This window comes from Rousettus aegyptiacus, unplaced genomic scaffold (genome assembly GCF_014176215.1).
Source record: "Rousettus aegyptiacus isolate mRouAeg1 unplaced genomic scaffold, mRouAeg1.p scaffold_m13_p_14, whole genome shotgun sequence".
Lineage (NCBI taxonomy): Eukaryota > Metazoa > Chordata > Mammalia > Chiroptera > Pteropodidae > Rousettus > Rousettus aegyptiacus.
The window spans coordinates 39,925,891-40,147,661 of record NW_023416289.1 but is presented as its reverse complement, the minus strand read 5'-3'; the positions used below and the strand labels follow the sequence as shown (position 1 = coordinate 40,147,661).

The 221,771-nt window shown below is 48.4% G+C and overlaps 12 protein-coding genes, 1 long non-coding RNA gene, 1 other non-coding gene and 2 pseudogenes across 33 annotated transcripts; 8 read left to right on the top strand and 8 right to left on the bottom strand.

Moving 5' to 3' along the window:
- Positions 1–30,539: 30,539 nt before the first annotated feature.
- Positions 30,540–32,684, bottom strand: LEUTX (leucine twenty homeobox). The gene is made up of 2 exons (XM_036232691.1): positions 32,607–32,684; positions 30,540–30,941 (listed from the first exon to the last, which is right to left on the bottom strand). The coding sequence occupies exons 1-2, from the start codon at positions 32,682–32,684 to the stop codon at positions 30,540–30,542; spliced, it is 480 nt and encodes a 159-aa protein (XP_036088584.1).
- A 649-nt stretch (positions 32,685–33,333) lies between these two features.
- LOC118611821 lies at positions 33,334–33,452 on the top strand (annotated as a pseudogene).
- Positions 33,453–34,217: 765 nt separating this feature from the next.
- LOC118611487 lies at positions 34,218–35,759 on the top strand (annotated as a pseudogene).
- A 30,989-nt stretch (positions 35,760–66,748) lies between these two features.
- Positions 66,749–77,813, bottom strand: DLL3 (delta like canonical Notch ligand 3). Its single transcript, XM_016166817.2, has 9 exons — positions 75,588–77,813; positions 75,176–75,457; positions 74,265–74,322; positions 72,953–73,195; positions 71,710–71,927; positions 70,611–70,833; positions 68,737–69,331; positions 68,432–68,516; positions 66,749–68,091 (listed from the first exon to the last, which is right to left on the bottom strand). The coding sequence occupies exons 1-9, from the start codon at positions 75,654–75,656 to the stop codon at positions 68,086–68,088; spliced, it is 1,779 nt and encodes a 592-aa protein (XP_016022303.2). The 5' UTR covers positions 75,657–77,813; the 3' UTR covers positions 66,749–68,085.
- Positions 77,814–79,666: 1,853 nt separating this feature from the next.
- On the bottom strand, positions 79,667–86,628 carry TIMM50 (translocase of inner mitochondrial membrane 50). Of its 3 annotated transcripts, XM_016166818.2 has the most exons (11): positions 86,478–86,628; positions 85,522–85,672; positions 84,947–84,978; positions 84,711–84,732; positions 83,272–83,330; positions 83,063–83,182; positions 82,507–82,611; positions 82,302–82,400; positions 81,197–81,353; positions 80,771–80,877; positions 79,667–79,871 (listed from the first exon to the last, which is right to left on the bottom strand). In XM_016166818.2, the coding sequence occupies exons 1-11, from the start codon at positions 86,583–86,585 to the stop codon at positions 79,770–79,772; spliced, it is 1,062 nt and encodes a 353-aa protein (XP_016022304.1). In that variant the 5' UTR covers positions 86,586–86,628; the 3' UTR covers positions 79,667–79,769. The 3 variants fall into 3 exon arrangements, with proteins under 3 accessions (XP_016022304.1, XP_036087537.1, XP_036087536.1); XM_036231644.1 differs by lacking the exon at positions 83,272–83,330 and having other exon boundaries at positions 86,478–86,559; XM_036231643.1 differs by lacking the exons at positions 83,272–83,330; positions 86,478–86,628 and adding an exon at positions 86,125–86,139.
- Positions 86,629–87,876: 1,248 nt separating this feature from the next.
- Positions 87,877–113,761, bottom strand: SUPT5H (SPT5 homolog, DSIF elongation factor subunit). Of its 3 annotated transcripts, none has more exons than XM_016166813.2 (30): positions 113,693–113,761; positions 113,339–113,413; positions 108,852–109,017; positions 105,827–105,892; positions 105,271–105,282; positions 104,725–104,794; positions 104,539–104,607; positions 104,367–104,432; positions 104,082–104,112; positions 103,642–103,710; positions 100,414–100,665; positions 99,207–99,296; positions 99,028–99,098; positions 97,469–97,574; positions 97,139–97,232; positions 96,912–97,048; positions 96,298–96,453; positions 96,056–96,202; positions 95,085–95,231; positions 94,873–94,998; positions 92,468–92,552; positions 91,994–92,113; positions 91,807–91,909; positions 91,593–91,720; positions 91,394–91,499; positions 90,802–90,960; positions 90,527–90,695; positions 90,212–90,415; positions 88,372–88,467; positions 87,877–88,297 (listed from the first exon to the last, which is right to left on the bottom strand). In XM_016166813.2, the coding sequence occupies exons 2-30, from the start codon at positions 113,408–113,410 to the stop codon at positions 88,154–88,156; spliced, it is 3,261 nt and encodes a 1,086-aa protein (XP_016022299.1). In that variant the 5' UTR covers positions 113,411–113,413; positions 113,693–113,761; the 3' UTR covers positions 87,877–88,153. The 3 variants fall into 3 exon arrangements, with proteins under 3 accessions (XP_016022299.1, XP_016022301.1, XP_016022302.1); XM_016166815.2 differs by having other exon boundaries at positions 113,582–113,703; XM_016166816.2 differs by lacking the exon at positions 105,271–105,282.
- A 5,224-nt stretch (positions 113,762–118,985) lies between these two features.
- RPS16 (ribosomal protein S16) lies at positions 118,986–120,968 on the top strand. Its single transcript, XM_016166873.2, has 5 exons — positions 118,986–119,140; positions 119,281–119,382; positions 120,413–120,509; positions 120,610–120,657; positions 120,771–120,968. The coding sequence occupies exons 1-5, from the start codon at positions 119,093–119,095 to the stop codon at positions 120,914–120,916; spliced, it is 441 nt and encodes a 146-aa protein (XP_016022359.1). The 5' UTR covers positions 118,986–119,092; the 3' UTR covers positions 120,917–120,968.
- A 1,447-nt stretch (positions 120,969–122,415) lies between these two features.
- On the bottom strand, positions 122,416–134,664 carry PLEKHG2 (pleckstrin homology and RhoGEF domain containing G2). 4 transcript variants are annotated; one of them, XM_036231641.1, is made up of 19 exons: positions 133,792–134,664; positions 132,994–133,122; positions 131,934–132,205; positions 131,756–131,856; positions 131,001–131,067; positions 130,847–130,893; positions 130,488–130,638; positions 130,019–130,156; positions 129,655–129,855; positions 129,066–129,158; positions 128,887–128,973; positions 128,493–128,526; positions 128,300–128,401; positions 128,119–128,166; positions 128,006–128,044; positions 127,825–127,841; positions 127,476–127,652; positions 126,447–127,368; positions 122,416–126,365 (listed from the first exon to the last, which is right to left on the bottom strand). In XM_036231641.1, exons 2-19 carry the CDS (start codon positions 133,100–133,102, stop codon positions 124,804–124,806), a joined length of 4,167 nt encoding a protein of 1,388 aa, XP_036087534.1. In that variant the 5' UTR covers positions 133,103–133,122; positions 133,792–134,664; the 3' UTR covers positions 122,416–124,803. The 4 variants fall into 4 exon arrangements, with proteins under 4 accessions (XP_036087534.1, XP_016022355.2, XP_036087535.1 ...); XM_016166869.2 differs by having other exon boundaries at positions 131,934–132,202; positions 133,792–134,662; XM_036231642.1 differs by lacking the exon at positions 133,792–134,664 and having other exon boundaries at positions 132,994–133,712.
- A 312-nt stretch (positions 134,665–134,976) lies between these two features.
- On the top strand, positions 134,977–135,069 carry TRNAI-UAU. Its single transcript is given in 2 exon segments — positions 134,977–135,014; positions 135,034–135,069. It is a non-coding gene; the product is annotated as a tRNA-Ile (tRNA).
- A 2,119-nt stretch (positions 135,070–137,188) lies between these two features.
- LOC118611371 lies at positions 137,189–138,093 on the top strand. The gene is made up of 2 exons (XR_004954276.1): positions 137,189–137,577; positions 137,857–138,093. It is a non-coding gene; the product is annotated as an uncharacterized LOC118611371 (long non-coding RNA).
- Positions 138,064–140,563, bottom strand: ZFP36 (ZFP36 ring finger protein). The gene is made up of 2 exons (XM_016166890.2): positions 140,456–140,563; positions 138,064–139,643 (listed from the first exon to the last, which is right to left on the bottom strand). Exons 1-2 carry the CDS (start codon positions 140,477–140,479, stop codon positions 138,690–138,692), a joined length of 978 nt encoding a protein of 325 aa, XP_016022376.2. The 5' UTR covers positions 140,480–140,563; the 3' UTR covers positions 138,064–138,689.
- Positions 140,564–146,811: 6,248 nt separating this feature from the next.
- On the bottom strand, positions 146,812–150,028 carry MED29 (mediator complex subunit 29). Its single transcript, XM_016166780.2, has 4 exons — positions 149,775–150,028; positions 149,254–149,312; positions 148,881–148,965; positions 146,812–147,127 (listed from the first exon to the last, which is right to left on the bottom strand). Exons 1-4 carry the CDS (start codon positions 149,985–149,987, stop codon positions 146,885–146,887), a joined length of 600 nt encoding a protein of 199 aa, XP_016022266.1. The 5' UTR covers positions 149,988–150,028; the 3' UTR covers positions 146,812–146,884.
- Positions 150,029–150,339: 311 nt separating this feature from the next.
- Positions 150,340–158,979, top strand: PAF1 (PAF1 homolog, Paf1/RNA polymerase II complex component). The gene is made up of 14 exons (XM_016166779.2): positions 150,340–150,561; positions 151,121–151,150; positions 155,255–155,347; positions 155,680–155,801; positions 155,895–155,961; positions 156,042–156,143; positions 156,226–156,331; positions 156,418–156,486; positions 156,571–156,674; positions 156,761–156,877; positions 156,973–157,101; positions 158,030–158,135; positions 158,245–158,335; positions 158,414–158,979. The coding sequence occupies exons 1-14, from the start codon at positions 150,515–150,517 to the stop codon at positions 158,842–158,844; spliced, it is 1,614 nt and encodes a 537-aa protein (XP_016022265.1). The 5' UTR covers positions 150,340–150,514; the 3' UTR covers positions 158,845–158,979.
- A 161-nt stretch (positions 158,980–159,140) lies between these two features.
- Positions 159,141–194,558, bottom strand: SAMD4B (sterile alpha motif domain containing 4B). Of its 4 annotated transcripts, XM_016166778.2 has the most exons (14): positions 194,418–194,558; positions 184,331–184,391; positions 181,649–182,051; positions 171,692–172,162; positions 167,552–167,791; positions 167,172–167,281; positions 166,926–167,012; positions 165,853–166,198; positions 165,086–165,171; positions 164,492–164,610; positions 163,758–163,956; positions 163,453–163,576; positions 161,546–161,629; positions 159,141–161,335 (listed from the first exon to the last, which is right to left on the bottom strand). In XM_016166778.2, the coding sequence occupies exons 3-14, from the start codon at positions 181,842–181,844 to the stop codon at positions 161,307–161,309; spliced, it is 2,091 nt and encodes a 696-aa protein (XP_016022264.2). In that variant the 5' UTR covers positions 181,845–182,051; positions 184,331–184,391; positions 194,418–194,558; the 3' UTR covers positions 159,141–161,306. The 4 variants fall into 4 exon arrangements, with proteins under 4 accessions (XP_016022264.2, XP_016022263.2, XP_016022261.2 ...); XM_016166777.2 differs by lacking the exon at positions 184,331–184,391; XM_016166775.2 differs by lacking the exon at positions 194,418–194,558 and having other exon boundaries at positions 184,331–192,116.
- Positions 194,559–198,253: 3,695 nt separating this feature from the next.
- On the top strand, positions 198,254–203,311 carry GMFG (glia maturation factor gamma). Of its 2 annotated transcripts, none has more exons than XM_016166783.2 (7): positions 198,254–198,274; positions 198,919–199,015; positions 199,143–199,192; positions 200,012–200,061; positions 202,290–202,372; positions 202,858–202,931; positions 203,113–203,311. In XM_016166783.2, coding segments are annotated over exons 2-7 (330 nt in total). In that variant the 5' UTR covers positions 198,254–198,274; positions 198,919–199,014; the 3' UTR covers positions 203,185–203,311. The 2 variants fall into 2 exon arrangements, with proteins under 2 accessions (XP_016022269.1, XP_016022268.1); XM_016166782.2 differs by lacking the exon at positions 198,254–198,274 and adding an exon at positions 198,407–198,512.
- Positions 203,312–208,587: 5,276 nt separating this feature from the next.
- LRFN1 (leucine rich repeat and fibronectin type III domain containing 1) lies at positions 208,588–220,737 on the top strand. Of its 9 annotated transcripts, none has more exons than XM_016166889.2 (6): positions 208,607–208,661; positions 211,227–211,259; positions 212,939–213,002; positions 213,324–213,378; positions 214,002–215,223; positions 218,983–220,737. In XM_016166889.2, exons 3-6 carry the CDS (start codon positions 213,000–213,002, stop codon positions 219,887–219,889), a joined length of 2,187 nt encoding a protein of 728 aa, XP_016022375.1. In that variant the 5' UTR covers positions 208,607–208,661; positions 211,227–211,259; positions 212,939–212,999; the 3' UTR covers positions 219,890–220,737. The 9 variants fall into 9 exon arrangements, with proteins under 9 accessions (XP_036087530.1, XP_016022375.1, XP_036087527.1 ...); XM_036231634.1 differs by having other exon boundaries at positions 213,781–215,223; XM_036231637.1 differs by lacking the exon at positions 212,939–213,002 and having other exon boundaries at positions 208,588–208,661; positions 213,781–215,223.
- The last annotated feature ends 1,034 nt before the right edge of the window (positions 220,738–221,771 follow it).

The following is a 221,771-nucleotide window of genomic DNA, read 5'->3' as shown; positions in this document are numbered from 1 at the left end:
AACAAAAAAAATTTACCTGCTCCCAGAGAGCTCACAGTCTTGTGGTGGGGGGTTGAAATCATCAGCTAATCACACAAATATGAAATCACAAAAAAAGGTAGAGCATGCCATAGGAGCTTTTGACAGGAAATCTAATCCGGTTTGAGGTGGTGAAGGAGTAGGCATGGACTCTGTTAAGTGGTGAGAGAATGTGCGTGCATGTGTGCATGTGTGCGTGTGCAGCCCGGAGGCTGAGGGGGAGCAAGAGCCAGGCCATGTTGACCCTGTAAGTAATGTGTCCTTACTACATCTGTAATGGGAAACTGCAGAAGAATTTTAAAGGTGAAGGAGGCTTGGTCAGTTATGTATATGAACAGATGTGTCAGGCTGTAGCATGGGGAACTGACCATAGAGGATTAAGGACTGAAGTAGAGACCAGTGATGAGGCTGTTAAATTAACATAGCTGCTGCTAATGAAGGCCCACATTCTTTGCTGTTTCTCCAGTCAAGATATGACGTCGCCTCCTCCTCTTTAATCTTGGCCATTTTCACCAAGAAAATGCACTAGAAGTGACACTGTCAATTGAGGGGCCCAGGCCTTTAGGATCTGGCAGCTTCTGCTTCACTGTCTTGGAGCCCCAGGCTGCTGTGTGAGGAAGTCCAGCTACTCTGCCAGAGAGAGATGTTTAAGAGGCCCAGCCAGCCCCGCCTGCCCTACTGTTTTAGCTGATGTGCCGATGAGGGATGCCATCTTGCATACTCTAGCCCAGCTCCCAGAAGACACCACAGAGAGTAGGGATGAGCCATTCTGACTCACCTTGCCCTCTGAGCTTTGCCCGGATTACAGACCCATGAGCAAATAAACAGTTGCTATTTTAAGCCACTGTGTTTTAGGATAATTTGTTACCCAACGATAGCTAACTGACACACACTAATGTTTTTTGAGATCTGGCCATTTTATGTATTAGTTCACTTACTCCTCACAGACATCCTGGGTGGTAATATTATTATTCCCATTATACAAATGAGGAAGCAAGGGCACAGAGAGGTTAAAATACTAGCAAGATGCCTGGCACATAGTGAGGCCCAAGTTATGCGATAGCTGTTATTATCAATCTCATCTTCATCAGCATTAAAATTTCTGGGATCGTTAAGGAAGTGGCAGTAAGAGGAACAAACATTATTTAACCCGCTTACTCATGGCGTGAGTTTAGAATAGCGACTTCATCTCTCTGAGGCTCAGTTTCTCCACAGTAGAATGGAGATTAGGATAATATTCATCTCATAGGGTTATTGTGAGGAGCACAGGGTCTGGCAGAGAGCAAACAGTCCTTAAACAACAGGGGTGTGAACTGCACAGGTACATTTATACGCAGATTTTTTTTCCCATTAACAGTTCAAACCTGAGTTGTTCAAGGTCGCCTCTGTGGTTGGGGAATCCACATCCACTTATGCAGAGGGCCGACTAGTTAGTTACACGTGGATTTTCAACTGCAAGGGAGGTTGGCACACCTAACCCGCTCATTGTTCAGGGGTCAGCTGTGCCTAATTTATGGCAGGGATGATACTTATAATTATTAGGGCTTGATGGGACGTGAATCTGATTCTCAGTGAGATGGGAAGCAGTTGGAGCATTTTGAGATGGGCAGCGATGTGATCTAACATCCTAATATGAGACTCCTCAGGCAGCCATGTGGGCACCAGGGTGGACACGGTATGCCAGGGAGGAGGCTGTCATGCCAACCCAGCCAAGAGATGGTGGTGACGAGGCCGGAGGGAGGGGTAGCAGTCGAGGTGGGAAGATGTGGTCAGACTTGGGATATAATTTGAAGGAAGAGCGAGCAGGACTTGGGGTACAGATGTGGGGTGAGAAAGAAGAGCCAACAACACTAAGGTCTTTAGCTTGAGCAGAGGAAGGGGAGAGCCCGGGAACTACGTGGGGAAAACCGAGGGGCTGTGGACAGGGTGCGCGTACCGGCGGACTCGCTGAGCAGGCAACAGGACGGAGGGGCTGGCGTTCAGGGGTGAGATCTGGGCTAGAGGAACACGCTGGGGAGTGCTGGCGTTTTCGTGGTGTTAAGGCCCAGGATGAGATCACTAAGGGAGGAGAAAGGTTGGAGTATGAGCAGGGAGGCTCATGGGGAGGTTGCTGCTGCAGTCTGGGTGAGAGGTGACAGTAGCCCGGACCAGGGCAGTTGCAGGGCGAGCTGTCATCTGGATGCATTTCGAAGGCAGAACCCATGGGGGATCGGTTGTGGGCAGCAGCAGAAAGAAATGGACGAGGGCCTCATGAGAACAAGATAGAGCCATAACGGGGGTTCCGACACTGCCTTCCTCCCTCCCCTGGGCCCCATGGTCATGCCCTTCTTTGCAGCTGCACTTCCTATTTTCAGGCAGCTGGGCTGGCCCTGGGTTCATTAGTGTCCAGCCTGCTGTGGCCGGGGTGTTCCTTGCAGAGAGCCACGTGTGCTGGGAAGGGCTGCAGTAGGCACCTCGCACAGGCAGTTACAGTGTTTCTGAAAGGTGGTGTGTTGGGGTTGAACGGGTGTTCTGGTGTGGGGTTTTGGTAGGTGGGTGGGACAGATGGTTGGCGTGGCCTTGGATGCATCCTGGAGTGGCCGAATGGGGAAGAGGAGACCAGGAAGGTGGAGGCTCAGAAGGGGTAGAGCTCGGTTGGGAGAAGGGGCAGTGATGCCGCGTGGCCATTGCCTGCCGCGAGGGTTCCCGGAGGAGTCAGGGAGGCAGGCACTCTACTCCTCCCTTGACAGAGACACAGCAACACGGAGGCAGCCTCCACCCGGGCCTCCAGAGTATGCATCCGGTGGCGGAGATGCCCCCTCACCGTCGTCAGGGGTCAGGGCTGGGATTTGGGAAGAACAGGGGACTGTGCGAGCCCCAAGGAAGCACCTGAGGTATCAGGAAGGACTGCCTGGAGTAGGGAACACACGCGATGAGATCCGAAGAGTCGGGTGAAGGGATTTCAGACTCTACTGGTGACTCCTTGTAGCCAAGTCACTGGATTCTTAACTAATAACTTTAGATTTACAGAAAAGTTACAAAGATAGTACAAGAGACTTCCTAGTACCCTACACCGAGCTTCCCCCAGTGCTAACATATTACAAAATTATAGTACATTTGTCAAAAGAAAGAAATTAACATTGATTACTATTCTCTTAACTGAACTCCAGACTTTATTCACATTCTACCCATTTTTCCACTAATGTTCCTTTTCTGTTCCAGGATCCAGTCCAGGATACCGTGTTGCATTTATTCCCCACGTCTCCTTGGTCTCCAGTCGGTGACAGTTTCTCAGTCTTCCCTTGTTTTTTATGACCTTGACAGTTTTGAGGAGTCCTGGTCAGGTGTTCTGTAGAATGGCGCTCAGTCTGGGTTTGTCCGATATTTGTCTCGTGGTTAGGCTGGGGAAGATTGCAGATTTGGGGAAGAAAGTGGCATTTGCCAGGTCTCTCCGCTATAATGTTACCGTTTTTCCTTTTCCTTGTTTGTTAGAAGCAAGTCACAAAATCCAGCCCACACTCAAAGGGAGGAGAATTAAGTTCCAGTTCCTGTAGGGAAAAATATCAAAGAATTTGTGTAATTAATAAATACAGGAAGATACTTTGAAGCTGTGCAAATGCTCCATTTCTCTTCAGAGTTCCACCCACTAATTGTAGTGTTCGCCGTGGGCCTTGCCTGCAACACTTGTTATTTGGAATTCTGTAGGAAGGTTTGTCTCTTCTACCCCACTTATTTATTCATACAATCATTAATTGATGTTAGTGTGGATGCATGGGTATTTATTTTATTCTTTGGGTATTATTTAGTACTACTATAATTAATTTTTTCACCCAAATTTTTCCCATTTTGGCTCTAGGGGCTCTTTCAGGTTAGTTCCTGTGTTCTTTACTCCTTTTTCTTTCTTTTTTTTTTTTTTTTTTCTTGAGTACCTCCTTACTGTCTGGCACTGTAAGATGCTCCAGGCTTATCTTGCATTTTCCCTGCCCCAGCCCTAGAAATCAGCCATTTCTCCAGGGGCCCGGTTCCTTTTATTGGAGAATGGTATTAGAAACCAAGGTCTGGGCATGAAGTGTGGTTAGTGCTACTGGGGTGTCACTGTTTCTAGTCCCCATCAGCTGACAGAGCCAGGAGAGAAGTACTATGTGTACAAACCCACATATGTACATATATATATATATATATTTTTTTTTTTTGCACCTGTGTATGTATATAGACAGAGATAGATATCTGTGGGTAAAAATAATCTTGAGTCTACACCAGTGTCTCTGACTCCAATCCAGGCCAAGATTCGCTCTCACCTTCCCTTCTTGCTTTCTTGGTAACTTCTTTCTCTGACAATGAGAAACCTGGCTCAGTGAGCGACTTTTAGTTCTCATCTTTTTGTCCATCTTGGCAAAAATTGGCCATTTAGCCATTCCCTCCTATAAAGACATTCTCCCCTTGGTTTCTCTGACACTGCTGTCCCCTGATTTTTCCATGTCTTGTTTCTTTGCAAGAAGTTGCTGTTTTCGCCAGCCCATTAAATGTGGGGGGAGCTCGTCCTCCCACCCCCTAGGCCATCTCATCCTCTTTTATGGTGTGTTTCCTGTCCCTCCTAATGATGCTCACTCTGCCCTTGGCTCCTACCTCTTCCCTGGGCCCCAGACCCGGGGGTACTGAGACTTCATGAAGGCCACCCCACCCCCAGCCCTGGGCGATTCCTGGGTCCCTAACATTCAGTTAGAAACCTACTCCCCTTCTCATTCCCTGTCTCAGGGGTGGTCCTTCCATACCGCTGGCTCCCAGAGAGCCCTGGCTTCATCTTTGATGCCGCCCTCCCCATCCCCACCCCCAGCCCAACCTGTCACCCTCCATGGCTTGTCCTTAGGACTCCTGGGTGTGTCCCACCTACCCCCTTCTCGCCTCAAGGCCCTACCTTGGTCCAGCCCTGTCCTCCCCCACCTTTTCTCTGCCTGGTCTCCTCCCATCTCTCTCTTTAAACCTCCTCCACTTGGCGGTGACAGAGATTTGTGTGGAACATGAATCTGGTCATATTCTCCTCGTTCAAGCATTTCTGTTTCTCCAGTCCTAACTCCTTCATCTAATGCTGAAGGCTGTGTGCGATCTGGCTCCTGACCATCACCTTAGCCTCTCTCCCTGACTGCCTAAGCTCCGGACACGCTGAACTTCTGTTTCATTGAATGGCCCCGCCAAACTTCGGCCCAATTAGGCCTGCCCCATCCACGACCTGCCCCCTTTCTTCCCACTCATATTATTTTGAAACAATCCCGGACATCATCATCAGTAAGAAGGAAGAACACAGTGTAACCAGTGCTATTTCTGAGTGTTGGAAGCAGGGGGATGAGCTTTCCTTTAAAACAACTTTTGCAGTGAGCAAGTTTTCATTGACTAACTAAATAAATCACATTGTGTTTGAACTTAAGAGGGAAAATACTTTCAGGAATCGTTTTATGGCTTTAAAAACCCTGCAGCAGCAAGGAGACAACGGGATGTTGCTCTGTGTGCTTTGCGCCCTGGAGGAGCCCGCCGAGCTCCCGTCAGAATCACGTGACTGAGGGAATGCTCTCATGAATTTCCACAATTACCATTGTAAATATAACTTATGTAGTTTCTCTAATCAGCGTCTTACAAGCATTTGGAATAACTGAGTTCTACAAAAGGATTTTGTGCGTGTAGAGGCAGGTTACTGAAGTGTATTGGCATTGGGAGAATCCTCGTCCTCTACCGCGATATCGAGAACAGTGAATTCGGTGTAAAGGAGTGGAATACGTCCCCTTTGAGACATTTGGTGGCTTTACATCTGCCTAGCATGTTCTTAATGGTAACCGCCAATACCCACATGGCGCTTCCTTCACGCCAGGCACCGCTCTGAGCCCTTTCCACAGATTAATTCGATGATCTTCATGCAGCCCGTAGGTGGCAGCTCCGGTTCTCATCCAGTGTTTCAGCGAGGCGTCGTGAGTTGAGATCAGCTGCTTCGGGTCCCGAAGCTGGTGAGCGGACCGGAACCCGGGAGTCGTGGTCAGTGCCTCTGTCCGCGCCTTTAGCCGCCTTCCTCCTGCGTTCCATTCCCAAGGAGATGCTCACGTTTAATCCTGCAGTTTCTTCTTTTCGGAAGAAGGGCTTAAATTACTTCTCCAGCTGCTAAAACTCTTTTTCAACATCCCCAATTATTTGTAAAGAAACACACTTTTAACTTTTTTTTTTTTTTTAGAGAAAATTTCAAACGTATACAAAAACAAAGAGAAAAAAGTCTACTGAACGCATATGTCCCCATCAGCCGGCTTCAGCAGTTACCAGCATGTGGCCATTCTTATTCCATCCATATCCTGTACATTTTTCTCCCCTAGTCAATTATTTTAAAGCGAATCCACATATTTTCCTAAAAGATATTTTCTTCAAAGAAAAGATAAGCTACAGTTCCTTGCCCCAAGTCCTCCCCCTTCCGGCAGACCAACTACCTTCCTGGTTCTCTGTTCCTCTCCCCTCATGTTCCAAATGCAAACAGGTCTGTGCGTGGTGTGTGTGACACTATCACCTGGCTCTGTCCCTGGCAGGGTTCCCGGAACCCTGTCCTCCAAGCGTTTATCCCATTGCCCTGAAGCCTGCTCTTCATGGTGACCGTGACCAGGCTGCTGTTGCTTGGCAGGCCACGCCCCTGCAATAGGACATTTAATCTGCTCGTGGCTTTTTGCCTTGATCATGTTCTCTTCCCATATTTGGGTTATTTTCTAGATGGTCACTCCGCTCACAACCAGGTCAGGCCTCCTGGAACACTCCTCATACACTGTAAGTTCACTCTAAGCACGTTGTGTTTATTATAGAATGAAACAGGGGTTTGGACACTTAATCTGTTAATTGCCTGAGAAATCCATGAGGGCAGGAGTCAGGCCTGTCTTCACGCCTGCTGTGTCTCCAACAGGACCCAAGACGGGCAGGGCTTGGCTCTCAGTAGATGCTCAGTAACAGTGATGAATGAATGAATGATTGCCAAGGTCAATAGCTGGGCATTTATCATGAGGGCAATAAGGAGCCACAGAAAAGTGTTTTAGGCAGAACTGGACCCAGTTTTCTGAAACTAATGTGCATGTAAATCCCCTAGGGTCTTGTTAAAATGCAGATTCTGAGTCAGTTGGTCTAGAGGAGGGGCCCGAGAGTCTGTATTTCTGACAAGCTCCCAAACGATGCCAGTGCTTGGGGCGGCAAGGGTCTCGTTGGGCGGTGCGGTAGAGCAGCAGCCACCTGTCACGCGTGGCTATCGAGCACTTGTAATGTGGCTAGTGTGAACTGAGATGTTCTCTAAGTGTGAACTACCCACCAGAGTTCAAAGACTCAGTACAAATGAGAGAAATATAAAAATATCTCAGTGTTTATATTGACCACCCATTAATATGGTAATATTTTGGATATATCGAGTTAAATAAAATATATTATTAAAATTAATTTAACTTTTTTTTTTTTTAATGTAGCCACTAGAAAATTCAAAATCACATTTGTGGCTCTCTTATTTCTATTGTATTGTGCTGGTCTAGAACACTCCAGACTCCCTCTCACCTCTAATATTTGTGTGCACTTGTCCCTTTTAATGGAGTGCTCCTCTTTGTCTCAACTTGCTTCTCACAAATAATTTCGTACATCTTTCAGGTCTCAACTAAGATATCTTATCCCCCAGGACGCCCTTCTTGAGCCCCCCAGGGCAGGTCAGGAGACCGTTCTGAGTTCCCCCATTTCAGCCCTGGCCACCTATGATGTCCGCTTCTATATGTCCGTCTCCCTCTTTAGGTAGATGAATCCATGAGGTTGGGGACGTGGTCACCACTTTATCTCCAGAACCCGGCACAGAGTCAGTATATGTTACCTGAATTAAGAAATGACAAGGAAGATGTGGATCGTGACATTTTGCAGCTCTCGATCTGGACTGAGAAGCCAGCTTCACCTCCAGTCTGGTTTTGGGGTGCGTGGGGTGTGTGTTCCCAGCGCAGCACTCCGAGTTGCTCCACGTGTTCTGCTGGGTGCACGGGAGACACGTGGACGTCGTCAGACTGAGCAGGATTACGCTTCTGCCCCTGTCCCTGAGGTGCCCTGGAGCTCATCTCTTGGGATTCGTCTTCCGCTGATGGCACATTTCCGAATGGGGACTTATCTTTTCTCTGTTATGTACGTCAGCTGTTGTTGGTCCAACACAGATTTTTGAAATTTTTCCCAGTCTGAGATTTCCCTTATTCTTTTTTTAATTGCACAGAAACATTGCCTTAAAAAAAAAAAAGTCATTAAGAGATAATCTGTCTTTTCCTTTGAGAGTCTTCTATTCTTTCAATAGTTTTGTGATTAATTGGATATGCAAAGATGCTCAACCTCATTAGTAATCGAGGAAAGACAAATTAAGATGGCACTGAGATCAGGTTCCTCTCATGTCGGCTCGCTTGTCCAATGCCCCCGCCAGTCTCTGTTTTCGGCGTGACATGGCCTTTGTTCCCACACCCCCTATCCATCACACTCCTCTTGCTTTCACCCCTGCCCTGCCCACTGCCCCTGTCCATCACAGATTCATCAGTTACGATCTCTCTCTAAATTCCCTTCTTGTATCTTTTGGTCCCACCCATCTGACAAAAAAGCCAGCTCTTAATTATATAAGCATCTCAAGGAAGGAAAAGACCACACTGAGATTCTATTTGCACCCTCAAATTCACAGAATTTAAAATGACTATAGGTGAGGATAGGGATTAGCAAGACATCTCACACACTGCCGGTGAGAGTGCAAATTAGTACAACCGTCTGGAGAATAGTTTGGTATTGAAAATTTTCAACCAAGTTAAGATCTCAGTTCCTTATACTTAGCATCGCCATTCCTAGATACTTTCCCAAGAAGAATCTTGAGCATGTCTACTAGGTGGGAGGTCCACGAACATGAGTAATAGCACTGTCTGATAGCAAAAAACAAACAGAAACCAACCTGATTCCGTTTAAAGGAGAATGGATAAATAAATTGTGGTGAGGGAACCTTTTAGGATTTGACAATTGTACACTTAAAATGGGTATAGTTTATTGCATGTAAATTATACCTCACTAAAACCAACTTCAAAAGAGGGGGAGAGAGGTGGGCCAGAACTAACTCCTTGTTCAGCCTCTGGATATGCTGTGTCAGGAGGTGATGCTAGGGAAAGGAGCCACCATCTGGTGACTCAGCTGTCAGGCCGAGGCTGGCAGAGCAATAAAAAAAAAAAGACGTAAGTGCTTAAGGATGTCACTGAGCCACCCTAAGGGATTTCACTATCTTTTCTGCATCTCCATTTCCTAGAACTGTGCCTAAAAATCAGTTGGCACCCAATAAATATATATATTGTTAAGAAAATTTTTGTTGAAGTATAATGTGAAATTATGCATTTCCTATTGATTCGAGCCCCTTTGCTTCGGATCCTCTCATCTGCAGCCAAACACTCTTAACCGATGACCCGCACACTGCGTGAGGGAGCACCTCCCACGTGCCAGGCCCTGTGTGGAGGGCTTTACCTGCACGGTTTCCCTGAATCTTCACACACTCCTGCGAGGCTGGTTTCCGGTCCTCCACTCAACTGGGCTGCAAGAGAGACTATGCATCGTCACGCCTGGTCTTGCCTTTCCCTGGCTGCCTCCTGGGTTGAGACACACTGCTCTGTCACCCATCACCTTCAAGGAATTCCGGCATTGTTGTCACATATTTAAGATCGGGAGGAAATTCTGTGTTCACCTTAAGAAGCCACTGGAGGCATCCTGCGTGATTCCCGTTACCTGCTGCTTCGTAACAAGCCACGCCAGACCTGAGCGGCTTGAAACAACAGCTTATTATTATCTTTTGGTTCTGTGGGCTGACTGGACCCAGCTGGCCAGTTCTGAGGGACACTTGTGCCATTGCAGTTGGGTATCACCTGGGTCTGCAGTCATCTGAAGGCCCTGCTGGCTTGCTCACATGGCTGGCAGTTGACGCTGGCTGCGGCCTTGGGCTCTGGGCTGCAGTGGCCATACGTGGCCTCTCCATGTGGCTTGAGCTTCTCACAGGTATCTGGGGGCACCCAAGAGGGAGCTTTCCAAAAGACCTAATCAGAAGCTGTGAGGCTCCTTATGAGCTAGCTCTAGAAGTCCCAGAATGTCACTTTGTCTGCATTCTGTTGGTCGAGTATATCACTAAGGTCAACCTGGATTCAAGGAGAGGGCAAGCCAACCATTTCTTGACAGGAGGAATAGCGTGTGCGTTGCGGAGACGGTTTAGAAGAAGAGTCAGAGTCTGGAAATGTATAACTTACATGGATAAAGGAGAGGAGGATTGGCAGTACTAGCATCCCAACCCCTTATCTCCATGGCCTTTTATTAAGTTTCACAACAATGCTGGCTTTGTAATTTAATAATAGTTACTTTCAGGTCAGCAGATACAAGCTACAACCAGCTCCCAGATTCAACCTCAAAGCCACCTCCGTGTTCTCAGCTACTTCCTCTTAATTATCTTTTTCTTATCCTCTTAAGTATCTTCTTCTAGTCCCTAGAGCAAGAAGTCTCGGAATCGGTCAGGCGTGTGCGCCCTCCCTGCAGTGTGTCCTCGTGTGCAAGTCCACATCTGCTTCCGATGTTCTTGTTGCTCTAAGTACCAAGCATCCGGCCAGGACTGCAGGCGTCTCTTAAACACATGTGTGCTCTTCCAGGTGTCTATTTACATTAACTTTTTACAGTCGATTATGACCCATCACCAAGAGCTGCCTGGCACCAAGCTCCTTCTTTCTCTGCTTCTCCCTCTCCATGGTGCCCTCCACTTTCCGGGGCGCTCAGCTGGAACCCTCCAGGGCACCAAGCCTTCTGCTGGAAGGGCCCGGTGGGGGCTTAAGTTTCACACCCCTTCACTCTATCCTGACTTCTCTCTGATGTCCTTCAGCTTTGAAAATTATATCTTTTTGGTGCAGTAAACTTTTTTACTGGAGGATAGTAATACGTACTGTAAAGTGCACAAATCTTGAGTTTAGGTGAAGAAATTTCTACATTGAGTTAGTAGCCAGGGATATTGAGGTGAGCAAGACAGATTGTCACCTATCCTTGTGGAACTCAGGGTCACGGTTACGGTCTCTGAAGAGGGTTCCGGTTCTCCAGGGCTTGTCAAGACAGACCTTTCAAGAAGAGGAAAATATTTGAGTCAATTTATAATCACTTTTGTGTTATCCTCTAAGCATTTCTATTTTAGCATATTTTTATCTTATACATATTAATACAATGAAACTCGTAAATCACATGCACATACAGGCGAGATGTGTGCTCAAAAACTTTTATGGGGTGTGTGGTCAGAAAGGCTTGAGGACTTCCGGCCTAGACAAGGGAAGACGCGTAAACAGGACAATCTCAGGTAAGGTGATATGTACTCTAATCAAGGCGTCGCCAGGCCCTGTGGCACTGAGAGGACTAGGTTGGGAAGGGGTGTGGGAGGTCATGAGTGGTTTTCTGGAATAGAGGAGAGTGAAGCTAAGATGTGAAGGATAAATAAAGTCTGGAGCTGCATGTGCAGAGACCCCAGAAATGACATTGTGGAGTAGTTTAAAATTACGGAACTGGTCTTAAGCGGCATATAGGTCAAGAAACAACATTAATAGCTCCCCACTTTCCACCCCCCCACCATGTCCCCTCCCAGTTATTACCTCCCTCTGGCATATATTTTCCAAAAGTGACTATAATAATGTCTCCTGTTCACACGCTGTTCTTCCAACATGCCATTCCACGTCAAGAGGTGGAGTCTATGGCCACTCCTCTTGATCCTAGGCAGCCGTTCATGACCAGGACCACCGAGAGAGTATGTCAGAAGTGACACTGTGACCTCTGAGGCTAGGTCATAACAGACAAGATGGTTTCCGCCTGGTTCTCTGGAAATGTCCGCCTTTGTAACCCAGCCACCATGCTGCGAGGAGGCCAGGCCCCACAGACACAGTTAGTGGGTTCGCATTCTGGCCGATGGCCAGCATCAGCTGCCAGACGTGTGAATGGGGAAGCCTTTAAGATGACCCAGCCCCAGGCACCATCTCACTAACCACATGAGAAACCCCAAGAGTAAAAGCACCTGGCTGGGCCAAGCAAAATTCCAGAAACATGAGTGTTCATAGCGATCAGTTATCACTTGTCTGATGTCACTAAGTTATGCTCCAATAGATAACTGATACGCCCCCTCCCCAAGGGTAACCACCATGCTAACTGCTAACATGTAAATTATTTTTTCCTGATTCTTTATGTAAATGAGTTTGCTCTTTTACCATGATCTCTGTGCTTGGGCCCATCTTACGAGAGTTAACAAGTGGGTGTACATTTTGAGTTCTTGGTACCCTGTCCTTTGAGGGTGGTGTCGTGGACATTGGTGGCAGTGGCCTAACATCCATTCCCTTTTCCAGTTACGGCACCCAAAATGGTCCCCCACTCTTGGCCTATTTATTGGTCTGAGTCCACCTGCTGTCTCTAGGGGTGGGCCCATAACCCAGGCCTGACTAACGAGAACCTTCTATCTCACTGACCATGTTACTGTTCAAAAATGAGACCATGACACAAGCCTGACCAACGAGAGCCAGGGTGGGGTTCTACCGAGACAGTGGGGAAGGGGAACCCCTTTTGCGATGGGGTCCCCCAGCTGGGAGAGTCTCAGGCCAGAGCTGCTGGAGGCCACTGTGAGAGGAGAATTTGCCTGGGAATGAAGACAACACAGAACGGAAGGCAGAGCCGAGAGATGGAGAGAAAGAGAATTCCTTCTACCTCCTTGTTCCCTGGGTCCAGCTCTGCCCGAAGGCAAACTTACCTGTTTCGATTAGATGAGCTCATAAACACCTCTTCTTAAGCCAGTGTGACTGGGTTTTCTGTCACTTGCAGCCAGCAGGAATCTATACACATGGACTTTCTCAGAAAGCCAAATCGATACTTCCATTTGCTCAACTAAATCCTCTTGCAGAAAAAAGGCAGTGTAGCTTAGCACAGTGGTTCTCAGTGTGGAATCTGCAGTGGAAACATCAGCAACACCTAGAGCCTTGTGAGAAATGCAATTGTGTGGACCCCGAAATTTAGTGAGTCACAAACTGAGAAGGGGTTCCAGCAAGTGTGCTAATATATGTGCAAGATGCAGTAGATAGAGCACAGTGGTGAAGAAAGCCGAGCATGTGCTTGAAATTCAGGTCGCGTCTCTACCTCTCTCCGGCTCTCACTTTAGGTAAGTTACTTGGATCATCCCGCTTCACAGTCCCATCTGGAAAAATGGTGCACCTCCTACTTCTATAGTGTTGTTACGTGGCACCACGAGTTAATGGAGATAAATTACTCAGAATAGGGCCTGGCACATAGTCCATGTTCATTAAAGTAGGATGCATGGTTCTCAGACTTTGTCGGATATTCCAGTCACCTCTGGGCTCTCCCCTCCCCTCAGAGTTTCTGATTCCCACCCACTAAGGGGAGTCTGGGAATTTGCATTTCTAACAAGCCCCCAGGTCAAGCTGATGCCGCTGGTCCAGGGGACCCCACTTTGAGAACCGCTGAGTTAGACATTGTTGTCACCGGTCTCCAGCTCCCTTTCTGGTGGCTGTGCAGTCACCTCAGGTGCTCTGGAATCACTTTTTTCCGCTGACTCAGGCCTCTGTCTTCTCTCCCTCGCCTCTGGCATTCGTTCTGATAGATGAATGCTCTGTGCTGGTAACTGGAGCTCTGACTACAGCCTTCCTCAGGGAGTAGCCCCAGCCTCCACCTGTTCAGGGCACCTGATTGACGGTTCCTTCAGCCACGACTCTTTGGAACTGTCTCCAGCCTTCTTATATAAGCAGACACCTTCCCTCCTGATCTCTGGGAGGCTGAAACTGCATGATTCCTGACACTAGCTGTCCACTCCAACCCCCATCGCAGGCATTCCTTTACTTTGCTAATACAAATGGTTTTAAAGGCAGGGCCAATTAAGCCCCCTCCAACCTGCTCCTCTATGACGTGGCCTGCTTGCTGGAGCAACGAGGGCAGTGTGGCTGGGGCTGAGGCTGAGGCGGAGGATGGCAGAAGATTAGGTGCGAGAGACAGGCAGAAGATGTTGTACAGGACTTTATATGTCATGAGAAGAGCTTGGACTCTATCCTTATAGTGGTAAAAATATTAAACCAGTTTTTTTTTAATTGTTAAATATAGTCTATCTTTGTATACACGCAGGCATTTATACATATAAATACAGTTAAAAATTACACAATGAGCACACATAGAGCGACCACATAGCCAAAAAATGGATATGCCAGTCAAACCATCCCTAACTTTTGTGGATCCTGTTGGTTCAGGAAGGAGGCTCCCTATCTATAATTCATACCCTTCTATTCCTATTTCTGTCTACATCTGGAACCATACCCCTGCCCATATGTGGACACCCTAGTCTGCATGTTGGAGCTCGGTCTATCTCCCCAAGTCACCTCTTTTCCATCCCTTGGATCTAGAGGCGTCCACACCAGCATGACCTGCGCTGGGTGCCAGGTGCCAGATGGACTGGGAAGAGGCCCACACAGGTACTGGAAGCAGGTCCAGGAACTCTTAGGTAGAGGAGTCTGGAGAATTGGGTACTCTGTGCCTGGTCTAGAATAACATCATTCAAGAATGTAGCCACTAGTTACATGTGGCTATTTAAATTCAAATTAATAAAAGTTTAAATGTAGTTCCACAGTTACACCAGCCACATTTTAAGTACTCGGTAGCCACATTTGCCTAGTGTCTTATCATATCGAACAGCACAGATATAGAACGTCTATTAGTTCAGAATGTTCTATTAGACAGTGCTGGTTAGGAAAGAGGAGTGGTGTGGGTTCCGTAAGACAGGAAAGTTTGAGCCCTACACTGGAAAAAAGCAGACAACAGAAATTGCCTGCAAGAATGAGCAGAGGTTGGATTTAACAGACAAAGCCTTCAAAGTGTCACTACAAATATATTCCAATAACTAAAAGGCATCATTTAAAAATAAAAGTTCCCTGGTCTTGAGTTACTTTCAGAAAATAAATAAGTAAAAATAAATAAAAAGAAGGCATTATAACGAGTTATCAAATGGCAAACATCGATGAAGAGTGAGACATAATAAAACCAAGCAGAAATCTAGAGCTGATGAGTACCACGATGGCCATGATAGTTCATTAGAAGGGCTCAATAGTAGATTTGAAATGACAGAAGAAAGAAGCATACCTGAAGATAGATATTATGCAATCCAAAGAATGGAGAGAAAAAATAATGAAGAAAAATGAACAGAGGCCTAGAGAAATGCAGCATACCAGTAAGAAAAACGACATACATGTAATGAGAGTGCCAAAAGGAGAGACGAGAAAAAGGAGCAGAAAAATTACTTTAAGAAATAATGGTTCACACGCGCACATACATATACGTATTCTTGGGCCTATAACACATAGAATTATAATTGCCGATAACAGCACAAAGAAAGTATGTTGAAGCAAAGCTGTATTGAGCCGAGGAAATGACTCCAGGTGGTAACTTGAATGAGAGCAAATAGAGAGCCAGAAGTGACAAGAAGGTTAATATAACAAAAGCTATAAATATATACTTGCTCTTCTTTCTGCTCTCAGCCTCTTTAAAGGACATAAAATTATGTAAATTAATAATTATAACAGTAAATTCCTGGTAACACTTATAGACATCATACGTATAATCATAATATGACAAAAAGTGGGCGAGGGCGATAATAGGTCTGTATAGGAGCAATGTTTCTACATCTCACTGGAATTAATATAAGTCTGAGGCTCATTCTGACTAGTTAAGATGTATATGGTGAGCCCTAAGCAACCACTAAGGAAATAACAAAAAATCAATAAAAATAATCAGTAAAAGTTTAAATGCTATATTAGAAAGCATCCACTTAATCTAAAGGAAAGTAAAGGAAGAATAGAGGAGCAAAAAAAAGACATGAAGCACATAGAAAATAAGAAGCAAAATGGCAGATGTAGATCTAACCATATCTGTAATAACTTTAAAAGTGAATGAATGGGTTAAGCAGTTCAGTTGTCAACTACAAAGCTATAATAATCAAAACAGTATGGTACTAGCACAAAAACAGACGCATTGATCAATGAAACAGAATAGGGATCCCCAAAATAAACCTGAACTTATGTGGTCAGTTAAGCTACAATAAAGGAGACAAGAATATACAATGGAGAAATGACAGTCTCTTTAATAAATGGTGTTGGGAAAACTGGACAGCTACTTGCAAAAATAAAAAGGAAAGAAAAGAAACTAGATTACTTTCTTATACCATATGCAAAAACAGATTAAAATTTTATTGAAGATTTAAATGTAAAACAAGAAATATAGAAGAAAGCATAGACAGTAAACTCTTTGATGTAAATCTGAGCAATATCTTTTAGATGTCTCCCCAGAAAAGGCAACAAAAGCAAAAATTATAAAATGGGATTACATCAAACTAAAAAGCTTTGCACAACAAAGGAAACCATCAAGAAAATAAAAAGGCAACACAGTAAGTGGGAGAAGATATTTGCAAATAATATATTTGATAATATCCAAATATATAAAGAGCTCATTTGATTCAACATCAGAACAAACCATCTGATTTAAAAGTGGGCAGAGGATCTGAACAGACATATCTCCAACGAAGACATACAGATGAGCAACAGACACACGAAAAGATGTTTAACGCCACTAACTACCAGGGAAAGGTAAATCAAAACCATAATGAGATATCACCTCACACCATCAGATTGGCTGTTCTCAAAAGAACAACAAAGATAAGTATCAGGGAGGCCATGGAGAAAAGGGAATCATTGTGCATTGTGGTGGGATTGCAAATTCATACAGCCACTATGAAAACTTGTATGAAGTTTCCAAAAAATTAAGAATAGAACTACCATATGACAGAGAAATTCCACTTCTAGATATCTATCTGAGGAGATCGAAAACACTAATTTAAAAAGATATGTGCACCCCTGTTTATTGCAGCTTTATTTACAATAGCTAGGATATAGAAGCGAGCCAAGTGTCCACTGACAGATGAATGGATAAAGAAGGTGTGGTACAGATATATAATGGAATATACTCGGCCATAATGAAGAATGACATCTTGCCATATGCGACAACATGGGTGGACCTAGAGCATAAGTGAAATAAGCCAGATAGTGAAATAAGTGAAATAAGCCAGATAGAGAAGGACAAATACTGTATGATTTCACTTACATGTGGAATCTAAAAAAACCAAAGAAAATAAAATAGAATCGAATTCATAGACATGAAGAAACCAATGGTAACCGGAGAGGAAGGGGATGGGAGGAAGGGTGAAAATAGTGAAGGGGGATAAAAGGTACAATTTTCCAGTTATAAAATAAATATCACATGAATATACTGTAGAGCATAGGTAATATAACTGTAGGGTATCCGATGGTTACTAGCCTTATCATGGTGATCACTTCATTAAGTATATAAATGTTGAATAACTAGGCTGTACACATGAAAATAATGGGCAGGCCACGCATGGACTTAAATAAGTGTCAGATTTTGACTTAAAGCCTGCCACCAGATGCAACTGTACAATTGAAGTACATCAATTCGGTTGCCACTATAAAGCCTGCCATCGGATGCAGCTTAATTGTCACTTGCCACTCACTGATAGGGTTTTGATATGAGTCTGCAAGCAGTTGATTTATTATGGTCCCTGTGTAGTCAACCTTCTCTGTTAATGTTAATCTGTATTTGCAGCCGCTCCCCAGTGCTGGCATCACCGCCTCAGCTCCACCTCATATCATCGGGCATTGGATTCTCATAAGAAGCGTGTGAACTAGATCCCTCGCGTGTCCAGTTCACAAGAGGGCTCGTGCTCCAGTTTTCTAATGTTGAGATATTTCTGTTTCTGAAAGCAATCCTATCATTATTGTAAATGATTGTCTTAAACCATTGCTGAGTTCAATTCGTTAATATGTTTGGAATTTTTCTTTCTGTATTAACAAGTGCCATTGACCTAGTCTTTTCAGTCTATTTTACTTCTCTAAAATTATGCTAATCATTAAAATGATTTGGATACTGTCCTTTCCTTTCTTATTCTCTGCACTACTTTCTATGACTTAGGAATTCTTTCTTTGACTGTATGGTAGAACTGGCCCATAAATAATTCCTTTGTAACTTCTTCTTTGATTATTAGTCTATTCAGATTTCCTGCTTTTTCGTTTGCCAATTACTGTCATTAATATTTCCACAGAGAAACCCCATTTTCATCTAAACTTAAATTTTCTGGTGTGAAATATTCTCTGCTGGCTGGTGCCTGAAGGGATCCAGCCCTCGCTCCTGATTGGACATGAAATGTGAAGAGTATTGTTGCTGGAATCACAGCAAGAAACCGACAGACCATCCTCGTGGAAAGTGAGGGTGGCTGCGTCTCAGCCCGTGAACACTCGTGTTTTCCAGGCAATCTGTGGGCTTAAGAAGCAGTGGTCCCTGCGCACGGGGGGAAAGAGCGCTGCCCACCCGTGTCATAAAAGAACTCGTCACCACGAACCACCATCTTTCACGTCATGACCGAATGGCGCCCCCTGGAGTTCAAATATTGGTGGTAACCCTGGAGTTAGGCAACAGCCGCGACCGCCCAGATCTTGACTACATCCGCGGTCGGAAACTCTAGGGACATTGCTTGAGTGCGAGGCTTCTCCAGGCACCCTCCAGGGTCACATCACCCAGTCACGGTTTCACCACCACCACCCTTGCTTGGCCGCTGGATGAGATGCAGCTCACCAATTCCTGAGCACAGACATCTCTGATATACGTAGCGAATTGCTTAAATATAGGCATAAAGGTCTCTCTCCTCCATCCTGCCCCCAATTTTTAACGTTTTATTTTTCTTAAATGTTCATACGACAGAATAATAGGGTAAACACCCTTTCACCACTCAGTTTAAGAAATACATTGGTTTTGGGGGTTTTCTTTTTCAAATTTTTAACTTTTTATTGAGATGTAAATGACATAACATATTAGTTTCAGGTGTATAACATAATGATTCAATTTTGTATATATTACAAATGATCACCAAAATAAGTCTAGTTAACATCCATTTTTTTTCTTGTAAAGTGAACTTTTAAGATCTATTCTCTTAGCAACTTTCGAACACATAAGACAGTATTATTAACTATAGTCACCATGTTGCACATTACATCCCTGAGGCTCATTTCTTTTACAACTGGAAGCTTGTGCCTTGTGAACTCCTTCACCCATTTTGCCCACCCCCTTCTCCCCACCGCTGGCAAACACTAATCTGTTCTCTATAAATACATTTGCTTTTAAATTCCAGAAAGTAATCTATGCTCACTGTAAAAAAATGTTGAAACACTACAGCTTATAAAAGAAACCTCCAGACTGTGGTCTTCCTGCAGCCCAGATGTCACCCCTGAGAACAGGGTTGGGGTGTCCCTGTGTTTGCAAACCTGTGCTCAGAGCCTGGGGGAAGAGGGCGGTTAGGTAGAGAAGACCACCCTGTGTGCACACTGGACAGCTGCTGCTATCCTGGTGGGCCTCCAGGTGGTGGAGCTTCCTTGGATCCACAACTGGTAAACCCCGTTGATAGCTTCATAGAGTTAGATGTTCAGAAAAATTTTCACCCAGCTTTAGAGCCTAAGAATTTCTTCACATTAGTCACTTATTATTATTTAAGGGTTCTGTTTCTTCTTTCAGGAGGTTTCTGATCAAGCTGAATTTGCAAAGGACGACACTTCCAGGGATTGACCAGCAGTATCCAAAGCCCCCTGCTCCCACTAAGCTCTCTTAGGAAAATAGTCATTTCATTTTAACCAAGTTGGACCCTTCCTTTCTTTTTAATTAATAGATATTTTGGAGCATTTTTAGGTTTACAAAATATCGAACAGGTATCACAGAGCTCCCGTATACCCCTCACCTACCCGCTAAGTTTCTCCTATTATTAATATTTTGCATTAGTATGGTACAACTGATGAACCAATATTGATAACATTGTTATTAACTAAAATCTGTAGTTCATATTAGGGTTCATTCTTTGCATTTTACAGGTCTGTGGGTTTTGACAAATGTACAATATCATGTATCCACCATTACAGTGTCATGCAGAATAGTTTCACTACCCTAAAAATGTGCTGCGGGCCACCTGCTCATCCCTCCCTCCCCATCTTCCAAACCCTTGGCAGCCATCGATCTTTTCACTGCCTCTATAGCTCTGCCCTTTCCAGACTGTCACATAGTTGGATTCATACAAGACGTATCGTTTACAGTCTGGCTTCTTTCACCAAGCAATATGCATTAAGGTTCCTCCATGTCTTTTTATAGCTTGATAGCTCTTTTTTTACAGCTGAAAAATATTCCATTGTCTGGATGTACTACAATTTATTTATCTGTTCATGTGCTGAAGGACTGTGCTGTTTTTGTAAGTGTTCCCTTGGGATAAATACTTAGGACTTCGATTGCAAGATCATATGGTAAGACCATGTTTAGTTTTGTAAAAAAACTGCCAAACTGTCTCCCAAAGTGGCTGTATCGCTTCGCATTCCCACTGGCAACAAATGTTCCTTATGTATCAGATCCTCGCTGGCATTGAAATTGTCGGTTTTTCGGATTTTAGCCAATCTAATAGGTATACAGAAGAATCTCATTAGTGCTTTAATTTGCAATTCTAATGACATATGATGTTGAGCATTTTCATATGCTTATTTGCCATCTGTATATTATCTTTAACGAGGTGTCCAGATATTTGGGTATTTAATTATTATTTTTTCTTATTGTTGAGTTTTAAGAGTTTTTTATATTTTGGATGCAAGTTTTTATCAGATAACTTCCAAATATTTTCTCCCAGTAGATGCTTGTCTCTTCATTCTCTTAACAGTGTCTTTTACAAAGCAGAGGCTTTTAATTTTTTTAATTAAATTTATTGGGGTGACATTGGTTAATGAAATTAATATAGGTTTCAAGTGTGCAATTCAATAACACATCATCTGTATATTGCATTGTATGTTCACCATCTAAAGTCAAGTTTCCTTAGTTAATTTTAATGAAGTCCAACATATCAATTTTTTTTCATGGATTATGCTTTTGGTGTTGTATGTAAAAGCTCATTGCCAAATCCAAGGTCGCCTAGATTTATCCTACGTTTTCTTTCAGATATTTTATTGTTTAATAATTTAGGTCTATTTTAATTTAGGTCTATAATCTATTTTGCATTAAGTTTGTGAAATGTGTATCAGTATCTAAATTCATTATTTTGCGTGCTGATACCCAGTTATTCGAACACCATTTCTTGAAAAGACTATCCTTTTTCTATTGAATTGGTTCTCACAGATCAGTTGACTATATTTCTGTGGGTCTACTTCTGGGCTCTCTGTTCTGTTCCATTGATCTACTTATCTATTCTTTTACCAATACCATGATGTCTTGATTATTGTAGCTTTACAGTACATAAGTCTCAAAAGTTGGATAGTGTTGGTCTTCTGTCTTTGTTCTTCTTCAGTATTATGTTGAATATTCTGGGTCTTTTTTGCCTTTCCATATACTTTGAATCAATTTATTGATATCCGCAATATAACTTGCTGGAATTTTTATTGTGATTATGCTGAATCTATAAATCGAGTTGGGAAGAACTGACATCTTAATAATAATATTGAATCTTCCTAAACATGAACATGGACTCTCTCTCCATTTATTTAGGTCTTGTTTGATTTCTTTCATTAGAGTTTTGTGGTTTTCCTCATGTAGGAAAACCTTATGCTTATTTTATTCAATTTATTCCTAAGTATTTCACTTTTTAGTGCTATGTAAATCATATTGTGCTTTTAACTTCATATTTCAAACTCAGAAAGAAAGAATCCAGTTTCTCAACATTAAGTATAAAGTTTGCTTTAGATTTTTTGTAGAGGTTCTTTATCAAGTTAAGGAAGTTCCGTCAACTTTCTATTGAGAGTTTTTATCAGGAATGGGTATTGGATTTTATCAAATATTCTTCTGCATCTATTGATATAATCATATAATTTTTCTTCATTAGTCTGTCGATACGATAATTACATTGATTTCGGAATGTTGAACCAGCCTTGCATACCTGGAATAAATCCCACTTAGCCATGGTGTATTATTCTCTTTATACATTGTTGGATTCGATTTGCTATTATTTCGTTGAGGATTTTTACGTTTATGTTCATGAGAAATATTAGTCTGTAGTTTTTTCTTTTCTTGTGATATATTTATTCGGTTTGAGTATTAGGGTCAAGCTGGCCACATAGAATGAGTTAGGAAGTATTCCCTCTGCTTTACCCTCTGAAAGAGATTGTAGAAAATTGGTATAATTTTTTCTTTAAATGTTAGGTAGAATTCATCAGTAAATACATTAGGGCCTAGAGCTTTCTGTTTTGGAAGGCTATTAATTATTGCTTTCATTTTTAATTTATTGGGCGTACTCAGGTGGTTTATTTCTTCTTGTGTAAAAAATGTTTTCAAATTTTTTGGTTAGATACCCAGTAGAGGGATTGCTGGATCGTATGGTAATTCTATTCTTAATTTTTTGAGGAACCTCCATACTGTTTTCCATAGTGGTTGTACCAATTTACATTCCCATCAGTAGTGTATGAGGGTTCCTTTTCCCTCACAACCTCTCCAACACTTATTACTTGTTCTGTTGATGAAAGAGATTCTAACAGGCATGAGGTGGTATCTCACTGTGGTTTTGATTGAATTTCCCTAATAGCTAGTAAAGTTGAGCTTTTTTTTATAGGTCTGCTGGCCATTTGTATGTTTTCTTGGGAGAAGTGTCTGTTTAGGTCCTCTGCCCATTTTTTAATTGGATTGTTTGGTTTTTTTGTCATTGAGTTCTATGAGTACTTTGTATATTTTTGATATTAGCCGTTTATTAGAGGCATTGTTGACAAATATCTTCTCCCGTTCAGTTGGTTACCTCTTTGTGTTGTTGATGGTTTCTTTTACCATGCAGAAACTTTTTAGTTTGATATAGTCCCATTTATTTATTTTTGCTTTTACTTCCCTTGCCTTGAGAACAAACTTATAAAATCCTCCAAAACCCAAGCTCCGTGAGTTTAGTACCTATGTTTTCTTCTATGCAATTTATTGTTTCAGGTCTTCGATATATTTTAAGTTAATTTTGGTGTATGGTGGCAGCAGTTTAGTTTCATTCCTTTGCATGTGACTTTCCAATTTTCCCAGCACCATTTATTAAAGAGTCTTTCTGTTCTACATTGTATGTTTTTGGCTCCTTTGTCAAAAATTAGTTGCCCTTATACACTGGGGTTTTTTCTGGACTCTCAGTTCTGTTCCCCTGGTCTTTGTGTCTGTTTTCCTCCCAACAACATGTTGTCTTGATTATTGCCGCTTTGTAGTATAAGTTGAAGTGAAGCAGTATGATACCTCAAGACTTGTTTTTTATTCTCAGATTTGCTTGGGATCTTTTGTGCTTCCATAAAATCTGATGACTTTTTGTTCAATTTCTTTTAAAAATGTTAATGGATTTTCATGGGATTGCATCTGTATATTGCTTTGGGTAATATGGCCATTTTAACTATTTTGATTCTTCTGGTCCATGAACTCAAAATACTTTTCCATTTCTTTCTGTCATCTTCAATTTTTTTAAAACAATGTCTTAACAGTTTTCATTGTATAGGTCCTTCATATGTTTTTTTTTAAGTTTATTCCTAGATATTTTATTTGTTTTTTGTTGCAGTTGAAAAGGAAATTGCTTTTTTAATTTATTTTTCTGAAGGTTCATCATTAGTATATAAGAATACTATGGATTTTATATATTGATTTTGTATCCTGAAACTTTATTGTATTTGTTTATTGTTTCTAATAGTTTTTTTTTTTTTTTTTTTTTTTTTGGTGTAGTCTTTAGGGTTTTCCGTATAGGGAAACGTATCATCTGCAAAAAGTCACAATGTGGATGCCTTTGATTTCCCAATTTGATTCATTCCCAATTTGGATGCCTTTGATTTCTTTCTCTTGCCTGATTGCTCTAGCTAGGACCTCCAATATTATATTGAATAACAGTGGCAATAGTAGACAGCCTTGTCTTATTCTTGATTTTAGAGAAAAAGCTTTAAGTTTTTCACCATTAGTAAGATGTTAGCTGAGTGTTTGTTGTATGTGGCCTTTATTATGTGGAGGTACTTTTCTTTGATACCCATTTTATCAAGTGTTTTAATCATAAATGGATGCTGTATCTTGTCAAATGTTTTTTCTGAATCTGTTGATATGATCATATGATTTTTATTCTTTGTTTATATGGTGTATCACATTGACAAATTTGCATATGGTGAACCATCCCTGTGTCCCTGAAATGAACCCCACTTGATCATGATGTATAATCTTTTTAATATATTGTTGTATTTGATTTGCTAGTATTTTGTTTAGGATTTTTTGCATATGTATTCATCAGGGATATTGGTCTATAGTTTTCTTTTTTTGTGTTCTTTACGTGGATTTAGTATCAGGGTAATGGTGGCCTCGTAAAATGAGTTAGGAAGTTTTCAATTTTTTGCATGAGTTTGAAAAGAACAGCTATTACATTATCTTTGAATGTTTGGTGGAATTCACTGATGAAGCCACCTGGTCCTGGACTTTTACTTTTTGGAATTTTTTTGATGATTGTTTCAATTTCCGTACTGTTGATGGGTCTATTTAAATTTTCCTAAATAAACGAATAAATTTTCCAGTTCTTCATGATTCAGTCTAGGAAGATTGTATATTTCTAAGGACTTGTCCATTTCTTCTAGGTTATCGAATTTTGGGGCATATAATCTTTCATAATATTCTTGTATGATCCTTTGTATTTTGGTGATATCCATTGTAACTTCTCTTTCATTTCTAATTTTGTTTACTTGTGTCTTTTCACTTTTTACTTTAATGAGTTTATCAATTTTATTCAAAGAATCAGCTCTTTCTTGTATTATTTTTTCCTATTATTTTTTAGTTCTCTATTTCATTTTGCTCTGATATTAATTATTTGCTTCCTTCTGCTGACTTGGGCTTCATTTATTTTCTTTTTCTGGTCCTTTAAAATGTACTGTTAGGTTGTTTATTTGAAAATTTTCTTGTTTCTTGAGATAGGCCTGTAATGATATGAACATTCCTCTTATTACCACTTTTGTTGTATCTCAAAAATTTTGATATGTTGTATTTTCATTCTCGTTGGTTTCTATGTATTTCTTGATCTCTCCTTTTACTTTTTCTTTGACCAAGTCATTCTTTAGTAGCATGTTGTTTAATCTTCACATATTTATGGTTTTTCCCACTTTCTGTTTGCGGTTGATCTCCAGTTTCAAAGCATTATGGTCAGAGAATATGTTTGGTATGATTTCAATATTCTGAAATTTGTTGAGGCTAGTTTTGTGTCCTAATGTATGGCCTATCCTTGAGAATGTTCCATGCGCACTAGAGAAGAAAGTATCATCTGGTGTTTTGGGATGAAAGGCTCTGTGAATGTCTATTATGGGCAATTGGTCTAATGTGTCATTTAAGGTTGATATTTTCTTATTGATTATCTATTTTGATAATCTATTTATAGTTGACAGTGGGGTATTTAGCCCCCCTACTATAATTATGTTTTTTGTCAGTTTCTCCCTTTAGTTCTGTTTGTAGTTGTTTTATATATTTTGGTGCTTCCTGATTGGGAGCATATATATTAAATGTTATGTCTTCATTACCTTTTTTATCTTGAAGTCTATTATGTCAAATATAAGTGTGGCTACACCTACTTTTCTCTGAATGCTATTTGTTTGGGGTATCATTTTCCACTCTTTTACTTGAGTCTACATTGGTCCTTGCAGCTGAGATGTGTCTCTTGAAGGCAGCAAATGGTTGAGTTTTGTTTTCTGATCCAATCTGCTATTCTGTACTTTTTTATTGGTGAGTTCAGTCCATTTACATTTAAAGTAGTTATTGATACATGAGGTTTTCCTATAGCCATTTCATCATTTGTTTTCTGGTAGCTCAGTGTCCTCATTGTTTCTTTGCCCTTGTGTTTCTGTCTATTATTTTAATTTGATGATGTTCTGGTGTTTTGCCCTCTGTTCCTTTTTGTTTTATGTCATGTGTCTCAGTTCTGGAGTTTTTTGTGTGTAGTTATCATTAAGTTTATGTAAAAGTAAGTTTCATATATATGGGAGTCTATTTTTTCTGTGTGCATCTTATCTCCGTTCTCCTTTGCAAATTCAGACCATTACTCCTTCCCCTTTTCTGTTTTTGTTGTGTCAAATTATCCCTATTTATGCTGTGAGTTTATTTCTGAGTTGCAGTAGCTATTGTCGTCTTCTCTTTTTAAAATGTTTTTACCTCCTTTAACCATTATTTAAGTTTATAATACCCTCTTCTGAATAAGGGTTGCAATTTCCTGTTTCTGTCTGTTAGTCATCTTATTTATAGTTTCGTATCTTTATGTCTTTTTATTTCAGGTAGAATGACACTCTTCAATATTTCCTGTAATGCAAGGCTTGCAGTAGAAAATTCCCTCAGCTTCTGTATGTCTGAAAAGGTTTTTATTTCTCCTTTGCTGGATATATTATTCTTGGCTGGTAATTTTTCTCTTTCAATAGTTTGAATATTTGATTCCACTCTCTTTTAGCTTTAAAGTTTCTGTGGAAAAATCAGATAATAATCTAGTACACTTTCCTTTATAGGTTACCATTTTCTTTTTCCTTGATGCCTTTGTCATTAATATTTGGCAGTTTCAATATAATCTGCCTTGGAGAAAGCCTTTTTGGATGGAGATGATTAGGTGTTCTGTTTGCTTCTTGGGTTGGAGGATTCAGTTCCTCCCGTACGTTTGGGAAGTTCTCGTCGACTGTTTGTTTGAATAAGCTCTCTGTTCCCTTCTCCCTCTCTTCTCCTCCTGGTATACCTATGATTCTTATATTGCTTTTTTCTGATGGAACCAAATAATTCTTGTAGAATTCTTCCCTAATTTTTTCACTCTCAAGTCTCTCTCGTCTTTCCTCTGCGTCATTTCCAGATTTCTGTCTTCAAATCACTAATTCTTTCCTCCATCTGGTCCGCTCTATTTCCTAATCTTGCTATTTCATTCTTCGTCTCTTTTATTGAGTTCTTTGGCTTCAGAATTTCTATTTAGTTCTTTCTTAAGTTTGAATCTCATTGGTAATGTGTTCTGTTGCTCATTGATTTTGTTTCCGAGTTCATTAAACTGCCTATCTGAGTTTTCTTGAATCTCATTGTGTTTTTTTCAGAACTGCAATCTTGAATTCTCTGTCATTTAAATCACATATTTCTAGATCTTTAAGATTTTTCTATGGAGATTTTTCAATTTCTTTCTGAGCTGCCTTGTCACCTTAGTTGTTCATGGTGTTCGACGCATTATTTCTCCATCTAAGCATTTTTGGAAGTAAACTCTGCTTTAAATTTTAAATTTTAAATTTGAATGTGCAAAGGAGAATGGAGATATTATTAAGAGTGCCCTCTCTTTAGCAGGTCGACAAGAAGTTTTCCAGTAGGTGGCACACAAGTAGGCCTGCACTACCCAGGCCTCCCTCATCTCTGCTGTGTGGCATGGGGAGGTACATGTCTTCTCTGTGACCAGGTTGCCTTATTCCCAGTGCTTCGCTGCTGTGGACAATGGGGCTCCGAGCCTCTGAAGAGCCCCTGAAGTCCCAGTGCTGCCACAGCAGCCAGATTGTGTTCTGCTGTCTGAGGTGCCCCAGGTGCCTCCGCCCGGATCAGCCTGGATGGGTCGGGTGGGGTGGGGTGGGAGAGGCCGCAGGTGTGCCTGTGGCTTTGTTCTCCCAGTGATGGCGACTGCCTGTATATCCACCCCTATTACGGGGTCCAGCTACAGTGTGCATCTGCCACTCAGAAGCTGTCTGCTCAGTTTTTGAGGCTGCAGACTTCCTTTTCTGTGGCTCAACACTCGCTGCTACAGTTTCCCCTGGGACCCACTGCTGGCTCTGGGAGGGTGCGAGGAGGTGAGCTCAGGGAGGTTACGGGAAGACAGCCAGCCTCTGTGACTCTGCCTGTCTTTTAATTGGTGCACTTAGACTATTGACATTCAACGCGATTATGATGTAGTTAGATTACTATCTACCATATTTGTCACTGTTTTCTATTTGTTCTCCTTGTTCTTTCTTCCTATTTTCTCTTTCATTTTTTCTGCATTTGTAGTTTTAATCGAGCATTCGGTGATTCCATTTTCTCTCCTTTCTTATCCTATCACTTGTATTTATATTTTTTAAATGGTTGCTCTAGAGTTTGCAATACATGTTTGCAGCTAATCCAAGTCCACTTTAAAATAACACTATCCTACTTCATGGGTAGTGTGAGTACCTTATAATAACAAAATAACCCTAATTTCTCACTCTTGTCCCTTGTTTCATTGCCGTCATTCATTTCACTTATCTATAAACATACATAATCAAAAACTTGTGATTATTCTGGACAAACTCTTATATGTTAGATTAATGTTTTAAAAAAGAAAAATTACAGACATCAGGAAACCATTATTAAGTCACAGAAATACATGGATAATATGACTTATTAATGGTTCTTTCCCTTCAAGGATCAAGTTTTTCAATGCCAGTATTTTGTTTAGATCAGACTCCATAAAGCCAAGCAACATTTTTGCTATGAGGCAGGTACTCTGTAATACTGCAGAGAACATAAAGCCCAAGATTATCTCCCGTTCTTTAATCGTAGAGATAGTGTCCATTAGTGTCCAATAGCGCGCTAATAGAAATAGCGAGCTTGCCTCTCGCCGCAGTCTACACTCCACATAGGGCTATTGCAGAGAATTTGTCCCACCAGCACTCCAGTGTCTGTTCTACACTGTGTGGACTCCAGCAATTTTACTGGTTCCAATTTAGCATGTTCAATTAATGTCAATGTCACTGAAGTGTAGGTTTACATGTCCTCTGTTTTCCAAGTCTAGACTGGAGAAACACTCGCATTCAGACACAGTGGTCACCCCAAAATACAATCAGGTAAAAGAGCCGCAACCTTCACATAAAGGCTGTTGAAACATGACCAATCTGCAGACTTTCACCTTAATTCTATCAACTCTGACATTTTTAACTGTAGGACTTTATTAGCACTTTTGGTTTGACAATGCTCAGTAGGGTAAATGTTCCCCGGCCAGACACAATGTCCATTCTCGTAAAACATTCGAGTAAAGAAGACGCATCTTTTTCACATAAAGCCTGTTTGAACCTTCCAGCTTTCACAAACCCATCCGCCGTTAGGTGGAGAGAACAACCATTATGTCCTCTCAATCTAATTGTAGCCTATGCCAGGGCTTCGCCAATGGATTCTGGTACCACCATTTGTGGGGCTCCTATGTTGCAGAGCACAGACGCTTCTCCACCCCTGACCATGCCACCCACTCTCGTTAAAAGGCTTGGGGTCCCCAGTGAGGAGCTGAGTCAGGGAGCCCTGGCCCTTTTGTCAAGCTTCATTTCGATTTATCTCCCTAATTGCTCGAAGCAATTGCGGTCAGACTTCTCATTATAATGTTTGAGTCTTGGCTTTTACAATGTCTTCAAACCAGGGTAAATAAAAAAGATTTGTTTGGGGCTCTCTAACCCTGGGTGGCCAGTACAGGGTCCTTTTGGAAATACTGTGTTAAAAGCTTTGTTCGACCCTATCAGAGTTCATGTTATTCAGACCTAACCTCCACCAGTGCGGGTGCTCAGGCACCGAGCTAGGGCCAGTGTGGTTGGGGCCGCAGCATTTGCTTCTGCTCTTCGAGGCACACTGGCATGGATTCTGTGCAGCTTAGTCAGCTAAGATTAGCACAAAGTCGGAGGGAACCCTTTGTGGCAAAGTTTTGGATGTTCCCGGCACCCACGGGGGCTATTTGGGTCCTTGGTGGATCTGCTAGGGTAATCTTGCTCTCGTTTTTTCTCCAAAGGGAGTGGTCACAACTGAGAGGATTCCTTTTGGCAGCAAGTTATGCAGGACTGGGGCATGGGGTGACAGGTAAAATGGTGCCTGTGCTTTTCTATGTGGCCATCTTTGACTTTTTTGCTCCATGGGGTTACCATAGCACCTTCATTGTACTCCAGGGCTCTCTCAGGACTATTTTCACCAGTAAATAGTTGTTAAATTATTGGGGTTTTTTGCAGGTACAAGTCTTGGGAACTCTCAGTCCACCAATCTTGCTAATGCCATGCTCCCATGTGTTTTTGTCTTTTTGTAAGGAATAAAGCTGGTCCCTGGGGAGCAGGAATTTTTACATGGCATTAACTTTAGTCAGGGTGCTTTTGTGGGACTAAGCTCTACTGGGACAAGCTAAGGAAAACTGGCTGGTTTCTGCTTTCTCCAAAGGCGCCAGTGACTGTCCTTGATACTGATCTTTGGCCGAGGAGACTCAGAGGACAGAAATGTCAGGCAATGATGAAAGGCAGAGAGATTCTTTTCTCCTTACAGAAAAAGATAAATTTCTGAGCACTGATCTGTTTAGACTGGAATCGACCCATTAAATGTGTTTGAACCTGTCTTTTATTTGGGCAAGATTTAGATCACAGAACTTTCTCAAGAGCTTCAGATGTGTCAGCCATCACACTGAAGAAATTCCCGGCCTTACACCCTCAACCAGGTTGCTTCGGGAAGAGGTATTGATCTAAACTGTTGGGGTGATCATCTCCAGGTAAGGCATAGAGTTGTATAAATTGATCTATGTCATAGGGAATGGTGGCCCAAGGAATATCAGAAACCCCCAGACACATCTCCTGGAGATCATGAGGCTGAGAATCCCATGATGCATTCTGTGCAGAGGCACCAGCCCCTCCAGTTTGCTCGATGCCAGGAGCCTTAGGTGGATCATCGTCGCAGGCTTCTGAAACAGGAAGAATATCTGTAGAAGCTACAGGTGAAGAAGTCTCTTCCTCCTTCTCTGAAATGGTCTGGTTTGGTGCTTCTAGTGGCAGAATTGGCCGAGTTTGTAGCTGCTGCTGCTTCCTCCTTTTGAAGCGCTGGTTCTTGAACCAAGTCTGAGGAGGGAGGAGATAAGCAGGTTACTAAAGTGGGATGAGCGTAAAGGGGAATCCTCATGTTTCAGTGTGAAAAGGCTTGCCTCGCATCTATTCCTATTTATCTGAGCAAGGGAAGTTCTTTCTAGCCTCTGCTGTCCTGGGTTCCAGAGGGCAAAGGGAATGTAAGATTTTGCCAGCAGTGGGTAGAATAGGACACAGCACTCAAACTTTAGATCAGTTCTGCCTTGGTGGACGATCTGGGTTTTCAGAGAAAAGATTCTCAACTCTGAGAATATAGAGTGGGAATCTAGCTTAGGGTACCTTCAAGATCCATCCGGGGAGTCTTATGCCTTGAATCCTCCATGGGAACTTATTTGCAAGGCATCTAGATAATTACAAATATCCTAATTAAGGAAAACCTAGAAGTAAACAAGAGCAGACCCAAATAGGAGTTATCTGAGATCTGTCCCCAAAGGGTCTCTTGTAGCATTGTGGGTGTGGAGTCAGAAAGGCCTGGGTTTAAATTCTAGCTCTTGTTTATAATCCTTGGAAGACAATTCCTCTCTGTGAGCCTTAGTATTTCTCACTAAAATGGGTGATCATGAGAATAAAAAATTTTAAATGCTTAACACTTGTCCTGACACATAGCAATTGTTTGATAAATATGAATTCCCTGATGATTAACAGTGTGTATGAAGCTCTGAGATAAGTGTGCTATCTAGAGACACACTTGGGGACTGACCTTTATTACTAATGCATCAAGATGAATAACTGTAGTAAGTGTTGTAATGATAAACCAATGTGGGTACATGGTCTTTTTGAATGTTTCTTTAAGTGTTCGAAGCTGTTTCGGACTAAAGTTTGTGCGGTGCCGGCGAGCAGACCTTGACTTTTCTGCAAAGAGAACAGACAAAAGGCTTTCATGAAAAATGTATCCACAAAGATGTAAAGTACAGCAGAGGGAATATAGTCAATCATATTGTAATAACTATGTATGGTGCCAGGAGGGTACTTGATCTATTGCGGGGGGTTGGAGGGGGGGTGGATCACTATGTAAGTTGCATAAATGTCTAACCACTGTACTGTACCTGAAACCTGAAACTAATGTAATATCTGAAACTAACGTAATGAACTAATACTGGGTGTCAACTGTAATTGAATTTTTAATTCAATTAAGGAAAAAATAGATGCATATACATATATGTATGTATGTATGTATGTATGTATGTATATATATGTTAAGTACAGCTTTATATATATATGTATGTACATGTGTGTGTGTGTGTATAGATATATATATTTATCTCCAAAAGTCAACTTCATCCTTGACGCTGACCAAGAACTTGGTCTAAGAAGCTGACTCGTGGAACCCATTGTCCACCAACTTGCTGGGGTTGTTCTGTACCAACAGAACATCATTACCAACTTCTAGTAGGACACATTTTAAGCCATAAACGGGAAAAGTTTTTCTCTGTGTGGCCTCGCTCGATAGCCCCTAAAAGAGAGATGTCAACATTCCCATGGCTTTAGGCATCCTTTCTTCTTCCTAGCAGTTTCCCTTAATGAAAATGGTTCAAGCCTTCTTTAAAGGCAAGTAACTGTCCACTTGTTCTAGATTAATGTACTGGAGACTCACAGCCTAAGAAAATGAAACAGACTGCTGAGAGAAAAGATATCTGTTACCCTAATCGTCTTCATTGAGATAGCATAAGATGGTGACATGATATCGTCATTGGGTTCATTTGAGCTCATGCGGTTCATAGGGTATTTGAAACCCTGTTATCCTAATCACCCATAGACCCAAGAGCACTACTGTCTATACTGGCTGCCCTGTGAGATCCTGAACCTATTAAGAGGGCCAGTGAAGAGGACAGGTATAAAGCTTAGTGATCTGAGAATGAATGCTGAATCTCCCATTTATTAGTCCTGTCCCTTTGAGACTTCGTTACACTTTATTCTTTGCCCCTCGGATAGTTTATTCACCTTAGGGAAGATACAAGTATCCAAAAGACAGGTCTGTGAATTACAGGTTTGGTGCATAATGGGGGCAGAATGGGAATTTTTACCATTGTTTAAAATATGTTTTAAAATGCCCCAAAACAGCCACCATGCAGCCTAACCACCCAACTGAAAGATGAGAGATCGAACACCCAGATTTCTCTTAGCTTTTCAGCATCTGTTTAAACATGAAGAGAGGAAACATTTAAGACATGGGAGGAAGTCCTCAAACATGAGGAGACAGAGAGAGAAAGAGACGGAAGGAAGAGAAGGAGCAGCAGCAAATTAATGAACAGACATGTTTTTAAGAAAACTAGAAGAAAATTTTAAAACATTAAAATCAATATTCTCAGATATATAAGAAATGGTATTGTACTCATACACGAAGAATGTTTTGAAAATAAAGGAAAATCTCTACAGCCATGCCACCTGGAATGTGCCCGATCTCGTATTATCTCAGAAGCTAAGCAGGGTCTGGCCTGGTTAGTACTTGGATGGGAGACCACCTAAGAAGACCAGGTGCTGTAGGCATTAAAATAAATAAATAAATAGATAGATAGATAGATAGACATCTAGATAGATAGATAAAGGAAAATCGGGTTGAACAAGTGTTCTTGGAAATCCATAGCTAAAAATAAGCCCTTAAACAATAGAAGAGTTGACAAAGAAAGCCAAGAAAATATTCCAGAAGGTAAAACAGATAAAATGTGGACAAAAAGAGTGAAAAGATAGGAAAATAAAGATCCAATCCAGGAGGTCTAACATTTGACTGAGAAATATCACCAATATTTATTTGACTAAAAAGTGTTGTCTGTTTGACTAAAAGAAAAAAGTTTCCAGAGAGTGCTTATGAAGTATTATGCAAGAAATAATTTAAAATTTGAGAAAGTGTGAGAGTCTCCAGACTGAGGCTCTTCCATGCCGAGTACTGTCAATGAATACAAGTCCCCTGTCCTGTAATACCAGGACACCAGAACAGCAGGACATCCTGAGAGCTTCTAAAGGAAAACAAAATTTCTATACAAAGGCGTGATCACTAAAATTCCATCAGTCTTCAGAAAAGCAATACCGCATATTAAAAGACAATGAATCAAGGACTATAACATCCTTAAGGAAACTATTTTCAACCTAGAATTCTCCATGTAGTCAAATGTATTTTTCTATGTGAGAAAAGAATGAAGACCGTTTTGGATAATCATGGACTCAGCCAACCCACTCGCCATGTACTCTTTCTTAAGGAACCGCATGAGGATGTAGTTCGCCCAACAAAATAAAGTACGGGGAAGGGGAGGTTGCATGAGAGAAAAGAGGATCCACGAGAGAGAGGACAAAAGTGAAGTCCCAGGTGACGCTTACCTGCCAGGCCTAGAAGGCAAGCAGGGTCACTTCCAATGGAACATTGACTATCTGGTGGGTTTGGGTATTTGGAAAAAGAACTATGCCATAGGCCAAATTGGTAAATCATACAGCTGAAAATCAAGAGGCATCTGAAGCATATGAGGGAAAAAAGGCAATTATTAACACCTCACATGAAGTTTATGTGACATAAATCATTCTGGTATGGACTAACTCAGCAGTGGACAATATTTACAAGAGGCTGATTAAAGGAAATTGATACTGACTTAATCAAAATTACTAATATTAAATTATTTTAAATTAACATTACTTAAAGATTTAAATTATTAATATTAGCCTGTATTGGAAAGTCAACTGGAGTGAAATTGAGGAGGGATGGGTCTAAAATCATTACCTACCAAACTGAGAGGTCAGCATATCAAATTGGTGAGTTAATTAATGTTTTCTCTGGTCTAGTACTAAACAAGGTGAAACGTGGATCAGAAAAGGCAGTTACAAGTTCTGATAAGTGGAGGCGCAATACGATTTTTCCTATGTCAAAAATAAAATCATTTAACAGCTGAAACTTACTGGATTCTGTTAACCAATGTCGCCATAAAAAATAAATAATAAAGTAAAATAAAATAATTTAAAAACAATTTAAAAAAGAAAAGAGACATGGAATTGTATGTATGTTTCTAGAAAAAAAGCATATATTTCTAAACTAGGCTCTCCAAACACAATAATAATAAGAGGCATATATTGATAAATATCACAATACCAGCACTTAAAACATATAAAGAATAGCTCCCATGGGGCTGCTGCCAGTCCAGCCCGACCACCCATTTCAGCTCTCGGAGAGCTATAGAAAGATCTCAGAGACGTGGCAGTGCCGTCATAAAAGATCACTAGGAAGAAAGTACGTGATGCCCTTACGGCTGGAAAAATGCAAGATGGAGACAGGAATCGAGAACAAGAGGCTGCAGAAATCACAGAGGAAAGCGGAACTCCTTGACGACGAAAAGCCAGCTACTGTGGTTGCTCCTGTTACAATAGGACGTACAGTGAAATCAGTACCTCACCTGAAGTTCATCAGGTCCCCACTGAGGACATGCAGGTGTATTTCACGACGAGGTCATTCGATCTTTGGGTAAAGGATCTAAATGGGAAAAGTTACTCCATGATTGCGGACAACCTCTTGAAACCCGTCTCTGTGGACGGCCGTTCATAAAAAGTCAAGACAGATACAGTGACTATCTCGAGTAGAAAGAAAGCAGAAAACAGCCTTACTCAGGTTGGGAAAGAATGCAAAGAGAAAGAAAATCCCTCTTGTGACACTGAAACAGCTCCTGGTGAGGGGCTAATGAATGGTCTACAGAAAATTTATGAGGCTGGAGATGATGACATGAAGCGAATCATCACTAAAGCCTGGGTGGACTCAAGGGAGAAGCCAAAGGAGACACGGAATTTGAGGCTTTAAAGTCCTCTTGGGAACTGATGTGAGAAGGTTGCCGTTTCCAGTAAGGGCATGTTGGTGAGCTGCACAGATAAATTTCATGGGTGACTTTACCAAGCCTTCTTCCAAGTAAAGGCAGCGAGTTCTCCATTTCCTCCCGGAATATTTATTTAAATAAAATATGCTTATTAAACACTTCCTCCAAAGATGGGTTCCTTAGGAACCTGGTGATTTTGTTCAAGAAAGGGTAATAGTGCCACCTCATGTGAAATGTAAAGAAGCAAGCCTTGTCTCGTGAAAATGCCACATTGTGCGTATTTTTGTTCAGCTAAAAGTTACAAAAGTTATTGCTTGTTTTTAAGTTCCCAACATCAGTTCTTAGCAGTGTAAGAAGAATAAATGAAAAATAAAACCTGAATTTTTTCATGAAAATAAAATATTTAAAGAATTGAACAAGCCACACACTGGGAGAATACATTTGCAACAAATATAAGAGATAAATTATTAGTATCCAAAATACAACAAGAAACATTCTAACAAGACTCAAGAAAAAAATACTCGAAAAATGGGAATGGAGAGAGTGGGAAATTAGCACAAGAGAAAAGCAGAATGGACTTTAAATTAGAGTGAAGAGTTTCAATTTCGCTGGTTAATGAAGAAATTGAGTTGGATTAAATACCAAGTACTATTTATGACAAAGCAACAGGCCCAAAATGGAGTCGCTTTTGCTAAGCCTCACATCACCAAATGAAGACTTAACTACAAGTGCTGGTTTTCCTGCAACGGAATCTTAAACCAGTCATTCTGGAACAGCTTCCTCAGCACTAGCTAAATAATTGATGATAGACCCTGCCATCCCCTAAAGTGACCTTACTGTAAGCTATCTGCTCCCTTCTGCCTGTTAAAGTCTTTCATTTTATCTGCCTGTCAAAGTCTTTCATTTTGGACAGCTCCTCAGAGCTCTTTTCTATCTGCTAGATCTGGTGTTGCCTGATTCATGAATCACTGAATAAAGCCAATAAGATGTTCAAAATGTACTGTTGAATTTTGTATTCTAATGCCACGAAACAGTTGACATTTTAAAAGTGCTAAAAAGAAACAAAAACTCACATTACTGCTGGGAGTCCCACTACGACTTTTTTTCAAGTGCTCCCTGTTGGTATGACCCAGTGGTTCCCCAAATTAACAACCTGCGTTGGCAAAGCCCAAGGGCTACCAGCAAGTGTCAGGCCCCTCACCTCGGTTTTCCCACAACCCAAACACTCCACCTCTCCCGCCTTAAGCACGTCTTGCCTTTGCCCCAACTTACTTGCCATAATATCTTTTTGACGAAGAACGAGTCACTCAGCTGCGCGTGATTCTGGGCTCCTGAATTTTGTCTCTGTATCTGATGCGTTTCAGGCCTAATATTTAAGCCAAGTTTTGATTCGATCAGGTCCCCACCCTGCTGCTCCCTGATGTCACACCTATAATCCGTTCAGCGCGGGCCGCGGAGCACCTATTCCACGCCCCAGCTGAGCGCGGCATGGTGCCGAAATGAACCTGTGGTGTCAGACTTAACCACCGACCTCAGAGAGTGAAGGAAAAGAAAAGGAAGTCGAGTAAGCACAAGTGAATAAAATGTCCAAACACTTCACTCGTCAACCACATCGAAAATGTTCCAAAACTTCGTGCTCGAGACAAAGGGGGGAATGTCTAAGGTCGAGGGAGTGAGTAAGCAGCGGGACAACGGAAACTGGGCGGCGCAGGAGGGGCTCGGCCGGCAGCTCGCGGCGACTCCCGGAGTGAGGAGTGACAGGCCGTGGGAGCGCTGGCGACCCAGGCGCTGCCGGCCTTTCCTAAATGCCACAGCAACAGACGAAGGTGACGACCTTGAAAGAACAGACGAAGGTGATGACCTCGAAAGAACCTAAGAAACACATATTCTCGAAACTCCTGTTAAGGAGTTTGGAGTCGGGACAGTTAAAAGCCCCAGGAACTTAACAGATAAGTTGTGATTTAAAAAACAAAAACAAAAACAAAAACATGCCTGTCTCTTGCCTCTTAGCGTCCCTTTCCTTGTTCCTCCGTTTCCCATTTTCTCCATCTTTCAGATGACATATTTTTTCATATGTGTTCCTCACCACAGTGTCCTCCTCCGGGACAGGTCTTATTCATGAGATGGGTCCCACTTGCTGGGCAAGCAGGCTCTAATCTCGGTTCATAAGCCCGGAGCTCCCCACACCCAGCGTGGACTCAACCACTCTGAAAATGAGCTGAGACTCGACCGTGGCCCGCCTCACCCGCGCCCCACTCCGCCCTCATCCCCGGTGCTCCCACCCCCATCGGTCTGGTTTGGAGAGGTCTGTGAAGAGCCAGAGGACTCGGGCTCCGGGAACGTTGTAGTTAGCCTCAAAATGACCGGCTCATCCTCTGTGTCTCATACAAGAAGAAAATTAGGGAAACTTTTTAAATGATCACTGCTACTGATGGACACCTAGGTTGCTTTCACACCTCAGTTATTGTAAATAAAGCTGCAATGCACATAGGTGTGCATACACCTTATTGAAATAGCATTTTCGTTTCCTAAGTGTCCATGGATAAAGACATTTTATAGATAGGTAGGTAGGTAGGTAGATAGATAGATAGATAGATAGATAGATAGATAGATAGATGATAGACAATGGAATATTATACAGCAATAAAAAATAAAATCTTGACATTTGCAGCAACATGGATGGATCTAGAGGGTATTATGCCGAGTGAAATAAGTCAGGCAGAGAAGGATAAATACTGTATGGTTTCACTTATAGGTGGAATCTAAAAAACAAAACAAACAAAAAACTTATAGAAACAAAGACCAAAGGGATGGCTACTGGAAGTGAGGGAGGGACTTGGGATGGGTGATAAGCGGAAGGGGAATACAGTTGATAATGTTGTGATCACATTAAACGGTGACAGATGATCACTAGAACTAGAACATGTTGTAAGGCATAAAAATGTCAAATTGCTATATTGCATACCTGAAACTAATATAAGCAACATAAGATTGTATGCCAACTATAGTTAAACATAAAATAAACTTGATTTTTAAAAAAATCTGCCAGGGGATATTACAAAATAATAAAATGATCAGTGCTAGAAGCCCCTTTTGAAGCACCATTTGAAAGGGTAAGATGGGTCTCGAACTTTCATATACATATTTGAATCAATCCCTAGAGCCTCCTTGTGAAGCTGGTGAGAATGAAAAGAGAATGATCTATTCAAAGGGAATAAGGGCCTGGTTAGTACTTGATGGGAGACCACCTAGGAAGACCAGGTGCTGTAGGCGTGAAAAATAAGAGATTGTAAGCTGGCAAGGTCCTTGCCATCTGTGAGGTCAACCAAGGGTTTCTTCGCCTTAAAAAAAAAAAAAAAAAAAAAAGTCAAAGGGAATGAACATCAAAATGGGAGAGGTTTTGCAGCGGGAAATGTTAGGGGGAAAAAACAACTGTCCCTCTTCGTTCGTTCACGTAACAGTTATCTGTGTTGCCGCTCTCTCTGCCAAGCCTTGTTCTGGTGAATGCGAGAAATCAAGATTTATGAAAACAGAAATCCCTTCGCTCAAAAGTTCCAGTGCTCTGTGGAAAAAAAGAAAAAATAAACAAGTAAACAAGCCAACAAATAGTTTCTGGTTATGATATGTACTGGTGTTAGGAATGCCACAAATACACCAATTAGAGGAAGTATGTTAGGTTGGCAAGTCCAATAAGACATCTCTGAGGAAGTGTCATTTTTACTGAAGGAAAAAGAAGAATGTTCTAAGCAAATTAAATGGCAAATGCAAAGGCCCAGACATGAAAATCTTTGAGCTTCTGAGGGGCAGATAGAAAGGAGTTCACTGTGGCGGAGTTATATTGTGCTCCGGGGAAAAGTGGGGAATGATGACGTGGGAGAGGCCAAGCAAGACCAGATGACGGCGAAGAACTTTGCACTTCATTCCAAGTGAAGTAGAAAGCCATTCCAGCGGCCTTGGTGGACCAGGAAGACACCCAGCCTGCTTTTATTACCATGAGGTACCTGAGAAATGAAAGAGAAATAGGCTCGGCTTGGGAGAGCTGCATGGGGTGCTGGGCATTCATCTGACAGACGAGGTTCAGCTGAGGCTGAAAAGAGTTGGACGTTCTCGTCCCTTTCTCAAGATGCTCTCTAGCTGTTGCATCTGCTTTGAGCATCAGCTCCCCTTACCTTCCCTGGCCCCGTTCCCTACCTTCTCATAGAACTCTCTGATCCCCAGACCAAATCGGGACCTTCGTTCATCCTGCCGGCATTCCTGCACTTCATGGGAAGCTTGCTGTGTTTGTTCGTGTGGGTGTTCCAGTAATGCTGACCTCCACGAGGGCGGTCTCCATCTTTCTGCAGTGACCCACAGAGCTCTGCCTTGGACCCGGTCATGGTAGCTGCTCATTACAAGAGTTTTGGAGGCATGAAAATAACTTTTTCTGGAGGAAAGCGTGGCTGTAATTGACCTTGCTACTGCAGGATTTAAAACATAAGTAAAACTTTTGATTATTTAGTGTCTATTGCACTATTTTGAGCATGTTTCTAACTTGTGAGTTATACGTTTCAATTTAGCTAGTACTTTGGGGCATAAGTCACGACCACTAGCCTCTCTTCAGGCGTAATCAATTTGTAAGCTGCAGTTTTATTTTTCTATTTTAATTTAACACATATATAGAAAAGTGCACAAATGAGTAGTATATAGTGGGAGATTTATCACACCCACCTATCGAGATCCAGAAACAGAATATTACCAACATCCTGGAAGCCCCTCATGTCCCCTTTCGGTCTCTGTCCACCCAACGATAGCTAGCTACTCTTCTGACTGGTGACATCATACAGTTCTGCCTGTAATTTTATGTAAACGGATCACGTAGAATATGCTCTTTTGTGTCTAGCGTTTTTCGCTCGATATGTGGTTTCCATCAGTGACATAGTTCATTCATTCTCATTTCTGTGTTGTAGTCCGTTATGTATGTACACCCCATTTCCTTATCCATTCACCCATGGAGGGACACCTAGGTCGTTTCCATATCTTGGCTATTGTAAATAACGCTGCAATGAACACCAGGGTGCATCTCTCTCTCTCTCTTTTTAAAACTTATGATGTGGACTTTATTTACCCATTTTGCTTCCTTAAGTTTTTTCCCCAGTTTCGCTGAAGTATAATAGACAATTAGCATTTTTATTTTCTTCAGATAAATACCCAGGAGAATTGCCAACTCATAGAGTAGTTCTATGTTTAATTTTTTGAGCAAGTTCCACATTATTTTACACAGTGGCTGCGCCAATTTGCATTCCCACCAACAGTGCAGTGGTTCCCTTCTCTTCACGTCATCACCAACTCTTGCTGTTTGTTGACTCTGGTAATAGCCGTTCTGTAAGGCCTGAGGTGGTGTTGTAGCCGCCAGCCCCCGAAAGACACACGGACCACCAGAACTCAGTGAGTTATAGGGAACACACTCTTTATTCAGCCAGCCGGGTCTGCCAGGGGTACGCAGACCCCAAATTAAGCCCCAAAATGTAGAGGTACAGGGTTTTTAAGCTCAAAACTCCATTCTTCATTCTGTCTGAACACAAAGGTCTATCTTTCTTCTATTCACTACCTGTCAACTCACAGGTCAGGTGCATAAGCGGGGTTACAGAAGCACAAAGCTTGTGTAGAATGTTATGTTTCTATAATCAAAGGCCTATGTTCCCATAGCGATAGTCAAACAGTAATTTCCAGTAAGAGTCATTTTTTCAGCCACTACAGTGATATCCCATTGTGTTTTGATTTGCATCTTTCTGATTGTTAGTGATGTCTAGTAATTGTAGCCATTATTATTCAAAGGCCATAAAGTTACATAGTCGTTTGAACCCTAACAATCATTCACGGGCTTACATCATATACTATTCTGCCTGGTAAATTCTAACTATGAATGAATTCACAGCCAAACTGCAATAGCTCAAGGATTATAAACGCTCCTTTCACTAATGATGACTTTTAACAAGACTTACCAACATAGATTTATCCCTGACAATCAATTTTACTGGAGAACTACTTGTAGTAATACGATCACTTTAATGTTCTAACATTACTATTAATCTCATAGAAATTAATATTGTTATTAATGCCTTGTTCACCCTTTATATATTAATTATAAGATAATGAAGCAAATATACATACATATTAATAATGTTAAACAAATAATGTTAAAAAATGTCCTCGTAATCTTTCATTTACTACTTCTTCTGCTTTTATCACTTAATCTCAAAATAATTTAGGAGCCTACATACTGCAAATAATGTTAATAAAAACATTAGTTCGTGAATATCACAATAGAAAAATATCAAATAGAAAGCCATACAACAATATGGCTTTTCAAACTTTTAAATGATAGAAGTAAATCATTGGTCTTAGGAGTCAAAAAATTGGTGATACTGGATAAAAGTAGTAAATCTATTTGCCTCTTTTATGTTAATTTCACTATTCATATTAACCTTACCAATTGTAGTAACTATCTCTAACATCTCCAAAAACTACCCAGACTCATACTATGAGTATGTTTTACTCTGACATGTGAACTCAACCTAACAAAACAGAATCTAAAATTTGATCACCCCACAAACTTATTCAAATTTCAGTCTCAGATATTTTCTAACTTTTATACACTGCTTTCCACTGTTTATGAATTTATCAGCCCTTCAAAAATCAACATCAGTATTAGACTTAGTTTGACTAGAATGTGTGTTACAAATTCATTTCTCACTTCCAAATAAAAATTTCCACATAAATTTTTGACCTAATTAAATTATATTTTTTAGCTTTCCTCATCACATTAATCCTAAACCTGATTATATTTAGTTTCCACAAATAACTTCCAGAAAAATCAGAACATCAATAAGAAAAGACCAATCAGTAACTATTACCAAATTCCACAAGCATATAAAGCAGCAATCTCTATAGCCTCTTCTCTAAAACAAAACAAAACAAAAAAACCCAGAATCTCCAGTATTGTAAATCACCTAATCCTCCAACCCATTAAACTTAAACAAAACTTCTACCTCATTATTTTTCAAGAAATATGAAACTACCACAACTTCCATTATCAGCCCCAATAGAAATATTCCTAAGACAGTTATGTTAGAAACTCAAACCTCAGGATATTGCTCAGTAGCCATAATCATTATGTAACCAAAACCAATATTCTCCCCAAATAAATTTAAAATGTATTCACCTAAAAGAGATCCACTAAATTTCATCTCAATACCACAACTAACTCCACCACTTACAACCTACCTCAACTCACCACAAATCGGTGAAATTTTGAAGAAAAGTCCAGAAAACTAATCACAAAAATAATACTTTAAATGAATACAATATATATCACCATTAATTTCACATGGATTTAACCATGACCAATGACATGAAAAACCATCATTGTATTTCAACTATAAGAATACTAATGGCCAACATCTGAAAATCTCACCCACTAATCAAAATTATCAACAATTCAATTATTGAATTACCAGTCCATCAAATATTTCATCGTGTGAAACATTTGATCCCTCTTAAAAATCTGCCTCATCTGACAAATTCTAACAGGATTATTCCTAGCTGTGCACTGTACATTGGTCACGATAACTGTCTTTTCCTCCATAACCCACATCTGCAGAGACATAAACTATGATAGAATCATCTGAAATCTACATGCCAATAGAGCATCTGTATTTTTCATCTATTTGTTCATTCATGTAGGGCGAGGCCTATACTACAAATTTTACACCTTTCTAGAAACATGAAACTTCTGAATCATCCTATTGTTCACTGATAGACACAGCACTCATAGGTTACATCCTACCATGGAAACAAATACCTTTCTGAGCTGTAACAGTTATTGCAAAACCCCTCTTGGCTTCCTTTATTGTCTAGTTGAATGAACCTGAGAAGGGTTCTCAATGGATAAAGCTACACTCACCCGAATCTTCACCTTCCACTTCAACCTCCCATTATTTCAGCCCTAATAATGGTTCATCCACTTCCTCAAGGAGCAGGATCTGATAACCATCCGGAGTCTCATCTAACATAGACAAAATTTCATTCCATCCATACCGCACAAGAAAGATATTCTAGGACTTTTATTTTTAATTCAAGTACAATTAACTCTAGTCTTTTCACATGACCTACTAGAAGACCCAGACAACTAATCTCCAGCCAATCCTCTTGACACTTCTCAACAAGGCCAAAAAGATATTTCCTATTCATTCACACAATTTTGCAATCCATTCCAAATCAGTAAGACTGTGTAATAGTCTTACTAAATGAATCTCATTTTCTTTCTTTCCCCCTCCAGCTTTATTGAAGTATTATAGACAATTAGTTGCCCATATTCACATTGTGCAATTCGATGAGATCTTTTTCAATTATAGTTTCAGATGTACAGGTTAGTGATTAGAGACCTATATAATTCACAAAGTGGCCACCCCACTAAATCAGGTACCCCTTGTCCCCCTTACACATTTTTTACAACATCGTTGACTATTTTCCTTATGCTACACTTTATATCTCCATGACTATTTCGTATCTGTCCATTTGTACTTCTTAAATCTTAATCCCTTTGCCCTTTGTCACTGTCCCCCCCAACCCCCAATCTTGTCTAGTAGATCTCATAATATTCTCTGCTTCTATGAGTTTGTTTCTGCTTTTTTTGTTGTTGTTTATTTTGTTCTTTAGTTTCCACATGTACCTAAAATCATGTGATATTTGTCTTTCTCTATCTGACTTACTTCATTCAGCGCAATACCCTCTAGGTCCATTAAGGCAATATCTTTTTCCATCCTCTTCCTTTTAGCCTGTGTGTATCTTTTAAACTGAATTTAGTCTCTTATAGACAGCATATATAAGGGTCTTGTTTTCTTAACAATTTAGCCACCCTATCTTTTGATTGGAGCACTTAATTCTTTTCCATTTTGAGGCACTTGTTGATAGAAATGTAGTTATTGCCATTTTTTTATTCATATTTTTAATAAATGTTTTTTCTTCTTAAAGAACTCCCTCCAACAATTGCTGTAATACTGGCTTGGTGTTGATGAATTCCTTTAGCTTATTTTTGTCTGGGAAGCTCTTTATCTGTCCTTCGACTCTAAATGATAGCTTCACTGGATAAAGTATCCTTGGTTGTAGATCCTGGGTTTTCATCAAGTCAAATATTTTGTGCCAAGCCCTTGTGTTCTACATAGTTTCTTTTGAGAAATTAGCTGCCAGTCTTATGGGTGCTCCCTTATAGGTACTAACTGCTTTTCTCTTGCTGCTTTTAAGATTCTTTTTTTGTATTTAACCTTTGGCAATTTAATTATGATGTGTCTTGGTGTGAGCCTCCTTGGGTTCATTTTTATGGGGACTCTCTGAGCTTCCTAGAGTTGTACGTCTATTTCCTTCACCAGGGTAAGGAAGTTTTCCATCATTATTTCTTAAAATATATATTCAACTTCTTGTTTTCCCTCTTCAGGTACCCCTATGACCCAGATATTGTTACCCGCTACCCTTAATTGTGTCCCACGGGCTTCTTAAATTATTATTATATCTTTGGTTACTTTTTTGTTGCTATTCTGATTGGGTGTCTTTGGCTTCCCCATCCACAATATTGGTGTTTTGATCTTCTTCTTCCTTCACACTGTTGATTCTTCATCTCAGATAATGTGTTCTTTATTTCTGACTGGTTCCCTTTTATCACTTCCATTTCCATTTTTATCTTTTTCTATCTCTTTATTAAAGTTCTCATTGAGCTAATATCTACTCTTCCCCTAAGTTCATTGAGCATCTTTATAACCAGTATTTTGAACTCCGTATCTGTTAAATTACTTAACTCCATTTTTTCTTGTTCTTTTCTTTCTTTCGTATGATTTCAGCTATGGCAGTACTGTGTCAGCACATTGGGAGTGGGGAAGGCTTAACAGAGGAGCAATGGATTCTACCAGCACTTCTGCCCAGGAGAAAGCCACACCTCTGGCCCTAGCTCTGACAACTCGGTGTTCCTCTGTAAGTCCCTGGTGCCCCTGAGCAGCCCACTTGGCGCTGGTGCTCAGAGAGAGCAGGTCCATCACGCGAAAGTCCAGTTGTGGTCACGGCCCCTTTAAGAGGAGCATCTGCAGCTGTCACAGCCTCTGTCCCACTTAGCCACTGGGAACCGGGCAGCCTCATGTCTTCCCCACCTCCTACCTCCAAGGTATTATTTCTCTCTCTAATTATAGGGCTCCTGTTCATCTAGAACCCAGGCAACTCTGTTTGTTTGCTACTTGTTTCCATCACAACTTTGATGTAGTCACAAGAGGGGATGAATGAAGCTTCTATCATCTACACTATTGCACCATAAGATCCAATTTACTGTTTTTTGATAGTGTACTATGGTTGTGCAAACTGTTATCATTAGGAAAAGCTGGGCAAAGTGTACATGGGAAATCTCCATGCTATTTTTGGTAATTTCTTGTAAATTTTAAATTGTTTTCAAATACAACATTTAAAAAGAAGTTCCCAGATTTCATAGCCATGCCCTACTCCCCATCCAGAGATAGTCTTCGTTGTGTGGAACTAGCAGGAGCCCAAGCAGGGGAATCAAGGACTGTTTCACTCTCTCACCACTAGGGGGCACTAGGCGATCAGCTCTTGACTGTGTCTTGCTTAGAAATTCACCTTCTGAGCAAGAATCTAAAATACACAAAACAGCGGTGCCAGGAGCAGACAGAGCTGAGACACACTGCTGGTGAGACTTTTTAAAAGATGTACTTGCACCATGTGATTAAGATTTTAAATTAATATATGAAACAATTCTTGATCTCGTCACCAAATATTTTTGTCCCGCTTTATTCATGATTAATTACCTCCAGTAGGTGCTCAAGACATTAAATGTGCCTGTCTTCTGCCTTTACTCACCCTCAGTTCAAATCCAGCAAATAATCCTCTGTATCTTAACACACATTTGCCCTACTTCTGCCATTTTCTCCTAACTCCCCACATACTTCCTTTGCTTCACATGAGGTGAGTTATGTGATCATTTCAATTTTGACGGAGTCTTTGAAACTACCCACTAAGAACCCTGTGCTAATTATCATACCAATCAGCCTTATATGAAGATGCCCAAAATATGTCAAACATACTCAAAAAGAGTCAGGAGGCTTTGCCTAGAATTAAATGATAAAAATTTATTTAAGAATCTTAGGCCTTGCAAACCAGAAACACAGCTAGATAATATTCATGATGTTCTGAAGAAGAAGAAGAAGAAAAGGTAAGAGTTCTTTTAGTAAAAAATATATCCTTGAGAATAATCAGTTCTGCATTTTCAGCCTTTGACTTGATCCAAGATGGTAATACTTTACATAACCAGTGGCCTGGATAAGTATGCCAGTGGATCTAAATACCTGAACAGTTTTTTCTTAGTCCTTCAGTGGGTGCTCAAAGGTTTATCTAGAAATTTGATGTACCTCTTTGATATGAGCCATCACTTGTGAAATTCTTAATCTTTTTAATAAACCTAGCTAAGTCCTTTCTTTCCTCCTTTAAAGAAAGACCTCTCCCAAACTTAATTACCTTGAAACTGATGACTCAGGTCCTCCGGCTATTGATAAAGATCACTGAAATTCAGCATTCCCTTGGCCTATTATAAGGCAGGAATGGCTCCAGGCCAAAATGAAGCCCTTAAACCCAAGGTTTTTTTTCTCTTTTTTTTTTCCCTTTTATATAATATATTAACCAAACCTGTTTTCCTTTACCCGTTTGATAAGCAAATCAATAATAGAAATGTAAATAGATATACGATTCAAATAACAAGTTTGTATCTTTGTTTTTCCTTGCCTCGGGTCAGAGGTGGCACTTTGGCAGAAAACCCAAGACCTGGTCCTGACTGAGACAGAGGGAAAGAGCTTCATGAAACCCCAATAGGCAGGAACTACAACCTTCCTCAGCAGGGAAGAGACACAGAAGAAACAACCTCCCGTCCCTTAACATCCATACTAATGAGAAGGGGTTCATAGCTCTTAGAAAAAAGGATAGGCAGGAACAATAGGTAGGGGTTTGGGGGTCTGCCCACAAAACGCCGAGGCCATCCTGTTCTAGCAAAGCCTGCCACAGTCCACCCACAATTAAGCAAGCCAAAAGGCATTTTGAGGCTAAAAAGTAACCTACACAAAGAAACAGGTAGGCAGAGAATTAGGAACCAGTTTAAGCCAGTCACTCGTACCTGCGTATTGGAGACCATAACAACCTCCAATTCACCTGAGCATCATTATGCCTTCATTATAATATGCAGATGCCCAAAAGTCTAGTAATATCATTATAACAGACTGAATTCTGGGAACGAACATGTGCAGAAAGTAAACAAGGAGTCACTGGGTCCTGTCAATCTTAGTTGTCGATCAGAAAGCCCAGCTCCTCTAAGAAAAGTGACTACTCACAGCAAATAGGGGTAAAAACCCCAAAGGCTCTGTTACTGGGCATTTGAGCCACCTTCTCTTGCTCGGGCCTGCTTCCATGGGGTCTGGAAGTGTACTGTCCTTACTCTCCCTCGTCAGACATGTACTCTTGTCAGATTCAACAGTTTTTAGCGTAAGATTGATTTTTGTGTTGTCTGAGGCATTTCAAAATAAATATTATAAATGTTGCATGATAAATTATGTATTCGAAAATATCTGAAATTTCTGGATTTTTTTCTTTCATTCAATTTTTCATTTTTCTTTATAATCCCCCCAAAATATAAAATACACAATGAAAAGTCTTCTATCCCTGTCCCCCCTCCACCCAGTACCTACCGCGATCCCCACTCGTAACCACAGAACCTCTTCTGCCTTTCGGTTTTCTTATGCATACACGAGCAACTAAAAATCCAGATGGTGGTGGTGGTTGTTGTCACAGTTTTTCATTTCTTCACAAAAGTTGGCATATGTATGGGTTTATGCATTGCTTTTTCAGTAAAAACGTACCGAAGATCCTTCCAAACCACTGCATTTCCTCATTCTTTTTTAGAGCTGCATTTTAGTCCATTCTGTGGTTATGTTGTAATTTACTTAACCAGGACACTGACCGTGCAATACGGGATTTTTGTAAAAATAATGGTGCATCCTATAATCAGCAGCTTCTTAGATTCTTTGCTTTATAGACTCTTGCACGATGAATTTCCAGCAGTGAGAATTCTGAGCCAAAGTTATTCATTCAAAGTTTTATAGTTATTGCTACGTTGCCTTCCACATGTACAGTTCTGCACACTCCTCCCAGATGCAGAAGCTGCACGTGTTCTCACAGCCCAGTCAACACAGTGAGCCATCAAATGTCTGGATTCTGCCAGTCTGGATAGTTGATATATGATAGATCCATTTTAATTGGCTTTTCTCTTATGAGTGAAGCTGAGTGAAGTTAAATACCTTTTCATTTAAAAGTCATATATTCCCCCTTCTATGAACTATCTGTTCAAATCTTTTATCCATTTCTCTCCTGAATAATTTTGTTCTTTCTTTTTTACTCTAGCAGATATTTATGTAACGTTTATATGAGATACAATAATAGCTTATGATGTGAATTATGAATCTTTTTTCCCAGTTTGAAAGCCCTTTGGCATGGAGATTTTTGCTTTTGTTTTTGCTTCCTGTTTTCTTTTAAACCTGCAAGATTTTGAATCTCAAAGTAATCTTTGTGTGTGTGTGTGTGTGTGTGTGTGCTTTCATTATTTATTTTTGAATCTTTGAACCATTTGGAATCGATCCGGATATACAGTATGAAGTGAGGATCCAAAATTTCTTGTTTAGGTGTCTACCTGGTTGCCCCAACACCACTAATTAGTCTATCTTCCCCACTAACTTTGTTTAAAGATGTCATTCTCCTGCTATCCTATAGTGTCCTACAGACCTTACTCTAGCCTGGGCTTTTGGGGAAACCAGGGTTCTAGCAGGATCGGTGAAGCCATGAGTGTCTTATGGGTGATGTAGAGTGGACAGTCTGTGTGAATAATAAAGAAAAAAACTAAGAACTCGAAGCACCTTCATAGTGTGAACATTCTTACTGTGTGTCTCCTCTTCGTATCTGAGTTGACAGTCAAGGTACTGGAGTCATGATATGATACTGGTTTGCCAACAGTCCAATCCTCAACCCCAAAGCTGTCCTCGTGGGGCTGCTGAGGTGGCTGGGAGGCATTATAGCAGCCGGCTGTGAGAGCTTCAGAGATGAAGTCCAGCAGAACCTGTTGGCCCTGAAGGATGTCGCTTTCAGGAAAATAATCACCCCAGTGATTACAAAAAAAAAAAAAAAAAGGAAAGAGAGCAGATACAAAAGCCAAAGGCAAATTGGAGACCTCCGTGTTTATTTTAGTCCTTTTACAGCAGTGAAAAGTTTCCCAGTCCGCATCTTCTGTCAGCATGCAGCTTCATCTCTTCGGAGCAAGTCTTTCTTTTCCACTAAAGTCTCATCTATGAAGTTTAACTGCAGTATTCTGGTCATCTCTTCACCTCTAAAGATTCTCAGCTGTGCTGGGTTTCTGTTGTCAGCTTTCTTAATGGTTCCCTGGTTCCCTTTCACCTCTTCCCTTTCTACCTCAAGAGATGTATTTCAATTCAGTTCCAACACTAGCCAGGTTTAAGGATTCAGTCCTCAAGACTGTCCTCACCTCAGATGCCAGCTGCAAATACCAGGGTATTTCTGACTCGCTATGAATTTGGGGCTTCCCATGACCCCTGCCACCTCCCACCCCCGGTTCCACGATTCTCTAGACCAGCTCACAGAACTCACTGAAAGCATTATACTAACAGTTTTAAAGTTTCACTATAAAGGACACAGCTCAGGGACAGCCAAATTAAGAGACACAAAGAGACAGGATCAGGAAGGGCCCCAGGAGCAGAGGTCCCGTGACCTCTCTCATGGAGTCGAGGTGCACCACCCGCCATGGCACTGAGCTCATCAAACCAGGAAGCTCCCCTCCGTGTCTCCCTCCGGTTTTCACATGAGCACAATTGATTAAATCACTGGCCAAGTAATTAAATTCAATCCCCGCCCCTGCCCCCGCCTCTAGGTTGGGCTGGCCCAAAGTCCCAACCTTCTAATCTTGATCTTTCTGGTGACCAGCCCCAGTCCTGAAGGAATCTGAGTGCTCACTTCATTAGCATAACAAAGACACTCCCGTCACTCAGAAAACTGGATTTTTGAAGCTCTGTTCCAGGAACCAGGAAGAAGACCTCATACCATCTCCATTATACCACATTACTCCACACAAATTGTCCTCAATGATTTTGCATTTCTATAACCTGAAGAATCACAATTTACCCCACGATGAGCAAAGGACAGACCAGGGAGCAAGGCACTCACTCTCGCTGATCATAGAATAAAACAATTTTAAGAATTCATATTTGCATAGCCCTGAACGCCCAGAAATGACCTCATCTGACCTTGACACCAGCCCATCCTCGTGGAGTCTGCGAGGTCTGCCCAGGGAGAGGATGCTAGGACCATTGCCAGGGAAGCAGCTGTCCTTCACTCCCCAGGGCCCGCAGACGCAGGACCAGGCTTTGGCCTCGTCTTCTCGCAGGTGGGGGGGGGGGGTGGGGCAAGGCAGTGAGGTCCCGCAACCATGCAGTGCTGTGAGTGTCCCCATTATGGGTGGACAATTTTCCAGTAAGCCAGTATTAAATATTTACTCCTGATTCTGTTAACCAGGGTGTGGTAATCTGATCCAGGAGATGCTGTTAACCAGGGTAATCTGATCAAGGAGACGCTAACAGCCAACTGTTAACCAGGGTGTGGTGATCTGCTCAGGGACGTGCTGGTGGCTATATAAACTGCCTCTTCTGGGAGCTCTGGCTGATCTCTCCTAACCCTGCGTGGTGGAGAGTCAGTCGCCGGCCGGCTAGTAAAGGCTCACAGTTCATCTCGATTGGCTCCGTGGGTCTTGGATTTGATCGCACCACAACAGTCCCCATCCCACCTCCCCACTGCCCATCGCCTTTCTGGCAGTTTCTGTCTGGGTCGACCTATGAAGACTTGAGAAACACGGGCCCCGGACAGCATGGACACCCAAAAGGGATCTGTGGCATTCAGCTGCTTTTCAACTTTGACTAAGGAAAATTTCAAGCACACGCAAAAGTGGAAAGGATAGTACGATTCTCAAAATTCTACACGCTATCCAGTATTTGCTTAAAAACGATGGTGGGAGGTGGGTGATGGGTACATGAGAACTTATACTCTGTACTTTTATATGTCCTAGCATTTTCCTATAATAAAGGGTTTTTTTTAAATATCAGACATTATATCCTTTCCCTTATAAATACTTCAGTCTATGTTTTTAACATCTTTATCATAGCTAACAAAATTAACAGAAATTCTTTATTATATATACTCAGTCTGTGTTCAGATTTCTCCAGTGATCTTTAAAATGGCTTTTTACAGTTTTTTTTTAATCAGAATTCCAACAAGATCCACACGTGGCATCTGACTGACATATTGCTTAAGTCTCTTTTAATCTGTAACAGTTCCCCTTTCCATCCTTTTTTGTGCCATTTACTTCAATGAACTGGGTCAGTGTCCTGTATTTATATTAATAAAGTGACTTAATTTCATTTTGCTACAACTACAGATAAAATACAATATTTTAAAGCCACATTTTCTTTGTGGTCATGCCACCAGCTTGAGATACAGCTAGCTTTATTGGTTCCGGTTTGTTTTTTTTATTTCTAGAGATTGCTTTGCTATTTTCTTATGTAGTTTTAGATTTGTTAATACTTACAACCTAACTGGATAGAGCCTCTCTCCAAACCCCGCAGAATCCCTCGGTTAGGGTGGCACGTAAGACCGAGTGGAGAAAGGAAGCCAGAGAGACTCCCCCAAAACCCACTTTAAGGAGCCGTCCCTTGGGAGTCCCTCAGGAGACTCTGTCACCTCGCGGCCAAGGCAGGGAGGGGAGTCTCCGGAAAGAGCCGGACTCGCCGCACCCTCCCCTTCCGTGGCGCCCAGGAGCAGAGGACCGAGGACCGAGGGGAAAAGCCCGCAGCTAGTGGTGTGTGACGGTGGTGTGAGCAACTGGCTCGAGTGAGTGTGACTGGGCAAGTCCCCTCCTGCACGCGAGTGACCACGTGGGCTCGTGCTTTGCTGGAGTGTGTGCGACAGAGCGGCTGTGCGATGAGGCGAGGCTGTGTTTCTCGGTGTTCCCGCGTGAGAGCTGGTGTGATTGAAAAGCCGCATCGGAGGGTAATAATAGTAACCAGCATCCGGGATTCATAAATGAGTGCCTTCCCCTTTTCCAACAATCTGCCCACACTATAAATCCCCTCACTGTGGTATACTTGAGTGAGGATCTGGGGGACCCCAGGGCTGGGGTCACCCGGTGGAGGACACAGCCTTCCCAGCTGGCTGGCTGCTTTTACTTTCTCTGTACCTCGATCCTTCCTCCCCTTCTCTCCTCTTCCCCTTGCATCTCAGGAGCAAAATCAAGCCCACTTCTTGTCTCTCAAAGCCCTTTAAAGAGCATGTCTGCATGGGGAACGGCTTCTGACACCAACTCCTCAGTGTCAGCCCAAACTTTATAGGCTAGGGACAGAATCCTCCACAAGACTGGGCTCACTCCAGACACCAGCTTCAAGTTCGGGGTCCCCAGACCACTCTCACTTCTGGCTACAAGTTCAAGAATTCCCACCAGCCATCCCCTCAGGCTCGATAATTCGCTAAAATAATTCGCAGGACTCAGGAAAGCACTAGAATTATGAACGCAATTTTATTAAAACAAAGGATACAAGTCTTAAGAGAAAGATGCGTAGGACGAAGTCTAGGAGAACCCCAAACGTGACGTGTCTGTCATCCCCAGGGATGAGTCACCCTCCCACCCACATCGCACATCAGCGTATGAGAATACGCAGAAGCTTGTCCACCAGCGAAGCGCATGAGCCCTGCAGTCAGATTGCTAACTCGTGGCTCAGAGCCCCAGCTCTGTAAAACCATCAGGTGTGGTCTGAGGCCCTCCGTGAGTCACGAAGATGTTCCTGTCACTGGAAATTCCAAAGGTTACAGGTGACCTTCTGAGAACCAGGGACAAAAGCCGATTAAACTAGTTATTACACAGCACGATGGTTCATCCAAACTAGTGCTGTTTTCTCCGTAAGAATTCTGATTAAAAAACGAGTCTCCACATGCTAACATCGATGTTTCAATTACCTATCTCTGTACAACAAACCACCCCAAAACTTACTGGCTTTCAACAGCAACCATTCTTACTGTCACTCACTGTTCTGTATGTTGGCAGGGTTCGGCTGAGCAGTTCTTCTGCTCCACGCGACATTGGCCAGAAGTTCATCTGGGCTGGACCGCCCTGGATGGCTCACTGGCCTGCCTTCCCTTTGGTGGGAAAGGCTGGAGGGCTGAGCCTCTCGCCTCTGCTTCTCCACGTGTCTCTCCAACAGTGTGGCCAGGCTTCTTGTATGGTGGCCTCAGGCTCCCAGACGTGCAAAGACAGAAGCTCCCAGTCCTTTTTAAGGCTCAGGCCCAGAGCTAGCACATCCTGCCTCATCTGGTTGGTTCCATAGACCCAGCCCATTGCAAGGGGAGGGCACGATCCACGGGAGTCCTGAGAGCTGTGATCCCTGGAAACCCGCTGCCACAGATGACATAATCAGCATTGCCATCGGTGCGATCTTGGTGAATTCTCACAATGGTGTGAGGTAAAGAATATTAGTATATCCTTCTGAAGGATGGTTTCCCGGAACCGGGCACCAGTGTCCGAGGCTGTGGGAATCTAAAGAGAGCCCTTTGCAAATAATACTTGCTGTATCTACGAATGTGAGATGAAAAAGAGGTTCTGTAGGTTAATGAAGTTAGGATTTCACGAGTGAGCAGAAGAGGACTTGACAGGGGGAAAAATTGTCTGCTAGACCCTCACAGTATCCCCCAGTTAACAGAGAACAATATTTTGATTACCAAGGGGTATGAAAGGGCTACTCCATGCCTACATACAGCCCCATAAACACAGTCTCCAAAGCAAAAGCCGTGAGTCCAAAACAGATTAATTTCATGACAACAGAACTAAAGATTTCTTCTCACCAAAGGTTACCACAGGACGAAGTTAATGGACAACAGGAAGGAAAAATTATTTGCAATATCTAAAACTAAGAAAAGTTAATATCTGGACTACACAAGGAACTCATGCCAATCGACAAGAATAAGACAGAAATTCTTGTAGAGAAAAGAGCATAAGATACGAACAAGCGATTTACAGAAGAAACCAAGAAGGCTATCGAATATATGACGACTAATTAAAGAAATGCCAACTAAAACAAGGGGATGCCATTTACATCTAGCAGACTGGCAAAAAGCAGAAAGCTGGATAATGCCAAGCGGGGACGGGGCTGTGGTAATCCACGAACCCATAGACACCATGGGTGGAATGTAGCCTGGGACAGCCACTTTGGAGGGCAGTATCTTCCCCACTCAAGTCCAAGTAGCCTGCAATCCGGCAGTTCGGCTCCTGGGTGTCATCCTAGAGAAGTTCTCACACGGTGGCTGCGGGGAGGTGCGTGAGGATGTCCAGTGCAGGATTATTTACAATGGTGACCAGAGCCTGAGACAGCCCGGGGGTCCACCCCGCCCCCTCCCCACACCCCGGGCAGAATAAACCAAGGGGAACGCACAACGAGCCGTCCTGTCCAGCTCTCAGAGATGGTGGTCTCCACACACACAGAGAGACACAGGGATGTTTAAACATAGTGTTTATGGTAATGAATTGTGAGGCACTGGAAAAAATGGGAACTCATGAGTCCACACCTATGACAAATAGATAAATACACACATGCATACTAAATAGGGAGAAGATGATACTCTTGCCCAGGCTAGGATGCTGAGAGCTGGCTGGCAGGTGTGAGAAGAGCATTGAAGCTGGAAAATCGTGACATAAGCATCATGGTAAAGACTGGATCAGGCAAGAATCATCAACGAACGCTAAGTCTGTGGAAAACCTTCGGTGAAGAACAGAATATTTGCAACGTGCACAGCACGTCTCCCCAACGGATTGCTTGTTGGCTGCAAAACGACAGGGCCATGGTGACTATACAGAGGGGGATGCATGTCGCCATGGCTGAGCGAACAAAGTGAGGGGCAAATGGACACCGTCCCCTCCGAATGTCCTTGAGAACACATGTCACCTCTGCAGTATTCCACCCGAGAACCAATCATCTCAACCTGATCACGAGGAAGCATCAGACAAGCCCCAAAGGAGAATGCTCTATGGAAGGGGCAGAGGCTGAGTTGTCCACAGATGCCAGTGTCATAAAAAAGCAAAGGCAGGCTGTGGAAACGTTCCAGATCCAAGCAGGCTAGAGAGGCCTGACCACTAAGAACAATACCCGATCCTAGACTGGCTCCTGCAGTGGGGAGCGGAGATGCTACAGAGCACACGATCTCGTCGCTTGACAAAACTGGGACATGAACAGCATGCGAGACAAAAGTGTGGATCAGTGTCGAAATGCTGTGGTTTTATAAGAGAACATTCCTATTCTTGAGAGATACGCTCCAAAGTATTTAGGGGTGAAAGGCCAGGATGTATGTAACTTACCCTCAGTTAGTTCAGGGGAAAAAAGTGTATGTGTGTGAGAGAGAGAGAGAGAGAGAGAGAGAGAGAGAGAGAGAGAGAGAGAGAGAGAGAAGAAAAAAGTATATGAGGTAAAACGTTAACAGGAAAATCTAGATAAAGAGTAGAGGGGCGTTCTTTCTACTGTTTTTATTCTTGCAACTTTTTTGTTAGTTTGAAATTACACACCGGTAAGCATTTCCTTTTTTTTTAAGTTTTAAAACAGCACTTAGTGAGAAAAGTAAATGAGTTTTTTTTAAAAAAAAAGATTTTTAAAGAAAAGTAAATGAGATAAGAGTTGTGGTATAATGCTTTTCGTACAAATTAAAAATAACAAACCAGAAAAACAACAAAACACATTTGGCAAGAACTCACAGAATAAAAATGGAGGATGGGGCAATGCAAATAAAAAGAAACCAATTGATCAGTCCATCTGCGGGAGGCCCAGGTGCATGGTTTAGGGAGAGGTTTTCACTCTCCCCTCTGCACTCGGGCTGCCCGTTTGCCAGTGAGACTCCACACCAGCCAATGGAGGACTCCCATGGCCGCCCCCCAGGGGTGTGCCCAGTGTGTGTATGAAAATTTGCCCAATTAGAGGAAGCTGCCAGCAAGATGCCCCAGCCAACCGGGCCCTTCGGAGATTCCTGTGCTCACCCTCCACTGTCCCCTTGCCGCACACAATTTCCTGATGCCAGGCCCTTGCCCAGAGTGCCCTCTGCACACAGCAGATTTCTCTGGCAAATTCTAGCCGTATACATTTATCTAGCAAGTACACGGAGCCAGACTCTGTGCTGGGCACTGGGATACAGGACTGAAGGCGAGTGCTTCCTGCCCTCAGACAGAGCTGGTGAGTAGTCAGACTGAGGGTACGTGGTCAGAGGCAGAGCTGGCCTGTCACAGGATGGGGTCCAAGCTCACAGGACGTCAGGGAAGGGGAGGGTCGCTAATTGGGGAGGCCAGGAAGCATCCTTGTAAAGAACACAAGAGGGCTGGGTTCTGAAGTGTGGGTAGGAGTTCGTGAACCCACAAAGGACAGGTGTGTTTGAAAGGACAGTGAGGAAGAGGGGTTCCCAGTGTCCTGTGTTTCTGGAGCAAACCTAGAGAGCAACGGGACTCCCTTATGTTCACACCAACCTCCCATCCCCCACGCAGGACAGCACGCTGCAGGCTGCAGACGCTGGGGGCACTGAGGCAGGCGACGTCCGCAGATCTCAGGACCGAGTATGGCGACAGCAGACGCAGTCAAAACCGGAACATAGGGAGCCAGACTCTGTATGTATTTCCCTCTGCGCCCCACCTGGCCCCACCCCAGCCCCAGCCACCATCGGAAAAGGACCTGACCCTGAAGGCAACATTTCAGCCCTTTTCGTCATCGTGCTGAGTCTCCTGAGATGGGGAGAGAGAGAAAAGAAATTTAATGACAATAACGATGACAACAAAAATTCCATAAAAGTAATATCGGGCTTTTATATCGGGCTTACTGTGCGTCAGGCACCATTCTAAGGCTTTCGGTGGATGACAATGCCCACTTAGAGCTCCCCGCCGGTTTTCAGACACACTCATCCCAGGGCCTCTGCCTGGAATGTTTTTCCTCAGATGCCCGCCATGGTTCGATCCTTTCTTTCAAGTGTTTAAATATCACCTTTCCAATGAGGTCTTCCCTGCCCACTCAGTTTAAAGTTGAAAAACCTCCATCGCTCCCCACACCCTTCCCTGCTTTATTTTTCTTCTCACCACTCATCTCCCTCTAAAACGCCTTCACTGTCTATGCGTCTTGTTCCTCGTCTGTCTCCCTCACTAGAACATCAGCTCCACTAGGGAGTTTGTATATGTTTCGATCACTGCCATATCATCCCCAGGGCCTAGAACAGTATCCAGCACATAGTAGATACTCAGCAAACACGTATTAAATAAAATGAAATCCAATGAGGTGAAAGCGGTTATACGTAGTTTCTGCTTTACGGAGGAGGAAACTGAGGTGCAGAGAGGCGAAAACATTTACTTGCACCAGGTCACACAGCCAGTAAGTGACAGAGCTGGGATTCAAAGCCAAGCTGCACTAACAGAGCTATTACCCGTTCTCCAGATCTATAATGTAGCGGCTCGTCGTTCTAGCCCAGCCAACACTCTGCCCGCAATACCTCTCCCCATGTGGTTCAGGGGCACCAAGTGCACCCCCAGCTCCAGGAATGGGCACAAGACTCAAGATTGACCAATGAGAGCACTACATTCCCTTGGGCCTCAGTGATTGGTTCAGGGATTGACATGTGACCTAAACCAAGCCAATGAGAACCTTCTGTAGGATTTATGCCACAAGGGTGTGTGTGTGGGGGGGTCTCCCTGACATTAAAATCAGCTCAGGAAAAAAGCAGAACCCAGAGTGAGGAAGAGTCAGATTCCTAATGGCAACCTTTCCATGCCTGGATCCAGCCATGCCTGAAGCTACCAGCCTCTAGATTTTTTACTCCCATGAGCCAAAATTTTTCCCTTAAACCATTCTGAACTAGATTTTCTGCTGCAATCAGAACAGTCCTGATTCCATTAACAACAGCTTCACTTATGGAAGAAGAGTTTTAGCAGGCCCTTACCTACAACACCTAACCTCACCCTGCTTCAGGCCTGTGTGGCTGGTGGATCCAGGATCTGAACCTAAGTCTATGTGACCCTGGAAGCTGCATGTGTAAGCGCTATCATCTTCTGCATATTGGCGGGTGTGAGAAACGGACCTCTCCACTGCCCCCTCTGTCCACCTCTCCACTGCTCCAGTGGGTTTTCTAAAAGATAGACCTACTAAGAGCCTGGCACATAGTAAGGATTCCAAAAATCCCATTTATAATTCTTTAAAAACAGCTAATATAACATGTGAACCTGTCTGGACCCTGATTCCACAAACCAAACATAAAAAAGGTATTTTTGAGACACTTGGGTGGATGTTAGATCGTATTAAGCCATTTAAAAAATTTCGTTGGGTGTGATAATGGCCTTGTGTTTCTGTGTTTTAAATTTGTTAGAAATGCATATTGAAGCATTTACAAGTGAAATAACATGAGGTCTAGGATTTATTTTCAAATATTACAGAGCAAAAAAACCGGTGCAGAGAAAAATAGATGAATGAGACAAGAGAACATTGGTAACAGTTGATCTGGGCAATGGGTACATGGAGTTTATTATACTAGTCTCTCAACTAGTATGTTTAAAATTTCCACCAAAAAAGTTTCTAAAAATTATAGCCTCCATTTATAAAAATTCCAGAAAGCGCAGACTAATCTATGGTAACAGAAAGCAGATCAGCGGTGTCCTGGGACAGGGTAGCAACTGGGAGAAATTACAGAAGTTTCTGAGGAAACTTTGGAGGCTGATGGGTTTGTTGTTCATTCTCTTTGTTTTGATGATGGTTACACAGATTTGTTCACATGTCAAAAGTCATCGACTCGTATGCTTTAAACATGTACTGTTCCTTATACATCACTTACATCTCAATAAAGTTAAAAATAAATGTGAAAAAATAGATACACGACAAAGTATTAAGTCAGTATCAGTTTGAAAAAAGTTTTTAAAATTATTTTATAAAAGATAAAATTGTAATAATATTTTTTAAAAAGAGCAACTTGCAAATGTGTATATACAGAGTGGTTTCAAAAGTCCAGTATTGGTGGCAAATAAATTATTGTGCCCGTGTTTCAATACCTTAAAATAGCTCCAGTGATGGAATTTTCCGCACTGCTGGATTCCATGCTGTGCATCTGAGCTGTCCAAGGAAGTACCACTCGTTACTACAGAGCACTTGCAATGTGGCTGGTGTGGCTCATAACCGAATTTTTAATGTGTTTTATTTTAATTAAATGGAAAAGCTACATGCTGTTATTAAATAGCACTGCTTTATTTATAACTGACATTCACTAAGCCCTACTCTGAGCCATGCCTGATTTAGTGTCTTATATGAAGCATCTCACAGAATGATCTCAACAGTCTCATTTTACAGATGAAAAACAGGCTCAGAAAGGGTGTAGGTCAGGGGTCCTCAACCTTTCAGGCACCAGGGACTGGTGTCCTATTAGAATCTAATGCCTGCTGATCTGAGGCGGAGCTGAGGTGGTGATGTTAGCGCTGGGGAACAGCTGTAAATACAGATGAAGACTCAGTAGCCCACGGCTCACCTCCTGCTGTGTGGCCCAGGTCCAAACAGGCCGCAGATGGATACCTGTTTGTGGCCCGGCGATTGGGAACCCCTGTTGTATAGATGGCTTCTCTTGATTGTAATGGTGAGGGCTGGCTGAGCTAGGATTGGGGCTGGGAGTGTTTGTCCCCCGCCCTGCCCACCCACACACCCACAGTCCACCTCCCACTCCACCTCCCTCACCTCACCTGCACCTCACCAGTTGCCTGCTACCTTTTCCTGATCTCATTGATAACGTTCACAATTTTCTGAAGCCTGGTCTCATCCACAAAGCCATCGCCTTTCTGGGCACATATGGGGAAAACCACAGACATATGCGTCTCCCACCCGCCTGGGATCCCAGCGCCACCCTCCCTCGCCTTCCGAGACCCTTGCTCAGAGAATCACCTTCTTCGAATGAACCAGTTTCCCATCCACAATCACTTCGAACTCCCCGGTCCCCTCGGCAGATACCTCCTCCTCCTGGGGAGAGAAGTATGGGGGTCAGGGGAGCCTAAGAGCTCCACTCCAAGCCCCTCGGGGGTCTCAGAGCTCTGAATACCCTCCCATTCCCCCAGACAGCCAGCTCACTCACAAAGAGTAGACAATGTGGAAAATGCTGCTCCAGACTCTTTCTCAGTACAATGTACTGCAGGAAGGAGATGGGATCATCAGGTCACGGGATCACAGGATCACGGGGTCACGGGGTCACAGGGTTATGGGTCTTCCATAGAGGGGAAACAGGAATTCCTCTCAGACTTCATGGCCCACACTCCCCCCACCTCCAAAACCAAATCTACTCACCCGAAGGTTATAACTTCAGAGGCCACTGGAGGCCAAGGGCAAAAGGAGGGAGGCAGAACCGAGACAGAAGGAAGACACAGCATTAGTATGTTCCCACAGAGAAGGGACAGCCAAGCACCACCTCCCAAGCCCTCCCCAGCCACCCGATCTGAAGTTCCCCACCCTCTGTCCTTGCTCAGGGCACTCTGGCCCAGCCTTGCCTGGGGACAAGCGCTCTGCTTAGCACTCCACCCCCAGCACAGACCTGGCCCATGGTGCAGGACACTCCAAAATGAATGAATGAATGAATGAACAATGAACCAATGAATGATAGTTAATAAATGAAGCTGGGAGCCAGGAATCACCTTTGAGGGCAGAGCAGGAATTTGAACCCAGAGCTTTCTAGCCCCAAAGAGAATGATAGTCGGAGCCAAGTTTCCCACCTGGGAATCCGGGACTCCCTTCCTCCGCCCCACCTCAATCCCCAAAGCCTCAATGTCTGTCCCTCCAGGCCTTTCTCCACGGACAGCCTCTCACCAGTAGATCACTCGAATCACGATCTTGTTGTCCCCTTGGAAGTACTCGCTGGTGGATGCCAATAAATTGGCAGAAATAGGTAAGGCGGTGGCCGACGGGATGGGCTCCTGAATGGGCGCGGGGGTGGGTTCCGCAGTAGAACCTGTCAACTTGGTGGCCTCTGGATCAGCGCTCCGGATGGACGCGAGAATGGGCCCCAGTAAATCAGTGACCGATGGAGCGAGCGCAGAAAGGGGCTTTTGGGTGGGCCCGAACTCATTGGCAACTGATGGGAGGTACTTCACACTAGGCGTAGGCGCAGAATCCTTATCAGGCGACACAGTGGGCTCCGGAACGGGCTCTGGGGGCGGACTCGGGAAGAATTCCAAGACCGGGACCGCAGCCGGGACCGCGGGAGGGATGGGAGGTGGGATAGGGGTTGGGGTCGGGACCGGAGGTTGGGTCCGGACCGGGATCGAGGTCCGAACAGGAGTCAGGGTCTGGACAGGGTTCGCAGCCCGGAATGGAATTTGTGTCGGGACCGGGGTCGGGGTCCGGACCGGGATCGGGACCCGGGCCGGGGTCGGGACCGGGGCCGGGGTCGAGGCCGGGACTGGGGTCTGGTTCCCGACTGGAGTCGGGGTCCGGACGGGGGTCGGGACCCGGGCCGGGGTCGGGACCGGGGCTGGGGTCGAGGCCGGGACTGGGGTCTGGTTCCAGACTGGAGTCGGGGTCCGGACAGGGGTCGGGACCCGGGCCGGGGTCGGGACTGGGGCCGGGGTCGAGGCCGGGACTGGGGTCTGGTTCCAGACTGGAGTCGGGGTCCGGACGGGGGTCGGGACCTGGGCCGGGGTCGGGACCGGGGCCGGGGTCGAGGCCGGGACTGGGGTCGGGTTCCGGACTGGAGTCGGGGTCCGGACGGGGGTCGGGACCAGGGCCGGGGTCGGGACCAGGGCCGGGGTCGAGGCCGGGACTGGGGTCGGGTTCCGGACTGGAGTCGGGGTCCGGACGGGGGTCGGGGCCTGGACCGGAGTCCGGGTCCGGACCAGGGTCGGAACCCGGGCCGGGGTCGGGACTGGGGCCGGGGTCGAGGCCGGGACTAGGGTCGGGTTCCGGACCGGAGTCAGGGTCCGGACCGGGGTCGCGGCTCGGACCGGGGTCGAGGGCCTGACCCGAGCCGAAGCCCGGACCAAGGCCGAGGTTCCGGGCACGGACGGAGCTGAGGCCCGCGCCTTGTTGTTCATAGGGTCGGGGGGACCCGGAGGGACCCGGGCTGGGATCCCGCCCGCCCTCCTTCCTCCCTTGGGCGGCGAGAGCCTGGCCGGCACCAAGGTTCTAAAATGGGACGAGACCACAAGGGGGCACTGTTACACCGTGTTCCACTCGCGGCGTAGGTTCTGGGCAGGGCCTCTCGATCTCGCCTAATAATTCCCATCTCCTTAATCCCCATCGCTAGGAACACACGAATTGCTCCTGTGCTCCTCACCTTGTCGCTAACATTCATGCGTTCGGTATATGTTTATACGTATATCGCGTGCACGGTCCCGTGCTGGGTGATTCTGGGGAAAGAAAGCAATCAGGAAAGCCTTGGTCCAGTGACCAGGCTCCAGCTCCAGTAGGGAAGATATACTGAGCACAAAACAATGACAGCCTAGTGTGGTCAGGACTGGGGCGCGGGATGCACACGCAAAGGGGTCAGAGACATGGTGGGGAAAACTCCAGGGCTTTGAGATCCCAAAAGAGATGCTAGGACTAGTATGAGGCAATCAGAGAGGGCTCCCTAGAAGAGGAGACAACTGAAAGACTTGGAGAAAAATAATAACAACAATAACAGATTTTACATTTATATAGTGCTAAGGGCTACACACATGCCCTCAGCTACTAAATGGCAGAGCCAGGATTCAAACGGAAGTAGTCAGGCTCCAGGGTCCCAGCATAGAATCACTCTAGCAAGACTGTCACACTGTGATCTCCTGCAGGGTGGCATCTTGTCTTGTTCCCTGTTGAATCCCCAGATCCTAGAACAAGGCCTGGCACACAGTAGGTGCCCAATAAATATTTGTCTTTTTATTTTGAAATATTTTAACAATCCCAAGAAGTGGGGGCGGGGGGAATAGTACAGAGAACCCCTGTGTAACTTCCACAGATACACAAGTAATAACATCTTATATAACCACGGGATGTAAAACCTTATGTAAAACCAGGATGTCCACATTGGTCCCATACCTTTTGATCAGGTACAGACCTTATTCAGATTCATGGAAGGGTTTACAACAGTCCTGACCCTCTGTGCTTCCCCAGCCCTGAGCCTTCCTGTGTTAAACCTTGGGCCTGGGTCTCAAAAACCAGGAAGATCAGGAAGGACATCCACTCTGTGTGATGCTATGCAAATCTCTACCCCTCCCTGGGTTTCAGTTTGCCCCTCTGTGAATTAGGCTTTCCTCTTCTAGATAATGTTGAAAACTAACACACACTGTGCACCTATTATGTGCCAGCCTGTTTATAAAATGCTTTGCACTAATTATTTAATACTCACGATTTTCTGAAGTAGATTCTATTAGCATTCTCATTTTACCAGTAAGGTGTTGAGACACATAGAAGTGAAATAACTTGTCCGTGTAAGTGGCAGAACCTAGACCTAAACCCAGGCAATCTGATTTCTGTGCATTTGTAGATTTTTTATTTGAGTGATCATTTAGGTCACATTATGTGCTGTTACCATTGTGCTAAATGCAGTAAGTTTTGGCTCCAAGAATTTAAAGCTTGGCCAAAAGAGGAAAAAGTTACAAGTTGCCCCTTGGTGTGGAATGCCTTCTACCTTAGGCCTTTGGGGCTCTGCTTCCTTTCACTTGTCAGGTGAAGGATTTGGATCGGAATAACTTTTCCTACGCTGCCAGCTCTGATAATCTTAGATAGCCTTCCTTGGCCAGAAGCTGCTATCTTAGGCTAAGCCTGCAGCAGCCCAAGGCAAGGTCACCAAGCAGGGCCTGCTGACTTGGGTAAGGGACCCTTCTCTTGGGGAATCAGAGTTTCAGTCATACTCTCTGATGATACAGCCAGCTCTGGATCTGTAATGACTAATGGATGAATATGGTGATGGTGCCAAGATTCTGCCACATGTGAGGTACCCTTTAGACCAGGAAATAACATCAAAGGGGGAATCCATAGGACCCAACTGCCTACCTTTAGTTTGTATGCAGTCATTAATCAAAAAAAGCATTGTCAGTTCTTCACATCAAGTATTTATTCAATATATGGTTATGGTATCTGTTGACTGAATTAAAGGAATATGCAGAACTCTTGGCTGATGTACTAATAAAAGCGCTCCTGCATTTGTTTGTGCATTTGCTATATTCCACTTGTTATTTTTCTCTCTGTTCTTTCTTCTCCAGTTCCCATGATTTTGCTCGTTTCCAAAAGTCCTTGGGCACAGTCCCAGCCTACTACCCGCTAGACAATATGGGGAAGAACAATCGGCAGAAATTGGCAGATGGAGGGAGGCTTGTTATTTTTTCAGTGGTAGAAGTAGTGTTAAATGTGTAAATAACTGCCTTAAAATATTCCCACTGTGCTAAGTCTTACTTAGATTTGTTCCATCTCAATTGGAAGGAAATTTCAGGACCTGTAGAGACAGAAACAAGTCAGTGTTTGCACTTCCCCTTAATTCCACATCCAAAGCAGTGCCAACAACATTCAATCACTGGCAGTCCTGCGTCCTACCACTTGCCAAGGGCTGGATTCTTCAATTGTCTGAATGACATCCATGACTCATTTATTAGTTTTTTCAGTAAACTGACATCAAGACAAGGGGGTGCCTGTGTCCAACAGCCTGGATGGTTTTTCTCCGAAGGAGGAAGGCACTCCAGTGTTGAAGACTGATTGCAAAAGTGGCCCAATTCTCCCACCCCTCCCCCACCCATGACCTTGGAATGTGACTCTCCCATCAAGAGGTGGAGTCTGTTTCCTCACTCCAAGGTTTGGGCTGGCCTTGTGACTTGCTTCGGCCAATAAGATGAGGGGAAAGTGATGTTCAGTGGGGTTCACTCTCTCCCGGACCACCTGCCTCACTCAAGAGGTATAGCCAGGGCTGGCCTGCCTGACAATAAGAGGCTGGGTAAAGCAGAGCTGCCAGCCTCACTCCCTTCCCAATCCCCCCGCGGCCCCCCGCGGCCCCCCAATCCCCCCCCCCCCCGTCCTGACCCCTGAGCTTACTACACAATCTGTGAGCCTCTTCCAGATCAAGCCAAACCATCCTAACCCAGAGCAACAGAACCCCAGCCAACCTGTAGATTTGGCAGCAAAAATAAATGTTCAGTGTTTTATGCCACTGAATTTATGCAGCATTACTGTGGCAACAGACAACTGGCCACATTTTTGTTTTAAACATCTTGTTATTAAATATAACATGAATGCAAAAAACTGTGTAAAACAACTTACATAACAATATAAAGAAATAAGGCAAATATCCCTGTAACCGCCACCCATATTGGAAGACAGAAGCTTCCCATATCCCTCAGCATGCCCCCTCCCAGACACAACATCCCCTTAGGTCAAGTCACCATCATGCTGATGTTTATGGTAATCTTCATTGCTTTTATACTGTTATCACCCAAATGCCTATTTCTAACACTAGTTATTTTATCTTTTAAGTCTCTTTTCCTTTATAGGCTTCTCCTTCCTTGATAAATATTTGCTTTTTTATAAAACTCTGAGGTAATTTAGACTATAAAATTCACCTATTTTAAGTGTATAGCTCCGAGATTTTTAGTAAACTGACCAAGTCCTATATCATCACAATTATTTAGAATATTTCCACCACCCCAGTAAGACATCTGCTGCCCATTTTCAGTTAATTTCCGATCCCTCCCCCAGACCCAGGCAACCACTCATCTACTGTCTCTATAGAATTTGCCTCTTCCGGACATCTCATATAAATGGAATGATACAATGTGACTGAAACCTTTCCCTTAGCATGTTTGCATGGTTCATCCATGTGGTAATAAGTACAGTACTTTGTTCCTTTTTATGGCTCCATAGTATTCTACTGTAAGGATAGGCCATGTTGTTTATCCATTCACCAGTTGATGACCACTTGGGTTGTTTCCACATTTTGGCTATCCTGAATAATGCTATGAATATGCAAGTTTTTATATGTACATATTTTTTACTCTGGGGTAGAGACCTAGAAGTAAAGGTGCTGGGTTATATGGTATCTCTGTTTAATTTTTAAAGAAACTGGCAATCTGTTTTCCAAAAGTACTTCACCATTTTACATTCCACCAGCGGTATATGACAGTCCTCACTTTTCCATGTCCCTGCTGACACCTGTTGTCTGTCATTGTGCTTGTAGTCATTCCAGTGGGAAGGAAGTGGAATGGTAATTACTTCTTCAAGAAACCAATCATAGAATCCCCGTAGTCTGGATTTTGTTCATGCCCATGGTGTTATGTAACGTGTCCTTGTGTCCCCTGAATGTCTAGTAAATAGGCACCCAGCTGAGCTACATCGAATTGCCAATATCCGAAATCTTTAATCTGAGCAGATCTCAGTGTTCAGATTAGGAACAAGACAGGAAATCAGACGGCTATTCTATGTGCTACTGGTGAGAAAGGACAAGTTGTTACCTGGTTATGTCACAGGGGACCTCCCTGAGATTTTCCCAAACAGTTAATATGTATACATGAGCAAACTTTTAAAATAGAACAAAGGTGCACACAAAGAAAAGGCAATCTCTGTAGGAATTCTTATACACCACAGTGGCAGCGTGGACAGAGGAGCAATCTGCCAACATCTGCCAATATTGGTAGCAATGTCCTATAACCAGGCACTCGCCCTCCAGGGTACACATCTGTGGCAGACTCTGTTCTGTTCAAAATATTCATGGTCCCTCCCTGACAGGGAACTTACTTTCAGTCTCAGTCACCAGGCTTGGCCATGGGACTTGCTTCAGCTGATGAAATGTGAGCAGAAGTGTTTAAAAGCCTCAGCGCATGGTTCACTATTCTCTTTCCCTCTCCCATAGTGTGGGACGATGTACCAGAGGCTGTGAGCCTCAGCCCTGGAGGGAGAATGTGGAGCAGCCCCAACACTAAATACAAAGCACACAGCCTGATCAGTCAGAGCTGATCAAAATAAGAGCCTTTATAGATGTCTCTGAAGAGATGGCGAGAGAAAGAAATAAGATATAAATAACTATTATATACAACTTCCAACTGCAAAATTCTCCCAGCCACCTTTCCAGCTTGAACTCCAACGTGTCTGACGCAGAGACTGGGCATCGCCAAGTAAATACAAAAATATTCACGCTCTGTCTCCAGGCGCTGATGGAGAAGGAGGAGGTCAGGCCTAAAAATGAAATGAGTAGGAAGCATTAGTTCGAGCTGCCCCTCCACCTCCTCTCCCTTTCCCCAGTGAGGGTACATCAGTAGAGAAGGTCTAGCTGAGGCTCTCTGCTGTGACCTCTTGAAGCCCACAGGTCCTCCAAAGAGAAGGCAGCAAGTAGCTCAAAAAGACAGCAAGAGGAATGCAGATAGAATCAAATTAAGTCAGAACAGAAAGGTGGGTTATAGACTTCCCAAAGGCTTTACCCTCCTCATTTTACAGGTATGGGAAAAGGAGAGATACACGTAAAGCAAGGGGCTGCCCAGACTGCACAAGCACAAAGGCGGTAAAGGGGCATAGCTACCTCCTGAGCATAGATCGAAGAAGCTGATATGACGTAAATCTCGGGAGAGTCTCCATCTTCAGGACGACTCCAATTTGCAGGTGGGCTGCGGAAGAATAAGATCTAGGCTCTTTAAATTCTCAAATCTTATATTTCCCACCCACCAAAGCCAACTAGGGAAACTGTGAAACGACCCAATCAGAAAAGGACTGGTGCGAGATGGGACAATCACGAAGGCCCATGGAGGAATCAGGCCAACTGTACCACGGAGATTGACGCAAGCGGACAAGAGAAACAAGGCATACATCTGTGGCCCAGCCCCTCACCTCAGGCCATCCTCAGAACCTTCCTGAGTCCTCAAATTGTTGAGTGCATCAGGGAGTGCGTGGACCGATGGCTCCGGGGTCCCTGCCAGCAAGCGGGACCCAGTATCCTGGCCAGGGCCACGACGTCGCACATGGACCATCAAGAGCGCTGCGCCGGCCACACCCGCGGCCACCAACAGTCCCAAAGCCGGTGGCAAAAGGAAGCGCTGCGGGTCCCCCTGCCTCGGGCCCGGCAGTGCTGCGGGCAGTGCGCCTGCGCCTTCGTCCGCGCCGTCGGGGCGGACTGGGAACTCACAGCGCGCGCCCATGTAGCCGGGCGCGCAGGCGCAAATGAGGCCGGAGAAGTGGGCGTAGCAGCGTCCGCCGTGGGCGCAGGGCCGCGCGGCGCACGGATCCGCACGCTCGCGACAGTCGCGGCCGCCGAAGCCCAGCGCGCAGGAGCAGCGGCGCGCCCCGCCACCGCCCTCCAGGCACGTGCCGCCGTTGGCGCAGGCGCGGCTGGCGCAGTCGTCCAGGTCGTGTTCGCAGCGCGGCCCAGCGAAGCCGGTGCGGCAGCGGCAGCGCAGGGCGTGGCCCAGGTCCAGGCAGAGCCCGCCTGTGGGGGAAGGGGCGTCAGGGGCACGCAGGGTTCCTCCGCCCCGCCTGCGCCTCTCTCCGCTCAGCAGGCCCACCCTTTCTCTGATACCCCTTGTCTATCTCCATCTAACTCCCGGGCACCTCCGGGTGTGCGCCTGCGCTAGGATTAACCCAGCCTCACCTCTTGGACTCTCTGTGTCTCTCTTTTTTCTCTCGGCTTCAACCGTACTTAAATAGCTAACAGGTTCAGAATGACGGGTTTGAACCACGTGGCCTTTGCCCATGTCTTCTCCCTTTCCCCACTTTTCTCCCATTTTTTTCACCTTTTCTCTAACCGGAGGCCTCAGGCCTCTGCTCAGATGATCCTTCTCCAGGAAGCCCTCCTGGACTCTTCCTCCATCCCAGCACTGTGCTCCCTCATCACAACTCTGACCACTCTGAGCCCTGAGGACAACTCTGTCTCCCTCTCTGGGCTGGGACCCTCCTGAGGGCAGGACCCTAATCCACTCAGCCAAGAATGAACACTCAGTGAATGTTTTGGTGAGAATTAGTATTATTATAAGAATGCACCGAGCCCTTTACATTTATATTTAATCTTTTAACGCCTATATCAGATAAGGTCTCTCCACTGCTCAGAACCCTGCTGTCCTTCATCTTCATTAGAGTAAAGCCAAAATCTTCCCCATGGTCCATGAAGTTTCACAGGATATATCCCGGTCACCCCTCCTCACTACTGCTCTGACCTCACTGGCTTCCCCGTGATCCTCAACACACCAGGCACAATCCTACCTCAAGATTTTTGCACTTGCTCTTCCCTCTGCCGGGAACACACTCTTCCCCCAGATGCCTACATTGCTCCCTCCTTCGCTACCTACACGGAGGTCTTTCCTAACCACTCTCCACATCCCCCTTCTGGCTTCATTTTTCTCCTTAGTTTTTATCACCATCTAACCTCCCACAGAATTTACTTCTTTTCTTGTTTATTGTCTATCTGCCCCATCAGCTCCATAAGGGCAGGGGTTTCGGTCTCTTTCATTCCCTGCTGTATTCCTAGAACGAACTGTGGTACACAATAGATGCTCAATCAATATTTATGAGACAGGAATATCACCTCGCCCGTTTTACAGAACAAACTGAAGCTGGGCAGAGAGGAAGAGTCACTTCCCCAGGTCACAGGGCCAAAGGAGGCAAAGCCAGGATTCCCACCTGGGGCTGTCTGAGCCAAGCCCTGCTCTTGCCCACTGACCATGCAGGGACCCCCACCCCCACCCCTGACTGGTCTGGCCTCCCCATCTCACCATTCCGGCATGGCTGCAGACTGCACCGGTCCACCCTCTTCTCACAGTTGGAGCCTTGGAAACCGGGCGGGCAGTGGCAGATGTAGGCAGAATCAGGGTCTGTGCCTCCCACACACAAGCCGCCATTGAAGCAAGGTCCATCTGCACATGTCACCCCGCTCACCTCACACCGCAACCCATAGAACCCACGGGGGCAGGTGCATTCAAAGGACCCCAGTGTCTCCTGGGCAGGGGCAAGAGGACTTCAGATTGGAGGGTCTCCTTGGAGCAAAATCCCATTTCCCTCCTCAGTCCTGACCATGGGGGTTGCTCCTCGTCGGGTCCCACCACCCAGCGTGCAGGGGCCTCACCCGGAAAGTCCTGCCAAGACGACTCCTCTCTCTGTTGCTGGGTCTGCCCATCCAACCCACAGGGAGAAGGCTGTGGAGGCCCGGAGCCAGCCCAGTCCCACCTCTACTCCTTTGCCTGCATGGTCTGCCCTCCCCAATTCTGTCCACATAGCCAAATCCTACTTTGAGGTCCCAGCTCTGAGCTCTCCCCCTAACTTGAACCCTGAGTATATTGCCTGTCCCATGCCGACAGCGTCCAGGTGTCCCACTCTGGGCTCTACATCATCACAGTACACACCAGGCTCACTCCTACAGCTACGTCTTGACTTACCCAGACCATTCACCTTGTCTGTCCTCTCCGGTCACCAACCCCCGGGCAAATCAGACGTCAGAAACCCCAGCTCTGGGCCCATCTCCAGGAAGTCCTCTCTGATGCCCCCCATCCCCAATCCCCAATCCCCAACCCACTACCTTGAGCCCTGAGTTGTTCTCTATCCCACAGGAGGGCAGTTTGAGGCCCCACAGGACTCATCATTCCCACGCCACACCTTGGGGTGCCACCCACTGGGTCTGCCCTCTCCAATCTCAAGCCCATCACCGAATCCTACTTCAAGGCCCCAGATGCCGGCTGGACTCCTCCATGAAGTCTTCCCTGACAGCTACCCCTGCTCTTCCCCAGGCTGTCGTCTCATGGAACCTCAGTTGGGGGGCGGTGGGAACTTCCAGGGTAAAGTACTGATCAGGATGAGGTGGGAAGGGGTAATACTGACACTACAGCTGCCCCCATTGGCACACGGGTTCCCGTCACAGGGCCCAGGACCAGGTACAAGGCATCTAGTGGTGGCAGAGGATGGGCCCCTGGGGCTGAGACAGCTGCTGGTGGAGACAGGAACCGTGCAGAGGGGCCCGGTCCAGCCCTCCAGACACCGACATTCATCAGGCTGCTCACAGAAGCCGTGCTCTGCGCTGCAGCCAGCTCGACATACCACTATAGGGGATGGAGAAGCAGAGGGAAAGAGGAATACTGATAAGGGCAGGGTCAGGAGGACAGGAAGCAGAGCCGTTTCCGAGTGCTTTCTGTGCACCACCTTGTTTCATCCTTGGGACAGTCAGCCCTCTGGGCTAGATGGTACTGCAACCCTCAGTTTACAGACAGGGAAACTGAGGCCCAGTGAGGTGGGGTGCTTGCCCAGCCAGGAAGTGGAGGAATGAGGATTTGAACCCAAGCCGTTAGGCTTCAGAGTCCATGCTTATGGAAGGAGAAGGGAGTAGGGCCTTGCAGATCTGAGCTTGGAGAGGGGAAAATGAGGGAAGGGCATCGGGGTTGGGGAGGAACCTCTGGTCTCTCAGAGGAGATGGGAAGGCATTGGATTAGCCTAGGTCTGGGAGCGTCAGAGGGGCTGAGAATTTGGGGAAGGGTCTGAGAGTACCCAGGATGGAGGTCAGGTCCAGAGTTTCAGAAAGCAGTGCAGTCTGGCCTGCCTTTGCAGGGAGCGAGAATGAATGATCCCTTGGTGGGGGTGGGGGAGGACTGCAATGAGTTCAAAGCCCCTGGATGCGGGTAGGGTAGGAACATTAGAAGAATTAGAATTAGAAGAGCTTTGGGGCCATAGCATCTGAAAAGGGATGTGGGTCAGGGCAGGAAGTGGGGAGTACAAGCATAAGAAATGAGTGTGGGGTTTCTCTTTGGGGCGACAAGAGTGCTGGGAAGAGGGAAGGGAGCTGGAGTACCCAGGAAGGGCTGGAGAGAAGTCTAGGGGCCTCAGTGCTCCTGAAGCTGGTAGCCGGAAAGTGGGAGAGAGCTGGGGCTTGAGAGTGGAGCTGGAGCGGGGCCTGGGGTACGAGGGCAGAGTCCAGTGGCTTTCTCTAGTTTCCTAGAGGGAGGGTGTCTGGGGAACCTGGGGAGGGTTCTCTGGTTCCCAGTTCCCTAAAGAGGGTAACCGGGTTGCGAAAGGGGACCGAGTGGAGCGAAAGAAGGGTGGGGGATGGGGCGGGACTGAATGCAGGACTCACACGAGGCCTTGCACTCCTCTTCCACGGGGGTGCAGGGGCGCAGTCCTGGCCCGCACGGCGAGGGGGCGCTGCGCGAGTGGCAGAGGCGCGCGCACGCGGCCCCCACGGCGGGAGGCTCGCAGCGCGCGCGGTAGGAGAAGCGCAGCTCCCAGGCACCCGGGCGCTGCACTTCCCGGGCCCAGGGGCCCCCTGCCGCCAGGCGGCGCCGGCCTGCCACACGCGCCAGCAGGCTCCAGGTGGGCCCTGCAGGGACAAGAGCTGCGCTGAGTCTGGCTTGGCTGGACCACAGCCATGGTAGAGGTGGAGCGCGTCGGCTTGCACTCTCCCCGCCTCTCCTAGCGAAGCCAAGATACCTTTCGAGCCTTGAGAATGGCAGTTACCCCTTAGCTAAGCTGTAAACTCCCCTAATGCGCCCTGGGAACTTTGATGTCGCGATTCCATCTAGTACCCAACGACCATCACGATGATCACAGTTCTCCCATAGAAACCGAAATACCCCCAATGTCTTGCCCCAGAATCTATGTATATGAGTGATGAGATCTCTGTGACATTTGATATCTCAGTACGGCTAAGGGGCAATAACAGGTCTTTTGAAGTGAGGTCATAATACTCCCAAATTATGCCTCAGGACCTTTACATACCAAAATAGTGACAGAGACCCCAATTACAGGACCATAAATTACCCTATTGCCTGAGGCCTCGGGATACCAGGAGGGTGGCAAGTTACAGCTGTCATACCCCAATATTGTGCTACAGCTTTCTATATCAAAATGATGATAGAACCCCAAATGTGGGCCTTACATGGCATCAAAGTCTCCTCAAATTAAGGGCAAGATTACCCTACATTCCTCCTGAATCCTTTGCTCAGTGTTCTCTCTGGTAAAGCTGTAACATCTCATAGAGTTCCCTGGGACCTCTATAAGGACATGGTGACAAAGCTTCGCGTACAAGAACCATATTGTACCCTGGGTTTTCAAAATCAAATGGTGACAGAGCAAGACTGTCACTGTGAGATGCTATATCCTGCTCTGGTGGCTTTGGCTCCAAGATATTAAGAAGCTCCTCCGTTTGCCTCGGGACCATGGACTCCTACATCCAGGACAGGACATTTCTGTATTGAAATGCCAAGAGCCCTGGAGCTGTCAACACCCAGCACCACTCTCCAGGAGCTGTGATGACATCACGGGTCCAACAATCCTGTGGATGCCCCACCCTACAGACAGTCCCATGTCACTCTCCTGGACCTCATGTTGGGCCCCAGCTCCTTGGAGCTGCCACACTACACTGCAGTCCCAAGACTGAAAACACTCACCTCCAATCTGCTCTCCTAACTCCTCTTTCCAGGTTTCGATAATGAGAGAGAATGTGCCCTGGTTGGTGGAGAAAGGGGGAGAGGAGAATGGAAGACAGTGGTCAGGGTTGGTAGTCGATGAAGGCCAGAGTTCAGGATTGATGACCATTCCAGGCACCAGGCAGGCAAGGGACAGTTAGTTCCCAGAGGGGCTGGCCCAGGGAAGGAATGACAGTTTGGGCTTTCTCTATTGAGCACTAAGTGGTAAGCACTATACTCAAGATACCCTGTCGAATCCCTCAAAATAAACCCTTGTGGGTTACCGAGATGACCCCAGGTGAGGAAACTGAGGTTAGGAAAGGGAAAGTCACTTGCCCAAAGGGACAAGGGTCTAGAATTCAAATACAGGTCTGTTCACCTCTGATATTGGGTTTGTGGGATGGGAGATAGGATTTTGGAGGGGAAAGAGTCATGAATACCCAACTGGAAGATCTGAGAAGGAGTAAGGTGAGAAAAGACTGGATGGGGTCCCCAAGACAGGGTGTGGAGGGACCCTAAGTGCAAGGAGATTTGGGGATAAAGGATCTCAGTATTTAGCAATTCCCAAGGAACAGAGAGAGGCTTCTGTGAATTTATAATTTCCAGAAGGTGAGTTGGGGGTTCCAGGAATTTGGAGTCCCAACAATGCAGGGATGGGGTCAGAATGTTTGGGATCCCTAGAGGGCACGTTGGAGTCAGAAAATTTGGGGGCCCCAGTGGATAAGGGTTTATGAGTCTGAGAATGGTTTTTTTTCCAGGTGAAAAAGTTACCCGTCTGGGAATTTGGGATGGAAGGGAAGAATTGATGTCTTAAAAGCTGGAGGTTGGAAAGGGGTCAAGGTTTGGATAAGGCCCCAGCACCGGAGTGCCCCGGGGCTCGGGCTGGGTCTCACCGGCCAGGCTTCCCGGAAGGGCACGCGCATGAGGCCATCAGGCAGTGGCAGGTCAGGTGCCGGCACCCCGGACTGCTCCTGGTAGACTGGTCCACGCGCACTCAGTGCTGCGCCTAGGGCGCACGGGGACTCGGCGCCCCCCTCAGAGACCCCCGGCTTCAGGCAGAGCCTAAAGAAGAGTCGGCAGGGGCCCGCAGCGCTGCAGGGGGACCGCGGGGTCCCCAGGCTGGGTCCCGGCCCGAAAGAGTGGATCTGCAGCTCGAAGACGCCAGCCGGTCGTGCCTGGGGCAGAAGGGGCACCGACCGGGTGAGGGGACTGCGGGGACCCAGGCATCTCATCCTCCCTGAGACTCATCCCCAAGAACCCTGGGTCGCACCCCCTCCCATCCATCCCTTTCCACTCCGCTCTGACCTGGGGAAGGAAAAAGAGTGCCAGAATCACCGTTGGGGACAGGAGTTGGAGCATCCACGGGGCGACCATGGCCTTTGAGAGGTCTGGGGAGCCGGCTCGCAGCTGCTGACTCCAAAGCCTTATATCTAAGGGGATGGCTCCGCCCCCTCAGGCAGCCACCTGGCTCCAGAGGACCCTAGGGGAGGAGGTCGAGGGGAAGGGGAGCAGGCTGGAGAAACTATGAGATTGTGTCGTGGGCACAGGCAATGCAACGTGCTTGATATTGTGTGTGGTTGTGGGCTCGCCTGTGTGTGGCTAAGGATGAGGTGAGGTTAGAGAGTAAACCTGGATTTGATGATGTTAAAATTCTGTGTGTGGCGTGAGCAAGAGCTACAGGAGAGTGTACATGACTTTGCGACTGTCTAGGTGAGATTAAGTGGCTCCATCTGTGCCTCAAATTGTGTTTGCAACCTTAACAGCCTGTTTGGAAATAATTCTAAGGTAGGTGTGTGTGTGTGTGTGTGTGTGTGTGTGTGTGTGTGTAATGCCTGTGCACCTGCATTAAGAGAATGGCGGTGTGACTTCATGACTATGTGGCTTCGAGGATGTGTGCCTGTATACATGCTTCTCTGTGCATGTGTAAGAGTGTATGTGAGACCCTGGACCACTGTGTAGTCCTATAAACCTGTGACTTTGTGGTCTGTGCAGGTGCCTGGTATGTTGGGGGAGAATGAGGGTGTGTGTGTGTGAAGACTGGGTGTAGCTGTGTGTGAAAATGAAGACCCGGGGTTCTTTGTGGACTTGTGTTTCCCACCCCAAGACAAAGCTACCCTCCCAAAACTGCATCATGGATGCGCCAGACGCCAGGGAGAGAAGCGCCCCCCCCCCACCTCCGAGGGAGCTCCCAGCTGTATGTAAATGCTGCCATCTGCCGGGCGGCAGCACCCCTCCCCTTTGGGCCGCAGCTGGGCTGCCCATTTGGCCTCCGGAAGGTGTCAGGGGCAAATGGGCAGGAAATTCCGTCTTCACATATCCAGGGCTGGCTCCCTCACTCCAGGATGAATGGGGGGGCACCCAGGGCCCTTCAGAAGCCCCTTAGTATTCCAGTACCACAGCAAGGAAAGCCAGCAAGGAGCAGATGTTCAGACCCTCTGGTCATAATCACTCACTCTATGCCAAGTGCCGAGCAAAGCCCTGTGGATGGACTAAACTTTTTGTTTTGCCCCAGAATAAAAATTTTAATACTTAGAGGCTAATAATTATAGGGGAAATACAGGATATATAAACATATATATAACAATTTTTTTCTTTTAGAGGAGTGATCAATAAAGCATAGCCCAGCAGAGCCAGGTATACAGTAAGTACTTAATAATTTTTAATGAAAGAACTCAATCTAGAGTTTTCTCTTACCCCTGAGGAGTCACAGGTTTGAGCAGACGGCCATGGTCAAATTGTGCAGAAAACCCCAGGCTCCTTTGCACAGGTCTTCCCTCTATGCATGTCCCCTCCACTCCCTTATTTGTTCTCACCATCCAGACACCCCTGTGGGAAGCCCTCCCCAACACTCCAAGCAAGTCAGCATCTTCCCTGAGCTCCCCCATGATTCCCTTATCTCAGCCCTGACTACTTTGGCCTACCGGGTCTAAGCACAAATCTGACCATGTCCCTCTACTGCAGACTCTCCCATGGCTCCCCAGTGTCTTTAAATATTTACACATCAAGATCTTAAGGCTGACATTTAAGGACCTCTTCTCACATCCCCTCTATTTAAACAGGTTCTGTGGCCCCAGAGCATAGAGCCAAATCTCATTGACCAGTTACATACAGGGAGGCAAATTAGGCCCTGTATTGGGTAGGCAGAGTGAGCTTCCCATCAGAGGAGGCATTCGAATGGAATTTGGACAACCATTAGACAGCCGAGCTATGGGAGAAGGGAAATTCCTGCCCTGGACAATAAGAGGAGGGTAACAGATTCCAGGTCTGGTATCTCAAAAATTCTAAAGATTGTAAAAATAGCCAGCCTTTACTGAGGGCCTGTGCCAGGCATGACAGTATTTCATGTCTGTGTGTGACATACTTTACTTTCAGGGATTTCTAAGCCTCTTTTTGGCTCTTCAGGACTTTTCCTTATGTGCTGACCTTAGAGCCCACAAAAAGCCATGCTGAGATGACAGGTGAGCAAAAACTTAAAGGTGAGGAGGGAGGAAGCCACATGGATCCTGGGAAAAAAAACATTCAAGGAAGAGAGAAGAGCAAGTACAAAGGCTCCAAAGTGACCATGCCCGGCACACGCTGATATATGGCTTTCCGCATTTCATTCTGGTCTCAGCTCAAATATGCCCTCCCGAGATTCCTTCCCTGACTGTTCCATCCCATGTAACATAGCACCCCAACCACTCCATTTCAAGACCATACCTTTTCTTTATTCATTTATTACCCCGAGAACTATGTGACCATTGTCTGTCTCCTTTACAAGAACTTCGGCTCCATCAGGTCAGAGCTTCTCATGTGATTTGTTCACTGATGCACACTGGGGCCTAGGAGATTATGAATGAATGAGGGAGGTCTATTACTAACCTCTTTTGAGAAAACTGAGGCATTTGAGACCTTGACCAGGGACAAGGCTTTAGAGTAGTGTGTGACCTGGGAATTCAGACCCTGTTGAGAAATGCCTTGATGCGTGCCCAGTCCTGCATGGTGCCAAAACACAGGCCTAGGTAAGCACGCATTATGACCACTCCCTCTCCCTGGGATCACACTGCCCAAACATCAGCCTTGGTTTCCACCTTTGCTTTCAATTTAGATGGTCTCCAATTCTCAAAGCTACATGCAAAAATAAAAAACGCAGGCCCCTCCCTCTCTTAATGCTGCGGAGGTCAAGCTACAGAATCCTAAGGACATCTGGAAACTGTCCCCTGCACTGTGGATAGCACACCTCAGAGTTGACAGGTGGGGGTATAAATCTTAATTCTGCTTTGTAGACATCTGTCTTAATACAAATCTAGAGTTCAGAGGTTCAATCTGGCTCACACAGTTTCAAATACATTTTAATTATCATAAAAACCACCAGAACTATTTTTAAAATATTTAACTGGTACTAGCACTAAACACTGGCTGTGCAGGAGAGGCTGGGCTGGCCAGGGGAGCGGGCCTGTGATTAACCAGTCTGGCCTGGTAACAATAGGTCCCATGTATACATATAGTTCGAGCATGAATTGTCCCCTTTACTCCACACAACCACTGTACTAAGGTAGGTACTATCATCACCTCATCTTTAGAGATGAGGAAGCTGAGGCAGAAAGGTGCCTTGGCCAAGGGTCACACAGCTACCACGTGACTGCCTCACTCAGCCCTCAAGCCTAGCCTGGGGTTCGTACTATTATTATTATTTTATAAATGTGGAACCTGAAGCACTGAGAGATTAGATAACTTGCCCCAAATCACACAGGAAGTGGTAGAACTTAGATTTGAACTCCGCCAGTCTGGAGTTCAAATTAAAATCAATCAAAATAAAACCTAATTTCAAAGTCCATTCCTCAGCTACTCTAGCCACATTTCAAGTACTTAACAGCCTCCTGTGGCCACTGGACAGTGCAGAGACAGCCGTGGAAGAAACGCTGCGAAATTCCATTGCAGAGTGCCTGTTTAGTTGGAAGCCAACATTTAAGAATTGGGAGATTTAATATAAAAATCTCATTTTCTGGCTGCTACTGAAAAATTAGAAGACCGAACAATCCTATGCCCCGCTCCCATGGGGCCACAGCTGGCAGAGCTGAGCAGCAGCTGCCCTCAGGATGGGGCACTCTGTCCCCGAACGCCCACTGAATCCATGCTTCACATATTTACACAACAGCTTGGCAGCTACATATGGAAAACCCCCAGGGTGGTCCCCTTCCACAGATGGGGGATCTGCAGCCAGAGAGGGAGATGCACGTTTTGTAGCACACACAGTATATGGGATGACCAACCAGAGCAGGGACCCGGGCTTCAGATTCCCAGGCCAGGGTCAAACACCAAAGCACCTGCTCTGTGCTTGACAGCTGACCCGCCACTCGGACCTCAGCCTGATGCCCCATCTGGAGACTCTCCGGACACAGGAGTGTGGCATCTGGGATGGATTTTATTGGACATGTGGCTGCCCAAGCCGTGGTCTGGAGGCCCGCGGCTGAAGCAGGGCCTGGCACCGAGTGGGAAGCCCAGAGGTCAGGGCTGTTTGGAGCGAGGCCACAGGCGGCTGGTGAGAGAGCTGAAGAAGAGGTTCTGCTTGCTGGATCTGGAGAGCTCAGCCAGGCGCTGCTGCTCCTCCTGGGGTTGGGGGACAGACGGAGGAGGGGTGGGTCAGTGGGGATGGGCAGAGCCTCCTCCCAGGGTTCCCAGTTTCCAGCCCTCAGCCTAGGGGAAATCTCTGCCCAGCCCAGACCCTCTCCCCCAAAGCCCCAAAATGCCAGACCAGACATGGCAAGAGCCAGCTCTGAGCCACAGAAGCCCAGACTCAAATCCTGGTACCCTCAAGATCCCCTTCCCCAGATCCCAGGGGGCCTCTCCCCTCAACCCTGGGAACCTATTTACCCCAACCTAGATGCTGGCAGGACCCCACAGACCTTCAACAGACTGTTGCATCCTGTTCCCTGGGTCCCCAATCCCAGTCCTGAGCCCTATAAGCTCTGTCTGCATGCTGGGGAATCCCAGGCCTGAATCTCCAGGGACAACTCCACTCAGGAGCTGTGGCCCTACTCCAGGCACCCAACCCAGAATCCGGTCAACCTTAGCCTACATCCCTGGACATCTCTTTCCCAAATTCAATCTATACTCTTAGCCCCACTTCTGAATCACCAGGGTTACACAGACCACCGAAACACCTTCTCCCACCCTTGGGCCAAGTGTCCATAGGTCCCCCCTTCCCAGACCTGATCCGACCCACAGTACACAAAAAACTGAGGCCCACAGATCTGCTAGAGACCATCAGGGACGACTGCTCCCCCAGACCCATCTCAAACGCTTGGTGCTTCCTGCCTCGTTTGCTCTGAGCAGGTACACAATCAGCTCGCCCATCACTACCAGAGCCATGTGTGATGGGTGGTGTGTGTGACAGGTGGCATGGAGTGAAGGTGCCCAGAGCAGAGCCAGGCTGCTCTAGGGTCCTCCTTCGGGAACCTCAGGAACTGCTGTGATGTCTCCGATCCAGGTGGGACCTGAGCACCCACCTGCTCTAGCCGGCTCTGCCGCTGTTTGAAAGCCTCCAGCGGGTCGTCCTCCAGGGCGTAGTGTTCCAGCACAGTCCGGACATCCTCCACACCGTTCAGTGCGATGGCTGCAGGCACAGCAGGTGCACATCAGCCAAGCTGAAGGCCAGAGGCAGGCAGGGCCCACAAGGGTAGGGGTCAGACACGGGGGGGGGGGGGCGGTCAGTGCTGCTTGGATCATTTCTCAACACACTAAAAGGGCTCCTGTGAACACCAAGGAGCACCCCAAACATTCTAAGAAGCTTTTAAGACTACAAGATGCCTGTGGACCTCCTGCATCTCAAGTACCCAGTTTTACATGAAAAACAAACCAGAATCAAGCATCTATCATTCCTCTTGAAAGTCAAGAGCTCTGGGGTCAGAGGCCAGGTCAGGGGTCAGTCTCACTCTTGAGGAAGGCAGACAGGTCCAACAAGACCCGGTCATCGGAGTTGCCATCCCAGGGCCTTAGGGCGACGCCATTGTAGGGCTGTAAGCGGAAGGCTTCCTTCTTGCAGTCCACGACTACTACACGGGCTGGATCCCGATTCAGACATGAAATGTCCTGGAAGTAGGGGATAAGTCAGGTCAAGGTCTACACCCCTTCTCTTCCCACCAGGAACCCACAGAGGGAGAGAGAGGGGGACAGACAGACACAGACAGCATTGCACACTGGAATCACCTTGATGGGGCCTATCAAAGACCAGGCTGGGATGATGGCATTAACCACCATCCCCTGCCCCCAGGGAGCTGGGGAGCTCATCACACAGATTCCTGGACCTCAGGCCCGGCACACAGACAGGCTGATGTGGAAGTTCCCTGGGGAAGGGGCCAGGCACCTGTGTTCAACTGCCATCCCAGATGATTGTGGCATGTTGTAAGTTTGCAAACTTTGATGCCTAGACACTTCTTAAACACCCAGATAAAGAGGTACAGACAGATCTATAGCCACACAGGGAGTCACTCAAAGACCCAGACACAGAGTCTTCAAAGCCCTCAGTCACAGCCCACGTCCTTCTGAACACTGAAGAACTATGCAGATCCACCAAGACACAGTCAGACACCCGACAGACACCTAGATGTAAAAACTTGCACCAAGACCCACAAAGAAACCCATTCACAAATGCAGACTCCTGGACCCTGGAAATATACTGCTGGTGACAGCAACAGACCAGGTGAAACAGTCTCATAGAAACTATTACAATTACACAGTCCAAGACACTCAGTTCCAGCCAGAGATAAAAACAGCTTCTAAACCTCATGTCTCTGCCCCTTACCTCTCAAGTGTCTTCCTTGGAGAGACCCCATTTTCCCCGACTCCCACTGCCAGATTCTGGGGAAGGGAGAAGGGCCTAGAGGCCCAGCCCAGGCTGCGGGCAGGCTGGTGTCCTGCCAGAATCAGGCCTGGGGCAGAGGCAGGGTTGAGGCTGGGGTAAGTGCTAGGTCTTCTTTCCCTCGGGAAGTGCCAGCCCCCTCAAATCCCAGAGGGCCACCCACAGCCCCCACATGGCACCTTAACATGGTGCCCATCCATGTATCGCGTGGCATCTCGGAAGAGGCGGTAGGAGATGAAGCCGTGGGGGTCCACGCTGTCGATGAGCGGAAACGCAGTCTGGGGGTGTGATGGGAGGGGGAAAAAGGTCAGGGTGAGCCCTGGCCCTGTAGCTGTCCCCCATCTTTCGCCACATCAGCCATCCCTCCCCGCTGCCCGGCCTCACCATGCCAGTCTCTGATGTAAAGATGACAATTTCATACAAAGGGGCGAGCTGCTGGAATAAGGTCTCGATGCCCGGACGCTTCTTAAACCTCCAGCCAGTGGCCAGCTGGGGAGGCAGTGAGAAGGGTGAAACACCAAAACCGAGAGACCCCCAGGAAACAAACCCCCCAAGAGAACCAAGACCCAGCCTGAGGGATTCCCAGAACCAGAGTGCTTTCCCGTCTTTGTGGCTCCTGGGGGTGGGGTGCGTTCAGGAGTACATGGCTATGACTGAAGGTCTGGGAGCCTAGAGACTGAGCTCCGGGCTAACAGCTGGCTTCTCTGTAGCACTTACTGTGCTACTGCCAAGGCCCACTTCCAATCACCTGCAGGGCACAGAGTGTCACAGCTGAGGAAAGGGAGGCAGTGAGAGTGACACCTCTGCCCCAAGATCACACAGCGGAGCTAGGGCTAAACCCCAGCCTGGCTCCAGAGTCTGTGCTCCAAACTACATCATCATGATGTGGTCACCCAGGTCTATCCAGTGTCCCCAACCCGCTGCCTTCCCCAGGACACACCGACCACTCAGGGTGCAAGAGGACGCCGGTGAGCTCCAAGACCAGTGTGTAGGGTGGCTGGTAGTATGGCTCTCGCAGAGGGTCTGGGAGAAGGCAGGGGCTGGTAGGCTCGATGATCATCTGTGTGACAGGGACAGAATGGGGGCTCTCAGACGAGGCAGGGGGCTGGCGATGAAGGAATGGTGACTGGGCCCAGGGCTCCTGCTCACCTGTCTATAATCTTTGAAATATTTGTATGTCCGACGCAACTGCTGTACCAGAATTGGATCTAGGAGAACACCAGGGCACAAAGGGATTCCAAGGTAAGCCGCTGCTCAACCTCCAGACGAAGCGAGGCTGTACTTATCTACCAGATACAGACAGCTCTACATACCCTCCTGCTGTGAACCAGCTCGTTTCTAAGGCAATGACATAACTACCAGACAGGAACAAATATATTTATTCACCTGCCCCATTTTAACCTGAATACGTCTATCCACACACCACCCCAAACGTAATGTTTATACATCTCCCCACTTAAAACCCACATATACATAACTCTGCCAATATGAAGCCAGCATATTTAGTCCATTTTGAACTATCAGGCTTCCAGATGTGCCCACTTTAAGCTAGTATGCTGAGTAGTTAAACCACGATGAACACATACATACATGTGTACTTTAAACCAATGTCTCTCAACTAGAGACAATTTTGCTTCCCTGAAGACATTTTTTATCGTCAGGATATTGGCAACTAGTGAGTTTGAGGCCCGAGAAGCTGCTAAACATCCTATAATGCATGGGACACTCCCCCACGACAAAGAATTATCTGTATCGATAGGGATGAATTGAAAATCCTGGTTTAAATGAATACAGTGAATACAGCTTAAAGCAGGAAATTTACATGACTGCCAAATTCAACAGTATTTTTAGTTTTAAAAAAACACTGAAACCAGTTAAACAAGTAAACACATACATTTTAAACCTGCATGTTTACATACCCAGTTTAAACCAGTATATTGGTTTAATAGTATGATTCTTAATCTGCCTAGTTAAAACATCATACTTACCTACCTGCCCAGTTTAAAACAACCAATGTACTAACACACCAGTTTGCAAACTTCCCCAGCACAAACAGGCGGCTCTCTGGACCTACCAATTGTATTTTTCTCCTGGAAAGGGCCAGGTGTGATAGAACTGACACCTCTCTACTAACCAATTTGTCAGAAATTCCCCACTAGAAGCTAGTTAACTAAAAGTGAGGGAGGATGGAGGCACTGTTTTGGAAATGAGGAGCTGAATAAGGTAGGGACTTGGAAGGAAAAAAGAAGCTGTCATAAAGAGGAGGGGGTTAGGGGCTGCAGATGCTCAGATCTAAAGCACCGGAAGCCATGTGTTTGGTGACAGACAGCCCCTTCTCCCCAAGCATTCCCATCCCAGACTCCCCTCCCCCCATCTGTCCCTGACCATCTGCTCCTGGGCTGAGAGGCCAGGGAAAGGGAAGATTTGTAATGCCCCTCCCCCAAAACCATCCAGCTGCTGACTCTCCTACCCTCCATCCCCAGTGGAAGGAGGAGGGACCAGGACACTAGATGAGGAGGGCAACATGCCCTACAAATGGCAGAGTAAGGAGGGTCTGGGGACTCCAGAATCTGTACTTGTTTACTCACCATTGTCGAATTCATCAGGAATCTAGGAGATAGAGAGAAAAATAGAAGGTTTGGCATGGCAGAGGCAAAAACCTATCACACAGAAAAGGAATCTCCAGGACCCTGGGAGGAGTAGGGAAAGGTCCCTGGGAGGGAAAGCCTCACCCCAGACCAGAAATGAGCCTGACCCAACCGAAGGGGAGGGTACCCACAGGATGGGACCCCTGGCAAGTCCTCTGGGTCTCTTTCCACCTCACCTTGGCACCAGTTTCATCCACAGAGTTGTTTCCTGCAAGGAAGACAGTAATAAATGAGAGGAATTAGAAACTGGTCTCTTGGGTCTAAGGGAGGAAGTGGAGGGGACCTGGAGTCCTGGGTGTAAGGGAAGAGGGCTAGAGGCATGGTCTCCTAAGACTGAGAGAAGAGGGAACTGGTAGCCAGGATCCCTCAGTCTGTGAGAGAAGAAGGGCTGGGGATGGATCTCTTTTGTCTCTGAGGGATGAAAGGACTAGGGGGAGGACTGGAGTTTTGGGTGCAGAAGAAAGAAGTGGCTAGTCCAGGCCTAACCTTCCCCACCTTCCCTTCTTCCAGTGGATTCCCTGTAGCCTAGTACAGGAACCAATTAAAAAGAATGGAACCTTGAGCAGAGGTGGTAGAAGGAAGAAGAAAGGAGACTTTCCCTTTTCAAGGTAAATGCTCCAGTTGGCTGCTCTACTGTGGGAGGAGCCCAGGAGTGAAGATGGGTGAAGCCCTTAGGGAAAAGAGGGGAAGGTTCTGCAGTAGAATATAGCTCCAACAGAACAAAACTGGGGGGCAGGGATATGTCCCTCACCGAAGATATAGACGACACTCACGGTCCCACCGGCCCCAAGCAGCCCAGCAAGCCAGAGTGCAACTTTTTTGGAGTAACTAGGACCTTCCGTGCCCCGCTGCTGCTGTGGCCCTTGGGCCTTTGTGCTGGCGTGGCTCCCAATCTCCCCGACCTGAAATTGAGAGGGGATAGGTTAGCCTGGTGAGAAGAAAAATAAGGTCAGGGTGATTCAAGTACACTGGTGACAGAAAAATCAAGGTCTAGAGCCAGGAAGCAAACACCACATAGCCTCAGGGGTCATATCTCTAGAGAGGTAGCCAAGAGATGATCAGGTCTCTCAGAAACGTCAAGAACTAGACCGCCCGGTGCCAGGATCCCCAAAACTCAAGAGTTGACGGGCCCGATGCCCAGGATCCTGGAGGAAAAGCATTGGTGAACATGGAGCCCAGAAAAAGAGGGCAGGGAGATGAGATGAAGGAGCCTGGCTGGACACTGGGATGCAGGGAGCAAGGTAATGGAGGACACATGAGGGGAAAGAACCGGGATATCTGGGGCTCATATCAGAAAGGCTGGTTCTCTCAACATGGAGGCAGGCTGAATCAAAAGGCCAAACATCCACCTCACCACCACCACCAACGCTGAGAATTAAATATCCCCCTGGCCAGGCTGGGGCCTCTCCGTCCCGAGTCCTTCCCCTTCCATTATTACCAGAGCGGTCAGACATGGGAAACACGCGACTCACTTCCCCCAGCACCCACGTGGTATCCAAAGGAGGTGGAGTCCAGAGGACGTACTTGAGCCCCCAGCATGAAGCCCAGGGGAGCAAGCGTTGCCCATTCCAGCAGGCAGGGAAGCGCCCGGCAACCCGGGCGGCGTTCCATTCAGCAACCTGAGGTGCTGCGTCCCCGGCGGGGACGGTCCGCCCAGAACTCCAGGAACGGGCCCCTGTACCCGCGGACCACCCTCATCCCGCTCACCTGGTCCGAGGCCCGGGAGGGCGGCGTCGCCAACCTCGCGCACAAACCCCGCGCGCCAAGCCGGAGGCCGCTCCTCAAGCGCAGAACCAGCGCTGCCGAGGCCGCCATCTTGCGCTGACGCCACGAGGCCCCGCCCACTCGCCCCTCTCCTCTCCCGCCTCTCCTGGAACTGCGGCCAACGGGGGCGCAGGGGCGGGGAGGGTGGACGGAAGCCCGAGAGAGACAAAGGGCTTCCGGCGGACAACCGCGGGCGTGCTCCTCTCTGGCGGCCCTCCAGGTGGCCCATGGGGTAGCCAGCGGTCACTGCGCCCTCTGCAGGCCCTACGGAGCTCCACCGCCCTTGCAACGGGACGGGGCCTACACCCACTGCTTAGAAGTAAAGCCGATACATTAATGAAGGTCCCCCAAAGGATGCCTGATTTGTCTTAGAAGCGAAAGCCATGAGTCAGGTAGCTCGTTAGCCCTTGAAGTCAACCGAAGACTGCCGGCCCTCACAAACTCGCTTCCTCGCGTGGAGCTGGGAGGGAGACCGATCTGTCTTCTCTCTGCGCTCTCAGAGCCCTTTCTTGCCCCACCTCCCATGAGTGTCTTTTAAAGTGACAGATGCAAATCAATGAATTAGAGGCCGCACACTGGATCATCCTCAAATTTTGAGGTCGAAATGTCTGATAGCTTTTATGTAAACTTTAAAAACATATAAAACGACCACATAATATTTAGAGATAAATACTAAGGTATTAAATAGTGCAAAGTTAGGCAGACACACAGAAATCAGAGTTGTGGATACCTCTAGGGGGAAATGGATGGGGGGTGCTGCTGAAGTGGGTCCCATCTGGTACATGTTGTTCCCTAAGCTGGGGGGTGAGGACATGATATTCCTGGTATCATATCTTTTTGAACATCTGAAATATTTATAATACATTGTATATTTTACATTTGTATAGACAGGTATATCAAATGAAGAAGGTGAAGGAAGGTCAAAGTACTAAGCCCCATTCTCTACATTGCTCTCCATCCCCACCCACACCCCCAAGCCATCAGACAAGCTACAGCAGCTCTGGTGTTAACTTCTGTGGAGGCTCAACAAGAGAAAAGATCATGTTGTGTCTGGCACAACAGGAACTTAGGTTTCCTGGGAGATATTGACTGTGATTTTCACATAACTCAAGCATGAGTAAGCTGTAACTTCAATCACATGGCAGGCTCTAATCTCCTCCCCATGTCTTCTCAGATATTCCTCTTATAGGCTGAGGTTTGCAGTATCATTTTCTAGGTAGGGAAAGTGAGGCTTAGGTAAGACCCAGTTATTTATTTGCCCAAGACCACAGAGCAAGGAAATAAGTGGGGTCTACAACTGACCCCACTTACAAACCACCCCCCCCACACACACACTAACAGCTTTTGACCAAACAGCTTTTTATTGAAAGACCATAACATAAAAGCAAGCTGAGGAAGGGGGGATATAAGATGGGGACCCTCCCCCAGACTCGACTCTGATTCCCATGAACCTCAGGGAGGAAAACAAGGAACCCAGAGAGGAAAATAAAGGAAATCCTGAACAATCAGGCTAGCCGTGCCTAGGCCCAGATGCTGTGTCAGAGCCAAGGGCCAAGGAAGGAAGGAAGGAGGGACACTATCTGCCAGCTATTTGCTGAAGTCCACCCGTCCAGCCTGCCTCAGGCCTCCAGGAGCTTCCCCAGGAAGCGGAGGTTGAGGATCTTGAGCTGTTCATCAGGGTCCATGCGGACGATGCCATCCTCACCATCGATGCTCAGCAGGACACCTGTGGCTTCCCGATCCTCACCCAGGATCACCTTCACCTGAGGAGGGGGCACGGGGTCAGGCTCCACGTTAGCAGCTCAATGCCTGCCCAGCCCCTTGCCACCCCTCTTACCTTGTTGTTCTTGGTTGGGGTTATGGGCTCTAGGTGCTCACTGGAGATACTGACGACCTTCTCACTGTCCTTCAGGTACACGGAGCACATGCCTCCCTGGGGGTGAGGAGAGCCTGGTCAACCTATCCTGCTTCTAACACAGGACTGATGCTCACACTTAGGGGATGCAGGCTCAGGGCTCATTCTAAGAAGGCATTTTCCCAAGGTGACACAGGAAAGGCCAACGCTGGGCCTAGTTCCAAGGCCTGGAGCCTATGGTGAGCAAGAGAAGTACCAGAATGAAGCTTAGGCCAAAACGGGAGCTGCTTCTCAGGTACTTAACTTTTCATGTCCCAAACATGCTTCGGCTTCTTCCCCACACTTGTTCCTCCTCCTGGGCCCGTCTCAGGGAAGGCCCTAGGGTCCCCAGTCCCAAACCAGAACTCTGGACCTTATCTTAGATCTTTCACTGACAACCTCCAGCTCTGAGCTCTGTCCATTCTGCCTCCTAAGGGTTTCTCCTCCCTCCCTCCCTCTCTCTTCTCTTCCCCAGACCCTGTAGGGCAGCCTGACATCCCCCGGGCTCCCAGCCCTGAGTCTCACCATCCCTAATCCATCCCAGATAGGGTAACACAGTGAATTAATTCCAAATCACAGATCTGATCCCTGCTTAGATTCCTCCATGACCCCCCAAGTACCCTCAGGATACAGTCTACATTTCCCAGGCTGGCATATGACCTGTCCCCAGCCACTTCTCTGGCCTCGTCACCTTGGCTTCCACCTTGGTTATTTATGTTTCAGCCATAATAAACATAATTGGCTCCCCAAATGTGCCAGGCTTTCCCTCACCTCTAGGCCTTCACAAATCCCCTCTATTTGGAACACAATTAACCCCTTCCTCAGCCACTTCTCTTGGTTTATTCCTATTCATTCTTCAGGTCTTGGTGCAGATGTCTCCTTTCCAGGAAGCCCTCTCTGATCCCCTCCAAAACGGGGTATAAAGGTGCCTTCTCTGGGTTTACATAGCTCTCCTTGGCCTCTGAGCTTCCTGCATCCCAGTTCTGGCCACTTGGGCTGCCATTGTCTGGGGACATGTCTGGGGACACTGAGGACATGTCCCACTGGAATGTGAGATCTTGAGAGCAGGACCTGGGGCTGTCTTGGTCTCTGAGGTTTGTTTAATTAATTCAAATACTATTCGGCGGAGGATCAACAGTCTAGGAACAGTCTAGTCTAGGAACTAGGACTACTTAGAAATAAAACACAGGCTTAGTAATTAAAGAATCACACTAGGGTAAACTAAGCTTTTAGGCAGGGGTAGAGTGCATGAAAAAGAATTTCACGGACCTTTAAGAGCTAGACCTGAAATAGCCTAGGAGCTTACCTGCAGGATGAGTAGCAGTTAACTAGAAAAAGACTGGGAGGGAGGAATAGAGTTCTAGACAGAGGAAAGCGATGAGCAAAGGCCCCAAGAGGCTGGAGGGAACTTGATGACTGAAAACCAGAGATACCAGTAGTGCTGGAACAGGGACAGCCCAAGGGCTGTAGGTACCTGGTGCTAAGCCAAAGCCTAGCACAGAGGTACCCTCAGTCCATGTAACTGATCTGAGGTGTTATGTCCCACAGTAAGCACACTCCTGAGTGCCAGTCACTGTTTCAGGCAACTGTAGTCCCAGCTGTGAGCATGACAGGCAAATCCCAGTCTTGTGGAACTTACATGCCAAACCTTTATACATCTCTCTTTCCAATTATAAATGGTACTGGAAGATCTAGTTAGACAATTAAACAACAACAACAAGAACAACAGTAACCACAGAGATGGGAGGATGACTGCCCACCTACAAACCTGGGTCCCACTTACCGTGACGCTGCGGATGACACCTGTCTGCCCCACCACCTGCGTATCCAGGTAGGTGTCCCGCACCTTCACCTGGATGTCAGTGGTTACCCAATCACTAGAGTTCTGCTCAATGCCTGAGCCTGGTGTGTGTGGGTTGTAGCCACCGGGGGACGGGGCTCCGGGTGTCATTGGACTGTAGCCAACAGGGCTTGGGCTGGGACTGGCCTATAGGGGAAAGAGGGACAGTGTTGTTGGGAACAGATGGCATGGCTGTCCTTATAGGCCCGAGGCCCATCCTAGCCCAACACCTCCAAGGGCATGCCAGCTGACCAGCACCTGATAGGCCATGGGCGAGGGCGTAGGGTGGTAGCTGGCAGGAGAGTGAGTGTTCTGGTAGCCAGCTGGGCTTGGCGCCACCTGGTGGTAGCTCTGGGGACTGGGGCTGGGCTGGTAGGAGCCCTGAGGAGAGGGGGCTGCATAGGGGGAGAACTGATCTGTGTTGTACCTGTAGCGAAAGGGAGCGAAAAGGACATTTGTTGGAGATGGTGGGGAAGAGGAGACGGTGGCAGTGGGGAGGGGTTGGGCAGAGGCTGCTTGGCCTGTGGACTCACATGGCTGGTGTCCCTGGCGTTTGTGGGTTGTACTGTGGGTTGACCTGTGGGGATGAAGGGTCTGGATAACCAGGTGTTTGGGGATTGGGGGTACCCCCGTAGGCCTGTGGGGATGGGGTGGGCTCGTCGTCAAAGGCATACTCGTATTCTTCCTCAGCCCTGTTGGGGAAAGAAGTCTGTTGAGAACGACTGTGGTGATCACGACAATGTAAGAGATGCATCTAGAATAGCACTGTAGCCAGGCAAATGGAGGCAACTTCATCCTTACAACAACCCCATCCAGAGGCCTCCACTTCGCTGGGAGTCAGAGAGATGAGGCTGCCAGCCCAGTCACACAGCCCATCACATAACCAAGGTCATGTATTGTCTCCGAGTCCAGGTTTTAACTACAGCATGCTGTTGGGCTCGGATTGGAGAGATTACTTTGCCCCTAGCCATGCTGACTTCCCAGAACAGCCTGGGGCTGGGAACAGAATTCAGTGTGGGCCATACAAACCCCTCTACTCCCCAAACAACCACATAACCACGCGCACACAGCACAAACCCCCCGTTGGCTCAGGGAACCCTGTTACCCCCAGCTCTCAGTCCTCACCGTGACGGCGTGTTAGGATTATTGGGGTCCCAGGCCCCACTCTGGGCAGGAGTGCGACTGCCATCATGCAGGGGTGTCTGTGAGCCATAATGCGGGGTGCGGCTGCCTGGAATGGGAGAAATGCATGTGCCATTAGCTCTGTCCTGCCTCCAGTTTCCTCCATGTCACCCTTCTTCCTTGGCCCCTGGGGAGCACTCACCATCCTGGAGAGGTGTCTGAGAGCCATACATGGGCGTGCGGGAGCCAGAGCCATACATGGGCGTCTGGGAGCCATACATCGGTGTCCGCCCATAGGTTGACGTCATGCCACCAGGGCGCCGTGAGCCCCTGTGGACACAGAGAACTAGTGGGGTGAGTAGGGCCTTCTCACCACCCGACAACCCCCTTTCAGCCCTGGCCGGCCCAGCCCGTACACCGTGGTGAGTCGCTGACGGTCCACAGAGATGGTCTGGCAGGTGGAGTGCAGCTCCACGCGGGCAGTGGACTCTGTGGCATCCTTCACCACACCAATGTAGCCTGGTGGGGAGCAGGAGGTCAGCCTGGGGTGGGCTCTCCTTCATCGTGCCCCTCCCCAAGCCTCCACATGGTCTCACAGGTCACCTTTGTAGGGCCCCTGGGAGATGCGCACAGTCTGGCCGATGAGCTCATTGTCTCTCCGCCCCCGGCCCCTGCTCATGCCACCGCCACTGCCACCTGGGCTGCCAAAGCCACCGCGCTGACCTGGGGAGGGAGAACATCGCCAGTCCCCAGGGCTGTACCCACCCCTCACGTGCTGAGCCTACAGCCAGCGTACCCTCAAACCCCCTCTTCACCTGCTTCACTCTCCCCCTCCCCTACTAGGTTAGGAGCCTCCTCTGGACTCCCCCCACCGGAGCCCGGGGCTTTCCCATCACGGCCCTGAGCACCCTGGGCTGTCACTGTGTGGTGAAGTCTGGTCTCCGGTGGGCTGTGAGCTCCCTCCTGCTGTATCTTCATCATGGCTGAGCCAGCCCAGAGCAGGCACTCAGTGAGTGCGGGCTGAACAAGCGCTCTCCCCCAACCCCCAGACACATCCCTGTCCCGACTCCCCCTCACCTCCAGCGCTGGGGTGCATGGGGCTGCTGATCCGGGGGCTCATAGGAGCAAAGCCACCCACGGTGAAATTGGTCACATCTCGGGGCTAGAGAAGGGGCGAGAGCTGCACTAGCAGGCAGGGCCTGGCTGACAGGCTCCCAGCCCCTGTGCCAAACTGCTTGCCTGTGTTTGGGAACAGCTCTTGTTTGAACCTCCTGGCAGCCATTCCTCCCTCCTTCTGGTGACAATACCTCAACTTCCCTTTGGTGAAACTGCCACCACCCCTATGCCATTGTGGGCCTGTCAATCAAGAGGCCCTGGCCTCCCCTGCCCAAGGAGAGGGACTGAAATGTGGCAGTCAGGACACCTAGTGACAACAAAACTGCATGCCCTGCAGTTCATCGTCCCACATGCAGGGCCCTGAGGAAACCACCTCCTGGTCCCAGCCACCCAGGTCCCCGGCCTGATTTCCTTCCTGACACCTGGTTCTGTACAGCCTTCCTAAAAGTGCCACCTCAGGGCCTTTGCACTTGCTGGTCCTCCGAGATATTCATGTGGCTCTCCATCCCATCATTCACGTCTCTGCTCAAATGCACCTCTTCAAAGAGGCATTTTGTTAACTTCCTCCATCTAAAGCAGCAACCTATAGTTCTCTATCTCATCCTTTATAAATCACGGTATTAAAAAATACCAAAACAATAGGGAAAAAACTAGGAAAACTTTCATTATAAATGCCAATTAGACATTTTACTCTTCAATGCCAATAAGCTTCTTTTGGGCTTTCTCATAAAGTAATGTAGAATGAAAGTGACATATACTAATAATGTATTAGAGTACATGTTACATAAAACTGCTTTACTAGTAATATTTGGTCTTTCAACGATAAAATTCAAATTTATGAATTCATTACAGAAAAGTAACAAGAAAAAAATAACTACTGTGCTTTTTTAATTAAAACAAGTTGGATATCAAGTTTATATACCTCCCATTTAAAACTTATGGGTTTTTTAAAAAAACTAAACAGACGGGAACAGGTTTTTACCTGTTAATGGTTTAGAGCAGCAAAATAAGTTTAAACTTCAAATTCCAAATAAAAAACATCGGAATGACCCATGCAATTTTGTAGTAGTTTTAAAATAAACACATCTCCAGTAGAGCGAGCCCCCTCCTTTGTGGCACCCCCTTCCCCTCCTTACTGCTTCCCACAGGGGCAGCATGTACACAGGTCCAGCAGAAAATGCGCTGCTGGCCTCCATGGCACATCTAACTGTCTGCTAAGGAAGGCTGCTCAACACCACTGACAGTCAACTGCAACAGAATTGAACTTTTAAATAATTGTTTTTGGTCATCAGATTTTATAAAATTTAAAATAGGTATATGTTGCCTCCAAACTATTTTGGATCATTTTATAACATTCCTAAACGAGATAGTACCCTCGCGGACATATATTACCCAAGACAAAACTCACTTAAGGAAAGAAATCAAATTAAGGAAATGGAGTCAGAGGAACCGAAGCAGGAATTGTAAGTAAAGCCATCAAAACCCATGATGTAAGCCCAGCCACACGCTCGAAGTAAATAACGTCATAGAGGAACGTACTATATCATTGTAAGTCAAAGATGATCACAAACGTCAACCATGCAGACTGTGGAACAAAAGTAAATACTTCTACTTGAACATGGCTGTGTCTGATCTTCTCACGACTTAACTGTATTCTAGAAACACCACTGCTTGCACTGTCACATTATATCCATTTGCCTCTAGTTCAACCAACCCCTAAGCCTCTTCATTAAGTGAATGAATAATAACATTTACCAGATTAATGAAAAATATAAATCAGCAGATCTGTTCTCTCCCTTTCTGAACCAATCCTTCTTTAAAACACGGTAATAAATAAAATGCTTAGGCTTCAAAGACGTTCTCTCTCAGGCAGCGGGCAAAACACAAAAGTAATTACATCTACTAAGGAGAACTGGAAATAAGGTATAGCCCGAAAAACAAAGAACAAAGATAACAAAGTTATCTTGAAAATAAAGCCATGGCCCCTATTATTCTCTATCTCCTTCTGTTTTATTTTTCCTCACAGTGCTCGTCATTACCTCACGCTGCATGTTCCACTCTGTACATATTTATCTATCTGTTCATCTTGGGAGTAGCGGCTCTAGGACAGTGGTTTGTCTCCTGTTCACTGCTGTATCTCCAGTGTCTGGCACCTAACAGGTGCTCAATAAAACCAAAAGAATCCAACATTTGGTAAATGGCTCGGAATCCCAATAAACCTCTTCTTCACATTTTGCCAAGGACCTAACACTGACATCTGCCCTTCTAGTCCTCCACAAGCCCATCCTGGTTACTCCTGGGGTAAGGGAAGGTTGGAGAGCTGAGCCAGGTACCCAACGAACAGGGTGCCACCATGCCCACCTCACCTTTGAGCCCCCAGCCAGCACCAGGTGACGGGTCTTGCAGACAAACATGCCCCCATTCTCCACCAGTTTCTTGCAATGCAGGAAGGCGAAGCTGCGGAAGAGATGGCGAATCTCGCCCTCCCGGCCCTGGAGGAAAAAGGGCTGTCATTCTTGTGGCCTTGCCCTACCACTCCTCTTTGAAATGCAGCAGACGGGCACGAAATCATACTCACCGAGTGAGGGCCGTCAATGACCTTGACAATGTCTTTCACATGGATGTTGTTCTGTTCTGAGTCCAGGGCCACGGCAAAGCGGTTGTCCTTCTTTCGAGTCACAGCCTGGTGCCTGACAGTCACCACCTTCCCATACATGTTCAGTACCTGCAGAGGGAGTGGGGGATGCTGAGGGATGAGAGTGGCCAGAGTGACATGGAGCAGGGCTTCCCTAAAGTGGGATGATCCTTCCTTGCAGGAGACTGCAGGATGTCTGGGGCAGGCGGTGTCAGAGTGCTACCCCGTAGGAACGGGGTCAACCAAAAATGTTCGCTGTAATTTGAGATGAAACTGAACCCCCTGACTGAGCATCGGGGACCTAAGAGATTGGTGAGGGGGAATAGATATTAACATAATAGCTAAAGTTTGTTCACCCATCATTCTGTACCCAGGCCTCAAGCCAAATCTTCACACAAGCTTTCACTGAAGCCTCAAAACCCCTCTGAGCTGGATGCTGTTGTGATTCCTGGCTTACAGAGGGAGTTTCTGGGCAAGTCAGTAGTCCAGGGCAACATGGCACCAAAGCAACAGAGTTGAGATGTGAATCCTGAGCCCAGGGTCCTAAACACTATGCGTGCGTCTCCCACATCAGTGGGGAAGTGGTAAGGGGGAGGAGGGCACCTGCAGCAGCCGGTCCTTTAGCAAGCACAGAATGCTAGGGTATATCTGACCTTGGTGATTCATTCACAACAAATTAAGTAGATGCTGCCATTACCTTCATTTTACAGGGTGGGAAACTGAGGCACAGAGAAAGTAACTGACTTGCCACTTGCCCAATATCATGTAGCCAGCCACAGCTGACAGAGGCAGGTCTGCAACCCAGAGCAGTCTGGGCTCCTAGCTACCATGTTCTGCCACACCCCCAGGATGAGGAGCTCGAGGGAGAGGAAGCCCCCAAGAGTAAGCCCTGTCACTAAGTATGGCACACTCACCTGGAAGGTCTCCCGCTCCAGACGCACAATGACACCCACAGTCTGAGGGTCCAGCTGCACCAGCTCCCCCCATTCATGCTGGCCCCCAACATCCACACCTGATGCCGTCTCCGAGCAGAGCTGCAGGTCCCGGGGGAGTACCTTCAGCTGCCAGGAGAAGAAAGGGTGAAGCAGGGTCCAGGTGGCTCTCCTGCCAGGGTCACCTCTGGGCAGTTCCGCCACACTCCCACCCTCCCCCCTACCTCGTGCATGGTGAGGTCAGAGAAAAGAATGACGAAGTTCTCCTCCACTCGCACAATGAGGCCTGTGTCACCCTCGAATCGGCCGGCAATCACCTTCACGTGGTCCCCCATCTTGAAGTATTTCCGAAGTTCCTGGGCTGGGAACTCCAGCATGTCCTGGGGATTGAGTGTGGGGACAATGATCAAGTGAGGGGGAAGCCACCGCAGCTCACCTGCCTTGCCCGTCTTTAGCATCCACTCAAGTTCTTGGAAAAGATCCTGGCCAAAACCCATGCAAGGCTGACACCGCCCAACCACAGACCACCTGAGGCCACCGGGACAATCCTCGGAATGCCCCAGAGATAGCTGGCCTCAGACAGGATATCAGCCTAGACAACCACACAGAGTCAGCCTGTTCCCAGACATGACACCACACTATACGCCACCTCATACTCACCTGGAGACAGCCTCACCCCAGACACACTATGCTAACCTGGGCAAGCCCTCACTTAGAAACAGACACACAGACACACACATACACCCAAGCCAACTAAAACTGAGCAGCTGCCCCAGATTACCCATGGTCCCGTCACACCCTTGACCCAGCACGTGCAACTGGGCAGCAGGAGTCCCACCTTGAGGTCCTCGTGTTTAGGCATGATGGTGATCTTGTTGCCATCCACGCTGAGGATCTTGCCCTGCAGGTTGATGAGCTCACCCTCACACACCTCCACATTGTCCCCAGGTTGGAAGTTGTGCTCCCGCTCCTTCCCTGCAGAGACAAAAGGCGTACGGCTTTGGGGGATGCCTGACATGAAACACCCCCTCCTCTGTGGCCTAAGTTACAGATGGGAACAAATACCTGTGCTCTCAGTCACCACCTCCAGGTCAATGCCCTCTGGCTGGTCCTCAAACTTCTCCAGCTCCGAGAGTGTGGGCTTCACACCCTCTGTGATCTGAGCCCCAAGAGACGAGGGGGAGAGGAGGAAGTGGACGAAGGTCAGTGTCACAGCCCAGCTAAGCAGGCCAGAGAGACCATGAGAATTATTCCCCAAGGGACATTCCTAACTAGAGGATTACCTGGGATAAATTCAGATTACCCACTGCTCTGGGGCCTGGGCTGCAGCTGGGGAGAAAGCCTGGCCTCCCCACTCCCCACTGCCATTAGCGTGACCCGCTCTGGGTCCCTCACCACAGCAGACATGGCGAAGCTCTTGAACAGAAAGCCCTTCCGGCTGTAACGGTTCCCCTCAAAGATGAGGAAGTCACCATCGGAGGCAACATCGCCCCCCAGGGACCTAGGATTTTGTGTAGGACAGAAGATTGGTAGGAGGTTAAGAGGAGAATCTGCTGAACATCAGTGTTCTCTGACAGAGCGGGGAGAGGACCGAAGGATGACCGATTAGAGCCACACCAACCCACGGCCTCCAGGCAGGAGTGACCTCTCTCACAGAGCCCAGAGGCCCGCCTCCATGGAGGGGTGCATGGCTCCTACCGCCCTGCTTTACTTCTTCACCACAGCACATGCCACCCTGTGGTGAGCCACTTGACCTGTCTCCCTAACCAGAACGGGAGCTCCAGAGAATCACGCGCTTAGTATTGTTTAGTCAGTTTCCTCTGGAGCAGCGCCTGCACATCATCCACACTCTGTCAACACCAGCTGGCTGAAGGATGGGACAGCTGACGGTCAGGTCATGGAGTACTAGGCCTGGGCCTGGTCTGGCCGACCACGGCCTCACTGACTCCTCCCCAAAGCCTGTGACACCCCTCATTTTCCAGGGGCACACGGGGATGAGGCTTGGACAGGACGAACCATATGGCCTTGCCAGTGAGTCGGAGTCAGATTCTCTACTGGCCCTGCACGTGTGATGGGGGGAAACTCAGTTCCTGTCTCATGCATCCAGAGTGGGGAGGGAAAACCTTGCCCACTCCCAAAAAAGGAACCGGTGGAGCTCCTGCCGCTCACTTGATTGCCTTCTCATTCACAGGGTGAATTCAGGAGAGGGCTGAGCATGCTCTGCTAGGCATGTCAGGGAGGTGAAGGTCACTCTGTTTTGCTCTCTGCCACACCATAAGGGCAGGCCCCAATTGGGTGGAGACCAATGGTGTAAATGGGTCCAATTCAGGCATGGGAAGTATTAGCCAGGTTCTTGGGTCCAGACTGAAAGGCACGTTCTACAATCCAGACAATGAAAGCTGTCTGGCTGATTCGTGACAGGTTTTAAAACAAGATCAGAGGAAAAGTATCTCACTTCTCCACCTCCTCCTCTCCTGCCCACCCTGCTGAAGCCCATGCTAGGCCTAGAATGCTGGAATCCTTGGGCTGCCGTGAGCTATATCCAGGGAGGGTAAGGGAGCATCCTGAGAAAAAGATGATCTATACCCCCGTCTTGGTTGCCCAGGCATCAGGAGGTCAGGGAAAGAGACTTTTACAAAGCCTGACACATTGAAAAATCCCACTCAATATGTGTGATACCACTAACCACACTTAACTACATGCAAAGTGCTACTCTGGACACACATGCATGTTGCTTCATTTAATTCTCACTACGGTCCTAGGAAGGAGGAGTTGCCATCAATCTTTGTAATCAGAGGAAACTCAGGCATAGGGATGTTAAGTAACTTGGCTGAGGCTATAATGCCAGTTAATCTAAACCTGTCAGGGGTTCACCCCTGTGCCGGAACCTGCAAAGGCACATTCTGTACCACAGCTCTGGGGACCCAATCCAGGCAATCCCCAAAACCACTCACCTGATCTTCTCGGCATCAAACAGCCTCTGTGGAGGCCGCTTAAACTTCTTCCTTTTGGCAAACCAGTCTTTCTGTGGAGGAAAAGGGGCAAGGGTGGGGAGGGTAAGAGAGAAGGGCTTGGCCACCAGCAGGGATCAAGCATTTCCCTCTCCCCTACAGGCAGCCCGTCCCCACAGTACCAAGCTCATGCGGGCTTTGATGCGGTCGTAGTCAATGCGTGGGATCATCTTCAAGGAGATGGTGTTTTGGCTGGGCTCCACATAATCCACCTGAGGACAGTCAGCTGGTCAGGAAGACCCCAGCCCTTCCTCCCTGACCCCAGACACGGGAAGGGCAAGGAGATGCCAGGAAGGGTAAGGGACAAAGGGTGATGAGGAAGATCGGCCTGTCTCCCCACTGCCTGCCTGACACCTCTACTTGGACATTTAAAAGGTCCCTCAAACCCAGCACAACCACAACTGACCTCCCGGTCTCCCCTGCACCTGCTCCTCTCCCAGTTCTCTCCTGTTCCACTGTGCCTTCCGCTCAGGCACACACCTGGCAGTCGGTCTTAATCCTTTCCTTTCTCTTACATCCATATCCAATCTGTCAGCAAATCTTGTCAATGCTGCCTTCAGAAACTCCAACCTCTTTCCCTTCCTCTGCTACTCCAACCTTGGTCATGTCCCACTATCACTGGCCACGATTACCATGGCATCACTGGTCTCCCCATTCTTGTGGTCCCATCCAATCTACTGAAGGAAATGCTTTCTTGTGAGGAACTGTCCCATACACTGTAGGATATTAGCAGCATCCTTGGCGTCTACCTAGTAGATGCTAGAACCAACTCTCCAGTTGAAATAACAACAACAAAAAAAATCCAAAAAATGTATCCATACATTGCTAAATGTCCCCTGGGGGCAACGCCTCCCTGCTTGAGAACCAGTCACCAGAGTAATGCTGTTAAAAACAAAGCCACGCTGTGTCCCTTAGAACCCTCCCATCTTACTCCAGTAAAAGCTGAAGTCCAATGGCGGGCCTCCCTGAGCTCATCTCCTGCCACCCTGACCCTCACTGACTCTGCTTCAGCTAGACAGTCTTATCTCACATATTGTTCCTTCTGTCATAAGATGCTTCCCCAACAACTCCACATGGCTCACTCTCTCACCTCCTTAGACCTTTACTCAATACGCTTTGATTGCACACAGAAGACGGTCATCCATTTCCTATGTGTGCACAGTACACTCCAGGCTCTGCCTCACCTAATCTGAGTGGGTGCTGCTCTCTGCACCAGGAAGGGGCTGGGAAGAGCAGAAGGAAAGGAAAGGAGGAGCGAAAGGAGGAGCAGAAATGTGAACTAGAGTCTGGGCCCCTGCAGCCGCCCCGCCCCGCCCCGCCCCCAGGCACCTGTGCGATGTCATCCTTATAAATGCCCCGCTTGAGGCGGACCCAGGATTTGGGTTTCAGGTTGGCCACTTCCTTCACCACTTTGAGCACGTCCGTCATCTCCTTGATGGGTACCATCTGCTGGTTCCAGTAGCCAAGCCGCAGGTTGCCCACACCCTCGATGGCCTGCTTCACATGGGTCTGCTTGTAGGCCTCCACGTATATGTAGCCCTTCACGTGCTCTGGTGCCACTACCGACTTAATCTGCAGGGGCTGTAGGCCAAGCCCAAGGAAGGAGACAGCAAGACACCACTGCTAGTAACAGTAACAACTGCTGCCTGGCAGTCTCTCTTCCAGGAATGCATTCCACAGAAACATGTTGGCTCAATGACATAGACACAAGGATGTTCACAGAAGTTATTTACTAGAGCAAACAAACAAGATTGGAAATTTTAAAATGCCCCCAAAAGAGGGATTTGTTAAGTTATGGCTTAACTATACCATGAAATACAATGTAGCAGCAAAAAAAAAAAAAAAAAAAGTCAGATGAATCAATGTAGTGACACAGAGATCTAACATGTATTACGTGTAAAAAACAATTAGAACCAAAGAGAGCTGGAGTGGCTATACCAATAGCAGACAAAACAGAATTTAAGACAAAAATTGTTAGTAGAGATAAAGAACATTTTATAATGATAAAAGGGTCCATCTGTCAAAAAGATATGAGAATTATAAACATATATGAACTTAATAACAGAGCCTCAAAATATATGAAAGAAAAATTAACAAAAATGAAGGGAAAAATAGACAATTCAACAATAATAATCGGAGACTACAGTACCTCACTTTTGTCAATGGACTGAACAACTAGACAGGTGAACAAGGTAACAGAACACTTTAGTAACCCTATAAACACATAGCCCTAACACACCCTTGCAGGTGGAACACTCCATCAAACAACAGGAAAACATTCCTCTCAAGGCCACACTGAACGCTCTCCAGGATAAACCACTCGTTCGGCCATAAACAAGCCTCACTAAATGTAAAAGGGCTGAAATCATATAAAATGTATTTTCCAACCCCATGAAATGAAATTAGAAATTAATAACAAAGAAATTCAGGCAATTCACAAATATGTGAAACACACTAAGTAACCAATGGGTCAAAGAAGAAATCAGAAGAGAAATTGGAAAATATTTTAAGATGAATAAAAACAAAAACACACATACTAAAACTTACTAGAATACAAAGAGAGATATGCTCGGAAATAAATTTATGGCTGTAAACACCAACTTAAAAAAAGAAAAAATCTAAAATCAATAACCTAACCTTCTACCTTAAGAAACTAAAGAAGAGAAAACCCAAAGCAAGCAGAGGGAAAGAAATAATAAAGATCAGAGTGGAAGTAAGTAAAATAGAGAACAGAAAAGCAATAGAGAAGTTCACTAAAACCAAACATTGGTTCCTTGAAAAGATTAACAGATTTGACAATCATTTAGCCAAAATAAGCAAGAAATAAAAAAACTTCAATTACTAAAATCAAGACTGAAGAAAACACATTATTCCAATCTTACAGGATTATAAGGCAACACAAAGGACAACTGCTTGCTAACAAATTAGATAGCCTAAATAAAATGAACGTTTTTCACAGAAAGATAAACTATCAAATCTGACTCAGAAAGAAACAGAAAATTTTAACAGACCTGTAAGAAGCAAAGATATTGAATTAGTAACCAAAAACCTTCCACACACACAAAGACCAGGATAGATGGCTTCGATGGTAATTCTACCACACATTTAATTTATTAATACCAAACCTTCACAAACTCTTTTTAGATGAGTAAACATTTCCCAATTCATCCTACGAATCCGGTATTTCTCTGACATCAAAACCAGACAAAAATATCATAAAAAAACTACAGACTAACATCCCTTATGACTATCAGATGCAAAAACCTTTAATAAAAAGCAATTTGTTTCAGCATTGGTTGTGACAGTGAAAAATGCAAACAACCTTGTGTTGACTAAGCATGGAAAGATGAGTACGCCATTGACAAAAGGCTTGCTGCAGAACAATACGCACGTAACACCACTTTGTTAAAAAAAAAAAGAGACACTTTTTGACATACAGAGAACTAACCAACAGTAATTATTTGTGAAAAATGGGACCTGTATATAGAGAGATTTGTGATTTTACAATATACATGTACTGCTTTGGTCAAAAAAAACCCAAAAACAATAATCAGAATGATGATTCAGTTAAATGGGGTCAGTAGAATTTTCCCAGGGCACAACACAGAGGTTTGTGCATATTTAAAACCGTGATCTGCAACCGTCCACTTGGTCCCACTGACACACACTCACTGTGTGCGCAGGTAAAAGCAATGCTGATCACGAAGTCATATTAAGTGAAGGAGTTATCAGCCTAGACGCAGTTACAAGCAGCCCCACGTTTCATGAATTTTGAGGACACCATTCATAAGGCCTGCTCTGGTTCCAAACTAAGGATTATACCTCTGACAACATTTATTGAACACAAGCTGCTGGACAAGTCCTGGCTGAGAGCTGAACATGTCCAAAGATATTTAATCCTAATGATGCTGAGGGGCAGGCAAGAGGCCCAGAGAGGGGAAATGGTTTGAGTGAGGTCACACAGCTAGGAAGCGGCAGGGCCAGGATGTAAACCCTGGCAGTCTTTAAGAAAAAAAAAAATCTTTGCCCTTAATTGTGTGCGGGTGGCATTACTTTGTGTTTTGTGTGCTGAGTGAGCCCTGAAGGGACAGGGACCAACCAGCTCTGGCATGAACATTGCTATATCCTCAGTATCTCCCAGTGCAGGGACCAGCCCAGAGCAGGGGCTCAGGAAATGTTTGATGACTGTGTGTGAAAGAGGAAATTCTCCAGACGAGCCTATCCCTGACCCCCTTAGCCGCACTGTCCTATCCTAGGACTCTCTCCCACACAGTAAGAGGGTGATGGCTGCCCAACAGGGTTGGTGAACGGGCAGAACTCACTCAAGCAGAAAAGGTTCAGGAGGCGAGATGGCTGATTTCCGAAGTGAACCCAGCCAGGAAGGCAGAGAGTGCGAGGACAACAGTTCTGCCAGGCATGGAACGCTTCAATCCAGGGAATGGTCATTTGGGGGCTGAAGCAGATCACTTAACAAGCAGTGGTGCCCCTGAACCTATACTGTTCCTCCCTCTGAGCTTTGGCCTGTCCCTCACCCCCAAGACGCCTGCCTAGGCTTACCGTGTCTGTGAACTGGTAGGCAATGAACTTGCGCATCAAGGAAATGGCTGTGGCGCGTTCCTCCCCAATCTAGAAGAAGAAAGGCAGACTTAAGAAAGAGGATGAGATGGAGGGCAGGACATGGGCAAGGGGGCAGGAAATAGTCACAGGAAAGGGTCATTGGGCAAGAAAGATAAAGTAGGACAAAGAGGAAGAGAGAGGGAGAAATACAGAGCAAGAGTGATGGATGGCAATAAAGACAAAGGTGGGAGATACTGAGTGAAGGGGAGGAGAGGGAAGGAAGAGGGTGAGGGGAGTGAAACGGATAGAGAGGCAGAAAGAGAAGGACCAAGAGGCTGAAAGGCCAAGGGACCTAGGACAGACACATGGACAGTTCTCACAGACAAGGCCGTGTCCCTCATTCCCATGCCTCTGCCAGGCCGTGAGGCCAGAGAACACACCTTACATTTGACAGTCCACAGATTGGGATCCCTAGACAGGAGAGGAAAAGGAAGACCCTTAGTGAAACTGACTCCTCGCCGTGAAACACCCATCTTTCCTCCCCTCACTCCGCACCCTCTCCCCTCTTCATCCTTCCATCCATTAAGCAGAGCGGTGTGCCCTCCCACACACCGCTCTGCCTGTGTGACTGTGTCCTAACTTCTTTTGGGGAGCGACCCATTGGGCACATTACCCAAATATAGTACAAGAGTCCCACCTCAGCCCTCCTGTCCCACCTCCCTTACTTGACTCCTGGGAGCAGCTGCTGCTGGGTGATATCGTCGGAGAGCTCATCGGACCCTCCATACACCCTGGAGAGACGAGGGCAAGTGGGAAACAGAAACCGTCAGACTACAGACCCTTCCCACAAAGGGACCACCTGCCCCGGCCCTCCGCCGGCCCACCCCACCCCCTTACGTCTCTCCCACAGATGACTTGGCGTATTTCTTCATGTAATACTCGCCCAGTTCTTCTTCTCGCTGGTCCCTGGGATGTGAGGCGGGAAAGGAAACATGAGCCAGAGGTTGAAGAGAGGGGGTGACCCGACCTGCCCCCAAATCTCCCGTGGGCACCAGTCTCATCACCTTTCCCCTCCCTATTTACCTCCAGAGGTTCTGTAGGCGGCGAGCCCCAGAACGGTCTTCATCCAGGACAACATTATCAATATTGGAGGCTGCAAATAAATAAATAAATAAATAAATAAGGGCAGATGGAATGAGTGAGAGGCAGTGACAAGCAGGGGCCTGGAGGAAGTGGTGGGGCTGGGAGGGCCAGAGGCAGGCCCTGGGAAGAAGGTTCCTTGCTGCGGAGACCCAACCCTCACCCTCCTACCCTGTGCTGCTTAGCATTACGCTTCTCACGAAAAGACTTGGGGGTGGGGCCCAGCCACTGGGGACATCCAGCTGTTCCCCTGAACTCCATCCCTGCCCCCAACATTCACATGCACGAGCGCGCGCGCGCGCGCACACACACACACACACACACACACACACACACTTTCCCAGGCCAATCACTGCTGGAGACCTGGCCCCAGACCCCCCGACTCTGGACCCTAACAGGATTGGGGAGAGGGAGGGTACCAAGGGCAGGAAGGAGGAGATGTCAGGATATGGGAGGAGAGTTGGGGAATCAGAGTTTCCAGATTCTTACCTTCAATCTCTTCTACTTGGAGGAAGTGGAGGTGGTGGTGGTGGTAGTGGTGGTGGTGGTGGTGGTGGGCGAGGGCAGACAAAGTATGAGCCAAATTATAGCAGCGAAATCAACCAATGGGTTGGGGGAAGGGTAAGGGACACAGGAAGGTTGAAAATCAAAAGTAAAGGCCAGGCACTAGGTGGTTGGGGGAGAAGCCGAAATGTATGAGGCACACAGAACGGAAAATAACAGGGAAGGGGGCACTGGCCCAGGAAGTGGGGGGTATCTTGGGACAGAGCCCACCCACCCTATAGCCCCAGAAGGGATTCATTGGGGCCCTGGGATCCCGGAGTCCTCTCCCCATAACACCCACCACCCCACAGCCCCCGCCCCCCAACTCATGGGCCTCAAAGGAAAAGGGTGCAGAGCCGATCTCTCTGGCAACGACAGAAAGAAGCGAGGTGAGGCGGGTGGGGGTTGGTGTGGTGCAGGGCATGGGAGTGGGGGACGGGCTCTCCAGACCCTTTTGGTCCGTGGCCCCCAATGGTCTTCCAAAGGCGGGGCCCACACACACCTTTCTCTAGAATGTCTTCTGCTCCGTCCTCCCACTGGTCCTCATCCTCATACTCATCGTCTACATCTGAAACACGAAAGCCAAGTGGTCAGGGGGCAGCAGGGACAAAGGGGATCTCATAACAACAGTTCCAGGAAACCACCTCTGGGAGATGGACATGATACCCCCCCACCCCACCTTATAGATTAGGGTGCCGCAGCTCAGAAAGGTGAGGGCCTCACCTAAAGCCATGGAGCTGCCCAAGCAGCTGGGTCAGGTTTCCCATATAGATCCACCTGACTTTGTGTTATCCCTTCCCCTACCCCCACCCAGACCCATCTTCAAATATAAGATCTAAATGAGCGAGCAGAAAAGTTCCTTCTCCACTATCAAGGGAAGGAAGACAGGTATGCAGGTTTTTAAAAGACAGAATTCGTGGATGGTTGATTTTATTCTTTTCTTACATTTATAACGGCTAACATCTACCAAGAGTGTACTGGGTGCCCCGTCCTGTGCTGAGCACTTGCCACAGATTTGTCATTGAACCCTTCCACAACCCTCCGGGAGGTACCATCACTGTTCCAACCTCACAGGAGGGGCTCTGATGTTTGGAGAGGTTCTCTAACTTACCTGAGACTCTCAGCTGGTACCTGAGATGCAGCCTGCCCCCAGGGTCCAGCACTTAACCTCTTTGCTACGTTACACATACGCTTTGGTGCACATCAAATATTACACTAAAAACTAACACCACAGTGATACCAGCACACAACGAAAAAACCAAGTGTACAGGCGACGTAAGTGTACAGCAACTTTCCCGCCCTCTTCTAACCCCAGTATCTCAGTCTAGACACTTCTTGTCTAGAGATAATCTGTGCCACTATTCCCACCCCCCCACATAACTTTTAACACACTGTCTGTACCTTCTTTTTCTAAGCAATAACGCTGGCCTGCAGCTCTTCCATAATAAACAGCACGTGCCTCATATACTATCTGATTATCTGCCTTGTAATTCATTTTACTAGGCCATTATCACCCATGGACATTTAAGCCACTGAACATTTACAACTGCAAACAGGATTATAAGTGTCTTTGTTCTTATGTCTTTACATACCTGGGTGGGCTTAATTGTGGGATGAATTCCTAAACAGGAACTGCTGGATATAGGGGTCCCGCATGTTAAGTGTTAGGGGGCACTGCCACGGATGTAGCCTACCAACAGGCAGTGCCCAACACACCCACCACCAACACATGGGTGTCCCACGTCCTGGTTGGATGGCATGTTATCCATTCTCTTGATCTGGGCCCATCTGCTATCTAAGACTGTTCTCTAAGCAAGAACTTCCTGCCCCTCAGCCTTTGAGAAAGGGCCAAAGCTCTCTGAGAGTGAGGGACACCCAGAGCATCTCTTGCCCCTCTGCTCTCTTGTTTTCCACTGGGGTGAGAGGGTCCCTAGAAAATGGGGGACAGTGTTCCAAGTCACTCCCCTTTACATGGCTGTGGGGAAAACAAGCACATTCGTCTACGGCTAGTGGGAGCATCAACCAGTGTGACCTTTTCAGGGGCCAATATTTGGCCAGAGATATCAAAAAGCTTTAAAAACATATATATCCTCTTTGCCCAGCAATTTGACATGTAGGGATTTACCATGCAGACAATCCGCAGGGCCTAAGTTAGATGAAAAAAACTACATCTTCATTTTCACTAATCTCTAATTGAAATTTAGCTTTTCCATTAATTATGAACGATGGCAACAAACCACAACAGGATTAGCAGTGAAATCTGAAATTTTCATACACACTTCAGCAGCAGAAAATCTCAAAATATCATCCACTCATTGCTACTTCAAAATTAGATTCTTACCAGACCTGCCCCCCAAAATCCTGTTATTTAAAAGTGTTAACAACACATATGTAACAATTTTCTTTTAATAGTTTGATACTGTATTTCAATATAATTGTTCCCTTTGGAATCCTGTATTTTTGTTCTGTGCATTTCAGAATATGACTCTCAGAAGGTGTCCACAGACTTTACCAGACCACAAGAGGCCACAAAAAAAGTTAAGAAACCTTGGTCTAGACAGTAACTTCTCTGTGTGTGTCTAAACATATGTGAAGATGTTCACAGCAGTGCTGCTTATGATGCTAAAAAACATAAACAACTTCAATATTCGACAGGAGATTAAATAAAACACATTATAGAATGGAACACTATGCAGCCATTGGAAAAAATTGCTATTTCGATGATGATGATGATGACGACAGCGGCCAACATTTATTGAGCGTAGGTGCCAAAAGTTGTTTCAGAAAACTCTTCACACTAATTCATTTAACTTACACTATGTTATAGCCACCTCCACAAACGTTGAGTAAAAAAACGCAGTTTACAAAACTGCCTATATAATGTGGGCCTACAGAATATACATAAATAACTGCCCTGTTTTCTGAGGGCCTACTCTAAGCCGGGCAACTTTGGGTTCCCATCAATTTGATGTGCTTTATAGGCACGTTCCTTCAAATCCTCAAACTACCTCTGCTGGAATAGAAAGAACTGTTTGTCACCCTTGTACTAAAGGGGCAAGACGCTGTGCGAGACAAGAGAGAAGAGCAGAGCCAGGCCAGGAGGGACCCAGATCTGTCACCCTCCATTATCATGTCCTATTGTCTATTTCTAGGTCATCTGAGTTTTCCATTATAAGCACAAGTTGTGAGTTTAAAAAAAAAAAAATGACAACGGTATTATGACTGTGTGCTTTAAAAGGATCTATCTTTTAGAAATATATACAGAAATATTTTGGGGGTAAAAGTCATATATTTAGGATTTGCTTCAACATCATCCAGTGGTGGATAGGAGTAAGGAGAAATAAGCAAAACAGTCAGTATTAAGCTGGTAACTGCTGATGCTGGGAGATGGTACAGGGGGGCTTTGTGTATCCATTATTGTGCATGTTTAACATTTACCAAACACTTTTTTAAAGTACATTCAGGAAGTGAAACTGAAGGTATATAAGTCCAGCCTCTGCTCAGCACTTGCCATCCCTGTGACATACCAGCCTCATCTAAAATGAAGCCACCATGGCGGGGTTTCTTGGGGGGCCGGTCATCATCTTCCTCTTCCTCTTCCTCATCATATTCTTCTTCCTCTTCCTCCTCCTCTTCTTCCTCGGGCTCTTCTTCCTTCTCACTGCCTGCTGCACTCCGCCGTTCCTCCTCCACCTGCAGGGTCAGATAGGGTTGGTACACCACAGTTTTGTACCCTCAAGTCCAGACACCATGCCCCCCAACCCCAATCTGACCTCAGCTCTGCCTGGCCAAACACAGCCCCCTGTGCTCTACATACACACCCATTCACTCCAGCCAGGCCTCTCTAGCCATCCTATCCCAGCGAGAGCACCATCAACCACCCAACCAATACCAGGGGGCTAACCCAGACTCCCCCCACCCCTTTGTCTCCTTGCTAGCCTCCACCTGACCTTGAAATTGTATAGCTCTATGAGGCTTGGCCCTTGGCCCTTGTCTCTGCACTTTATACCTCCCCAGGCCATCTCGCCCACTCCTTTGGCCGTGGAAGACATCTCTGCGTCAATGACCTCCATATCTGTCTACAGTGCTCGTCAAGGTCATTAACCACCTCTTGTTGCTAATTCCATGGACATTCTTTGGTCCTTACGTATGACACACTCATACCACTGACCACTCCCTCCCTTTAGAAATGCTCTCCCCTTGGTGTCTGTCACATCAAGCTCTCCTGACTTTTCTCCAACCCCTTTGGCTGCTCCTCTGCAGGCTCCTCTTACTCTGCTTGCCCTTCAAACACTGGCTTCAATCACAAGGCTCAGTTTAGGGCCCACTTTGCTTCTCCCTCCGTGCACTCTCTCCCTGGCCATTTTACCTTCTACAACCTCAGTTCCTCTCTCTGCAGAAGACACCCTTGTCTGTCTCTAGCCCTTCATTTTTCCAGAACTAAAGCCCCCCATGTGCCAGCATCCCCTTGGATGCCTCTGGGCTCTTCATACCCATCATGTCCCCTAGAACTGTGCTGGCCTTCTCTAGCTCCCATCGGGCACCAAATTCATGATCTTTCTACTTTTTGAACTTCACCTCTCCAATCCATCCCTTCTTCCCCATCCCCACAGCCCCAAGCCTAGGCCAGAATGTTGCCCTCTAAAACCTGAATCCTTACCGCAGCTTCCTTTCTGGTCTCTTGGCCTCTAATCCCTCTTTTTAAACCAGTCACAAAAGGCAGTGATCCATACAAAACCATGTTCACTCAACCGCAATCTTTTCCTTATTAACTTTATGACTTCTTCCTATGGCCAAATCAGCACAACCCGTTTATCTGATATTTTCTTTAAATTCACTCACATTTTAATTTAATTTAAAAGAGTAACTTTTCTATGTTTTGAAATATTTCTGAAGTAAAAACTTCTTAAAGTTTAGCTTGTCATAAATAGAAAGTAATCATAAAGACACAAGCAAAACAATGCTAAGTCCCAACACGATAATGTTCCTAAGGCCTGTCCTCCCTGATAAACAGAGACTAGCAAATTTCAGAAAAGTGTTCCAGACATGTAGCACCAAAGTGAAACTCTGTCCCTGACCCAATCAAAAGACAGGACATGAAGTGAACTGAAAAGGAAATAGTTTTCTCACTAAATAAATTAATGTGGCTGAAAGTGTTATACTTATTCCACGTAAAAGCACCTCTCTTCATATCCTCCCCACCCTAGAATGCACCCTATAATTTTAGAAAACCATGACCTAAAACATGAATCTGATCATTTGCTTCCCCGCTTAAAACATGTCTACAGCTTCCCTCAGCCCTTAGGTAAAAAACAAGCTCCTTAGCAGCCCAAACTGGAAGCGCACACTCTGCCCACTGCCTCCTTCTCCCTCTTAGGTTCTGGCCACACTGAACCACACTCTCTTGTACTACACTCTCTTAGCACTGTCCATCATCCATGCTGGTCCTCTGTATAAAAAGCCATTCTGCTCTGCCTGTTGCTCATACTTCAATCAAAATACCCTCCCCTCCAACAGTCATGCCTGTCCTCTCCCCGCCAGGAAAAGTCAGGCACATCCTCTGGGCTCACAACCTTCTGGGATTCCTCCACCATAGCACTGACAACTGTGAGGCCCCTGAAGGCGGGGCCCAGGATATTATTTCAACATCACCCAACCCAGGGCTGAGAACGGATGACTTAAAAAATATTTGCTTAATTCATAATTCTGGCCAGCCCACAAAGTCCCACATTTTAATGACTCAAACTACAACAGGAGCATAGCCTGATTTCTAGAAACCTTGTCATCACACCCCTGGTTCAGTCCCAGCAAAGCCTTCTTTCCAAATCTGGCTCCCCACTCCCTGAGAGCTCCCCTTACTATCTTTGTGTTACTTCAGGACTTGAACGTGCTCTTACGCCACCCATCCTCAGCATTCCCCCTCCACCCCTGTCCCTCTGTTTATGAAACTGTCCACCCCATAACGGAAGGCTCCAGGAGGGAGACAGTGATCCCAACATAACAGGAACTCAAGGAACACTTGTCAAAAATGAATGAATGAAGAGGTTACTAGGGCTGAAAATAGTGAACCAGCTGATCCCCTGAATGTATTTATTATTTACCAATGTGGCTCATTTTTTACCATCCCTGTCTATCTATAGGACCTTCGAGGACCATGCTAACATTTGGCTGCTTGAAAAGCCCATCCAGTCCTATCTCTGGCAGTGAAGACAGGCTTCATACTGCACTCCTGCCTCACCTAGTGACAGCAGATGAGCCAGCCCAGTATAGTGTTAGAGATGTGAGAGTTGCACCATGAAAACCAGACTACCCCAGACAGGAAAAGGAATCAGGGATCTTGGTCTCATTATCACTAGGGTTTAACCACAAGCAGTGTCCTGAAGCCATGAGTCAGAGACCAAGAACCTAGCACTACAGCACGAAGAAAAGGCTCTTCCTGGCAATCCTCCCACTTGCCCCGCACCTCCACCACAATATCCTAATTCCTCCAACTCTTCTCTGGAAGCTGATGACTCCCCGGTGGGCACAAGGAATGATAATCACATGCCTACAGAGGGCAAGCAGGCAACACTGAGAACTAGAGCACGTAAATAAGTGGGGCAGTTCCAGGGAAACCCACGCCACTCCCCTTCTAACTGTTTTCCAGAACACAGGTATATGAAAATTTTCCTTTTCTTAAATCTGCCACAAGACAGGCATGATGACAAACAGCAACTGACATATTCTGGGAACTGAAGAAAATTCCCAATTCTAAAGAAGGATGCCACTTTTTCGGCAAAGAGCGAGTGTGTAGAACAATCCTGGGTCTCTGGTTGCTGGCTCCTTCCATTTTCCCAGAAAAGCAGGAAATCTTGATTTTTACATGAAACCGCCCTTACAAGTGTAGGTAGGTAACTTAGAAAAATAAATTTTCATTTCTGTAGGTCAAATGAGACCCCTATAACCACAGTGTCATCTCTTCATTGATTAGTTTCTAACTGTTGTCTACTAAACTCCATGAAAGCAAACACCTGGCTTGTTCCACTCTCCCTCCAACACCTAGGATGTATCTGGGACACAGTGTAGATGCTCAAACATTTGCTCAACAAATGAGTAAAGTCAGAAATAAATAAAAGAGGATAACAGTGAATAAGAGAATATTTTAAATCAGATATATTCCAGAAATGTTTGATATTTAGTTCCTAAAACAGTGCAAAGCCAGAGTGATTTTTTCAAAACATTAGATCACATCCCTCCTTTGCTCAAAATCTCATGGCTCTGACTCGCTCAGTTAAGAAAAAATTCCTCAGCACAGCCTTCAAGATCCTATATAATTTGGCTCCTGTTACTTCTTTGCTGCACTCACTCTGATCCAGCCAAATTGGACTCCTTGTCACTTTTTGACCACCGCAGACATGCTGCCGATTTTGCACTTGCTGGTCCCTCTAACTGCAACACTCTTCTTCCCTATATGACTCGCACTCTCCCCTCCCATAAGTCTTTTTTCAAATGTCACCCACTCAGACTCACCTTGATCATCCTATTCACAATGCAACAAGGACCCCCATTCCCATTCTCTCCTTTATTTTCCTCCAGAGTATCTTCTAACTTACTAAATGATTGACTTATCAGTTATGTTTCTTTACATTCACAAGGGCAAAGATTCTTAAAATGTTTTGTTTACTGGTATAGCCCAAGGACAAAGAATTGTGGCTAGCACATAGTAGGTCCTAAAAATATTTTAGTGAAATGACTGCGCATACCTGAAAGTAAGAACTAACAGCGAGTGCTTACTATGTGCCAGGACATCACTTGTCATTTCACCATACCTGCAGCATCCCTGGCCTCCAGCACCTACCCCTCTGCTTGATTTTGGGCTTGCCTGCTTCTCTCTCCCGACAACCTGGAAGCTCCCAAAGGCCAGAGCTCACTCTAATCGCCTCTGAGCTCCCCAGGGGCCCTTCTGCGCTGCTCCTGCCTGCTCCCCTCCCCCCACCCCCACGCGCAATGCCACCTTAGTGTTCCAGCCACAGACCTCGGCCTCCTCGCCGTCACTGCTTCGCTCGCTGTCCTCCTCAGAGAAGTTGCTGTCCTCGCTGTCCGACATCTTCTGCTCTTGCAGGAAAAGAAAGCTGCCTCAGCGCATCCCACAATCCCGAACGCCACCCCAAGCCTCAGTTTCCCCGCAGGTTCCCCGAGAGAAGAAAAGCCCCTTGGCGCACTTCCGGCAGTCTCGTTCTGGCAACCGTGAACCCGAAAGGGGACTCCCTTACGCCACCTGCTAGACCTCCAGAGTCCCTGAATCCGGTCTCTGCACCTCCCTAGCTCCCGAGGACCCTCCGAGCCTGCTCCGTCAGTGTCCAACAACCCCTCACCGCCCCAGTCCCACCTCCGCTTTCGGCACCAGCTGCTGTTCACACGACGCCTGGCTGGGACTGACGTATCCTCTCGCGAGAACCAACCCGTTGGCCTCCCCTAACGCGAGATTTCCGGGGTCGTCCCCGCTACGCACTTCCAGGCTGCCATCTTGAGAGTGGCAGAGCTGTCTTAATGTAGGGCTCAGAGCCGACATCTTGGGGAGGGTCAAATGGTGGGAAAGTTATTTTCCCCTGGACCTGGCCTTTTCGAGCTGGGAGTAAGAACTTGAAATTTAGTCCAGACAACTAACGCGGTGTGCCATGCCTTGAGGGGGCTGAGAATTTGCAAGTAATAGCAAATTAGCAAATAAATCATGCTTTATTTCATGGACCCTCTAAACAACAGTCCCCAACCTTTTTGCTCCTATGAGAATATAATGCCCGATGATCTGAGGTGGAGCTGAGGCTATGATGCTAGTGCTGGTGAGCGGCTGCAAATACAGATGATGCTTTGCTCCATCGCCCTGCTGCTCTCCTCCTGCTGTGCAGCCCGATTCCTAACAGGCCACAGACCCGTACCAGTCTGCAGCAACGGAGTTGGAGACTCCTGCCCTAAAACATTCCTAGATGTTAGGTGCCCCCATTTTGTAGACAGAAAACTGAAGTCAGAAAAAATTAACTGGAAAATGACAGTCACAAGATGCCTCTTCAAGTTTGGGTGACCCTCCCCATCCCAAACCCTTGTTTTCCTTTGCAGTGTCCCTAAGTTGATTTAAATGTGCATTTATGTATTAGTACAATAATTATTTGTCATAGAGGTGGCAAAGAGAACTAGGCACAAGGGATAGATATAAAAAAATTAACCTGATGGAAGGGAAAAAAATAAGAAGTTTTTAGAACAAATTGCTAAAGTTCCTCGCATAGGCATTGAGACACCTGGATCCAATTTACAGAAATTTAAAATACATCTAGTTAGCTACAGGGAAATGTGGTGCGGTTAGGCTGGCAGCAGGCTTACAATGCAGCTATGAGAGTGAATATACACAACTGTGTTTCTGCATCAGCTCACACTCCCTGATCCCACAATCCCCCAAACTGAACCTAAGACAGATTGGGAAAGGAACCCAGACAGGTTTCTGGGCCATATAGAAATGTTTCCCCATCCTTAACATAGCAGCTGTTTAAAATAGGAAGAGAGGGAACAGTTCTTCCCCGGTTTATCAGTAGTTCTCAACTCTCAGCCCTGGCAGCACATCAGACTAAGGAAGATAAGAGAGAGATGCATAATAGCCCCAAACTGGAAACAATCAATGTCTGTCATGAGAACAGACAAACAAGCTGCAGCATATCCATGCAATGGAATAGCAACAAGCCACTGATGCACACACGAATGAATTTCAAAAACGTATGCTAAGTGAAAGAAGCCAGATACTAAGGTATGTACAAATAATTCCATTCATATAAACTCTAGAGGATGCAAAACTAAACAGACAAAAAGCAGATTAGTGCATGTCTATGACTGGAGGCGGAAACTGCAAAGGGGTGTGAGGGGATGCTTTGGGATAGTGGAAATGTGGCAGCATGTTGTAAACGTTTGTCAGAATGCACTGAAATGGGTGCCTTTTACTTCATGTAAATTATACCTCAATACAGTTGATTGAAAAAATATAAATGTTCAGGATCCACCAGAGAGCAATTGTCAAATTCTCTGGGTTGGGGCCTAGTCATCAGTATTCCTTGAAAGTTTTCTAGGTGGTAATTATTTGCAGCCAGGGATATCAACCATAAGACTCTGTCCTTCAGGCGTGGGGATGAGGTTAAAAGCTATCTGTGCAGTGCTCTGTTCCTTCCTAGAAGAGGAGAGGAGGGAGTATCTGAAAGAGAGGAAGAACAATGGCAAGTGGGGGTAATTTATTCAACCTCTTGCCCAGTAGGCCAGAGACTTCAGGCTTCGGATCTCACCTGATATTCCTTCTTCTCCCCTCTGCCCCTTCGCCCCTGGGGCTCCAGGAGTGTCCTCTGGCCTAGAAGGACAGGCTTAGGGTTTAGGAACTAGGGCTAGAGACCAAGTCTCTTCTCCCTCTCTCTGCCAACTTCTTCAGGAGTACCAGGAAGTCAGCATCCTCCAAGGCTCATGCTGAGGGCAGGTGCCGAGCACAAGCCCCCTGTAATAACTCTAACAGTTTAGCCAGAAAGAAAGAGACAGGCCCCTGGGGATGTTCTTCACAGGGTAGACAAAGACCCTGGGCTGTCACCCATAGCTGGGACCCCAGAGCATCCAGCAAGCGCTGTAGCCGGAACACAGCAGTCCTCGCAGATGGGCCCTTCTCAAATCCAATCACAGCTCCAGCTGGAAGCAGCCTTGAGTGTCAGCAGCACACACACCTGTGGGAACAGAGTGACCTGGTGTCTCTGGGTAAGGGTAAGGGCCTGATCCCAAATTCCCACCACCAATGTTTCTGACTTGTGGCCTGGGACAAGCCCCTTCGTCTCTTTGGGCATCAGTTTCCTCATCTGTAAAATGGAGCTCTGAATAATGCCTATCTTGAGGGCTGACACTAGCCCTCATAGTATGCATTAAGTTAGAAAAAAAACGCTCCTTCCTTAAAACATACTATAAGTGCTGTTTTGTTAGAATAAGATACTTTACTGCCATCTGTTGGAAATTGACAAATATGTTCAAGATGTGAATACCATACTTCTAAATCCTCGTATGGTGTACAACCTTCACATTCATACGCAGTGGCCCTGTCTACTTCACAGGGCCAGTGTGAAGACTAAATAAGCTAATATTTATTCTTAAAGCATTTAAACCAGTACCTGGCACAGGGTAAGCACTATTTAAGTGTAGCTATAATCATAATCACCATCCTTTGTCATTATGTGCCAATCACTGTTCTAGGTGTCAGAGACAGCAGTGAACAAAATGTACTTGTTAAGGCTGGGGGCTAGGCCCGGGACTAATAGCAAGAACAGCAGCTCCACGGGTTCCTGCCCCCAATGGTCATGTCTTTCGAGCTTAGCGGAGTCTACCTGAACTTCTATCTTCACTAAAGAGCTAATGAAATGAAATCCTCACCAAGAGACCATCTGGGGTGTAGAGAGTGCCATCATTTTTGTTTCCATAAAATTCTGAGGAAGGGCGGAGAACCATATCTCAGAGGGGGAGAGCCTGACCTTCCTCAAACATGTCCCTCACCCCACCCCCTCCCTGCCCCCTCTGCTGGCTCTCCCCTTCTCTCTCCTCACCAGCATCTTTGTGAGGGCACCAGGAGGTAGAAAGGTCCCAGAGGGCAGAAGGGTGGTCCTAGGCCTCCCGAGGGCCTTACCAGCAGGAGGATGGTCCAGAGTCCACATGGGCACCTTGCCCACTCCCAGTCTTTTTCTAGTCCTGGAAGCAAGAGGTACAGACAGAGGGAGCAAGTTGGAAGATGAGTGGGTGAAGGGAACTGCTCCTGTTCACTTCCTGTCCAGCTTCACTCAACCCAGATACACAGGAAATGTTCTCCAAGAGGCAGAAAAGCTGGTGACCCTAGAGTAGGGAGGGCCTAGGTCAGAGGACTCCCTGACATAACTGCCTCAAGGATGATAGGAGACTTAGCAAGGGTGTAAAGATCAGCCTGGAGACACTGGAAAGTTTGGAAGCCTCCCTACTCCCCTATCAGGCCATAAGGCATTACAGAGTATGGTATGAGAGTCTGTGCATCCTGTGGCCTGTCTTCTCACTGGAAAACACTGTGCTAGGCCTTATTCCGGTCTTCAGGTGCATAATAGGTGGACTTTGCTCTCCTTTCTACTTCTGTCTCAAGTACCTTGGAATTTCCATGACTGGCTTTACCTGTCTGTCTCTAAAGGTTGACCCCTCTGCCTCCAAATATGTCACTTGTGTTTTCTAAGTCCATCTCTGACTGGCCTAGTGTCTCTCTTCTTTCTCCTCCTCTTTTCTATTGGCCCCTTCTTTGTCTTCTCCATGTGTCCTCTCTCTTATGCTGTGTATTTGCCTGTGTGTCTCTCCAGATGAGGCTCTGGGTTCTCCTTTCCTCCCTCCCCCTTCCCATCTTCCCCTCTCCCCCTTTTGGAGCTGGACTCTAGGCTGGAGGATCCTCCCTTTGGCCCCAGATTCACCCAACAACCTCGCCCTCCAGATACCTGGTAAGCCACCACACCCCTCTGAACCTTGGACCCCAGACCACAAGGCAACTGTAGACGCCCTGTAGCCCTGAGAGAGGAGCCCCTTGGCTGAGAAGGGAGCATCTTGGGGGGCGGGGGTGAGTGTGGGGGCGAGGGGGCAACCCAATCCTGAGGTTGCGCAGATGGGAAGGGGTGCACTGGGAATGGAGAAAACTGAGGGAAATGGAGAGGAAGTGATTTGAGGGAAGCTGTGAAAAAGGGATTCTGGGGTCGGGACCCTGAAGGGAGATATTCTGGAGGCAGAATCTCTAAGGAGTAAAGGATTCCGAGGGAGGCAGTTGCTGGGGAAAGGAGACTCTGAGGGAAAGAAATTCCTGGGAATGGTAGATTTTTGAGGGAGGGAGCTCCAAAAGAGAGGAGGATTTTTGGGAAAGGAGATTCTAGGGGGTGGTTCTGGGAACGGTGGGCTGGGAGGAGAGATTCGGAAGGAGGCGGTTGCCAGGGGTAGTGGATCCTGAGAAAAGGAAGATTCTGGGAGGAACAACTAGGGAGAAACAAGGCCCTTGAGTGGAGAGAGATTCCGAGAAAAAAAGAATATGGGGTGAGGGATCCCAAGAGAGAGGTTTGGGGATGGACTTCTGAGAAGAGAAGGATTCTGGGAAGAGGAGACTGAAAGGAAGGAAATTCTGGTGAAAGCGAAAAGTAGATTCTGGGGGCGCTAAGAGGAAAAGGATTCTGGGAAAGGACTCTGGAAGGAGGTACGTTGCAGAGGGTAGGAGGACTCTGAATCTCGAATCTGGGAACCCTGAGTGACTTCTTGCTGTCGGTTCTGGAAGGAAGATGCTGATGGAGAAGGCTTTGGGGAGAAGAGGATCTAGAAGTGAGCAAGACTGCAGGTGGTGAAAGGTTAAGAACCCCTTCAGCGGTGCGTGAGATTTGATTTTTAGCAGGGAGGGAGGGAGGGGTCCGAGGGAGATCATTAAAGAGCCGGAATGCAAATAAGAAACAGCAGCTACCAATGAAGGGCAAGGATGTGAAAAACAGCTCTTCTGGGTCTGCACCCAACCCCCTTAAGACCCCGCCCCTTCCACATCCTGGTCTCGTCCCTCTGTCCCTCAACTTCCTGCCGCCAATCCGAAGTCCCGCCCCCTGGCTACAACACTAGCCGTAAAGCTCCCTCCCGTCGCGTTGCAGCGCTCAGGGCGCCTGCGCAGACCCTGAAAAGCGGCCGAGTGGCTGTACGCTTTCCTTTTCCGGTGGCGGTGCCGCGAGGTGAGGAACTCTTCTCTACGCCCGCAGCAATGCCATCCAAGGGTCCTTTGCAGTCTGTGCAGGTCTTCGGACGCAAGGTGAGTCTGGCGCCCAATGGAAGGGGCCGAGGGAGGCCGGGGTCTGGGAGAGGCCGTTGGGCGAGAGGTCTGGGGTCTACGTGGGAGCCGGGGCCCTGAGCTCACGTGGCTCCGCTCTTTTTCCCCCTGGCTTCCCGCAGAAGACGGCCACAGCTGTGGCGCACTGCAAACGGGGCAACGGCCTCATCAAGGTGAACGGGCGGCCTCTGGAGATGATCGAGCCGCGCACGCTGCAATACAAGGTGCTGGGACTAAGGACGGGCGTTTGGTTTAAGTGGAGGACTCTGGGACAGATGTTGAAATAAGCAGGTTCCTGGAGTTCGTTGATCTTGGAAGTTGAGGAATCTGGTGTCAACAGTGGGATGTTGAGAAGCTGAGGTGGAGCCAGAAAAGTGGGGTGTTGGCGATGAAGGTGGGTTTTGGGAGTTCAGAAGATGCAGCAAAAAGCTTAAGTTTAGAAAGTGGAAACGTAGATGTTGAAGATTAAGAGGGTGCTTTGAAAACGGGTATTTGGAAGCCTGCTCGATTGCAGACCAGATGTTTTTACATTACCAGTGTTTTTCTGGTGTGATTTCTTGCAGTCAGTTAATGTGGGATGTGTGTCATCTTTACAACATACTGTTGGTTTCCAGGAGAGGAATCAATGTTTTGTTCCTTAAAACGTGGCTAAAGTAGGGTCTGAAAAATTGTAGATACTTATTAAGTATTAAAAGAACAGGAGCAGAATTTGGGTTTGTTGTACTTGGCTGTGAAAAGGGTTCCTTATCCCTGTTTGGGCTTAAGTTTCTTCAGCTCAGAATGAGAAGAGATCAGAGTCTGATTTCTCCCTCCTGTAGCCTGTGTTACTTGAGGCAAATAACTTATCTGTTTTGGGTCACCTGTAAAATGGAGATATATCTACCTTGAAGGGAAAATAGGACATGAGATTCTTTGTATAACATACAGTGAATATTATGGCTTATTCTTATCGACTGTCAGTTTGACGGTTTTATATGTGGAGCTTGTGTTGAGTGCTGGGGACACAGCAATGACCTAGATGGTCCCAGGCTCCCAGTCCAGTGGGGTAGACAGACTGGACCCAATATCAGACACTGCTCCAGAGTAATGGAATGGGGGAGCCCAGAGAAGGCCTTGCAGTGACAGCCCAATCCTCTTCCACTAGTGGAAGAGGCCAGTGGTGGCAGAAGCTACTTAGGGATAACACTACTCAGTGAGGTGGCTCAGCTGCCCAGGTTGTGATCTAAAATCCTGTCGTGTTTCCTGTTCCTGTAGCTACTGGAACCTGTTCTTCTTCTGGGCAAGGAGCGATTTGCTGGTGTGGACATCCGAGTCCGCGTGAAGGGTGGTGGTCACGTGGCCCAGATTTATGGTGAGTCCTAGGATTTGGGAACATGGGTGAGAGATGGCTCTGAAGGTCATGCCCTATGACCTTCACGAAACTGATGTACCTTTTTGTGTGTTTTTCACAGCAATCCGCCAGTCCATCTCCAAAGCCCTAGTGGCCTATTACCAGAAATGTGAGTAAGAAAATGTGGCCTTCCCATTGGGTGGGTTGGGGCAAGCTACTCCAGAGTATATAGGAGGATGCTTCCGCGGTTATCTACATCTCTGCCTCATTTCTCATTTCCAGATGTGGATGAGGCTTCCAAGAAGGAAATCAAAGACATCCTCATCCAGTATGACCGGACCCTGCTGGTAGCTGATCCCCGTCGCTGCGAATCCAAAAAGTTTGGAGGTCCTGGTGCCCGTGCTCGCTACCAGAAATCCTACCGATAAGCCCATCAGGGTTCACCTTTATAATAAACGGTGGTCATGGGATTTAAGGTTTCAAGGGTGTGCTGTTTCGTGGTAGTTCTTTGAAAGGAATTCGGGAGGTACGCCCAGCTCGCTGCCAGTCTGGATTTTAAGCCTTTCTAGAAGCCACCACTCTGGGGTTAGTGTAGACGGGTGGAAAGGCAGGTGGGAGCAGACTGGTCTGTCTCCCTGCACTTCCAGTAGAGTCTACACTGTGAGCACAGCTGAGATGAGGTGGTTCTGGGCCACTGGAAGCCTCACAGGGTTGGGGTATGAATTCCCCATGACCAACTTCATCCTTTAGGATGTCAGCACTACCTTTTGAGGAAAGGCCTGCCATGGCCTTAAAGCAGACCCAGTTAGGCTCAGTAACTGTGCTTCAGGGACTTGCAACATGGCTCTGAGGACTTGTTCTGTTGTGCCTGCCATGTTGTAAAAGCCAACATATAGTGGGCTCTCAGTTGCTAGAATGTTTGCATTGTTGAAGAAAGTTCTGTAGGATGGCATCAGAATAACATATAGTTGGAATATGCAGGGGATTGGTTCCAGGACCCCCTATGGATACCAAAGTCCAGGGATGTTGAAGTCTCTTAATTGGCCTTCTGTATACAGTGCAGAATTCTGCATTGGCCAATGTAGAATGTGCAGACACAGAAAGCCAACTGTAGGAAGTAAGTGTTCTCTTGTAGGTTCTTAGCTGACAGATCTCTGTAATAAAAGATGGATTAACAAGAGAAAAAAGTCTTAATGACATGTAGCTCCCAAATACGTGGAAGAGACTCAGGAAAACTAACTCACCAAAATGGCTGAACTAGCACCTTAAATACCATCTTCAGTTGAAGACAAAAGATATTAGAGGTGGGGGGAATCACTTATGGGGCAAGCATAGTAACCAAGGGTAAGGTTATGCAGATTGAAGTTCTGCACTGATGAAAGTTTCTAGAGATATAGCCCTTCCTGGTGCAGGGAGGGAGACATCCTGACGGATGGAGACCACCTTAGGAATGTAAATGCCTTTTACAAGGGATACCATCATAGTTTCTGGCTATGCTTTTTAAAAATTAACCAGCCTATAATCCTTATGCCAAATAGACATATTTTGGGATGTTCAAGTCATATTTTGGGGTGACAAATTCTTCCTTGATAGCTCATAGGCTACGAGCCTGTGGCATGTTACTTATCAAATCCTATAAGCAATTATGATGGTATTTGAGTAATGCGTTGTGCTACATTACAAGGGCTATGTCAGCAACAGGACCTTCTCAGCTCCCTTTTAATCTTAGGGGATAACCATTGTGTGGCCTGTCCTTGGACTGAAGTCATGCAGTGCATGACTGTCAAGTTCTTGGAGTGTAGCTGATGGAGCACCAACCAGGTGCCAGGCTAAACACTGTTAGATATATCCACAATATTCCTGCCAGGTTGGTGACAGGCATTTTCATGTTACCAGATGAGAAAGTGAGCCTAGTGGCAAAACAAAATGCAGCTCACCAAGTTTTGCATTTTATTAGTTTGAGTGAACTGGGTTTGGCTGGCATTAACCTAGGCATTCCAAGGAGGGCAATGGGCACCCACCTTTTAGAGTCTGATTTATGTAGCTCTAAAGGCTTACAACAGGCGTGCTGCAGACCCAGAGGCATTCCTGAGGCTGCAGCGGGGCTGGGCCACAAAGCAGAGGTAGGAGTTGGGTGGGTAGGAGGAATGGAATTCCGGGCAGAGGCCAAAGGGGCTAAGGCAAAAACCTGGTGCCCATGGTTTTCCCACAGGGCTCAGGGACCCTCTTACTGAGGCTCCTGGCTCCCTTCCAGAGGCACAGCTGGGATGCATCTGGAGAAGCTGAGGGGGACTTGCCTCCTTGCCGCTCCAGCCTTGGAGTAGACAGCCCCTTCCTCCCTCCCTGACGCCTCCTCAAATGCCGGGAATTCCGGTGCCGCCGGGAGCCCAGGCCAGGCTGGGAACTTTCCTTCAGCTGGGAATGTGCAGCTGGGGGTGGAGGAGGCGAGGGCCATCCTCAGCCCTGACCTTGGGAAGGCTGCTGTGGACCAGGCCCCAGCCTGGTGAAGGGCATAGTAACTACTCCACAGATAACAGAAGCCAGCCACAAACATTTAACTGAGCCAGGCCTGTTTCGGCTACCTTATCAGGGCCCAGTGCAGGACAGGCGCTCCACTGCTAAGAGTTCGGCTCGGCTCGGCTCGGCTGGGCTCCCAGGATTGGAGGCCCAGCTCCACTGTTCCTGTGTGACCGGACAAGTCCCTTATTCTCTCTGTGCCTTGGTTTCCTCATCACTAAAGTGGGGATTAAAAAACATCCTTACTTGCCTTTTAGGGCTGCTGTGAGGACTCAGTGAATGAGTTCATATGGTGACTAATGCCCATGGTATGCAGTTAGTACTCAACCTCAGCCTTTTTTGCCATTGTTAGCCGAATGCTAAAACTTCAGATTCCTGGGCTCCTGCCCTGGAGGATCTGACCCCATCGGCTGGGCTAGATCCTGATGTCCCAGTTAGTCAAAGGCCTAAACACCTTAGGGAAGTGAGGATGCGCTCACCAAATCTTCACAATGATCCTACAAGGCAGGTACTGTCGTCCTCATACACACAGGAAAAGCCAGGCTCAGGGAGGTTACATACCAAGTAACTAGAAAAGTTGGGACTTGAACTTGGCCGTGACACTGGTACCTCAGAGAATTCCAGAGGTTAAATAAGATGTGCTAAAGCACAAGAGGTTAAGCATTCAGTGAAAGAAGTTAGTATTATTAAAGAAATTGACTAAGTTATGCTTCACTGGGCATGCCACGGCTGGGAGGGGGCAGCAGGACCCTAATATAAAAGCCTTGGTCTCTACAACCTTTTTTTTTTTTTTTTTTTGTGGGGAGGGGGGCACACCAAGGCACTGTAGAGGCCTCAAACAAGAAGGGGGTAAAGGAATCTGATGTGTGGGGGTGGGCACAAGAACTTAATAGGAGCCATCAGATGGGGGTGGGGGACAGACTTCCCGGAATCTCGAACTTGTTCCACAGTAGCATGTAACCGTCTCTGAAGTTCTTTAGTACCAAGACCTAGCAGAATCCAACTAAAGATGGCGGTTGAGATGGTAGGGTGGATGGCTTGATGGATCACGAGGTGGTTGTGTGAATGAGATGTATGACTGAGTAGACAGAAATATGGAGGGACAGGTGGACTAATGGAGAAGCTGGATAAAGACGGACGGGTAGGATGATGGATGAATGGACGGAAAGAGTAATAAAAGCTAGATGGCATAGGATAATGGATGAGAACAGAGATGGTAGAATAAATCAAGGCATATGGGTGTGATGAGGGACTGGATAGATGGACAGAGAGATGGAGGGAGGGATGGCTGAGTGGATAAGATGGGTGACGGTGGGACACATGAACTGCGTAAATTGCTAAGGGAGTGAATTTCTACTAGGAACGAAGCCTCTTATCTTTCCCAGATGGGCATCAAGTAGTTCATAAACCCTCTGCACTCATACAACAAATTGTAACGGGTCTAGTTTCCAGTAATTCTCAAAGGAGTTTGAGATTCCCCAGATTTTCAGAACCACTCATCTGTGTTGTGCCAGACCTTCCCAGTCAATGTTGTGTTGCTATCCCCCACTATCTCCAGAAGGGGAAAACAGACAATATTATTTCATAATATTAACAAAATATTAATGACATCCCCTTCCCAATCCCTGTTGAGTTAATCAAGGTAAGTAAAAAGGACCCCTTGCCAAAGCAGATCTCAGGAGCTGTAAAGCTGCAGCAATTTTTAAACCTGTTCAGTGTCTGGACTTCCGGGTAAAGTTCTGAGGGTCTATGGCATTTGGTTGAAGTCCTTGCTTTTCAAGAAGCCTGATATCCTGGCTCACATGTGAAAAGGGGCATCAGGAGCCCCCTGGGCCCTGTGAAGGCTCACAGACTCCTGGGTGGAGGCCAAGAGAGCAGGGTGGTTCAACCTGACCTGGGCCTTGGCTGGCCGCAGCCGCCCACCACCCCCGACGTGGATGTTGACTGTAGTGGCATAGCTGAGCCTCCTGGCTGGGGGTGGTGGGGGCTGGGGCTGGGGAGGTGGTGAAGGTGCCCGTGACGTGGGGGCAGAGGACGACCAGGGACCCTGGGAGGCTGGGGGGGCCTCTCCTCCAGGCCCTTGCCGCCGAGCCAGGCTCTGGCTGATGTACGAGGCTGCCAGGTATCTTGAGAGGGCAGCTGCATTGGGGCCCAGGAGCTGACGGGTTGGGAGTCGGGGACTGTGGGGCGGAGTCAAGTCTGAAGACTCTGACCTGGCAACATGAGAGACCAAGTGGCCTCCTGGTTTGGACAAAATCATGGTGGTCTGAAATGAGGTGGAGGATAGGCCCTGAATGTCCTGGGAGCCTCCTTGCCCAGGCGAAGGCGTGGCTGCTGGAACACGGACCTCTGTGAAGCTCTTCTGTTCCAACAAAGGTGTCGGTTTCGGGACCCAGAGGTCAGTGAGGCTTTGCCCCTGAAGCAGAGGTGCAGCAGCAGGCCCGTGCAGGTCCGGCAGGCCTCCCTGCCTGGGCAGAGGTGGAAGGGCCTGGACGGAGGTGTGCAGGAAGCCTTGTGCCTGGGGCAAAGCTGCGGCAGCTGGAACCTGAATGTCTGGGAGGTCCTGGGGCAAAGACGATGGCGCGTTGGCTGTAATCTGATGGTCTAGGTGGCCTCCATGTGCAGGAAAAAATGAGGTAACCGGGACCTGAATGTCTGGGAGGTTGTGTTCCAACGGCAGTGGGTTACTGGCTGGGACCTGATGGTCCAGGCTGCTTCCATGCAGAAACAAAGGGCTGACGTCTTGGCTGCAGACAGTGTCTGGGGACTGAAGATCTCTGGAACCTCCTTGCTTAGTTAATTGGGTGGTAGTGGGGCTCTGGCAGTGCAGGTGGCCTTGCTTGGGCATAGGAGTGGTGGCTACCGCCATGACATCAGAACTTCCCTGCACGAGTAACGCTGGGTTGGCGGGGGTGTGGGTGTCCATCTGGCATTCTTGCTGAGAACACGTTGTCGCCGCAAGCTGTATATCCACGTGGCCTGTATGCTCAGGTAGACGGGTGGCAACTGGAATGTGGACTTCCAGGTGGCCTTCTTGATCAGGTAGAGTTGTGACAGCTGGAACCTTGACATGTGGGGGGTCTTCCTGCTTGGGCGAAGGTGTGGGGGTTGGAATCTGGATGTTCCAGAGATCTCCTTGCTCAGGCAAAGGGACAGCAGCTGGAACCTGGATGCCCTGATGGTCTTGCTCAGACGAACTGGAAACATCTAGACCCTCACCATCCAGGCAGCCCCCTGGCTTAGACAGACATGTGGCAGCTTGAACCTGGGCAGCAGGGCCCAGGGGGACAGATTCCTGGGCCAGAGTCAGTGGGAAGGCCAGCTCACACACCAGCACGTGTCCAAAGGCAGGCAGGGGCCCTGTGTGCAGAGAGAGAAGGATGCAGTCAGGACTGGCGCCTCGGCATGGGCGATTCTGCCGACCACGTTCGTGGACCTCACCTGGCTCGGCCTGCTCGCGGGGCAGGCAGGGCGACAGCTGGGGCTGGGCCAGAGCCCGCGGCCGGCGGCGGGGAGCGTTGGCTGAGGCCCGTGTCTCAGCTCGCTGCATCTGCTGGATCCGCTCGCTGTAGAGCCGGGCCAACTCCCGCACTCGGGATGCTGCCCGCTCCGCACCTGGCGCTCTGGCCTTCCCGCTCCCTCCGCCCAGATCCGAATCTTCCAGAATCAGCAGCGGCTCTGGGAAACCTGGCCGGGCCAGCTGCCCCTGCTCCAGAGCCTGCCAAGCACTCCGGATTTCTGAGCAAGAGCGGAATTCCAGCTCGTCCTGGAATCGCTGATCTCGGGCGCTGTCCTGGGGCTGGAAATCTGAGAAGGACACCTCCTTTTCGGTCTCCTCCTGACCTGCCCTGCTGCCTGAGGAGGGCTCTCCCAGTTCTCTGCAACTGCTTCCAGGGCACAGTTCTCTCCTGCTGGTTAGAGCCTCAGCCGGCTCCCGCAGAGGCCCCTGCAGCCAGGAGTCACCAGGAAGGGTGGGGGCACTGGGAAGGCCAGGAATGTCTGGGATACTGGAGATGGCTGGAAGGCCGGGCATTTCAAAAACACTGGAAACGTTGGAGAGACTGGGAAGGCGGGGAGTCTGGGGAATTTCGGAAAGGCTGGGCATCTCAGGGAGGCTGGGCACAGAAGGATTTCTGGTCAGGCCAGGAATGTTGGGGACTTCAGCTGCATTGGAACTTTCGAGCCCCTCCAGCACATGGAGAGGCGAAGGGCCCCGTTCGTCTGCCTCCAGCTCTCCCTCCTCCTCTTCTTCGGAGGAGTCCCGGCTGGGCAGGGCTGGGAACGTGAGGTTTTGGCCGTTGTCTGGCACTTGGGCATCTCCGAGGAATGTAGGAATGTCATGGGGTGATGGCTGTAGTGGGGCCTGGGGAAGAGGCCAAAGGTGTCAGGGTGGGTTGGCCACCCTTGGCGCCCCATCCGTGCCCACCCAAGCCGAGAGCCCCAAGGACACTGATGGGACGCCCAGCTCACCGCTGCATCCCGGAGGCCTCTTTGATTCAGCAGTTCCAGGATTTCTTCAGTGATTGAGGTCCCAGGGGGGTCCAGTGTGGGGGGTCCAGTGTCTTCTAGGTCCTCAGGGGGTCCAGAAGCTGGACCTGGTGGCTGAGGTTCTAAGGGAGGGTAGAGCTCCCCCTCACTGCCAGCATGCTATGAAGAAGGAAAGGATGGAGGACAAGTACCCGGGGCCCTCAGCAGCCTCTTCTCTCAGATGGAGGACCCAACCCCCAAGTCCCCCAGGAGGTTAGAACTCAAGCTCCCTCCTTCCTCCATCAGACCCTGGAGTCTGGGTCTCCAGACCCTGTCCCAAAATATTTCTTACCTTGAGTTTAGGCTTAGCTGGGGATGGAGAGATGAGAAAGAGTGAGAGGTAGCAGTAAGTGTTACTCCTTATAACTGATGAGCCGCCCCCATCACCCCTCCCCCACGAACACTGGGCATCCGGTGAGAAGAGACAGACAGACAGCCAGGGCTGTACCCAGCTAGGCTGGGCGGTCACTTACCATTCTGTGGAAACACAACATAAGGATCCTTCGCTGGCTCTGAGGGGAGGATGAAGCGATGTCAGGGTCCAGTTCCCACCTCAATCCCCAGTTCCCAGGTAAAAGGAACTCACCAGACTGTCTGCGGCCACGGCGGGTAACGGAGGGGCCTGGAGAAGGAGCTGTGGGACAGACAGATCAGAACCCCATTATGAGTCCAGCTCTAGGCTCCTGGGGGAGGAGGGGGCTGCACGGGCAATTCCAGATTCCTGAGGGAGAAGTAGGGCGTGGGACTCAGGATCCCATCTCCTTTACCTGTGTTCCTACGTCCAGGGGTGAAACTTCTAGCATCTCGAAGTCGGGGAGATCCAAGTGGGGGTGTCGCAGGCTCTGGGACAGACTTACTTTTAGGAGCACCTGTGGGGAGAGATTTGCAGCTAATCCACTTTTTTCGTGGAAGTAATAATCCCTCTCCTTCCACCCCTCCCAACCCGAAGCCCCAACTCACAGTGCAGGCTGTTTTCAAGGAGAACTTGTTTTGCCTGAAAGAGACGATGAGGGTTGAGGAGATAAGCCAGTCTCTGAGCACCCTAGGCAGTCCCATTCATTAATGGGTGCTGCTACGGGACAGGCGAGTTACGTGAGTGATGACAATGACTCCTCAGCACAACCCTACAACGTCGGCACTGTTATTTCTCCCAGTGAGGAAACAACCAGAGAGGTTACATTACTGGCCCAAAATCACAAAGCAGGGACATGATGGAGGTGGGGGTCAAACCCAGACAGCTTGCAATTCAGCTATCATGTTCTAAGAGAGTACCCCCTGTGCCTAGGGTCTCCCAGTACTAAGTGGGTAGGGGGCTCCAGCACCCCGAGGGCCCCAGCTGTGATAAGAGCTGTACCTTGGCCGGGATGGAAGCGGGGTGGTTCTCAAAGAAGAGGCGCTGGAGACAGTGAATCCACAGTCTTTTCTCTTCTTGGTTCTTGGCCTGGAGAGGGGGCAGTGAAGGCGGTTGAGAGCCAGGTGTGAGGCCTCGGGGCCGGAGAGCACCCTGCCCACCCAGCCCCACCCTGTGCTCACCTGGAGCAGGTGCCTGTGCTTAGGAATGGTCAGGTCAGCCACCTTGAACCCCAGAGGGTCGCGAGGACTCTCGCTCACACTCAGGTTGCAGCACTATATGGGGGAACAGAGAGGGGTGCAGGCTGAGCCCCTGGACTCAGCAACATGCCCCTTGTATGAGGGTCTCTACCCCCTAGAAAGATGTGCCCAGCATGGTTGTATGGAGGGTCCCCTTTCCCCCATTGACCCCATCGGGCTAGGCTCTGTTCATCCTTGCCCGCCTTCCCCCTCCCCTTCCCCCCTCATCTGGAGCATGAAGATGTGCCTCCCCCATCGAGACGCTTGCCTGGTGGGCAAACCCAGGTTCTCCCCATCCAGGGCCCACATCCCCCTCGCCCCCTCCCCGCCACCCAGCTCCACATTCTGCTAGCCTCGCCCCTCCTTACTACACTTTGCCCCATCCTCAGACCCAAGAAAATGTGGCCCTTTTAAGCCAGTTGTCCCTTGTAGAGCCCACCCCGGCCACCCCTTTGAGCATACAGGTGTAAGTGTATTGAATACAGTATGCAGACAGATAATATTCCAGCCCTGTCCCCACCCCCAAACTCACAAAGATGTGGCCCTTGTAGGTGTATTCTGGCCCCCGACGCTTGGCCACCAGCAGCATCCGTGAGAACAGAAAGAGCAGCCGCTCACCCCCTCGAATTCGGGGGCCGCCCCCTCCGCCACCTCGGAATGAGCCCTCCAGCACCAGCTCCCCGAAAGCACTGAGCTCCGGGCCGGTCCAGCCGCCCAGCCGCCGCTGCACTTCCTGCCGGGACCCACCAGGTGCGCCAGCAGACACACCAGTGGGCAGCACACACGCGCCAAGATGACGGGGTCAGCCACCCGGCTGTGCTGTCTGAGCCCACCCTCCAAGGCCAGCCCCAAAAAGCCCCCATGCCACTCCTCCCATCCAGCTGGCCCCAGCCCACCTGGAGGCGCGTGGCATGCTCCTGCTTGCGCTTCATGTCGTTGATGTACCAGGCGACTGCTGTCATGGACACGATGGCCTCTTCCACCATCTCGCGGCCCCCGCCCCCTGGGCCATCAGCCCAGTGCTTGCCTAGCTCCTGCGGGGAAGCCACCGGGCACCCGGGAGAAGAGAAGAAACAAGAGAATGATGATAATGACAAGAAACAGAAATATAAAGGTAGGAGTGGAAATGGAGACCCAGAGAAGGAGAGAGACAAACAGACAGGGACACAAAGTGGAATCAGCTGCTGCCAGTCCCCACTGCCAGCTAGACCCTATCTTGAGTGCTGGCCCAATTTCTAGGGACCAGATGCCTCCCCAGGCCTTGCCCAGCTCATCCTGGGTCCACCCTCCAGATGCAGCACTGGGTGGTCCACGGACAGGACCTTGCCCCTCCCCAAGCAGCACCCCGCAAGGGCCACAGCGAACCTGTAGCAACAGGTGGTACTTGAGGATGCGCTGAACAGGTTTGAGCAGAAAACTCTGCAAAGGCAGTGAATGGTGGAGCTGAGCCTGGCGCTCCTGTAGCCACAGGGCTGCTGGTGGAGACAGCGACAACTCTCGGAGCAGGGCCAGGGAGCTGGGGGCACAGTGCAGGTCAGTGGGGGCCAGCAACTCCAGTGGGCTGGGCTGGGCTGGGGAGTGGCCAGGTTCAGGAATGATCAGGGGTCGGCAGGGGTCAGAGGCAGGTTGGGGAGCGGTCCGGCAGGGATTGGAGCTGGATGGGGTCAGGGTGGAGGGATGTTGGCTGGCACATCAGCTCATGGCCACGTCCTGGGGCCCCTCACCTTGGGTAGTTCATGCAGTACAACGTGTAGATGTCGAAATCCTCACTCTGTGGGTAACATGGGCGTTAGGAAGACCTCAGACTCCCCACAGACCCCCTCCAGCCCAGTTCAGGCCTGCTCCCTGCTTACCCAGGCTGAACCCTGGTTAACTCACCCTCTGCACAAAGCACTCTGCAATGCCCCCTGCACTGCTGCTGCCCTCTAGGTCCTCTAGGAGCTCACTGTGGGGAGAGAAGAGTGAGGAACCGCCTGGCCCCCCAGCACCACAGTGGAGGGCTCCAGGAGGTTGGGGGCTTGGTGGCTGCCAGGATCTCTCAAGGGGATCTCATGTCCAGAGGGAGGGTCCTCTGACTGCTGAGACATCACGACCTGCTCAAACTTCGTTGGATAGTGTCGTATTCCTCGGCCTGAAATCTTGTCATAGATGGCCTGAGCCTGGTGTCTCGTGTCGTGACCCAGGGAGAACAGTGTCATAACCCTTAGATCCATGATGACCTTAAGATCCTGTTGTGATTGAGATCTTGTGAGGACTCTCAGACCTCCTGTAATAATCTTAAGGTCTCGTTAAGACACTCAGGCGTCCTGGTTCTCGGAGTCCAGTGTTCCCGTCACTGGGGGCCAACCATCCAGGTTTGTCCAGGACTGAGTTCCCCAGGACGCAAACGCTCACACTGTCATAATCTTGAGGCCCCGCCCGAGCCTTGGATTCATCCTCTCCCACGCCTGACACAACCAGATGTCTGCACTTGTCCCCATATTTGGGCCTCATCCGTGTCCTCACTCTCCATCGTGACCCCTGCCCAATGTGTCGAGAGCCCATGGGCCAGCTGGGACAGGGCCCTGTGCGGCTCCAAGCTTTGGATTAGGACACAGCCTGCCTCCCCAGGCCCACCAGCCAGTGCCCCTGACCTGCTGAACTCGTAGATGTCCTCGATGTTGGCAAACAGCGTGCCCACCTGCTCCGTGCTCAGCCCCAGGACCCCGCCATCCAGCAGGGGGCCCAGGAAGTCCTGTGGGGATGACGGGGGTTATGGGGGCAGAGGGCTGGCCTGGGTCCCCACTGCGCTCAGGTGCCCTCCTGCCTCACCTCCACGATGCTGCGGAGGTCCCGGACATAGGCCCGCTCTGTCTCCACGATCTCACGGGCCACACGCTCCAGCCTCGAGGGTTTTGCTGAACTTGGGGTCCCCACAGGGGACAGATGGAGGCGGACGGGGGGCCCTGGAAGGGGCTCTGGCCTGGAGGCTGAGCAGGCAGGGGTGGGCCCCAAGGCCGGGTCCCCCTCAGAGCCCACCGTGCTCAGGGACGTAGAGCTCCCAGAACCTCGAGGGGAGGCCATGGCAGCGGTTGTGGATGCTGCTGGGGACATGCGGCAGGTCAGCGGTTCTGCCCCACTGAGCGAGTGCCCTCAGCCCCCACACTCACCCACACCTCATCAATGTCTTTCCCACGGCTCCCTTCTCCTCTCCCTACTGCACTGCCTCGGTCCAGTTCTGTCCTCGCCCATCAGGGTCCTCTCTGAGCTTTTGGCCTCCTCTTCTCTAATCCACCTCCACATACCGGTCTGAAAAATCTTTATTAATTTGCCCATCTGACCCTGTCACTCCCACAAGTATAACTCCTTCACGCCCTCAGGATAAAGTCCAAACTCCTCAGGTCCAAAAGGCCCTATGCAAGGTGGCCATTAGAGACCTTTCCAGTCGTTACAGCCACGCCACTTCTTACCCTCAAGATCCAGTCACACTTGGGTTCTTACTCAAATAGCCTCTTCTTATCTCTGGGCCTTTGAACCTACTGTTCCCTCTAAGTGGAATACTCTCCCTTGCCTCTGTCATTCCTCCTAATCTTTCCATCCTCAGTTTAGATGTCTCCTCCTCCGCTGACCTCCCAGATCAGGCTCCCAAAACCCCTGGTTTTCCTCATCCCAACGGGGGACCACTCTGCCCTGAACTACCCCCTCTGGACTGCCACTGTCTAGGGATGGGTCCATCTCCTCCAGCAGACTTGGGGCTCAGGGCAGGCTGGGCTGAAGCTGTCTTGGTCACCTCATGTAACCAGCATCGCCAACACTGGGCCAGACACAGAGGCCTGCATGGTTTTGAATGAAGGCGCAAATGCCCAGAACTCTCAGCCCCTCGAATGCTCACCTGTCTGAGTCTCACACACAGTGGCACAGTCACACACTTCACCTCTGCGACCCGGGCTAGGGCGAGGGCTGGGTTTGGACAGGCTCAGTCCACCGGCTCCCTCGGGCATAGCTGAGTGGCTCAGGGCTTCTGCAGAAAAAGACTCTCAGGTATCAGAACCCCACAGACCACCCTGCGGCCCACGCTTACAGACTGGGGGCTGAGAATATTAGGAGTGAGGTCTAAATCCAGGGAGGGGCCCTTGGGAATGACTCACAGGGCAGAGGCACAATGACAGAAAGAGGGGAACGAGAAATGATAACATAGAGAAAAAGATCGAAAGGTTGAGACAAAGAAGAGCAAAGAAAGCAAGAGTCGCCGAAGCTACGAGTCTGGTCTGTCTGCGGCCAGGGGCTCAGGGATCCTGGGAACGGTTGGGCTCCGGCTGGAGCCTAGGGCGAGGGGCAGGGCTGGGAAAAGCCGTGGGCGGGAGGCCGCGGGGTCCCAGGGGAGGGCGGAGGAGGCTGGGGGACCGGATGCCAGGGTCCTGCACACGGCTCTCTCCTCCATCGGGGGCTGCGAGTTGGGGCGCTGGCCCAGAGCCCTCGAACCCCTCCCCCCTCCAGTCAGTCCCTCCACGATCCGCTCAACTGTCCCCACCGCCGCAGTCTGGGTTCCCAGCGCCTTCATAGACCCCATCCGCCCCCAACTCCCGCCGGCGCCTCCGCTCGTCCCCCGCCGGCACGCCCCCTCATTGTTCGGCGGCAGCGGCGCCGCCCCCTCCCCCAGCCCATCGGGGCCCCTCGCTTCCCCCCTGACCTTTTGGGGAGTCTCCGGCCCCAAACCAAGGCAGCCCAGTTCCTATTCGACCCCAGCGCGGTCCCCGGGGAGGCGCAGAGCCAAGACTCCTGGGTCTCTACAAGTTAGGGGCGTGAACTTCGGGCTCTCAGGCTCCGGTAACCAGAATCCGAGGTCTCTTGGAGAATGGCATGCGGCAGTACGAATTTCTTGGTCCTCTAAATGGAAGATGCTAGGAGCCTCGACTCTTGAGTCTCAGATGGGGTTGCTGGGGACGCAAATTCCTGAGACTTCTAGATAGGGCCCTAGGCAGCCCGGATTCCTGAGTTCCCAAACTTTAAGAGCAGGAATTAAACCACCTCCAGGAAGGAATGTAGGACAGTCCCAAATCCTTGGGTCCCCTTGAAGTAGTGGGCGCTTCTACCCAAAACAGACTGGTTAGGGCGCTAGGAGTCCATAATCCAAATTCCTCCAACCCTGGGAGTCTCGAGCTCAGATTTCTGGAAACCCCTGGACGGAATCTCCGGTCTGGGATCCTAAATTCTTCAAACCGGGGTGCAAGAAGCTCGCCCTCCAGGGTCGCGCGGGGCTGATGTCCCGGACTCCTGGCTCCTCCAGGAGGGGGCGCTGGGCACCTGGTTATCTGGGGTCCTCTAGCCTGGACGCGGCGGCCTGTTCTTTGGGGTCTCTCAAGAAGCGATGTAGAGATTTGGGACGCCGGAGTCCGCGACTCTGAACCCCTCAAACTCCAAAATGAGTGGCACCAGGCTCCGGAAGCAGCGGTGGTACCACATCTGCAGCGAGAGAGTCTGGTCCCAGCTATGGGGAGGGGGTCGGTCGCCTGGGGCTTCCCCTCCCCCCAGCCGCCTGGGCTCATATCCTGTTCCCGCCCGCGGGGGGGAGGGGCCGCCTTCCGGCCGGCCAGCGAGTAGAGGGTTAAAACCCCGCCTCCTCCCTGTGTTCTGAATATTCATAAGAAGGCGAGTCCCAGGCGGGCTACACCTCCACATTCCAAAAGCCTCGCAGACTTTTCCCTTTTACAGCAAGAGCCCTCGAGGCGTGAGAATCCGGAGCTGGTCACGAACTTTCTCCTATTGGCCAACCAAAAGATTACTATTTACATATACAATATAAGGTGGAACTGTCCAGCTAGGTCACGTGGACACGAACGACTGAAGGACCCCGCGGCGAAAGGGTGCGGCCGGAGCTCCAGTGGCGCAATCGGTTAGCGCGCGGTACTTATACGACAGTGCAAGCGGAGCGATGCCGAGGTTGTGAGTTCGATCCTCACCTGGAGCATTTTTAACTTTCTCTCGTCAGTTTTTATGAACTTACACATTTTCCAAATCAACTGAAGTATCCACATTACTTACAGTAGTAAACATTTCCGTCTTAGAATTTTCGGGTTGGAAAGACTCCAGAAACTCCGGCGATGGTCGGCGATGTGGAGAGGTGCCGTTTCCATCATGGCCGCCAGAGGGTGGTATCACCTCTTGTATGGCTGCATATTTAATTGGGTCTGCAAATCTCTGTTTAAGACCTGTCTAATGTAACAACAGGCTGTGGATCCTCCGCAAACCGGATGTTACTGCCTTTTTCTCCGTCTTTCTCTCTTGGATTTTTTCCCCTAGTTTCACTGAGATATAATTTCGATATAACATTGTACTATATTAGTCCAAAGTGTACAACATAATGATTTTATACATACTATAAAATGTGAAGTGATTATCACGGTAAGTTTAGTACTAAACAGTAGTCGTCACCTCATATACTAATTTTTTTTTTCTTGTGTGTCCTGGGATTTTCACTCTCCTTTTCTCCCCATTTCTGAATTGATTTGTTTTTTCCAACAAACTGAACATCCCCAATGTGACCAGCTGCTGTTTAGATTTTAGCCACGAGTGATATAGCAGTGAATAAGACAACATCCCTGTCCTTGAGGACCTGACAGTCTAGTGGGGGAGGCAGATTCCTATAAACATAGGAACTAAGTTCATTTTATATGTTTGGTGATGATAAATGTTATGGAAAACATAGAACAAGGTAGGGAGGATGGAGGAGTGGGAGGTGGGTGTGTGGTTTCAATGAGTAGCCAAAGACCATCTCACTGAGGAGACATTTAAGCAGAGACCCAAAGGAGAGTGTGCAATGGGGATACCTAGAGGAGTATTCCGGGCAGAGGGCAGTCTGCACAAAGGCCCTGTGACTGAAGCGTGTGAGATGTATTTATTGGTGGAGCAGCTAAGAAGTCAGTGTGTCTAGGAGCAAGAGCAACCAAAGATGAGATCCAGGCCATGTAGGCTGGTGACAACTTAGGGCTTTGGCTTTCCTGTGATCTAAGGTCATGACAGGTTGCCTTTGTTTAGTAGGACAGTGGTGACAGACTGAGGGCAGAGGCCTGAGCCAGGAGACCAGCGACGGACTAATGTGATGGTTCAGGGTGAGATACAATGCTGCACAGGATCAGGGTAAGGGCCAGAGGCAGGAAGGTGGATTGTAGGTCTATTTAGAAGGTAAATCAGACAGGATCGCTGTTAGACTAGGGTGCAAGTTTGAGAGAGAGAGGAGTCAAGGGGACTCCCAGATGTTTGGCACTGGTAGCTGCTGGTAGGTACCAGTTTCTTAAATGAGGGTTTTTTAGCGAAGGGGCAGAACATGTTATTACTAAGGTAAGGACCAGAGATGTTTTTCTTGTTATTTCAGTGTCTGTAAATGTCTCTGCAAGGCTTGCTTTCTCTGTGCCTCCCCAATGTCTTTAGGTCTCTGAGTTTCTATCTTTCCCAGCCCTCTTTTCCTATATGTGGGCACCTGAGTGAGCCTTTTCCCATAAGGGGCAGTTTCAAGAGGAGATCAAAGATCAAGGACTGCTCCTAGGCAAAGGGACAGGGCCAAGGAGAAGTGACAGGGCAAGGAAGCATGAGAAAGGGAGGGAAGTTGGAGAGGGGATGGAGCTGGAGGGGAAGAGTAGAGGGAGACCACTAGTCCGGCCACTAGCCCTAGGGAATGGGATGGGGAAGACAGGAGGGCGCGGAAGGAATAAGGAGTGGGGAGGAAAGGTGAAACCAAGGGGACCAGTAGGGAGAGAGCAGGGAGGGAAGAAAAGGGTGAGGAGGGAAGGAAGTGAGGAGGGGAAGGGAGAGAAGGGGAACTGGAAGAAAGGGCAGAGGGGCTAAGGGATAGGGGCTGAGGAAGAGAAGTACCAAGGGAGCAGGGAGTTACAGAGGGGAAGGGGAGACGGGAGGGGTGGCGCAGGCCGGTACAGAGAACAGGAACTGAGAAGGAGAGGAGGGGGGGTGAATGAGGGTGGCGAGACAAGAGCAGGGGGAAGTGGGGGGAGGGGAGAGGAAAAAGGGGGAAAGAAGAGGGGTCGAGGGCGAGGAGAGGCGGCCGCGGCGGAAGGGGGGCGGGGCGCGGGCACTGACGCGAGGCGGCTTCCGGGCTCTCCGCCCCAGGGTGGGTCTCGCCGCCTCTTGCCTTGTATGGTCCGAGGACACCGCTGTCCCGGGCCCAGCCCCCACGCGCCCGCGACCCACGCAGCCCGGCCTCGCACTTCGCAGGCGCGGAAAGGCCGAGTTCCCGCAAGCCCCAGTTTCTAAATTCCCGACAGCCCGAGATGCGGTACTTTCGAGGCTCTGGGGTCCCGGAAAGCCAGAAGCTACAACTCCGCCATTCCTAAACGCGCTGAGACACCAGGGCCGAGAATTCTTAGTGGCTGGGAGACTACCTCTGAGCTTCCAAAATGCTGATTCTAGAATCCTGAGCTACCTCCCCCAAGACTGCGAGAGTCTGAGTACCCCGGCCCCTCCGGTACTGTAAGACGGGGTGGTGGGCCCCCAGGCCGCCCCGGCTTCCGGGCTGACCCTCCCCCGCCCGCCCTGGGTCCGCGCCTCTGCACATTCCGTCCTCTCCTCGCCGCCCCGCCCTCCTCTCTCGGCCCCGCGGGGACAGAAACATCCCGTCCCCGCCTGCGCTCGGCAGAGAGCTGTCTGGGAGTCCGACTAGACGACAGGGTTTGCTCCTCGCACGCCCGGGGAACTGGCTCTCCCGGCTCCTACTGGGTGACTTCACCTGGCCCCACCCTCTCAGGTGAACAGCCGGGCTGGGTGACGTCACTTCCTGCCAGGTAAGCGCCTCTGGCAGCTGTGCACTGGGAAGGTTTAGAGGAGCTGAAATGGACTACCCACTTCCAAAGGGCCTCATCGTCATCCCCACTCCTGTCTCTACACCGCAGAAGAGCCAGGATTTCAGTTTACACAGATGCCTTTTATTTAAAAATTTCAAAAAACACAAAAATAAACTTTTAACAATATATATTACTTAATATATTATAGTATCTTATGACAATAATTATTCCATCGTTTCCAATATTACAAAAAGGAGGAAGAAAAATACAAGGGAAGCAGACGACCCAATATATATAAATACTATAAAATCTATTAGAATAAATAAAGTCGTCATAAATAAAGGGCCCAATGATTGGGGTGGGTGTTGGCGATGGCTTTGGCTACTTGCTTTTGGGGGAAAACTTGAGCACCAGGATAGCCCCTCATAGGGAGGCTCCAGTTGCCATCAGCCAACACCAGAACCTCAGGGGTCTAGGAAAAATTGGGAGGGGGCAGTGGGGCCTATTCACAGCATTGGGCAGGGGAGGGGGAGAGGGCTCACTGCCTCCCTCAAATTTGCTACATCTTTTATTTTTTTGACAGATTCCAGAATACACTCCTTCCCCCAACACCATGAACACTGAGCTTGCACACTGGGGGCCTGCCCCAGCATGGAGTTAGGAGAGTGGGTTAATGCATTTTGGAAGGCAGGGGGGTACTTGGTTAAAAGTCCTGGGATCCTGTAGAGCCCACAGCACAAGAAAAATGCCCTCCCCCTCCCCCAGATCCGACTGATCTGTACTGGGCAGGCACTTGTCACTCAGATACGGAGATGCGGTTGAAGATGGGGAGTCGTCGAGAGGGTGCAGGTGGCTGGGGGGGCCCAAAAACTCCAGCCTCGAAGACAGGTGAATCAGACCCTCCCAGGCTGCTGCCGCTGCTGGCATATTCATCAGGATCAGATCCCAGGGAGTGTGCAGAGGGGCTCCGAGCCAGGCCACCCACAGGTCCCCAGACACTGCTGGGGGTGGCCCTACGGCAGGAGGGGCAACAGGATGGGGTGGGGTCCCTTCGGGCCACAGGGGTCCCAGGGGCAGCAGAAAAGGCAGAGGGTGAAAGTGGAAGGTCTCCAGGTGGTGGGGGTGGGGAGCTGGAGGGTGAGAAGGAGCATGAGGACAGGGAAGAGCCTGTCAGGCCCGCTGGCGGTGGTGAGGCTCGGCGGCCGGAGGGTAAGCCTGAGAAGCTGATGCTCTGGCGCAGCACATGGGGGTGGCCAGGGGCAGCCTGGTCTTCGCTGGGGTTGTGGATGAAGTGGCAGCGTGAGCCGTAGGGGCAGCGGCCCTGGAGGTAGAACTTGTGGCAGAGTTCCGTCTTGTATTTGGGGTGGCGACTGGCCTGACGCAGCTCACCCGGTCCATGAGCAAACTGGCACTTTGCCCCATATCGACAGCGCCCGCTCTCTGAGAAGGTCCGACATAGCTCAGTCTTGTATCGGGATGAGGTGGTGGGGGTCGCAGGAGGTGAGGTGGGTGAGGGCGACAGCTCAGGGCCTGGGCGGGGAACCAGGGGTGCGAAGCCTGGGGGTGGGGGCACCCAGCCATAGGTCCGACCCTCCACCAGGCTGGTGGAGCGGCCAGGCAGGCGGGCAGCGACCCCACCCGGGCTAGAGTCGGATGAGCTAAGGCTCCACAGTCTGGAGGAGGCCCAGCTCGGGCTGGACTCAGTGTCTCCATGGTCTGATGGCAGGTCAGGGCTCAGCGACAGGAGGCTCTGTGGGAACAGGGATCGTTTAAGACACCGAAAATGCAGGGTGACGCCTCTCCTCAGCTGCAGTGCTCCTAAGAGCTTGCCAGTCCGGTTTGTGGGCTCCTGACCTGGGCCCCACCCGCCCGCTGAAACCCATGGGTTCTGAGTCGCAGGGACCCCAAACTGGAGGGTAAGTTTATTCACGAATGAAACCTTTTCCGAGGGACCCAAGAATCACAGATCCCCCAACTGGACTAAGGGGACCCCAAAGCCAGGGCGCACCACTGTCCAATTTTGAGCCTCTGGGTCTCTGGGGATTTGACCCCGCGCATCGTGTTCTCCAGTTTCACAACTGTAGGGGCCAACAAAGTTAACCAAGGAATTCGATCTCTTTGGTTTTTGAGTCCCAGAGTCGTCCTCTGGGTCAGGGAGTGGAGACAAAAGTCGCCTTCCCCTAACCCCGAGACTCCAGCCCCAGAAACGCCTCCGCGCAAAACCGCGCCCTCAGCAACTGCTGGGGGGAAGCCAGGTGTGGGGCCATTTCCGCCTCCAGACAGCCCTAGTCTGACAAAACTCCTCTAGTTTTCCATCTCCAAGAGCCACCCAACCCATGTTTGGGCCGAGACCCGAAAGTCGCAGGCTCCATTTTTCATCTGAAGAGTCACACTGGTCTGAGAAGGGAAGCCGGACCTCGGGCCGGAGCGTGCGGCATTAAGGAGCTCCAGTTGGAGAAGGAAGCCAGGGGTCCCGGGCTGGAGTTTGCGGCACTGGAGAGCCCTCATTTGAGAAGGGAGTCAAGCTTTGGCACCCCAGGGTGCCAGTCTGTAGGGACTCACCTCGTAGATGGCGGTGAGATCCATGGCGGCGCGGAGGGCCGATGAGCGGAGAACCCGGCCGATAATCAGAGCGCTGGAGGCAGGCTGCGGGTGGCTCGAGGAGCCGGTGCCTTTATCGGTAGGGAGGGAAGGGGCGTGGCCAGGGGGGCAGGGCCTGGGGCGGGGCCAGGAGGGGCGCTTCCCGGACACGCGCGCCCCAGCGCAGCCCGCTGGGTCTGGGACTGGTCCCCTTCCGCTCTGGGACGCGTCTGAGCTGCGCCCGCGAGTGGCCGCGGCCCGGCAGGGAGCGCATCGGGTGGGGGTGGCGGCCCAGTTTTCATGGCTGGAGACTGAGGCGCGGGGAAGGAAACTGGGACGAGGTGGGGGCAGAGGCCGAGGCAGTGGGCGTGCGCGTGAGAGACAAACGCACGGAGGCGGGGAGAGGCGCGGAGAGAGCGAGAGAACTCAGAAATGGAGAGACGCAAAGAGAAAAATACACGTAGAGAAACAACGAGGGAGAAATACACACAGGGGGGCATATACAGAGAGGGAAAGAGACAGGGGTAGGATCGGAGGTGAGACAGAGACGACGTGACAGAGATAGTCCCAGAGACATTCAGAGAGAGAAGTGAAAGGGAGTGTCACATAAATAGAAAAAGAGGAAGAAAAAAAAGGGACAAACACCCATAAACAGAAATCTGCAGGAGCAAAACATTGAGAGGAGACCAGCAGGCCGGCTTATTATGGAATTATGTCGGCCTGGCTGGTGTCGCTTTCAAATAGCCCGGATCCGGAGACCTCGACCGCCCTCCCCTTCCCCACTCGCGAGGAGTGGGGTCCTGGATACTTGTCGAGGCTGGAAAGGGGCCTTCTTTTCCAATTCCAGAGCCACGGTAGCCTCTCGCCCTCCTGCAGCTAGTAGCGCTTCTGTTGTATAGAAGTGTTTTACATACATACGTTAACTCTAGAAGGGGTTATTGTTCCCATTTTACACACGGAGAAACATAGATTTAGAGGCCAAGTTCTTTGCTAGCTCCATTTAGTAAATGACAGCAAACTAACACCAAAGCCCTAAATTATGTTATTTGCCCTCTAAGAAAACTGAAGATTGGAAAAGGCAAGATTTTTTATTAATGGTGGAGGGTTGCCTTCATGGAAAGTTATTCTGAAATGGAAGAAACGGGTCATCCCCAACTGATGGTCGGGTCTCAAAAAGGGGTGTGTCTTTAGGGAACGCTAAACCTGCAGGGATCACTCCCCACATTGGCAACTCGTTTATTTTCAAGAAGGTGCCCTGCGTGAAAACTTTAAGGTCTGGGCAGAAAACTTATTAAGTCGATCTTGGTGAGCTGATTGCCCTGAGTGAAAATACGAAAAATCATTGCCACGTTGTGCAGTTATTATGGTGCAAAGTTCATTCTCATAGGCTGACACTGTGACTTTGGGCTCGTAATTGAGGTGGGGAGTTTCGGCCAGGCACGCCGACCTGCCTTGTCCGACAGAGCGCGGGGGAAATCCCTGGTGCGGTGCCTTCTGGGGCTGAGGGGGCCTTCCCGGCCAGTCCCGTGAGCTGGGCGGCTGCGGGCGGCTCTGGCACGGTTGCCGCCTCCCGCTCGCCCGTGACTCACTCGCAAGGGGCGGGGGAGGGGGGGCTTCCTGGAAGCCGTGACGAGGAGGCTCAGCCCGGACGCCCGGGTTCCTCTCTAGTAACCAGGGCTTCTGTCGCCTGTAAACAGAGCCTCGGGGACAACGGGAAAAGGGGAAAGGGGAGGTGCCTTACACCCGCCTCCCGGCTGGGCTCAAAACCCTGTGCCGCTAGTAGGACGAAAGCAGTGGGAAAACAGAAGGTGGGGGGCACCCTGGGGTGGCCGGAGCCTAGCTTGGCTCCGGCCGCGATGTTGGAAGAGGGATTCCAGTTTCTACAGGGAGCATTTCCCATCCCTGAGTCAGGCTGACCCCCTCCCCTCTCCCATCTGCTGAGTCATCGGCTCGAGAGCCTGGACGCTCGGGGTTGGGCGACTCTCGAAGAGGCTGGAGGGGGATGGGGGGCTATGTACAGGGAAGGACCGACCACACACGGAAACGTAGACGGTGGGACCCAGGAGCCCAGGCCTCGGCCCTTCCGTGCTCAGATCTAGGGGTCCCGGTCTCCCGGCCCCCTCCTTCATCAGACCCAAGAGTCCGAGTCCCTAGTCGTTCTTCCTCCAACTTAAGAACCAATTTTCCAGTCACCCTCCCACCCGTCCTGGCCTCAGGCGTCCCAGCCCAAGAGGAAGTTCGGGACAGGACTCCTCCTCATCCACACGTAGCCAGCGGGAAAATCCGTGGCCCCGGCAGCGGCCGGGAATCCCCTCTGGAATGACGGTGGGGAAGGGGATGGCCGGGTCCCCTGCTGGGCGCAGGGGGCCGGTCCTGGGCGGGCAGGAGGAGGGGGAAAGGGGCGGAAACCAGACATGCTAAAAATACTACGAGCACTTCCGGCCTAGGGGGAGGGGAACGGAGAGCAGAGTTTCCAGAAAAACAAGCAGGGACGGGAAACGCGGGGGTGTGAGAGCCCGGGCGAGTGCGCGGGCGAGCGAGGGCCGTGTGCTTGCGGCACGTGTGCCGAGGCCAAGTGTATGCCTGGAGTGATAGGGTGCGGCCGACTGTGCGTGCAACTGCGTGGGCCCACCAGTATGTATGTGTGCACGACGTGTGAATAGTGTATGCGCTGCAGGTGCGAAGGTGTGTGCCCTGGCGTGACTGGGTGTGGGACACCCGAGGTGTCTAAGTGTGCAGTTGGCCAGATAGGTGTGGGATATGAGCTGGTGTGTATTTTCAATCCCACTTGACATGGCTGTGAATAAATGTGTGAAACCGCCTGGGCCTGTGTGATTGACTACACACACTATTTACTTTAATCATCTCTGGGTGTGGGAGTGTATACTCAACCCTGTCTTTGAGGTGGTGTTCCTGTGACTTAACACACCTGCACATGTGTGTGTAACTCTGAACCACTGTGGGATCTGGAGTGACTAAGTGTGTGTTACTCCTTGAAAGAGCCTAGTGTATGACGGTCTCCCCTCTGGTGCGATGTGGATCAGTCCACACACACTTAGAAGTGAAGTGTGTGTGTAAAGTGTCTGAGACTATAGGCAGCCATGGTTCTGTGCAAGGCCTCTGCAGCACAGTGTATGTAGTGAACAGTGTTCTTCTGTGCCTGTGTCCTTATTTGGGGGTGTCACTGAGAACATATGAGGCCAGTGTCTGGATGTGGTTCTTCTGTGGCCCAGTCACAAGGCAGTGAAACTGGTGAACTTTGGTTCCTGACGTCTACAGTGTGCATGATGGGGAGGGCGGCTGGCGCACCACCACTCCACCTCTCTGTTCCTGTCGGCCTCTATGGGCAGAGCAGACACACACAGGCACGCAGGCTCGCACCTGGAAACCTCTCTCCCTAGTCAAGGCTGCTTCTGATAATGTTGAGCTGTGGGTAGGGCTGAGTCAGCCTGTGATGGGCAAAGTCTGAGATTGGGTGAGAGATAGCAGGTTAAGTGGAGGTTGGACGGTTGTTTATAATTCACGTTGTTGGATTGTTCCTGTAGGGTCTGTTTGCTGCTGGCTTAGCACTGGGACTGAGACCCTGGGGACACCATAATTGTAGGATGCTGGGTTATGCTATCCTCTGCTGGGGGTGGGGTGTTATTTGTGCCTGTGTCTCCCTGGTCTATTTTGCTTTGTGGCTGTGATATCTCATGTGCACCCTTCCCTGGAGTGTGTGGTTGTGCACCAGGCTATACAATCACCTTTTGGGGCAAATAATCTAGTAAAGACCTAAACCAACGTCCTCCACAATCTGCCTCGACTTCTCCTACCCTTGCCCCTTCACTGTGGTCCAGACCTCTACATTGTTCCATAAACACACCATCGATTTCCTGCGTTGGCCCTTGCACTTGCCATTCCTTCTTTGGACTGCTCTTTCCCCCTGGTGTCCATATGACATTCTCCTCCAAGTCTGCCTTCTCGGCGAGGCCTTCATGTCCTCTATCAAGGATTTTAAAAAGTAAAAGAAATTTAGCAAATAATGATACATGTAACATCTATTTACAGGCCATAATACGCATGAACCACTACCCAACCTAAGCTCTCAAATTTTCTCAGTAAAGTAATATTATCCTCCACGTGCAAATCTTGCGTGTTAACATTATTCCTAGGTACTTTTATTCTTATTAAAAATCACTCTCTTAATCTCACTTGTTTTTTCTTGAAATTTCTGATATACTGTTGACCCCTGAACAAGGGTTCAAATTGGGCAGGTCCACTTATATGTGGATTTTATTTTTTTTATTTATGCCTATAGCACCTGGTCTTCTTAGGTGGTCTTCCATCCAAGCACTAACCAGGCCTGACCCTGCTTAGCTTCTGAGATCACACATTGGGCTTGTTCAGGGTGGCATGGCTGAGGACCATGGACTATGGCTTGACTGGAGTGTGAACCCAGGACCTTCTGTGTGTAAAGCCGATGTGCTAACTGCTACACTATGGAACTATATCCAGGATTTTTTTCAATAAATACTATAAATGTATTTTTTCCTTCCTTATGATTTTCTTAATGTTTCTTGTCTTGACTCTACTTCACAGGGCCAGCAGTACCTCAGTCTTCTGAGTGTGTGTGCGCCTATGGTCTGACACATCTCAACTACTACCTGGCATATACCCCACGGTGGGAAGCTGCTGGGCTCCTCTGGGAAAGTGCATTTTTGGGTGTACATAGATAATTGCATCATGTTAGATGGGACTATGACTTTGTTCTTATATTTGGAGACTAACTAGGTTAAGGAGATGTGTATGGGTGCTGAATTGACAAGGACTAGATTATAATGGTCAGTTTTATGTGTAAACTTGGCTAGGTTACAGTCCCTGATTATTCAAACACTAATCTAGATGAAGCTGTGGAGATATTTTGTAGACGTGATTAAAGTCCATTATCAGTTGACTTTAAGGAGCTTATCCTAGATATGCAGTTAGCTGCGGGGGCTGACTCAGTCAAGCAGATGGGCAGAGCCCTGGCTTCTCTGAGGAAGAAATTCAACCTGTGGACAGCAGCTTCAGCTAGTGCCCCAGAGGTCTGCTTCCCTTCCGAGGGCCTGCCCTACATGCCTGGCACTTCAAGGAAGGACAGGGAGAAGGGGAAGGAACTTCCTGGGATGTGTACACAGATGCAAACACACACAGCTGGCCACTTCCCAAGCCTTCAGAGTGCAGACTTGGACTTTGGGTGAATCACAGGTTTCCATGGTCCCAGGTTTCCTTGCAGATGTGGGGTCCAGAACAGGCCGCCTCTGGGAACCAGAGCACAGAAGGTACTGGGTGGGGCAGTCCCCCAACCAGGCTGAGTCACTTGAGCCCTTCACACCCTACCAGCTGGGCCTGGCCTGGTAGCTCCACCCTATACTTGCCCAGGCTTGAAGGCCATGCTGAACTCCCCAAAGCTCAGAGAAGGGGGGAGCCTGGTGAGATACCTCCTCCCCAAAGACCCCTACCCAAGGCCTGCTTCCCGGAGCTGGGGCCCAGGCGCCTGGGTTCTTCCCCAGGACTGATGATTCACCCCTTTGGGGGCCTTTTCACTTCTCCTTTGGGTCTAAAAATACAAGGACCCAGGCATCCAGCTGGGGCAGGCTTCGCCAGGGATTGCACAATGCCCCCAGTCTGAGTGCTGCTGACGCAGGCCCCGGGTGTGGGTCGGGGCTTGAGTTGCTCCCCGATCAGGCTTGCTGAGGTCAGGGCTTAGACCCCTTCACTTCCCCTTTCCTGGGCCAAGGACACTGTGGGCTGGGCTGAAATGGAGGTGCTGGGGATCCTGGGCTTGGCTGTAGTTCCTGGAAACGAAGCTCCTTTTCTTGCTCCAGGTAACCCAGGGATCTGGCTCCCAGAATCTGGCCTCCTTCATATACACAGTCCCACTGGGGACTTGGGGGCAGAGGAAAGCAAGAGATGGGAGAGAGATGGTCAGAGACAGGGACACACAGGACGACAGAAGCAGAGACACAGACACAGGGATAAAAAGAGACTGAATAAGAGACAACACACACATGCATTAGAGACACACATAAAGGAATAGCTAGTAAAAGGAGCAGAAACCCCATGCCCAAACTAGGTCAGAATCAAGTACAAATGGAGGGAGAGAGGCCCAGTTAGGGATTTCACACCCAGGCCAGGTAGTGGAGCACCCCTCTAAGAGGTCATCAACAGGAACAGCTGAAAGTCCACCCTTGTTAGGGGAGAGAGCAGGCAGCCGGCAGAAGCAAGACCCCGCCCTGCTCACTTCCTGCAGACCTCTGCTGCCCCCTGCTGGCCGCAGCCCCAGTGCTAACGGCGGAATAAGACACAGACAAGACTGCTTTGAGGCCACTCTTCATTCTCTCCCTGTCCCCCTCCCACACAGCCTGCCCCACTCCCAGCCCTGCCAGCTCACAGGGCACCTCCAGGGCCAGTAGGTGGTGCAGGAGTCTTGCCTGTGACCTTGTTGGCACAGTCCAGCAGAGCGGTGTGAATGTCCTTGGCACAGGCAATCTGTGCTTTGATGACTGCCAGGTACTGCGGGTAGGGCAGGCTGTCAGGCTGCACCGCGTCCGGCTTGGTGGCTGTAGGCACCAGCGTTGGAGAGTGCTTGGCACTGTCACAACTCTGTGACAAGCACTCATGTGCCAGGCGCTGTGGACAGGTAGGCAAGGTGCAGCATCAGCTTCACTCTGGGTACTCACTCCCAACCCCACCCCAAGGGCCAGCCTGGGATAGCCTGCTTGGCTCCTGGACTCCAAGGGTCTTGGGGCCAGAGCCTTGCCTTGCTGGGTGACCTCAGGCAGGAAGCTGTTCCTCTCTGAGCCTCTTTCCTCTTTTGGAAAATGGATTTAAGAACTACCTCTGCTATAATGGTAAAAAAATGGTAAGAACAGTTTGTGAAACATAGGCACAGATCCTAGCCTATCACTTAAGTGCTAATTAATGAATGTTAGCCACTGTGATTGTGACTGTCCCAACCCCAGGCCTGGTATTGGCAAGTGGCTTCTCTGATGGCACCTGGTCCCTGTTTTCCTCCAATTTCTCTGGTTGCTCTTTCTAGGTACTTTTTTACTCTACCCAAGCCTTAAATGCAGCAATTCCCATGTCCCACCTCCTCCTCTAATTCGCATGCCCGGCTGGGGCTATCACATCCCCATATACCACTTACTGATGACAGCATATCTGTGTCCCCAGCCTCCCCTGATATTCCAGAGCTCTCATACTTTCCCCCCTAAACTGCTCTTTTCCAGGGTCCCTGTCTCAGGAATCGCCCTACCATTCCGACTGGAGTCCTGGGCCTTATCCTGGAGGCTCCTTTTCCTGCAACCCTTCAGTTAAATGGCCTTTTCACAAAGCCTCCCTGTCTCTCCCCCATCTGCCCTTCCGCAATTCCTCAGGGCCCTGCCTTGGCAGAACTTAGCCCAGTGAATCCTACTATGGCTGTCTTCTTGGCCCCCCGGGGGCCTCCACTCTTGGCCCCCTTAACCTATCCCTCATTTGGCAGCTAGAGGCATATTCCTAAAAAAGCAATGGGTCCATGTTCTTCCTTGCCTGAAACCCTAGATGGCTCCCTAGCACCCTCGGGGTACAGCAAAAATTCAACAAGTCCCAATGCCAACTACACTTCAGCCAGACTGAATTTCGTGACGTTCCTAAAGGGAACTTAAAGTAGAAGCTGGTCCTTCTGGGTGGAATACCTTTCTACCACTACCAGGCTTCTCAAACTGACTTTTCCTTTAAAACCCAGTTCAAGATAATGATAACAATGACGATACTGCAGGAAACATTTACCATGTGCCTAATAACCATATTAAGTACTTTACATGCATGACCTTGCTGAGTCTTTCCCAAAAATCCATTTTCTAAAGGAGGAACCCAAGGCTCAGAGGTAGAGGTTGGTGGCTCATCTGAATCCAGAGGCTGTACTCCTTCCCACTTGCTTTCCTCTCAATTCCCGCCCCTCTTCCATTTTTGTTCCTGCCTCAACTCAGATGTGCTCTCCACCAGTAGTCTTTCCTGAGTCACTTTCTCCCTACCCCCACCTTGAGCAGGGTCAGGTGCATTTCTCTGGGCTCTCACAACCCCCTGTGCTTCTCCCATTTTAATCCTGACCTCTCTAACTGTGCCCCCCCCAATCCCCAATCCCAGCCCTGACCTCTAAGGCCTGGGCTTCTCCCATCACAGCTCTGAGCACTCTAAGTCGTCACTGTTTGGGGATGTACATCATCCCACTGAACTGGAAGCTCTGGGAGAAGCCAAATATCAGGTCAACACTGCTGAAGCACAGGTCTGGCCCACAGGAGGTGCCCAGGGTGTATGTGTGTTGACTGACTGAATGAGGGTTCGTGAAGACCCAAACACTGAGGCAGGGTTGTGGTCATAGAGTGTCTAGGAGGCCCCTTACCAGACAGAGCTCCAGCTGGTCACAGAGTGCATAGAACTCCTCCAGACACTTGTCAAAGCGCTGTATGGGTCCATCACTGCTCTTTCTATAGCCCAGGAGAAGGAGGAAACTAAGGAATGGATTTCCGATCTTTGGAACATCAGTGTCTATCCAACCAAGTATTCATCAGGAAACCAAGTCTAGGCCCAGGAGCCCGGAGGCAGGGCCTAGGGGATGGTTAGTAGTAAAAGTGGCAAAAAGAGCAAGGCCAGGCGCTAGGAAACCGGGCTTGAAAATAGGAGGAAAGGAGGGTGGGTGGGCAGGGCGTGGCGGATGTGTTTCTAAGACTGGGGTGGGGATAAGACGACATCCTGGGAAATGGGACCACACTCACTGTCCGTTGTCAATGTTAGTGTTCTGAATCAAGTTCTGGGCTGCAACCTTCATCAAAGTCTAGTTAAAAAAAAAAAAAAAGACACAAGAGATGGCGAAACAAAAGGGGACACTTTCGGTGGTCTACACTCTTAAACTCCAATCAATTTTAAGCCTCTTCACTTGACATCTTCTGTCACTCCAGAGTAACTGCTGCTTCCATTCCCCGGATTTTCCTAGGGGCCCACTCTGTACCGGGGTTCTCGTCAGCGTCCTCCCTCACTCGCCAACCACAAGCAGAATCTCTGTACAAGCCGTTCTTTCCACAGGCTGCAACGATCAATGCCCGGTTTCTCCCTCCCACTCGAGTTCCAGCCAATCCCAGGCTCAACATCCGCGCTGCTCCCCACACGACCAAGTCTCACTCCTCTTCTCCGCCTAACGCTCTTTTTGCTTGCTCCCTGCCTAAAGAGCCCCTCCGCCCAATCCCTTTAAGTCAGAGAACCAAACCCCGTTTGCTTCTTGAAGCTCCGGGCCAATCACCTGAAGACTCTCCTTCAGCTGCGGGATGAGCATCTTATAGCGCTGCACAGGATCGAAGTCCTGTTGCTGTTGCTGCAAAAGTCCGCTCTGGGCAGGTCCCACCAGTTGTGTTGGTGGTTGCGGCTGCTGTTGGGTACCCGGGCCACCAGCCGAACCGGGACCCGACACACCAGCAGCGGAGGAAGCCGCTGAAGCCTGCTGGGACGCAGCCATCTTCCTCACTCAGCGTGTCGGAAGAACGTCACAAGGCGTCTAGCCGGGTTTCCTTTTCGCGTCTGCGCCTCTAGGCCCCGTTTGTTAGCTCCGCCCCTCAAACAATTCAGCCAATGGGAGGAAAGAAGGCACCCCACCAACACTAGACTCTCAAATCCTATGTTCCAGCTGAGCTCTTGATTCACCAATCACAAGAGGCTTTTCTTTCGCTCCGCTTCAGACGCTAGCCAATCTGGATGTAGGTTTAATCTGGACTCTATTTTCCAGAAGGCCTCGCGGCCTGAGGCGACCTGTCGTGGCCTCGTTATCTCGGCGGCGGTTGGTGGAGCTGCTGCAGAGAGTTGGCGGCTGCGCATTTACCCGAATCTCCACTGGAACTCTTCTCACCAGCCTACCGAGCTAACCTCACTGACAGGGCGCCAACCCGAGCACTGCCTCAGATTCTGTGTCCGCCGAAGTCAGCACGTCCCATCTTGTCTCCCGCGGCTCAGCAAGGACCCAGTCCGGACTGCGGTCGCCTTGTCGCCATGGCGCCCACCATCCAGACCCAAGCCCAGCGGGAGGATGGCCACAGGTAGGCGCCACACCGCATGGCTGGCTATACTGTTGTCCTCTAGGTTTGTCCTGGTTTCGGGGAGGCGGGGTGTCGGGCTCGGGCGACTACCTAAAACGCTACTAGCCCCCCAGGTCTGCCAGTGACGTCACGGGAGCCCAGTTTCACGAAGGGGGGTGGGTTCCTTCAGGGATGGGGGGTGTTGCCCCCTCCTCCCTGCCGTGGAGTTCGGGGATTAAGCTCTTGGAGTCTTTTACTCAGAAGGGATTGAACTCTTATTCCTCCAGCCAAGCGTCTGGAGACCCATTTTTCCAAAAACAATTGAGTACGTGGTTCTTTTTATTAAACACTTCAAGACACCCTCTTCAAAAGGGATTGAGCACTTTCTCTAAAACGAATTGAATACTTGGTTCCCTCCATTAAAGCACTTGGAGCACCCATACCAAATGGATTAATTAGCATTTGTCACCCCGTCCTTAACTCTTTTAAAAGTGTGGAGAAGCCCCCTTCACGCTCTTGTCAGTCTCATCCGTTCCATCTTTCTACCAATGTCTCTCTCTCTCTCTCTTTTACCCACCAGGCCCAATTCCCACCGGACTCTGCCTGAGAGGTGAGACCCATTTTATTGTTTTCCTAGGATGGGTGGGCCAATGGGGCCTGGACGCAGAGGTGGGGCAGCAGGGGCTGCCCCCCTCAATATATCAGTGCCTTTTTTTTTTTTTTAATTCCCAAATCCCCACTCTCCTCCCCTTTGCCAACCATTAACTTATTCTCTATGTTTGTGGACTGTTTCTATTAGTTTTGTTTTGTTATTTTAGATTTTACATGTAAGTGAAATCACGCTTTCTCGACTTAGCATAATACCCTGTTGGTTCATCCATGTTTTCACAAATGGCAGAATTTCATTCTTCTATTGAATATATGTGTGTACATATATAAAACGAATACCACATATATATGTATATATAATATACACATACACACATATATATGCCGCATCTTCTTTATCCATTCATCTATTGATGGACATCCACATTGCTTCCATATCTTGGCTATTGCTAGTAATGCTGCAGTGAACATACAGGTGCATATATCTTTTGAATTAGGGTTTTTGTTTTTCTCAGTTGAATACCCAGAAGCGAAATTGCTGGATTATATGGTAACTCCACACTGTTTTTCATATTGGCTGCACATATAGTTTGCAATCCCACCAACGGTGTGTGAGGGTTCCCTTTTCTTCACATCATTATCAGTACTTGTTATTTATTCATGATAACCATTCTGACAGGTGTATTTGGTGGTATCTCTTGGTTTTAATTAGCATTTCCTTGATAATCATTGATGTTGAGCATCTTTTCCTATGTCTGTTGGCCATCTGTCCTCTTTGGAGAAATGTCTATTCAGGTCCTCTGCCTGTTTTTAAATTAGATGGGTCTTTTGGTATAATGGCGTATGAGTTCCTTACAAATTTTAGATATCAACTCCTTATGTATGTATCATTTGTGAATATCTTCTCCCATTCAGTTGTCTTCGTTTTGTTGGTTTCCTTCACAATGCAAAAACTTTTTAGTTTGATGTAGTTCTTTTTTCTTCTGTTGCTGTTGCCAGAAAGATATTACTAAGAGCGATGTCAAAGACTTTACTGCCTGTGTTTTCTTCTAGTAGTTTATGGTTTCAGATTTTACATTTAAGCCTTTAATTCATTTTGAGTTTATTTTTATATATGATTTAAGAAAGTGGTCCAGTTCCATTTTTATTTTGCATTTATCTGTTCAGTTTTCCCAACACTACTTGTTAAAGAAACTGTCTTTACCTATTTGTATAGCCTTGCCTCCTTTGTCATAGATTGACCATTGAAGCGAAGAGTTCTGGGCTTTCTATTCTATTTCATTGATCTGTATGTTTTTACCGTCAGTAGCACACAGTTTTGATTATTGTGGCTTTATAATATAGTTTGATCTCAGGGAGCTTGCTACCTCCCACTTTGTTCTTTCTAAAAATTTCTTTGGCTTTTCAGGGTTTTTTTTGTGGTTTTCTATGTTTCTAGTTCTGAGAAGAATGGTATTTTAATAGGGATCACATTGAATCTGTAAATTGCTTCAGGTCGTAAGGACATTTTAACAATATTAATCCTTCCAATGCATTAGAAATGTATATCTTCCATTTATTTGCATCTTCTTCAATTTATTTCTTTAACGTCGTATAGTTTCCTGAGTACAGGTCTTTCACTTCTTTGGTTAAGTAAGTATTTCATGCTTTTGAACACAACCGTAAATGGGACCGTTTTCTTAATTTCTCCTTCTAATCATCCATTATTGGTGAATAGAAATGCAACAGATTTCTGTATATTGATCTGTATCCTGTAACTTTACTAAATTCATTTATTAGTTCTAAATGTTTTTCGGCAGATTCTTTTCGGTTTTCTATATATAGATCATGTCATCTGCAAATAATGAGTTTTATTTTTTATTAATTATATAAATTATACTATATCATTTACTTAGTCTGATTGATGTGGCTAGGACTTCTGATACTGTGGTGAATAGAAATGGTGATAATGGGTATTTTCTTGTTCCTGATCTTAGAGGAAAAACTTTCAGCTTTTCACCATTGAGTATAATATTAGCTGTGGGTTTGTCATATATAGCCTTTATTATGTTGAAGTATATTTTTTCTGTACCCACTGTCGAGTTTTCATCATAAAAGGATGTTGAATTTTATCATATATTTTCTCTGCATTTATTGAGAAGATCATATGGTTTTTATCCTTTGTTTTGTTCATGCGATGTGTCATGTTGATTTCCGGATGTTGAACGATCCTTGCATCTCTGGTGTATAATCCTTTTAATATATTGTTGAATCCAGTTTGCTAATATTTTGCTAAAAAAATTTGCACCTACATTAATTGGGGATATTAGCTTGTAATATTTTAAATTACTTATTTATTTAGGTAATTTGTCTGGTTTTGGTATCAAGGCTTCATAGAATGAGTTTAGAAACATTTCTTCAATTTTTTGAAATAGTTTGAAGTATAGGTATTATTTCTTTGAATGTTTGTTAGAGTTTACCTGTGAAGCCATCTGGTCCTGGACTTTTATTCATTGGGAATGTTTTGATTACTGCTTCAGTTTCATTGCTAGTAATTGGTCTGTTTAGATTTTCTGTTCTGGTTCAGTCTTGGGAAGGTAATATACAGCTAGAATTTGTTTCTTCTAGATTGTTGAATTCGTCAACATGTAATTGTAGTTTGTTTTTTTTTTTTTAACAATTCTTTGTATTTCTGTAGTGTTGGTTGTACTTTCATTTGATTTTTATTTGGGCTTTTTTTTCTAGATGAGTTTGGCTAAAGGTTTGTCAATTTTGTTCATCTTTTCAAAGAACCAGCTTAGTTCTATTCATCTTTTGTTGTTTTTAAAATTTCTATTTTACTCATTTACACTCTAATCTTAATCATTTTTTCCTGTTTGAGTTTTGTTTGTTCTTTTTCTAGTTCCTTTAGGTGAACAGTTAGATTGTTTATTTGGGGTTTTTCTTATTTCTTGAGGTAGGCCTATATAGCTAGCTATGAACTTCCCTCTTAGACCTGCTTTTGCTGCATCCTATAAATTTTGAAAAGTTGTATTTTCATCTTTCTTTCAAAATAGTTTTTAATTTCCTGTTTGAGTTCCTCTATTAGTAGCATGTTGTTTAGTTTTCACATATTTTTTTTTTCCAGTTTTCCTCTGGTAGTTTGTCTCAGTTTTATGCCATTGTGGTTGGAACAGATGCTCGATATGATTTCAGTCTTCTTGAATTTGAGGCTTGTTTGGTGGCCAAGTATGTTATCTAGTCTGAAGAATGTCCCATGTGTACTTGAAAAAAAAAATGTGTATTCTGCAGTTTTTGGGTGAAATGTTCTGTAAGCATTAAGTCGATCTGGTCTAATGTGATATTTAAGGCCATTATTTCACTATTAATTTTCTGTCTGGATGAACTTAACCCATTGATGTGAATGGGGTATTAAAGTTCCTTAGTATATTGTATTACTGTGGATTTTATGGCCATTAATATTTGCTTTTTATATTTAGGTGCTCCTATGTTAGGTGCATAGCTATTATAGTTGCTGTGTTCACTTCTTAGACTTACCCCTTTATAATTATGTAATGTCCTTTTTTGCCTCTTTTTACACTTTTCCTTTTAAAGTCTATTTATCTGACATGAATATTGCTACCCTACTTTTGTTTTTATTTGTGTGGAATATCTTTTTCCAAAACCTTACTTTCAGTCTATGTGTCTTTAGATTTGAAGTCTCTTATAAGCAGCATATAGATGGTCATGCTTTTTAATCCATTCAGCTACCCTCTGTATTTTTATTGGAGCATTGAATCCATTTACATTTAAAGTAATTATTAAAAAGTATGTACTTACTGCCATTTTGTTCATTGTTTTTTGGGTGTTTTTATAGTTCTCTGTTCTTCTCTTGTGGTTCTCTTTAGCATTTTGTTGGGGTTTCTTTCTATTCTTTATCTTTTAGAGGTTTATGGATATCAACAGCAGTCTATATTAAGCTGATAGGTATTTAAATATTTACATAAGGACATTTTTACTCCCCCTCCATATTTTGTTATTGTTGTGTTTTAGCTCTTGTGTATCTCCTTTTTATTGTAGTTCGATTTTGAAGCTTTTTTCTCTTGACCCTTGTAGTAGCTTTTTAAATGAGCCATTGTATTCCCAGGTCTGGAGTGGTCTGCCGAGTCAAGTACTGCAATAGCCTCCCTGACATCCCCTTCGACCCCAAGTTCATCACCTACCCCTTTGACCAGAACAGGTGAGACTAAGATCAGGGATGGGAAACAGCTCACTTGGAGTGTGAGCTCCTTGAGGACAAGGACTGTTTGTCTTGTTGACTGTTTCCTCCTCAGGACCTAGAACAGTACCTAGCATACACTGTAGTTATAGGTGCCTGATAAATGTTTGCTGAACGAGCAGTGTATAGTTATCTTTCCACTGGAGCCAGCCTTCTAACTCCAGCAGGGTGTATATGGGGGTGGGGTACTCCACTCTGAGTTCCTCCCTGGAAAAATTTAGCCTCTGTGAGGAAGGGATGTGAGGGTTACAGCTGGAATCAAGAGACCATCATGGGCATATGTTCCCACTCAGGTTTGTCCAGTACAAAGCAACTTCCTTGGAAAAACAGCATAAACATGATCTCCTGACTGAGCCAGACCTGGGGGTCACCATCGACCTCATCAATCCTGACACCTACCGCATTGACCCCAATGGTATGTAGGGAGATAGGGAGGGCCTGCTTTAATTCAGCAAAGGCCACACCTGGGCCTCCCTCATGGTCCTCTTGCCTCCTTGTTCTCCTCTAGTACTCTTAGATCCGGCTGATGAGAAGCTTCTGGAAGAGGAGATTCAGGCCCCCACTAGCTCCAAGAGGTGAGGGAGTGCTGAGTGGGGGACTGGCTCCAATGGGAGGAGGGCAGTGGAGTCCTGCAATGCCTGATCGTCCACCCCAGGTCTCAGCAGCATGCGAAGGTGGTACCATGGATGCGGAAGACTGAGTACATCTCCACTGAGTTCAACCGTTACGGTATCTCTAATGAAAAGCCTGAGGTCAAGTAAGTCATGATGGGTAGGAAGGGAAGGTGGAAACTTCAGGTGTGTCCAGTGGCCCCTAAAAGCCTTTCTCGTCATCCCTAGGATCGGGGTTTCTGTGAAACAGCAGTTCACTGAGGAAGAAATATACAAAGACAGGGATAGCCAGATCACAGCCATTGAGAAGACTTTTGAGGATGCCCAGAAATCAGTAATTGAGGGACTGGGATGGGGGAGCAGGCAAAAGGGTGGCTCCAGAGCTCTTCGTCCTTCTCACCTTGTTTTTGCCTCTGCCAGATCTCCCAGCATTACAGCAAGCCCCGGGTGACACCAGTAGAAGTCATGCCTGTTTTCCCAGACTTTAAGGTAAGATCTGGAACAGGAGGCAGAGGGGAACAGCCTGCCATCTCTGCCCATCTCAGTCTAATGCCAGTGCCCTCCATCCCCCAGATGTGGATCAATCCATGTGCTCAGGTTATCTTTGACTCAGACCCAGCCCCCAAGGACACAAGTGGTGCAGCTGCATTGGAGATGATGTCTCAGGCCATGATTAGGTAAGTGGCCCTGCTGCCCACCTTGATCTGCTCCTCCTTTGCCCTTTGTCCTCACTAATCACTGCTCCTCCTGTTCCTCCAACCAGGGGCATGATGGATGAGGAAGGGAACCAGTTTGTGGCCTACTTCCTGCCTGTGGAAGAGACGTTGAAGAAACGAAAGCGAGACCAGGAGGAGGAGATGGACTATGCACCAGATGATGTGTGCGTGGGTTGGGGTTAGGTTTTGGGGATTGAGAAGTGTGTCCCCCTTTCTCTCAGAGAAGTAATGGGGCTAAACCTGTCCCTCTCCTCCTCAGATATGACTACAAGATTGCTCGGGAGTACAACTGGAATGTGAAGAACAAGGCCAGCAAGGGCTACGAGGAAAATTACTTCTTCATCTTCCGAGAGGGTGATGGTGTTTACTACAATGAGCTGGAAACCAGGTACTCAGCACACTATTTCAGATGAGCCTGGGGCTCTGCTTCAGGGTCAAGACCCTAGTATGCCATCTTGGAGGTCATCTGTACCTACGGATTTGTCACATGCATTTGTTAAGCAAGAGCAGTAGAAGCCTGCTTATGCATGTAGACTGGGCCTGGTTCTAACACCAGAACCCAGAGAGAAAATCATGTCACTGGAGATATTTAGAGCTTTTGTGTAGGGTATATAGCCAACATTCTTGATATTAAGAGGCTTCATGTGGAAGTAAACATAGCAAATGTGTGTGTGTGTCTGGGGGGGGGTTACACATAAAACTAGAGTATTTTAAATAGAACTCTGGATACCCATGTTCAAATGTATGACCCCCAAAACTTCTCTGATGGCTGAAAATTTACTGTTGGCTGGACCTTTCGTATAAGGGTTGGGGGAAAAAAGCATAACCTTGAATTTCTGTTTAAAGCAGAGATTACAAATTCTGACCCCTGTAAACCAAGCAGGAATTATAAAAAGCAGCACGGTGGGCTAGTGGGTTCTAGGCAACCGAGAGCTCTGGGCAACCTGCAAGGGATACCACAACCTATTGCTGACATGCTGTGGGAGGCAGAAAGGCCCAGTGGGGCCAAGAATCATATTTTCTAAAAGCCAGAAATCTAGAAACTGTTTTTAAATGTTAGTAATTCACATTAAAATCTACATGTTATTACACACTTTATAAAGTAATGGGCACCAATCTGGTATCTTGGGAGCTGTCATCTTTCCCTTCCCCTCCCCCACCCCACACCAGAGTTGTCTCTCTTATTCCATTTGTATTTATTCTAGCCTGTTCTGGGCTGAGCACTGGTGAGGAAGAACCAGGTCGGACGAGATCCCCCACCCCTGGGTTTTTTAACTGCATCTTCCACACTTCTTCCCCAACCTTGCCCACTGCAGGGTCCGTCTGAGTAAGCGCCGGGCCAAGGCTGGGGTTCAGTCGGGTACCAATGCCCTGCTTGTGGTCAAACACCGGGACATGAACGAGAAGGAATTAGAAGCCCAGGTAACAAGCTCCAGTGGCCCGGGGCACCCATGGGGAGTGTGGTGGTTGGTAAGGGGGACAGATGCCTGAGAGTATACCCTCCCTTTCTCCTCAACCCTACTGCTTCTAGGAGGCACGGAAGGCCCAGCTGGAGAACCACGAACCCGAGGAGGAAGAGGAAGAAGAGATGGAGACAGAAGAGAAAGAAGCTGGGGGCTCAGGTAAAGCTACACAAACCAAACCCTGGGAGGCCTGGGAGGGTGGGGAACTGGGTCTCACTTCTTCCTGTTCTCTCACAGATGAGGAGCGAGAGAAGGGCAGCAGCAGTGAGAAAGAAGGCAGCGAGGATGAACGCTCAGGCAGCGAGAGTGAACGGGAGGAGGGTGACAGGGATGAGGGGAGTGACAAGAGTGTTAGTGGCGAGGACGAGAGCAGTGAGGATGAGGCCCGGGCTGCCCGGGACAAAGAGGAGATCTTTGGCAGTGATGCGGATTCAGAGGATGCTGACTCTGATGATGAGGACAGAGGACGGGCCCACGGCAGTGACAATGATTCAGAGAGCGGCAGTGATGGGGGTGGCCAGCGGAGCCCTAGCCCCAGCCCCAGCCGCAGTCCCAGCCCCAGCCGCAGCGCCAGCCCTTTCCCCAGTGGCAGTGAGCACTCGGCCCAGGAGGATGGCAGCGAAGCCGCAGCTTCCGATTCCAGTGAAGCTGACAGTGACAGTGACTGAGTCCCAGGGCCTCAGGGCTGGCACAGACATGATGATTATGTGCAGGAAGGCACTTTTTCAGGATCTGTTTGTAAGCCTTTCACTCCTGTCCTCGAAACCTTTGCTGTTAATAAAGCGAGCTTTTCTGTTTCCCTCTCTGGGGCTTAATGGTCTTGTTCTGCCTATACCTCCCCCTCCCACCCTATCCCTCACCCCACCCCCATCCCAGGTGCTCAGTGGCCTCAGCTTAAGGGATAGAAGCAAAGGCCACAGAGACAGGACCCATTAGGTTTTTCAATGAAACAGCATAACAGAGGTCGGAATCCTTTTTTTTTTTTTTTTTCCAAAATAAGCCCAGACCATTAAACAAGTGAAACTCCAACAAATAAGTCTTCTTCAACAGCGAGAAAAACTGTACAGTTACTCAAAGCTGATTCTGCCAGTGGGGCTGGGGATATAAGGGAGGGTGAAATCATGGCGGGGGTGGGGTGGGGTGGGGTGGGGAGGGGCTGGAGCAGGAGAGGGCCAGGGTCCTGCCCATCAGAGTGGGGCCGCCTGCGTCCTGCACACTCTGCTGTCAGGTGGGGACAGAGGGAAGCTCTTGCCTCCCGTTGTGTTGGGGGCGGGGGTGTCCCTCACCACCTACCAGTGCCAGGCAGAGCCAGCTTACTCTGATGGAAAATGAGCAAGACAGGACTGGCTGGGAGGAGGTGAGGGTCCTGTAAGAGGGACACCCTGCTGAGTCCAACCAATGTGGCCCCTGTCTATCCCACTTCCCGGGGCTAGTGGGAGGGGACTGCAGAAGCCCTGGGAATTTGAGGGGAATGAGCAAAGGCACAGAAACATGGAGGGGCCGGGGTGGGGGACTTGCATAGGTTGATGAGTGTGCAAGAGGTACATAAATAAACCTGACACCCCACCCAGCCCGGCACTGGGAGAGGAGGTGGGGACCTGGAATAGGTCCTCAGGGCTACACCACCCTCTGGCTTCCTCCCACTCCCTGGGCTCAGAGCTGAGGGAGCTGCAGACCAGGAGGGCAGGGGCAAGAAGGTCAGGGGAATGGGGTGAGTGCGGGGAGGGCGGTGGTTTTAAAATTTTTTTTTTTTTGGTTTTTTGTTTTTTCCCAACATTTTGTATCTTTAATAACATACACAATGGTTACCAGCCATATTCATAACAAAAGTTATTCATAAAATGTATCTAAAAATAACATTTTTTTTTCCTTTTCGGTGTGAAAAGCTTGAGAATGTCCCTGTGAGGGGGTTGAGGGAGAAAAGGGGGTTGGAATAGGGGACCCTGGCTGCCCCACAACCTGAACCCCCAAATCCCTTCCCTCCACCTTGGCTGCAGCACAACCCTGCAGTACGAACAGGGACCAGAGGGTCTATAACTCTGGGGCTGGGACAAATCTCTGGGTTATGCTATAGTGTTTCACTTAATGAGGTCATGACATAATGAGGGGTGAGGGAAAGGTGAAAGAAAAGAGGGTGGGGAAAGAAACCAAAAACCAAACCATCCCCCTTTCCCTTATTTCTCACCCCCAAGTCTTTCAGCAACTAGACCTGGGAGTGGAGAAGGGTGTATGTTGGTGGAGGGAGGGACGTTAAGGCAACAGACTTCCTGACCTCACTGGCTGCCCTGGCTCCCTACCTTCGATCTCTGCATCTGGGGAGCCAGGGCTGGGGGTGCAGTAGGGAAGGGCTAGGGGGTTTGAGGAGGGGGCTCTGCCCCTCTCCCCTCATAAATTCAGGCTTCCCCTGCCACTTTCTTGGCTCAGAGAGAGGCCTGGGGATTCTAAAAATGAGAGGGAATGATGAGAGAAAAACCGTTAAGAACTATATAAATATGTATCTTAAATAGGTCTAAGAAATTAATTGTAGAGAACCTCTGATAAACAGGGCGAAAGGAGGTGAGTGAGAGGAGGGTGGCTCCTGTCCTCGGGGAATGATGGGGATGGATAGGGGAGGAGAAGGTGGCGAGGAGAAGCTCATCTCCTCACCTGCTCCCTTCTCCTTAGCGCCTCTCAAATGACATTCAGGAGAGCAGGTTTTCTATCCCGCTTGTCTCTTTCTAAATGTCAGATGTTTCTGAGCCGGGCCCACAGGATCATGGGTCAGTGAGTCTCTGGGGGAGGCTGCTCCCTTGGGAGGGGCAGGTGGCGGGCTGTCTGGAGGAGGCAGGGGTGGGACGGGACAAGGAGGGAGATGGAGGGAAGGAGAGGGCAGGCAGGCTGGCCAGTCCCTGCCCCCTTTATTCTGGCTGCCCGCTACCTCCCCGGCCTCAGTAGAGATTCCTCAACAGGCCTGGGGGTGAGCAAGGCGTGTGCCAATGTTAAACAAAAGTTAAAAGGGTGAGAGAGTAGAAAAATATTAGAATGTATAGCTGAGCCAGCCCACCCTCTCGCTGTCGTGGAGAAGCCCGTTGGGGGTTGGCCCCCGCCCGCCGCCCGGGGAGCCTATGGGTGCGCTGGGCTGTGGGTCCCGTCAGATGGTGGAGGTTTTGTCTGTCCCATCTGTGGTAAGAAAGGGAGGAAGGGAGGAAGGTCAGGAGCTGGCAGGAGGCTCAGGAGAAGGCACTCTGGTAGCCTGTCATCCCAGTCAGGCCCTCCCTGGAGTCCGGCCTCCCCTATGGACCCCCTAGGGTGACTCTGAGTTGCTCAGTTCAGAGGTGTAGATGCTGCTGGGTAGGTGGGAGCTGGGTCAGGGAAAGAGAAAATGCTCACCACCCAAGGCGTGTTCTGTCATGCTCAGACACAGAGACTCCAGATTGGGATTGATCTCCAGGTCAGGCCCAGGGACCGGGCAGTCTGGGTGGGAGAAAGGAGAGTGGAGGTGGTGAGCAGGACTGGACTGGGGTGAACAGTAGAGCCAGGAAGACAAAGAACCGATGGGATGGCATGGGTAAGAGGCTGAGAGGGATGAAGAGGGAGCGGGAGAGGGAGGGAGAGACAGAAACCGAGCACGAGAGACATGCACGCACTTGGATAGAAGGTGTGACTAGACAGAGATGAAAGAGAGACAGGCCCGGGTGTGTCACAAAGCAGGCAGAGGCAGCAATGGCAAAGGGAGAGGCTTGGCAAAATAGAGAAAGCCTGATGTGGAGACAGAGTGATGTGAAGCTTAGGGGGCTTCCTGGAGGCCACACAAAAGCCGACTATTTTGGACACAATACATGTTGCGCTGAGCACAGTCTGGGCATCTGCTCTGGGATCTGGGCAGCCGCGTGCTCTCTGACTGATGACCTACTCTGTACATTCTCACTTGGACTTGCTCCTACAGGCAAAATTCTATCTGTGCAGGCCAGGCAGGCAGGGCAAGTCAGGATGGCAGCCACAGGGGCTTATCCTCACACTGACTCTCAAAAGGGCCTCCTGTTCTGGAGTCTAGGAAACAGCCCACCTCCCTGGGCAGACTTAAACTCACCCCGCACTGCTTAAAAGCTTTCCTGGGCTCCTCACTCCTGTCAGGAATAAATCTGAGCTTTTATTTGGTTTAGAAGACCCTGCTCCCACATTTGGCTACACCTCTCATCAGGGTTCATCCCCTCTGAACCCTGAGCTCAGGCCACATCAGACCACCTGTCTGTTCCTAACAAAAAAAGGTTTAACCTTGGGCACATCACCTCTTTGAGCCTCAGCGTTGTGACTGATCAGATGAGAACATCAGTGCCCTCACACGTGCGGTTTGGGAGGGTTTGATTTGACGATGCAGGAAAACTGCCTGACAGCCTAGCACACACCTAGCACACAGCATTCTAGTCAAAAGAACTGTTCTTTTTTGCTCTCGCAGTTTGTCCATCCAGTCTTTTAACATCATTTACAGATGCCTGCCACATGCCAAGCCCTGTATTAGGATGAACATGACAATCTCCTGCCTTCAACAGGTGGCAGTCTAAACAATCTCTTAATAAATTAAGAATCCCTACTGATTTGGCAGTGTATGACATGGAGAGCTTAGGGTCACCTGCATATCTAAGATCTCTCCAAAAGCAGTTCATTCTAGACCAGCCTTATCTGCCTCTGCAGCCTTGGTGCCTAGCAGTGGGGGGCTGGCACAGGGCAGAGAACGTCATCCCTAGTCACTGAGCAAGGTAGGGCTAGTGCTTCTCTACCCTCTTCCTTCTGTCCACTTAGCCCTCATTCTAATCTCCCATTTCTAGGCTGGTCCTATGAGCAGAGGGAAAACAGTCCTCCTACTTCAAACACTCTCTGGTATAAAACCTGATCCAAGAACTGAAGTCTAACGGTTCCTGCCTGGTCACCTGGCTTTTGAAAGAATGTCGGTGGACTGACAGGCAGGACTCCCCTTCATTTGGATGCTTTGACTTTATGATCCCCTCAATTCCTGCCAAAGAGATGGTGACAGACCAACATAGATACGAAGATTACAACACAGGAAGGGAGAGAGGTGGACATGCAGGAGTGAGAGGAGATGAAGGAAGGCAGAACCTGAGAGAGAAGACTGAACTGGGGGTGGGGAAGAGTATAAGAAAAGCCACTCTGCAGGGAGATGGGTACAGACTGGTGGGAAGTATGGGGAGAGGTGCTGGAGTGTATGAGACCCAGAAGAGAAGAGAAAGGCCAGCTAAAGGTGTTGCGGAGGCAGAATCCTGATGATTGGGGTACCTTACCTGGAGGGAACATGAGAATGGCCTGGGGTGATGAGTGGACTGGGAGCGAGTGGGTACGCTGCACAGAGCTGCGGCTCTGGCTGGGCATACTGTTGCTGCCTCCAGGGTTGGCGAACCACAAGTTCTGCAAAGCGCATGGGAAGAGAGAAAGTAGGTGAGCAGGGAAGAGGCCCAGGAGTGGTGGAGCTGGCAAAGGAGCCCCACCCCTCTATGTCAGGCCCAGATGCAATGACATGGATACACACATCCCAGGCACCATCACCCCAACCCCAGGAGTGCCAGGCTCTCTGCTTCTAGCCACGCACCTGTCGGCCCTGACTCCCAAGGCTGGGGCTGGTGAGGGCATGTCGGGGGGAGATGCCCCCAATGCCTGAGGGGCTCAGAAGCCCCATCCTGCCAGGAGGGAGGGCCCGGGGAGGCAATGGGAACTGCCGCTGGGTCCGCCGGGCCACGCCCATCCCCACAGAGCCAGCTATGGGGAGCGAGTTGGAGCCAAACGCCCAGCTGGGAGAGAGAAGGCAGTGTCAGTTTAGGTGGATGAGGCCCATGTGTCCACCCCTTCCTCGCCTCCCCCCACAATCCCAGTGGGCAAGACAGAACACAGGGCTGTTCTGAGCGAGGATTCCCTAAATCCCCACATTACTCATCTCTTTCCTTCTGCCCAAGGGTACCCCAAGGTTGGAGAAGGGGACTGTCCCCCACACCCACACAAAGCAGTTCTAACTGTAATACTCAGGTGTGATATTGTTACTTGTTTGGGGTGAGAAGGGCTTTCAGAACCCTCTGCACATAGGTGAGAACAAGGGACAGGCAAGGGGCCTACTCTCAGGACATGAGCTGTTTTTCCAGCTCGGGACCATATTTCAGTGCTAAGAACACCCTGATTTGCTGGTAAGTCTTCACTCAGTGATGTGTGTAAGTTGCCCAGTGATTGAATGAGTACCACTGGATTCCCAGCCCAGAATGCAATCATCCCTCTAAGTACTCGCTGTCAACCAGCAGAGGAGGGATGGTTTGCGTGCCCTGGCGGTCCACCCACCCTTTCTGCTGCCGGTAGTTCTGCATCTCCAGTGCAGCTTTGCGCGGGAAGGTCCGGAGGAGCTTCAGCACTTGCTGTTTCCAGGACAGCAGCCGTTTTTTCTGTGTCTCCGTGAAAGCCTAGAATTAGGGAAGTGAAGCAGGGAGAGGGGGAGCTTCTTTCAGATCTGCCTTCCATTTATTTGCTCAAATATTGATCGACTGCCCGCCCTGTGCCAGGCCATGCTGGGATGCAGAGGTGACCTGTGCATGTGGAGCTTACAGTTTAGTTGTGGAGAAGATACACATGCAATCATAACTGACGAGCGCGGTAAGGGAGAAGTACAGGAGGCAGGAGAAACCTGATCTAGTATGAGGGGCCAATGGCAGGAGCACGGGGGTCGGGGGAGGGGGAGTTGTTTACAAGAGAAGGAACATTGTACAAAGACTCCAAGAAGGAAAGCTCAGGGCATCCACTGAACCCCAAACTGGTGAGATGAAGGCTGGAAAAGCAAGCAGGAGCCAGCCAGGGCCCTGCTGGCCACATAAGGAACAATGGTTCTGATTCCGAGAGTGATGGAGCCACTTTTCTTGGGAGCTCTAGAGAAGTTCTCACCTCATGAGTCAGGCACTTTTCGATGAGCTGGAGGTAACTAGTGATGTTTTCCTCATCTGGTCGGGACACCAGCAGCTGGGTGCACACTGGAGGACATGGGAAAGGGTGGAGATTAGCCCCCAAGATGCCGTCTGCCACAGGAGGAGGGACAGGAAACTCGGGCTGGATGAGTACTAGCTACGTGCCAAGCATGGCTTATCGTGAAGATATATAAAGTGCCTGGCATAAGACAAATACAAAGTCGATAATAATTTTTCTCCTTTTAACTTTTAAAACAATATCATCAATGTGGCCATTTTTAGCCTGAGGAACCTGAGGCTCAAAGAGATTGAGTCACCTCTAAAAGGTCACAGCTAAAAGGATCTAGACCCGAGTTTAAATTTCGCAATGTTACACTTAGGAGAAGGCTGAGCTCTTTCAGAGCTTCGCCACACCCATCCTGTGGACTTTAATCCCCTCTGAGACCACCGATGAATTCTCCTTATCTTTTCACCCTGCACTGGTATGCAGTTTCCTCCGACTTAAGTCCTGTCTTCTTCTCAGGCTGAAGACACTGAGGGTAAGAGCCGTCTCCGGTCACCAGCCTGGACACACCTAAGAACACAGCCCTTGCCACCCTCAATCTCAGTCACTCTGTATGGTGTTCTAGTGCCAAGGGTGCTTTAAAAAGCTCTGCTTCCACCACTGAACTTGAATTTGATCCCTAATGCCTAGGTTCACTTTGCTCCTTACCCCAGAACTTACTGCTGGGCCCTGGGTGGTCTCACCTTTGCCCATCACCCGTGTAAACTGGCTGGGGATGTCTCCGTCGGCGACGGGAGCTGGGGCTGGCTCACTGCCATCAGTGGGAGCTGGAGCTGGTGGAGGTGGGTAGCTCTCTGCAGCTGAAGGGTCCTTGGCCTCAGTGCCCTTGTCTGTGCTAGTGTGAGCCAGGGGAGGCTCAGCACCTGGCAGCAGTGACTCCCCTCGGCCCCCATCCTTGGCAGTAGGGGTGGCGGCGGCGGCGGCGGCAGCCACAGTGGCCTGGAGGACACTGTAGGCCTTGATGGGGGTGATGATGATCTGCTGCAGCTCTTGCAGAGCGTTTCGCAGATTCCCTCCTTCCAGCACGTCCTGGGTAGGGAGGACATGGCTGGGTTCACATGCTAACCCCACATTTACGGAGGACTACATAAACGAGGTCAGACAGGGCTTGGAGAGGACTGGTGGGACCCTGGGTTCCAGCACAGAGAAGGCGGGTAAAGGCACCACACGCCCATATATATTTATATACACAATTTCAAATACACACATTCCCTTTTTCCCCTTTCAAGGCGGAGCCCCATGGAGCTCAGGAGAGGGTGGTCTCATGCTAGAGTCTTAGGGTCTTGCCAAGGACGGAACCAGATTCAGACCCAGGGATCTGGACTACGATGCAGAGAAGGGGGGAAAACCAGAAGGCAAGTGGCAGGGGAAGGGAAAAAGGAATGCAAATCGAGGCAGATATAGGACAATGAGTAGATGAGAAACCAACCAATGGAAAGAGAGATCGTGCACACAGGGAGACACTCTGCCCTATTGGAAAGACCAGTCAGAAATAGAAAAGCGAAAAGAGGAGAGAAGAGGCTGAGTCAACAGAGTCTGGAGACGCACACCAGGACAGACAGGGAGGGGGGTTTCTTAGCCACAGGCAAGTGAGCCCTGTGATCTGACTTGCACTTGGCCCTCAGAGCCTGGCTCCCTGGGCCTAGGGCGGTCCCAAGGGGAGGTCACATGGGTAGCAAGGATGACCCAGAGCCTTCAATCTACTGGTACTGTACACAGCCAGCTGACCTTAAAGATGGAGATACCAGGTGCTCACCTTCTCCAGGGATTTAAGGACGCTCTGCCTCTCACGCAACTTCTGGATGCTCAGGGCTATCTTGTGGCGGGCACCTTTGGTGACATTCTGTGGCAGGGGAAATGGGGACAGGAAACTAGAAATGGGAGGTTGAGGTACTTGGGGTGTCCCAACAAGGCCCAAAGAGATGGAGGCAGCTCAGGCTGCAAGGGTAATGTCAAAATGGTGCTGCCCTCAATCCTGCCCTCATGGTCCCCTTAGCTTTACCTGAGACTCCAGGTGCTGCTCAGTCAGTGTCATCATCTCCTCATAGCTCATCTGTGAGAAGAGGGCGGCATACTTGTGCAAACGGAGGCTCTTGAGCCACGAGGGCACATCTGTGGAGAAGGGGGGAGGGCATAAGGTCAGCAGTTCGTTCCATCAGTTACCTAGGTGTCCTTGTTTTCCTGTCAGACTAGAGTGTCTGAGGGTGGGGGCTATCTACTCCACTCAGACTTGTCCCCTTCTCTGGGAGAGGACTCAATGGGGGATGGGGGTGGAGGGGTGAGGGGAGATGGGTCAGGCTGGGTAGCAGCTGCAAGCTCCCTGTCCTCTAAGGTCTGCAGAAGCCTCTAGGGGAGGGTCTTAGTGCTGCCCTCCCGTTGTACCTTTCATGCCACTGCCATCCTCCTGGAAAGTGTTCCGGCTGGAGCCCTGCTCCTCCGTCTGTTCACTGCCAGAGGAGGCCACGCTGCTCTGGGGCGAGAGGGGTGCGTGGTCGGATGTGGTGAAAGCAGCTCGGGCCCCGAGCTCCTCCGGACTCGGCCACTCACCAGGAGCCTGGGGGCTCGTGGGAATGAGCGACATGGAGCGCTTCAGCGGGCTGGGGTGGATTTGGCAAGGGAGACCTGGCCAGAGGGGAGAGAGGGAAGATGTCAAGCTTGGGGATCTGACCACAGGAGACCATGATGCTCCCCAGCCAATGCCATGGATGGCAGCTCAGCCCCAGAAGCCGACAAGGAGAAGGGACCCTGGCGTCTGAGGGGAACCACCTACCAGATATGCTCATTCCCTTGCCCCACCAACTGCCATGCCCAACCCATCAGCAAGCTGTCAGCCACTTCTCTGGACCTTTCCACTTCCTCTGCTGACTCCATGGATCTGAGTAATTCCCTAGGTGGAATTGCTGCAATGGCCGCCTCACTGCTTGTCTCCTATACTCCATTCACTTCACAGCAGCCATACTGATCCTTCTAAAAATGCAAATCTGACCAAGTCAGTCCCTGCTTAAATCCTACCTGTGGCTTCCCTTTAGCTAAGAAAATACATACTCTTACAAGGCCTTGCAGGACCTGGGCCCTGCTCACCTCAGACCTCTTATCACTTACAACTTGCCCTCTTGTTCAAACCTTACATGCCTTTGCCCTCATCTCCGTTTACCCAAGCTTGTTCCAGCCTCAGGACTTTTGCACTCACTCTTTCTTCTTGTCCTGATCTTGGCAGTTGGCTCCCTCAAGGTCTCATCTCAGCAAGCATCACTTCTTCCAAGGCCTTCCTTGACACCTCAGTCTGAAGTAGCTGTCCCTGCCAATCTTGGTTACTCTCTCACATTACTGCTTTATCTGTCCTACAACACTTATGTCAACCTGAAATGATCTTATTTAGTTATTTGTTTATGCGCTTATTAACTATATGCCCCTGCTGCAATAGAAGATCTGTGACAGAAGTGACCTGTCCTGTCCTAGACATTGTTATCCCTAGCAAATACAATGGGGCCTGGAGCAGAGGCTTTTCTTCAGAAGTACTTGTAAAGTAACGAGTGAAACACATAAACTGCTTCCTCAACATCCCTGTCTTTGGGCTTCACCACGTCCCATAGATTTTTCCTGGAATGAGCCCAAATCAGGGTGAATCCAGGCCCCTCCACAGGACGTTTCACTCCGTCCATCCTATTTGCTGAGGTAGAAGGAAGGTTCCAACTTGATTTTTAGCCATTCTCAGGACAGGGGAGTTTCTGACAGCTTCCAGACCTTTGTAGATGCTATTTCCTCTGCCTAGCTCCCTGTTCTTCTACCCTTATCTGCCACCCACTTCAGCCTTCACTCCTTCCTCTGCATTCCCTGGTCCCCTGCACTGCGGCCATCTCAAGCCCAGTACTTACTGCCCTTTTCACTAGGCTGCTTCTCACACTGGACTCTGGCTCATGTGGGATGGCAAGCCTGCCTAATCATTTCTGCACACCTAGGATCAGGAGTAGAGCATGATGCACGGGAGCCCTCAAGGTTTCCTGAAGGCCAAAAGGAGGACACCTGTGATCCTAAGGGTGCTAACAGGGCCTCTGAGCTTAACATAGGGAATCCAGAGTACCCCAAATCAAAGAAAAAGGAAATAAAACCAAAAGCCTCAGCCTAGCTAGGTGAGACCATCAAGGCCCAGGGAACTAAAGCCCTTTGCCCTAGTTCCCACAGAGTTGGGAAGCAGAGGCAGAAGACAACCAGCTTTGTTTTTGATGGAAAGGCTAGGATTCTGGTAGTGATCCACTGACATCAGCCCAGTGAGGAGGACCAACCTAGTACAGATCCCAAAGTACTTTCCCTCATCTGTGACGATATTTATGCTCCTAGCCAGGAAGTCACCGAGGGAAAGGATAGTACAGTGACCTGACCCCTAAGGCCAGCCTCTGCCCCTGCCTGTGACCTCAGGAGTCCTCTGCTCCTTCCAAGCCTCTGAACTCCCAGAAGATGATGGCACACTCTGGGCCCTAGGAGGTGGGGGAACCCTCAACTTGGGCCCTTTTATGCCTGTCTTGGTGCCTCTGGTCTCCTCCTTCCTCCCTTCTCAGCCAAGGAGGAGGCAGGCAAGGCTGAGAGGCCAGGAAATTACCCTGATTAGAATGATCCTGAAGTTCCTGAGGAGCCCTGCTTGGCCCCACATGGGTGGAGGCCGACCACAGCATCAGAACTATAAAAACAGGAATGCCCGCCAGAGATCCAGGGCCTTGCACTCTCCAAGAAACCCTGGTCTGTTCTTGGCAGCACCCCAAACCCACTCTGTCTGCCCTTTTAGGCCAAACCTTGCTCCCCACTCAAAAATATTTTAATGGTTTCCTGTTTCCTGCAACCGCTTGAAATTGAAAAGATTCATCTTATCCTTCAAGACCCCCCAGAATGTGGCCCCAACATACTGAGATCTGGGAATCAAGACACATCTGAGTTTAAATCCTGGTTCTGCCAACTATTAGCTGCATGACTCCATTTGTCCCCTGCCTCTATTTCCATGTGAAGTCCTTGGCACAGGGTAAAACACGTATGTTTGCTACTTCTATAACTCATTTAAATCCTTGGACCTCTCCAGCCCTGCTGGATCCGTCTGTATATTGTCCCCTCCAATGTGCCATCCCAATGCCTTCAATTCATGCTGTGCCTTCCATTTGGAATGCCCAATTCTCTTCTCTCTTCTAGTTCAAATCCCCTATCCAACAGTGCTGCAGCTTGGTCCTGTAGTAGCTGCTGTCCCCATCGTGGAGAGGAAGGAATGTGTAATTATCTGCCCCTTGATGAGGTCCGGGCATCTCTGGGAGGGTCACTTGTAGGCGGAGGCTGTATCGCATAGTAGTTAAGAGTATGAGCTGTGGAGCCAGTCTGCCTGGATTTAAATTCTAGCTATGCCACTTTGGACAAGTGACATTTCTGTGACTCAGTCAATGGATTTATAGGTACAAAGTTCTCAGGAACAGTTCTTGGCAAAGATTAAATGCTCAATATATTTTAGCTAGATTTATCATTATTACTATATACTCCAAACTAATGGTATGAGTTGGGAATATATAGTAATGATGATAAATCTAGCTAAAATATATTGTCAACTAATATTTCAAAAACTCATTGAAGTACCAGCTCCTCCTGATCACCCCAGCTCCTAAGATGATTACTAAGACAGTCCTTTCAAAACCACTTAGTTGGAGGCTGGTGTAGTGGTCAGAGGCAGGTTCTAGCAACAGAATGCTGGGTCTGAACCCTGGCCAGTTCCACCACTTGTTCCATGTGTGACCTTAAAAACATGACTTCACTTCTTTGAGTCTCAGTGTCCTCATCAGTAGAATGGGGCTAATAATGATATGGTTGTGATGAGTAAATGAGATCACGTGTTAAAAAGTGCTTATATAAGTGTATGCGGTACACTCTATGCACAACAATGTTACTAACGCCTTTCAGCATGAATTACAACTAATACACACAGGCTTACAAACATAGATTTCTCACAAACAACCCTTTATGCAGAGGCTAGATACAAAAATCCAGAAATGTCTGAGCTGGAAGGGACCTCAGATTGTGGTCATTAACTCAATGCCTTCAGAGGCCAGGCAGGTATCAGACATGTCCAATGGCAGCGCAGTGAGGGCAGAGGCTGACTGGGAAATACATGTAAGGTCTAAAGGGGTGACCAGGATTAAACTCCATCTTACTGTTGTCACAGGAGTACAGCTCTTGAGCTGCCAGATCCTTTGACTTTTCAAAAAAAGCTGAAATGTGGATTTTTGGGGGGGGAATTCCTGATTTCTTATATCACCAAATTTATTTAAAAACACAACAAAAAAAAAATCAAAGTTTTGTTAAGTTTGACAATAAAACATGCCTGTGGGTCTGATATGGCTCTGGGAATGCCAATTCAGAACCTCTGCACTGCCTGATAAAGCTGAGGCCCAGAGGTTATGTGACTTGCACAGGGCCACAGAGGAAGTAAAGGGAGCCTAGTCTGACCCTTTTTAAGTGGGCATGGCCTCTTGGGACACCCCCCTTTCCTCTCACCTGCATTGGCGTTGCTCCCAATACTGTTGATGGCTGGTGGCACCGAGCTGGGTGGATGGAAGGGCACATGTCCATTTTCCCGGGGTGGCTTGTCCTGCCAGCCTGGCCCTGCCTCCCCAGGACCCAGCTCTGCAGGGCCTCCCCATTCATCTGAGCCCTGGCGTGAGTGGTAAGTGGGCTCGGGGCGGGTGCGGAAGCCACTAGCCAGCCGCTCTTCCAGGTGACTGAGCCAGAGGGCCAGCGAGTTGCGGTCCTCCAGCGTGGTGGCGGGGTGGATAAGGGCATACGAGAGCAGCTGGCGGCTTTCTTCTATGAAGGCGTTGCTCTCGATCGAGTAGGCCAGCACTTTCTGCAGCAGCCTCATGTACTCCGACTTGGCCTCTGTGTTTCGTGGCTGAAGCAGGGGCAGGTGGGACAGCAGGAGGGATACCACCTTCTCTTTGGACTCCTGCTGCCACTGGCTGACGATGGCTACAGAGGGAATGAGAGGGAATGTCAGGGGAGCCAAGGTGGCAGACTCCTATAAACCCAGGAGAGGTGCTGAGAGCCTGTTCCCTCAGCTCCAATCTGCTCTCCCTTCTTTCATGACCCCCAACTTTGATCCTCATATAGGTGAAATCAAACACTGCTTCCAGAGTAATTTTTTCTGGTTCCATCACTCCTACTCTCTAAAACATGCTGTGGCTCCCAATGGCCAAACTTGCTACTCTGGAATGTGAGCTTCCTCTGCTGTCTCCAGATCTACTCTTCTTGTCGTACCCCCTCCCGTTATCTTCATGGTCTCTACACTCTTCCTCTAGCCACACAGCCTAGTTCCTGATTAGGGAGGACAGCAGAATATGTGGTTGGCAGCTTGGGCTCCACAATCAGATAGTTAGGATCTCCCAACTTATTAGCTGAACCTTGGGCAAGTCACCCTGAACCTCACCTAGCACTGATCTCACCTGAAAAACTTTGGAGATAATTACAGTACCCAATTCACAGTGTTGCTTTAAGATTCGAGTAGCTAATAGAGAATGGAAAGTGGCCAGGCATATAGAACATATTTAATACATAGTCGCTATTTTTTTTTAACTAGTCTTTCTGCCTCTATATTCTCCCCACTCCAACCCATCCCATAAACCTAGACGGATTTATCTTTCCAAAGCACACCAAGATGTCATGCTCCTAACCAGGAGTTTACAGTGGTAACCAGTACCCACAGACTCAAGTTTTTTTCCAACATCACCATTATTTACGGGGTACTCTACCCCTCCTCCTCCAGATAAAGACTAGGCTCAGGATATCCCCATCTTCTGCGGGGCTCTCTCCATGCCACATTCATTCAAGCATCCACACTTAGGCTGAGATTCAAGGCTTTAGCTCCCTTCCTCCTATCCAAATTCTAGGTCTTTTATAACTGCCTAAACCTGCCCGCCTCTAGGAGGCCCCTCCTGGCTACTCCATGCCACAGTGATCTAGTGATGTCTCCTTCTAGACGTCACTAGCTGAACCTCCCACGGTCTGAGGGCCTGATTCTGTCCTATGGAGATGAGCCAGGTTTCTTCTCTTGATTTAGAAGAGAGCTCCCTAAGAATAAGGTCCCAGGCTGATTACATAAAGGAAGCCTTGGGAGGAACTGTTACAGGTCTGTCTTCCTTGAAAAACTTGTTACCCCTCTCATGTTACCCAGCTCAATGGAGTAGGGAATGGGGAGTTATGCTGACAGGGCAAAGGAAAGGGACAAAGAATACCAACACTTGAGAAAAGAGACAGTGATCAAGGACTGGGGCCAACTCTGCCTTCACTCTTAGGCAACTGAGCTGAGACCTGTCGGCAAGGTAACAATTTGCAAACACCTAATGAAGAAGTTGTTCTGAGAGATGAACTACTGATCTATTGGTGAGGTTCTGCAAAGGGTCAAAGGAGCTGGCTGTAACCGACAGAGCCAGGACCCCAGAGGGGTAGGTGATGAAAATGAAAAGGCAGAGATGTGGCTTAGGTCCCTTCTCTCCCACTTACTGACCATGATGTGACTCTGGGCAAATGTGATTAATTCGCTGAGCACTACTTTCTCTGTCTATAATGTGGGGCTCAAAATCAGTCCTGCTAACATGGCTGCTATGAATTAAGTAAAACCATAGCGCAAAATAGAGCATAAAGTGAGTGCTGTATCTAGCCTCACATGTATGATATCTCTTACCGTGGCACCTTCCTTTAAAATCCCACATAGATTATTTATTATTATTATTATTATTATTATTATTATTATTATTATTATTTATGCCTACAGCATCTGGTCTTCCTGGGTGGTCTCCCATTCAAGTACTAACCAGACTCGACCCTGCTTAGCTTCCGAGATCAGACATCGAGCTTGTTCAGTGTGGCATGGCTACAGACCATGGACTGTGCCTCCACTGGGGCATGAACCCAGGACCTTCTGCATGTAAAGCAGACGTGCTAACTGCAACTCTATGGAACCACATCCCCACATAGATTTTAAAGGCACAAGCCAATTCCCGGCCCAGGAAACAGAGAGGCTGGGAATGGGCATGTACTTAAGAGCCTCAGAATTCTAGGCATCTGGATTTCAAGTGAGCCCTGATCTGGATCCCTCTGCATTTGATGATGTTTCAGCCCAACTTCCTTAGGGTTTAAGATTCCAAGGACCTCTGGTCTCCTCGGCCCAAACTGCAGACCAACACCTGACCCCTGGGAGTCTTGCAAAAATACCTGAGATATACCCTTTTGCACCTCTCCTTCTTTTAATAAACTCTTTGGAAATCTGTGGCCTAGGAATTCACATAAATGTCCAATTCTCCTTAAATATGTAGCTCTATGAAAATGACTCACACATATCTCCCAATTCCTGGCCACAGAACTGCATGATTTCTTGGCCTGAGATTCTCTGCTCCAACCTTCCTAGAAAACCCCTGTTGCAGTGCCCAGTGTTTCATCTATTTAGTCAGAGTCATCAGTTCATGCTCTGTCCATAAGTACTGGCCCAAACAGAACAGTAATCCCCCCATTATCCATGGGAGTATGTTCCAAGACCCCCCAGTTGATGCCTGAAACCGTGGATAGTACCAAATCCTATATATACTATTTTTTCCTATTTGTACACAGCTGTGATAAAGTTTTACTTATAAATTAGGTACAGTAAGATTAACAACAATAATAGAACAATTGTAACAATATACTGCAATAAAAGTTATGTGAATGTGGTCTCTCTCTCTCAAAATACCTCATAACTGATACACTGGACAAAGGGATGATTCACATTCCAGGTAGGATGGACTGGAATGGTCCAAGGTTTCATCACACTACTCAGAATGGCACACTATTTAAAACTTATGAATTGTTTATTTCTGGAATTTTTCCATTTAATATTTTCAAACTGTGGTTGATTGTGGGTAACTGAAACAATGTAAAGCACAAGCGTGGATAAGGAGGGACCACTGTGCTTACTATACAATAATTGTAAGAATGGACAGTACTTATCAAGCATTTACTAGGCACCAGACACTATGCTACAAATATGATTGTTTTTACTCTTCACCTCAACCTTGTTTTAGCATCCCTATCTTGCAGATGAGGAAACAGACAGAGCCAAGATCTGAACCCAGGTCTGTCTGGAGGAACTTCACCCACGAACTTCTACTACCTCTCCAACGCCAAGTCTCTTCTGCCCCCTGTCCCTGGTTTTCCAGATCCCCTTCAGAAACTGCAAGATTAGGTTAGGAAACCTTATCCCCTCCATCTATTTTCTCGCGAACCAGCTCCCCATGACCAGGAAGCTGTCTCTCAGGTCTAAAGATCTTCCTCAGGTGAGACAGGCCTTCCCAACTTCGGAAAGCCTTCACCTTTCCCGCCCTTCCACCTCCCACTGGCGCTGGATCACATGCGAAGGAACCCCCTGGTATCACACTTCCCTGTCGTACTGCCCGAGTTTTTAGTTCTTGATAATAACAATATAGTGATTAAAATTAGGGACAGAAAGTCAACGACGTGCATCCCAGCTGTCGTGCAGTTGCATGGATAATACGTGTCCTCCTTTGTAAAAGAGGGATTTAAGGGCTGCTGAGAAGATTTGGGGAAACGATGCATGGAAAGCACCTAACAGAGTCTGCCCAGAGTAAGCGCTCGGTATATGACTCAATGCCCGACATCTGCCTCCCTTCTCCAGCAGTGAGCCTATCCCTTCAGCCCTACCCTGATGTTGTCCACCACTGCTGGTTAGGCCTTGCAGGGTAGCCAGAAGCATCTTAGAAAGAGAAGCCTTGTCTAGTCCCTCCCCCACCCGAGTACTGTCTGGACCCCAGGGCTGAGGGACATGGTATTGCCAGGGGATATGACAGAACAGCCTCAAGGTCTGGGTTCAGTGAAGGACCTTGTTCTACTCTGGAGAAAGGAGAGAGCGGTTTTGGAAGAATGGAGGCTGACCCTAGGGAAATGTGCGTGTTCTACGTCTGTGCAGTCGTGTGGTGGGGAAGGCAGGCCTCCCATGACTGGGAAGCATCACTGAACACTGGAACTTGTCCAAAGAATTTGTGCAGCCTCAGGCCCCTTGGGGTGAGCCCAGCTGGGACTGCAGATGACGGGTGGGGATGGAACTTCTAGTTTCCTGCCCAGATCAGAAAAGTCTGGCCCGGAGCTGAGGCGTAGCAGGGGCCCAGTGAATACCTGCACAATTGGACCCAGATGATTCCCTGGAAGGTAGTGGTGTTTATGTGTACACAATGTGCCTTCTCTAGGACCCCCAGACCTCAGGTCATTCTGCCTCATGTCTTAACAGACTGCACAAGTTCAACAGGCAAACTTGTCTGGATCTAAAATCCAGCTCTGCCTCCATGACTGAAATCAACATAATTGTGGGCCAGTCTTTCAACTTCTTTGATCTTTGGCCTCTTCTACTGTACAATGGGGGTAATAAAAGCCCCTATGTCATAAAATAGTTGTAAACAGTCAATGAGACAATCATGTATAGCACCTGTGTTAAGTGGTCCATGCATTTTAACTGTTATTGCTGTTCCTGGTTGAAGACCTAGAGCCCACACTGTTTTGGGGCTGGGGGAGCAATTCACAGAGGAGGACATATCTGGGGCTCCCCCTTAGGATTCTCAACAAGGGTAGGAAAATTTCACATAGTTATTTACCAAAAATAGACATGTCTCTGGTTCCTCTGAGCTAGAGGCACAATGAGCAATGATGAAATTATGGAGGTGGGTGAATGGGACGGGAGCTGGGGAATGCTGTGATGCTCAGGGCTACTTCTCACTAATCTGCAAAACTGTAGTCCAAAAGCATGGAGAGGATGAAGGAGACTGTGTACATGAGTGCCCTTCTTGGCCAGGTGACCAGAGCTAAGTAGGTCATAACCCTGGGTCCTGACAAATCACAGGACCCAAATATATCTTGGAGCCTGCCATAGAGCAAACCCATTTCTATGCGCTAAGCTGCTGAAACAATCGTGGCAGCCTCAGACACCTGTCAGAGGGGCTGGAGTTTGGCTGAGAACATGCCCCTCTCTGCCTCATTCCAGCTCATACAAATATGGGGGAGGGCCGGGGGCTTACATTTTTGATGAACTGTGTCAGTAGAGCTTCAAAGGGGAGGGTGGAGGCATCAGAACTGAGCTCTGGTGACTCACTGAGTCATGGCCCACTCCTGACCTCAGTTTCCTCACCCAGATTCAGTGTGCCAGAGAGGGAGGGGCTTAAGCCTGCTGGATACAGGGACTCTGACTCAAGAAGACAGGAGGAAAGAAATATAGGAAACATGGCCCAGGACGTTATAGCACCAAGGAAGGAAGGGGAGTTCAGCTTCCCTGGCTCCACCCTCTGGTTCCAGTCAGCAGAGGGAAAAAAGAGACGGAATTATTGTTATATCTTCAAATGGACAGGGAAGACAGCACTGGGAGAAAGAACAAGGATGACAAGGGAAAACCTGGGGCTTCTCCATGCCTAATCCAAGGTGTTGTCTCGGGTTCTGCTTCCATGAAACCAAAGTTGGCTGTGTGGGTCGGGGACTTCTATACACCCTCCTGGCTACTTGGGAAGAAAGGGTAAGCCAGACCAGAGCCCCTTTCCACAACCCCCACTCTCCACAGGTCACATGACAGTACCCTCACCACCTTCCTGGGCCCACCCACAATTAGTGTCAACATCAAGGCAAGTGGCTCTCCACTGGATCCACACAAGTGCCAACTAGGGAGCTTAAAAAACATCAGACTCTCTGGGGATAAGACCCAGATCTCAGGTTCTTTATATAAAGTATCTGGGTGATTCTGGTATGAGTTGGAACCCACTCGCCTAGACCAAGCCCTCTGCACTCCCGACCCTTTCTGAGAAGTAGGTGGGCAGCTCTGACCCAAACCCAAACTTGAGTCCAGGGTTACTCTGGGAGAACTAGAGGAAGTAGCAGGCTTGGGTAGGTGAGACATGGAGCACAAACCCAGAAAAAGGCCGAGGACCTGCCTCACTGTTCAGCCCTCCTGGCCTGAAGGGATCTGAAAAGCTGAACTTCAGACCTTGTAATACACAGCTTTTAACAGGAAACTAGTGGACTGACTGAACTCAAGATTTGTTTTGTGGGGGAAGTTTGCATCATGATGGGGAGAAGGGACAGATTCTCTGAGTGGTCCATCCTATAAAATATTAAGAACTACTGCATTAGAAGAGTATGCTGGGCCCCCAAAGCAAGGCTGTAATTCTGCCTTCTTTGGCATTTTCTTCCACAGCCCAAGAGATACTGGGAGAGTATCATGAACAACCATCCAGATATGAAGCCTCAGGCCCAAGAAGGGTGGGGTAGGTCTCAGGAGGTGTCAGTGGCAGAGCTGGGTCTAGAGCTACTGGGCATCCCTGTCCCTGTTATGTCCTATGACCAGTGAATCACCCAGTAGGGCATCACCTTGCAAACTGCCTGGTCAACAGCAGAAGCTGGGTCCTTGTTTCCATACCTGACCCCTCAGGATTCTGATTTAGTGGGTTTGGGTAAGGGGCCCAGGAATCTGGATTTTAATAGTCATCTCTTCCACCAGGTGATTCTGTCAATGATACAAATATGAGAAACACAAGAGAATGGGAAGGCCATAATGAACAAAGAGGGAGAAACAGAGGACATACAGCTCCTTCCATGAGAGAGGGCCCCAAGCCCAGGAGGTATCTCCTTCCTCCACAAATAAGGTGGGGCAGCTGCTCTACTTGTGGGTGGGAGAAAGTCAGGAGACACAGGCCTCTCTAGTATTAGAGCCCCTCTATCTATCAGGAAAGAGGCATTCAAGGCCCTAGAGAATTTCTCTCCAGCCATGCTAAGCCTGGCAGGTTTCCTGCTGACTCAGGAATATACCATGGCACTTCCTCATGTCTCATTCTAAGTTTACCCTACCTCTCCACCTTAGTATCGGCTTGTTATAGTCTCACCATCTGACATGGGACTGTGGATAAAGATCTTGATTCACATATTTTCATTAGTTAATTCACTCTACAGCAATTCTCAACCCTGGCTAGGGATTATTTCCAACACACCAATGCAAACCATCTGGGTGTTTTTGGTATAATGTGTACCGTGTTTTTCAAGGGCAACGTGATAACAACAAATACTATAAATGCACATAACTTCAAACTAGAAGTCCCACAGATTCTAGGAACTTATCCTAGAGATGCTTAAAGGGTACTCATTATAGCACTGTTCGTAAGAGTGAGGCTGAACATCCCATGCGATAGAGCCTGCTGGTCAAGAGCAAGAGATTTAAGTCAAATTCTATCCCCTCCTCTGACCAGTTCTATGACCCAGGCCAAGTCACTAAACCTCTCCAGACCTCAGCCTCATCTGTAAAATGAGAAAATAATAAGACCTACCTTACAAAGCTGCTGTGATGGTCAAATGAGTAATAAAGGTAAAGCACTGCCTGATACACAGGTAGAGCTCTATAAACATTACTTATTCTCACTATTAAGCAGCTGTTAATAACAATGAGGTACATGTGTATGTGCTAAATATGGAAATGATCTTCGAGTTGTTACATTGTTAAGTGAAAAAAGCAAGCTGGTTAATATCCAGTGTTCTGTTTTGTGTGTTGAAATAATCAAAGCAATGAAAAAGCTGTATGGAGAACATGTATGTGCTCACGCATGTACAGAATATCTCATAAAATATACATGAATTTGGAACACAGAAGTCTGGAAGGGAGATCTCACTTTTCATCTTTTATATGGTTTGATTTTATAATAAGTTTTGAAAACCAAAAGCAAAAACGAAATGCCCTAATAAATAAATACAATGAGCACTATTGGTGATTCTGACATAGCCAAGGTTGGTACCCAGTGCTCACCAACTGCCTGCTCAGGATGGGGCAGTGTGGAGGTGTGACAAAGCTATGTAAGAAACTGGCCTGTCCCAAACTAGCCCCTACTCTAGGGGCAGAGCCATCCTATAACCACGGAACTCCTGCCCCTGGTGCTAGAGCAGAGGGGAGCCCTCCTTGGTTGGAAGAGTGGGAGGGGTGTGAAATGGCTGAGCTCTGAGCCTGTTGTAGTTAAGCCGGGTTCTTGCTGCTCTTTGTTCACCATACTGGGACTTAAGCCAGTGTGACTTCTAGCATGAAGAATCATCTTCTCCTGCGACTATGGTGCTTCTGTGACTTGTACATAAAAATTGGGTAAAATAAAGGTGACTGGTACTAAGTCAGGTAGGCCTGGGGAAAGGAGGGAAGCCAGGTAGCTTTGTGGCTCCCCAAATCCCAATCTTAGCAGCCCACGCTGATTTCCTCGCCTTTATAATGGGGATAATAACAGTATCTATCTCATGGGGTTGTTGTGAGGACTAATGAGTTATTGACAATAAAAATAATGATCGACATTTACTAAGTATTTACTACATGCCAGGCACTAGTCTCAGAGCTTATAACCACCCTAGAAGGTAAGCACAGGTATCATCTTGATTTTAGAGATGAGGAAACCAAGGCTCAGAAAGGTTAAGTTACTTGGTTATATAGCAAGTGACAAAACTGGAATTCAAACCTAGACAGTCTGACTCTAGAGCCACCAAAGAACAAAAGGGCTTTCAAAGTTACTGAACAAGTAAAGCCAGTGCTTGGCTTGCTGTAAGGGCTCAGTGTGTGAACTATTATTATGGAGAAAAATGTGGGAAGGGTCTGGACACACTTTACATGGGGTCCCTGGGTCCCCTCTCCAGCTAGCTTTCAGGTATACACGACTTGCTCTCTTCTGTGCCCTACGTCTCTCCTACTTGCCATGGTGGAAATGGCTCTCCATCCAAGCCCGTGGAGGCCCAAAATTCCAGATTTGCTTCCACAGTGTCCCTAGAGATAGTTCTCTGGCCTGACTCCAGTTTATGCCTGGGGCCCTAGGGAGAGGTTCTAGATAAGTCTGGTTTATCCACCCCAATGCCAATTTCATAAGACATAGAGCACCTCTCTACTGAGTGCTTAGGGAACTGACATGGACTATATTTAAATTTAAAACTCTCTTGAAGCTGTTTATCCTTTAAGTCCAACCTACCTTTGGGGTGGTGGGTGGCGGAGGGGGAAGGGGGTGTTAAAATAGTATAAGATGAGTTGTAAAAATTTCGAAGAGTTCTAAAATTCCCTCCTAGCTCTGATGTCTTGGAACTTGAGAAATGAATTAATGCTCACCTTCCACCTCCCTTTCATAGATAATGACTCTAGTCTGTTCCTTTCAGCTACCCAGACAAGCCACTCTATATGATGCTCCCTTTGCTTAGGGTAGTTTCCAGTTTTTACCATCCCATTCCACACCTGAGTATAGCTGGTAACAAAGCCCCAGGAGACCCATGATGATGAGCTGGGAGGTCAGGGACTCCCCACCCACCAATAAGCCTAGAACCCACATTTCTTAGCACCATTGATGGGTGGACCTCCTCAGCCATCTGACATCTGTTCCTGTTGCAGGTATCCCTCCTGCTGTGCTCCCAACTCTGGGGGTGGAGACTCACCAGCACTGTTGGCTTCCGACTCCAGCAGGTGGATGTCATTGCAGTCCGCCAGTGAGTGTTCCAGGCAGAGCTGCAGGAAGCGGGCCTGGGTGCGGGTGACCCGCTTCAGAAGCGACAACAGGGCCACTGTCTGCTCACACTCATTCCAGCCCTTGAACCAGCCAGCAAGGATGCCCACCTGGTCTCGGAACATCATGGTGCCGGGCCTGGGGCCAGGGTGAGGGAGACGGCGGTGGCGAGGGCCAGCGCCGTCACATGGTCTCGGCTCTGGGTTCCTGTTACCTCTCCCCTGAAGGCCAGGGCTTGAGTATGTTGCCTGGCGTGGTGGCAGTAGGTGGTGGGAGGAGGAGGAAGCTTGCTCACATTGGGGGAGGTCTTGGTCCAGCCACACCTCTCCAGGTTCCTAGAACAGGAAGCAAGGGGATCAGATAGAATGAAGCGGCTGAAACTAGCCTGGTGAGTGTGTGTTGAGGGGGTAGAGGCCTGCCTCATGCCTTTTGTTCTCAGGATCTCCTTTCTGGAATATGCTGAGCTCCTTGGAGAAAAGTGAAGCCAACACCAGAGGCTAAACCAACTCTCCCTCCAATTTCCCAATCCAGAGAGTTCTTGATTAGAACCAAGAAACCTACCCTAGATGAATGAGAAGACGCTGTCCTTCAGGCCTGCCTGCCATAGGACCAAAGGAAGTCGATTTAAAGCAGAGATTTAAAGGTAAGATTTTTCAAAAATGGGAAATAAGAGGCTGCAAACTGTGGGAAAAGGAATGAATTAATGGAGACCTGGCACCAGGTGACCTGACTAAGCAGACATGTGACCCCAAGCACATGCCCTGACCTTGCTGGTCTCTGGCAACCTCCTCCAAGAGCCAGACAAAGTGACTGCTCACCTGCTGAAAGGACTCTATGGACTCTTTATATCATTTCAAGCTCAGACTCACAAAGTCAGAATGTGGATGGGTGGTAGGGGTGGTGACCCTGATGGAAATCTCAGGTACTTGTGGACAGCTACCTAATCAGTGTCTGGGTGCCTAAGGGTGAGGGCGTGGACAAGGCATTTTTCAAATATCTCCAAAAGGCGCGAGGATCTCTTTTCTTCCAATCCAGCTCTCCCACTCTGGAAAAGGCGTGGCTTTGATGTCTAAGACCCTATCTATTTGTACTCTGCGGTGACTTTTCCAGCCCTCTTCTTCTTCCCCCAAAGACTAATCTTGACCCAAATCCTCTTGGTTCGGAAGTCCCCTTGGCTCCCAGAGATCCAAGTGTGTCATCCAGGCACCTAGGAGCCAAGAGGATGTCAACCTGAGAAGGGGACACATCAAAAATCAAAAACTCCCAAACAAGAAAGTATCCAAATTCCTCTTAGGCAAGACCCACACAGGAGCTGTGTCAACTGGGCGGGCAACAGGCCTATTCTTCAGCTACCTGGTTTCTGGACACTACTCTGAAAACTTTTCCTAAGTGTCTGTAACTCCAGGTCTCCGCTCACACTTCCTGTGTACCTTTCATGCAACCAGTGTGCTTGGCTCCATCCCCAAAGCACACTGGGCTCCATCTTCCTCTGGCTGCCAAGAGCACTGAGAACTCCATACAAAGACCCACTGAACCTACTGGGTCCAAGTCTTAGGGAGCTACTGCCATCTCCCTGAACTTCTATGCCTCTGCTGAGGAGCACTGTGACGTGTACCTGAAGATGGCTGTGACTCACCTCACTGATCCTCTGTGGGACCTTGAACAGGGCAAACTGGCCTGGCTGTCAATCTCTTTGGATATAAGAGATGTGGGAGAAAATGAACCTTGCTTCGAGTTAAACAGACCCCTGAGATATCTTTTTAAAGGAAAATCAAATGTTTCCTCCCTGGCTTAATACCCTCCAGTGACTTCCTATTGCACTTAAATGAAATCTACACTAAACCCAAACTAAATTCAAACTTCTTGTCTTGTCCTACAAGGCCCTGCAAGATTCCTGTGGCCTCTCCCTCCTCATTTTGTACCAAGTTCTTTCTTGTTTACTGGAATCCTCTTCCCCCTGACCTATCCATGGCTGGCTCCTACTTGTCACGTAGGTCTCAGCTCAATGTTACTTCCTTAGAGGGACCTTTCATGACCAATCTAAGGAATCTGTCATTCTAGTATGTTAACAATATTTTATTTCTTCTATAATTCAACACTCTCAAATATCATGTTGTTGTTTCTCTTCCCAACAAGATGCATGCTGTACGGTCACTCAGTACTCAGAACGATGACTGGCACATAGAAGGTGCTAATATATATTCGTTCGATGAAAGAATGAATAAAAAGATGAGCAAGAAGAAAGAAAGAAGGAATGGCCCACAGAATGGTAAAGGGTTTTGGAAATCTTGTCCTTAGAGAAAAATTTGAAGGTATTGAGGGAATTTCTCCAGGGGAAGAGAAGACTCAGGAGCAGTGGCATAACTGACCGTGAATATCTGGAAGGAGGAGCGCACACGAAGAGGAACTGGACTTATTTACTCCAGAGAACTAGTGTGATGGCCCTTAGTGAGAAGTGACATGAGATATGAGACATGTTGACGGTCAAGATGATTTAGTTCTAGTCTTGCCCCGATCACTGATTCACTCTGATCTTTGAGCCAGTCTGCTTCCCTTCTCAAAAATGTGTGAGATACGGAGCTAGACTGGACTGGACAAGACAAATGGCTTTTACCTCACAGGCTAACTCCAATCGATTGGTAGTGGCTGCCTGGAGCACTGTGTTGAGAAGGATCCTAAAGAAATGAAGCAATGGGGAATGATTAATAAGTTTGGTATACCTCACAGAATGGGATATTATGTAGCTATTAAAAATGTGCTGGATCCTGATAGCAAAATAACTCACAAAACGAAAACCCTGCATCTACATATAGTATTTGATCTTTACTTACCCACCTAGAGGGATATCCATAAACTGCATAGCAATATGCACAATATCCCACTTTTATAAAAAGGAAAAGGCATAAACAAAATGCTTATATATCTTATGTACTGTTCACATCGTTAGCCTTAGTGAGGAGGAATTATTAATACTCTACATAACTGTACTATTTCATTACTCAGTTACAAGTGAACACATATTACTTCTGTAAAGTTTTAAGCAATTTAATTAAAAAATTTGAGTGCACTCATTTTTTGGCTCTGTGAGAAAGAGTACTATGATTGATGATCCATATTTGCCCTGGATGCAGGATGGATGAGTGGTGGCTCATGTGCCTGAAAAAAATCAGTTTCCCTTCCCAGCTCCAACATTTTGTGGCTTTTCGTTCCAAGGAGACAGCAGCTGCCTCAACATAAGGAAGAATTTGAAAATAATGTATCTGTCCAAGAATGGAGCTGGCTGCCATGTGAGGAGGTAATAAGCTCTCTGGCTGCTGGAAGTGGTCAAGCGGAGGCTGGATGAACATCCCTAGGGAGTGGGAGGGATTCCTTCACTGGATGGCAACTCATAAGATAGAAGGACATGTTACTATTTCAGAGAGAACATTTGTGACGGGAAGTCTGATATACCAATAGCATTTACGGCAAAAGTGACCAAATCCAAACAGACCAAAGTGGTGCACTCTTTCCCAGAAAACTTTTATTGGGTTATTTTTCCTAAGCAACAACATTGTGCCCCCAAATAAACTGCTGAGTGAACATTAATCTGGCTTCCTCCTTCAGGCCAAATGCTAGAAGCAAAGACTTGGGACAGAGCAGGGTCTCAAACACTATGGTTTTACAAGACCAGGTTTTAAATGAGCAGGCTGGTGAAGACTATGGTGAGCTGGAAAGCACCACCCTGCCTTAACATAGAAGTCACAAGTTAGCTCTAATCAACTGCTGCCAAGTGGGTCCGGTATTGTTAGGTCTTAGATTTTTTTTTTTTTTTTTTTAAGAGAGCCAGAAACCTGGATTTTAAAATGAAATTCTCCTATTTTTAAGTATTGGAAATTCATTCATATGAATACAGCAACGATAAACCACTATACAAAACAAAGCTTTCCTATGGCCTTTGGTCTTTTAACCAGATGGACACACACTAGGAAAAGACAAGAAGTCTGATAACTATCCCTCTCTCTGGTTCACACCTTCAAGCCACCCCACTGCTCAGGGAACATGACTGATAGGATCTAGTGCCAAGGATGGCTCAGACAGCCCTCGGTAAACACTGGGGGTTTAGGTAACAGTTTTAAGAATGTGTTGTTAAAAAAAATAATCCTTAAAGGAAAATGTTCTGGACAGAAGGAGGATGCTGTGTCTTTGGTCTAGATGATGACTGAAGTGGAGAACTTCTTCCATAAAAGGGCCAAAGGCCCCCAGCTACCTCCTATCCTGGGTGCTTGGTGGCAGTGAGAAAGGAAGACCTGGCTTGGTGAGACAGGCCAGGGAAGAGGCATCAGCACTGACTACTCCAAGGTACCTTACTGTGGTAGAATCTTACTGTGATGAATTCTGGTGGATTTGCCTGCCAAACATCCATTCCCATCTTCTAGTACTAGCCCCATAAGTTCCCTTTGGAGAATTAACTCTTTCTTGGACCCAGGAGTACACAAGGAGTAAAGCGTGGACAAGGAGTCTTCCCTGAACTTTTGCTGGAACTACTAAGGAAAATAAGTTCTCAGGTTGCTTAGATTACACAACCCCTCCTGATGTGGCTAGTTACTTCTGCTACCTTGCAGCGAGAGCCTGCCTTCGAATGAAGCCAACACAGATGAAGGCAGAGTCAAGAGAGAAAGAGAGCCGTTTACACCATTTGAAGAGCTAGATCTAGCTAGCCTAAAGCTCCCCTACTCTACCTCCCCACCACAGACTTTTCAGTTTATATGGACTAATAAATTCATTTTTTGCTAAGGCCAGTTTGAGGTGGGTTTTTATCACTTAAAGTTGAAAAAGCTTTAACAGCACCTATACAAAATAGAATTTACCACTGCTCTGATCTCTTTGCCCTCATGTTATCAAAAATGACTCCCTGCATTTGAGGAAAAACACAAAAGAGGAACCCCTACAGAAGTCTCTCAAACAGCCCAACGATACTGCTGTCCCTTTGGTTTCTAAGGGACCAAGTAACCTTCTTTGGAAGCATCTACTAATCCTGCAGGGTGAGAAACAGCCAAAAATTGGCTAATAGGTTCCAGGAAAAACTGCCCATTAGGTTCCTTCCTTAGCCCTAAAGAGTGAGATACGGCCTGCAGACAGGAGGCTCCTTTGGGGGTCAACTCTCCTCCATAAGCAGCAGCACTGTGGAGTCAGTGAGACCTGGCTGAAACTTGAGTTCCCCTGCTGATACTCACTTGGTGTGTTGACCTTTGGCAAGTAACTCAAAGTTTCTTCCTCAGTGGAGCTTGTAGTAAGAATGAAATAATGTATATAAAAATACCTAGCATGATGCTTGTCTATACATTAAGCATCATGTACTGGACCCTACACTAACAGCTTTCCATAGATGAGCTCAATTAATCCAAAACTATATATTCTATATCTATCTCACATATATGTATATAATACTATCCACATTTTATAGATGGAGAAACTGAGGCAGAGAAGGTTAAGTCACTTATCCAAGACTGGATACAGCCGAGATTTTTTAAGGCAGACAGTCTGGCTTTAGAGCTTACTTGTTCTGAGAATAATGCTAGTCTCCCGTAAGTTCCCTTCCACTGCTTAGGAAGTTGGGCTTAAGGGTACACCCTTTAATGCCAACATCTCTGGATAAATAAGGGGGGTCCTATTAGCCTTGCTACCCATTCCTAGCCCTTCTTACAGCATCCTCTAGGACTTTGAGGAATTCACACTTCATGAACAAGTTCACAGACTAGTTACCTTAGGTTAATTCACTATCCTGACCTGGGAAGAACAGGAGAATATCAGAAGCCAAGGGAGCCCAATTTCTCTTTTGTAAAAAACCACCATTATTTTCAGAAACTCCTGAATTATGCATACAAAATATGCATACAATTGCCTCAGGCTTTTGCATGAATGGTCCTGGGGAAAAGAGGGAGAGGAGGGAAAAAGCCAGGCAGGTCCTACTGGAAGATAACACAGCCTGAAGCCCTGGGAAACCCAGGATTAGAGAAGCTAGTGTTCACCCTTTCCCACTAACCCCTCCCTCTGGCCAAACACCTCCTCCAAGTATTGCTGTCTTTTACTCCTCCTACTTAAATATGTGACCCCTCCCCTCTAAAATTACCTTTGGCTCACGTTTCCTTCTTACACATATCCTTTCACTCGAGAATGTAATCAACTATAGTATGTTCAACTATTACCTCTGTGGACAAATCAGTATTTCTTGGGTCATCTTTGACTCTTCCACAAGGTCTATCTATCTGGTCTTGATAATTCTTTTTCCTTAATATCAGTTAAAAATGCCCTTCTTTTTCTTTCCCAAAACTCAATTGGCTCTGGACCAGACTGCCTGGGTTGGAAATAAAACCCTACTTACCACTTACTACATTCTTTAATTTGGGCAAGTGATTTCACCTTACTGTGCCTGTTTTTTCACCTGTAAAATGGGTTTAATACTAGTACCACTCTCAGAGTAGTGAGAAATACTCTCAAAAAGTTGTTAGCTGTATATCATCATCCTGGATTCCTCACTTTCTCTAATGCCATCATCAAGCCCTGTGTTCTCTATATCCAAAATACATCTGCTTCTTTTCATTTTTACTACCACAAATATATTCAAGTCATCATCCTTTCTCATCTGAACAAATGTATTGCCTCCTAACGCCTCCTGCTTCCATTTCTGCTCATCTTTTTTCTTTGCAGTTATCAGTGAACTTTCTAAAAAAAAAAAAAAAGAATTAGATTATCACTATCTTCCTTTAAAAGTCCTTGAATCCCTTCCTAATCCTCTTAAATGAAAATGTAAATTCCTTACTATGGCCTACAAGGCCCCACATGATTTGGCCTCTGTCAACCTGTCTAACCCCCTGCTCCTTTTGCTTCACTTATTCTCCAGGCACAACTGGTCTCCTGCTGTTCCCTGAACACATCTCAGGGCTTTTGCACTTGCTGACCCCTCTATCTAAAATGCTCTTTTCCAGATCATATGGCTGGTTCCTCCTCATCAATCAGATCGGGGTTCGTGTATGCCCCAAACTTCTTCATCTCCCCGGTAGGCATCTTTGGTTTGAAATTATCATCAAAAGGTAATTCTTCAAAGGCTACAGCTTTTCCAGAAATGCCTGGACTATTAAGACCCATGAGGGAAGGGAATAGTGCGGCTGTATTATTCACAGCTACATTTCAATTCCTAGCAAAGCACCTGGCACATAGCAGATCCTCAATAAATACCTGTGAAAAAATTTTCTACCTTGCAGCAGTCCTTTATATATAACAATGCTTGAATTAGAATGCCCCCCTACTAGATCTTCCCATAACTGGTGCTTTCTCACCTTTCAGGTTATAAGGTTCAACTGTTATCGCCTCAAAGAGACCAATTCCGATTACCTTGTATGCAGTGGCCACCCTCATCCTCTTTCATACTACTGTTTTAATTCCATCATAGCACATATCACTCACTACCTGATTTCTTTTGCTTGTTTATATATTCTCCCATCAGAATATAAGCTCCATGAGTTGCAAGACCTTGACTGTTTTATTCACTGCTTCATCTCCAGGACCTAGAAAAATGCCTCCATAAATTGTTTAATTGTTAGAGACATTTGGGACTTGCATACTCTATATAGTGCTGTTCTGTGACTTGCCTTCAACCACTCCATTCAACAAATTTACACAAAAATGAAACTAAACTCTACTCACAGTAATCTATTTAACTCCCTTCCAAATTTCTGAGCCCTGGAAAACCAAAGCTGAGGTAGGAAACTAAACACCAATACTTCTTGATTCCTCTACCCTGAGGCTACCATCAAACCGAGCTATTCATCTTATTCCTGTCTCACCCAGTGAGATCCCAAAAGAAAGTCTGGTAGGGTCAGACTAGCCATAAACTCTCTCTAGATCCAACAAATCATAGATTGGGGTTGGGAACAGTGAGGAGGGGGATTCCTCAATGTTCAGAAAGATCATGGGATGCTATCAGTCTTATCTGGCTCAGCAAGCAAGAGTTCCAGGGTAAAGAACTCAAAATATGTCTCTAAGGATCTTCTGTCATCAACTCACATTTACTCAGGAAAAAACTGTTTTCGAACTGGGGCTCTCAAGAAAAAGTCTCTTTCCACTGAGGACTCTAAGGAAGTAAGATTTAAGCCTGGGATGCTGAGGTACATCTTTGTTGCCACAAGCAGAAACCTGCTGAGTATGAAACTAAGTCACTGAAGAAATGGGGAGAGATTACTGAGATTGAACAACTGGATGCAGTTAGGTCTGAAGCCATGCTAGCTCTAGACTTTTTGGTAATTGGAGCCAATCAATTCTTTTTTTGATTAAACTAGTTTAAGCTAAGTTTCTGTCACTTATGCCTTTACAGTCCTGGCTGATATGAGTTTTGTTTTTTTGTTTTTTGTGGGGTTTTTTGGCTAACACTGAGAACTTATGTACTGGGCATTGTTCTAAGTACTTTATATGTATTAACTTATTTAATCCTTATAATAATTCTAGGAAGTAGGATATTATCATGACCTTCATTTTTTAGCCATGGCAACTGAGGACCAGAGAAGTTAAATAACTTGTCTTAGGTCACAAAACTGGTATGTGATGATGTGGCATGTAAATCCTGTCTGGCTCCAGAGTCTGCATACTTAACCACTACACTATGATGCCCTATTGCTTCCAATCCTATCTGAACAGAAAATCCAGCTCACTGACTCCAGACACTATCATCTGGAGGTGAACAGAGATCAGAGAGCTTCTATTTGTGCCACCTGTCCTCAATTTCATCCTTTGTAAAATAGGGATAATTGTCGTTTACCTACCTCATAGAGTTCCTGTGAATGAGATGAGACAATACATGTGAAGCACTTAAACAGTGACTGCCAGATAACAATTACTCAAAAACAGTAGTCATTAATATCATTACTTTGCGTCAAAGTGCAGCTGGCAAATACAATGCAGATGGATCTCTTTTCTTTCATCTCTGTCCTTTAGGAGAAGAGAAGAGATGCCATGGTTGAGATATGGAGATGCTTCCTTGTCTTTGACCCACTGCATAAGCTATTTCCTCTGCCTGGAAGGCTACTCATCATTGTCTCAATTCCTGTGGAACACCACTTAGCCCAAATACCACCTTTTCTATGAAGTATTTCCAGATAAAGCACTCCTTCTCTCACTGTGGAACTTCCACAACATATAATTTGTGCGTCACGTTCTGCCCTATGTACTTGCCTGACCCCTCTACTATACTGTGAGCTCCCTGAAGGCAGGCCCCAGTGTTTACCCTGCGATCTGTTTCCTCTTCTCGACCCTAGAAAGAAATAGAACCCCTTGGAGAAAGTTCAGAGCCCAGAGCAGGAACAGGATTTGGGTAGCTCAGAATCAGGAGAAAGCACAAAGAAAGGTCCCACAGACAGGAGCAGCTGGGGCAGATAGCCTCTCCTTGGAGGAGAGGCAAAAGGAGCTGGGTAGAGAGGAGGGGAGAAAGGGGCAGGAAAGTGTGTTAAACTTGAATAGAGAGTGAGATCTGAGGAACTTATGAGATTTCTAGCCAAACACAAGAAGAGCTGCCCATTTTTCAATGATTCCCAATAATTTACAGAGGATAGATCCCACCTAATGCGAGTCAGAGAGGAATGAGCCACATCCCAGTATTTTCCAAACTCCCAATCCAGTAAGGGTGAGTGGGCAAGTACATGAAAAACTACAAAAAAGGTGAGTGGTGCTCTAAGAAGTACAATAAAGGACTCTTGGCAGTAAGACACAGAGAGTGAAAAGACTTGCAGGTGCCTTAAGGGGAGGGTGCTTATGTGGAGGATAGATGAGATAGATAGTTTATGCAGATGGACACGTGTGTTAGAGGAGGTAGCAATTTGAAGCGGGAACAAGGACTGGGGGAATGGTTGGAGGGCTGGAGGGGAAGCCAGGAGAAAGTGCTGAGAAAGATTTGAAAGGGAACCATTTAAAGGTAGAATCTGAAGTAACTGTTCAGAGGGTGGGGTAAACTTGTGGAGAAGCCAGAAGCCACTGGAAGAGAGTAAGAAGTCTTTCCAGAGGATGGGTACTTCACAAAGGGTACTACCAAGAAAATGGGGGTGGGTGACAGGGCACAGAGGCATACCTTGAGACATCTTTTGGGGGCTCTCTGTGGGGAAAGGGAAATCCTCCTAGAGGGCAGGTGGTTCTCAAATTTGAGCATGCATCAGAATCACCAAGAGGGTCCAACTACCAGGTTTTCAAATTCAGTAGGTCTGGGCTGGAACCCAAGAATTTGCATTTCTAACAAGTTCCCAGGTGATGCAGATTCTGCTGGTCCAAAAAGCATTACTCCGAGGACTACTGCTTTAGGGAAAGAAATTCTTTAGTGAGGAAGCCCTCAAATGGGAAAAGGAAGGAGGCAGCTTCTGAAAGGAAAATTGGGGGGGGGTCCTCAAATAGTCTCTAAGGAGAGTGTTAAGGGCCTCTCAATCTCTAAAGGGAGGATCTGAAGGAAGAAGAGGGTCTGTGAGGGTAGAATCCAAGAAAAATGGTCTGAGAGAAAGGTCTCAGAGGATTAGGATTTCAAATGGTGAGGGTGTCTCTTGAGGAGCTTTTTATTGAAAGGGGACATGGTGCCTCTTGGGGGAGGCTGTGTGGAGGATGTCTGTGGCTTATTAAGGGATAATAAGGGAAGGAGGCTCAGATCTGTGAAAGATCTCTAAGCTTATTTCAGAGGAAAGAAAATGGAAATGAGAGGGTGTAAATAGGGGTTCTAAAAGGGGTAAATCTGATAGGGTCTTGAATAAGGTTTCTTGGGGATATCAATCAGAGGGGGAATCTGAGGGAGAATCCTGAGGAAATGTCACAAAGTGCTGGGGATCGGGGTTGTTGATGTAGGGCAATTTTGGAGAAATTCTCTAAAAGTTGTCTGAGGACGTGTGGTCTTCTAAGAGAGATCTTAGATGCACACTGGAGCAGGGTGACAGAGGTCTTTTTAGGAACAACTCCTCAGGGAGCTCAGATGAGGAGAAACCTCTAAGTAAAGTCCTTAAAAGCATGTGTAGGGAAGGTAGGTCTTCTGAAGGGAATGTGGAAATGTCATGACAGAGGGTTTTCCAGAAAGAATTCTGGGACTTTTTAAGAGCCGGAGCTTGAAGAGTTATTTTGAGGGAGACTGGTGGGGGGCGGGCAGGCGGGAGATCCTCTATAGAGGATTCTAGAGGATTTGAGGGAAACTGTGAGGGAGAGTTCAGGGAAGAAAATCTCTAGAAAAAATCTCTTAAAGGCAAGAGGTTTCTGAGTGGTGATTCAAGGAGTTCTGGGTGGTGTTGGAAAGGTCTCTGGGAGGGATTTCAAGGGCACATCTCAGGAAGGATCAGGGGGTTGCTGAGATCTCTGAGAAGATGTGAGATCTTGAAAAACTGCATCTCAGAGGAGTTGTGAAGGGGGCCTTAGGGTTTACAGGGATTGTGAGGAGGATGTTAAGAAAGTTAATCTAAAAGTAGATTTAGAAAGAGAGGTTGTAGAGAAAAATTTTAAGGGAACTTCTTGCAATCCTGAAGAAGCAATTTTTAGAACATCTGGTATGGCAAGATTTCAGATACACAACAAAGGTTTTGGAAGAGGCTTTTGGAATGTGGAAGGAGAGTTCACCATAGTATTTCAGGGAATCTCTGGAGGTTTCTGAGATGAGTGGGATGGGGTCGGGGGGCTCAGGGGAAGATCTTTGGGATACATGAAGGTAATCTCTAGGATATTTCAGGGTGATGATAGTTAAGGGACATGAGGAGGTCTCTGGGAGAACTGTTGGGATCTCTGGAGGGACCCGAAGGTATGACTTCTGATATATATGAAGAGGGAGTGTATGGGAGATAGCTGGTGGTGGAGTGTTCGTCTAGGTGGGTTTTTGGGATGTGAGCACATTTCAGAGTCTCTGATGATTTCAAGATACATCAGGGACATTCTGAAGGATTTGGGGGAGGGCGTCTGAGATTTGGGGGGCGCTGAGTGGAAAATATCGGGGGCGATTTCTGGTATGGGGGTAGGTAGGAGGGAAAATTCCTGGGATGTGTGAGAGGAAAGTTTAGGGGAGACTGTGGGGCTATCCAAAGTCAGTCTCTGGGGGAGATTCCGGAAATGTCGGGTCTGGAGGGGATTTGAGGAAGACTGTGAAGGAAGGTTTTAGGGTTTCCGAGGGACGCTCCTGGAGAAGACATCTGACACATATTGCTGGAATATCTGAGGAGTGGCCTTGGGGAATATTTCTGGAAAGAAGAGGAGGATGGAGGACTGGGGCCAGAGCGGGGGGTGGTTCTCCGAGGACGATTTCGAAGACCCAGTAAGGTCTCTGGAAAAGCGTATGGGAATTGAAGGAGTAGGCTTCTGGAAAGACCTGGGAGCGTCAGAGGGGCTAGGATAGGGTTGTCAGGGGGGCTCCGAGGGAGATTTGGGGGCGCTGGGAACCATCCTCCAAGGAGGTGTCTTAGACAGATATGAGGGGTCGATCGTAAGGGTGTGAGAGGTACCTGGGATGAAAGCCTCCGAAGCGGCCTGTGAGGGCGATTCGGGGAACCAAGGAAGGGGCTTCTCCCGGGGACCGGGACCCCCGAGGCCCGCGCTCCGCGCCCGCTCGCGGCTCGGGGTCCCTGAGGGGGCGGGGCCGCCCTCACGGCCTGGGGCGCCCTGAGGTGAGCCCCGCGCGCGCCGACCTGCCGCCGCCCCGAGACCGCCCGGCCCTGCCCGCGACTCACCGCTTTGGCGGCCGCTCCCGCCGCCGCCGCCGCCGCCACCGCCCAGGGTTCCTCAGGCCACCACCACGGCCGTCGCCCCCTCTCCGGCCCGCGAGCCCCCCTCCCTCCTCCCGCACCGACCACCACCGCCGCCACCGCCGCCGTCGCGCTGCGTCACCGCGCCGTGCGTCACCGCCCCTGGCTCCGCCCCTACGGAGCCACCGCGCGCCGGCATTGGTAGACGCCGCGGTGACGACCAGTGCGCTCGCCAACTGGCGGCGAGGGCAGCGCGAAGGGCGGGCGGTGAGCGCAAAGGAAGGCGGGGTCCTGGTGGCGAGGGGAGCGACGGGGGCTGGATGAGGCCCCGGAGGCCCGCCCCCTGCACGATAGGATAGGTGGGCCGGGCTCTGACAGGCTGACGGGCTGGCAGCCCGGAGGGTAGGGACGGGGTGGGGCGCGCGCGGCGTTGCCACGGGCAACGGAGCCAGCAGAGCCGGGCATTGGGCCTCCTGGCCCACAGGGGGCAGTATCGCGCTCGTCCGCCTCAGCGGCCCCGCGCTAAGTCAAAATCCCAGATTCTGGCGTTCAAGGCCTGCTCCCCGCTCCTTGGCGCGCGCCGCGTAAGGCCTTGGCCCAGCTGTGCACCTGACCATTCAGCTTGGTGCTCAGGCTTCTGGAATCTTCGCTTTCTCAGCACACCCGTCTCTGAGCCTGCTGCTTCCCCTCTCAAACGGAATAGAACTAGAAGAGACGATGCATGTAAAGGGCTGGGCACAAAGGAGGCCATAAATAAATGAGTTGCTGCTCTAGCTGTTGTAATCTGTCTGTTCATTCCACAAAGTTCCCTGGCCTCGGGGTGAACTAAGCAGAGTGGGAGTTATCAGAAGGGTCTCAGGTGACAGAGACGTGGCTCGTAAGAGGAACTCAGCAAATGCAGTCGAGTGGAGTGTAGAGTTCAAGTCAGGGAGTGGTGGGACATGAGCTGCCAGAAGTTCAGCCACTCGAGGGAGATGGGACTTGTCCTTTGAGCATAAAGAGCCATGGGAAGGCTTCGACCTGAGAAGAGCCACCTCGAGTTGGGAGTTTGGAAAGCTTTCTCTGCCTTCTATATTGGAGGGAGTAGAACTGTGGACAGTGAGTCCAGGGAAGCAGCCGAGATGGGAGAGGGGCGTTTGCACCAGGATGGGACTGTGAGAAGGAGAAGAGGTGCTGGTGGGAGAGGAGCCCAGGAGGCCGAGTGAACTGGCCGTGGGGCTGGCTGGCTGCAGAGAGGAATGGAGGGTGAAATCTAAGGCAAAGCCCTCTGGCTGGGAGATTGGGGGGTTGGGGAGGTCTCCCTGAGAAGGAGACCCAGAAAAGATGCACGTTCTGATGGTGTTGAGTCCCGTGTAGGCTCCCAGCAGCATAGTCCAGGAGGTTGGACAACCTCTGGGTCCAGAGCTTAAGAGAGAAATCAAGGCTGGAACTCAAGATTTGAGGATCATCAAAGATGGTCATTGAAGCTGTGGGATTTAGTGACCTAGCCTGGAGAAGGTATGAGGGATGATGGATGGAGACAAGGTCCCGACAGAACCCTGAGAAAAGGGGACACGGAAGTTTTAAGCAAAAGAATTGACAAAGATTGAGAAGGAACAGCCAGAGAGGAGGAAACCAGGAGAGTGTGGCATCACAGACACTGTGAGGAGAGGCCATTTCAAGTCAGGGTGGGAGATGTCACAAATCCTGTCCACTACCCCTCTGCACTGAAACAATAAATTTCACACCATATAGAGTGGTTGTGCTCCATAGATGCTGGTTCATTTACTCATTCAATAATATTTTTCAAGTAGCTGATATGTACCACACATTGCTCAAGATGCTAGAAATTCAACAATGAACAAAGCAGACATATCTTTGCAGTCACGAAGTTTGCATTCTTGTTCGGAAGACACGAAAAATAAACACTGTATTTTGTAGAAAATAAAGCAAACTGAGGGGATCAAGAGATGGGGTCAGCACTATTTTAGATGGGGAAAGGCCTCTTTGTTCAGGTGAGATTTGAACCGGTGAAATCTAAAGAAATGAAGGGGTGAACCATGAGGGAAAGAGGGTTCCTGAAAGAGAAAATGGCAAATGCAAGGGCCCAGGGACAGGATCATTCACAGAACCACAGAGAGCCTGGAGTTGGAGTGAGCAAAGAGAGGGGTGGAAGACAGGGCCCAACAGGTGATAGAGGAGGGATGATGGCAGATATTTTTGTTTTAAAGTACTTTTGCATTTACCTAAATGATACAAGAGCCACAGGAGCGTTTCGAGAGAGGAGTTATGTCATCGGGCTTGCGTTTTATTAGAATCCCTCAGGTGGTCCTATGAAGAATAGAGAGCGGGGAGGAGGGGAAGCTGGAACACAGTGCAGAGGCTCCTTTATGAGCTCTGGCAGGAGATGAAGGTGGCAGGACCAGAGTGTGGGCTGTGAAGGGGGAGAAGTGGGCAGGTTCTTTGAGGAGTTCGGAGCTGACAAGTTCTGATGTACATTGTCAGAGAACAGAGAAGGGCCAAGGATGATGCCAAGACATCCAGATGGAGATGTCAGGTTGGATGCTGGATATGAGTCTGGAGCTCAGGGAGAGGCCCAGGCCGGAGAAATAATTAAGGTATCCCCTTTGAAAGGCAAGAGACTGATGGGATTAGGAAGAGAGGAAGGTAGATGGAAAAGAGAAGAGGACCAAGGACTGAACCCTGAGACACCCCACTGTTATAAGGAGCAGCCAGAGGAATCGGAGGAAAATATGGCCAGGGTGGTGTTCTGAAAGCCAAGTGAAAAACTTGTTTCAGAGTGCAGGGAGCCATCAATGGGTGGTGTCAGATGCAGCTGACAGTCATGGCCAAGAAAGACTCAGAATTGCCTGTGAGGTCCAGCACCATAGAGGTCATTGGTGGCCCCATCAGTGGAGAGAGACAGAAGTGAGAGTCTGCTGAGAGAGACTAGAAGAGAAAATTGAGAAGAAAAATTAGAGACAGCAAGTGTGGACAATTCTTTCAAGAAGTTTTCCTGAAAAGGGAAGGAAATAAATGGGCAATAGCTGGGCAGGAGACAGGGGTTTTAGTCTTTAGGTGGAAGAAACAGCACTGTGTGTAGGCCGGGGGAAGGATCCAGCAGAGATGGGAACATAGATGGTGCAGGTAGAGGGAGATTAGCTGCAGCGATGCCCTTAAATGGGTGATGGGGTGGGATCTGGTACGGGGCAGAGAGGGACAAGAAAGGCTTGTCCACTACTATGGAGGAAGGCAGCCATTGTGGGCTGGGATCTGTGAAAATTCTCTTTTACTAGCTCATATTTTTTCACTGACATACACAGTTTTCCTATAAATTACCTTTTTAAAAATTTCTCCTTTATATGACAGTAAGGACATTATATATTGATTTTTTTAAAAAAATTATGTGTATAAGTAGGTTACATTATTTAGGAATTTCATTTCAGGATGAGACAGAAAACAATATAAAATGCTCTTAATAAGAGAGGGTACTGGTCTGACAAGATCTAACACCATTGTTGTCAGGCCCATTATAAAGCCCATGAGGCTGCATAACTCCAGAAAAAAAATTCACCATTACCTGGGTGCTGTGGTATCCACTCTCTCATCTCCCTTTCTCCTTCAACATAATAGGTGGCAGTTTGACCAGCAAATGTCTCTAAGCTCTTCTTTCTTTTCAGCTCTGGAATTAAAATATTCTAGATGGGGGGAAATCCAGGAAGGCTTCCTGGAGGAGGGGAGGAGCTAAAGAGCTCATGATTGTCTACTGTGTATTGAGTGTGTCCACCATGCCGGAAGACATGTGAAGCTATTTTTGTCCTCACAAAATTCCTGCATCGGAGGGGTAAAGTTACCTAGCTAAGGTAAGCATTTGAATCCTGGTCTAGGTGATTGCAAAGGCTGGAAGGTCCTGGCAGATGAGGGGAAGGAAGGAGGGGGAGGAGCTCTCTGCAACAGTTGTCCCAGAAAGGGCATAAACAGGATGTGGTGTTGGATGAAACCTTTCCCCTACCCCACCCCCCACCCCTCCACACCCTGGTCCCCACCCCTAGGAGACAGCGGAACTGAGTAAAGAAGAGGCCTGCGGACGTCAAAGCCATGGTCAGGGGGCCAGGGGTCGTGTGGGTGGATCTGGGGCCTGGAGGGCACCTGGGTGAAGGGCAGGCTATGGGTTGGAGGTCAAGAGCTGGGAAGGGGACCCTGTTGCAGCAAAGGACCAGGCTGGTGCAAGAGAGACAGTTGTTCCGGGTTTAGCCCCAGGCAAGCAGACCCCTAGGTCTCCTTGAGTGTTGCCCAAGGCTTAACCCTTAGGAGCCTTGGAGTCTAGTGTGCCCTGGCGATGGGGCAGCGTCTGCCTGAGGAAAAGGTGCCCTTTCCTCATGTTCACGAAGGCCTCATATGGGCTATCAGGGTGCTCTTCTTCAATCATAGTGGAGAAAATGAGGGTGGGGGCAGGGGGCAGGGGCCGAGGCCAGGCCAGCTTAGCTCTTCCTGGGCTCCCCTGCAGTCTGACTCCCTGGTGGTGTGTGAGGTGGACCCAGAGCTAAAGGAAAAGCTGAGGAAATTCCGCTTTCGTAAAGAGACGGACAATGCAGCCATAATAAGTGAGTGTCATCCCCCTTCCCCCGCCTTGAGAGGATGGGAGGGAGGTGGGTGGGAACAAGTGGGGAGGCAGGGCTATGTTACCGATGAATGGGAGGAGTGCTAACCCTGTGTGCCATCCGTCCTCAGTGAAGGTGGACAAAGACCGACAGATGGTGGTGCTGGAGGAAGAATTTCAGGTGAGGTGCTTGGGGGGATGGGACCCCCACCCCCCACAAGAAGTACAGGGTGGGACTAGAGGACCCAAGGGGCTGGAGCTGATGCTAGGAGTCTGACATTGGGGACCAGAAAGACCTGGGGGTCAAGTCTCAGCTCAGCTGTGACCCTAGACAAGAGATGTCACCTATGTGGGTCTCTTTTCTCTCATGTGAAATGGGGATAACAGTACCAACCTCATAGAGTTTTCTGTGGATTCAATGATTTATTCTTCGTAATGAGTTTAGAAGAAGCCCTGGCACACAGTATATGCTCAATAAAATGATGATGATGATGATGATGATGATGATGATGATGATGATGATAATTACTGGCACTTAAACATTTCCAGAGATGTTGACAAAGAGCTAGTGAAAATCTTTTATAAAAGGGTGGACCTCATCCTCTCTTGGCCTCACTGTCTTTATCAGTAACACAGGGGTGATAATAAGGCTTACTTCATAGTGTTGTGTAAGGGTTTAGGGGGTGTCCCTGGAGGCTGAGGGCAGGGCGGTTTGGTAGGGGAGGGGGACTGGCTTGGAACTGGGCTCCCTCAGGTCCTCCAAAGGGAGTCTACTAGTGAAGTGCTTACCGTTTAAACCCAGATTCATATTTGAATTTCGTTGCTCAGAGTTGCTGTATCGCTCACCTGTAAAGTAGGAATAATAAGAGGACCTACCCCAAAGGATTATGGAAGAGCTCAATGTTAATCCATATGTGTTTCTTAGCACATAGAAAGTGTTTACTTAATGGCAGTATTTTCTTCTCTCCTGTCTTTTTTTTTTCTCTCCCTCCGCCTCCAGAATATTTCTCCAGAGGAACTAAAAATGGAGTTGCCAGAGAGACAGCCCAGGTATCCTGGGGGAAGAAACGGGAGAGTCAGGCCATGGGGAGAAGGGTGATGATGGAAGGGAAGACGGAGGGACTGCTTGGGTTCCAGTCCTGTTCACAGGCTTGGGATCTCTGTGTCTGAAGCCAAGACTTCTTACTCTGGGACATTTTGTACAGTGCACTAATATTTTATTGCAGAATTTAATACTGATAATTATATGTGACACTAGAGCTTGCTTTTGAGAATACAAACTTTGTCAGGTTTTGGCCTCAACATTACACTTGCTCAACATTATACAGAGAAAAGAAAATCCCCCCCCCCCTTTTTTTTCAACGCTGGGGAATACCTCAGGTAGCAGAGGAATTATTTAACTTTAATGTTTAGAGAGAGTCCTGTGTGAAGCCACATGACTCTGGTGCTTTTTGTCTGCATGGGAACTGACACTTCTATGAAAACTGTTCTGTTTAGATTGTCCATCTCACTTGGGGTGAATTTTGGGGGCCTGAAGATTTTGAGCCTGCATCCCAGGCTCTAGATCTCAGCCAGGACCAGCTTCCCGGGCATCTGACAAGCACAGTCCCCACAGGCCCCCATACCCAGAAAGGAGCCTCCAACGTGTGAGGGAGTGCTCTGCAGCTGCTTACCATCTGGAAATTCTTTTTAGTTTTATCTTTGAATTTGTGTTTTGTGTGAAGTCTTCTGGGACAATGAAGCAAGTGCTGGGGACTTGGAGCCTCCCTCGGCATACTTGCGGTCCCACCTCCAGCCCTGGACCAGTTTTTAGCCACCCACTCCCTGTACTGCCTAGTGACAGCTGCTGCCATCTGCCCCAGGCCTGAGTGCAGATTCGGGAAGGGTCAGGGTCAGGGCCAGGGTCTGCACACACTCCCTATATGACAAGTTCCAGAACGCACCTGTGAGCATCTGCACTCCCACTGTGAGTGTCCCCAGGCCCAAGACGACAGAACTTTAAGTTGCAAACTTAAAAAGATAAGTCTGGGGAAAGACTGCAGAAGAAAGGAAAAAGCTTTTCTCCCGCCTTTGGAACAAGGGGTCCCATATTTTCATCTTGCACTGAACTTGGCAAATTATGTAGCAGGGCCTGGTCTCAGCCCAGGGTTCTAGAGCTCTGGATGGTATTGAATAGTGATTGAGCACTTACATTCTAGAGCCAAATTTCCTGGGTTCAAACTTATTCATAGAACCTTGAGCAAGTAACTTCACCTCTCTGGGCTGCTGTTTTCCCATCTGGAGTATGGGGATAATAATAGCACCTATATCATTGTGTTGTCGTGAGCCAAATAAGTGCTATTTTTCTTTAAGCCATCAGGCTTTTCTTTTTTAAAATGTCTTATTAAGGCATATTTGACATATAACATTACTCTATATTAGTTTCAAGTGTATAATATAATGATTCCATTTGTAAATGTTGCAAAATGATCAGCATAATAAGTGTAGTTGATATCTGTCACCATACACAGTTACAGAAACATTTTCTTCTTGTGATGAGGACTTTTAAGATCTACTTTCTCGGCAACTTTCAACTATGAAATACAGTATTGTTAACTGTAGTTACCATGCTGTACATTAGATCCCCATGGCTAATTTATTTTATAACTGGAAGTTTGTACCTTTTGACCCTTTTCACCCATTTTGCCTACCCCTACCCCCTGCCTCTGGGAGCCACCAATCCATTCTATGTGTCTATGAGCTTGGTTTTTGTTTTTGTTTTTAAAATTCTACATATAAGTGAGATCATATGGTATTTGTCTTTCTCTGCCTGACATTTCACTTAGCATAAGGCCCTTAAGGTCCATGCATGGTTTTACAAGTGGCAAAATTTCATTCCTTTTAATGGCTGCATAATATTCCATTGTATATATGTGTTACATCTTTTTTATCCATTCATTCATCAGTGGACATTTAGGTTGTTTCTGTATCTTGGCTATTGTAAATAATGCTGCAATGGACATGGGGGTGCAACATATCTTTTCGAATCAGTGAATCAGTGTTTCGTTTTCTTTGGCTAAAAACCCAGAAGTGGAATTGCTGGATCATATGGTAGTTCTATTTAGCACTTATTGTTATTTTTAATCATCTGTTGTTTGAGGCCACTACCTTGGGTCTTAGTTGTTAACCCTAGGTTCTTAGACTCAGGCAAAATTTCAAGGTTGTGGACTCAGGTAATGGGCATTGGGCCTGGGCTCCAGGCCAAAGACCTGAATTTGAATTCCCTTTCACTGGTGTAGGTTCGTGGTTTACAGCTACAAGTATGTGCACGCAGATGGCCGAGTGTCCTACCCACTGTGTTTCATCTTCTCCAGCCCTGTGGGTGAGACGTAGCTCTACCCATCCTGAGAATAGAGTCTTAGATTCTGTGTGTAGGGTGTATAAATGTGTATGTGAGTACAGGTGTGTGTGATTGTGAATGTGTATAGGTGCCTGTGTGAGTGTGTGAGAATGTGTACGTGACTTGACAAGTAAAAGAATGGGTGGCATATGTTGTGTGTGGGTACTGGGAGGGCAGTGGGGTGGAGGTGGGGGCCCAGATTCCTCAAGAGCCCACCCATCTTTCTCAGACCCCAGACATGTAAACAAAGCAGCCTCTTCCTTTTACCTAGAAACTCTTGTCTGGCCCCTAAACCATCTCCAGAGACCTTCGGAAGAGACTCAAGCCCCTAGACAATACTGGAAACTGAGTATAGCTTCTGGGAACTCTTTAAACAGTTCTTAGAACACATGGAAAACTCCAGGGCTCACAGGACATTACTGGAGCCTTAGAGAACACCCTTATGTTCCCTTCTCTTTTCCATGCAGGCTGTAAGCCCGAGCAACAGATGATGTATGCAGGAAGTAAAAACAGACTGGTACAGACGGCAGAGCTCACAAAGGTCTGGGCCTGGGGCCAAGGCTCCCAGGGTGAGGGAGGAAGAACCTGGGGGAGCCTGGGCTCCTGGTCTGAGGGAGGAGGGGGCTGGGGAATGGGATCCTGGTTTGAGGGAGGAAGGGGCCAGAGTCCTCGCTATCTCAGTTCTCAAGTGGGTCATAATACTGAAAACTCTCTCTGCCCAGGTGTTTGAAATCCGCACCACTGATGACCTCACTGAGGCCTGGCTCCAAGAGAAGTTGTCTTTCTTTCGTTGACCCCTGAGCTGGGGATCTGAATTCCTGATGTTTGAGCCCCCCAAATGAACTGGGGACTCAGACACCTAGGACATGACCATCCAAGACCCTAAAGAAATTAAAATGCCAAAACTCAAATGAGATCCTCCTTCTGCCTCAGTTTCTGTCTCATTGTGGGCACTAGTCGACAGTCTCTGTAGTACCAGCCTTAGGCCAGCAGATGGCAGGCAGACCAAGTGAATGCCCCATGAATCCTGGGAGGAAAGGAGAATAACTGTTTCTCTGAGTGAAAGGGAGGGGCCTGTAGGGTTTCTTAGGCGGGAACGGGAGAGGCCAAGTCTCCAGGAGGAAACAGGGGACTATTTGAATCCGTGGAGGGGCCACTCCCAAGGGGAATAAGGACACCTGGGTCCCTGAGAGTAAAGAAAGCAGAATGCCTGTTTCCCCTCGTCTTCCCTTCTCACCCCAGCTCTAGGCATTAGCTTGCTCCGAATGCTACTTTTCTCAGTGAGCCCCCAGGCAGGAATAATTTAAAGGCAGAAAAGTTATTGAAAGATCAAACAGAAGTACTTCGGGGCCTCGGGAGTTACTGGGGTGGGTGATTTGTGTGGTCGGGTAGGCCTGAGGGCCAGGGCTAATGGGAAGAGGATCCTGGATCCTCAGGAAAGGGGCTTCCTACCCACCCCTGTCTGAAGATTCTTTCTCCTGGCATCTTTGGACACTTGATATTCTTGGATTCTCTGTTTCTGTCTCTGAGGGACATTTATTGAGTACCCACAGTGTACCAGGCTTTAAAAATTCTGAGATAGGCAGGTCTTCATAGATATAAATCAATTCTATGTTTACTTCTCCTAGTCTCAGTTCCTCTCTCTGTCCCCAGATTCAGGGACCTGGGAGCTCCTCCCCCCATTCCCTCCCAGGTTCCCGGTAGAGAGGAGGCTGTTGCCCTGGTAACAATAGCACTGTGACCTTGGGCCTGGGCTGCCCTTCTCCCAGTCCCATCCTTCCTGGGGGAAAGTCCACAGGCCCAGCTCCTATCCTTCCCCAGCTATAACATACTATCCCCTCACCACCCTACTCTGCCCATCCCTTGCACCCTTGTTCCCAATCAGGACAAGCCCTTGAGTGAGGGATTCAAGATGGAATCACTCTACATTGGACCGTAGAGAAATTCTACATGCCCTCAATTTTCTGCTGGGGGTTGCGTTGAGGTCCTCTCCTCTGACACCTGTCCTGTTGCCTCTCCCATCCACCTCTCTGTCAGGCACATCTCTACCCCTCCTTTTGATCACAGCTGGAGTCCCTGATGCCTAGAGATGGAAGATGAGGAGGGCTGGGGATAGGAGGGCCATCAATGAAGGGATCAAGCAACTCCTATCTTGCAGAGGTCAGAGAGGCAAAAGGACTTGTCCAAGGTCGTCTGCTTATGTTATCAAATTAGTAATAATAGCTAACTCTCTGAAAGAGGACTTTCTATGTGCGAGGTACTTCTATAAGCACTTTACAGGTATTAACTCATTTCATGCCCCATGAAGAAGGTACCATCACTATCCCCAATTTATAAGTGAAGAAACTGAGGCACGAAAGCTAAAAATGGTTGCCCGAAGTCACACAGATAGGCATCTGTACAATTAGAACTTTATTTTAACCCAAGGGTATCTTGTGGCCAATGGCCACTCCCTCTGTTAGGGGATTTAGGGAGCCATCCCCTCTTCTGCTTTTTCCTCCTTCCCATTTGTTGAACTTCTGTCTGCATCCAGGCTTATGATTGCAATCAATCCAATCAGAAAGAGGCATGTACAAAGAGTTGCCCAATTAGGAGCAGGGAGTTTGGAAAGCAGGGACCAATCAGAGAGAGTGACTCTGAGGGGCAGTCCAACACAAAGTAGGTTTGGCTAGAGGGACTATGGAGGTACCAATCAGAGAAGCAAGAACAGAATACATTATCCAATGAAGAGTCAGCATAATGGGGGCGTGGCTTTGGATTTGGGGCCACTCCTTTAAGGGGTAGTACAAACTAGGGACCACCTCCTCTCTTTCCACCAACCTCCCCTCTAGGATCCCACAGATCTGGACTCCCTAATTTTTGAGTCCTGGCCTTAGGCTTTCCTTGCAGGCACTTCTCCTTGCTAACCTAGAATGGAAGCAGGGCTTAGGTTGGATTTTAGGCAGAGCTGAGATTGGATGGCTCAGAGTAGGCCTGAGGGGCCAGTGTCTGAAAACTAGACACTTACAGTGTGGAGCCTAAAATGGAAGAGTGGGGCTCAGGCCGCGGAGTGGGGTTTAGACTTGCGGGAGTGGGGAGGTGAGTCTGGGGGCTGCAAGCTAAAGAAGTCTGACTACCTATTACATACTTTAGGGTAGTGTCTAAGGGGTGGAACTCAGGTTAGGGGGGTGGGACCTACCTTGAGGCACTTTGCTTTGGTCAGATAAGGCTTGGGTTTTTGTTCTAAGGTGGAGCCTTAGAAACAGAGGGCAGGACCTAAATTATGGAAGAATGAGATTGGTCTGGGGCAGGAATTAGGGTCCTAGGGAAATAATCGCACTATCTCCTTCTACCTGTAGCCCTCTTTTTCAGGCTAACACTCCCTGACCTTACGGGGCACACCCAGCTGCTAGAGAACACCCCTTCCTTTCTAGTGACCCCAGGCTGGGAGAGCCCGTTTATTCCCAAGTGTGGATTCTGCAGTCAGTCTGCAGCGGACCTAGCTCCCAGGTCCTCTCTCCCCAGAGGCATTCAGGAACACATGTTTACTAAGCATCCACTGGGTGCCAATTGGTTTTCTAGACACTGGAGAAAACTGGTGTCCGTGCCAATCCCCTCAGGAGGCTTACATTTCAATGACTGGACAATGATCAATAAACAAATAAGTAAACAATAAATAGGCAGACGAATAAGCAAACAAGATCATAACTGAGAATAAGTGCTAAGAGGGAAATAAAATGAGGTGATGTGTTAGAAGTGGTGAGACCTGTTGGGGCAATTTTTTTTGCTGCCTCTTTAGAAGCGTCCTTCAGCTTTTTTTTTTTCTTCCAACATTTACTATGAAAAAACATGCAGCAAAGTCTAAGCAATATTACAGTGAACACCATACACCCAACACCTAGATTCCACCATTAATGTTTTATTGCATCTGCTTTAACACATATCCATCCTTCTATCCAGCCATCAACCCTTCTTATCCTGTATGTATTTCAAAGTAATTTGCAGACTTCAGGGCCATTGGTGGGGGGTGGGGGGGATGTCCATTGGAGATGGGAAAGGAAGGCCTCTCTGAAGAGATTACATTTGAATTAAGACTTGTATGAAAAGAAGGAATTGGCTATGGAAGGAGTAAAACTTTCAAGGCCCAGGGGCTGGGATGAGTTGGTGTGCTGGAGGAAGAGAAAAGTCATCATTGAGGCTGGAAGACAGTGGTCAGGGATGAAGTCAAGAGCTTGCAGGGCCAGATATGGTCTGTGAGTGAGGCTGTCTCTTCCTGGGCACAGGCTCTTTGTTCCTCCATCTTTGTGTATCTGTCTCTCTTATTCTCCTTCTTCTCACCCTCTCCCTTTCCACTCCTGTTTATCCCGGGCCTGCCCTCACCCTATTTTCCCTCTACTTCCACCTGGTCTCCTATTTACTATCTGTGTGACCTTAGGCGGGTGACTACACCTCTGTGGCTCAATTTTCCTCATCTGTAAAATGGGGATGGTGATGACACCTCCTCATCTGGCTGCTGTGAAGAGTAAATGGAGTCATTTATGAGAAGCCTTAGAACCATTCCCTGCATGAGTAGTGCTGGACATGTGTCTACTTTTGCTGTTATTATTCTCCCACTTCTGTCTTATCCTGGCCTGGACCTCCATGCTCTGGCGGGGAGCATTAGGAACCAGGGTGGGAGGTGGTGGTGAGGGGGTGGGGGTGATGGTGGAATCTGGAGACTGGGAGTGAGGAAGGACTGTGAGCGTCCCCAGGGGGCATCTGATGCTTGTGAGTGGGGTCAAGGTTCACTAAAGGGAAGCTCTGCAGAGATGCCTTGGATCTGAGGGGCAGGGCAGGCTTTGTATGATGACATGGCAAGGAAGAATTTAGGGAAAAGGTTTGGGGGAGGACTCTATCCACTGTATTTTGGATACAGTGGGATCCAAAATGGAAGGACTTGTACCTTTAGGGATCTAGGGGACTGCAATAAGACAGACTTTGAGGTGAGGCCTTGCTAGTTTTGGAGGCCCAGCGACTATCCAGGAAAGATGTGAAGAGTGGCCTGAGATATTCAATAGGATTTGGGGAAGAGGTGGGGGTCATTGGGTAGGAGTTGGGCAAAGGGGTCTGAACAAGGAAGGAACAAGGAATCCTGGACTCTGCTGAAGTCATGGGAAAGTGGGTAGGGTCTGCAGGGTCCAAGAGAGAAAAGGGAAGCAGGGAGAAGGAAGGGGCCTCGCAAGGGTAGGACTGGTGGGGAGGGTGGGAAAGAATCGAGCAAATTGGGATCTTGGAAACCAAGGGCCTTGGAGGGGAGGCTAGTCAGGGTCTAATGGGGGTGATGGGGAAAGTTTAGGGTTTTCCATGGGGAAAAGAGACATGTATGGGACCCCTAGAACCTAGACACAATCTGGGGTCCCTACTGGAAGTCAGGGAATTGTTTGAGGTCTTAGAGAGTAGAAGAATGTGGTTGGGTCCCCAAATAAGAGTGGGATATGATTTGTGGTCCTGGGTGGCTGTAAAACATGGTCTGCGTCCCCAAAGGGAGTCAGGCATGATCTGGGGTCTCCTGGATGTTGACATACTGTCTGCATTCTCTCTGGATATTGGGGTATGATCTGGAGTCCCTGAGGAATGAGATGTGGTTTGGGGTCCTCCTGAATGTTGGGATATGATTTAGTGTCCCTGATGGGGGTGCTCTGGATCCCCTTGGAAGCTGGGGCATATAGTATGGGGTCCCCCTGGATTTGAGGGCATGGTCTGGGGTTCCTGAGGGAGTGTGGGGCAGAGTGGGGAGGTCACCAAGGAGAGCAGGACGTGGTTTGTGGTCCTGGTTGGCTGTAGAACATGTTCTGGGTCCTCGAGGGAGGTAAGGCATGACCTGAGATCCCTCGGGATATTGGGACATGATCTGAGGTGTCGGTTGGGAGATTCGGGGTCCCCATGCCAGTCGGGGCGTGGTCTGGGGGTCTCTCAGGAAGCCGGCAGGACTGGAGGTGGGGCTGGGGAAGAGGCGGGAGGGCGGGGCGGCGGCTCCGCAGTGGCGAGGGGTCTGCGGCCGCCCGGGGCGGGGGTCTTGAGTGTGCGGCCGCCCCGCCCGTCCCCTCCAGTCCGAGCCCCCTCCCCCCTTGCGGCGGTGGTGGCGGCTGGCGGCGCGGAGGGCGGAGCTCGGCGGAGGCTCGGGAGGGAGGGCGGGAGGCGGGAGGGAGGCGGCCCCGCGGCACCGCGCCCCCTCCCCTGGCCCTCCCCCCACCATGGCGCGGAGCGAGGCGGCGGCGGTGGCGGGGCCGGGCCCGGGGCCCCCGCGGGCTGGGTGAGCGCGGCCCGTAGCGGCCCGGGAGGCGGCGGGCGGGGGCGCCGGTGTGAGCGCGGGTGTGAGCGCGCGAGCGTGAGTGTGTGTCCGCGGCGCTGCGGCGGGCCCGGCGTGCACTCGCGCGGCCCTGTGTGTGCCGGGCGCCGGCGTGTGCGGCGCCTGCTTGTGTGGCCATCCGGGTGTGTGCTGGGTGTCGAGCCGAGGTGCTGGGTCCGGCCGTGTGTGTGTCCTCCCGAGTGGCTGTTCCTCCGGCTGTGTGTCTGGGGGCTGTCGCGCGCCCATCAGAGGGGCTGTGTGCAGGTGTGTGTGCGTGGGTTGTGTGCCCAGGTGTGGGTCGCCCCCAGCCAGTGTGTGCGCGCGGCTAGCTGCGTTGGGTGTTTGTGTCCGGGTTGGATGTCCATCCGAGGGTCTCTGTGCCGGGTGTGCCCACTCGGGTGTCCATTTGTGCGTGTGTGTGTGCGAGCATGTGTGTCTGCGGGTTGTATGTCTCCGAGGGTGTGTGTCTGTGCGACCACGTCAGGTTCCTGGCTGGGGGGCTGGGGCTCGGCGCCTTGTGGGTCCAGGCCTCTGTGTGGGTTTGGGGGAGGGGAGTTTGCCGCTCCCTCGGTCCATGTCAACTGGGTGGGGGGGTCCTCAGCGGTCCTTGGGGGAGACGGCCATGTCTTCCCCTTCCCGGTGGCTGGGTGGGGGGATGGGCGGCCGGTAGGTGGACAGATGGAGGGATGAGAGGCCGAGGGATGGACAGATGGGCCCGAGGGGAGGCACGCAGACCCAGCCCTTCCCCACCCACCCAACCCCAATGGCCCCACTGGTCAGATCTCGGCAGATGGGCCAGAGTTGCCTGCCTCCGATGGCCAGGCTCAGGCATCTTCCGGCCGCTGGTGGGAGGATCGCCTTGGATGGGTGCTTTAGGACAGCCCCCCAACCCTCTGAGACTGGACCTGCTGAACTCTGATCTCTGGCCCTGGCTTGTGCTCTGGTGTGGGGAGGGGGTATGATGGGAAGGAGGGACGTTCGGATTTCTTTGGCCTGCGAAGTAGGTGAGGCGAGTATGCTTCAGGGCTGAGAGGGATGTGTGTCCATGCCTGAGTGTGAGTGTGAATCTGCCTGTCTGTTGACTATGTCACTGTGGTTCAATATTTTGTGTGCAATTGTAGGAGTGTAAATCCCTCACAGGGCTGTTGTGAGAGCATGTGTCTGTTATGAGTGAACATCTCAGAGTGTCTGTGCAAAGGTGGATCTTTCAGTGCCTGGGTGGTTGTTTGAGTGTGTATCATCAGCCTTGTAAGTGTCTGTGTATGCTTGTGGTTCTGCTTATGTGTGTGAGGTGTGCGTTGGCTAGTGTGTGTATTTGTTTGTTGGTGTAGGAATGTGGCAGCTTTGTGACTGTGCATCATAGGGATATGTGAAGTTGTCTGAGTGTGTTTGGGCATTTAAGAGCATGCACCTGTGTATCTTTGATTGTGCAAGTGAGTATCTGTATGTGTGTTCCATGTTGGTAGGTGTGCAAGGGTATATCTGGTATAGGTGCATGTACTTGGTTTTCTGCAAGGGGCACAAGGGTTTGTTGTATGTTTGCGTGTGTGTGTGTGTGAATGTGCAACAAAAAGTCAATGTTGTACATGTGTGGTTGTGCAGGTGCGTCATCCTTGAGGATTCGTGTCTATGTTGTGCGTCCATTTATGCATCAGTGTTGGTCTCTCGGAAGTGGTCTCAGAGATGGTGGGACACCCACATATGTTCAAACTCATATGTGCAAGGTTATATGCACAGACATACCTGTGTCCCCAGCACAAGGCTGACCCTGCTTCTGGGCCCAGTGAAATTGAGGCCCATATGGCATGACCTGTGGAATGCTGGGGTCCAGCCTGGGGTCCATGGACACAAGTGTGTCCGCATCCCAGGCCTAGAGCCCATGGAGAATGGGGGCATATAGACCATGCTGGTGTGTCCATGGAAATCCAGGTGTAGAGGCTTGGGCTGTGGGTCCACATGTGTTTTGGCATGTCCACACATGTTGATATGACAGTAGTGTGATGGCGAGCATGAGAACCTCTGGCCCTTCCCCAGCCCCCAGTACTGCTCAGGTCTTTGAAGCTGGGGCACTGGAATGTGCAGTCTGGAAGGAGGAGGCTGGGTGCCTAGAATCCTGGATCTGAAGGAGAAGGAGGCTGGGTGGGGCCCAATTCTTAGATCTTAAGAAAGGAAGGGACTGAGACCTGGGGTCTTGAGTCTGAGGGAGGAGGAGGGTAGGGTCCCAGACTCTAGGGTCTTGAGAGACGGGGGTTGGGGAGGTGGACTGAGGTTACTGGCTTCTTGAGACCCCAGAGGACAAAAGGCTAAAGCCGTGGACTCGTAGGTTTCGGAGGGTGATCAGTCCTGATGCCCAGACTTCTCGGTTTCCAGGGATGACTTCCTGGGTCCATCTGAGATTATGCAGAGCCTGCAGCAGGAGGGCTGAGAGTATGGTCACACCAGGGACTTCTTTGCTTGAGATGGTCTCTGAAGCAGGTCTCCAGAGAGGAGCCAGAAGGATACTAATGGAATTATCTTGTTCCTTTGCAGGTACTGGCCCAGGCCCTGACTCCCTGAAGAGAGGTGAGTGTGGTCCCTCAGGCTGGGGGGAGAGATGTGGTATGATTTTCAGTGCAGGGTATGGCAGTGTCCTGAGGGGCCAGATTCCTCCCAGGCCAGGGGGTGGTGACAAAGTCATGAGCATCATGTTTGGGTGAGGGCACGTAGTAAAGCCGGGACATAGGTGACAGGTGGAGGTCTCAGGCTTGGAGGACTTCTCCTCTTGGGATGGGTGAGGCGGTCGGGAAAGGGGGCGGTTTCCTCACGATATCAGTAAAGGGCACGAAAGTTTCATGATGTGTAATGACCCCTGTGTTTGGAGAGTGATGTAACTCTGGTTTAGCATTTTGTGTGTGTATGTGCATGCATGCGGGAAGATGTCCTGATAGTCTAGCCTGCTGGTGGCTAAGAGAGGGACAGCGAAAAAAAAAAAAAAAGAATAATAATAACAGCAGCTGACATTTATGTAGTGTTTACTCTGTCAGGAACTAATCTAATCCCATTATAGTGCATTATCTTATTTAATACTTACAACAACTCTCTAAGGTAAGTGCTGTCATTATCCCCATTTTACAGAGGGGCACACTGAGGCACAAAGAGTGGAAGTCAGTTGACATGAATCACGTAGCAGGGAATTGGGGTGTGAACCTGGGCAGTCAGGTCCAGATTCTGTCCTGCAATGCTGCGCTGCCTCTCAATAAATGTTAGCTGTTTTTATTGCTATTATTATTCTATCCACTCGAGTCCACCCCAGCTGTGGGAGGAGAAGCGCTGTACTTCTGTTCCAGAGTGGGGTTCTGAGCCCCAGAGGCCCCATAGCCAGGCAGGTGCAGAATTGGGCCTCCTAACTCAGGAGTTCCATCTTCCAGGCCAGGATTTTGGGTCCAGTACAGTGTCCCAGAGGGAGTGCAAGATAAAGTGGGGGAGGGGGGGCTTGGAGATGGTGGGACTCCCCGAGCCTGCTTCTTTTTCTCTCTTCAGCCGAGTTATTGTCTCCCTTAGTCTCTGTCTGTCTCTGCTGCTGCCTCTGTCTCTCTCTCTGCCTCTGTCTCTGTTTCTCTCTTTCTTTCTCTCTGAATCTGTCTTTTTCTGTCAGTCTATCTTTCCATTCCTCTGATCTCTCCCTGTTTCTTGCCCACCCTCTCTTGGTTCTGCCTCTCCAGGTCCACACTTCCTCTCCCCACAGGCTGAAGGATCAGGGCCATGTCAGGCCACAGTCCTGAACTGCAGATTCCCAGGAGGTGGGCCAGCAGGGACTGGGGTGCAGGGTGAGGTGAAAACAGTTTCAGGGACACCCCCTTCCCATCCTTTCCTCTTCACCCCACCCCCACCCCATGTTGTGATGGAAGCTGACATGTCGTGGGCTGCAGCTGCTGCAGGGGGAATCCCCGCCGGAAGGTTTTGCCTGGAGCAGAGGCATAGCGGGAGTGTGTGAGTGTGTGTGAGTGAGTGAGTGAGCGTGTGTGCGTAGGCATGTATGGGGCCTTGTGTGTGCCCATGGATGTGAGCACAGAAGTCAACCCGCTGCTTAAGACCTCAGGAGAGCCCAGGATGGAACCAGACTCAGAGAAGGACTTCCCAGGCCTGGGCAGGGAGACCGATGTGGTTTTCTCAGCCCCTCTCACCTTCAGACCCCCTTTGCCTCTGATAAAGGGTGTGTGTTTGTTATTTTTAACATTTATTGAGTATTTACTGTGTTCTAGGCCCTGTGCTCTGGAGCCCCCATGAATGAGCTCACTGAACCCTTGAAACAACCCAGTGAAAATGGTACAATTATCACCCCATTTTATAAAACAGGAAATGATGGCCTAGATAGGGGAAATCATTGGTTTGGGGCCACAGAGCTAGTAAGTGAGGGAGCCAGGACTTGAACTTGAGTCTGTTTGATCTCAAAGGACTTGTTCTTAATAATTAATGCACACTTCTATGCCTGGCTCATAATGGGCACTTGATGATGATGCTAATAATAATTATTAACATGTATTGAACACATTTTATGTGCTAGGCACTGTTCTAAGTAGTATATCATGCTCATTAATCTATTTAATCCTCACAGAGTTAAGGCCTGTTTTTATCTCCATTTTACAGATGAAGAAACCGAGATTCAGAGAGGTTCAGACACTTGCCCGAGGTCACACAGCTAGTAAGTGTCAGAGCTGGAATTTAAAGCCAGGGAGTGTGGCTTTGAAATCCATGACCTTAAACTCTAGTCAGCTGTGATTTTTTAAAACGGTTATCGGGTAATGGGGGGCCCAGGCTGGGCCAGGTGCCACCCCTTCAGTTGGGAGGTCATGAGAGGTCTTGGAGCTTGTAGATAAGGGGCAGGGGTGGGGTAGTACACTCAGCAGGTCTGGCAGTGGTAATTTACCAACCAGCATGGACACAGTGTTCTTTATTTAAATAAGTGCATGCCAGCTGATGATCAGTTGTATCACTGCCCTATGGGACCTGGTTGTCAGGAAGGGAGGGACCAGGGTCAGACTCCTAGCAGGACGGGCAGGCTGGTGGTCAAGCTCTATGCCTGGGTAACCCTCTCCTTCTGCAGATCTCACTGCCCACTCCTCCCGCCTTCCCACTGCACCATGGCTCCGGGCCCCTTCTCTTCGGTGCTGCTCTCGCCACCACCTGCTGCTCTGTCCTTTCTGCTGCTACTCTGGGCAGGGGCATCTCGTGGCCAGCCCTGTCCTGGCCGCTGCATCTGCCAGAACGTGGCGCCCACGCTGACCATGCTGTGCGCCAAGACCGGCTTGCTCTTTGTGCCACCAGCCATCGACCGGCGCGTGGTGGAGCTGCGGCTCACCGACAACTTCATCGCGGCCGTTCGCCGCCGAGATTTCGCCAACATGACCAGCCTGGTGCACCTCACCCTTTCCCGGAACACAATCGGCCAGGTGGCAGCTGGCGCATTTGCTGACCTCCGCGCCCTCCGCGCCCTGCACCTCGACAGCAACCGCCTGGCCGAGGTGCGTGGCGATCAGCTTCGCGGCTTGGGCAACCTCCGCCACCTGATCCTCGGCAACAACCAGATCCGCCGGGTGGAGTCGGCGGCCTTTGACGCCTTCCTGTCCACCGTAGAGGACCTGGATCTGTCCTACAACAACCTCGAGGCCCTGCCCTGGGAGGCCGTAGGGCAGATGGTGAACCTGAACACCCTCACGCTGGACCACAATCTCATCGACCACATCGCCGAAGGTACTTTCGTGCAGCTTCACAAACTGGTTCGCTTAGACATGACCTCTAACCGCCTCCACAAACTGCCCCCTGACGGGCTCTTCTTGAGGTCCCAAGGCCCTGGGCCGAAGCCACCCACGCCGCTTACGGTCAGCTTCGGTGGCAACCCCCTGCACTGCAACTGTGAGCTGCTCTGGCTGCGGCGGCTGACCAGAGAGGATGACCTGGAGACATGTGCCACACCTGAGCACCTCACTGACCGCTACTTCTGGTCCATCCCTGAGGAGGAGTTCCTGTGCGAACCCCCGCTGATCACACGGCAGGCGGGGGGCCGTGCGCTGGTGGTGGAGGGCCAGGCGGTCAGCCTACGGTGTCGTGCCGTGGGCGACCCCGAGCCGGTGGTGCATTGGGTGGCACCCGACGGGCGGTTGCTGGGGAACTCGAGCCGGACCCGGGTCCGGGGGGATGGGACACTGGATGTAACCATCACCACCTTGCGGGACAGTGGCACCTTCACTTGCATTGCCTCCAATGCCGCCGGGGAAGCCACGGCGCCGGTGGAAGTGTGCGTGGTCCCTCTGCCCCTGATGGCACCTCCACCTGCTGCCCCCCCACCTCTCACTGAGCCTGGCTCCTCTGATATTGCCACACCCGGCCGACCTGGTGCCAACGAATCGGCCGCTGAGCGCCGGCTGGTGGCAGCTGAGCTTACCTCCAACTCCGTGCTTATCCGCTGGCCGGCGCAGAGGCCCATTCCGGGCATCCGCATGTACCAGGTCCAGTACAACAGCTCTGCCGACGACTCCCTCGTGTACAGGTGGGTGCTGCGGTCCCAAAAGCTCCTTCCACCCCAGGGGCCTGACCCCCTATCTGTTCCCTTCCTTGGCCTTCTTGCTTGACTGAGGTTCTAGATGGTTGTGCTGAGTTGCTCTATCTCCTCCTCTCTCTATTTCTGTCTCACTGTCTCTTTCTATTTTTTATGCATTTTTCAACTCTTCTCTGAGCACCCACATGAGCCAGACCAGGGCTGGACACTGGAGTTATAACAGTGACTGTGCCCAGCATTATCCTTACTCCCATGGGGCTCATGGTCCATATCCCTGCTCGCCAAAGGATTTCGATTGTGTCCCTTGTCAGTTAAACATTTTGGAGCATGAAATATATACACACACACATATATTTATAGTTACATTTATTTTTATAAATTATATACCAGTGCTACTATATTAACACATTGGGTACATTATAGAACAGAAAACCAAAGGATCAAAAAAGTATGTAATGTTATTTCCACCATCCACTGGATTAGAAGCCATTGCCCAGGTGTGGACAGACCTGTATGGTGTAGACAGACATTAAAGAGTTACTTTCTTCCATCATCTCTCTTATTCTCTTGCTCTCATCTCTGGCTTTGCCTGTCTGCTTCTCCTCTCCCTCCTGCTTTCGTTAGGCACTGAGCCCCTGCTCTGTGCTGGGCCCTGAGCCAGGCACTGGGGACACAGAGAGACCAAGAGACCAGTCCCTGCCTTCAGGGAGCTCACAGCCCAGAGGAAGGAGGCAGCCAGTACACGCTGGCCTTGCAGTGTTCTCCATCTTGGTAGATTTTTAACTATGGTTCATAGCCATACACCTGGCACACAGGGCACTTGATAAATGGTTGTTGGTTTTGTGACTGTCTCTTCTTGGCTCTGCCTCCATCATGCACATTGTAGAGTGCCTGCTGAATGCTTAATCCTGTATTTAACTTTACTTGGGAATGCCAGAGGGCATAAAGCCATTTTTAAGAGCCCCAGCTCTTGGGGTGCTCAGACCTGCACCAAGAAGCCTGCCTCTAGGCCTCCATCTTTACCCTTCCCAGTGGTCTCTTGGTCACAGTCCTGGTACACAGTAGGTGCTTTGCCATTGTTGGGTGAATGAGTAAATCCCCTGTCTCTTTTTCTTTGTCTCTGCCATCCTCATTTTCTTCTCATTTAGAATCTGGTCACCAAACACTGAATAGATGCCTACTACATGCCAGATTTCATGCTGGGCCCTAGGCTGGCTTAGATAGATGAGACACCAGCCCAGTCTTACAAACATTAGGTCAAACCAGTGAACAAAACAAAAACCTTTATAAGGTACTACCAAGGATGCTACCTCATTCCATCTTCCCAACTCCGCTTGAAGCAGCAATGATTTCCCTCTCCTGTTTTATGAACAGGGAAACTGAGGCTCAGTGCTGGGAAGTCACTTGTTCAAGGTTATACAGAAAGTGGCAGAGCCGGGGTTCCAGCTCTTACCCTTCTTATTCCTAGGCCTAACATTTTTATGTTGAATACATTTATTGAGCACCTACTGTTTTCCAGGCAGGGATTAGGGGAGATCGATAATACATTTCTGTGAATAACTCTTGGTTTGTGACTCTCCACCTCTGTTTCTCTCTTTTCTTCTCTCTCTAACCCAAGGCCCCCTACATGGTGGGGTGGGGGAGGTTTACAGAGCCCCAGACCCTGCATGTATTCAGAGATTGATGGTCTTCTGTCGCTAGCTGGGCATCAGACCCTGGGCCTCTTCCCTTCCCCTTAGGGACACGGTTTGTCCTCTCTCCGCTATTGCAGATATCTGTGCTGTGGTGCTGTAGGGGTTAATTTCCTTACTGCTGCCATGGGCAGAGGCAACATCCAACCAAAAGCCTACTCTGCTGCTTGCTTGTGTCTTGCAGCCAATTAGAGACACATGGGCTCAAGCTTTCTTAAGGAGCCAGCCTCTGTCCTTGAAAATAGAGGGCCCCCTAATAACTGGTTATTTTTGGGGAAGGAGCAAGAGGAATTTAAGGCTCTCTGAGAGTGGAGATAAGAGGAAGAGGAAGACTTACAGCCTGGGGCCCAAGGTTGGGGGTCAGGGGGATGGTCTGTGAAATGGCAGGCAGAGGAAAGAGTTGGAGAAGTGGCTGGTCCTTAATGAGGAGGTGGGGCCCTGACTTGAAGTCTTTTGGTTGGAAGGTGGCTCTTGGTGGTGGGAACCTCCAAGGAGGTGGGAGAACTGAGGTGGGCTTTAGGACCAGGAGGGGGCCTGGCTAGAAGGAAGGTGAAACTTCTAAGAGAGGTAAGAGGCCTGTGGAGATGGGGACATGGCCTCTCAGGGAAGGTGGAGCTCCTGCTGCATGATCCCATGCAGATGAGGAGGTGGTCCTTGTCTCTAGTGACCCATTAAGAGCTTTATAGGAGGGGAGAGTTTGTGAGGTTGAGTACTGTTGCAAATCCATGCGGATGTGGCTGTCCCCAAGGCTGGACATGGCCAACAGCATGGAAGGGATTTGCTCAACAGAAGAGGGGCAAGGTGTAGTTGAATGGTCTCATAAATGGGGTGAGGGTGCAACTGGCAGAGTGTGAGCCACAGCAAGGGTTATGGGCCAACATCAGGCAGGATGCAAGCTAATAATGATGAAATTATTAAGTGTCAGGCTTTGGGTATGTTAACTCCTTCATACTCCAAACCATGGTGTAGGAATTCTTAATATCCTCATTTGGGGGAAATGCACAGAGTAGTTATGAAACTTACCTAAGGTCACAGAGCTATCAAATGATAGGTAGAAGAAAGACTCTAACCCAGGCAGTCTGGCTCCCAGTCTTTGTCAGCTTAACTACTTCCCTAGAGCAAGAAAGGGACTTGCTTCCTTGGTTATATTTGACCTAATCATGGATGAGACCTAACCTGGGGGTGTGATTTGGTAACTTCCTATGTATATGTATAGGGCAGGGCATACACATAGAGTGGTTTCAGGACATGTAAAGAGTGGATACTCCTAGGCACAGTAGGGGAACCATCCCCAGGGCACCATTGTGGGGTGTGGCTTGGAAACTACTCTGTCAGTCAGAACGGGAGTGGTTTGTAGCCATCGCCTCTTAGTATGCAGGAATATGTAGTTGAGGGGCTTGGAAGTTGTGCCAGAAGATAGGCGCAGCTAGATGTATTTAACCAAAGGTGGGATATGCAGATGAGGTGAGTGGCCTTTATCAAGGTCACCCCGAGAGGGCAGGAATAGAAAAGAGAAACTAGAAGAGTATTCATTGTCCCAGTAGGAGTAAGACAGGGGGAGGGGGTGTGAGTTGACCTCAGTGTCCACGTGTGTGAGGGTAGAGCATGCAGATAAGGAGAGTGGCCCCTTAAAGGGTAGAAATACGGAGATAAGAGACCTTGAATGTCAATTCAATAATTTTTAATAAGAGTAAGACACTGTTAGGGGCGTGTCCCTTGAGGGCTGGGCATAAAAGCTATAGCACTCCTCCCATGCAGGAGCTAGGATGCGTAGATGAAGTAACAGGAAATGGCGGACATTGGCCCAGTAGGCAGTTGAGACACGGATAGGGGGTGGGTCGGAGGGCAGAGCATGCAGATGAGGGGCGTGGCCTGTAGCAATGGTCCTGAGAAGTTGGAAATTTGTTGCTTGAATGACTGCTGTTGTCCCATGAGAAGGGGAGATATCGGTAGGGACGCATAGTTTGGTTCCTACCGGTCACCAAGGGTGAGACTTGCAAGTGAAGCAGCGTGGTTCACAGTGGCGCTAACCCTGATCTGATCCCTCCCCCTCCTGCAGGATGATCCCCTCCACCAGCCAGACCTTCCTGGTGAATGATCTGGCGGCGGGCCGCGCCTACGACCTATGCGTGCTAGCCGTCTACGATGACGGAGCCACGGCGTTGCCAGCCACGCGAGTGGTGGGCTGCGTGCAGTTTACCACGGCTGGGGATCCGGCGCCCTGCCGTCCGCTAAGAGCCCACTTCTTGGGTGGCACCATGATCATCGCCATTGGGGGTGTCATCGTCGCCTCGGTCCTCGTTTTCATCGTTCTGCTCATGATCCGCTACAAGGTCTATGGCGACGGGGACGGCCGCCGCGTCAAGGGTACCTCCAGGTCGCCCCCGCGGGTCAGCCACGTGTGCTCGCAGACTAACGGTGCAGGTGTGCCGCAGGCTCCGCCCCCGCTGGCACAGGACCGCTATGAAGCGCTGCGTGAGGTGGCTTCCCCGGCTGCTGCAGCGGTGGCTGTTGAAGCGAAGGCCACGGTGGCTGAGACGGCTTCTGCAGAGCCGGAGGTGGTCCTTGGACGCTCCCTGGGCGGCTCGGCCACATCGCTGTGCCTGCTACCTTCTGAAGAAACCTCTGGGGAGGAGTCGCGGGCCGTGGTGGGCCCTCGGAGGAGCCGTTCTGGGGCCCTGGGGCCACCAGCTTCGGCGCCCCCAACTCTAGCTCTCGTTCCTGGGGGGGCTCCGGCCCGGCCGAGGCCGCAGCAGCGCTATTCGTTCGACGGGGACTACGGGGCACTCTTCCAGAGCCACAGTTACCCGCGCCGCGCCCGGCGGACAAAGCGCCACCGGTCCACGCCACACCTGGACGGGGCCGGAGGGGGCGCGGCCGGGGAGGATGGAGACCTGGGGCTGAGTTCGGCCAGGGCGCGCCTGGCCTTTACTAGCACCGAGTGGATGCTGGAGAGTACCGTGTGAGCGGCGGGCGGGCGCCGGGTCGCCTGGGTGTCGCGGGACAAACGCCCAGCTGCCGGGACGCTGGGGCAGGACTCCGGGGAGAAAGCATAGCGACAAGTCGTGAACTAGCGGGGAGATGCCCCCTTCTCTCCCCAGAGAGGGCGGGGCACCCTCAGGCTGTGGTTAGAGGCCTTGCCCCCCCTCGCCCCCCCTCCCCCCGCGCGCTGGGGGTTTAGGGGGCAGGCCACTGGGCTCTCCTCCCCCACGGACTCCTCGCCCCCCTCCTGCTCCTCCCCCCTGCGCGCTCGCGGACCTCGCTGGAGCCGGTGCCTTACACAGCGAAGCGCGGGGAGGGGCAGGGCCCCCCCGACACTGCAGCACTGAGACACGAGCCCCCTTTCCCCCGCCTGGGACCTGGGGCAGGGGCGAGGGGCCCATTTCTTGTATCTGGCTGGACTAGATCCTATTCTGTCCCGCGGCGGCTTCCAAAGCCCCCACCTCCCTGGTCCCGTTGGGTCTGGCTTGGGGTACCCCTTTCTCTGTTACCTTCGTTTGTCTCTGTCCCACCCTGTCTTAACGTCTCTACCCTTCCCTATTTGTCTCTCCTTTCTCTGTCCTGTCGTCTCTTCTCCCTCTGACCTCCCATATTTTGTCCAGTCTCCCTGTCTCTCCTGGTTACCTCTTCCCACTACACATTCTCCCGGGCAGGTCCCACTGGAAGGACCAGACTCTCTCCTATTCCTTCCTCTTTCCCCAGATAAATCCCCACATGAACAAAATCCAAAACCAAGTCCTCCTCCCTACTGGAGCCGGGACCCTCCGTCGCAGCAGAATTAAACTTTTTTCTGTGTCCGAGGCCCCTCTGCTGACCTCTGTGTGTGTATTTGTGTCTTGGGGGTGGGTGGTAGTGACCCAGATTACAGCCTGTGGACTAAGTGAGACTGAAGGAAGGCTGGCTCACGGGGATCAGGGATCAGGAGACTGGCAGACAATTTCCTATCCTGTGAGAGACTTAGAGGTAGAGAATAATAACCATAACATGATAATAGCTAACATTTAGTGAGTGCTTACTATGTGCCAAGCACTTAAGTCATTTAATCCTTATAGCAACCCTAGGACATAGTACCGTTATCCTGTTTTACAGATGAGGTATGAGGAAGTTGATGCCCAGAAACGTTAAATAAGTTGCACAAGTTCTCGTAACTAGATGGTGGCAAAATTGAGATTTAAAAAGGCAGGCAGCCTGACTCCTGAGTCTGTATTCTTAACCACAGAACTCTACTACTGAACAGTTAATGAAGGTTTATTCCACACATAGACATTGTGCTAAGCAAAGTTCATCTCTCTGAAGTTGGACGACTGTCCTAAGGGATATTATCTTTGGTTCTATTTTACAGACAGGAATCCGAACCAGAGAGATGTGAAGTCACTTGCCCAAAGACCCCTGATCAAGAAATAGTGGAGCTGATAGTTTGATCTCAGTATCTGTTTCTTATCACTATACAGTGTTTCCTCTGATGTCAGGAGGCTGGAGAATGGCCCCAATGACCTTAGCTGAGCCTGGGTATCCAAAGACAGCCTGATGAGGGAGGGGAAGGACAGCAAGAGCTCATTGATTACTGTCTGGAATCTGAGGGAGAAGGGGTCTACTGGGGGCACAGGATGGTGTGAGGAGGGGAGTTTTCTCAGGTGAAACAGGGTTGTGAGTGGGGAAGGGAAGTTAGTCTGGGGGGTACCACAGTCCTTGTTGGGGGGCTCTGCAGTGAAAACTCCTTCCTGATCCTGGGGAAGAAGGAAGAAGAATTCATGCCAGCCAGGGGCCCCCTGAGGCCTAGGAGGAGGAGAGAAAGACAGAAATAGAAACAGAACAGGAGGGAGGGGGATGGATCTGGGCAGACAGGGT

Bases quoted from the DNA above. Each gene is read 5' to 3' on its own strand.
- LEUTX (XM_036232691.1), bottom strand. From the start codon at position 32,684: ATGAACCGCATGAGCTCAAATGAACCCAATGACGATATCATGTCACCA. The intron at 30,942-32,606 runs GTAACAGATATC...CTCCCTCCTCAG, and splicing joins TCTCAATGAAGACGATTAGG to ACTTGGTTCAAGAACCAGCG.
- PLEKHG2 (XM_036231641.1), bottom strand. From the start codon at position 133,102: ATGCCCGAGGGAGCCGGTGGACTGAGCCTGTCCAAACCCAGCCCTCGC. The intron at 129,856-130,018 runs GTGGGCTGGGGC...GGGTCCCGGCAG, and splicing joins AGCATGCCACGCGCCTCCAG to GAAGTGCAGCGGCGGCTGGG. The intron at 126,366-126,446 runs GTGAGGTCCACG...CTCTGCACACAG, and splicing joins CCGCGAGCAGGCCGAGCCAG to GGCCCCTGCCTGCCTTTGGA.
- ZFP36 (XM_016166890.2), bottom strand. From the start codon at position 140,479: ATGGATCTCACCGCCATCTACGAG. The intron at 139,644-140,455 runs GTGAGTCCCTAC...CTGTTCCCACAG, and splicing joins ATCTCACCGCCATCTACGAG to AGCCTCCTGTCGCTGAGCCC.
- SUPT5H (XM_016166813.2), bottom strand. From the start codon at position 113,410: ATGTCGGACAGCGAGGACAGCAACTTCTCTGAGGAGGACAGCGAGCGA. The intron at 90,961-91,393 runs GTGAGGACTGAG...TTTCCCCAACAG, and splicing joins AATCCTAACACGCCGTCACG to GGCTGAGGAAGAATACGAGT. The intron at 88,298-88,371 runs GTAAGAGGGGTG...CCCCCTCCTCAG, and splicing joins CCCCAACCAAGAACAACAAG to GTGAAGGTGATCCTGGGTGA.
- MED29 (XM_016166780.2), bottom strand. From the start codon at position 149,987: ATGGCTGCGTCCCAGCAGGCTTCAGCGGCTTCCTCCGCTGCTGGTGTG. The intron at 148,966-149,253 runs GTGAGTGTGGTC...CCTGGGCTATAG, and splicing joins ACTAACATTGACAACGGACA to AAAGAGCAGTGATGGACCCA. The intron at 147,128-148,880 runs GTAAGGGGCCTC...ACCTGTCCACAG, and splicing joins ACCAGCTGGAGCTCTGTCTG to CGCCTGGCACATGAGTGCTT.
- RPS16 (XM_016166873.2), top strand. From the start codon at position 119,093: ATGCCATCCAAGGGTCCTTTGCAGTCTGTGCAGGTCTTCGGACGCAAG. The intron at 119,383-120,412 runs GTGCTGGGACTA...CTGTTCCTGTAG, and splicing joins CGCGCACGCTGCAATACAAG to CTACTGGAACCTGTTCTTCT. The intron at 120,510-120,609 runs GTGAGTCCTAGG...TGTTTTTCACAG, and splicing joins TCACGTGGCCCAGATTTATG to CAATCCGCCAGTCCATCTCC.
- PAF1 (XM_016166779.2), top strand. From the start codon at position 150,515: ATGGCGCCCACCATCCAGACCCAAGCCCAGCGGGAGGATGGCCACAG. The intron at 156,332-156,417 runs GTAATTGAGGGA...TGCCTCTGCCAG, and splicing joins TTGAGGATGCCCAGAAATCA to ATCTCCCAGCATTACAGCAA. The intron at 158,336-158,413 runs GTAAAGCTACAC...GTTCTCTCACAG, and splicing joins GAAAGAAGCTGGGGGCTCAG to ATGAGGAGCGAGAGAAGGGC.
- DLL3 (XM_016166817.2), bottom strand. From the start codon at position 75,656: ATGGTCGCCCCGTGGATGCTCCAACTCCTGTCCCCAACGGTGATTCTG. The intron at 71,928-72,952 runs GTGAGTCCTGCA...CATCCCCTATAG, and splicing joins AGAGGAGTGCAAGGCCTCGT to TGGTATGTCGAGCTGGCTGC. The intron at 69,332-70,610 runs GTGAGATGGGGA...CTTCCCCCACAG, and splicing joins TCTGCAGCCATGCCGGAATG to GCGGGCTCTGCCTGGACCTG.
- LRFN1 (XM_036231640.1), top strand. From the start codon at position 213,644: ATGCCAGCTGATGATCAGTTGTATCACTGCCCTATGGGACCTGGTTGT. The intron at 215,236-217,202 runs GTCCCAAAAGCT...TTTTTGGGGAAG, and splicing joins GTGTACAGGTGGGTGCTGCG to GAGCAAGAGGAATTTAAGGC. The intron at 217,280-218,978 runs GGGGTCAGGGGG...CCTCCCCCTCCT, and splicing joins CAGCCTGGGGCCCAAGGTTG to GCAGGATGATCCCCTCCACC.
- TIMM50 (XM_016166818.2), bottom strand. From the start codon at position 86,585: ATGGCGGCCTCGGCAGCGCTGGTTCTGCGCTTGAGGAGCGGCCTCCGG. The intron at 83,331-84,710 runs GTGAGTAAACAA...GTGTTCTCCTAG, and splicing joins TCCTGATGAATTCGACAATG to ATCCAATTCTGGTACAGCAG. The intron at 80,878-81,196 runs GTGAGACTGACC...CTGTGCCTGCAG, and splicing joins CCTGTCTGCCTTCCTCAAGA to CCATCGCACTGAACGGTGTG.
- SAMD4B (XM_016166775.2), bottom strand. From the start codon at position 184,519: ATGCAGGGTTTTCGTTTTGTGAGTTATTTTGCTATCAGGATCCAGCAC. The intron at 167,792-171,691 runs GTGAGAGGAAAG...CCCTCTGGCCAG, and splicing joins TGGGAGCAACGCCAATGCAG to GTCTCCCTTGCCAAATCCAC. The intron at 163,577-163,757 runs GTGCGTGGCTAG...TGCGCTTTGCAG, and splicing joins TTGGGAGTCAGGGCCGACAG to AACTTGTGGTTCGCCAACCC.
- GMFG (XM_016166782.2), top strand. The intron at 199,016-199,142 runs GTGAGTGTCATC...ATCCGTCCTCAG, and splicing joins GGACAATGCAGCCATAATAA to TGAAGGTGGACAAAGACCGA. The intron at 202,932-203,112 runs GTCTGGGCCTGG...CTCTCTGCCCAG, and splicing joins AGACGGCAGAGCTCACAAAG to GTGTTTGAAATCCGCACCAC.